Source organism: Carcharodon carcharias, chromosome 9, assembly GCF_017639515.1.
Source record: "Carcharodon carcharias isolate sCarCar2 chromosome 9, sCarCar2.pri, whole genome shotgun sequence".
NCBI classification, from domain to species: domain Eukaryota; kingdom Metazoa; phylum Chordata; class Chondrichthyes; order Lamniformes; family Lamnidae; genus Carcharodon; species Carcharodon carcharias.
Genome location: NC_054475.1, coordinates 148,835,312 through 149,123,669, shown reverse-complemented (window position 1 = coordinate 149,123,669; position 288,358 = coordinate 148,835,312). Strand labels below are relative to the sequence as shown.

Genomic DNA, 288,358 nt, shown 5'->3' with positions numbered 1-288,358 from the left:
AATGCATGTCGTTACCAATTCATTCAAATCTTAAAGGAGAAAGATCCAGGTGTTGTCCCAATTATTCGTAAAGTCAGAGGTACAAGCACATGCATAAATATGCTGGTACTTCTCAGCAGTTACAATTTTGATTTCAAACGAAGGTCAGTTTTAGTTCCAGATAATTAAGGCAATGTAATTCCAACCAAGAGGAAGAAAACTGGCACCCACTGTAATATGTTCTGACATGTCCCTTCCAGTATTTACACATGCTCTGCATTCAAAGTACAATTACTCTTAAACACTTTGCATCTTTCCTATGATAGCGAATCCGATTTGCTGATTATAAACCATATAATACTGCACGAACTCAACACGCCAGTAGAATCAGATTTCATATAAATGTTGAAAGCGACGTTCACCAAATTATCTTTAATCTTGTGCAGCAACCTGACATGGCGACTTCAGTATCAACAACGTAATGGACAAAACAAACTTGCTTCGGCATGGGAATAATTGCAGTCAGTAACTTCGGTTTTAAGTTCAGTCAGAATTCACACAAATTGGTAAAATTCCCAAAAGAGCGTCGTTTTCTTCTTGTGTAACAAGTATCTCCAAAATGGTGCGTTTGGAGCCCGTTCTCCTGTGGAATACAAAATCTTCTTTCATTTGATGTAAAAAGGCAGTGTAAAAAGTGAAAATTAATTCCTGATGGCTTTCTATTCTGTTTCTGCCGGATTCAGAACTCTTGTCAGATACTTCACTAAATTAAAATGTGTACTGTTAAAGGTCGGGGGTGTGGTGGTGGAAGGAAGGTTGGAGTTTCTAGACAAAGTAAAAAAAATCAACGTGCATCCCTCAGATTAAACCCGTCGTGATTTCTCAAGGAGCCATTCGAATTAGCGGGGTCTCCAAGGCCCGCGGCGAGTTGTCTTTTCCTAAAGGCGACAAGGAGCTGCTGCTGCTGCTTCTTCTGCCCTCACTCGCTGAGACCCGGTCGGGTTCCCACCGCAGGGCCCGGCCACAAGGCGCCTTCACTCCAAGCGACCATCTTGACGACGAGGGGCGGCAAAAGCACCGCAGATGGCAAACGTTGTGCCTTCCAAGTTGAGGGGAAGCTCCGATTCGCCTACCGGACACTTTGGTGGCAGCAGAAGCAGCGGCCTCCGCCGGGACCGCCGACAAACTTCATTGGAAGCGAATCCGCAACAGGGACGCGGGATGTCGGTCGGATATATTAAAATCTCCCCAAACCCGAGCCGCGCCCGCTTTAGCTTCTTTTGAAATATTTTTTTTAAAAAAATTGCTTTCCCTTTTCTCTCTGTTTTGACCCGTTTGGCTTCTTTTGACGCGTATTCATGGCGTAGAAGACAGCACCGCTTGACGCAAACGACGGGGAGGGGGGAAGACGGAAGATGGCGGCCAGCCGCCGTGGCATGATGGGAATTGTAGTCCTCCCGAAGCCGCTCTCCAAGCGCTCGGGCGGGAACTCCGACGGACCAGGAACTACACTTCCCAGAGCGCACCACGGTCCGCCCTAACGCTCCAACAACAACCTGGATTCATACTGCGCCCGGAGGCGCTTCAGCCGCGACTTCGGACGGCTTTAGCTCTATTCTAATCGCTCTATGCCAGCTGGCTGGATCCAATCATCGTTAAATTTAGTCGATAGTGTTCTATTTTGGATGGGATTGCATTCTCAGCTAGACTCCTGTTTGTATTCTCGCTCTCCCTTTGCAGCATAAAGCGGATCGAAAGTGCCACGGCGATGGAGCCGACGCCAGGCGTTTGCCGCGGTGCCTGTTGGGAGTTGTAGTCCTGAACCTCGACCTACCCTGCTGCTTCCGGCGATCGGGAGGCGGCAATGGACTACAACTCCCAGCAGGCAGCGGAGCACGCATCTCCCTCTTTAAAAGTCAAAAAAGAAACTTATCTACGTGGATACCCTTTAATCACGAGTGAAGTAAAACGTGCTTTTCTTATGATTGACAAGTCAACCAAACAAAATGCCCCAATATTTTGGTTAGCAACGTTTTAAAACAGGATGTCAACAAAGCCCGTTAGCCAATAAAAAGCGGGCCCTGTCTGTCACTCAAATGTGTAAGAAATAGAGATACAATAGTGCAGCATGTGACAAGGTCTCCATATTATGCACAACGTTACCAGTTTACAACGCTTCTAGCAATCCTTTGCAGGCTAATAGGTTTTCAGATGTCCGATTATTTCAATACCCGTATAAACAAAAAACACCAGGCTGAATAAAGTTGGTGATAAAAAATGTTCGCCCAACCGCAGTTCCAACACAATTAGAGCATTTTAAACTGAAATCTCATATGTTGAAGATTTAAGCATGTCATGTGGACTGACACTCCAATGCAGTGTCGAATGCCAGAATCGGTTCATTTGAATTACCTTTGAATGGTACGTGCATGTTAAAAGGCAGCATTAAAATGAACTGGTCAATCATCTCACTGCAGTTTGTGGGATCTTTTTACAAAATGACAACGGTATTGCCTACCTCAGCAACACTCGTTGCACTTTAAAATAATTAATTGAATGTGAGACATTTTGAATCATTTCTGTAAGATATATGCCACTCAATAATCGCCACTCTTTTTATTGTTTTAGTATTTACTCTGAAGCAAACGTCGAAGATGCATATTTCGTCTTGTTACAATTTGGGAGACTTATGTACTTATAGTCAAAGTTAAAATGGAGGTTATCTTTCTTTATATTACAACAGTGGTTAGACTTCAAAATACTTTGGCTGTAACAGGATATCTTGAGCTCAAGAAAGGTGCTATATGCAAATTCTTCTTTTAAACTTTCAAATGAAGACTTGAACTGTCTCCAATTTCCATAACCAGTTTTTGATTTGTAGATTAGTCAAGATGCAGAAGCTTGGTCCTAGATGTGAATCAAATTATGGTTGTTTGTCCTTTAACAAAAACAAAAATTGCTGGTCAGCAAGTCTGACAGCATCTGTGGGGAGAAAGATAGAGTTAACATTTCGAGTCCATATGACTTCTTCAGAACTGATTTCCATCATCCACAGTATTTTGCTTTTATCTTGTTGTTTATCCTTTGTTCCCAGTTGTGGCTCTGTTGGTAGCATTCTTGCACCTAAGTCAGAAGGTTTGGGTTTCAGTCATACTCCAGGCCTTGAGCACAAAAAGCAAGGCTGACACACCAGTGCAATACTAATGGAGTGCTGCACTGTCAGAGGTGCCATCCTTTGGATGAGGCATTAAACCAAGGTATTGTCTGCCCTCTCAGGTGTATGTAAAAGATCCCATGGCACAATTTGGAAGAAGAGCAGGGGAATTCTCTCCGGTGACCTGGCCGATATTTATCCCTCAATCAATATCACGCAGATTATCTGGTCATTATCATATTGCTGTTTGTAGGAGTTCGCTGTGTGCAAAGTAGCAGCTGTGTTTTCTAAATTACAACAGTGATTGCACTTTAAAAGTGCCTCATTGACTATAAGAACTCTGAGATGTTTGTTGGTCATGAAAAACCTGGTATAAATGCAAGTCTTTACTTAATTAACATCACAAAATCAGATTGGTCTTTGTCACAAAAACAGAAAATGCTCAAAAAACTCAGCAGGTTTCTCTCTCCATAGATGCTGCTAGACCTGCTGAGTTTTTCCAGCATTTTCTATTTTTGTTTCAGATTTCCAGCATCCGCAGTACTTTGCTTTTATCTTGGTCTTTGTCACATTCGGTCTGTGGGACCATTCTGTGTGAAGTTGGATGGAATGTTTCTTACATAATGACAGTGACTACACTTCAAAAGTACTTAATCAACTGTAAATAAAACCCGCCTGCTCTTCTTCCAAATAGTGCCATGGGATCTTTTACATACACCTGAGAGGGCAGATAATGCCGTGGTTTAATGCCTCATCTGAAAGATGGCACCTCTGACAGTGCAGCACTCTGTCAGTATTGCACTGGCATGTCAGCCTTACTTTTTGTGCTCAAGGCCTGGAGTAGGACTTAAACCCAAATTTTCTGACTTAAGTGCAAGAGTGCTACCAACAGAGCCACAACTGGCAACAAAGGACAAGTTTTATAAATGCAAGTTGTGTCAGAATTCAGGAATTCCCTAACCACATTTTGGGTTTACCTAAAGCAAACGGACTGCAGCGATTCAAGAAGGTGGCTTACCATCACCTTCTCAACAGCAATCAGGGATTGGCAATACTCACATACAATGAATGAATTTTTAAAAGATACTTTCTTGCGTTGATTCTAATTGTGTTGATTCATGCTAATCAGACATAGAAGCATTTTCCAATTGCTGGTAAGTATCAAAGTATATGAGTTTACAGATTAATACTTATCATGGTTGACTTTACGAATAAAAGAGCTTTATTCTAACAGAAATCAGGTGTCAAAAGCAAATGGCCACCAGATGTCCAAGAGACTACCTTTCACACCTTATCTGCTTATTTGTTGGAAGCAGTAACTTTCTCAAATGCCTGATAATTTTAGCACCTGAGATCAAGGTAGAAATATAACTGAGGAACAGTCCATGGTCCCCAGTTGCCACTTCCTTAACCATGAGAGAGGTCTGCAAGAGTTCCATGTGAGTTAAAACTGCTAAAGGAAGCTGTCAGGAGCGTATCTTTTCTTATTCTGAAATGGTTTATGCATTGTTCAAGTATTTCACTTCAGCACTAAAAGACATTCATGGCATGTAAACAGAACATCAAAATGACAAAGAAATATTTTGAATTAATAAGTTAAGAGAAGTGGATTACAAAGAGTGACACTGAATATACAGCACAGAAAGGAAACCATGCATTTATATAGCACATTTCACAACCCCAGATGTTTCAAAGCACTTTACAGCCAATGAAGTACCTTTGGGGTGCAGTCACTGTTGTAACATCAGAAGTGCCACAGTCAGTTTGTACTCTAACAAACAGCAATGTGATCATGGCCAGATAATCTGTGTTTTGAGACGTTGATTGAGGAATAAATATTGGCACGACATCAGGAAGCACTCCCTTGCTCTTCTTCAGAACAGTGGCCATGAGATCTTTTACATTCACCTGAGAGGGCAGACAGGAACTTGGTTCAACATCTCATCTGAAGAACAGCACAGCTCTTCCTCAGTACAACAGTGGAGTGTCATCCTTAATTTCCCTCCTGAAGTCCTGGGGCTGGATTTTACGGACCCCCACTGGGTATGTTTTCAGTGGGGTTGGGTGGGGGGGGGGGGAGTAATCACATAAAATATGAGGGGTGGCTAGCCCACCATCTTCTCACCCATCCCCAAGCTGTCCCCCATAATACTGAGGGGGGCAGAGTGGGGCCGCGGGTGGTGGTGGTTGGCCTCCACCATATGAAAATAAATAACTAGGGGGTTGACTGAGCTTGTTTACATGCCAATTGACACACCCCCCTATAATTCTGCTCATGCCAGGGCCCAGGAGAGCGGGGTGCAGATGGTGCCAAACACCCAGGGGCTGGGGAGGCCCGGACATTGTGTTGTAAATGGAGTTTCTCGTTGTCCAGGCTGCAGCCAGAGCTACTGACCTGACAGACTGGCTGAGAAAAAAAATACATCTGTCAGGCTGAAGGTTCTTATTTTTAAAAATCCGGTCTGTCAGTGTCAGGTCAATTTCATCAGTTGCTTCGCTGCTGCTTTCACCCTACGGGCAGCTTTGCGGGTCTAATTTATTTATTTTGAAAAGCCCGCCAGAAATCCACGACGCTGCCCGAAGGTCAGCAGCAGCACAACAACTGTCAGGAGAGTGTTCTTGCTTCAAAAGATTGGTAAGTCAAATTCCGTAATTTTAGAACCATTTGGATGGCTGTGTGGGTGGTGGGGGGAGATTAGATGGAGTTTGCAAGTGGTGTTGGGGGAGGAGTTTGGGGGAAAGCTAGCTACAGAGTTGAATTGTTTTTGTAAATGTAGTAGTTTCTTTGTAGCCACTTCCTAACATCAGTTAATTGCCCTGTGATTAATTATCCTTAAAGATCAGCATTGGGCCTCCACTTTCACCATTGCCACAGTCACTCTGCCTACTGCATAGAGGTGTAATGAAAGAAAGGCAAAGCCTATGTTTATACAGTACTTTTTACAATGTCCCAAATCACTTTACAGCCAAATAAGTACTTTCGAGTTGTAGTCACCAGTATGATGTAGGCAATGTCATCAAATGGCAGAGCAGGCTTGAAGGGCTGAATGGCCTACTTCTGCTCCAAATATATATGTTTGTATGCCATTCTGGGATGGATGAGATGAACTGGGCTAGATGGCCTTTGACATCCATAATTATCTTGCAAATAGAGGGTGGAATCATGGCTAGAGTTCTGTTTATTTTGTTGCTAGTGTAAGTTAACTGTGAGCAGGTTTTGTGGGGTGAGATTGCTAGGGCAGGAGTGCATAATGGGCTCATAGTGAATCAGTAACCTGTTCTACACTGCACATGATTCTCAAGAATCTTTTCCTTTGACTTAAATTTTGTCCTTTTGTCTACTTACCTATTATCCCATTCCATTTTGGTGCTTTTAATGAGCTTTTTGAGGTATTGAAATATCGCTCCAATGCTATTCACTGGCAGTGAAGATGTATATTGTATAATCATTCCACTTCGTTGCTCAGGGGTCATTTGATATTTCTACCCTGTGAGACTACTGATAAAATAGAATCCAATTGCACCCCCTGTATGAAATAATTATATTGAATAATATCATGCACACTGGCAGAAGAAAATCTCTACTCCTTCAGAATGGAAAAGGTCTTGTGCAGTTTATCTGGGTTGCAAGTATTGAATCTTGCCCCCCAAATATAAATTTACTGTCACCATGTCCATATGGTACAATGTGCAGAACTTATTAATGAGGGCTGAGGAAATCACCAAAATCAGTGTTATCATCTGCACAATGTTATAAATAACTGATGGAATATTCTCCTGTCAAATTAAAATATTGCACAATGCTGATAAAGTAAAATTTGTACTTTCTGGTTTGTTTAATAGCCATGGTGGAATCGACCATGAATAACAATGCATTGTATGGCTGCTGCTCTTAATATTAATGACCCATTCTGCATATATATTGGACAATATTTGTAACCAGATGCCAATAGTGGGCGTTATTATTTTACTAGGACCTTTCAATGATTGTTTGATGAATTGATTAGTAAATCTTGAAAGGGGGAAAAATAACATACATGATTGAGGGGGAGGATTAAATTGGGGGGGTTGGGGGGAGGAAGAATTAAGGGACCCAGAAACAAGAGAAGCACCAGGGCCATAAATGCTCCCCTTGATTCTGGCAGGGAGGAAGAAGTGGGAAGCCTATCCTTTCAAAAAGGTTTTTAACACGGTGAGAAGGAAGGAGGATATTACCTTTGGGAGTGGTGTACCCTTTGCATATTGGGGGCACCCCCGCAGATATAGCCTCCCCACTTCCTCCCTGCCTACACTGCAAAACCCTCACCCTCCTCTCTAAGGTGCCCGATCCCTGCCCAATACCCCGACTTACCTGAGGCCAGGATCCATTGGGGCCTTAATCTTGGGCCTGCTTGCAGTCCCAGCAGCGCCCACTACTGAGCTCTGGTGCTGCCAGGACTGCAAGAGCCAGTGAGGGGTGGAAGTCCCACACTTCCCTTGTCCTTGCTGCCTGAAATATGTTGATGCTGTGGGGCAGAATTTTTCTTGTCACTCAGTTTCTGACCAACTTTTTAGTTGGGCAGGGGGAGGGGGTGTGGGTGCGAGCAGTACAACCACCATAAAATGCAGCCCCTGGAGTGGGACTTGAACACAGAACCTTGTGATTCAGAGACAAGAGCACCACCAGCTGAGTCATAGCTGAAACAGAAACAAGTCATTTGTCCCAAATAAGCTGTGTTGTATTCATATTCCACACCAGCCTCCTCCCATTCCATCCACCTCATCTCAGCTTTCTGTGTATCTTTCTATTCCATATTCCATATATTTGTCTAGTTTCCTTTTGGAAGCATCTAGGCTATTTGCCACAGCTATCTTACAAGTAAAGACTTTTTTCTTAATGCCATATTGGACTTATTGCTAACAATCTTGTATTTATGGTCCCTAATTTTGCAAACATACTCTCCACAACTGCTCTATCCAACATATTCAAAATTCTAAAGATCTCTATTAGGTCACTTCAAAGCTTCTTCACAAAAGAAAAAGCCCCAACCTTACCAATCTTTCCCGATAGTTGTAATCTCAGTTCTGGTACGATCGCTGTCAATCTTTCTTGGATTTTCTCCAGTGCAATTATGCTCTTATCTCAGATTTTGCCAGCAAAGAGCCAAGTAGCTTATTTTAGCTGGAAAATGAACTAGAGGGTAAGTTATGACACTATTCACATTATAAGCCTAAGGTGAATAAATGTCAGGCACCAGAAAAGTTGCACCCAAAGATCTTTAAGGAAATAATTTTAAAAATAGGTAGCAAAAGTGATTCAGGAGCAGTCAGGCCAGTCAGTTTTCTGTCCATTGCAGAAGGAGGAGCCCTTTGCAGCTGAATTGCATTTCCAATTTTTCTTTCCACATTGTGGTAATTATATGGAAAAGACTCGCATCAAAAGCAGTTCTCTTGTGTTAAATCTGTTAAAAAGCATTGGAAAAATATTTAATTACAAACGTAATTTAAAACCACAGAGATCAGCATGGTCACAAGATAGGTGACGAAATATTACATGAAATACTCCATTGTACCAATCCTGCTAATACATGAGAATGACAGTGCAATATAGTTATGATTGGATAATTTTAGCTGTAGCATTAGGTTAATATCCTGAGGTTTGCAAGCACTTTAATCTGTCAAGTGAGTTTTGCATTCACCACCAACAGAAGATGAACAAAATCAGATGGACAAAAATAGAAGATGAACAAAAATAAAATACTACAGATGCTGGAAACCTTGAAATTAAAAACAAAAAAATGCTGGAAATACTCAACAGGTCAGTCATAAACCTGTTACACCACCAACCTTTTCCAGTTCCAATGAAAGATCAACTAACTGAAACTTTAACATTAATTAATTGGCTATTGTCTGTGGCAGTGCGAGCATGGAAGCAATTAACCACAAAATGTCTGCCCTTATCTTTTGACAGGTTGGCTTTTTTTTTCAATTCATGGGATGTGGGTGTCACTGGCTAGCCCAGCATTTATTACTCATCCCTAATTGCTATCGAGAAGGTGGTGGTGAGCTGCCTTTTTGAATTGCTGCAGTCCATGTGGCGTAGGTACATCCACAGTGCTGTTAACAAGTTCCAGGATTTTGACCCAGCGACAGTGAATGAAAGGCAATATATTTCCAAGTCAGGGTGGTGAGTGACTTGGAGGGGTACTTCCAGGTGGTGGCATTCCCATGTGTCTGCTGCTCTTATCCTTCTAGATGGTAGTGGTCGTAGGTTTGGAAGGTGCTGTCTAAGGAAGCTTGGTGAGTTGCTGCAGTGCATCTTGTAGATGGTACACCCTGCTGCCACCGTGCATGGGTGGTGCAGGGAGTGAATGTTTGTGAATTGGGTGCCAATCAAGCAAGCTGCTTCGTCTTAGCTGATGTCAAGCTTCTTGAGTGTTGTTGAAACTGCACTTATCCAGGCAAGCGGAGAGTATTCCATCACATTTTGTCCAGGTAATTCTGTTTTTGTTTTTGACATTCCTGACTTGTTCTTTGTAGATGATAGACAGGCTTTGGGGAGTCAGGAGGTGAGTTAGTCACTGCAGGATTCCTGCAACACCTTACCAACATGTGGAAAGTATAAAGAGGAACATGTAATAACAAATTAAAAATACATTTAATGTCCATTTCTCTGTTTGAAATAGATATACAGCAAATAATTTTATGTGCAAAATAATGCTGGAAATCTGAAGTAAAAACAGAAAATTCTGGAAATACTCAGCAAGTCTGGCAGTATCTATGAAGAGAGAAATAGAGTTGTTATTTCAGATCTATGACCTTTCATCAAAACTGAAAAAATTTAGGCGTGTACCATGTTTTAAGCAAGTACAGAGGTAAAGAAAGAGAGGAGGGGAAAGAATAACAGGAAACATCTTATAGGCTGGAAGGAAGGATAAATTCAATGACAAAAGAGAAAATGGATTTCTCCCATTGTTCTAAGAGAACCATATTTTTTGAGTGAGGTGACATGGGCCATGAATTAATAGGTGGATATTTCATCTAGGGCAACACTGCTGAAGAATCTGTTTTCCCCACTGACATAGTTAGGGGCAGAATTTTGCCCTCGGATGGGGTGCAGGCCCCATCAGCTCGGCAGCGGGAGGACAGTTGACCCCCCCGCCACCGAAATGAGGCCCACCGCCATTTTGAGTGGGCGGGCCAAATAAGGCCTGCCCAGTGGCCTGCCTGACAGTAAGCGCTATGCACTTCCTACTCTGGGGGGGCAGGGGGAGGGGAGGGAATCAGGGAATCCCTGTCTGTCAATGTGTGCTCTTTCGCACATGCGCGCGCAAGAGCGCACTGCTCTCTGAGGCAAAGTCCTGTCTCAGGGAGATCAGTGACAGGTAAGTAAAGTCTAAAAATAGAAAAATATTAAAATTATTAACATGTCCCCCTCATGTGACAATGTCACACGGGATGGGGCATATTAATAATAAACACTTAAAATTTATTACATTTTTAAAAAACGGACATGAAACTTCAGCCCGTCAGTGGATGAAGTTTGATGAATAATCTGGAGCCCGCTGGGGCTCCTGGCCTACCCGCCAGCCTTAAGCTTGGACGGGCAGGTCTTTAATTATCTTAACCAGCCTGTCAATGGCCTTAATTGGCCATTGACAGGTCAGTGCGCGGACAGCTGATTTCGCTGTCCGCCCGCCTTCCTAAGAATTTAAATGGCCCGGGATGACATCAGGGATTCCTCCCGAAGTGATCCCTCATCATTTTCCCCTTGGCGAGTGGGCCCCGCCCCCAAATCGCCAAGGGGAAAATCCTGGCCTCGGGGTGGGAATTTGCATTGTATCCCAATTTATGGTGAATAGGCAATAACCAAAGTTCTGACATCATCAAGTCCCGATCACCCATCACCCCTGTGCTCGCTGACCTACACTGGCTCCCGGTTAAGCAGTACATCGATTTTAAAATTCTCACCCTTGTTTTCAAATCTCTCCTTTGTCTCGTCTATCCCTATCTCTGTAATCTCCTCCAACAACCCTCTGAAATATATGCACTTCTGTAATTTTGGCATCTTGACCATACTTAATTTTAATTGTTCCAGTGTTGATGGTTGTGCTTTTAGCTGCCTAGCTGCTAAGCTCTGGAATTCCCTGAGTAAACCTCTCTGTCTCTCTACCTTGCTTTCCTTCTTTAAAATTCTCCTTAAAACTCATCTGTTTGACCAAGATTCTGGTCATCTGTTATAATCGCACATCTCCTTATGTAGCTTGGTATCAAATTTTACTTTTATAACGCTCCTCGGTTTCTTTATTATTTTAAAGGTGCTATATTAGTGCAAGTTGTTGTTGTCACATCAAATAATTTGTTATGTAGTACAAATAATTTAAGTTTCCACTTTGTTTTACATGCTGCTCCCTCTCGATTACCCTAACGGAAGCAACGTTGAAACATTTTATAATCAGAAACATAGGATGGTAGGTCTAGAGGTTCACTGCAGTGTTACCTGTCTCTATCTACTGTCCCACTCACCTCTTTCAGGTGGTAGATCTTCCTCGTACCATGTGTTTTAAGACTGAACTTTGTCTGACTACTAATTTAGAAGAATTTACTCTCTGCTTCTCTGCTGCTACTGCACATTGAGTGGCATTCATGCAGGCTCAGTTATGTGTGGACCTGGGCACAGCCCACACAGGCCCATTCACGGCTACAATTCCCATCCTCCTGATCCAATGCCTGGATTGTTGGCATGTTCTGTCTTTGGTGTGCTCGAAACTTGCTGGTCTGCCAGTGCAAGAAACTGTCAACGACTGTGTGTTGCTCACTGACACGTTCTAAGGTCCTGGACCACGTGCTGAGAGGTGCACTAATGTTTGGAGCAGCTGCCACAATGGTTCAATGGGGAAAAGCACTGACCAAGGCCCTCCTGCCATAACACACAAGCAGCTAGAAACCGTGTAAAATCCCTGGGGCTTTGTGCACTAGAAAATGTTTGACATGAAGTGTAAATGTACATTGTAGATATAACCCGTAATGGCAAGTGTAGTGAGGCACCTCAAGTATTGTACTGAAAGAAACTTTATTGCACTTTATGTAATGTCAAAATGTAAATGGCTGAAGTATGTTTTTGGAAAAATCTTTCAAATCCTGCAATGTTCATTACTGGTCACTAGAGGGTGTGCTATGACTTGCATAGTGAACTGAGGTCTTGTGGCAAAAACCTGACACTGAAGCATTACTACACAATGCAAGGTACACAGCCTGACAAAATACTATTCTTCTCTTCTTTTCTTCTCCGCGATGCTGCCAGACCTGCTGAGTTTTTCCAGGTAATTCTGTTTTTGTTTTGACAAAATACTTTGACTGGAATGTATGTTAACCAGCTCAGACTTTGGACCCCCCTTGGCTTCAGAAAGAAAGGCAAAAAAAGTCTCTTTTCAAGGTCTCCCTAATCTGTTGTCAGTGCTGCTTCAGAATTATAAATGCAAATGTTTTTCTTCTTTCACAGGCAGACCAACTGTAAATAAAAATAACTACCAAAAAAAAGAGAGAAAGCACAAAAGGGAAAAAAGAGGATCTGGAAAAAATACTTAGAGATAGGAGAATATGTTAATACCTCAGTCCTGCAGCTAATGTGATGGAATTTACTGCTTTTAACATTTTTGAGAGAGCTGATGTCTCTAGTAGATATCTCACTACTGTAAAGGCTTTTGCTATAGTTTGTGCTGGTATGCTGGTGCACTAATTCTTGGATGAGCCCAAATTTCTTTCAGGTCAATGTCAGTAAAACCAAAGCCAGCTTTTTCAGCTACGGCCAGCACCTGTGCTAGACTCTAAATGCTAAAACCGCTCCAGTTGTCCACTCAGGCTAAACCCTCTGGTCCCCAAATTGACGTTCTGTGATTAGTTTTATACCCAGCCCACTGCAGAACCACAATTTTCCACTTCCAGAATATTACCCATGTGATTCCAATACCATGTGGTTGATTCTCACCACACTCTAAGATAACCTAGCAAATCACTCAGTTGTGAAAACAATGGCTATGATGAAGAAAGCCTACCACCATTTTCTTGGTGCAATTCAAAAGAGGCAGTACATGCAGTGTTTTCATTCTAGTCTACATGCTAAGTAAAAATGAATCAAAAAGCACTCATTACCTGAAGAATTGACCATCAATATAGTGCTTGTTGGTTTTTCTTCCTCCACATTTCACAAACTACAGTTAATATATAGTTTAGATTCTCTCCTACACAAAGAGTAACACAGCCATCCCCCAAACTTTGTTGAGCCACTCATTCTGCCCCAGCGATTTTTGTTAAGATTATTTTCTTTTTGTAGAAACTGTTGGGAGGGTGTTGGTTACAGAACAGTGTCTCTTAAAGAAGTCCTCATAATCTTCAGTAGGTAGAACTATTTACATATGTACAGTAATCAGGTACAGACTGGATCTCTCTCCACGCTTCGTTCTTTTCCTGTCTCTGCTCAACACCACACTAACCCCTGGGTCTGGATCATGTGCCTTCTTACATCACTGTGTGGCCAAAACTGTACTCAGTCCCACATTAACCCTGCACCTGTCAAACCCGTATACTACACCTCCCCCGACTCTTTATCCAATGTAATTGGAGCTACACTAGTTTACTTCATGTCTTAAATTGTTATCAGTCTCATGCATTTACATTGTTGTTACCACATTATTGTTATTACTACGTTATAGCTATTGCTGTATTAATATTATTGCAACATTCTCATGACCCCATCTCGCCCCTTCAAGTCCTCGAATTTACAGGTTCAGGCAGTCTGGAGGCCTTATAACCTTTCCATCTCTCATTTCTCATTCTGTTGGAACAGTGGTAGGCTCTGTTGTTTCTGGTTTTTCCTGTTGGCTTGGAGGTTGGACTGGCATTTGGTTTTGCTTTCATTCTTTTCTTCCAATTCTTTGGATTGAACCGTACTTGGTCAGTTGGGGCTGTTGCGTTGATCAGTGGTTGCTGTCCCTCTAAATCATTTCTTGTGGAATGGATGAACATTGTGCTCATCTCTGTGTCACTTCTTTCTTTCCTTGTTTCTACGTGTAGGCAGTCTCAGTGCCTGCTGTGGCTGAGGAAGAGTGTTCCTGTGGTGAGAAGAAGGTCTAGTGGTGCACTCACATCTGCTTTTTGCTGTCAATGGTGGGAGACCGCTACCAAATTCCTGCAGTCCTTGTGGTTGTAGTGTGCTGGCTGCAAGCTGCAGTGTGTGCTTGGTGGTTGTTCTGTTGACCCAGCTGCACTATCGTCATAGTTTGAGGTAGAAGCTACTCGGACTGCTAATCGTTTTCTTATACCACTTCCACTGGAATGGTTCTCAGGGTTCGCTGCAGCCTGGAACACTAAAAGATTTAGCTCAGCCTTGCAGACTCTGTTGTCTCTGCGCTCTGAAACTGGACTTCCAAGGGAGATTCAATGGAGTCTTCTGTAGTAAAAATTTCTGCCTTCAGCTTCCAGGCCTTTTCTCTAGTGCAATTTCTGGCAACTTTTTTCTGTGTCTTCAGCTTCTGCTTGGAGCTTCTCTCAGGTCAGAATTTTCATTAAAGCTTTTTCTTAGTCTTCCAACATCTCAGCTTGTTTCAGCATTTTAATGAGGTTGAAGCTGATCCCCAGCTGCCATCATGTTGGGATAATATTGGTAACAGACTGGAGTCTCTTAAATAAGGCTTCACAGTCCTCAGTAGGCTAACTGTAAGTATTTATTAATGAGTAGAACTATTTACATACGCACAGTAAAGAGTGCAGGCTAGGAACTCTCTCCATGCTTAGGTCTTTTCCTGTCTCTGCTCAACATCACACTGACCCCTAGGTCTGGGTCACGTATCTTTTTATATCACTGTGTGGGCAGTACTGTACTCAGCCCCACATTAACCCTGTATATGCCAGACCCTTATACTACAGAAAGTATTTGTTACAATAATGAGGTTTATAAGATTGTTATGTTTTAGGATTGTGTATTTAAGTTAAGGTAAAATGAAGAGGTTCATGTGGCCTATTTTGAAGTCTTACTGACAGCAAGTCTGGGTGGTTTGATTGTTAGAGATTAAAGGGGAAGAGTGGGAACCCTGGGAAAAGTGTCCTGTAGTCAGCATCGCGGTGAAGCAGTCTGGAAAGAGTGTCCTGCAGTCAGCATCACAGTGAAGCAGTCTGGGAAGAGTGTCCTGCAGTCAATTCTTGTTGAAAACAACAAGATTGACATCACAAGACAGTGCGAGAGAGCAGTGGAGAGATCAGAACCATCGCAAGTGTGGGGAAGCTTCAAAAAGTGAAGTCAGAACAAAGGTGAGAGCTGATTGGTGAGTAGTGGGTAAGTGTTTTTCTCCAGTTTTTCTCCAGTTTAATATAGATTAAGCTAAGGAAAGGTAAGAGTTCTAGTTTTTATTTAAATTACATAAATAATTTAACATTTTTTTTACCATATTTACCTTAAAGGATTTTTTTTTCAACTACAGGCATGGCAGGGCAGCTCAGTTCCATGTTATGTACTGCCTGCAACTTGTGGAAAGTCCTAGATGCTCCTTGCGCTCTGACCTATCACGTGTGCAGGAAGTGCCTTCAACTGCAGCTGCCTGAGCTCCGAGTTTCGGAACTTGCGTGGCAGCCAGAGACACTGAGGTGCATCCACGAGGCTGAGAGTTTCGTGGTTAGCACGCTTTTAGAAGTGGTCACACCACGGCTTGCGGAAGTGCAGACAGAGAGGGAACGGGTGACCATCAGTCAGAGGAAAGGTGTCAGGTAGCTAGCCAGGAAATCCCCAGGATGCATCTCGCTTGAGAACTGTTTTTCTGTGTTGGAAAACAGTGAGAGTGACAGTTCCTCTGGGGAGTGCAGCCACGCTCATGGCACTATGAATAGCTCAGCTGCACAGGGGGGAGCGAAAAGAGGGGAAGAGCAATAGTGGTAGGAGACTCGACATCAAGGGGAACAGACAGGCGTTTCTACGGCCGTAGACGTGACTCCAGGATGGTATGTTGCCTCCCTGGTGCCAGGGTCAAGGGTGTCACTGAACGGCTGCACGGCATTCTAAAGAGGGAGGGCAAACAGACAGAGATCATGGTACATATTGGTACTAACGACATAGGTAGAAAGAGGGATGAGGTCCTACAAGCAGAATTTAGGGAGCTGGAAGCAGATTAAAAAAACAGGACCTCAAAGGTAGTAATCTCTGGATTACTTCTGGTGCCACGCGCTAATGAGTATAGAAATAGGAGGTTAGTCCAGATGAATGTGTGGCTGGAGAGATGGTGCAGGAGGGAGGGCTTTAGATTTCTGGGACATTGGGACCGTTTCTGGGGGCAGTGAGACCTGTATAAGGCAGACGTGTTGCACCTGAACTGGAATGGGACCGACATCCTTGTGGGGAGGTTTGCTAGTGCTGTGGGGAGGGTTTAAACTAACTTGGCAGGGGAATAGGACCCTGAGAGGAGGTTCAGCAGGGGGAGATGCACAGTTAAAATTAGTAGATGGTATTTATTTTAATGCAAGGAGTCTGATGATTAAGGCAGATGAGTTGAGGGCACAAATTAACACATAGAAGTATGATGTCATTGCTGTCACAGAGACATGATTGAGAGAGGGGCATGATTGGCAGCTCAATATTCCTGGATATAGTGTTTTCAGGTGAGATAGAGAAGGAGGTAAAAGAGGAGGGGGTATTGCAATATGGGTCAAGGAATCAATTACAGCAGTAAGGAGGGATGACATCTTAGAAGGCTCCTCAAATGAAGTCATATGGGTAGAACTTAAAAACAAAAAAGAAGCAATCACATTGCTGGGAGTGTACTGTAGGACCCCAAACAGTCAGAGAGAAACAGAAGAGCAGATATGTAGGCAAATTTTAGAGAAGTGTAAAAATAATAGGGTAGTAATAGTGGGGGATTTCAACTTCTCCAACATTAACTGGGTTAGTTAGTGATAGGTTTAGAGGGAGCAGAATTCTTAAAATGCATTTAGGAGAACTTTTTAAGCCGGTACATAGAAGGTCCCACAAGTGAGGGGGCAGTCCTGGACTTAATTTTAGGAAATGAAGTCGGGCAAGTGGTCGGGGTATCAGTGGGGGAGCTATTTTGTAAATAGTGATCATAACTCCATTAGATTCAAGGTTGTTATGGAAAAGGACAAGGATGGGCAAGAAATCAGAGTTCTAACTTAGGTGAAGGCTGATTTTAATAAGATCAGATATGATTTGGCCAGAGTGGACTGGGAGCAGCTACTTTTAGGTAACCCTGCGTCAGAGCAGTGGGATTCATTCAAGAGGGAAATAGGGAGAGTACAAGGCCAACATATTCCAGTAAAGATCAAGGGTGGAACCAACAAATCCAGGCAACCCTGGATGTCGAGGGATATACAGGATTGGATAAAGAGAAAAGGGGAGGCTTCTGCCAGATACCAGGGTCTCAATACAGCGGAAGCCCTGGAGGAGTATAGAATGTGTAGGGGGGAACTTAAAAAAGAAATCAAGAGAGCAAAAAGGGGGCATGCAAAAGCATTGGCAGGTAAAATTTATTTTACAAGTACATTAAGGCCTGAATCTTCGGCTCGGTGAGCAGGAGCGGGGCCCGCTCGCCAAGGTGTAATATGACATGTGGTGACGTCTGGCGGGTGCCCCGATGTCACCGTGTGTCATTTAGATTTTCAGTTTGGCAGGCGCGCAGCTGAATCAGCTGCACGCCCGCCAAACTGTCAAAGGCCTATTAAGGCCATTTAAATATTAACTAAACTAATAAACTGAGCTTCCCGTCCATCCTTAAGGTTGGTGGGCAGGCAAAGAGCCCAGGCGGCCTTCGCATTTTTCATGGACCCTCATCCACGGGAGCGATGGGTTTCATGAAGAGTTTATAAATTAAATAAATTTTTTCATTAATGTTCATTGACATGTGACACTGTCACTTGAGGCAACGTCTTAAAATTTTTTCTTTTCTTTATTAAAATTTTGGGAATTTTAACTAATCTCCCTGAGGCAGTCCTGTGCCTTCGGGAGCTTTCTGCACTCTTTCAATCGCATGTGTGAAAGAGCGCAGGCCCTGACTCAGGGAACCCCCCACCCCCACTCCCACCCCCACCCCCACATTGGGCGCGCACAACGCTGGGCAGGCTTTAGTTGGCCTGCCCACATAAAATGGTGGCGCAGACTCGATCGGGGGCACCAATCGGGTCCGTGCCCACCCCTGCCTGCCCCCGCACAACCCCCCTGACAGGGGGAAAATTCTCCCCTAACACTAAGAGGATAACTAGGGAAAGAGTAAGGTCCATTAAGGACCATATTGGTAATGTGTGTGTGGAGCCGGAAGACGTAGGTAGGGTTCTAAATGAATACTTTGTGTCGGTGTTCACAAGTGAGAGGGACGACGTGGGTATGGAAATCAGGCAGAAGGACTGCGATATAATTAAAGAAATTAGCATAGAAAGCGAGGAGGTTCTAAGTGGTCTGGCAGGCCTAAAAGTAGATAAATCTCCAGGCCTGGATGAAATGTATCCCAGACTGTTGAGTTGAGTGAGGCAAGGGAGGAGATAGCAGGGATGCTGGAAATAATTTTCAATACCTCTCTGGCCACAGGAGAGGTGCCAGAGGACGGTAGGTCAGCCAACGTCGCACCGTTATTTAAGAAGGGAGGAAGGGATAAAACAGGGAACTCCAGGTCAGTCAGTCTAACCTCAGTGATGGGGAAACTATTGAAGCAATTCTGAGGGACAGAATTAATCCATACTTGGAGAGCCAGGAATTAATCAAGGACAGTCAGCATGGTTTTGTTAAGGGGAGATCATGTCTGACCAATTTGATTGAATTTTTCGAAGAGGTGACCATGTGTGTAGATGAGGGCAATGCATTTGATGTAGTCTACTTGGATTTCAGCAAGGCTTTTGATAAGGTCCCACATGGGAGGCTGATAACGAAAGTAAGAGCCCATGGGATCCAGGGCAATTTGGCAAATTAGATCCAGAATTGGCTGACTGGCAGGAAGCAGAGCATGATGGTCAAGGGGTGTTTTTGTGACTGGATGCCTGTCTCCAGTGGGGTTCCACAGGGATCGGTGTTGGGTCCCTTGCTGTTTGTGGTATATATAAACGATTTAGTCTTGAACGTAGGAGGGTTGATCAGTAAGTTTGTGGAGGACACGAAAATTGGTGGGGCGGTAAATAGTGAGGAGGATAGCCTTAGGTTACAGGAAGATATAGACGGACTGCTCAGACGGGCTGATCAGTGGCAAATGGAATTTAATCCGGATAAGTGAGAGGTGATGCACTTGGGCAGGACAAACAAGGCATGGGAATACATGATGAATGGTAGTACCCTGGGAAGTACTGAGGATCAGAGGCACCTTGGTGTACATGTCCGCTGGTCCCTTAAGGTAACGGGATAGGAAGATAAGGCGGTTAAGAAGGAATATGGGACATTTGCCTTTATTAGCCGAGGCATAGAGTATAAGAGCAGGGAGGTTATGCTGGAACTGTATAAAATGCTGGTTAGACCACAGCTAGAGTATTGCATGCAGTTCTGGAATCCGCATTATAGGAAGGACGTGATTGCACTAGAGTGCAGAAGAAATTTACCAGGATGTCGCCTGGGTGGGAGAGTTTTAGTTATGAGGAGAGATTGGATAGACTGGGGTAATTTTCCCTGGAGCAGAGGAGGTTGAGATGTATAAAATTATGATGGGCATAGATAAGGTAGACAGGAAGGAATTTTTGCCCTTGGTGGAGGGATCAATAACCAGGGGGCATAGTTTTAAGGTAAGGGGCAGGAAGTTTAGAGGGAATGTGAGGAAGAATTTTTTCACCCAGAGGTTGGTGGGTATCTGAAACTCACTGCCTGAAAGAGTGGTGAAGGCAGAAAACCTCATAACATTTAAGAAGTGTTTGGAAGTGCATTTGTGATGCCATGGCATACAAGGCTATGGGCCTGGTGCTGAAAACTGCGATTAGAATAGTTAGGTATTTGTTTGATCTGCGCAGACTTGATGGGCCGAAGGGCCTTTTTCTGTGCTGTAGACCTCTATGACTCTATGACTTTAGGGGGGCCAGATTGTTTTTACTGGAATAATGGTGCGGTGTTTACACTTGGAGGCAATCAATGGTCATAGTCTGTGTGCTAAGAGTGGATAGACTATGGGCGGGATTTTCTGCACCCACCTGCCACCAGGATCTTCTAGTTCCGCCGCAAGTCATAAAGTACCTGGTTGAGCACTTGGCACATCATAACATTCAAGGCTATAGGCCAAGTGCTGGTAAATAGGATTAGACAGATAGGTCAGGTATTTCTCACATGTCGGTGTAGACTGATGGGCCGAAGGGCCTCTCCTGCACTGTGATTCTGAGACTTCTGGCTGAGGCGCCGCCTCGCATGTGACGGTAACGCCTGATGCAGGGGCTGGAAAATCCCGGCTTATGAGTCTCCAAAGTTCCAGAAAAGTGTTGAGAATGTCGCTTGTTAACAGTTGTGCTTTAAACTGGCCATTTACTTCCAAGATAAAAATAGCATTGGAGGATCAAGAATAGTTAATCAGCATTTCCACCGGAATACAAGGTCGATTTGATTTACATTGCCATAGAGATGGGCTTTCGGAGGGGAAGTGTCTAAGATATCCCTAAAAACTCACAGGCCAGGTTAGCCTGCAGGATCTGGGAGAGGGAGAGCAGCTATAGGCAGCACGGTGCTATGGTTCACCACACAGGAAATTGGGTGGGGGCTCGCACTTGGATTGAAAAGACCAAATTCATGAGGCAGTTAAAACAAGGCTGGAAGTTTCGCCAAGTTTGCACTAGGGGAAGAATTTCTGCGGAAAAAAATCTCACTGTGAAAGTTAGTTCCACAATTAAAAGTTTCCAGACTGTGAAAATAAAAGAACAGAAGTAAACTCTCAGGTCCCAAGAATCACCTTGGACCAGTTCCATGAGAATTGAATGGCTATTTCAACTTCATGGACAGTGTGAAGTATATCTACAAAGTGTGATTTCAGTTGACCTAACCCAGTAACAGTATGTCCCAGTACACACCCGCCGTTCCTCTGACTGAATTACTACTCTCACCTGCTCCCTCTGGTCCAGTATCAGAAACCTGCCATTCAATCAATACACCCCTTCCCTCTTCAGTACACCCTGAAAAATAACATGGTGTGCTACATCCTCGCTGCCTTTAAATTTTTCCTCAATGTTTTTTTCCTTTGGTCCCTTCCCCCGTTCTAGGTGCTCTTCTTTTTCCGTATTGTGTCCACTGTTTTTCTCTGTTATATGCTCAAACGCTAGAAAATGCAATCCGTTGTACAAAATTTTAAATTACATATTTTTGCAGTGTTGCCTGCTCTTCCCAGACTTTGTCTTTTTAATGCTTTATTGTTTCTTTTGTTCAAAGCTGTGAAGTCAAGAATATGAATGACAGTAATAGCAACAACCTAAATTTATATAGCATGGTTAATGCAAACTAATATCCCAAGATGCTTCACAAACAACAATAATTTTTATTTACATAGCAATTTTAACATAACAAAATGTCCCAAGGCACTTCACATGAGCATTCTAGAACAAAACATGACACTGGCCACATAAGGCGATATTAAGTTAGATGACCAAAATCTTGGTCAAAGATGTAGGTTTTAAGGACTGTCTTAAAGGAGGCAAACAAGCTTGAGAGGTGGCAAAGTCTAGAGAGCGTATTCCAGAGCTGGAACAACTGAAGGCATTGCCACTAATAGTGGGGCAATTAAAATTAGGGATGCCCAATAGGCCTGAATTAGAGGGGTGCAGATATCTTAGAGGATTGTGGGGCTGCAGGAGATTACAAAGATAGGGCATGGTAAGACAATGGAAGAATCTGAAAACAAGAGTGAGAATTTTAAAATCAAGACATTGCTTGACCAGGAGGTAACGTAGGTCAGCAAGCACAGGGATGATAAGCAAAGAGCTCTTGTTGTGAGTTAAGACGTGGGCAGTAGAGGTTTGGATGACCTCAAGTTTACAGATTGTATAACGTGGGAGACCAGCCAGGAGTATGTTGCAATAGTTGTGTCTAGAAGTAACAAAAACATGAATGAGTGTTTCAACAGCAGATGAACTGAGACGGAAATATGGGGTTTTAGCGATGGCACAAATATGAGGTCAGAAGCTCATCTCAGGATTATATGTAATACCAAGATTGCAAACAGACTGGCTTAGTCTCAAACTGTTGCCAGGGAGAAGGATGGAGTCAGTAGCTAGGGAAAGGAGTTTTGGGGTAGGGACTGAAAACAATGGCTTTAGTCTTCCTAATATTTAATTGGAAGACACTCCTGCTCAGCTAGTGCTGCATGTCAGATAAGCATGTCTGATAATTTAGCAATAGTGGAGGATTCAAGAAAGGTGGTGGTAAGGTAGAACTGGGAGTTTGGGCATTGTTAGTGTATATGTGGAAATTAACACTTTGCCTTCAGATGATGTCATTGAGGGACATCATGTAGATGACAAATAGGAGGGGGCCAATGCTAGATGCTTGGGGAACTGGAAGGGACAATGTGAGAGCAGGAAGAGAAGCCATTGCAAATGATTCTCTGCTTATCATTAGGTTGATAAGAATGGAACCATGTGACAGCTGCCCCACACAATAATAAAAAAGCTTTGGAGGATGGTCTGATTAACTGTGTCAAAGACTGCAGGCAGGTCGAAAAGGACTAGGAGGGAAAGGTTACTTTTGTTACGATTCCCAAAGTGTTTCACAAATAGGCATAAAGAAAACAGATATCAAGCCAGGAAATCAGAGGTGACAAAATTAAAACAGAAAATACTGGAAAATACCCAACAGGCCAGGTAGTATCCATGGAGAGAGAATCAGAGTTAAGGGTGATGACTGGACAACGTTTTAAGCAAATACCAAGACAGAGAAAAAAGGGGAGATGAGGGTTGGGTGGAAGCCTGAATCTTTTAAAAGGTTTTAAAAGGTGGAGGGAAATGGAGAAAGATTTAGAGAGGGAGCGGAAAGCGTAGGTTCAATGTAACTGAAAACTTGCAAAATGCTGAAAGAGTGCACAGAAGGTCAGAGTCAAAATAACAGAGTTACATATGACTACATATGTTGTATTTGCTTAGCTATGTCCCTGGTCAGGATTGGAGTGGGGTGGGGAAAGTAACTGTTGAAAAAAAGCTGAAATTATTTGGTGGTACACATGCAAGGTCTGCTTATGATCCCTATTCATCCAGTTCTGTATGGTGGCAAATTTATTAAAACTGAAAAGCCAGAGAACAGATCTGTTGTGATGTTGCTTTAAGAGAGAATATACTATGAATAAGTAGCCAGGATGTAAACCATGTGTCCAGCAGACATTGTTCAGATAGTTTCAGTTTAGCTAGCAGCTTGTGCTGTGAAGGAATTGCAGCTGTACTTTAAAGCTAACAATTGTTTTGAATCTCTATATTAAATCTGTTTGCTGAACAATCCTGTGCTACATTTTCAAATAAACCGGACCTCTGTTTAGCTTACCAATCCTGTGTGGGATTGCTAAGTGCATTAAGCAAACAACAAGACCTTTTTTTTAAATTCAAATAAAAGCTTGGAGATGGTAATGGTTGCCATGTTGATTACAGCATTTATAAGAGCAACAATACTGTCCTGATTTATTACAATCGTGGGTACATTAGTGACTTAGTTACAAACTATACTTTTGCCTTGGAGAAAATATAATTAACATTTGAAATAATCTTGTAAAGATAACCATTAATTGGACCGATTTTCAATAAAAACTTTTTTGTGGCTTTGACAGTCAACATGGATTTATGAATGGGAAATCATGTTTCACCAATCCGTTGGAGTTTTTGAGGATGTTATTAACAGAATTGGTAAAGGGGAGTTGGTGGACGTAGTACACTTGGATTTTCAGAAGGCTTTTGATAAAGTTCACCATGGGAGGTTGGTTAGCAAAATTAAAGCACATGGGTTAGGAGGTAATATACTGGCATGGATTAAGGATTGGTTAACAGGCAGAAAACAGAGAATAGGAATAAATGTTATTCTCCCATTGGTATGCTGTGATTAGTGTAGTGCCACAAGGATCAGTACTCAGGCACCAGCTGTTCACAACATATATCAATTATTTGGATGTGGGGGACCAAATGTAATATTTCTAGGTTCGCAGGTGACATGAAGCTAGGTGGGAATTTGTGTGCGAGGAAGACACATAAAGACTTCAAGGAGATTTGGACAGACTTAATAATTGGACAAGAACATGGAAGATGGAATATAATGTGGAAAAATATGAGGTTTTCCACCTTTGTAGGAGAAACAGATGTGCAGGGTATTTCTTAAATGGTAAGAGATTATAAAGTGCAGATGTACAAATGGACCTGAGTGCCCTCATCAATAAGTCACTGAAAGCTAAAAAGATGCAGGTGCAGCAAGCAATTAGGAAGGCTAATTGTATATTGGCCTTTGTTGCAAGAGGATTTGATTACAAGAGTAGCAAAGTCATGCTTCAATTGTATAGAACCTTGGTTAGACTGCACCTGGAATACTGTGTGTAATTTTGGTTCCCTTAACTAAGGAAGGATATTATTGCCATAGAGGGATTGCAACGAAAGTTCACCAGACTTGTTCCCAGGGTAGCAGAACTGTCCTATGAAGAAAGATTAAGGAAACTGGGTCTGTACTCTAGAGTTTTGAAGAATGAGAGGTGATCGCATTGAAACCTGCAAAACACTTAAATTGATAGACTGGGTAGGTGCAGGTAAGATGTTTCCCCTGGCTCAGGAGTTTAGAACCAGGGCACACAGTTTCAAAATTAGGATCAAGACAGGAGAATTTTTTTTTACTCGGGTGTTGTGAATCTTTGAAATTCTCTACCCCCAGAGGGCTGTGGAATCAGTCCTCGAGTATGTTTAAAGTGGAGATGGATAGATTTCTAAATACCAATGACATAAAGGGATATTGGGATGGTGTGGGAAAAAGACATCGAAGTGGATGATCAGCCATAATCCAATTGAATGGTGGAGCAGGCTCAATAGGCTGACTGGCCTACTCCTGCTCCTATGTTCCCAGAATCGCTGAAATCAGCACTTGGATTTGCTTATGAATACTTTGTTTTGGTATCTACAGCATCTTCAGTATCAGGGAATGAAGGAAGTCTTCAAAGGTTGAGGAAGTGCAAGGGCAGCCAAAAATATAAGGAAATGGGCAGATAAATGTCTAATTCTATTTAATACAGAAAAATGTAGTTTGATAAATTTGTGAACACAAATAAAGAATGGCTGATTTCACATTTCAGTAGAGGGGCAAATAGGTCAACGTATGCAGGTGAAAGTGGATGGACCCATTAAAAAAACATTTAAATGCAAATAAGATTTTGGGAGTTTACATTGAGAGGGATGTAAGAGAAAGGCAAACGTCATGATGACTGAAGGTGGTTAAGCCACATCTGGAATACTGTATGAGGATCGACACTCCTAACTACAGGAAGGATATTAGCTCTGGCAAAAATGCAACACAGATTTTCTACAAAGAGACCAGAAGTGAGGGGTCTGGGTTGTGATTTTCAGAGACAGTTCTAAAGAAGGATCCATACTTGAAATGTAGATTTCCCTATTCTCGTCACAAGTGCTGTCTAAGCTGCCGTACGCTTCCCGTATTTTCTGTTTTTCATTCAGAGGTACAATGCCCTCTGGTGTGAGTGTTAAATACCAGTGAGATGTATAACTCTTTAACCTCAGTCACCTCCATCTCAAAACTAAACTGACCACCACAGGCACACATGATCTACAGTTTGTGCATGACTGCAACATCATTGCCCACTCAGCACCAGATTTGCAAGCCGCTCTCAACCTCTTTAATTCTGCATATTAAAGACCCAGCTTGTCCTTGAATGTTGCCAAAACAAAACTCATACTTCAACCTAAACCCTGTCAGGCAAATATTCTATCTCCCATATATGACGCAGGAGAGACACTGGAATATGTTGAGCATTTCCCATACCTTGGCAGCCACCTCTCTGTAAAGGCCACCATTGGCAAGGAATTCCAACAGCAGATAAGCTGTGCCAGCTCAGCCTTCCTCAAACTATGGCAATGAATGTTTGACAATAAAAACCTTTGCAAATCTTAGTGTACAGAGCAGTTGTCGTTCACCACACTCTTGCACTGCTGTGTGATTTGGAATATATATCAGCATAACGGAGCTAGAAAAGTTCCATCAGCAATACATGGTGGAAGGCAGTGGCATAGCCATACTGTTGCTGGACTAGTAATCCAAAGGCCCAGGCTAATGTTCTGAGGACATGGGTTCAAACCCCACCATGGCAGCTGGTGGATATTTGAATTCAATTAATAAGTCTGGGATATAAGCTAGTCTCAGAAATGATAACCATGAAACTATCATTGATGTTGCATAAGCCCATCTGGTTCACTAATGTACTTTAGGAAAGGTAATCTACTGGTCTGTGGTCTACATGGGACTTCAGACCTGCAGAAATGTGGTTGACTCTTAACTGCCCTCTGAAATGGCCTAGCAAGTCACTCAGTTCAAGGGCAATTAGGGATGGGCAACAAATGCTGGCCTTGCCATCGATGCCTGTATCCCATGAAAGAATGAAGGAAAAAATGCCCCTGCTGCATCCACTGGATTCAATGAGAGGACCATCGAACAAAGGCTAGTGTCCTTTTTGAAGCAAGTTTCACAGGCATTCAGGCAAAACTGCAAAATCAATTACGATGGCCGGATGGCCTGGACACTCTTTCTGGATGGTCGAAAAGCATCTCGCCCCACCAGGTCCTGTTTTATCAACTCTCAAATGGCCAGCTTTCCAGGGGAGGACAAAGAAAATGCTACAAAGACACCCTGGAGTTCTCCTTGAAGCATGGCAGCATTGACATTAATAACTGGGTGGAGCTTGCCAACAAATTATTCAAAATGGCTACAACTTGTCCACCAAGCTACATCATGCTTTGTGTCCAAGCTCTTTAACGGTGAGGCAGAGAAGGAAACAAAAGGAAGCGAATCCTGCGCTCCAGATCCCACTACCTCAGGGGACAAAATGCCCCACGAGTCCAATGATCTGCAGGTCGAGAATCGGCCTGTTCTGTCACATGAGGATATGTTGCAGAAACTCAGGACCCTGAGTAGACATCATCCTCGGATGGATGGACAGTGGTAACAACGTCTCTGAAATAAGGGGGAGGCAGATTGTTGAAGCCACCTTTACCAGCAAGTTTGTGATTTTTTTTAATGTTTCTGATTAATTTTGTTTCAGGATGTTTATTGTAGTATGTGTTACAAGTTGCATTTCAGTTTTTTCATAGAATGTAATTGGGGAGAAAATTGAGATTGAAAAAAACATTTGTTTAAATAATTGGAAAAAGTAGAAAATAATCCAATTACCGTAGAGAGAAAACATAATCTGGAATAAAAACAGTTAACTAATAAGAAAGAAACCTCACTGACTGGAGTCACAGAAAACACATGAAATGTAATTGCAAAAGATGTGTACTATAATAATAATTGTATTTTATTCAAGAAACACATTCGCAGCCTGAAGATTGCATTGCAATCTAACTTATATCGAGAAATTCATTATAACTAAGTAATCAGGCTAAAAACATGCAAGCATATAATAATCATGCAATATAACAAAAATAGACAAACAAATTCAGCAGGAAACAGGAAAATGATAATGTAAAATCATATTAAAATTGCAAAACAATATTACCATATTACAGGCACTGAATTACATATAAATGTCAAAATTTAAGTACCTCATTGGGGACCTAAGCCATGTGAGGAATCGAACTGCATTGGTACATAAAGGCTCAGCGACACTACTGTAAGAGCAGTACAGTGCTGTAATTCAATGTGCATGAGGGTGAATCAATGAAATGGGGTGTTACCTTCTGTTCATTGCAAAGGTGAGCAACTCAGCACCCCGGCATCTGAGTACATTATCTCCAAAGGCGATGTTTTTGATTGCACGCTTCTGCGCCTCCAAGTCCCAATCTCCTGGCGCAAGAGTGGGCGCACCCGGTAACATGAATAGCCCCAGTTTCTCGCGCGGCCTTGTGGCCCGAACCCTGTAACATGAATGCTCGAGCTTCCCGCGGGGCCAGGGTGCGGCCCTGGAACATGAATGATCCAAGTCATTAATACGGCGTCGAGAACCCAGGGAAGGCGCGCCCCGGAACCTGAATAGGCGAGCTGCACGCCGTTCCCCTCCGCGCGGCCGGGGTGGGGTGGGGTGGGGTGGGGTGGGGTGGGGGGAAGGGAGATGTTCAGGGGCCCTGAAACATGAATAGCTGAATCCCACCAGCGGTTGGCGAAGCGGGGGGATATGGGTTTGTGCTTGGTCCCGGGCTGCGGCCAGCGGGCCCCGACCTGTGGAAATCTGAATATTTAATAGTCGAGGGTGAAGGTTGGCTGGCGCGTTATTGGGTTATGCCGGCTGCGGGTGGAGTCTGTGTGTTTGTGCATTTTAAAAAGTCTCAGGGCGAGCGCCCGGCGTAAAATAAGCGGAGCCGAGGTTTTGAGGTTTAATTCGGGGAGGGGTTTTTTGTTTTTTTTCCCCCCCACCTCCCGAAGATGGCGGAGGCACTGGGGGTGGCTGACACTCGCAGGCTCCACAGTAAACCGCAGGATTTAAACGATGCGTACGGGCCTCCCAGCAACTTCTTAGAGATCGATATCTTCAACCCGCAGACGGTCGGGGTCGGTAGGAGTAAGTACACGACATACGAGGTCCGAATGAGGGTGAGTATATGTGGCGCCAACCTGCGCAAGGGGGAGGGGCGGGGGTGCAGTGTATTAATCTAGCCCGAGGCTTCAGTTTCGGCCTGTGCTCTTTCTAACCCCCCCCGCCCAGCAGAAAGGAGTGCAAATTTTTAGCGTGTAATCTGTTGACCGAGCTGGGGGGGGGGAGGGGTGGGGAAGAGAAAAAAAAGATGTTTTATTTTTAGGAGGGGAAATCCACCCACCTTTGCCTAGGCTTCCTTGAAAGGCGTGCTTAAGAGCGGATGACTTGAGCTGTCGTCCACCACCAAAGTCTGGAGATTGGCCTTGCCACGAAGTGCCCATGATTGCTTATTGCTTATTAAATAGGCCCCCTGCTTCTAAACTAAATGCAATCGTTATTTTTTTTTTAACGTGCGAGCCGCCCTGAGTTTCGGCCACATTCACGTCCCAGAGCGCCTTGTTTGTAATAGGAGCTGCGGGTCCTGCCATTCATTCGGCTCTTTTTTTTTTTGTAAGAAGATGGAGATGCTTTTAATAACCTTTCCATGAATTTCAGTTCTGCTTTCAGCCTTACTTATAGTAACTGCCTGAAAGAATAGACTAGCTGACAGCCGCCGCCCCCGCACCCCGAGTTTTGTCCCTAAACTATATTCCTGTGTGCGACCTGCTTGTGCATAAGGCAATATTATCAACTTATTGGTTCATTTTTGAGCGATGGAGTGACTCAGATTTTTCAATCTAGAGGGGAAAAGAGGGACCTTGTAGTTTCTAATGACTTGATAGAGCGAGGAAGAGAATGTTATTGTTGAAAAAATACATCTGAATAGCTGATGAAATAGTTACAGCCCTTCAGAAGTAGTTCCAAACGTTATTGGTGCTGGTTTATTTGCTGGATCACCTCACCACCCACCCCTGCACCAAACATTGAAGGAGATGTGTTCTGGCTGGTTAGTAGAATATCATGTTTGACTTTGACATTGTTCATTTCTGCAAAACTTATGTTTGTCCAATTCATTTTTTGCTAAATTCTGTTTTTAATGTAGAATTATAAAATTGTGCATGCATACAAGTTTGTGGGGTTTTTTTTCTTCTCCCTAGTGCAGTGGAGAGTTTCAAAAATTCAAATGATCCCACGTTATTAGGTACCTGTACAGATTCTGTTCTGCAATTTCAAAGAGCATTAATGAATTAGTTTTTATGGCTGAAGATACAGGAATGCTCTCCAAATCTTAATTTATTGCAGTTTGCCTGATTTTCTATCTTTGATGATGCTGTAAATGGCACTTAGTCATGTTGAGGGCTGGTATAACTGAATTAGAGATTTTAAGCTTTTGGTCAAATAATAGGGGTATGAAATTATTTTTGTATCTTCAACAGAAAAGCTGCTCCTGTACAATGGTATAATAGTTTCTTCCAAACCAGGATTTTCTGCAAGTATATTTTGCTCTTAACATCCAGGATGAAGCATAGGTGGCTGCCTGACTAATCGGAGGGGATGAGTTAAGTAAGTGTATTAGTGTTATTTTCCCAGCTAAATCTGCACCTGAGGCTGGTGACATTGGAGTAGGAAATGAGCATTTTGAAGTTTCAAATATCTTTTATTCTTTCATGAAATATGGGTGTCGCTGGCTAGGCCAGCATTTTTATTGCCCATCCTTAATTGCCCTTGAAGTTGTTGAGCTGCAGCCCATATGGTGCTGGTAGGTAGGGAGGGAGTTCCAGGATTTTGATCCGGTGAAGGACCTGTGGTATATTTCCAAGTCAGGATGGTGAGTGGCTTAGAGGGGAACTTGCACATGGTAGTGTTCCCATGTGTATGCTACCCTTGTCCTTCTAGGTGGTAGAGGTTATGGGTTTGAAAGGTGTTGTTTAAGGAGCCTTGGTGAGTTGCTGCAGTGCATCTTGTAGATGGCACACATTGCTGCCACTGTGTGTTAGTGGTATAGGGAGTGAATGACGCCCCATCCATAAACGATCAAGTTGGCTGCTTTGCCCTGGATGTGTTGAGCTTGTTGTTGGAGCTGCACTCATCCAGGCAAATGGAGTGGAGCGTATTCCATCACACTCCTGACTTGTGCCTTGTGGACAGGCTTTGGGAGTCAGGAGGTGAGTTAGTCTCCATGGAATTCCCAGCCTCTGACCTGCTCTTTTTGCCATAGTACCTATATGGCTGGTCCAATTAAGTTTCACGTCAAGGTAGCCAACTTGGATGTTGATGGTGATGATTCAGTGATGAAAATGTTGTGAATGATTTGGATGTAAGGGCCAAATGTAATACTTCCAAATGTGATGATATAAAACTAGGTGGGAATGGAAGATGAAGCCACCTTGCATCCTCCTCAAGGGAGCTTGGAGAGGCTAAGTGAATGGGCAAGAACATGGCAAATAGAATATAAAGTGAATAACTGTGAAGTTGTCCACCTGATCAAAATATTTAAATGAAAAGTTTTGTTGGTGCCCTCCTATTGGTAGAAATTGTTCTGCCTGACCCCCCCCCAAAAAAAGACATGATTTGATTCTCATTAAACAATCCAACAGGCGATCTCTCTCAAGCATTGTCTTGTAAATAAATTCACAACAGTTCCAGAACAAAGCAGAGTTAATCTCAACTTTCCCTCCATGTTGCTTCACTCTCAGATCCCTCGCTGTTTGCTCTGCAATATATTTTTTTCTCCCATTCTGGAGGGGTTATTCCATGCTAGGGTTGTACAATCAGCCACATTTCTAACCCGGGTCATCCCAATCAGCTGGATTGGCCAGGCATTGCAGATTAATCTTCGGGAAGCTGCTGGCTGCAAAACCCAGAAGAGAAATCTAAGGGGGACAGAAAAGAACAGAAAGGCAGAGTATTTCTTAAATGATGAGATTGGGAGTGTTGATGTTCAAAGGGACCTGGATGTCTTTGTTCATGAGTCACCTAAAAGCTAGCATGCAGATGCAGCAAGCAATTAGGAAGGCAAATGGTAAGTTGGCTTTCATTGCAAAGGGATTTAAATACAGGAGTGAAGGTGTCTTGCTGCAATTGTACAGAGCCTTGGTGAGACCGCGCCTGGAGTATTCTGTCCAGTTTTGGTCTCCTTATCTAAGGAAGGATACACCTTCCCTAGAGTGGATGCAATGGGGGTTCAACAGGATCATCCCTGGGATGTTGGGATTGTCTTATGAGGAGAGATTGAGGAAACTGATCTTATATTTCAAGTTTTGAGGTGATCTCCTTGATACTTACAGAATTCTTACAGGGTACGATAGGTAGCTGGTGAGTCTAGAACCAGGGCACACAGTTTTAGAACAAGGGGCAGGCCATTTAAGACTGAGATGAGGAATTACTTCACTGACGTTGGTGAATCTTCGAAACTCTTTACCCCAGAGAGATGTGGAAGCTCAATCATTGAGCATGTTCAAGACTGAAACCAATGGATTTCTGGATACTAATTAAGTCTAGAGATATGGGAATAGCATTGGGAAAGTGGTGTTGAGGTAGATGATCTAACTGAATGCTGGAGCAGGCTTGAAGGGCTGAATGGCCTACTCCTGTTCCAATGTTCAATTAGTTATGCTGAATTATTTGATCCTAGCTATAGTTGTCCCTTTAAAAACTTTCTCTTTTTTTAAGAGAAATTTCAAGGATGCTGGAGCAATCGTTGAATTGATTGCATTGTTATTTTAGCCCAGTCATCTTTCTGCTGTCCAAGTTACCAAGTGGAATGGTCCTATTCTGGCAGGCCATTGTGTAATTCAAAGCCCTATAGATCTTGTCTGAATATAGAGCCTGTTTGCAGTTTGATATTGCTCAAGTTGGTGGTGAGACTTGTGGTAAATTGACACTGAAAAAAGTGGTGCTTATCTAAAGTTAATTTTATCTATCCTTTCATGGAATGTCTAAATCATTAACAAGATGAGCATTTGTTGTCAGCCTCAAATGCCCTTGAACTGGGTAGCTTGCTAGACCATTTCAGAGGGTATTTAAGAGTCATACACCTTCCTGTGGATCTGGAGATGCATAAGGCCAGACTAGGTAAAGATGGCAGATTTCTTTCCCTGAAGGATGTTCATGAATCAGATGGGTTTTTATGACAATCGTGATCCTTTCACGATCACCATCACTGAGACTAGCTTTCAGTTCCAGATTTTGTTAACTGAATTTAAATTTCACCAGCTACCGAGGTGGAATTTGAACCCATATCCCAGAGCATTATTCTGGTTCTCTGTATTGCTAATCCAGTGGCATTACCATTATGCTGCAGTTCTAATTTTAATTCTGAAAACTGTATTTTAGAATACCTGCCAGTGTTAGTTTGAGCTATCTTGTTCTGGTGGCAGACCTGGACTTTTGAATGTGATTTTTCATAAGTCATGACCCTAAAAGCAGTTGGTTTGAGTTAGGACAGAATAGTGGGACCTGATTAAACTATTGGTAGAAATGGTGGGTTACATAAATCTGATGTTCCTGTTGCACAGAAAAGTAACACCATGACAAATGAATATCACAAAGCTGTGTAATATTACAACCAAAAACCTGACATTGTAGTTATCACTATAGCACCGAATGTACTACTCTTCATCCAAATCTGAGCAGTGTTGCATATTTAGCAATTTTTTTTTAAAACAAGGACTTTACAACGGATGGCCTCAAATCCCATGTGATTGTTTGCTGAGCATACTAAAGTTAACTGGCAACAGCTTCACTGGGGCCAATGATGCTCAGAGCTAATGTTTAAGTAATCACTGCAACTTCAACTTTAAATATTTAAGCTAACACTCTGTCTCTAATTGGGGGAGATCTATATATCCTAAACACTTATGCTGCAGATTTGTGGGACATTAAGATTAATATTGAAGAATGTGATATTTTATTCACTCCCTAGTGTGGAAATACCAAGATATTCTTGTCTTTTTTTTTAAACCTCCTTCCCTGAAGGTGGGAACTCGTGCTGGAATATAGGTCTAAAGGTCCCAGCAGCTTTTCATGATTTTTATCCAGTGTCTTTCGCATTTCCAGCAAGTGGATAAGACACCTCAGACTGAAATAAAACCTGAGACCTACACATCATTATATCCATGCTTATGCTTCCTGTTAACTGAAAGCTTTTGCACCTGCTATACCACCCTGTAAATGCCTTTTATGTAATGAGCATGGTATGCAATCTGACTATATTTTAAAATAAACTATTATTGTTGATGGCAAGTAGCTGCACGACATAAATGGTACTAACTGTGCACTTGTCCTGGTTTCCTTACATTGAAGACCATATGATTGCTGACTTTTATTAGCTGAGCCAATGCTGGTTGATGCTTTATGCCTTGGAGCTCAAAATAAAAGGTAATAGCAACAGGGCCATTCATTCATACAAAATTGTTATAAATTACTGAGGTCTTGGTATGTGATCGTGGTTTGTAAGATGACCCCATTTTTTTTCTGACCCCCAAATTGTGTTGTTTTTGGAAAAGCCAACTCCCTCCCTTTTCAGCCACGACATTCTACACTTGCATTAGTAGTCAGCCTCGATTTTTCATGCACACATGCATGTTTTCCTTGTACTTTATAACTGGGCGTAAGGGATTAAGCGGGTGATATGAGTCATGTTGCGAAGATTTATGGAAGTTTATGACACCCACAGAGTGGACCCTGTATGACAACTGATGATGAGAAATGAGTCTTCCAAAAATACGAATGAAGCATGAAAAGCAGAATGCTGTGGATGCTGGAAATCTGAACTGAAAACAAAATGTTGGAAGTCAGCAGGTCAGGCAGCATTTATGGAGAGAGAAACAGTTAATATTGCAGGTCTGTGATCTTCCATCAGAACCAGGAATAGTTAGAAATGTAATAGGTTTTGAGCAAGGGGTGTGTGGGACAAGGACAAAAGGAAGGTCGATGATAGGGTGAAAGTCAGAAGGGATTGAATGACAGAGTTAGTCTTCCACTGGCCAAGGGAATGATGATGGGGCAAAAAAAGATGTGCCTAGAGCAGTTGTGCTGTTGACTGAAAGCAAAATAAGGGCAACACCAAAACATGGAAAGAAAATGGGGTGGAGATTGTCATCTGAAATTATTCATCTCTATGTTGAGTCCAGAAGGCTGTGAGCTGATATTCCTCAAGCTTGCGTTGAACTTCACTGGATCAGTGCAGTTGGCTGAGGACAAAATTCTGAGAGCAAGGTGGAGAATTAAAATGACAGGTCACTGGGAGCTTTGGGTCATGATTGTAGAACGAAGTGAGGTGTTCTGTAAAGAGGTCACCCAATTTGTTTTGATCTCCCTTATGAGACCACACTAAGCAGGAAATTTGGTAGACTAGATTGAAAAAAGTGCATGTAAATCACTGCTTCACCTGAATGGAGTGTTCAGGGCCTTGGATGGTGTGAAGGGAGTAGGTAAAAGGGCAGATGAACATCTCCTATATTTGCATGGAAAGTGCTGTGGGGTGGTGGCGTTTTGGGGAGGGGAGAAACAGGAGTGGAGCAGGATATCATGGAGGGAATTGTCTGTTTGGGATGCTGAAAGGGGTTGGGAAGATGTTTGATGGCATCACAATGGAGGTGATGGAAAATGATCCATTGAATATGGAGGCTGGTGGGATGGAAGCTGAGGACATGAGGAACCCTAACGTGGTTCTGGGAGAGGTAGGGGGTAAGAGCAGAAATGTGGGAAATATGGCAGACGGTTGAGGCTCTTGTCAACCACATTTTTTAAAAAGTGAATGAGGTCATCAGAAGAGTCGAGGATGTATGTAGGGAGGGACTAGGCAAGGGGAGGAAAAGAAATTTAATATAGGAAGAAATCCGCTCAGTGGGGCCAGAACAACTGGAAACAGTAGGTCTGCTAGGGAAGTTCTGTTTATTGGTCTTGAAGGAGGTTGGAGAATATTGAAGTGGGAAGCTGTGGAGGGAAAATCACCACAGAAAATGAGGTCTGTGACTGTTCGGGTAACAATGGTGATGTTTAGTGGGTTCTAGGTCCAGGGGGTGGTAGGAGGAAGTTAGAGTGTTTGCATTTGACCTCTGCAAGATAGAGGTCAGTTTTCCAGAGAGCAAGAGCATCCCCTTGTCAGCAGGTTTGATAACTGTTTGGATTAGACCTGAGAGAATTTGCAGCAAGTTCAGAGGGAGACAGGTTGGAGTGAGAAAGGGAGCAGAGAATTGACAGCTAGCATGACATTGGCTGTTATCAATGAAAGATCAAGAGCAGGTAAGAGGCTAGAAGGAGGAGCCCAAGTGGAGGGAGAGTATTGGAAATTGGTGAAAGGGTCTGTTGAATGAGGGAGGATTGCTGGCTAAAGAAGTGAGTACAAAGGCCATGGAAGAGCTCCAGGACATAACAATTCATTAAGATGGGTGCAAAAGGGGATAAAGCATAGTCCTTTGTTAAGGACAGATCATTCAGCGTCAGGGGAAGGTCAGAGGGTATAATGAATACGTAGCAAGGGGTGGGGTCACAGGGAAGTGAAGCGGAAGAGAAACCTGGAGGGGCATCAGTACCCATGAGTTGGAGCTTGCAATCCTTTACACCTGCGAGGAAAAAGAATGAAGTATGAAGCTGGTTTCGAGCTTCAAGTTGTAACATTTGCTAATTCCTCAATAATTGTTGTGAATTTGGTGTTAAATGGAAAAACTGGAGAGAATGGAACAAAAAAAGAACGCACCCTGAAGTAGATGCCTGAGACCAAATGTGCCATGAGAACAGGGGTCAGCCACAGGCCTGAACTTGAAGCATATATCAGAATGGGTCCTTGCAAATCCTCAATAGTTATGTTGTCACCAGAAATGCAGTGCATATATATGTACTTGCGTGTGCCAAATCAAACAGCATTCAAATATTTCTGAGCAACAGCTAGTTGGTGTAGCTGCTATATGGAATGAAAAAGTCTAGTGTTGCAATAAAGGGCCAAGATTACTCAGACAACCAGGAGACCTCTGTCGAAGTTAGGTTTCCAGCGATTCATCAAAGTAGCAAAAACATGCATACCCATGATGTCACATTGGCAGGGATGAATCTGAAACCAGAAACGCTAAATCTGATGCAGTGGGACCCTTGTGCTGATGCCATTGCCAAAGGACTCAGGAAGAATTTGATGAACTGTGGCTGCCAAAGACAATGAACTTGATGGATTTTAAAACTCCAGTTAAAAGTATCGTTATAGTTTATTCAACAAACTGTCACTTTGTTAAATGTAAATTACCAGTGGCATTTTCATATTTCAAAATGGTGACCATGCACACCCATGCCTTTGTGTACTTAGTGTACAACTCAACCCCTGTTTTTGGAAAGGTTTTTCTGCTTCAAAGGTTGACTAATATGCTGACATCTACTGTAATTAAATGTACTGGCACAAATAGCACAACTTTCCTTTGATTAAAAATGTTTCTGAAAATATTCACTCACTAATCTTGGAGGCAGCTGCACTCCATCAATGCTCAGTCATCACTAATTCAAATAGCCAGACTAGCGTTAATACTAATTTGAATGCATTTTCACAAAAGGTGACCCATTTAAGTAAAATAGTGTTTCAGAATGTCCAGTTTACCTTTTTTGTTCCATTCAAAAGTGGGGTTACTACTCAAAATCATAGTATTTTGCCCTAAATGTTTACTTGACAACTAAAGCTTTCCTCAGTCCTCTGCTGTCAAGTTAGAAATGACTCTAGACCCAGGTAGTTTAATCATTCCAAGGATCAATGGGATGTTGTAGAAGGTATTATCACTTGACATGCTCAATTTGTTTAGCTTTAACCTTGTCCTCCTTCGTTGTGGCTGTCTCCCCTGTTTTCTTAAATTTGTTTGTCCAGCTTGGTAATGCATTTTTTAAACTGTATTTTACTCATTCCCCCCCCCCGCCCCCACACAAAGGTTTGTAAACTGTTGACTTTAGAAATAACTAACAAAAGGTTTCCACGTTTTTACTTCCCTGTGTTTCTGTTCCTTCAATGTCTCGATGAAAAGCTAAACACTTCTGTTGGAACTGTGCATTTGTCTACTTTGTTAGTGTCCAATGGCAAAAATGTGTTTGCAACCAACTGTATTTGTAAAATGAACCTCAAAGTACTAAATAACACCCTCTTGGCTTGTGTGCTAACACTTCCCTTCTCCATTTCCTTCCCCACTCCCACCAATGAACAGAGTGCCTTTGGAAGAGGTGCATGTCCTTGCAAATTACTACCCAACCTCCAACCTCTCCTTCTCAGCGTGTGGTCATGTCATTTCCCAAATCTGCATCCACCTTTTCTGTAATTCTACATTTCAACTGCTCAAATGATGTTTCTGACCCTGGCAAAGTACTTAAACAGCCCTAAACAAAAATATCCTCTGTGACTATGGTATACTATCCCTCCTCATCCTTGTCTTTCTTTCTGCAGCCTTTGAGATGGTTGACCACTCAACTGGACAGTGGAGGATAGGATGAGATTGCCCTCACCTGGATCTGCTCTTATCCATTTGTGGACATGGAATCTCATGCATTGGGCTGCTTGTTGCTCCTGCACCATTACCTCTGGAGACCCTCAAGGATCTTGGGGTGGGGGAATGACACTGTTCCCATCATCTGACAATGTGATGTCCCGTTGCAAATGTATGCTGACAAATAGCACCTAGTTCTACTTAACCATCTATCATCCCCTCCATGTTAATATTGCTGCACCCTCTCAATGAAATGCTTGCTCTAGTTGTAAGTGAGAGCAACTGTTAGTAATTGGGAAAGGGTTAGGACATTATTCTTGAGTGTATGTAAGAACTCGTTTCCGCCTGTGTTGGGGATGGGGAGGTAAAGAAAAAGGAGTCTGTGCCTGTGTTCTCTGGGTCATTTGAATAAACTTCTATTAAGGAAAGACTGGCACCATATTCCTCCTTTGCTCAGTAAGTGGGCAGCAAATCATAATACTGACTCCGCCAGATTGCTTGTTGATGTCCAGGCCTGAAAAGGCTGCAGTTTCCTCCCTCAAAATATTGAGCACGCCAAACCATTACCTTTGGCACCTCTACCATGAATTCTGTTGCTTCATCATCAATTCCATCCCTCTATTTGACCACTACCACAGTCTGAATCAACGTTTGCAACCTTGTTTATTCATTCAACGGATGTGGGTGTCGCTGGCCAGGCCAGCATTTATTGCCCATCCCTAATTGCCCTTTAAGATGGTGGTTAGCTGCTGCCTTGAACTGCTGCAGCCCATGTGGTGTAGGTACACCACAGTGCTTTTAGGGAGGGAGTTCCAGGATTTTGACCCAGCCACAGTGAAGGAACAGCGATATATTTCCAAGTCAATGGTGAGTAGCTTGCAAGTGAACTTCCAGCTGGTAGTGTTCTCATGTATCTGCTGCCCTTGCCCTTCTAGGTGGTAGTGGTCATGGGTTTGGAAGGTGCTGTCTAAGGAGCCTTGGCGAGTTTCTGCAGTGCATCATGTAGATGGTCCACATTGCTGCCACTGTGCATCAGTGGTGGAGGGAGTGAATGCTTGCGGATGGGGTGCCAATCAAGTGGGCTGCTTTTGTCCTGGATGGTGTCAAGCTTCTTGTGTTTTTGGAGCTGCACTCATCCAGGCAAGTGGAGAGTATTCCATCACACTCCTGACTTGTACATTATGGACAGGCTTTGGGGAATCGGGGTGAGTTACTCACTGCAGGATTCCTAGACCCTGACCTGTTCTTGTAGCACAATATTTCTATGGCTAATCCAGTTCAGTTTTTGGTCAATGGTAACCCCTAGGATGTTGACGGAGGGGGATTCAGCAATGGTAATGCCATTGAATGTCAAGGGGTGTTGGTTAGCTTCTCTCTTGTTGGAGATGGTTGTTGTCTGGCACTTGTGTGGTGCCAGTGTAACCTTGCCACTTGTCAACCCAAACCTGGATGTTGTCCAAGTCTTGCTGCATTTGGATATGGACTGCTTCTGTATCTGAAATTGTGCAAATGGTGCTGAACATTGCAATCATCAGTGAACATCCCTACTTCTAACCTTATAGTGGAAGGAATGTCATTGATGAAGCAGCTGAACATACTTGGGCCTAGGACGGTACCCTGAGGAACCCCTCCAGTGATGTCCTGGAACTGAGATCATTGGCCACAGCTAACTTCCTTTGTGCTAGGCGGACAGTTTTCCCCCTTAATCCCATTGACTCCAGTTTTGCTAGGACTCCTTGATGCCACATTCAGTCAAATGTTGCCTTGATGTCAAGGGCAGTCACTCTCTCCTCCCTTCTGGAGTTTAGCTCTTTTGTCCATGTTTGAACCAAGGCTGTAATGAGGTCAGGAGCTGAGTGACCCTGGCAGAACCCAAACTGAGCATCAGTGAGCAGGTTATAGCTAAGCAAGTACTGCTTGATAGCACTGTTGATGACCCCTTCCATTACTTTACTGATGATCAAGAGTAGACTGATGGGGCAGTTATTGGTCAGGTTGGATTTGTCCTGCTTTTTGTGTACAGGGCATATCTGGGCAATTTTCCCATTGCTGGGTAGATGCCATTGTTGTAGCTGTACTAGCCAAACTGTTGCAAGGGGCGCAGCAAGTTCTGGAGCACTATTACTGGAATATTGTCAGGGCCCATAGCCTTTGTAGTATCAAGTGCTTTTACCCATTTCTTGATATCACATGGAGTGAATCGAATTGCCTGAAGACTGGTATCTGTGAAGCTGAGGACCTCTGGAGGAAGCAGAGATGGATCATCCACTTGACATTGCCCACTTGACATTGCCCACTTGACATTGCCCACTTGACATTGCCCACTTGACATTGCCCACTTGACATTGCCCACTTGACATTGCCCACTTGACATTGCCCACTTGACATTGCCCACTTGACATTGCCCACTTGACATTGCCCACTTGACATTGCCCACTTGACATTGCCCACTTGACATTGCCCACTTGACATTGCCCACTTGACATTGCCCACTTGACATTGCCCACTTGACATTGCCCACTTGACATTGCCCACTTGACATTGCCCACTTGACATTGCCCACTTGACATTGCCCACTTGACATTGCCCACTTGACATTGCCGAAAATGCTTCAGCTTTATCTTTTGCACTGATGCACTGGGCTCCTCCATCACCTGAGGATGGGGATATTTGTGGAGCCCCGCCAGTGAGTTGTTTAATTGTCCACCACTAATCATGACTAGATGTGGCAGGACTGCAGAGCTTAGACCTAATCTGTTGGTTGTGGAATCGCTTAGCACTGTCTGTCACTTGCTGCTTATGCTGTTTGGCACACAAGTAGTTCTGTGTTGTAGCGTCACCATGTTGACACATTTTTAGGTATGACTGATGCTGCTCTTGGCATGGCTCCCTGCACATCCCATTGAATGGGGTTGATCCCCTGGGTTGGTGGTAAGTAGAGTTGGGGGGGGTATGCTAGGCCATGAAGTTACAGATTGTGGTTGCATACGATTCTGCTGCTGCTGGCCCACAGCACCTCATGGATGCACAGTCTTGAGTTTCTAGATCTGTTTGAAATCTACCCTATTTAGCATGGTGATCATGCCACACTACACGATGGAGAGTATCTCCGTGTGAAGACGGGACTTCTCCAAGGACTGTGCAGTGGCCACTCTTACTGATATAGGCATGGAGAGATGCATCTGTGGCAGGCAGATTGGTGAGGATGAGGTAAAGTATGTTTTTCCCTCTTGGTGGTTTCCTCACCACCTACTGCAGACCCAGTCTAGCAGTTATGTCCTTTAGGACTCTACCAGCTCGGTCATTGGACATTGAAATCTCCCACCCAGAGTACGTTCTGCACCCTTGCCACCCTCTGCTTCCTCTGAGTGGTGTTCAACATGGAGTGCTGATTCATCAGCTGTGGGTTGGGGGTGTGGTATGTGGTAATCAGCGGGAGGTTTCCTTGCCCATGTTTGACCTGAGACTTCATGGTGTCTGAAGTCTATGTTGAGGTCTCCTAGGGCAAATTCCTCCTGACTGACTGTATACCACTGTGCTGCCACCTGAGTCTGTCCTACTGGTGGGTGCAGGCATACCTAGGGATGGTGGTGATGGTGTCTGTAAGGTATGATTCTGTGGCATGACTGTCAGGCTGATTGACTAGTCTGAGAAGCAGTTCTCCCAATTTTGGCATAAGCCCCCAGATTTTAGTATGGAGGACTTTGCAGAGACTGAGTTTGCAGTTGTCATTTCTGGTGCCTAGGTCGATGCCAGGTTGTCTGTCTGGTTTTATTACGTTGAGACTTTTTTTGGTTTGATACAACTGAGTGGCTTAGGCCATTTCAGAGGGCCAGGTAAGGATGGCAGATTTCTTCCCCTGAAGGGCATTAGTGAACCAGACAATCGACAGTGTTCATCATTAGACTTAATTCCAGATTTTTATTGAATTCAAATTTCACCATCTGCATTACACTGGGTCTCTGGATTACTGGTCCAGCAACAATACCACTATGCCACTGCCACCCCATGGTGTGCTGATTATTTGGTCTTGTCCCCTCTCTTTCTCTAGCCTGCTCCAGGCCTAAAAATCTAGCCTCTTACACTAATCTACATTTCATCAGTTTGCATGTCAGGTTGCTAATCCTAATAATTTGGTGTCTGAATGAGGGTGTATCTACCACTGGGACGAAATCTCCAGGCTGACAAATGAGAAATATGTGGATAAGTTTTGAGATTGCAGCCCTGGAAGGATTTCAAAGTTTTTTTTTCTTTTAGATTTTAGCCATTGTCGGAGTGGGTGGCCAGTTGCAAGGATGTTGGTCTCTTTTTGCACCAGGACTGTTTTTTTTTTCATTTCAGTCCTTTGCTACTTGTACCTCTTACCATGTCTTTGCTTGTACATTCTGTTCTGTTACCTTGTAATTTTTTTATATTTAAGATTTCTGCTTTCCTATTTATGGGTAACTTGTTGAGTTTTCATCCTTTACTGGATTATCAGTTGCCTGCCTTTGTTCTAAAAAGGGTTTTACAATGTTTTTCCCAGTTCTACAGAGAAATGCTGACCTGTCCTTTCGATGTTGATTGAACTTTGCATTATTGTCTCAACTGCTGTGAGAGGAAATGTACAGGCTTTGCTCTGCTTGTGGGGAAAATAAGATTTGCCCTCCCATTCTCTTTTAATGTAAAGGATTAAAAATGTGCTTTCACATTTGGCAATCGTAGAAGCATTAATGCTGGTCTAAACTGACTGTAGCCCTGAGTCTCCATGACTTGCAGAGTCTGCCCACTTGGTGGAGACCAGTTTTGGGCTTTTATATATTAAATATAAGCCCTCACCAGTCTCTCTGAATAGCCAACCTGTATATTTGTGTATCCTTACTTTTGAATTTCATTCCTGTATCATTATAGATTTTTGGTATTTGGTTTTTTTTGCAGAATACTGAATTTATATACAATAGCTTCACTATTTAAAATATTACTTTGTGCAATACTATGTTGTTTGTAACTAAGAGCTGCTGGTTATACTGCACATTGGTGATACTACACTTATTGCTGGCCTCCAGTTTGCCCTTGGAAAAGTAGTATTTGGCTTTTTCTTTGACCTGCTCCAGCCTTTATGTTGACAGAGTTCGCATTGTGGATTATGTAGAAAATTCCAGGATTTTAATTGGTGACAATAAAGGAATGCTGCTAATGTTTGCCAGATGGTGTGTGATGCTATTGTGCTGGTATCACTGCTTTTATTTTGCTTGATAGTAGAGGCTGCGGAGTCTAGAGATGCTGCTGAAGGAAGTTTGAAATATTGCAATGTATGGTTCAGATGGAATTGACCTTGCATTGCAGTTCTCCCATCCAGGTGAGCTGACTCTTTTCCATCGTGCTCCTGACTTAAAACTTGTAGATTGAGGCTTTGAAGGGTCAGGAGGTGAGCCACTAGGCAGAGTGTCCCACTTCTGCTCTGCTGATGTAGCCATGCTGTTTGATATGGCTGGTTCAGTCAAACGTCTGGTGACCATCAAGATGTTGGGAGGGCTCTGGTCACAGTTCTGAAAGCCAGGCACAAATGTTACATGCCATTTCAGAGCAAGTCTGCATTTTTTTTCCAGGTTCTGCTATTGGTTGGTAAGGGCTGCCTCAGTGGAATTGTGAACTGAATAGAATGCTAAACTACTGAATAGCCTCACACTTTTTTCCTTTTTAATAGGGAAGTTATTAAAGCAGCTGAAGATAGTTGATTAACTCTTGCAATGATAATCTGGGGCGGCAATGATTGGCCTGACTTCCTGAGCGATCTTAATTCGTTGGCTATTACAACTTCATTCCTATGCAGGCTGATAGATTAGATGTGAATTAGGTTCTAAGAAAACTATGCAGGACTACAATGACATCTATCAAAATATTGGAACCTCCCTCACAAGCTTGAACTAATCATGCCTGTATAACTCTTAGTTATGGGTTTAGTTAAGATAGACATTTGATTTCCAAAAAGTTATTCATTTTGGAAATTCAGAGTATTTTATTGTTAAAATAATTTATTGTAAATCATGCATAAAGATGATCAATCCTGAAGTCAATTTTCTAATGTATATTAAATGATATTTTTGCTTTCACCAAAAAAAAATCCAGTCTCTTTTTTTTCTCTTTGACCTGCAGTTGCATTTTGTTAGGGTTCCTTTGTGCCATATTTGGTCAAATGCTACCTTGATAATGATGGCAGTTAGACTATTATCTTATCAATATGATGGTGGGGATCTTGGAGGCGTTTGAGATTTTCCACTTGACGCTTGGCTGCAATCCCTTGCAAAAGCACCAGCCTTTTCTCTTAATGGCAACTGTACTTGCATAACTGTCCATCACTCTTCCCTGATTCTAGTAGGGCTACAGAGTTTTTCAGTTGTGGTTTAAACCAGCCTAAATGGAAGACTAGTAAACAAGACTGCTAACCCACAACACTTCTGGCTGCTAGATCAACCCTTCAATTCTATCAGAATGGCATAGTGCTGTAGTACTAGGAGAGTCTCCTTATTTTCCAAACCCACTACCACCTAGAAGGGTAAGGGCAGCAGATGCAAATACTTTGGAACACCACCACCTAGAAGTTCTCCTCTAAAACACACACCAACCTGACCTGGAAATATATCACCGTTCCTTCACTGCTGGGTCAAAATCCTGAAACGCCCTCCCTGACAGCACGTGGATTGCAAAAGTTCAAGGATGTAATCACATTGGAGGTGGTTCAGAGGAGGTTCACGAGATTGATTCCAGAGATGTGAGTCTTGTCTTTATGAGGAGAGATTGAACAGTTTAGGCCTATACTCGCTAGAGTTTAAAAGAACGAGAGGAGATCTAATTGAGGCATATAAGATGCTAAAGGGGATAGACAAAGCAGAAATGGAGCAGATGTTTCCCCTTGTAGGGCATTCTAGAATGAGAAGCCATAGTTTTATGCTACGGGGTGGTAGATTGAAATCTGAGATGAGGAGGAATTACTTTTCTCAAAGGGTCGTGAATCTGGAATTCACTACCTCAGAGTGCAGTGGATGCTGGGATGCTGAATAAATTTGAGGAGATAGATCGATTTTTAATTAGTGACAGGTTGAAAGGTTATGGGGTGAGGGGGGGAAATTGGAGTTGAGGCCAAAGTGAGATCAGCCATGATATTGAATGGCAGGGCAGGCTCAAGGGGCTGAATTGCCTACTCCTGCTCCTTGTTCTTGTGTTCTAAGAAGGTAGCTCACTGCCACCTTCTCAAGGGCAATTGGGGATGGATGATTAAATGCTGACCTCATTCACAACACCCTCATCCCATGAGTGATTTTATTTAAAAAAAAAAAATCTTCTTGTCTGTATTGGGCATTCCTACCAAGGATACTGAGGGCTTGAATTTGCAGCTGTAGGTTGATGAGAGGGTGTATTTTAAGTCGGTTACCTCATGTTGGTCCCTTCACCACCTGCCACACAACCAGTCTGACAACATATCTCAGGTCATTGTGAATGCCTGAAGAGTACCATTTTTTGCCTTTGCTTCCCTTTAGAGCTTCCTCCAAATGGTGCTTCACATGAGTACTGATACTCTAATTGTAGGTGGCAGTCAGTGGGAGATTACCATGGGCTTCGTGGCCTGAGGATGTAAGTCCACGTTTAATGTTGTGGACTCCCAGGACTATGCTCAGCTGACTATAAGCTATTTTCACATTGCTTCCTTGCACCCCTCAGCCAACAGTGGGGCAGGACAAGACTATGGATGGTGATGAAATCTTATGAATATGAGTGATCACAACTATCTGTCAGTTGCTTATTTAATTTGTAGGAAAGCTGTTTCAACTTCTGACTTCAGATGTCAGTGAGAACGTTACACAGCCAGCTGGGTTGAACTGGCCAGCGCTTAGCTCAGGAACTTGTTGAAATGAGCCATATAACTCCACAATAGTTTACTTTTAAAATAAACAAGCCAGCAATGAAGTCATTTCAAAATATTAATTGACCATATATCAAATACAAAAGCAAAATACTCTGTGCTGGAAATCTGAACTAAAAACAAATGATGGAAATACCCAGCAAGTCAGGCACCATCTGTGGAGAGAAACAGTTTGACCTGTGAGTACTTTGGTTATTGCCTGTTCTTTCTCATGTATCCAATAATCTCTCCAGAACTGTTAAATCACAGTAACCAGAAAAGTAAACCTGCCTAAATACTTCCCACTCCCTGGGTTACTTTGGCAGCAGAGCAGTGGACTGTGGAAGACCGTCCTTTAATATTGTAAACACTGGTGACGTCAGGAGCTGGCTACTAGATTCCTGGAATTCAAAAGTCAATTTGTATGGACTAAGTGAAGGAATTTGTATTTGTATAGGGTCTTTCATGACATCCAGATTTCCCAAAACACTTTTTAATGGTGGATTGCTTTATTTGAGAGTTCAATTTTTTTAAAAAGACTGGTTTACAGTCTAGGTCGATGTCTTGTGTTATGTTAGGCTAAGTCTTTATTTTGCATAACCAGTTGCAAATATTGCATATGAAGTCAGTCAGAGGGATGGATGGAGGCATTGGCTTTGCACTGTGTTCGCTTGTCCTGAAGGCACTTGACTCTGTTTCCTGAAATGCCAAAATCAATCTGATAAACACTTATTCATTTGGGTCTGTCCAGGGTTTTTTCTTTGCACCCCACCCTCCACCAACACACATGTATTGGGATCCAGTTTGCAAGCCTTGAAGTTAGCTTTCAGATTGCCTTTATATCAAAATTTGATGTCCTGTGGCGCAGGTTCCCATGCTCAGCTGGCTGTAGAATATTGCATTTGGTATGCTAAACCTTCCACGTGGACTACATGACCAACTCAGCAAAACTGAGTTCTGATGAACATGTCCTCTCAATGCCAAGTATGCAGCACTTTGCAAGAACCTCCTCATTGGGGATTTTGTCCTGCTGCCTGATGTTGCAAATAGATCTCGGGCAAGTGAAGATGGAATGCTCCTAGTTGTGTGATGCCAGTAGGTTATCCAAGTCCTGCACCCATCAAGACGTGATTTAAGAACCACTGCCTGGTTGACTTTGGTCTTTGTTCTGAGACAAACTCCATGCTCTTTCCAAAGTTTGAATGTGAGCTTGCTTTTGTCAGGAAATGGTTAATTTTTTTAAAACGTGAAATAGTGTTGGTGGAGAGGATACTCCCAAGATAGTAAAATTTTTGCACTGAATGGGGGGGGCCTTATTGATGGTGAATATAGCGCCTTGGATTATGCAGCCAGGGGTGGATTGATACAAAATTTGTTGTCTTCAGACTTATTGTCAGGCCAAAGTGTTCTGAGGCTAGGGCAAAGGGATCAACAAGTAGCTAAATGTCCCCTAGAGTATGCACTCGGAGAACGATTCAAAAGTTCATTCCTCAGCTATTCAGTAACTTTTTGTGCAAGCCTTTAGGCTTTGCAAGTTGAAGTTGCCAATTTTCCTGAATTGAATGTGTACTCCTGTGTCAGATCTTTTGAGTGCATATCATCAATGCAATGAGAATAGCCACTGCTATAGTGTAGGCCAAACGGCAGTCAGTTTCCGTGCGGCAAGAACCCATGAGCAGCGATAAAACAATTAGTGCTTTTTTTCCCCCCAGTAATGTTGGTTGAGGAGGAAGTATTGGGGAGAGCTGTTTTGCTCTTTGGATCTTATCTGCCCATGCAGGTGGGTGTGAGAGGCTCAGCTTATTTCATCTGAAAGAGGGCAGCTTGTGACAGTGGTTTTGTGCTAAAATCTCGAGTGCACATACACCCACAACCTTCTGACTCAAGTGAGTGTGCTTGTCGCTGACTCTTCAAAAATGAATGTTTAAAGATTAGAGATCACTGTCTCTGTGGAATAGGTGATCGTCCAAGGTCTTACAGGAAGCACATCCTGCTTCCTGTAAGAACTTCATTCCATTTTCTTATTGCCATCACATCTATTATGACAATGCCACCTTACACGTTGGTGTTTGTCCTTTTCTCCTCAACCGAAGATTCCTCTTCACTATGGTTGATGGGAGTCCTCTACCAAGTCTGTTCCATTTCTCTTACTCTGCTCTCATTCTTTACCATCCCACCAGACCATGATGGATTTTCTCGTCCTTGCCTTCCATTTCACCATTTCTGCCACTTGCAGTGCATTGTCATCTCCAAACACATCTTCCCCATCCTTTTTTAATATTGCAGAGGAACACCATGGTCCACTCCTTTAATCATCCTTCTCTTATTCTTTCCCAGATAAGTGCAGAAGATGCAACACCTGTTTTAGCTCCACCCTTCCAATCATCCAGGGCCCCAAACACTCCAAGGTTAAACAGCAGTTTACTAGTACATATTTCGTATACTGGATTCACTGCTCACAATGTGGTGGTTTCTAAATTGGGGTTTTGAAATGCCTCTGTTCAGCCTGTAAGCGTGACTTCAAGTTTCTGGTTTGCCTATCTTGAAATCTCAGCCCCACCCCCACAGTAACTTCTGTCCTTGGCCTCTAACGCTTCCAGTAAAGCTCAACATAAAAGATGAGGCACTTTACAGCCTCCTGGCCTCAACACGGAGTTCAATGATTTTCAGATTATAATCTCTGTTCCTGTTTTTTTTAGTGGCAGTTGCTCATGTTTCTGCTATGATCACTTATACCTCCTTCTAGATCTCTTTTTCATTTGTCCCAGTATCATTTTTACATTGTGCCACCATCCCTTTGTCATTTAAATTTCCTTACCTTGCATTCTATCTCAGACCTTCCTATGTAAAGATGAGCATTTATTTAATTCACTTGAATTGCTTCTAGTTGTTCTGCTTTAGCATTGGTTCTTTTAGTGTGCATGACATTTGAACGTGGACAAAGAATTGTTCTGTCCAAGAACTTCTAGGAACTGATGAAATATTAAGCAATTAATTTAAATTTTTATGAATTTCATTAGTGTTCCCCTATAGTCTGCCCCTAAACATAAGTTAAACTTCTTGCCAGATACTTGGTTGGCTTCAAAATAATTGTGTGTCATATCTCTATACCCTTTCCCAATCCAGGTACTTGCACATTTTATGTACATTGAAGATAACATTTGGGCTCATCCACCCTACAGCTACAGCCAGTGCTCTTTTTTTTCGACCAGCTAGAGCCTGGGCCATGCTTGAGATGTGTAGTAGAATATTTATAGTTGGTTCTCTTTTTTTTTCACTCTGCTGCCCACCCAGCCTTCTCCCCACAATTTCTTCTTTGAATGCTAAGAACTTGTTTTCTGGGGAGAAAATGAGGTCTAGCTAAATTCTGGTAATTTTTAGTTTTTGAAAAAAATCAACCCTGTTTAAAAGCTGCCCACAATATCTCTGCACTAGCTTATCTCTGCCTCACAAACTGTTGAATTGGGTGTGAGTTATATCAATGAGCAAGAAGTTTTGAAATAATGAAGTTGATGTTGGGAGTGATACAGCATTACTTAATTTTTCTCTCTCATAGTTCCTGTGAATTTTTTTTGGCAAATGGCAACTATATGCATAGTTAACATTTAGAAATCATCTTTTTTGAACCCAGTTCACCAGGAGCTCTTTACACTAACCATTCAAATTTATTGTTTTGTGCAGATCTGTTCTACCATTGCTGTTGGTTAACTATTCTTTTTTAAATGAAGAGATGCAACAACATAAGGATAACTGTAAAACTTGATCTTTTTTTCCAGCCAGAGTTCGAATGAATCCTTCAGTTGACATTTTCACAAACTTTGATCTGTACCAAGGCTTGCTTTGCAATTTTGGGATTATGGTTTGGACAAATGTAATATATTAGCAACTGGTGTTGCTTTTATACTGTAGCTACATCTGGGAGAGCAAACTAACTTTTTCTCCAACCCCACCCATCCCATGCATGTACAGACTGACTGTGACATAAGAGTTCAGAGTAGAGTTGCCATGATTTTGTATGTGGACAAAATAACCATTCTATGATTTCATATTCTTGGTCTCTTTCCCCCTCCTCCCCAATAATATTCATCTTGGAAGTATGGTGAACTGAGAAGGATAGTGATAAGACTTCAAGAAGACATAAGCTGGTGAGAAATGTGAAGTGATTCATTGGTAGGCAGAGCCAGGACGGATGATATAAACTGAAGGGTACAATTCTAAAAGAGCTGCAGGAGTGGAGGAATCTGGGGGCATATGTGCAAAAATCATTGAAAGTGGCAAAGCAGGTTGAAGAAGTGGTTACAAAGCATCCAGAATCTCGGGCTTAATAAATAGAGGCATAGTATACAAAAGCAAGCAAGTTATAATTAACTTGTATAAAACACTGGTTTGGCTTCTACTGGAGTTTTTTTTTGTCCCGTTCTGGGCACCACACGTTTAGGAAAGATATGAATGCATTAGAGAGGCTGCAGGAATGGTTCATGAAAACAGTTCCTGGGATGAGGGATTTCAATTGTGAGGATAGATTGATAAATATGGGGCTATTCTTGGAGAAAAGATTGAGGTATTCAAAATCTTGAGCCTGGATAGGAACTGCTTCCATTAGCAGAAGGAAAAAGAACCAGAGTGATTGGCAAAAGAAGCAACAGCAGCATGAGGGAAACCTTATCTACATGGTGCATGGTTAGGCTCTGGAATGTACTGCCTGGTGGAAGCAGATTCAATTGAGGTCTTCAGAAGAGAAGTAGACAGTTATCCGAAGAGAAGAGTGGGGCTTGGTGAGTTGCCAGAATGAACATGATGGGACTGAATGGAACTTTATACTATAACCATTATGATTTATACTGCAGATGACCATGAAGTAGAAACGGCTTGATGTATTGTAGAGAATAAGAGGAACTGCAAGAGATTGGCATCATGGAGTGGGTAGTGGAGGAAATTAATCCATGTTGAAGAAATGCAAAGTCTGATGGATTTGATATGACCATAAAACCTGTTGCAGTTATGCAGATTCTGATTTGTTTGAGTCAGTCTAGATACCATTAACTAATCCAAAACCAGATTGGGGTGGCTCAAAAGCAGTGGTAGGACATAAATGAAGTGATTGTAGCTCAGAGGACAATTAGTTGCAATGACTGGATCAAAAGATTGAGTTTCTAAAGGAGCAGCTGATGATGGTAAATTTGAGAGTAATGGAAATGCTGCCTGAAGAAAAGTATCAGGTTAAAGGAGAGGTAGGGCTTACTGAGGAAAATTGGTCTGAAGATTGGGAGTGAAGCTGGTGTATAGGAGGGGAAGGGTCAGAGACATACCCTTGATTTTTGGAAGCTGATCGCAAACTGCTTGAATCTAGAAACTGGTGATGGTGTATCATAAGATGAGGTTGGAGGGTTTGTTTTTTCATTTTTCCACCCCCCCTGCTCTCCCCATAACAAGAGTTGTAGTGCATACGTTCAACATTCTTCAATCTTGGCTTTCAGAAGTAAGTTGCTGTTGCCTTCCCCACCTTCCTGTTGATGGAATAACCCAGTAGTTAAGTAATCATTTCAATAGGTACTCAGTGCTACATTGGCTGTGCAATGTGCTATGTCACCTAATCATTTGTTTGCTGTGTAGTGTGCCATCTATTACTGGCATAATTGATTTATATGCAGGATGTAAATTGTATTGGTATGACAATTGACTTGCATGTTGTAGAACTTGTAGGCCTGTACATAAAAACGCAACCTTAAAACAGAACTGTTTCCCCTTTGCAGACAAATCTTCCCATTTTTAAGATGAAGGACTCGTGTGTGCGCAGGCGATACAGCGACTTTGAGTGGTTGAAAAGTGAATTGGAGAGAGACAGTAAGGTAATGGCCATAGGAAAGGTCGTTAACTAAATCTAAAAGTATATTGGGAGATTTATCCTACTGGTGCTGCCAGTTAAACTTGACTCATTATTTGAAAGTATTTACTTCATATGTGGAAAGTAGTTTTTTTAAGTGAAAGTAAATAAAAACTTGCAAGCAATGCTATAAATGGAGTATATATCATTTGAATGGCTTTGATTAGATAACTAGCCCTATATTGTGGTCAGTGGCAAAGTAATAGTGGGGCAGATTTCCCTTTCCCGATTGCAATTGAAATATTGCTCTAAATCAAGGAGCTCTCCAGGTGTTGAGCAACAGTAACACCATTAAGCTGGGGATACATCAAACACAATGAAGCATTCTCAGACAGGAAACCATGAAGTTAAAAGCACAATTCTTTAGTTTTTAATTTATAAATTTCAAGTAGTGAAATCAATGATTGTGATTGGTCTAAGTAACTCATCTCCTGACTCCCGAAAGCCTGCCCTCTGTCTACAAAGCACAAGTCAAGAGTGTGATAGAATACTCTCCACTTGCTTAGATAAGTGTGGCTCCAACAACACTTGAAGCTCAACCATCCAGGCCTAAGCGGCCCGTTTGATCAGTATCCCATCCACCAACTTAACATTTACCCTCTCCACCACTGACACACAGTGGCAGCAAGGTGTACCATATACAAGGTCCACTGCAGCAACACACCAAGGCTCCTTCAACAGTACCTTCCAGACCTGCAACCTCTATCTAGAAGGACAAGGGCATCAAATGCATAGGAACACTACCACCCCCCAAGTTCCCCTCATAGTTCCATATTAGGATGGTGAGAGGCTATCGCCATCCCTTCAGTCACAGATTCAAAATCCTGGAACTCTCTTCCCATCAAGTACCATGTGTACCTGCACCATATGGGCTGTAGCAGTTTGATTCAAGAAGATGGCTCACCATAATTCTACCTCATGGGCAGTTAAGGATGGCCAGCAAATCGTGGTCTTGCCAGTGACACTCTTCTTTCATGAAAGCATTTTTAAAAACTTGAAATATCAAATTTCCCCAAGGAATATTTCATGTAAAATTGGCTTTCCAGGGCCAGTGAGGGTGTTCAATAATTATGAACTTAATATGCTGTTTAGAAACCCGGTTACACCTTACTCAATAAGGCATAACTTTTTGTCAAGTGTTTTTGCAATCAGACTAAACACAATGGGAGTTCTTGTCACTTCAAAGATTTCCCATGTATTACATTGAGGAAACCTGAACAGCGTACCCTCTGGGGTGGAAAAATACAGAATCGTTGACAGCAGCTTCTCAATCTCTGCTTTATTCTGGCATGTGTGGACTCCTGCAGTTGCTATCAATTTCAGTGGAGCGTTGGCTGTGAACTCTGACAGTTTCACCATCATTGCTATTGCAAAATCCAGCCCAATCCAGTCTCTCTCAGACCTGACTGTGTACTGTAATTTAACAATCCTGGCTTTTTTTTTGTAATGCACATGCTCTTAAAGCGAGTGATGGTTTCTTTCAGCAGGAAGGGCCTCCCTTGGCATGGGGAGTGCTTCTAATAACCAACTAGTGATCCTACTACCTCCTTTTAGGTTTGCATGCAGCTGCTGCAAAAACAAGTATTTATAAATTGGATGTTTTTGTTTGCAAAAGCAAACAAAACTGCCTCAAGACAATCTTCCACATTTTTTTTTCTTGCCTGCATTTTAGCCGTGCCAGAAACATTAGTAATGTGTAAACTGAGCAAAAGTATGAGTTCTGATATGCGGTGACAGGATTTTCTGTCATGCTGATGGATGTTTGCAATCTGTATAGGAATTCTGGGTGACAGCAAAATAATGACCAGTAGAAAATTAGTGAGTGATGTACAAATATTTCAAAGTTGTATTGATAAAAATCGTGCAGCATTCCAATCTTAGTGTGTAGTAATTTCTGCAATTTATGCTCTTTGGAGCTGGAGAAACATCCATTTTGAAACTTGGCTTTCCTGAATTGATTTTTTTTAAAGTGCTTTGTAGTGGGAACTAGATAAAGGAATGTTCAATGCATTAAGGTATCTATATTTTTTGTATAACTCACTGCAGATTGTTGTGCCACCGTTGCCAGGAAAAGCTTTGAAACGTCAGCTTCCATTTAGAATGGATGAAGGAATTTTTGAAGAGTCTTTTATTGAAGAAAGAAGAGTTGGATTAGAACAATTCATTAACAAGTAAATTTTGTAACTAACTTCTACACATTTGCTTTAGGGAAGATTCTCTAATTTCATCCTCATTGCAGTTTCAGTACCTAGTTACGTGCAGCTTCATGTACCTTGTGCAAGTACAAGAATGTATGGGCAGCCTCATGATGACCTGTCACATCCCTATCTTTCAATATCAAAAAAACTTAGAGATTGTGTACATATGTCTACCTCTAGCTACTGATCCTGGTATTGCATCATTACTGGTTGTCTTCCACTATAATAAAAGACCTTGTAATGCCAAAAAAGACCCTGTAATGCCAAAACAGAAGGTTCCTATAGGCTATTGAGTTTTTTTTCAAAATTGAGCTTTATGAGAGTAATTAGATTGTAGTAACCAGTGGAAACAGTGATAAAGTGGCTTAGATTTGATTTTTACCGGAGGAACGGAGGTAAAGTTTAATTTTGTTTGAAGTTGTTAGGGAATAGAATGCTTTTCCACAAGGGGATATTGGGGTAGAATATTTAATTTAAAAGGAAATTGGCTAAGCATTTTAAAGGAAGAATACAATGGAGGAAATGCCAATTAAATAGCATTAGAGTAGATGCAACTGGAAAAACTGACTTGCCATACAGCTCAATATTTAATTGTGATCCCTATTCTTTAATTAGCTGAGGCAGTTATTGAACACACAAATCATCTACATGTCTCTTTTTTCCATGTTTAATTTCTCCCTCTTTTTAGAATTGCAGGTCATCCATTGGCTCAGAATGAACGCTGCCTGCACATGTTCTTACAAGAGGAAAGCATCGATAGGAATTATGTACCTGGCAAAGTACGTCAGTAGGGCAACTGGGTGCTTTGGTCTTTCCTTCAGTGAATTACCTTTATTTTTACACTAAAAGTTAAATGTACTTTCATCTTATCACTTGCCTTTAATCCCAGCTGTTCAAAAAGTAAACACTGCTGGTTTCATGACTATGATGTGGCTTTTTAACACCCTTCCAAACCCTCTGATTTCCAGCAGAGGCAGCATGAGGCCTGCAAGTTCAGAAATGAGCATCAGGGCTTGTGCCATTGGTTTGTCTTGTCTTGACCTGAAAACCTGAGCCTACAATATCAGGTTGTTCAGGCTTTCCATTTTTCCCTTTTTTTTCCTTCTTTCTTCTGTTACATCTTCCACCCCAATCTCACCATGACTTCACTTGGAGGAAAATAAAAGTTCATTAAAGTTCAGCTCACAGACCTCTGGATGTTAAATACAATTTCTAATTTTTTGTATGGCTTGATGCAAATGGTGTTTAAACTTGTAACTGTTCATATTGTAACTGCTAAAGCTTATGTGACCTGCAAATGTTTGCTACCTTAAATATTACTGGAGAACAATTTGTCTAAAGATTCTTAAGCTCTTCCTAAAGCTTTTCTTTAATGTTTTTCCCCTTGAAGATAACTTGATAGATACTTAAACCAATCCCACTCTTATCCTGAGTACATATTAGCCCTTCCTCTCTTTTTACCAGTGTACCAACATATTTTCTGTTCTGTGATGCACTGAATGGCTTTATACAGACTTGGTTTTTTAAGAGCACTGCAAATGGACATAAGTAGAATTGTAAGATGTCTAATCCCATTGAGATCTACAGTGTGTTTACAGCTGTATTTGCCTGTAACTAGGCTTTAATAAGTAAATTTAATCAATATAAAAATGTGGCAACCTCTGTCAATTGTGAATTACACCCTAGATTTTTTTTTTGCTTGGCCAAAAGCGAAAAGTTCTGCAGAATCCTAAATCAGATTTTTCTTTTAAAAAGAGTTAAACAATCAGGTGTGCTACAATTGTTCTCTTTGATGTACAGTTGCTAAGTGTTAAACCTTGCTGCAAAATGTATATAAGCTTTATTTAAAGTCTTGAGGTGCAGTGTCAACTTTATGGTAAATGACAATTTGTTGGCTAACTGTTCTATCAAAGTTGATTGTTCATTCTTAAATATTCAGTAAGCTTCAATAACAAGTGTTTTAAAACATTCCTACTGATGTCGTAAAACTGAATTGAGGGGAAAAAATGTACTGGAAACAAGTAAGCTAGATATTGTGCAAGGAAATGTGTGGGAAATGTTATCTTTGGCTCCAGGCATAGACTTTAAACTGCATCAGGTTAATTTCTTGGTTCTAGCCTCCATTAGTTTTCTTAAATCCCTTGCATGTTCATACTCCCATATTGTATTTTCTTGTCACTTTTGTGTTCTGAACGCAGAAAAGTGAAATGCTGCTGCTTCAACTGGAAATAAATCCTTGTGGAAACTGTTTCGTGATCACCTTTAGTACTCGGATTGTTGACCTTTTTTATGTTCTCAAATACTTAATTCTTACTGAATGGGTGTGGTTGGTTTGGGATCTACTAGCTTAAATTTGAAGAGGGGAAATCTTTTTTCTGAAAGTCATTACTACAAGTTGTGGAGGAGTGCTAAAGCAATATTCGCATCGGTAGTTCCCTAAAATGTTCTAACGCTAAAGTATCACTGGCATCTCTTGCCAGTTGTTGCCCTTTGATCACTGGCTATATTTGAGTTTGAGCTACTTTCTGATTTTTGTTCTTTTGCTCTGCTACAAACTTGCTTCACTCCCAGGTGATGGTGTTCCAGGTAGATCATGATGCTATATGGGCTGTCGATTTTTAATGAAGCTAAACAGTTCACCACAACCAATTATTGGCCCCCTTAATTCATGAGTTCTGCACTGAATGTATTTGGATATGCTTTTTTTAAAAAAAAACCTGGGTGCAGAGAGTGTTGGTTGTTGGGGGGGGTGGTGTGGTTGTGGCTCTGTCTACTTCAGTTAATAGTCTACTTCTGTTAAACTACCAATTTTGTGATTTTTGTTTTTTCCTAATCCAGATTCTGTGTAAGTGGACAACTAAAGACTAGTAGGGGAAGCAAATCTGAGTCATCTGCAGCTCTTTGGATGGAAAGGCTGTTAACCTGAAGAAATGACAATTGTTAGTCTCAATGTTTCGTTCTGTTACCCCTCTGTCTTGCTTTCTTCCCTTCCTTGTGACCAAATCCGCTTTACTTTCCTCTACTGCTTATAACTTAACTCTTGCATGTGGATAACTTTTGCAGATGACATTAGCACTTAGTCATACTGTCCATTTGGAATTCAGCAAAAAGTTGCAGTTTTTGTTTCCAACTCCTAACAGGGGAATGGTTTAATGAATATGATTCCTTCTTTTTTTTTTTTGGAGGGGTGTGAGCATTGGTGGGTAGCCGTGAGCAAAAAGAGACCTCAACTGCTTGGTACCTGAAGTGCATAGTCATATTATCTTGCCAGTTGTTACAGGTTTATTCTTTTAATTGGAGCTTCCTCTAGGTGTATTTGCACAATTTGAGGTTGCCTGCTTTATCTTTGAAACTGGAGCTTGAAATGTGTGTTCTTCCATTGTTCCCTTGCAAATGGGTTGCTACTACACATTCCTCTAGTCAGGAGGTTTAAATTCCCATTAAAAGACCTTGGAATTTGAAGCCTTTGACAAAAGGGCTAGTGGAATTTGAATATGGCTTGTCCAGAGGAGGGAGGGCAACTTCATACAGTTTGTGAATGAAGATTCCTAAGATGAAGAGACCTCTGGACCTCACCAGCTTCATGATGAATTGAAAATGAGAGGTGAAAAGGCAGAAAACAACAACAATCCACTTCAACTCATTGGGCCATCAAGAGATTGTGTTCTTAAGTGTTGGACCACATGGGTTTGGTATAAGGACAGTCATAGTCGGGTATTCACGAGGTGCAGTTGTAATTGTAACAATACATTAACAGATTATTGGGACTATAAAATGTCTAATCTTTGGAACACTACTAGATGTATATGAGAGACAAACTGTGGGTGGGTACATCCATCCCTGACTGCCTTTAATGAAGACTACTGTTCTCTCGGAATAACATGTTGGGATGATGCTGTACAATTATATTTGCCAAAGATCATTACAAAATGCAATCTGTATTTTTTCCCTCTGAAACCAGAAATGATTCTGTCTATTGTTAATATGGATATACTGGCATATGGAGCTGATAGTTGAATCTTTAACTTCAGCCAATGTTGTCAATAATAATGGTGTTCTACATAAGCCATTGCACACAAAGCAGAGTTCCTCATGTATTCATTCATTTATCTCTGAATCACATTGATTTTATTTTCATTTAGATGCTTTTGTATATGTCACTGGGAAAAATAACTCATGCAATGTTAAACAGCCTTCTTAATCCAAAGTCATGTCTGATCTGTCCAAAATAATGTGTTCACTTATTGCATTCATATTAAACTACTGTAAAACCAGTTTCTGCAATTTTTTTCTTACAGGATGTGCAATATTTTTATTACTATAACATTTCTGAACCTAATCTTGCAGTTAGGTTACCAATTGCCGTTGCAAAATCATTTACATGTGGATTTTCACATTTTATCTTGTCCTACAGCATACTGTTGCACTTAGTTGGCCAGTTTGATTCCTGGTAATAGTATTCAACCTTTTTTCCATTCAGTCACAAGCACAACCCCAAGCTTCTGGTTGCCTGTCATTTTAATTCTCCACCATACTGACATGCTGACCTGTCCTCTGTCTGCTGCAGTGTTCCAGTGAAGCTCAACGTAAGTTCAAGATGCAGGACCTCTTTTGATTAGGCATTTTACAACCTTCCAGACACAACAGTTCAACTTCAGACAGTAATCTCTCCCCACTTTATATTTTTTATTATATATACTTTGGTCTTGCCTTTTTGCTTTCAGGTGGTAGCTATTCATCATTCTGTGATTCATTCATACCTCCTCTTAACACTTCCTTTGATTCTTCGGTTGTTCCATTCTTTGGTCCTGCTGGCTGACACCTTTGTCATTTAATCTTCCATCTTCCACCCTAATACAGACTTCCCTTTCTGTTGTTCCACCCTCCCCACTTGCTTAAAACCTATGTTTCTAACTTTTTTCTGATGAAAGTTCATTAACCTGTAACTTTAACTTTTTCTCTTTTTCTCTCTCTCTCTCTCTCTCTTGTAGATGCTGAATGACCTGAGTATTTTCAATATTTCTATTTTAATTTGCTGGAACCAAACTATTCTCATAGATTTTGCCTTTTACAATTAAGTACAAATTGGCTTTAGCAAATAAAGGAAAATTTTTAACCCTAATCTGATCAGTAACATGAAATGTGGGGAAAAGAGGGAATAGGGCAAAACATAGAAAATCAGAATCATGGAGTGCAGAAGAGGCCCTTCGGCCCATCCAGTCTGCACTAACACATGAGAAATGTCTGTTACCTAATCCCATTTACCAGCACTTGGCCCATAGCCTTGAATGTTATGACATGCCAAGTGCTCATCCAGGTACTTTTTAAAAGGATGTGGGACAACCTACCTCCATCACCCACCCTCCCAGGCAGTGCATTCTAGACCATCATCACCCTCTGGGTAAGAAAGTTTTTCCTCACATACCTCTTTCCCCACCCACCACCCCCACCCCACCCCTTGCTGGCACCAAAACCTCCTGCCCCTCACCTTGAATTTATGTCCGCTTGTGACTGACCCTTCAACTAAGGGGAACAGCTGCTCTCTATCCACCCTGTCCCTACCCCTTATAATCTTGTACACCTCGATCAGGTCGCCCCTCAGTCTTCTCTGCTCCAACAAAAACAACCCAAGTCTATTCAACCTCTCTTCACAACTTAAATGTTTCACCCCAGGTAACATCTGGGTGAATCTCCTCTGCACCCCTTCCACTGCAATCACATCCTTCCTATAATGTGGTGACTAGAACTGCACACAGTACTCCAGCTGTGGCCTCACCAAGGTTCCATACAACTCCAACATGACCCCTCTACTCATGCCGTTCATTGAATACTTCTTGTCAAATTACTCTTTCCAAAGTGTATCACCTCACACTTTTCAGGGTTAAGTTCCATAAGCCACTTTGTGTCATCCGAAAGCTTACTAATCCTACCCTCCACATAGTCATCTATGTCATTTGCATAAATGGCAAATAATAAGGGACCCAGCACAGATCTCTGTGATATGCCACTGGATGCTGGCTTCCAGCCACTAAAGCACCCTTTTGTCATCATCCTCTGTTTCCTACAACTAAGCCAATTTTGAATCCACCTTTTCAAATTATCCTGTGTCCCATGTGCAGTTGTCTTTATAAATCTCCCGTGTGGGACCTTGCCAAAGGCTTTCCTGAAATCCATATAAACTACCTTCATCTAAATACCTGGTCACCACCTCAAAAAAAATTCAGTCAAATTTGTTAGGCATAGCCTGCCTCTGACAAAGCCATGCTGACTATCCCTGATAATTCTGAAGGAGAGAATCTTTTTCCAATAGTTTCCCTACCACTGATGTGAGACTTACCAGCATGTAGTTCCCTGGCTTATCTCTATGACCCTTTTTAAATAGCGGAACTACATTAGCTGTTTTCCGGTCCTCTGGCATCTCCCCCATGGCCAGAGAGGAATTAAAAATTTGGGCCAGGCCCCCTGTGATCTCCTCCCTTACCTCCATCAGCAGTCTGGGACACAAATCATCCAGACCTGGAGATTTGTCCACTTTTAAGCCTGCCAGCACCTCCAATACCTTGTTACTCCCTATATCCAGCATGTCAGAATTTTATTGGAAATATGTTCATTTAACGTTTTGTAGTAGAGGCGCTTGCTGATGAATGATGCATTTGTATTTAAGTCTTTTAAGTAACTGCATTTTTTTTTTTAGCAATTCCGTGTTTTATTTTTGCTGCAGATCTGCTTGGAGTTGCTAATTGCTCCAGGGTATGTTGTACAAGGTATGTTATAGTTATGAACACCCTTTTATACCATATAAAATGACATTCTCCTCCACTTAAACTCACCATTTACTGCATATCCTGGGAATCGTCCTTAATATCTCCCAGGCAGGTATGATGCTTGACCAGTAGCAGGAGTCAGAAGAATGTAGTTTTGCAACTTGCCAACCAAAAATGCTTGCATCCTGTGCTGCAGCACTGGAGTAAAAGCCCTTTGACTACTACCCATCTGTCTGGCCCATGTGATTATTCTACTGAATCAATCTCATCCTTGCTTTCTATCTCTCTCCAATTTATTTCTGAGTTTGTAGTAGAAAAGGTTAGTGACAGTGACCTTAAGTGTTATATCCTACAGATCATTCACTTGATCCCTTCTGTGCAAGTGTTGGGTGAGGAACCATCTGGTCTATAAATCTATTGCAGCTTTTGTGTTTTTAAGCTATTTTTAAAAAATGTTTTAACCTGGGGAAAACAGATCATGGTTTAGGGTATTTCTTTGCACGTAATTGAACTGTTTGAAAAATTATCACTGACTTTTCCCCAACTCAAAGCACAATGTTAATGGAGAGATTCTAATTTCTAAATTATTTTGGAAATCATCTTGCAGGAAATCGTTATGAACATAAATAGCAGAAGTACTGACAGTATGGCCTCTTGAGTCTCTTAAGATCATGATTGACCTTCGATTTCATTCCACTTTCCCACCTGATTCCTGCACACTTTGGATTCTAGGGAACAATAATCATAAATCTTTCAATCTCAGCCTTTGAATGTACTCTGAGCATCCATAGCCCTCTTTGATGTACAGGATTCTAAAGATTCACAGCCCTTTGTCCAGTCTCCCTAGAATCTTGTCTATTTCGTTTGTCCATGTTCTCCATTCTTGGGATGGCAGGATTGTAGGAGTTTGGGTCAACTAGGCCTGTATTCATTGGAGTTTAGATGAATGCGAGGGGATCTCATTAAAACGTATAAGATTCTGACAGGGCTGGACAGACTGGATGCAGGGATGATGCTTTTTCTGGCTGGGGAGGTGGTGTAGAACAAAGGGTCACAGGTCAGTCTCAGGATACAGGGTAGGCCATTTAGGACTGAGATGAGAAACGCCGCCATTTAGGGTGGTGAACCTATGCAATTCCCTACTACAGAAGGCTATGGAGGCCAAGCCACTGAATATATTTAAGAAGGAAATAGATTTCTACACTCTAATGGTGTCAAGGGGTATGAGGAGAGAACAGGAGTATGGTGTTGAGATAGATGATCAGCCATGATCGTATTGAATGCGGAGCAGAACAGTCTCGAAGGGCCAAATGACCTACTGCTCCTATTTTCTGTTTCTATAAAATTCTCCTCTAAACCCCAGAGAGCACAGGCCTAATTTACTACATCTCATCGGGCACCCCTCAATATGAATCAATATGAATCTTCCTTCACCTCCAAGGCAAGTATATATTTCCTTCAGATAAGGAAACTAAAACTGCACAGTACTCCAGGTGTGGTCTCAAGCCTTGTACACGTAGCAAAATGTCCCTATTTTTGTACTACAGCTCCTTTTGCAATAAGGCTGACATGCCATTTGTGCTCCTAGTTGCTGTACCTGTGCACAAGCTTTTTCTTTAGAGGACACCAAATCTCTTCTGAATACCCAACGTAGGAAATAACCTTATGAATCAAATTTTTTTTTAAATACCTAATGGTTTTTCTTTATCATGAAACAAGTTATTTTTCTTGTGATCTGTTGGTGGGTTTTATTTGGACATGTTTTTCCTCCATGGTGAACACTAGTGGGTTATGCAGCCTGGATCAAATCTTCAATTTGCTGAGCTGTACCATTCATCTAGGAAGACAGCTTGTAAGAGTTTGGCTTGTAGAATGGAATAAATAATTGCCCTTGACCCAGATCTATTTTTAGTGCTCAAGAATAAGTGAGCACATTGCTGCATCTTCGTTGAAGCTTCAATTGTTACAAGTAGATCAATAATACTCAAGACTGATTATCCTCTCCTTTCTTGCATGTAGATATAGCTTATAGAAAAAAGGGAATCCATTCAATCATACTGAAGGCGGGTTTCTGATTTGTGGGCTGGTCGTTCTAGTTAACATTGAGCAACTGAACCAGTTTTACCATCAATTTAAATACAAACATTTGGGGTTAAATGTGTATTTCTCTTGGTAGTTTTTGCATTTAGCAGATAGTTTTTAATTAATAGAAAATGACCAGGATCAAATTGGGAGCATCATAGTCAAGCTTGATAGCTTTAGAAAATGAAATTACACCAAATGTCTTTTTCATGAGTTATGCTGAGGGAGTGCTACATTGTGGGAGATGCTGAGATATGCTATTTTTCACATGCAATATTAAAGTGTCAAAAAGAGATTAATGTACATAATTCTATTGGATATTTTTAAAATAGAGATTTAATCTGTTAATTGGATTAAAACCAGCTTTGATGTATGGTAGTTTTGAGATGTAAACAGAGGTAGAGGTACATTTGCATTTTGCTGAATAGAGCATTCAAGAGTGGGAGTGAAATCTTGCACCTAGCTAAGAGACACCAAGCAATGTTTATTACTAAAATTGATACCATGAAAGGGGTTTTATTGTTAGAAGAGATGGAGTTCAAAGGGCCTGGTGATACAATGAGAATTTGCATTCAAAGGGAAAGGCTGGGTATAACAAAGGAATTTGTGTGCAGGGCAGAGGCACGTAAGATCTAACCCTGTAAGCCTACATTGTCTGCTAAGAACCAAATTGAAAGGAACCTCATTTTGAATTTGTAAGGTAAAAATGCTTCGCCTGGTGTCTAAGTCTAATGGTTATTGTTGACTTAGTGGAGATTAATTTGGGAATTTGTTTAAAAAGTTATGATAGCCTTAAATTTTCCTTGACTCAGCTGAACTAAAGTATGGTTTCCAGCTGATACATAACTATACCAACAACTACAGTCTGTTGAACCCTCGAGGGTTATGTAACAAAATTATAATAAGATTGTACAATATTCAAGGACAAAAAGAATAACTCCAAACCTATCTCTTCAATCTAGCTGGCTGTCAGTTTTTACTACTCTCCTACTAAGGAAGAGATTTGTATTTTTATAACCTCTTTCATGACCCCTGCATTCCAAAACACTTTACAGGCAAAGTAGTAGTACAAAATGTAATTGTACTGTTGAATAAAACGCAACAGCCAATTTACACATACAATCTACACATAGAATCTTTTTTAGGTTTGGTGTATTATCCTTTTGTGAAGCAACTTGGAATGCATTTTTGAGATAAAGATGTATGGGCACAATTATGGAAATAGAATATTGAATATGTTGAATTCAACAGTGATTGTGGGTAATAAGACATGGTACAAATGATATTATTTGTGTATTTAACCATAACAGTTTTTGGACAGAGTGAGGGCAAGAAACTAGTCTGGAGGATCTTGAATAGGGACAATTAGTTGCAAGGGAAAGGTGCATCCTGTGAATTTGGAGAGAAAAGAGTGGTTGGAAAGAATGGTGGGATTAAATATACTTTCTGAGGAAGGGGTAAAAGCAGTTTTCAAGAAGGAGTGCTGAAAGAAAACATTGACTTAAGGAAGATAGATGAACACTTATTCAAGATCTCATGATGTGATGAATTTGAAGATTAGTTGCAGCAGGAAAAAAAGAGCACTTAGGAGTTATTTAGATTGAGAGGGTAATTACAGTTCTGCATGGACATTATCAAAAACTGAGGCCACCAAAATATTGTCTACACATGAACAAATAGATTAAGAGCCCAATTCCCTACTTTATAAAACTCATAACTTCTCAATTATTTACATACTATTTAAGGAACTCAACCTGACAATATATATGATCCATGGATTTTGATGCAACATGTAAAGTGCAGTAGACCTTTCTATTCTGTCAATTAAGGAGACCTGCATTTTGCAATGTACTGTAGTTATTTGTATGCTGAACTGATCATAATTGTGCAATCTTTTAAAATTTAAAGTATAAAATAATTGTCTATAAACCGTCAAGAATTATTAACATGGATTGTGATTGTTTTGTTTGTATTGTCATCACCATTCGGCAACTGCCATCATAATGATTGATAGTGATACTTACCATAATTACATAAGGTTCCTGATAGCATATCTTCTAACTTTAGCATACAAAGTGTCATACAATGGAACATTCACTATAATATGCATCTGGTTATATTGTATTTCATAACCAGATGTATATTATAGTGAATATTTCACACCGCGGCATAAAATCTCAAAGTCAGAAGACAAGCTGACAGGAGCTTTATTGAAGGTAAATGAGTAAGCTATTTTAAGCAGAGTATTGATATACAATGTGCCCACAGGAGGCTTTCCCATTTGCAGCATTTATCAATAATTCAAGTCTGTACTGCACATGAGCTTACACATTTTATTTAGCTAGCTATTTATACTTTTTTTTAACAACATCTACCCAAATTTCATGCTTGCATATATCTGGCTGGCAAGGATCAGTGCCTGGAGCACTTAGTTGGAAAATTGCACCTTATACTGAATTTTACATGTGTGTGCTGCATTTGAATGTAGAGCGTGTGTAATGCATGACAATACCTGCTGTCTTGATGTAAAATGGCAAGAGGACTTTTTGTTTTTGTGTCTGGATACTGAGTGTGTGTTGGTGGGATGCTCAACCACACGAGGGCATCATAGCCAAACTGAATCCTATCTTCACCTGTCAGACACATTCCAGCAGGCATCAGTGGACAGGCATGTTTTAAATCAGATTCAAGGAATTTTTTTGTGGTGAATATTCTATAGTTGAGGGGGGAAAATCCAGCAAAAAAAAATTCCCATTATTGTCTTACCAGCAATCAGGGCTGCCTATACCTATGCATTGTTTCTGTGGCAACAACAACTAGCACCTTAACATAAAAATTCACATGCCTGGGGCAAACCTGATGTCAAGTCAAAAGAAGGTGATAGGAGGGATAAGAAGCATTGGACAAAAATATGTTTTTAAGGGTTGCCCTAAAAGAAGACAAGTCTTGGCGATGGCATTCCAGCTGAAGGCACAATGGGGGGGTGAAAGTGGATGAATGCACAAGTGGTCAGAGGAACAGGGAGTTCAGGGGAGGTGGGGGAGTGCTAGAGCAGTGTCATGAAGAGATATTTAATGTTATTGGAAATTATTTTTTAAATGGAATCGTAGGGGGTGTCTGTGTCTGTTTGACTGTGTCTTAATTGGATTAAAGCCAGCTACTCTGAAAGCACTTCATGTATAGTAGTTTTGAGATGTTAATTAGGTGAATAGGAAGGAGGATAGAAGGCTAAGTGTAAATTTGCATTTGTTGAATAAAACATTCCAGGAATGGGAGTAAAATATTGTACCTGTCTAGGAGATGTCAAGCAATGTGTTTATTTTTTTCCAATTACTAATAAAATTGGTGGAATGAAAGAATATTATTGTTAGATGTAATGTTAAAAGCCTAACGATACAATGGGAAATTTATATTCAAAGGAAAAGCTAGGTATAGACGTGTGTGCGTGTGTGTGTGTGTGTGTGTGTGTGTGTACGTGCACCTGGGAGTGATTCATTTGGGGATTTGTTTAAGTTATTATGGTAGTGATTTGTAGACATACATATGTTTAATTTGTTAAATTAATAAATGTTTAATTTAGTTTTATATAAAAAAACCTCGAGGCTTGATGGTTTTATTCCTGAACTCAGAGCTGCATCTCAAATACATCAGTTGGAAATATAGGTTATGACAGTTGTTCAAGTTTCCCTCTGGGATTTAAACAGGTCAGCCTTTACCAACTGTGTCATAACAAAGTAGCTAATGTCAATCAACAAGGACAGGAACCATGGGTGAGTGAAACTTGGTTGAAGTCCTCAGGGAGCAAGTGATCAATGAAGAAACTTTGTCACTCAATTTCCATTGTGCATCCAATGGAGCATTTGTGCTCCACCCCAGCTAATCCACCAGTGCCCTTTGTTCTTGCCCGGCAGCCAACCAGCCAGCCCAGGCTTCTTCCATCCATAGTGAAGAGATGCAGTCAAAAGTGGGGCCCTCAAGGCCCAGAGCTGCTTGATGTCATCCTCCAACGGCATCTGCAGTCTTCCCCAGTGAAAGAGTCAGCAACCTGAGCAGCATTGTGCAGGAGCATTAGAACAGGCATTGGCAAACAGAGTACAGGCATTAAGGGAATGCACAATGGTTATCAATTGAGTATTGTATAGAATATTGGATGTTTTGTTAAAGTTGTTTTGGAATTGTTGTTTTGTGATGGCTTTTATTTCAAGATTGTAGCTGAAGTACACTGTGATGATCCAAATATAGAGTTGGTAATGTGTGGAACACTTATCCAATGGGGATATGGAGCTATAATCCTGAGAACTAGAATCGAATAATGTGCTCACAGCCTGTCTAGAATGTGGATGTGCCAGCTGCCTCATCATGTCGTTGTCCTCCTCCTCCCCCTCCCCATCCCCCTCCTCCTCCTCCTCCTCCATCTCCATCATTTGCAGAATCCTTGGTGGTAAGGTCTATTCACTCATGATGATCAGGTTGTGGAGGATGCAACAGACCATCATGTCAGGACACCTGCTGCAGTGTGTACTGCAGGGCTCCTTCAGAGCGGTTGAGGCATCAGAGCTGTTGCTGCTTCACCCCAATCAGCTGCTTGATCCTTATGGCAACTTTGTTCTCATTGTACACATGGCCAGCGTATGTACAAATGAGGATTCAGATCATGGAGTGACCTTGTTACCATTTAGCTACCACCTGGTTTGATGTGGTAACTGAAAGATTGTTGGAACAATGGATTGACAAAGAATGAATGCATCATGATTACTGTCAGGGTAGCGTGCATTCACCGGCATGATGTGCTGAGCGTGGTCACACATCACTTGTATGTTGTGAGCCATAACCTTTGTTGTTGTACATCTCACCATTGAGATGCAGCCCCTGTTAAGTCATCTGTGTGCAGTCAATGGCACCTGACATGGGGAAGCCTGCAATCCTATGAATCATGGAGCTCAAAAACAATGCTCCTAGCTTAGGTGGAGGTAGGAGGTGTGCTCCTGGAAGAACCTTAGTGGATAAATCCTCCTTTCGAGTCCTTCTCGTAACGACCTCTCCTCCTTTGTGAGGAGCTTGTCCCCCTATATTCTGCCTCTGTACCATCTCCCCCTTTATGCTACCGCCCAAGTGGGACTGATGCTATTATCACACATGCCTGGGAGGAAGTGCCCTTGCAACCATAAGCAATGTTTTCCCCATGTGCAACACCATTCCCATCAAACTACCAACTGCTGCCACAACCGCTCTGAAGGAGCCCTGCAGTACTCACCAGAGCAAGTGTCTTGACGTGATGGTCTGTTGCATCCTCCACAACCTGATCATCATGAGTGAACAGTCCTTAACACCAAGGATTCTGCAAATAGCTCAGAAGGAGGAGGAGGACAAGATGAGGCAGCTGGCACACCCACATTCCAGGCCATGAGCACATCATTCGACTCTAGCTCTCAGGAATATATACTTATACAACTGTAGGTAACTCCTCAAAACAAGCAGCACTTCCACAAACTTGTCTAGAGCCAGTAGAAAGCAACCAGCAACTAATGTGCAAGTTGTTGATGGTACCTTTAGTTCAGCCGCATGAAATAATCCCCAACTAATGCTGCTTAATGTTTAGCTGTGTGTGTTTAAGACAGCATTAACTAGATCGGCAAGGTCCAAAATGAAGTGCCAGCATTGAATCAAATCCTGACTGACATCACGATCTGCTGCTCTGAATATTTCCAGCACATGCTCTTGTTGCCTGCTCTAATGCCCTCACAAAGATGACAGTTGGCACAGGCAGCACAAGAACTAAGAGAAGAAAGGGTACCTGGGTGACCTTGGGCTGGCATGGACAAGATGGGCTGAATGGCCTCCTTCTGTGCTGTAACTTTTCTATTTCTAAGTGAATACTAAGTGTTGGTACTAAAATAGCAATTTTTCAGCCAATGTTTGGGTGTTGTAATTGAAAATTAATTATGTTTTGCTAATAGGTTTTAATATGCTCTGTCATATACATCATTCCATTTGACCCATCTGTTACTGGTGTCCCATTGAGATGGCATGAAGAAGGAAAAAATCTAGAGGAAATTTGTTTCTCTTCCATATTCTCTTGTTTAAATTCTGTTTTTTAAAAAGGACAAATGGCCGGACTTATAAAATGGCCACCACGGTCCATATGATGGTAGTTTTGGAAGTTCCTGAGCAGCTTAAAAATGAACAAAGGCTAACAACACTTCAAATCCCTGGAATGTAACACTCCTTGCATTGTATAAACATTTCAGGCAAGCCAGCACAAAGGATAGTAGATGAGATGTCTGTACCAGCCAGCTATGGAAAAAGACAGAGCTCTTTGTGACTCCTCATCTCTAATGCTGTGCTAAAGGCTTGACAGTTACCTGCTCAAAACAAAGGTTTTTAACAAGAGGCCTCATTAGCTGGATAGCTTACCCTGAAGCTACCCTGTCACATGAGTGAGACTTGAGCTGTTTGAATTGCTTTAATTTGCAGCTTTTGGGTTTTATTGTCAGTCATTGTTCAATCTCAGAAGAGAACCAAGATTCCAGGCTAGCATCCTGCTCCTGGCTACCATTTACCACCTAACAGGCAGCTCTCTGCCCAGGTTTTAAGTTGCCTGGCCCCCATCTACACTATGTTCTACTTGAACATCTGAACTTCTGTATCTGTGCATACAAGACTAATTCATCCCTACGTGCCTTCTCCCGTTGTGGAAGCCATCGCTTCTGGGAAAATGGACCAGCTTGCAACAGTTTCAGCCTGCTCACTTCTGAAGGAATATATTTTCTGATCCTGGACTCAAGTGAAACTATAATTCTTATTATTGTCTGTGGTCTTTACTCTGAACCCCTTCATTTCCCTTTATCTCTGTTATTGTATGAATGCAAAAGTGGGGGACGTTGTGAACCCGCTTCCCGGGTTTTTATGTGTGTGTGTATAAAAGAAACAAACTCTCTTATTTTACACTATCTCAAGTTTACTGTGGGGCTATTAATAGAGGATTGGACCACTCCAAAATTGAAGGGTTGGGGAAAATGCGCCACTACTTATAAAGGGGGAAATCAAAAATCAAAAACACCTTTCTGTTTATGGACGGGTAATGAGTGGATAAATCTGGATTGTTTTGAATGAAAACCCCTCCTGTCCGTAACACTGGTGCACGGCAATTGTATTATAATACGTATTCAGCCATATTCCAATACAATGAAACAGTTAATGTTATTTCTCCACGGGTACTATAAACTGGACTTTATCTCACACTCTTTTCTTGCACTAGCAGCTTGATGACCCTTTCAATAAGCAGATTGTGTCTCCTATAAAATAAAACTGATAGTTTTATTCTGTTTAACTGAGGTTGCACAGCCCACATCTAAATATACCCCTACTCATGTTAAATTACTTATTACAAAATAGGTAGCCTGCTCCTTTCAATTCTTGATCTATTTATAGGATGGATTGTAGTGGATAGTGTAGAGGATAGCCATAATCTCCAAAACAATATAGATGGGTTGGTGCAGTGGGCAGTAAAGTGGCAGATGGATTTTAACATAGAGAAGTGTGAGGTCATACATTTAGGGATGTCAAGCAGTTACAGGGATTACAAAATAAATGGGAATATACTAAGAGGGGTAGATGAAGTGAGAGATCTTGGCGTACAAGTACACAGGTCCCTGAAGGCAGCAGTTCAAGTAGACAAGGTTGTAAAGAAGGCATATGGAATGCTCTCCTTCATTGGTAGAGGTATAGAATATAAAAGTTAAGGATATAATGTTGGAATTGTATAAAACACTGGTGAGGCCACAACTGGAGTATTGTGTGCAGTTCTGGTCACCACATTACAGGAAGGACGTAATAGCTCTGGAGAGAGTGCAGAGGAGGTTTACAAGAATGTTGCCAGGGTTAGAAAAGTGTAGCTATGAGGAGAGGTTGGGGTTATTTTCCTTAGAACAAAGAAGGCTGAGAGGTGACTTGATTGAGGTGTACAAAATTATGAGGGGAATAGATAGAGTGGACAGGATAAAATTGTTTCCCTTGATGAGAATTCTAGAACACAGATTCAAGATAAGTGGCAGAAGGTGTAGAGGAGACATAAGGAAGAACTTTTTTATGCAGAGAGCAGTGGGTGTCTGAAATTCACTGCCCAAGTTGGTGATAGAGGCAGAAACTTCAAACTCTTTTAAAAAGTACCTGGATCTGCACCTAAGATGCTGTAAGATGCAGGGCTATGGGCCGGGTGAAGGGAGGTGGGATTAGAAAGGGCACCTGGGTGTCCTCGGATGGGCTGAATGGCCTCCTTCTGTGCTGTAACTTTTCTATGGTTCTACCACATTTTCGGGACACTTCTTGTGGCATGTCAAGACTAACAACTAACATTTATTTATATCACTTCTGGTAGAAAGAAATCCCAGGGCTTTCACAGAGACATAACCAGAAAAAGAAAGGAAGTTGACTCTAAAGAGATATTTGGAGTGGTGATCAAGAGGCGAAAGAGATAGGTTTTAAGGAGTCCCTTAAAGGAGGAGAGGGAGATGAAGAGGGTTAGAAAGGAGCCCTAGCAAAATGGGAATCAGGGTGGGGGGAAAACCCTCTGCTTGTTGGAGTCATACCTAGCATGGAAGGTGATTGTGGTGTTGAGGTCAATCATCTCTGTTCCAGGATATCACTGTGGGAGTTCCTCAGTAGGGTCCTAGGCCGATCCATCTTCAGCTGCTTCATCAATGTTCTTTCTTCCATCATAAAGCCAGAAGTAGAGATGTTCGCTGATGATTGCACAATGTTCAGCACCATTCATGACTCCTCAGATACTGAAGCAATCCATGTCCAAACACAATAAGGCCATATTCAGGCTTGGGCTGACAAGTGGCAAGTAACATTCGCGCCACACAGGTGCCAGGCAATGACCATCTCCAGCAAGAGAGCAACTAACCATCATCCCTTGACATTCAATGGCATTACTATCACTGAATCCCCCACTATCAACATCCTGGGGGTTACCATTAACCAGAAACTGAACTTACTCGCCATATAAATACTGTGGCTACAAGAGAAGGTCAGAGCCTGTCTACCATCTATAAAGCACAGCTCAGGAGTATGATGGAATACTCTCCACTTGCAGCTCCATCAACACTCAAACATCGTGACACTACCCAGAAGAAAGCAGCTTCCTTGATTGGCACCCCTTCCACAAACATTCACTCCCTCCACCACTGATGCACAGTAGCAGCAGTATGTACCATCTACAAGATGCACTCCAGAAACTCATCAAAGCTCCTTAGGCAGAACCTTCCAAACCCACGACCACTACCATCTAGAAGGACAAGAGCAACAGACACATGGGAACACCACCACCTGGAAGTTCCTCTCCAAGCCACTCACCGTCCTGACTTGGAAATATATTGCCACTCCCTCACTATTGCTGGGTGAAAGTCATGGGACTCCCTCCCAACAGCACTGTGGGTGTACCCACACCACATAGAGTGCAGTGGTTCAAGAAGGCAGGTCACCACTACCACCTTCTCAAGGGCAATTAGGGTTGGGCAATAAATGCTGGCCTAGCCAGAGACCCCCACATCCCGTAAATGAATTTAAAAAATCCTCTGCTCCATTTGCTCTGGCCTTTGTGTTTACCACATTCCCTTCCTCCACAGCTCCATCAGTCATTTCCATGTTATTGAAACATTTTTTTCCCCACATTTCTCTCCACTTTCAAGAGCATTCTCTAAGCGTGCCACTTTAACCATAACTTTGGTTATCATCCTTCCCTTTTTTTTTAAATAGCAAAATAACCCAAGAGTATTTCTATGTTAAACTGCTACAAAAGTGCAAATTGCTGATTCCACTCCATTACATTAACACATCCTCCCGCTCAATCTACCTTAACTCTACTCCACCTTTATCCTGTTCCATTCCTCCTTACTTGACTCCCTCCTCTCCTTTCCCTGCTTGGTCTGTCTTCATAATTGAATGCTGGTTCTTATTTTCAAACAAGTGTTGTAGGTTAGAATTGCAACGTGGGACTATCCTCGTCTGGCTCTGATGTGCAATCTCCTTCAACTATAGTGGGACAAAAACACGCAATAGCCACAATTCCCTGTAGCTTTCTGTGGAGATAACTGTGCAAGAAGTGAGCAGACGTTTCTAGACACAGCTTGACCTGGGGATAGATCAGGAAATGGATCTGAAGCATAGGAAGGAAGCATAAGGGATATGGGGGAGGAGGGGATCAACAACATAGGAAAAAGGTTTGTTACAGCTGTTATATCAGGATGGTGGGGAGTACTGAATGGCTGCCCCAAGATCGGCAATAGAACTACTATAATTGCTAATTCACACCAATGATCTGGACAGGAATCAAGTTGGTCTGATCCACTGATGATACAATTTCAGGAGTGGTAGTGGAATCAGAGCAGGCTGCTCAGAAATTACAGAATAATTTGGACTCAAAAATGTAATGGGTGGGATAATGACAAATGAAATTTAATTTAAAAAATGAAAGATTTGTATTTATACAGCACCTTTCTGTAGTCACTATGGTAACGTAGGAAACACAACAGCCAGCCAATTAGCACACAGCAAGCTCCTTAAAACAGCAATGTGATAATTACCAGATAATGGGCCATAACTTCTGAGATCCAGTGCAGTGTAACAGGGGTACCCAAAAAATATGCAGGGGAAATCCGACTCCGATTGCCAATCTGCAGAAGTTCAGGCCCAATCTGTTTTTAACAATGTTGATTGAGGGTTAAATATTGGCCAGGACCCTGGGGATAACTCACCTACTCTTCTTTGAAATAGTGCCATGGGACCTTTTATGTCCACCTGAAGGAGCAGATGACACTTCACCCAAAAGACAACAAATCGGTGTCACACTGCCTCAGTACTCCACTGGACCTTGTATTGACCCTTGACAAGACACCCACCTTGTTGGTAAGACCAGTTAGGGACTGACCATGTTTTGTTTAAAGTAGACAAGGTTTGACATTCAGGACACTTGTTGACAGAATAAAACCACAAGATTCCATGGATTTCAAACAAACAAAAATGAACTTTACTATACAAGGTCAAAAAGATGAAACAGTTTATAATATCTATCTTATACTCTAACATTCAGGATTGATATGAGATACATATGAATTAACAGAAAACTGTGGTCAAACATACCACACTCCACAATAAATGATAAAGGAACCAAGACAGAGTCCATGGATATCTCAACGACCCACACAGACATCAGTAACACTGAGTCAAAAATCTCACTGAAACTCTGTCTCTCACACGAGGGATTCCAGTCTTCACCTTCAAAGATCTAACCTAGGAATTTTGTCCAAAAGTCACTCCAACTCAAATGGTATCAACAGCAACCCACCACTCAGGGTTTCAATCTCATCTCCTGAGATTCTATTGCTCTGGATTCCTGAATCTGCACTCGAGCACCAACTCACAAGCACATCTTCAGCTCTTTGGATGCATCGAGCAGAACTGCTCCAAAGAGGTTAGTTGCCCCAAAGGCCCACAGCACAGAATCAGAAACCTTTGGCTGCCTTCTTGGATCTTCAAGGCTTTGCCTGAGCCCTTTTCAATTACCAGACTTGGATGATGTCAACGGTGGCCCAGCTTGCAGGGTTTCAATCTCGTCTCCTGAGATTTCATTCCCCTGGATTCCCAAGGATGCACTCAAGCACCAACTCACAAGTATAATTTAAGATCTTTGGCTGGGCTGAGCAGAATATTACTGCTCCAAAGAGGTACCTGTGCCCCAGTGGGCCGCAGCATGGAGTCACCAACTTTCGGCTGCCTTCCTGGATCTTCAGGGCTTCTCTATTAGAAAATGTTAGAAGCTATTATTAAAGATGTTATAGCAGGGGACTTAGAAAAATTAAAGGCAATCAGGCAGAGTCAACATGGTTTTGTAAAAGGGAAATCATGTTTAATCAATTTATTGCAGTTCTTTGAAAGAGTCATATGTGCTGTGGTTAAAGAGGAACTGGTGGATGTACTGTACTTAGATTTCCAGAAGGCATTTGATAAAGACCATAAGACGTAGGAGGAGAAGTAGGTCATTTGGCCCATCGAGTCTTCTCCACCATTCAATGAGATCATGGCTGATCTGATAATCCTCAACTCCACTTTTCTCCTGCTTTTTCCCCATAACCCTTGATTCCCTTATTGATTAAAAATCTGTCTATCTCAGCCTTGAATAAACCAAATGACCCAACCTCTACAGCCATCTGCGGTAAATAATTCCACAGATTCACTACCCTCTGAGTGAAGAAATTCCTCCTCATCTCTGTCTTAAATGGGCTTACTCTGAGATTATGCCCTCTGGTCCTAGACTCCCCCACAAGGGAAAGCAGCCTCCCAGCATCTTCCCTCTCAACATCTTCCCTGTCAAGTTCCCTAAGAATTTATTATGTTTCAATAAGGTTGCTTCTCTTTCTTCTAAACTCCAATGAGTATATGTCCACTCCACTCAACCTCTCCTCATAAGAAAATTCCTCCATACCCAAGATCAACCTAGTGAACCTTCTCTGGACTGCCTCCAATGTCAGTATATCTTTCCTTAGATAAAGGGACCAAAACTGTTCACAGTATTCTAGTGTGGTCTAACTAGTGCCTTGTATAGTTTTAGCAAGACTTCCCTATTTGTATACTCCATGCCTTCTAAAATAAAGGCCAACATTTCATTTGCCTTCCCTATTACCTGATGAACTTGTACATTAGCTTTTTGGGATTAATGCACACGCACTCCCAAATCCCTCTGTGCTGTAGTTTTCTGCAGTCTTTCTCCATTTAAATAATATTCAGCTCTTCTATTCTTCCTGCCAAAATGCATAACCTCACATTTCCCACATTGTATTCCATCTGCCAAGTCTTTGCCCACTCACTTAACCTGTTTATATCCCTCTATGGATTCTTTGTATCATCCTCACCACTTGCCTTCCCACCTATCTTTGTGTCATCTGCAAACTTAGCGATAGTACATTCACTTCCTTCATCTAAGCCATTAATATATTGTAAATAATTGTGGCCCCAGCACTGATCCCTGTGGCACTCCATTGGTTACAGGTTGCCATCTTGAAAATGCCCCCTTTATCCCAACTCTCTGTCTTCTCTTGGTTAGCCAATCCTCTATTCATGCTAACACACTACCCCCAACACCATGGGCTCTTATCTTATTAAATAGCCTTATGTACGGTATATTATCGAATGCCTTTTAGAAATCTAAAGATATTACATCTACTTGTTCCCCTCTATCTATCCTGCTTGTTTCCTCCTCAAATAATTCTAATAAATTTGTCAGGCATGATTTCCCCTTCATTAAGCCATGCTGACTCTGCTTGATTAGATTATGTATTTCTAAATGCTCTGCTATTACATCCTTTATAATGGACTCCAACATTTTCTCAATGATGGATGTTAAGCTAACTGGCCTATAGTTACTCTTATTCAAAAAGGGGGACAAAAAACAGGTGTTACATTAGCATTTTTCCAATCTTCTGGGACTTTTCCAGAATCTAAGGATTCTTGGAAGATTACTACCAATGCATCCACTATTTGTGTAGCTACTTCCTTTAATATCCTAGGATGCAATCCATCTGTTCCAGGGGATTTATTGGCCTTTAGCCCCATTAATTTTCCTAGTACTTTTTCTCGAGTGATAGTTATTGTATTTATTTCCTCCCCCCACTCTTTTGTCCATTGATTATTTAGCATTTTTGGAATGCTATTAGTGTTTTCTACTGTGAAGACTGATGTAAAGTATTTATTCAACACCTCTGCCATTTCCTAGTTCCCCATTATTATTTCGCCAGCCTCATTCTCTAAGCAGCCTATGTTCACTTTGGCCTCTCTCCCTTTTTATATATTTAAAGAAGCTCTTAGTGTCTGTTTTTATATTACTTGCTAGTTTACCCTCAAAGTATATTCTCAAAGATTATTGCAGAAAATAAAAGCTCACGGTGTAGGGGTAATGTATTAGTATGGATAGAAAATTGGCTAGCTAACAGGAAGAAGGAGAGTTGCATAAATGGGTCTTTTTCTGGTTGGCAGGATGTGCCAATGTGTGCCACAGGGACCATTGTTGGGACCTCAACTTTTTACAATTTATATAAATGACTGGGTGAAGGGCTTGAAGGATGGTTGCTAAATTTGCTGATGACACAAAGATAGGTAGGAAAGTAAATTGTGAAGAGGATGTAAGGAGGCTACAAAGTGACATAGATAGGTTAAGTGAGTGGGCAAAGATCTGGCAAATGGAGTGTAATGTAGGTAAATGTGAAATCGTTCATTTTGGCAGAAAGAATAAAAAAGAAGCTTATTATCTAAATGGTGAGAGATTGCAGAACTCTGAGAGTCAAAGGGATCTGGGTGTCCTAGTGCATGAATCCGAAAAGGTTGGTATGCAGGTACAGAAGATAATTAGGAAAGTTAATAGAATGTTATCATTTATTATGAGGGGAATTGGTGAGAAAAGTAGGGAGGTTATGCATCAGTTGTACAGAGCATTGGTGAGACCACATCTGGAGTATTGTGATCAGTACTGGTCTCCTTATTTAAAGAAAAATGTAAATGCATTAGGAGCAGTTCAGAGAAGGTTTACTAGACTAATACCAGGAATGGATGGGTTGTCTTATGAGGAAAGGTTGGACAGGTTAGGCTTGTATCCACTGGAATTTAGAACAGTAAGAGGTGATTTAATAAAAGCTTTAAGATCCTGAGGGGTTTTGGCAGGGTGCATGTGGAGAGGATGTTTCCTCTTGTAGGGAAGTCTAGAACTAGGAGTCACTGTTTAAAAATAAGGGTCACTCATTTAAGACAGAGATTAGGTGAAATTTTTTTCTCTCAGAAGGTTGTGAGTCTTTGAAACTCTCTTCCTCAAAAGGCAGTGGAAGAAGAGTCTTTGAATATTTTTAAGACAGAGTTAGATAGATTATTGATTAACAAGGGGGTGAAAGGTTATCAGGGTAGGCAGGAATGTGGGGTTGAGGTTACAATCAGATCAGCCATGATCTTATTGAATGGCAAAGCAGGCTTGAGGGGCCATGTGGACTACTCCTGTTCCTAATTCATATGTTCATATGTCTTCAATTACTCGGGCTTCCCCTGAGCACTCTTCACTTAATGTTTGCTACCTGCAGCCCTTTTCCTTTTTGGAGCCTGTTTCTCTGCTCCTTTCCTGTTTACTTTAACGGGGACCTGTCTCTGACCCTGCCTCTGTCCCCTAGCTGGGACTTCCTTTTGGGACCTCTCCCTGTTCCCTGCCTGCGACACTCATCTGCCATGATGCTCTGCTTGGTCACATGACCCGATTTTTCATGCTGTTTTTCTTCATGCACAGGACCCAAAGAACGTAAAAATTGCAGAACTGCACACGTGCAGCCAGATCACAATTTACACATGTGAAAAAGCTCCGAGGTCCTCCTAGAGTTGAAATTCCTGACCTCGGCTCTCATCTATGAGACAAGTTGACTTCCCTAACGGGCTTCAGCTGAGATTTTTGTGTTCAAGTCCTAGATTGGGACTTGAAACAACAACCTTCAGACTTGGACAAGAGTGCGACCAACTGAGCAACGGCTGACAAATGCAAATTAGTACACGTTGGAAATTGGTAGCTCATCAGTTTTTAAATGGTGTAATAATACCTATGAATGCAATTGGAAAATATATGCAAATCTTGATGCTTAACACATCCAACCAATGACAAGTAGCGATCAACAAAGCCAATCTGATGTAGAACCATATAGCCAAAACAACTATACATAAGTTGGAGGAAGTTATAATCAAACTGTATATTGCTTTGTCTAGGCCACATCTTGAGTATTGTGTCCAGTTTGGATCAGCTGGATTTTCAGGCTTTGGAGGCAGTACAGAGAAGAGCCAAAATGCTGGAAATACTCAGCAATAATGTTCCCTCTAAGGTGTGCAAATGCAAATATGCAGCAACCCAGAAGAAACCATGAAGGCTGCTCACAAGTTGTCCTGTTTAATATAAAGTGTATGTGTAGAAAAATTTAAAGGGATTGTGCATTGAAATTATACAACGAAAAATATTAGAGAGAGCATTGTTCCGCAGGTCTGGTAGCATCTACGCAAAGAGAAATAGAGTTACGATTTCAGGTCAAAGTGGTTTCATCAGAACTTAGGGCTGATGTCAGGAAGTTCCCATTCATACAGTGTTCAGAAGTGGAATGGATTCCTGGATAGAGCAATGGAGATAAAACCCCTAGAATAATTTCAGAAAGCAGGTTCTGCTGTTGGAGTAGTGAAGAGGAACTTTGTAGTTATTCTGGATGAATGAACTAAGATGGGTCATTTGGTTTTCTTTATCTGTAATTACACAAATGAAGGAAGTAAAAGAAGGCTCAGAGAAAAAAAATTAGAGCAATGAAGTGACAACAGGCAAGAAGACAGTTGGAAATAGCTTGCTGTACCTGCGCATTAACTTTCTATGATTCACGTATAATGATATCCAGATTCCTCTGAATACCAACATTTCCCAAACTGTCACCAATTTAAAAATAGAATCTATTTTTCCTACCAAAGTGGATAACTTCATACTTCCCACATTATATTTAATCTGCCACTTTATTGCCCACTCAACCTGTCTATATCCCTTTGCTGTCTGTTTGTATCCTTCTTGCAACTTACTTTCCCACAGTTTTGTGTCAGCAAACTTGGATGCATTGCACTCACTCCTCTCACCTAAGTGATTGATGCAGATAGGAAGTAGCTGAGGCTCGAGCAGTAATCCTTACCAAACCCAACTAATTACAGCCTGCCCACACAAAAAATGACCCATTTGTCCTTACTCTCTGTTTTTTGTCCTTTAACCAATTCTCAATCCATGCTAATTTATTAGCCCCAATACCATGTGCCCTAATTTTGTGTAATAACCCCTTGTGTGGCATCTTATCGAATGCTTTTTAAAAAAAAATCCAAATATACTACATCCACTGGTTCACTCTTCTTCATCCTATTAGCTCTTTCCTCAAAAAACTCTACTAATTGACTCTGCTTAATCACTTTGATTTTCCAAGTGCCCTTTTACCATGTCCCTAATAATAGATTCTAGCATTTTCCCTAGTACTGATGTGAGACTTTTAAAAATTCTTTCACAGGATGTGGACGTTGCTGGCTGGGCTAGCATTTATTGCCCATCCCTAATTGCCCTGGAGATGGCGATGGTGCGCTGCCTTCTTGAACCGCTGCAGTCCATGTGGTGCAGATACACCCACAGAAGGGGGTTCCAGGATTTTGACCCAGCGACAGTGAAGGAATGATGATATATTTCCAAGTCAGGATGGTGAGTGGCTTGGAGGGGAACTTGAAGGCAATGGTGTTCCCATGCATCTGCTGCCCTTGTCCTTCTAGATTGTGAAGGTCACAGGTTTGGAAGGTCCTGTTGAAGGAGCCTTGGTGAGTTGCTGCAGTGCATCTTCTAGATGGTACATACTTCTGTCACTGTGTATTGGTGATGGAAGGAATGAACGTTTAAGGTGGTGGATGGGATGCCAATCAAGCAGACTGCTTTGTCCTGGATGATGATGAGCTTCTTGAGTGTTGTTGGAGCTGTACTCATCCAGGCAAGTGGAGAGTATTCCATCACACTCCTGCCTTGTGCCTTGTAGATGGTGGACAGGCTTCGGGGAGTCAGGAGGTGAATTACTCAACTGACTGATCTATAGTTCCCTATTTTCTTTCCCCCTCTTTTCTTGAATAGTTGGGTTATGTTTACTACCTTCCAATCCACAGGACTGTTCTAAAATCTAGGGAATTCAGTAAGATCCAAACCAGTTCATTCACTATCTCTATAGTTGCCTCTTTTAAAACCCTATGGTGGAGACCATCAGACCCTGGGAATTTGTTGTCTTTAAGCTCCATTAATTTCTCCAGCACTACTTCTTCACTAATAATATTCCTATGCTCCTCATTTTCACAAGACTCTTGGTTTGCAACTATTTCCTGAATGCTTTTGTATCTTCTACTATTTTCTTATTCCCCAATAATGATTTCTTCTGTCTCTGCCTTTAATGGGCCCACATTTACTTTAATAAAATCAAAAAACTGCGGATGCTGGAAATCCAAAACAAAAACAGAATTACCTGGAAAAACTCAGCAGGTCTGGCAGCATCGACGGAGAAGAAAAGAGTTGACGTTTCGAGTCCTCATGACCCTTCGACAGAACTAAGTAGAAATAGGAAAGGAGTGAAATATAAGCTGGTTTAAGGTGTGTGTGTGTGTGCTTTCACCAATTTCTTCCTTTTATACACCTATGGAAACGTTTACAATGTGTTTTTTTATGTATCTTGCTTGTTTACTTTCATGTTATCTTTCCCCCTTCTTATCAATTCCTTGGTCAGCCTTTGGTGAATTCTACAATCATCCTAATCTTTTTAGCAATGTAATAAATATCCTCCTTCAATCTAAGACTATCTTTAATTTCCCTTGTTAGACTCAGTTGGACCATTTTTCCCTTGGGAAAATTAATTTTTTATTACGGGAATATATATTTATTGTAAATTGTCATGAAAAGCCAATTACAGCCACAAATTACTTGCGCATATTGAACTTTTTAATGAAGACTTGTGTATTTTTAAAGAAATACAAGCAAGGACACTGAGCAAAAGATGGACGATAAAGTAAAGTGACTACTTTCTAGAAAATTTCTATGTGGATTATACTGACAGACTTGTCCTGAGAGAACATGGAATGTTGCACCTGAAAAGGTATCATGGCCTTCTTCAAGCAGAGACACTTGAAAGGGAGATAGGAAAGATGCAAAAGGCTGAACTTTACTCTCCTTTGGCTGATCAGCACATCTCAGCAGTCATCTAAAATCTATCTCTTGTTGATTTATATCTCAGAATGTATAAATGGTCTGAGATGAAAAGATCATGGACTCTGGGTGCGAACACACAGAACACATAGGGAAAAATCAGTTAAAAAGCTGGTGCTGGTATGCTGTATGTGACTGCAAGAAGACCAGCTAGTCACCCCTGCAGTTGCAGACAAAGTCTCTCTCTCTCTTTCTGTTGCTCATGGCAAGGCGCAACAGAAGCCACAATCAAAAGGAAATAAGACAGCTTCAGCTATCCTGCAGAACCAAATGTCTCCAAACCAACTGTGGACCTGCCAAAGTCAGCTCTACTGGAATCACCCAACTTATCAGCTGCAACATTTTGCCATCTATGATTCACATACAAGCCAAAGACTGATTCATATATTTTTTTTTACTTTTATTTGGATTCTTAACTTCTCATTTCTGATTTGGGTGTACGTGTGTTGCATTTTATTATTTTTCTCAGGTTTTTAGTAATTAATAAACATACATTTTTTGGCTCAAAAAAGATTGCTTTAACTGGATCCTTCTATATAAAAAAAGTACATTTGGACCAGGAAATGGGATCCATGAGAGGAAAGGATCCTTTTTAAGCGACAACTGAAGGGGTTGAATAAAGAAGGGGAGCCAACTTATTCCTCCTGATCCAGGAGCACAACAAAATTGGGGTCCTGTTGGGAAATTAACAAATTCAGGGACCTTGCCCAGGGATCAGTCTTAACAAAATCATGAATTAATTATTAAAATGTTTGCAATGGCATATCTACTGTCATATCTTTTAATCTAGTTTCCCAATCTGTTGACACTTGTGTATCTACCTGAAATTGGAGACCAAAAGAACTCTGCTGACCAAGATCAGGAAGAAACAGTTGGAATTTCTTGGGCACATAAGAAATCATGATTTAGAAAGGCTGATGCTGATAGGAAATATTGAGTGTAAAAGAGATCAAGGTACACAAATAATGATAAAAGCAAAATACTGCGAATGCTGGAAACCTGAAACAAAAACAGAAAATGCTGGCAAAACTCAGCAGGTCCGACAGCATCTGTGGAGAGAGAAAAACAAAGTTAACGTTTGGAGTCCGTCTGGCTCTGAAGAAGGGTCTTGAAACATTAACTTTGTTTTTCCCTCTCTACAGATGCTGTCACACGTACACAAATAATGAACTTTCTAAAGAGCCTCGCAAACTGGATGAATGTATGACCAAAGAAGACGATTCACACCTCCAAAGCAAGATTAACATGGAGGTCTAAGGTTGCCAATGCCCTCTCAGGGCATGCCACCACCTGAAGAGAAAGGGCTATCTAAGTGGGGGAAGGGGGGTGGTGGTGAAACAATGACCACGAAAGGAGATGATGGAACTGGTCATGTCCAGCTTACAGCTGCCGCAAACACAAGCAAAAAAAAAATAATACCGTGGATGCTCAAAACACTCAGCAGGTCAGGCAGCGTCAGTGGAGAGAAGCGGAGAGGCGTCAAATCAGTGACTTGCTGCGCACTGATCGAAAAAGGGAGAGTAGAGCTTTTACCCATGTGTGTTTCTTCAGGAGCTCCGACTGCTGATTCTGATTAACTTCAATCGCACTTAGTTCCTGTTCATAAGTATCTTGGGACGTGAGTACGGGTTCGGAGTGAGTGCTGACTGGGGATTCTGACTTTAAATCCTAGCTATCCGGGCAGACCTCGCCAGTGTGATTCCCCCCTCACTATCTATCATTCTACTGTTTAGATTGGAGGCAGAGGCGGAGTCTCTGCTCTTTGTGTATTGTCCGGGGATTCCATTTCTCTGGAACAGATTGACTTGATAGTTACATTTATTCTGGCAACAGACAGACTGACAGCAAGCGACGGCAGGCAGGTTTACACTTGAGTTTTTATATATATTTATTTGGAAAACCTCGCCTCGATCTGCCCATCTGTGCTCAGGGCTCCTCTGGCTGCAGTTGTGATCGCGGGTCCACCGCTGGCTGCGGGTTAAAGTAAGGCTTAAAGCATAATTATATAAAATGACTGGGTGCAAATCACAATGATCTGAAAAACAAGTGTACGCTACTGCCAATAATTCCCTGTTGTGTTTCTCTCTTCCCTTGCACAGGGGAATGGACGGCGAGACAGCAGACCGCAAGCAGGCGGGAGAGACTATGGAGATGAGGGAGATCGCGGGAGTGCAGCGAGAGAGCAAGGCAGAGGAGAGAGCCCAGGAGCTGGAGGTGAGCGCCTCCAAGGACAGCTTGCAGCTGCCAGCAGAGCCGGCCCTCGCTCCGGGAGCTCAGCCCGGCGTCCAGGTCCCCGAAGGCGGCTTGGGCTGGCTGGTGGTTTTCGCTGCCAGCTGGTGTAATGGCTCCATTTTCGGCATCCAGAACTCGTTCGGAATTCTGTACGTGATGCTCTTAAATGAGTTGGAGGATCAGAATGACCCGAGCATTCAGTTTAAAACTGGTGAGTGCGAATTGTCCAGCTTTGCCCCGCTAACCGGTTGTATGTTGTGACGACCCTGCCCCAGGTGAGGCTCCCCAAAGTTGTTGATCCGGGCGAGACCCCTCAATTTGTCACCGTCTGGCTGGGACACCCCCAAATTGTTATGGGAGAGGAGGGATGAACTGGCTCCCTGTCTTTATTCAGCAACCTCTCCCCTCTCTTGGTTGCAACAAGATTAATCTAAACAGGACCGCTTGGTGGGTACCCTTTTCCCACACCCAATCGTTCTGGTTTTGAAGGAGCTATTTGATCAGACTTTCTTGAGTTAAAGGTAAGAGTAAGTTTATTAGCTACTAAAGGCAAGAAAGAATAAAACACATGCTTATCTGGTCATACGGGTTAAGCTAAGAATTTAGCTTGAAGTAAGTGAATATATTTATATTGAAAAAGGTATATGGAACAGTCCTTGACTCATGGGGAGTAGGTGATTGAGCTTTGCAGCCTTTCTGACTTGAGATTCTAGTAGAATTGACTTCAGCAGATGAATAGTTGGTTTTGAGGTTCCAGTAGTGTTGACTTCGGTAGTGAGAGAGAGAGAGATCGGGATACCTGCAAAATGGCGATTTGCAGGGGTATTGTGTGTGGCTGTTAGTTTTGAGTCAAATTTCCAGCACTTGCTCTGTCTCAGAACACCCATGAACAGGGGAAGCATTTCAACTCACTTTTAACCCCTCTTGGTATATTCCAATTGAGAAATAAATTCACAAACCATTGCTCACAGGATTTCTTGATCAGATGATACTGTTCTCCCATTATGTCCCATTGTCTTGACTGGAGGGAGCAATTAGTTTCCGGATGGTTTTAGAAGTATATTGTCTGGCAACAGGATGGGGTTCCATTATTTCTTAAGGAGTCATCCTGCAGCATTCCAATCAGTGGCTTGTGTGCATTTTTATAAACGCAGGTCTTATTTCTAAGTCCAATATTTCAGGATGCAAATTCAATGATTTTTCCTTCATTATCATGACAGGATATTCAGACTCAGAATACCCTTCCCTCCGACCCCCAACTTGAAAAGTTTTCTGCCAACTATTGGTGCATGCATTGTGTGTCTCTGTAAGATGTAAAATGGTTAGTAGTGAAAGGAATATTTAGCAGAAAGAGCAAAGTGATAAAAGAATACAAGTTTGTTTAATTTTCATTGGAGCTATTTTGAAACTTCCACTTACAAACCAAAATTATTGAATCTTTTTGGAAATGAGTTGGAAGAAATGAGTGAAATAATCCTCTAGGTGAAATAAAAACTGGAAATGCTCAGCAAGTCAGGCAGCATATGTAGAGAGAAGCAGATGCTGCCTGCCCTGTTAAATGTTGACATCATTTTCTGTATTTATTTCAGATTTCCAGCATCCAGAGTATTTTGCCTTTGTCTTAATTCTATAGGTGAGGTGAGAGTGACCGACTGCCCTTGACATCAAGGCAGCATCGAACCAAGTTGAAGCTAGTGGGAATCAGGGAAAACTCTCCACTGGTTGGAGTCATACCTAGCATAAAGGAAGATGGTTGTGGTTGTTGGAGGCCAATCATCTCAGTCCCAGGACATCCTGCAGGAGTTTCTCAGGATAGTGACCTCGGCCCCTTCATCAGTGACCCTCCCTCCATCATAATGTCAGAAGTGGAAATGTTTGGTGATGATTGCAGTTTTCAGTACCATTCACAACTCCTCGGATACTGAATCAGTCTATACCTGTGTGCAGCAAGACCTGGACAACATTCAGATTTGGGCTGATAAGTGGCAAGTAATATGTGCGCCGCACAAGTGTCAGCAAGAGAGAATCTAACCATCTCTCCTTGACATTCGTAGGATTTCATAGAATATACTGGAACTAAAGTAGCAATCCCATTCAGAGAAATCATGGGTGACTGGTGTGACAAATGGTCACACTAACATGGTATGCTTTTCTAAGGATATGGCAGAGAAGAAGTTTTGCTGTACAAAATTTGACCTACGTTTGTACAAACGAATTAAGAGCAGGAGTAGGCTGTTCAGCCCTTCGAGCCTGCTTCGTTATTCGATAGCATCATGGCTGATCTGGTTGTGGCCTCAACTCCACATTCCCACCTACCTTTGATCCCTGTGTTATTCAAGAATCTATCTGTCTCTGACTTAAAGGTATTTATTGACCCTGCCTCCACTGCTTTCTGAGGAAGAGAGTTCTAAAGGCTTACGATCATCTGAGGGAAAACAGTTCTCCTTGCCTTTGCCTTAACTGGGAGACCCCTTATTGTTGAACTGTGTCCCCTTGGTTTAGTCTATCCCAGAAGGAGAAACATCCTTTCAGCATCCACCCTGTCAAGCCCCTTCAGGATCTTATATATTTCAACAAGAAATAAGATCACCTTTCATTCTTTTAAACTCCAGTGGATGCAGGACCAGCCTGTCCAACCTTTTCTCATTAAGATATTGCCCCTGCCACAATCCCTCCTCCCCCACCCCCCACAAATTCCAGGCATCAGTTGAGTGAACCTTCTCTGAACTGCTTCTAATGCATTTATATCCTTTCTTAAATAAGGAGACCAAACTGTACACAGTATTCCAGATGTGGTCTCATCAACACCCTATATACTACAGTGAAATATCCTTACTTTTATATTCCATTCCCCTTTCAGTAAATGTCAACATTCCATTTGCCTTCCTAATCACTTGCTGTACCTGCATACTAACTTTTTGTGATTCATATACCAGGACACCCAGGTCCCTCTGCACCTCAGAGTTCTGTGATAATATATTGCTTTTCTATTCATCCTGCCAAAGTGAACCGAACAATTGTCATAAGCCTGCTTTTTTGTCTTGGTTTAATCTGCATATTCTTTTGTCATCCAAGGAGCTCTAGGTCTGGATGTCCTCCCTTTCCCCTTAAAAGGAACATGTCTACTTTGCTCCCGTACTATCTCCCTTTTGGTCTTTCGTTATCCATTTACTATTTTGCTTACTAATTTTTGATTCCAGTCCACCTGAGCTAGAATCCTTTACAGTTCACAGCAGTTAACATTCTTCCAGTTAAGGATTTTTAAGCTTGATTATTCTGTGTCCTTTTCCATTACTATTCTAAACTTGATCATATTATGACATCTGTTTCCAAAATGCTCTCCCACTAAAACATGTTCCATTTGTCCCAATTCATTCCCCAGCGCTGCTTCCTTACTTGTTGGGTTGGAAGTACATTGCTCAAGAAAGCTCTCTTGTTCATGCATCAGGAATCCCTCCCTCTCTTCCCTTTACATTCGAGACTACATTGGGATAATTGAAGTCTCACAATATCATAACTTGGTAGCTCTTGCATCTTTCAGTAATTTGCCTCTATTTAAAAGCCTAAAGTATGTGCCAATGTTTTGATTTACTACTGGAGTATTTTACCTTCAGTATTTGTTTATCCTTGGCTATCTTGTCCAACCAGCCATGGGCATATATGATGCCTGAAAGCAAGTTTTGACTGGGTATTTGACTACAGGGGATATTACAACTTTGTCTGATCTCGTCCGCATCCAATCTTCCCGAGTGCATGTCCTGTTGGAGTTGCTAGATAATGATCAAGAATAGGTATCCTGGCTGATTATTTTTCTCTAATGGGAAAAGTTGACAAGTGGTTTCTGCATACATGATAGGAAAATAAGTAATAATATAAACATATGTTTGTGAACATGCATGTTTAATATGGATGAGTGGAGCTTGAACAGTACACTGGGAGTTTGAAAGTTCACTTTTTACCTATTTAAACTTGCTGCTCAAGAGAAAATGAGCAAAGAATCATTGGATTTAGTGCAGCAGATATGAGTATATTGGGGCAGGTACGGATACGACCATAAGACATAGGAGCAGAAGTAGGCCATTCGGCCCATCGAGTATGCTCCGCCATTCAATGAGATCATGACTGATCTGATAATCCTCAACTCCACTTTCCTGCCTTTTCCCCATAACGCATGATTCCCTTACTGATTAAAAATCTGCCCATCTCAACCTTGAATATACTTAACGATCCAACCTCTACAGCCCTCTGCTGTAAAGAATTCCACAGATTGACTACCTCTGAGAGAAGAAATTCTTCCTCATCTCTGTTTTAAATGGGCGCCTCCTTACTCTGGGATTATGCCCTCTGGTCCTAGACATCCCCTCAAGGGGAAACAACCCCTTTCAAGCCCCCTAAGAATTTTATATGTTTCAATAAGGTTGCCTCCCATTCTTCTAAACTCCAATGAGTACAGGCACAACCGACTCAACCTCTCCTCGTAAGAAAATCCCTTCATCCCCGCGATCGACCTAGTGAACCTTCTTTGGACTGCCTCCAATGCCTGTATATCTTTCCTTAGATAAAGGGACCAAAACTATTCATAGTAATCAAGGTGTGGTCTAACTAGTGCCTTGTATAGTTTTAGCAAGACTTCCCTATTTTTATACTCCATTCCCTTTAAAATAAAGGCCAACATTCCATTTGCCTTACCTATTACCTGCTCAACTTGTACATTAGCTTTTTGGGATTCATGCATGAGGACCCCCAAATTCCTCTGTGCTGCAGTCTTTCTCCATTTAAATAATGTTCAGCTCCTCTATTCTTCCTGCGAAAGTGCATAACCTCACACTTTCTCACATTATTTGCCATTTGGCACATTTTTGCCTGCTCGCTTAACCTATCTATATCCATCTGTAGACTCTTTGTGTCATCCTCACCCTTTGCCTTCCCACCTATTTTTGTGTTATCTGGAAACTTGGCGATAGTACATTCACTTCCCTCATCCAAGTCATTAGTATATATTGTAATAATTGTGGCTCCAGCACTGATCCCTGTGGCACTCCACTAGTTACAGGTTGCCATCCTGAAAATGCCCCCCTTATCCCAACTCTCTGCCTTCTATTAGTTAGCCAGTCCTCTATACATGCCAATATACTACCCCCAACACCATGAGCTCTTATCTTATTAAGTAGCCTTCTGTGTGGTACCTTATCGAACACCTTTTGGAAATCCAAATATATTACATCTACTAGTTCCCCTTTATCTATCCTGCTTGTTACCTCTTCAAAGAATTCTATTAAATTTGTCAGGCATGATTTCCCCTTCATGAAGCCATGCTGACTCAGCTTGATTAGATTATGCATTTCTAAATGCTCTGCTATTACATCCTTTATAATAGACTCCAATGTTTTCTCAGTGATGGATGTTAAGCTAACTGGCCTATAGTTACCTGTTTTTGTCTCCCTCCCTTTTTGAATAAGGGTGTTACATTGGCAGTTTTCCAATCCTCTGGGGCTTTTCCAGAATCTAAGGACTCTTGGAAAATTACTACCAGTGCATCCACTATCTCTGCAGCTATTTCCTTTAATATCCAAGGATGCAACCCATCAGGTCCATGTGACTTATCAGCCTTTAGCCCCATTAGTTTCCCTAGTAGTTTATCTCTAGTGATGCTTATTGTATTTATTCCCTCCCCCTCCATTTTGCCCGATGATCATTTATATTTTTGGAATGCTATTAGTGTCTTCCACCATGAAGACTGATGCAAAGTATTTATTCAATTCCTCTGCCATTTCCTGGTTCCCCACTATTATTTCCCCAGCCCTATTCCCATCCCCTTCTGTGTGCTAGTGGCATTTCAAGGCTGTAACTATTAATGTATAGTTTAATGTGAATGGCTGCCCTTGGCACTGCTCAGCTACTCAACATTGCAGACAGAAATGCAAACAGCTAAGGAGCTCAACACTGCTCAATGTTCCAGCTTTTAGTTTGATAGATTCCCAGCATCTTGAGAGGACCATAAACTTCTCTAGAATTGGCCAATCCTGTGTCAAATTTCCAGCAGAAACCTATCAATACATCTAATGGGAGGTTATGATTAGTAGGAGGGGGAATTAGGAAGGAGAAAGTATAAATTTAATGTAAATGCATTTTGGCAAATTAACTAGTAATCAGTGAAATAAAAGCAAAATACTGCGGATGCTGGAAATCTGAAACAAAAACAAAAATTGCTGGGAAAACTCAGCAGTTCTGACAGCATCTGTGGAAAGGAAGACAGAGTTAATGTTTCAAGTCTGTATGACTCTTCATCAGAACTAAAGAGGAATAAGTAATGTGATGAAATATAAGCTGTTTAAGGGGGGTGAGACAGATGGAGTTGGATAGAGAGCCAGTGATAGGTGGAGGACCTCTAAAGTTTCTTCTGAATTCCCTATTGAACTTCTTGGTGATTTATAATCTTACCTTGATGGCCTCTAGTTACGCTCTTCCCTCACAATAGGAAGTACTCTATATCAACTCTATCAAAACCTTTCATAATTTTAAAGACCTCCATTAGGTCAGCCCTCAGCCTTCTTATTTTCAAGAGAGAAGACTCCCAGCTTGTCAATCCTTTCCTGATATATATACATATGCATTTCTAAGTTATAAGTGACATTCCTATCCTTCCTACAAAAACTTAAGTACCTCACATTTATCTGTGTGTTGACCTCATTTGCCAATTTTGTAAGTTTATTAAATACTTCCTGCAATTTGTTGCCATCCTCCTCAGTAATGACTATCCTCTGTCCAACCTCACCGCCGGGCCCCCCCCCCACCATCCCAAACAAAATCTGATGACGTCTGAAAATTTAGAAATTGTGTTTTTGATTTCAAAATCCAAATCGTTAATGTAAATTGTGAACAGCAGTTCACCAGCTCCCAGCACTGATCCTTGTGGAATTCCACTTCCCACCTTTTCCCACTCTGCTTTCCTTCTTGAAGCCAGCCAGCAATCCATTCTGCCACTTGTGCCCTGGCTCCACATTCTCTGACCTTATTCATTACTCTATTAAGGGGCACCTTATTGAAGACCTTTTGAAATTCCAGATTACCTCCGATGTTCTCAGAGTCTGAATCATGCGACCAAAAGATATATGTGTATGTGGACATGGGTTACAACTTTGGCTGCTGAAACACTAGCTCTTGTGGAGGCAGTGGATATAGAATTCTATTTGTCAAATACTTTAAGTGAGATATAATGTGTAAATTGAAGATAGTATACTAATTGAATGTTATGTAGCTAGTCGTTCATTGTGGGGTCCAGGTCACGAAAAGTGTGATTAAGAAAATGACCTTCCTGGCTTCAAACAAATGCTGACGAGAAGGAAAATCCCTTAAGTTAAACAGGTGGATGCAAGAATTCAACTGTCAGATAGCTTTACAAAAATAAATGCATGTATGAAGAAATTGTTAGGAGTCCTGGAGGAGACGTGTCTCTCATTGTAATGCTTTGAACAGAATATGGAAGGAATTGATTTAATTTGGCTTAGTCTAAGTTTAATTTAAGGGGAGAGAAGATAATCTGTCACTTGTATATTAATTGAGTCTTTAATTGTATGCTGATGGTTGACATTAACTGAGGATTCATTCATGCTCCCAGAAATAGGAACAGACTGAAACAGTGGTTGTTGGGTTATGTGAGGAGTCAGAACCTTTTTTATCTGGAGAACTTTAAAAAAAAATATTGCCAACATAAACACTATTGTGAGATGAAAATATGGCATTTCTAATCCAAATACTTGGCAAATTGCAATATCTGTTAGAATGCATAATTTTCATATACAGTAAATAAATTACATATATTGAATTTGTACATCAATAGAAGAACAATGTAAAATAGACCTAACTGAATGATCATATTTTGACTTTTTTTTACTATTACTTTGTCAGTTGTCATCTTTAAAGAAACTGTAACCTAAGTTGCGTAGAATTAATACAATATTTATGACAGTTAATTCTCTTGTTTTTTTTTAAAAAAAGCTCCTAATAGCACATTCAGAATAAATTAACATCCCAGCTACATTAGAAACCATAATGGTCACACCCATAAAACCTGTTCCTTGAACCAAAGGCAGTATCTATAACTGTGGTATAACTATACCACTCAAGCAGGTTTATTTGGAGCATAATGATGTTTTGCATTAAAATAATCATTGGAAATCATAAAGTGTGGCATAACGATTAGTATTTTATTCCTACAATAAAAACACCACACTTACTTTCCTTGACTTAAGGCTTTTTTCACGTTAATACGATTGAACTGGAAAAGGTTGGGAGCTGCAAACAAGATGTTAAAGAGTCACATGTGGCTCCTGGGCTGCAGGTTGCAGACCTCTAGGTTAGGAGGTGCATGTTTGTAATGTGTATCTCTGTAAGCTCCAGTTCTATCCTTCACCACCTGGCTTCATGGAGTACAGCAACATGTTACTTGGGAGTTAAATTGAATTGAGTTACAATGGTGTTTGCTTTACTGGATTCAGTCATAAAAACATGGCAATGCTTGGTTGACTTGTTCCATGTCTTGTCTGTAATTCTTTGGAAATGCCTAACAGTGCAGAGTAGATTTTTTAAATTGTAGTTCTGCTATTTAATTGATTATTATTGTTTTAAAGTCAGATTTTACTCATTGGAACAGTTTAACTCTGAGACAGAGTTGTCCCTTGGATGAGACGTTAAACCAAATCCTTATTTGCCTTCTCAGTTGAATGTAAATGATCCCCTTGCACTGTTTGAAGAGAAAGTTTCTTGGCCTTTATACTTCATCAAACATAACTTGAAAACAGATTATCTGCTCATTTTTCTCATTGCTTTTTGAGGACCTTGTGCGCAAATTGGCTGCTGTGTTTCATCACATTGCAAAAGTGAATACGTAACACACTTCAAAAGTACCTCAATAGTGGGTGCCACAATAATCATTGCTTGGGCTTCAGTTATTTACAATCTGGATCAGTGATTTAAAGAAAAGGATTGAGTGTAATGTGTCCAGGTTTGCTGATGATACAAAACTGGCGGGAAAGTAAGCTGTGAGAAGGAGGAAAAGGTGCACAGAGCACTGGAGAGTTAAGTTGAGTTAGAAATAATGCAAAATTAGGTGAAATCATAGAAAATACAAAGATGTCAAACTTAGGTTTGGAGTGCATGAGTAAATGCAGAAAGTGCGGTTAATGATGTTGGTCAGCTGCAGGTGCAATTAGCCACGTAGAATTAAAATGTAGTAATCATAACTGAGACCTGGCTTAAAAAAAAGGGAAGAGTTAGATGCTTAATATTCTTGGGCATAAAGTATTCAGGAAAGATAGGGAAGTGAAGAAGGTAGAGGGGTAACAGTTTTGATTAAGGAAGATATTACAGTGTGAGAAACATAGAATATTCTTGAGAGATCAAGGACAATCTATTTGGTTGGAGTCAAGAAACAATAAAGGAGTTATTATGTTGCTTGGTGCTATTGAATAGTAAGAAGGAGATAGAGGAGCAGATTTGCAAGAAAGTTATTGAAAAGTGCAAGAACTGTAGAGTGGTGATAAAAGGAGACTTTGACTACTGTGATTGTACTTAGGGCAGAGAAGGGGAGAAATTTCTGGCGTGCTCAAGAGAGTTACTTTGATCAGTATGATTCCTGTCCAATGAGGAAGGAGGCATTACTGGATCTAGTCCTGGGGAATGAAGTAGATCAAGGGGAGAAAGTCACTGGAGGTGGTTTGTGGGTGGGGGAGGGGGTGATGCTGGAGTGGGGTGAGCATTTTGGGAATAGTGATCATAGCATCATAAGGTTTAGAATGATTATGGAGAAGGATTAGGAGCAATCCACCAAAACATTATTTTGAGTGGAGGAGGGCTAATTTCAGTGAATTGAGCAAGATATGACCCTGATAAAGTGGAGTCAAAGCCAGCAGGAAGAAATGTAATGAAGCAATGGATGGTCTTCAAAGAGATGTTTCAAGTAAAGTCTCATTGCATTCCCACAAGTGAGAAAGAGTCAGCAACTGCAGCCAAAGCTGGATGTCAAAGGAGGTAGAGAGTAAAGTGAAACAGAAAAAGAGGGCATATGACAGATGTTAGCTTGAGAATGCAAGGAAGAATTGGGCTGAATATAAAAAGTAAAGAGGCTAAGTGAAAAAAGAAATGAGGGGCAAAGAGACAATATGAGAATCGATAGGTGTCTAATGTGTAAGGGAATTAGAAGGTTTTGGATAGGCATATCCACAGTAAAGGAGTGATAGGGCTGATTAGGGATCAAAATGGAGAACTATTGGTGGAGGCAGAGGCAAAGTTGAGGTATTAAAAAGCCAGGAAATTATACTAAACCTATATAAAACACAAGTTCAGCTTCAGCTGGAGTATTATGCTCAATTCTGGACACCGTGTTTTAGAATGGGCATGAAGACTTTAGAGAGGGTATAGAAGAGATTTACTAGAATGGTTCCAGGGATGAGGGATTATAGTTTTGTTGATAGATTGGAGAAGCTGGGATTGTTCTTTTTACAGTAGAGGAGATTTAATAGAGGTGTTTACAGTCATGAAGGTTTTAGGTAAAGTAAATAAATAATAAATAAATTGTTCCCAATGATTTAAGGGTCAATAACCAGAGGGCACACATTTAAGGGGGCTGGCAAAAGAACCAGAGGTAACATGAGGAAAAACGTTTGACATAATGAGTGGTTAGGATTTGGAGTGCACTGATAGGATGGTGGGAACAGATTAGTAGTAGCTTTCAAAAAAGAATTTGATAAATACACGAAGGAGAAAAATTTGCAGAAACACAGAGAAAGAACAGGGGAGTGGAACTAACTGGATTGCTCTTTGAAAAAATCTGTCAGAGACTCCACTGGCCAACTGAACGTCTCCTGTGCTGTAATATTCTATGATTTTATGAAGGGGGCTGCAAAGGGATATAAACAATTTAAGCGAGTGGGCAAGAATGTGACAGATGAAGCAAAATGTGGGGAAATGCAAATTTGCCCACTTTGGCAGGAAGAATAGAAAAGTAGAATATTTTTAAAAAGGTGAGAGACTTGTAAATATTGTTTTGCAGAGGGATTTAGTACATGAATCATAGAAAGTTAACTTGCAGGTAAAGTAAGAAATTAGGAAGGAAAATAGTATGTTAGCCTTTATTGCAAGGTGATTGGAGGACGAGAGAATAGAATCCGTGCTGCAATTATATAGGCTTGGTGAGATCATGCCCGGAGTATTGTGTTCAGTTTTTGTTTCCTTGCCTAAGGAAGAATGTACTTGCTTTAGAGGAGATACAATGAAGGTTCACACTGATTTCTGGGCTGGAATGGTTATCCTATGAGGAAAGATTGAGTAGAATGGGATTATAGAAGAATGAGAGATGATCCCATTGAGGCCTTGACAGGGAAGATCGGAATCTTAGCCTCTGGATGAGGGGTTGACCATTTAGGACTCAGAAGGAGCAAAATTTCTTCATTCAGCAAGTGGTTGATGCTCAGTCGTTGAACATCTTAAAGACTGAAATTAATATATTTTTGAAATCGAAGAATATGGGGATAATGTAGGAAATGGAAACACAACCTTGAAAATTTTACATTTGAGGTATTGTTAGATTGAGAACCAGTGTGCACTGGCAAGCAATGTGAACAACACTCAGTGCCAGTTTGGATATGGGCACCAGAGTTTTGAATGATTATAACATTCAAGGAAACAATTGGGCATTTGCATTTAACCTAAAGCAAACTCGATAGTCGGAATTTTCTAGCCCTTCAAACCGGCGGGATCTTCCGATGTGAACGGAGGTTTCGATGGCTCGCTGTCCCTGCTGCTGGGGAACCCACCATGGTGGGGCTGGAAAATTCTGGCCTATGTTTTCAGCCATGATGCCTGTGACAAACACAAATGTGCTTAAAATTCCAAAGAGTATTAAACTATTAGCAGCTTTTACAAGGTTTACACGTCTGTACTAAGCACTAGGGGAATCACTTATAAGATAAATTGTTATTTGGGAGCACAAACACAATCTATATCTCTGAATTACATTGAAAATAATGTACAATAATCCATTTGACCCCATATTAGCGCTTATGCTCAACATGAGCGTTCTCCTACCCGACATCACCTAACCCCATCAGCATTTCCTTCCAATCCTTTCTCCATGTAATTTTCTAACTTCCCTTAAACAGTTCAATGATCTCTGAAATATCTTTCCTCAAGTGTTTCACCAACAAGTGTGCATGAACTAGCTCCCTGATAGCTCAGTTGGTAAATTCATGTTCCTGGTATTACGATTGCTGTAGACAAAAAGAAATTTGAGCTTCCAGTGACTGACTGAAAAGATCACACAACAAGATTTCAAGTTGCAAGACTTTTACTGTAACTTTTTGCAGACAACTTTAAATGATAGAAAAGAACATCCCCGTTTAACTGTTCACACAACTGAAAATACCCCTCCACAGTTATACTTTCCTTTGTCCTTTAAGTGGACACTTCGTTCTCCAGGAATTAGTCCAAAGCTATTCTGGTGACTCTTTCCTAACAAAAGGCATAAAGGCTAATTGTAGTATATTTTGTGTCATCCTGACTGTGACCAGCTTATTCATAAAGTAACACTTAAACCTGAGATTTCTTCATTTGTACAGATCTGCATATAATGTTACAAATATGAAGACTATAAGATAGTTATGTTAAGAATGTCAGGTTTTATAAACAGTAATACTTTATTTTTTTTATAAACCCTAACTCCATTCTATCTTGGAATTAAATAAGTAGTTTAATCAGCATTTCTACCTGGATACAAGGCCCATGTGATTTACTTTGCCATGAAGTTAGGCTTCCGATGGCTTGCTTCCTTTTCCTTTTCCAGTTGGATAAATTGGAATCCTTGAACTGACTTTTATGGTAAGGGTTACGCAGAAAATCCTTTCCTCTAGCCAAAGCTAGGTGAATCTTCCAGCCTCATTTAAATCTTGACTAACTTGGTCGCTTCAAACTGAGCAGATGCTCCTACCCACATTCTGCATGGTGAACAATAGAAACTGGTTGTCTTTATTTCTCTGTGGTATCTCTCTCTCTTTCTCTTACTCTCGCTCTCTCTCTTTCTATCTTTCTCCCTCTCACTCAGATTCTTGCAGGCCGACCTTTCTGTGATATTCAGGGATATCCATAAAACCCTGTAAGCTGATACTACAATGGCTATCTATGGTCTGTTCTCCCCTTGAAGCCTAACTCCATGGCAAAGTAAATCACATGGGCCTTGTATCCAGGTAGAAATGCTGATTAAACTACTCATTTAATTCCAAGATAGAATGGAGTTAGGGTTTATAAGAAAAATAAAGTATTACTGTTTATAAAACCTGACATTCTTAACATAACTATCTTATAATCTTCATATTTGTAACATTATATGCAGATCTGTACAAATGAAGAAATCTCAGGTTCAGGTGTTACTTTATGAATAAGCTGGTCACAGTCAGGATGACACAAAATATACTACAATTAGCCTTTATGCCTTTTGTTAGGAAAGAGTCACCATCCCTGATTACCATCCAATGCTGGAAAGTGTGCACGTGTGGACATCTATTGAGGACAGGTTGGACTTTGACCTCACTTTGTTGAATTGCCTGTTGATACTTGCTGTCTAGACATAAACCTGGGTGAAGCACTATTACAGTGACTTCATTGGCACAACATATTGGTATTCTAAAATGGCTTCTCCCCGCATGCACATTGGCACAAACTAGGAGATCCTGTGTTCAGTGCAGAAGGAGGCAAGAAGCTTCTCCTTGAGAGAGCAGGAGAGAAGTGATGATTAAATCGACTCATCCACGTCCAAGTTAATGGTTACTCTAGTATTGACAGAGGCTTAGGAAAAGCGTGCTTACCTGCTGTCTGTCAATTAATTGTGCATAGTATGAGGATAGAGATAAATTACCTTCCAATGTGTTAGAGGGAGGAAAGAAGGTAGTGGTGTCCTGAGTTTTATGTGGACGTGTATTCCACACATTTGGCAAAGTGCTCCTTATCATCACTGCCGTCCCAAAAATAAACCTGCAATAACAATTTTAGATTTGTAATTTTAGATTTTTTTATTTTCTTAATGAGAAAATACTCACTTACTTTATTTATTCATTGGTAGTGACTGTCCCTGGCAAAGCCAACATTTGTTGCCCATCCCCAATGACCTAGAGAAGGAGGTGATGAGCCATTTTCTTGAATACAACTGAGTGGCTTGCTTGGCCATTTCAGAGAACAGTTAAGAGTTAACCACATTGCTGTGGGTTTGGAGTGACATATAGACCAGACCAGATAGGGATGGTAGACTTCTCTCACTAAAGGACATTAGTAAACCAGATGGGTTTTTACGACAATCTGATAGTCACCATTACTGATACTAGCTTTTTGGTGCACGTTTATTTAACTGAATTTAAATTCTCCACTTGCCAGGGTGGGATGTGAACTCATGTCTCTGGTACATTAGTTCAGGCTGCTGAATTATTAGTTCAGCAACATAACCACTATGCTACCATATCCCTGAAAACCTTTGCAAATCTGAAGTGATATTTACATTTTGCTTTTCCACAAGTTTTCAATGGCTAATTTCTTTACTGGTATTTTGTACTAAGTTTCGCTATTATACATAAGCTTATTTGCTACTTTTGTTTATAAGTTACCAGACAGTACAGATAAGATCTATCAGCCTCGGCCTAGATAGCAAGTATTGATTGGAGGGTTTTATTTTCAAATGCCAAATGGATTGAATGACCAGGACAGAGAATGATTTTATTTCTTCATTGCTTCACTATACAAAAACACAATATCGACAACATTCTACCAAAAGCCATTCTGATAAGACTGAGGAAAACAGTCTTGCCCTGTGAGCAGGTCTACTACATGATCACAGCTTGAAATGGATCCTCATTAATGAAGTAATTTGAAACAAAATAAATAGCAGCTGGATGTATCTGCAAAACTCTAAACATTGCAGGCAGGAGTGCTTATTGCTTACTAATGTTAGCTAAAGATCAGTTTGATGGGTGACAGATGGAAGGTCAGCCAGGAGAGCGTTGAAATAGTTGAGTCTGGAGGGAACAAAGGTAGGGGCGGAGGGAACAAAGGTAGGGGCGGAGGGAACAAAGGTAGGGGCGGAGGGAACAAAGGTAGGGGCGGAGGGAACAAAGGTAGGGGCGGAGGGAACAAAGGTAGGGGCGGAGGGAACAAAGGTAGGGACGGAGGTCAGTAATATTATGTAGGTGGAAGTAGGTGATCTTGGTGATGGACAGGATATGATGTCGGAAGTTCACCTCAGTGTCAAATAGGAGTCTGGAGGTTGCGAATTTTCCGATATAGCCTCAGACAGCGACCAGGAAAGGGATGGAATTACAAAAGGAAAATACTGTGAATGCTGGAAATCTGGGCCAGAATTTTACGTTGGGCTTGTGGGCAGGTGCCCGACACGCCCAAGTGTAATGTAACGCACGATGACGTCGGGCATGGGTCCTGATATCACTGTGCACCGTCACGATACTTTGCTAGGCGGGCGTGTGATGAACACGGAGGCGTGCCGCCATTAATTTATGGGCCAGTAAAGGCCCTTGAGACACCAATTGTCTCAGAGTTTACGGAGCCTGTGCAATTTTTAGGCCGTTGCACGGGTGCAACAGGCAGGCGGGTAGGCCACATTTTCAAAAACCTCATCCACAGGTGGGCTAAGAGGGGTGAGTAGGACTGCTCATGTGAGTTGTTTGTACTTTAGCTTATAACTTGCTGCTGCTTGCTTGGGTGAACAGGATATCATCATTTCGCTTCAGAGCTGCTTTGACAGAAATAAGAGGCTTCAGTTCAGGACTGCGGAGGAGTCATACCACTTGGGTCCTTCCAGGTATCAGACAACCTTCCCTTACCAAGGGAATGGGGATTCTGGTCTTCACCAGAGGCACCTCCTCTGAGGAGGAAGAGAGGGCGAGAAGAGGGAGGAGGCCAGGTGTCCCTATTCAGCCTCCAGCTGAGCGATCAGTGGGAGGACAGGCACAGGCACAAGGGGCGCAGGGCCAACAGGAAGTCTAAGATGGAAGGGGCTGCAGAAGATGCCACTATCCTGCTGCCAGGGCTTACAAGCGGTAATGCAGCTACCTCAGTATGTCTGAGGTGCAATGCCGATGGAGGCTCCGCCTCTCAAGCGAGACAGTGACCTCCATCGGCCCTGAGATCAGCTCTGACTGTGTGTGGACACCCTATGCCAGTGGCACTGAAGGTCACAGTGGCCCTCAATTTCTATGTCTCTGGCTCTTTCCAGGGCTCGGTGAGTGGCCTTTGTGGAATCTCCCAATCATCTGTCCACAGTTGTGACAAGCTGGTGACAGAAACTCTGTTCAGGCGTGCATTGACTTTCATCCACTACCGCATGGATGAGGCCAGCCATGCTGAGCGAGCCAGAGGCTTTGCAGTGATTGCTGGTTTCCCCCCCATCCAGGGTGCTATAGACTGTACACATGTGGCTATCAAGGCGCCAGGAGGTGAGCCCGGTGCCTTCGTCAACAGGAAGGGATTCCACTCCATGAATGTGCAGATAGTGTGTGATCACAGGATGCAGATTCTACAAGTCTGTGCAAGGTACCCAGGCAGCTCCCAGGACGCTTACATCCTGAGACACTCCCAGGTGCTGAGGCTCTTCAGTGCTCCAGCCCGACAGGATGGATGGCTGCTGGGTGACAAGGGCTATCCCCTCAGAAGGTGGCTCATGACGCCTCTCCACCATCCAAGAACAGAGGCGGAGCAGCGGTACAATAGGAGCCATGCCTCCACAAAGGTGGTGGTAGAGAGAGCCACAGGATTTCTCAAGATGTACTTCCAATGCCTAGACTGTTCAGAGGGCACATTGCAATACCCCCATATTGTGTGTCACTGATAGTGGCTGCATGTTGAGCTCTCCACAATCTGGCACTGGAAAGGGGGAATGCAGTGGAGGAAGAAGATGTTGATGCAGCTGCACAGGCAACAGACGATGAGTCCAGTAGTGAGTCCAAGGACGAGCACGGTGAGCAGAACACTGAGGGGAGAGACGCCAACCTGGGCAACCTCCAGGGAGGCAGGGACAACTGGGCCACTTTAATCCAATGCTCCTTCAACTAGCCCACCAAATAAGAACCACCACCACATGCCAGGGCTGCCGGCTCCATACTCAACACCTGACAGGAACATTTGCTTGGCGAACAGCATGCACTATGTGCTATTTCAATAAAGTTCAATGACAAACAAGTCACTCATAACATCCAGGGTTACCCTGCACCTGCAGAACTAATGAAGCTTCTAGACGCTTGTTGAACAGAAACACATTTAATGATGTGGCACCTGGCATAAATAAATTGATAGGCATCACACCAAATAACATTTAACGTAAAAGTGGGGGGAAAAAATATCACCAATGATAAACCCGTATTGTGCTTAAGGTGCTTTTAAGTTTTCATTTGCCGGTGCTACGTCTAGGTGCCCCCCCCTCGCTGGCACCGACATTGGAGACAGCCTGCTCACTCTGCTGTCCTGTTGGCCTTGATGACCTTGGCGGGCGTCCTATGGCCCATGGAGCCTGTGCTGGCCCCGCCTGGAATGGAGTGGCAGTGGCACAGCTGGCATCTCCCCAGTCACCGTAGCCTCACCAGATGTCATGGTCACTGGCAGAGGGGCGGAGGAGCTGCTGCCATCATCTGGAGCACCCTGAGAGGAGCCCACAGGGACAACAAGCAGCTTGTGCGCCAATGTGAGGTCGCTTTGGTCACCATTGATGGACAGGCACCTAGCTGGGATACTGGGCTCAATCCACCTCCCACACTGACAGTGACCACTTGAGGTCATTGACAGTGTGAGGGCTTGCAGGTCTGAGCGCATCCCCAGGAACCCCTGATTCAGCTCCTGGTGGAGCCTCTGCATGAGAGTCACCACTCTCTCCATGGAGGAGGCAGTGCACTCGACCTTGAGGGTCATTGCATTGCTCATGCTCTGCAAGGACTCCTCCACAATAGAGACCATGGCACGCATTCCCTCATGTATCTCCGCCTGATCCTCTCGTGCACCCTGCTGGACTTCCAGCATCTGCTACCTCATGGACAACCCAGGGTGGGTGGGCAGCTCCTAACCACTGTGCTAAGTGACCCATGCCAACACGGTATTCACCCTCCTCGATCGCAGGAGATCGTTGAAGCACTTATGCCACTTCACCCATGTGCGCCTCATCACATCATGGGAGCTCACCTTGGATGCCACCTCCTCTCAGGCATTTTTGGTGAGGTGGGGGGGCGGCCTCCTCCTGCCTTCCCTGCGCTGCTGCCACCTCCTCCAGGAGAGCAGCGAGACACTCATCAGAAAAACATGGGCCGACTGCCCCTGCCGACCTGCCCTCCCGCCTGCCGTGTTCACCAGTAGCGAGCTCCATGAGGAGGTGCGTTTGCTTCACTGGCGGCCTTCCCCTGGCTGCTGCGGCCGCTTTCAAGTCGGCCGCCGGGTCACCATTAGACCCGGCGGACATTGAGCTCCCCACCCTGCACCTCCCCGCCCACCCCTTCTTGCTGTTGCAGCTTTCGCGTCTCACGCTGGGCGGGCCTTAAGTGTAAAATCGCGGTGCGGAGCCGATGGTGGTCAGCTTCCCAAGCCCGCACCCAGAGTGCAAAATTCTGGCCCTGAAATAAAAGCAAAAAAAAAAAGCGCTGGAAATATTTAGCAGGGCAGTCGGCATCTTTGGGAGGGAAACAGAATAAATGTTTCAGGTCCACGACCTTTTGAAACTTACTTTTCAGGAGTATAAGCACTTAAACATGTAAACAGTTGTAGAAGTTTGGAACGTTTCCCTATTGATGCTACGGCAATAATTGAGTTTGTGATTAATAGATTTTTGTTAGCTAAAGGTATTATGGGTATGAGGCAAATGTGGGTATATGTAGTTCAGTCGCAAAGCAGTCATGATCTCACTGAATGGCAGAACAGGCTTGAGGGGCTAACTAGACTATCCTCCCCCCCGCCGGTCCTATATTTCCTGAACCTTTTGCCCTGCTATAGATTTTTGTTAGCTACAGCAGCGATACAAATGGTCATTTGGGGCGAGAGCAGGGGAGTGGGATTTTTAAACATGAGCTGAATGACCTCTTTCTGTACTGTAGCATTTCAGAGCATAGGTGGAGGTTTAAAAAACAGCTCTGACCCCTTGTGCACTCCAATTTTAATCACTCCACCATTAGCAGCCATGCTTTCTGGTGCCTAAACCTAAGTTCTGGAATTCACTCTCTAAATCTCCCTGCCTCTATACCATTCTCTCCCCTCCTTTTAACTCTCTCCTTAAAACCTACCTCTTTGACTAATGGTTTACTCACCTGTCTTAATATTATTTGGCTTAGTGTCAAATTTTGTCTGATAACACTCCAATGTAGCACCTTGGGGTGCTTTATCATGTTAAAGGTATTATATAAATGCAAGTTATTGTGTCATTAAGCACTACATTGATTGCAAAGTTCCTTTATATCATGTTCTGCTTGAAGATTGACCAGTATTTCCAAGGGTCTTCACCTCGCCCATACGAGTCCTGTCATGACCTCTTCCAACCTCTATGGAAAGGAACAGAACCAATTATTTGTTTTTTAAATGCATTTTCTTTTGAGGGTCTAGGGCAGCCTGTAATTTGGACCTCTCCACACCTCACATTGGGCCCACTTATAACCATCTAGAAGTTGGAGTGCCTCAGCTCTTTCAGCATACTAGCTGTCATCCATAGGCTGGGTCTCGGCTGAACTGGGAACCAGGAACACACAACAGAAGGAGTGGAATTTTCCACTCGGAGTGTGGGCACGCGCCCGGCATGCTCGAGCATGAAATAGCGCAGGATGATGTCGGACAAGTGTCCCGACGTCATCATACACTCGTGCGATACTTCAGTCGGCGGGCATGCGTGATAGTCAGCAGCGCACCCACCAACAATTCAGAGGCCTATTAAGGCCATTGAAGTAGCAATTGACGGTGATTTTTCACTGCCCACTCAACGTTACAGTTGGCAGGCGGGCGAACCGGCCTTTGCATTTTTGAGGAAACCTCATCCAAGGGCGGGATGAAGCTTCCGTGACTAATTTAAAAAAAAGATTAAAATGCTTTGAAAAAATTTTCATCATCCATATGTTGAGGTGTCTCATTCTGACGCATGGACATTTTTTCCTGATTTTTATGTTCTGCTTTTATTGATTTTAAATTTGTCAGGTCCGTGAGGCAGCTCTCTGCCTTCAGGGAGCTTTCCTTCCACACTCCTCCTTGCCCGCGCTGACTTCAACGCTCGCCCTCTCCCCCCTCGCTGGCCCGCCCCCCGGCAGCGCTGAGCCTTTCAGCATGAAATCGCGGTCGAGGACCGATTGCAGTCGGCAGTCCGAAAATTCTTCCCAGGGAGTCCCCAACTCTGGGACTGATCCCAGTGTTATAAGGGGTCAGTGGAGGTTCTTCATCTCACAAGACTGACTGGGAATTCCTGGAATCAGTGGTGTCACAGGATCCCTGTTGGACCCAGTTACAACAGGAGTCTGGCACAGCATCTGAGGGACTAGCACCTTTTCCCTCCAATTTTCACCACTTGTCTCCTGAAGATTAACTCCACAACTACCAGCTGACCTCCAGATCCTAATCCTAGCAACCATTTTCGCATTTATTCTCTTGTTAGTGAGTGCTAGCTCTCTGCTCATTGGGCCACCACAATCAAACCCAAAGGGAAAAAGACAAACTACTTCTAAGACCTGTAAATGAAAAATCTTACATCAGCACATAACTCCTTTCTACAAAACTTTGTTTCCTGTTATCATATTTTTGTCACAAATTCATGTCAGCTTTTCCAATTGTAAATTCCTCTGTCTGCATTTCAGTGCAAGCTGCCTATATAAACATGTCAATAGTGGCAAAGTAGGTCAATCAGCCCCTCAAGCTTATTCTGCCATTCAGTTCAACCATGGCTGATTTGATCTGCATCTATTACACCCTCCTAGTTTTGGGAGTAAATAAATAATTAGTTGAATAGCAAGGCCACTGGAGACTTGTGTGTATGTGCGTTTTTGTGTGTAATACTATTCAGCCTATTTATTGACTGCAATGTCAACTAATCCCTGTTCAACAGTCATATTCAGTGGATCATTTGTTTCCTTTCTTGTGCTGAAATGAGACTGCCTAACTTGTTTAGTTTAAGCAGTTTAATTAGAACATTGTTTTGACTGTGATATATGCCAAAAATAATCAACAAAATTGTTAAAGCATTCTGAATTGGTTTAAATCTACATTTTTATTCTTGCAAAATGCTTTAGAATTGAACCAAAGACTCCAAAGAGCTAGGAACTAATATAAGCTTTTGCAAATGCCGTTTTGACAGTCTGTTTTAAATGATGTGCAGAGCAGATTGTTCTGAGAAAGTTATGATAAATTAAAAACAGAAGATTATTAAGTATAACCAGGCAGTGTGTCCTGAGTAAAAGTTTAACTTTCTTTAGGACCTTGTACTTTCCAAACAATCAGTGGACTAGTATTGCAAAAGCTGGATCAACACTTGGTAGTCACCCTTCACCTTGTTGGTATTTGCATAAAGTTGGATTTAGATCATCACCAGGGAACCTGTTTTCCCTTCCTCTCCCCTCAATCCCATACCTGGGTTCTTCCATTTTTTATTATCTCTTGGATAAGTTCAGCAAAATTTCAGCATAATCCCCAAAGATAATAAAGGAAAACACTCATGCTAAAACCTCTGTTATTTAAGCTTGGTCTGTTGTATTGCACAGACAGTTTTCATGGTGGTAGCAGTATCATGTTCATGGGATATTGGATCATTTATCGGTATTTAACAATGTGGTTACAGATATGAAATTTATAAGATAGTTATTTTTCAGGACTGTATCTTTAATTTAAGGTTAAGTGGAGGAATGAAAGGGGTCATGTGACTTGTTCTGAATTCTGCCTGACAAAAAATTTGGGTTGCTTAGTTAAAGGTTAAAGAGGGGCCCAGGTTGTCTTACTTGGAGGAAGTGTGAGATACTCATGCCTGTAAACATTGACCAGGACAGCTGTGCCAACTGTTAATCTCCAAGCCCCAGGGAGGTATTGGGAATGTCAGGTTTTTAAATGGTTAAACGTTAAACTGTCTATTTAACTTCAAGATAGAATGAAGTTTGAGCTCTAAATGACAACTAATTAGTATTTCTACCTGGATACAAGACCCACGTGATTCATGTTGCTATGGAGATGGACTTTGAGAGGGGAACAGTCCATACGAAGCCATTGTAGGATTGGGTTGCAAGTTTTCCTAAAATGTCATTGAACCTCACAGCTGGGTCTGTCTGCAAAAATCTGAGAGAGACAGGCAGCAGGACTCTATTTTTCACCACACAGAATGTGTAAAAGTTAAATGGGAGATCTTGTCTGTTATTTAGAGTATAAGTTGCCTACCAAAATAGCGTTTTGTAATGTTGTGTTTTGTTTGTTACAGAAAAATCTTAAAACTTGAAATCTTGTTCAGTGATCCTTTAGTCATTTACTGGAAATTCAAATCTCTTTTTAAAAGTTATCGGTCTCTGCAGGAGATAACTTTTAATTCTATTCCTAACTAGACAATTATAAAGAGACCAACTAATTGCGGAATACTGTGGAACATAAAAACAACTTTCCTTTATGCAACACTCCTTGTGTAAAAGAATACCTCGGGGTTATTCACAAGGGAGAGATTAATAGTAATGTTACAACAAATATACTTTTAACTTTGCATTATGTTTGTGCAGATGACAATAGGATAGAAGTTCCTATTGGTTTTGCTGACCCATGATTGACCCTCACTTAGGCCTGGATTTTTTCAATGATGGAGAGCCTCCCAGTCATTGTGAAAATGGCAGAGGAGGCCGAAATCTGCACCTTGTGTTGATTAAAACTGGGAGGAGCAAGTTTGAACTTTGTGGATTCTTTTGGCGAGGTGTGATATACTTTTGGAGAGGTAGGGTACCCCTTTGGATGTGGTTCTGGGACACCTTTGGGGGATGTCAGGTGCCCCTTGGGAGAGTTGAGGTGTAAGAAGTAACTATCAAAAGTGTAAAAATGAACAGCCAAAGGCAATTGTCAAGCTGTCAAGCCATTTAAAACTCCTGCCCCTTAAGTAATGATTTTTTTAAACACTCCAGACATTTTTTTTTCAAAGAGTTGACATAAGCCTGAGGGCTACCATTACTGAATTTGTGCTGCATGACTGATCTCACAGCCTTCCATTATCACAGTAGGGTGCCTTCCATTTCACAGTTTGACAGCTGCAAGTAGTTATAGACTCTTTGAAGTGAGACCATAAATCTCAATGTTTTTACAAGGGATTATGCCCTTGAATTAAATGTTTGTTTTTATAAGGATGCAGTAAAAGTAATATACATGTAGTGAACGGGTTTTTATGAATGAGAATGCTTTTTAAAAAAAAGGGCAGAATTTTTTGCCGGGCACGCCTGACCCAATCTCCAGCAGGCAGGGAGCCGATCCCCGCCGGAGAAGTGGACCCCGCCGCCATTTTAATTGGGCGGGCCAATTAAGGCGCACCCAGCGTGATATCCATAGGGAAGTGCTATGCGTTTCCTGGGGGGGTGGGGGGTGGGGGGATTCCCCAAATGCGAGAATGCGCTCTTTCACGCATGCGCACAAAAGAGCGCACATCTCCCTGAGGCTAAGTGCTGCCTTAGGGAGATCGCTGACAGCTGTATAAACTTTAAAAATAGAAAAATAATACAATCCTTAACATGTTCCCCTCCTGTGACAATTTCACACGAGATAGGACATGTTAATAAATTTCACTGAAACTTTAATAAACTTTTTAAAACTCTACATGAAACCTCATCCCGGGCAGGGCCTTTAATTGATTTAACCACCCTGTCAATGGCCTCAATTGGCCATTGACAGGTCGGTGGGCGGACAGCTGAGTTTGCTGCGCCCCCGCCTTCCTGAATATTTAAATGGGGCGGGATGACATGGGGGTTCCGCCCGATGTCATCCCGCATCATTTTGCCGTTGGCGAGCAGGCCCCGCCCCCTGCTCACCGACAGTAAAAATCCAGCCCAAATTCTGCAATAGACACGTAGGGCAGAATGTTGCCCTTGGCGGGTGGGCTCGGCGGGGGCAGTCAGGAAGCCGTTCGCTGCCCGTGACCTGCACTGGACCGCGATTTCACGCTGACAGGCCAATTCAGAGCCGCCCAGCATGAAACGCAAGCGGCAGCACTGAGCACCGCCTGTGTGGGCGAGGGGAGCAGGTCGAGTGCGAACTTCGTGCATCATAATCTCCCTGAGGTACTGAGCTGCCTCAGTGAGATGAACAGATATGAAAAACAAAATTTCAAAAATGTAATGAAACATGTCCCCTCATGTGACAGCAGGGAAATGTTATTAATGAAAAATTAAAGTTATTTTATTTTTTTTGCTTTTGGAAACCTCATCCTGCCTGTGGATGAGGTTTCCAAAAATATGTCAAGGCCGCTTGACCTTTTTCGCCTGCCCGCCAACCGTTAGGTTGGACGGGCAGTGAAAAATTTAAGTTAATTGATTACTTAATGGCCTTAACAGGCCTTTTAAGTGCCGGTGGGCGCGCTGCCGGCTCTGGCACGCGACCACCGACCGAACTATCACGCGACTGCGCATTGACGTTGACATGCCCTGCCAAAGCCAATGCTCGTCATTTTGCGCTCGAGAGGGTCGGGGGCTTGCCCGCCTGCCAAATGTAAAGTTCTGCCCTTAGAAATTTATTTCATTTAATCTTGGCATGGAGCCTGAGGTCTGTCCATCGAGGATACTGGATTCGTTGCCATGGTAAGTGTAAGGAGGAAGGGTGATTGTTGGTGTACATAAGTTAGCATGAGTTGGCATTATGTTGGCATAGGGGTGATAAAGGCCTGTGTAGGGTGGGTAGAGGGGCATGCAAGGTATGAGGGGCCATGGAGTTGGGTGGATGGGCATAGGTTTGCATGGAAGGTATGAAGGGCTATGGGTGTGTGTGGCTGGGCCCAGGTTGACATGAAGGGTCGAAGGGCCATGGGGATGAGGCATAGGTTGGCACGGAGGGCATGAGGGGCCATGGATTGTGGGTGGAGGGGCCTAGGTTGGGATGGAAGGTATAAGGGGCCATGGGGTGGATAGAGGGCATGAGTTGGCATAGGGAGTGTGTGGAGCCGTTAGGGAGTGTGAGAGGTGAGGTCAGCAGGGCTGTTTTTTTGGTCCTGTTGCTTTTTTAAGAATCTTGGACACGATGCAGAAGCACAGAGGCAGGCCTTCCACCCAGCCCGCCTCCACACCCGGCAGCCTCCGGCTTTGCCCCACGGCGGCAGACCTGACTCCCAGAGAATCCTGCCACCCCGCAACAAAAACCCGACTTTCCGGGGGACTTTCTCCGGGGTCCGGTTTGCGGAGTTGGGTAACTCTGGGCTCCTGACCCAAGACTGAAGATCCAGGCCTTCCTATCACTGGGCAGAAAATCACTGGGTCACGAGCCCAGAGGCAGAATGTGATGTTCTAACATTACCAAATATCAGCTCAGAAGATGCACCTTCCCGACATTGTATCGGGAGCTCTGAGTGATTGATTCTTACAGTTGTACATGTTTGAAGTGTCCAGTTTTTCTTTATTTACCAACTCACCATTTTTTTATGTTTTCAGCCTGCAATTTCAATTTGTTAATTTGAAATGTTTCTGTAAATTATTTTATTGACCTTTTTTAGGCTGACATGCTGTATAAATAAACGTATACCAACTGAGATGATCTAATGGTTTTGGAAATCTGCAAAGGTTAGGTACCTTTGGAACTGAATTAAGAATTCTTAGGGTTTTGGGCACCAAATATTCATTAGTCCACCACTTAATCTGTAGAAGGCATGCTCCTCGGTAATGTGCAGCACTGGTTGTATCTCTCCACAAGTGCATAAAGGATTTGTACTGAGGCCCCAGCAGCGGAGGTTGGCTGCACTGGGGCCTTGGCCTGTGCTGAACCTATTTAGCAAGGACCACTGTTGCCATGGCAGTTCGACAGATGGGGTTTGTCACAAGGAACTTGCCTGTTCCATGGCCCCAGCACAAGGCCCTTTCCCAATCCATTAAAGTACAAGGCCTACCTCACCTCCTGAAGTTATTTTTAAATACTAGAATATTCTAATCTAGTGAATGTATGCGCTTTTTTCTGTGAAATGATGTTTTAATGGAAACCCCATATTTGACTATGACGTTTGGATACAGGTCCCCTGAGCCCATGCTTGGATCTGCCCTTGGGCACCATTGATGTAATTGTAAGGACTTAAATCTATTTCATTGAGACACCGCTTTGTATTGTGCTTTACTTAGTGTATGACTTATAAACAAAATTAAGTGTAACTGCCTTGGCTGAATGTGGACATTAATTATTAAGACATCCATTCTTAGACTGTGCTTTTGAATTTGAACTCTGCTTCTGCTTAAGTGAATTCACATGTCAACAGTAGGAGGCCTTGAGCTGCTTAAAGTACCTAATCATTATAACTATGCCTTTGTTACACCACTTTATTCAATAGTCTGGCATAGAACATGGTTAAGCATTAGCTACATGTGTATAGTACTCAAATTATTACATCTCAATCCCCCTGTTGCCCTTTGAAGGGGTAATGACAATTTTATTTCCTTCAATTTTTCCAACATTCAGTTCCTTCATGTTTCTTAGAATTTGACCCAACTCCTACCACCCCTTATCTTTACATGATTCTAACGTTACTCCATTTCTTGGCATCATAATTTCCTCTGCTCTCAAATGGAACTCCCATGTCATCTTAGCTAAACGAGCCCCCAAACTTAGTTAACTCCCAAATACCTTTGCCCCAAACACTATTTTCTCCTCAGCAACTCTTAACTCTCTAAAAAAGCTCATGGTATCCAAGGCTGAAATACTTTTCCTCTATCTAGGGAGAATCTTCTAACTTCTGTGGCATTCTTGACCAGGATGTAACAAAAAGGTTGATGTCTGACAGGTGAGGCTCCTGGTTAAGCAACGCTTCAATTTTAAAATTTTACATCCTTTTCAAATTTGTCCATGGTCTCACCCTCTCCCATGATCAAGTGTGGGAGACATGATCAAGAATGAACATCAAGCTGCCCGTCAGTAAAAAAAGAACAGCTGATCATTTATGACATACTACTTCCATACCCTACAACTCTCTGCACTCCACTAATTCTGGCCTCTTGTGCATCCCCACTGTTGGCTGCCAAGGTCTTTCTACCCATCTACCTCTTTTCCCCCCCTTTTTAGATGCTCCTTAAAACCTCTCCCTTTGACCAAGCTTTTGGTCGTCCACCTTAATGTGGCCGCGTGTCAAACTTTGCTTTGTAAGGTTCCTGTGAAGCACCTCAGGACATTTTATTACTTTAAAGGCATTATATAAAAACAAGTTGTTGTTATTGGTTTAAGAAAAAGCCTGTCAGCACAAATCCCACATGAAACACCATACTCCAGTGTAAGCTACTGCCTTCAGAACTACTTGTATTGATAAAGATATGTGTAGCCCAATCTTAAATCTGGTATTGAGGGCTCTTTAGCTAGGTGCAGTTTCTGATGGAAGACTATCTGTTCCTTTATTATCTTTTAAATGTGTGTTTAAAAATCATTTTTTTCTCAAAATGCTGAAATTCTTGCTCAGTTGTATATTGCCTTTAAGCAGATTAAAAACACATTTGATTTGCATGTTTGTTAACTTTTAACTTGAATGTTATGGCTTCTTGCATTAATAATTGTTTTGTCAGTGCAATCTATTTTGGCCACTTCAGGATAATGTGAAAAGCGGCCTTAATTGACCCCCACAATCTCACTTCTACACCTTTTATAAGCAAATTTAAATTTTAAACAAGTTGTGTATTGATTGCAGTTTATAGCTGGGACTGTGATGCACTTCAGGTGCAACCATTGTTCTTTTTGGAACAAACTGCAAATTATACAAGAACAGACTGGGGACTTGGATGGATGGAGGGGAACTTTTGGAAAAAAAGATGGTCATTAGCTCAGATGGCTAGAGCATGGTGCTAACTAATGCCAAGGTTGTTGGTTCGATCCCTGTACTGGCCAACAAGACTTACCTGTCTTGTTGCAAGCTTGTTGGCTATAAGAAATTTGTGCAGATTGGGTACTTCTATACACTGCACTTTGTAAGAACTGAAAAGTGAGAATTAAGTACAAAAACAGGCAAATGCCTGAATATCAAGCTGTGTGGGCCAGCTGGGCATCAGAGATGCATCTGTCTATCAGGTACTCTTCCTTGAGCCAGTAAAATTTGTCAGGTTCAGAGATGCAAGCCACAAGTGGGAGAAATCTCTGCTGGGATAACAGCTGGAGAATTTTCAGGGATGTGGTGTCTTAAAAGGAAAATATAAGCCTGTGGAAACAAATAATAGCTCTATTAGGAGAAAAGTTTAACATTTTGCACAACAATGGACTTGTTCCCCACATTAAGAGAAAAGCCATCCCATTAGGAGAGTAAAAACAGCCAGAGCTGATTATTACTTGGCCTTTGACGAGTTCTTCAGAAACACATAATCAAATTCCTCTTGAGCCTGAGTTTTTCAAAGAACTTGGAAGCACTTTGTGCAATTAGTTGATGAAAAGCTGCTACGCTGTGTAGACAGCATTCTGCTTGAGCCCCCCGCAGGATTGTTGAGCTGAACAATTCATGCGAGAGTCCAAGTTGAACTTGGACAATTGCAACTATCTGGAAAATGTGCAGTTACTCTGTTCACATTTCACATTTCAAGAATTGGGTTTCTTTGTGGTTTAGTTGTGTGTGTTTTGAAGTAATTTGTTTATATCCCCTAGACCCAACTTATCACAAAAAGTGCAGATACTCAGCTTGTTGTAGTAAGATGCTGCACTTAGTTGTGAGGCCCAAACTTTGCAGCAATCACTTTAAGCTAATTTAAAGGAAAGCGGAGCTGCCGTTTCTCACTTCCCCCTCCCCCAATGCCCCCTACTAAGAAACTTTAACCGCTAAAGTACTGAATTTAATATGGAAAAATAGAACTATGCTGCCTGACCATCACCCAATTCTAAATGTCAAAAAGCAAGATATTGAAAGGCTTATCATTGTCATTTGCTTCAAATCTGTTGGATGAAGCAAACCATTTATCTCAATTTCCAACCATAAAGGTAGATAGTAATATTTAATAATAGGAGCCTGCTTTCTCTTTCTTTAGAAGGTGTTTAAAGCAGATTTGCAGGAGTAAATTCCTCTTCACTATATCCAAGTTTTTGGGGCTGTAAAAAGGAGCTAGGTTTTGCTACTCTTTAATACTGGAAACTCTTGCAATACGAAGGCTAACATGGTTTTCTCTTCCAACCGGATGCCCAAGGATGGCAGATTTTGACACCGAGTTGTAATCAGCAAAGTCTTTTCCAATATCTTGGGCAGAGGTGTGGAAGCAATTATCTGACCCTTCAGCCTTAGCAGCCCCTCCAACAAAGCCCAGACACCTCACTTCTTTTTTCCTGTTTAAATTTCATAAGTTAATGGAAACTTCAACTCAAAATCTCCTAGCTTTGTGATATGTACCTCAGTGGCTCACCGGCAAATGCTCTTGGTGCCTACTATGCAGTATTATTCTGTAAAATTACCTGAAATGAGGATCAGTTCATCCTTTTCATGGGCTAGCCCTTGACAAGATACAGTGTAATATTTATGCATCTCCTTTTCAAAAAAGGAAGTTATAATAGGTGAACAACAGCAGATGTAAGGAAGAAGCTTGGCATTTAGTTACATTATTTATTGTTATCTTGGTTTATCTAAAACCCACAAGACATGCTATTCCAACAGCCTGTTAGAACACATCATTAAAAACATCCTTGTGACCCAGCAGCCACATTCCCAAAAACAGTAAGTCAAATGTTGCATTATGTCAGTTGCATAACCTAAATCTTAAGAAAGATTCATTGTTTTGCTGAGGGCACGCTATGCAGGACTATGTTTTGCATAAAGGGCTACCTACTTAAGGGGACTTTTACATTGAACATAAGTAAAGTATCCAGAACAAGTTTGAATTACAGATTTGATTTCTCCAACACTTTCTTTGCTCTTCTCCTGAGATCTAATGTACATATACTCTAACCCATACGACACTCTGCTCACCTATCACCTCTGTCCTGGTCAACCTCCACTGACTTTTCATTCCCAAATAATTGAAGTCAAAATCCTCTTCCTAGATTGTTGAACCTCTAATGTTCACCAACATGGGCTGGATTTTCATCTTTGAGGCGGGCAGCAGGAGTCGGAAAGCTTCCCAGCTCGGCATGCCCGGCTCGGGAGGAAGTGCCGGCGGTGGGCGTTGGGTAGAGGCTAGTGGGTGCTGACAGGACTCAGGCCCACTATCCCAGGAAAGAGTTCTGAGGCAGACACTGGAGCTGCTGGGTGTTGAGGCAGGCTGTCAGAAGACATGCCTCGGTGCTCTGGGACTTTGTCCTAGTAATAACAATGACACCAAATCAAAGAACAGCTCTCTATCCCTCACCCTTACCCACTACACACTCCCCAGTCTGCTATCCATGCCATCTCATTCTGACTCCTTCACCCCCATGGCCCTCACACCCTTCATGGCAAGCTGTGGCACTTCCATGCCCATTCATCCGCTATACACTCTGCATAGCACCAATGAACCCGATAATAACAATAGGATATATTTAAAAAGCTTTAAAAATGTCATTCATACATAATTTTCCACTTTCTTCAAAAAACTCCTTTCACTACAGCCCAATAAAAGTGTTAATTATCCAGACCCTTTTAAGTGTCAATAGCTGAAACTGTAAGCACTTGAAAGCCCCCCCCCCCCAACCCCCCCATCTTGTGCAAATAAACATTGTATAATTGACAGAATGGATCAGAGAGCAAGAACTCTCAGTCATGCAATTTCTTCCTGGGGCACAGCTGTTTCAACAGCTTAATGGATATCTGGGCTCCCAGACAAGAATGCATAATAAGGCTTTGGCATGGGGGGGTATGAGGGGCCATGGGGTTTGGAGGAGTGGGAATAGCTTGGCCCAGGGGGCATGGGTAAGACCTTTTGAACTTACCTTTCAAAAGGTTCCCTCATCCAGACTATGGTTCACAACACCTCTGAGGTGAGCCATGAGCCCTTTCAAACCTGGCCCAACTCCATGAAAATTACAGGGGACTAGGAGATGCCTATTTTAGCTTTAGTGCCAGACAGTGGGGAGTGCAGGATGTGAACTCACAATCTGCACCATCCCGCAGCCTTAACCAACACTGGTGAAAATTGGGGGTGGCAGGAATGGAACCGGGAATCCTGGAATCGGGTGTGGGTGAATGGGCATGGAAGTGCCATAGCTTGGCATGGAGGGTATGAGGGGCCATGGGGTGGATTGGGCCCTGGTAGCCATTTTTACATCTCCACAGCGTCTCCCCGACTCCATGAAAATCTAGCTCGTTATCACCTTTTCCTCCCTGCTGAATCTGGCCCACTCTGTGTCCCACTCCTCCCTCGCTCCATCATTGCCTCCAACCAACATACACCAACACTCTGGAATCCTCTCCACCTTGTTACATCTCTCCCGATCCTCAAAAACATCATTAAAATGTAACTGTTGATCACACCTTTGCTCAACCCACCACCATCCAATTCTTTTTATTTGCACTTCTTATCTATTCCTTCTCCCTTTGAGAAGCATCCAGAAATATTTACAGATGTAAGTTGTTGCCGTTGCAACATAGGAACAAAATAAATAAGATCTGGGGTAGGCCATTTGGCCGTTCGTGCATGACCCGTCATTCAAAAAATCATGGTTAATCATCTACCTCAACTTCACCTTCTTACCCTATCCACATATCCCTCAGTACCCAAAATGTCTGTCTTGAATATACTCAACAACTGAGCATTTCCAGCTCTGTGGGGTAGAGAATTCCAAAGATTTACAATCCTTTGATCGAAGAAATTTCTCCTCATCTCAATCCTAAATGGTCAACCCCTTACTCTGAGACCACGATTCCATAGATTCCCCAGCCAGGGGAAACATTTCCAGTGAACAGTGAAGCTGTGGGTCAGTGGGATAAGTGGTGGGAGGGACACTCAAATTCTACAACCTGTTAAAACTATTTTCCTGTTTTCTTTTTCCTTGCAGCTTGGGTAGGTGCGGTCTCAATTGGGATGATTTTCTTTTGTTCTCCAGTAGTCAGTATTTTCACTGACTGGTTTGGATGCAGGAAGACGGCAATGGGCGGTGCAACAATGGCTTTTATTGGACTTCTTTCCAGCTCCTTCACAAAGTAAGAGTGGATTTCTGTCTTAATACATACACAAAACACAGACACCACACACACACACGTATCATAATGTTTCATAAAGTTTATTGTTGAATTATAAAAGTATCTCTTCGTGAAAGTTGTTTGGAGGCCTGGTCAGTTGCATTGATAACTGGATGCTCGATAACACCATGTCCTTGACAGGAGGCTGGAATGTTACCGGAAACTTTAGAGTTGGCTGAGTGGAGTTGCTTCCAGTCTGACTTTTATCCTTTCTGCACATCCACCTAATCTACTCCAGTTCACCACACTTTATCATCCATCAAACGCAGTTCTATCCCAATCAACTTTTGTGTCTGAATGCCTACCCTAGGCCTAAATACCTTATTTCTAGTCATTATAAATTCACATGAAATTTTTCACTCAAAACCAGAATTGCATTAAAGTAACCTGAGATAACTTTCCTGCTAATTGTTTCATCTGTACTTGTGCAATGGTTCACCCTGCAATAATATATTGGGATTGTTTGCTTAATGAGTAGAGAAGGATTGGGAGCTTGAACCCATTCCTTCTGATTTTGTATTCCTACATACTAATCCCCAGCACCCCTTTGCAGGTGCCAAGCTCAGATATTTTAACTGTGCAATGCAAGTGATTATACCTCTTTTTTTGCTAATATTAAACAAGTTGGGCTACCCATGCTACGTCAGGGGAATAAAGGGATGATATTTGCCCTTTGGGCATATGGACTAAATGATATGGTATTAAAGCCAGAAATCAGATCACAAAAAAGTTTCTATGAAGTAATTTACCTGAAGCATTTCTTATATCCAGCTGATTTCATTCAACAATTCACTTAATTACCTTCTTTCACACAATTATTTTAATTAATAATTTTAATCCCACAAATGTGAAAACAAGTACCTAAATTCACACATTATTATACTCAAAAATATTACTTAACAAAAAATATTTCTTTTCACACTGGATTTACTTTCATTTGCTTTATTTTATTTGGCTTGACTCTAGTTTAATTAGATTTGCAATTTATACTTTATGTTTTTTACTAACCGTTCTCTACATACTCAGTGTCACTCTCAAAATGCTCAGGATTGAAATCTCCATCCACAGCTATTTCTTCAATGTTTGTTGATACTCTGAATATTTCATCATCACTGTCAAAGGCAACAACTGTAGTATCACTCAGTACATTTTCAGTGTCACTGCCTGCATTTTCAGTGCTCGTTGGAACATTAAGTATTTCATAATAGACCACATTCAAAGTTTTTCCTTCTTGAGCCAAAATAAAGAGATTTCTTGATGATCCGACTCAGTTGTTATATTTCCTGATGTTTCTCAAGAAGTGTTTTGATTTTGGTGGTAATTGTGCTTGACCATTTATGCAACACATTGAAGGTGACTTTCAGCTTTTTGAACCACAATGTTCACATTTCTCTGATCTCTACCAATATCATATTCTGGGTCCGAATCGTAATTCTGATGAGAAACATAGGTGAAAGCTTCCTTAAAGAGGTCTCCTACTCGCATCTATTCTGATGATGCCACTTTCAAAAACAGTTCCTCTGCCATGTCCTCCTTCTTCCTTAACCAAGGTTTTCCACCCACGGTGGTTGACAGGGCCCTCAACCGTGTCCGGCCCATCTCCCGCGTATGCGCCCTCACACCTTCTTCTCCCTCCCAGAAACATGATAAGGTCCCCCTTGTCCTCACTTATCAACCTACCAGCCTCCGCATTCAAAGGATCATCCTCCGCCATTTCCGCCAACTCCAGCATGATGCCACCACCAAATACATCTTTTCTTCATCCCCCCCCCCCCCCGACCCCCGGCGGCATTCCATAGGGATCGTTCCCTCCGTGACACCCTGGTCCACTCCTCCATCATCCCCTACACCTCAACCCCCTCCCACGGCACCTTCCCATGCAACTGCAGATGGTGCAACACCTGCCCCTTTACTTCTCCTCTCCTCACCATCCAAGGGCCCAAACACTCCTTTCAAGTGAAGCAGCATTTCACTTGCACTTCCCTCAATTTAGTCTATTGCATTCGTTGCTCCCAATGCGGTTTCCTCTACATTGGAGAGACCAAACGCAGACTGGGTGACCGCTTTGCAGAACACCTTCAGTCTGTCCGCAATCATTACCCAGACCTCCCTGTCGGTTGCCATTTCAACACTCCACCCTGCTCTCTTGCCCACATGTCCATCCTTGGCTTGTTGCATTGTTTCAGTGAAGCTCAACGCAAGCTGGAGGAACAGCACCTCATCTTCCGACTAGGCACTTTACAGCCTTCTGGTCTGAATATTGAGTTCAACAATTTTGGACCATGAAATCTCTCCTCCATCCACACCCTCTTTCCGATTTTCCCCCTCCTTTTTGTTTTTTCCAATAATTTATATAGATTTTTCTCTTCCCACCTGTTTCCATTATTTTTAAATGTATTTCCATCCATTGTTTTATCTCTACCTTTTAGCCTTTATTGATTCCTTCACCCCACCCCACCCCCACTAGAGCTATCTGTACCTTGCTCATCCTGCTTTCTACCCTTAATAATAATTCCTTAGGTAATATCACCACCTTCAACACCTTTGTCCTTTTGTCTGTGACATCTTTTGGTTATCTCCACCTATCACTGGCCTTCTATCCAGCTCTTCTTGTCGTTTCCACCCCCCCCCCCCCCCCGACCCTTAAACCAGCTTATATTTCACTTCTTTTCTATTTTTCCTTAGTTCTGTTGAAGAGTCATGCGGACTTGAAACGTTAACTGTGTTCCTCTCTGCAGATGCTGCCAGACCTGCTGAGTTTTTCCAGGTATTTTTGTTTCTGTCTCCTACTTGCAGCACTGGCCCTTTGTGCATTCTATCACTCTCTGTCAATTTTTTGCCTTTTTGCTCAACCCTCTTCATCTTCCCTGGCTCTGCGTGCTACTTGTTGCTTTCCCTTACCATGTAGTGTCTCAGAATAAAACATACATGAAACAAATAGAGAATGAGGAAAAAAGACATGCAAAATATGAAAGAAAGTCGGGAAAGCAGCTTATAAATTTCCAGAAATCACTGCATATGTGCAGGTGTTGAAAGTTACTTTCCTGTTTACTGCATAATAACTGTGAGTGCTGATAGCATCAGAATCCAGGCCAATTACGCCCGTGCACACTGTGTATCCACAAAATCCCACTTCAGGTTGTCACGCTTTGCTTGTCAACTTTTTTGCCTTATAAATTCCTGTGCACGCAATTGTAATGGGAGGTGCATATGTAAACTTGTCATGCTGCACTTACACCTTTCCACCACCAGGAGCGTCAATGTCGGTCAGCTAGCAAAGGGTGATAGGGCAATGAGACTCGCTGCAAGCTAAGACACGGGCAGCAGAGTTTTAGATGACCTCAAGTTTATGGAGACCAGCCAGGAGTGCGTTGGAATAGTCAAGTCTAGAGGTAACAAAGGCATGGATGAGGGTTTCAGCAGCGGATGAGCTGAGACTGGGTGAAATCAAGTGAGATGGAAAAAGGTGCCTTTAGCGATGGCATGGATATGAGTCAGAAGCTCATCTCAGGATCAGATGTGACACCAAGTTCTTGTCTTATGTAAAGATCTTGTTCTCTGATTTTTGTGTGATCATGGCCACAGGAGATCCATTAAAATATGAGTAGTTTAGAGTGTCAAATTGCAAAACATCATAAGAATTAAAGAGATATAATCTGGGAAAGGGTTTCCACTGTTTGCTGGAAGTTAGCCAAATCAGTGTAAAAGGAATTTTAAGTGCAAATTATGTTAAGTGTAAATCGAGCTACCACAATCTTTTGTGGTAGTTTAAGAACCTTGGTGCTCAAAGTTGGCCTCATCTTTAAAACTGACCACACCCTCAGAATGAATTCATCAGCATTGCGATTTTCCATTGGCACCAACTCGACCTGATTATCACCAGAAGACACATCTGCCCAGTGTTCTCCACAGCTGCACCTACCACAGAACAGATTGCAACATTGACCACTCTCTTGTCAGCAGCAGAATGAAGGTGCAACCCTGAAAAGTTTCACAGCTCTAAACACGACAGCCTGCAATTCATCAACATCCCTGGTACAAGAAATGATGCTAAATACCAGCATTTCACATTGGTGCTTGTGTGATTGCTACCCATTAAGGGCTTAGCAGGAAATGCCAATGTTGATATTGATGAAGCGTGGAAGTCACCAAGTTCAATCATTTATGAGACAGCAAAAGTTATATTTGGTGAAGGCAGAACCCGCAATAAAAGAGTGCGAGGAGAACGGAGACACCAGGATAAAAGAGCGTGAGGAGAACAGCGGAGACACCAGGATAAAATAGCATGAGGAGAACAGCAGAGACACAGGGTAAAAGAGCACAAAGAGAGCGGAGACATGGGAGGAGAATGGAGGTGCAGGATAAAAGAGCGCAAGGAGAGTGGCAGAGACACAGGATAAAAGAGCACAGAGAGTGGAGACACAGGAGAGCAGAGCGGAGACACAGGATAAAAGAGCACGAGGAGAGCAGAGATAGGATGAAAGAGTGTGAGGAGAGCACAAATGCAGGATAAAAGAGCGCGAGGAGAGCAGAGACACAGGATAAAAGTGCACAAGGAGAGCAGAGACATGATAAAAGAGTGCGAGGAGAGCAGAGACACTGGATAAAAGAGCGCGAAGAAGGCTGAGACACTGGATAAAAGAGCATGAGGAGAGCAGAGAGAGGGTAAAAGAGTGTGAGGAAAGCAGAAACACAGGGTAAAAGAGCGTGATGAGAGCAGAGACACTGGATAAAAGAGCACAAGGAGAGCAGAGACATGGTAAAAGGGCGCAATGAGAGCAGAGACACTGGATAAAAGAGCGCAAAGAGGGATCAGACACTGGATAAAAGCATGAGGAGAGCAGAAACACAGTGTAAAAGCGTGAGGAGAGCAGAGACACTGGATAAAAGAGCGCGAAGAGAGCGGAGACGCATGATAAAAGTGCGAGGAGAGCGGAGACACAGGATAAAATAGCATGAGGAGAGCAGAGACATTGGATAAAAGAGCACGTGGAGAGCGCGGAGACTCAGGATAAAAGAGCATGAGGAGAGCAGAGACACAGGATAAAAGAGCACAAGGAGAGCGGAGACTCAGGATAAAAGAGCATGAGGAGAGCAGAGACACAGTAAAAGAGCCTGAGGAGAGCAGAGACAGAGGGTAAAAGAAAGCGATGAGAGCGGAGACATGATATAAAAGAGCACGATTAGAGTGGAGACACAGGTTAAAAGAGCATGAGGAGAGCAGAGACACGGTAAAAGTGCGCGAGGAGAGCAGAGACACAGGATAAAAGAGCACTAGGAGAGCGGAGACACAGGATAAAAGAGCACGAGGAGAGCGGAGACAGGATGAAAGAGTGCGAGCAGAGCACAAATGCAGGATAAAAGAGCCCAAGTAGAGCAGAGGCACAGGATAAAAGAGCACAAGGAGAGCAGAGACATGGTAAAAGGGCTTGAGGAGAGCAGAGACACTGGATAAAAGAGCGCAAAGAGGGATCAGACACTTGATAAAAGTGCACGAAGAAAGCAGAGACAGAGTAAAAGAGTGCGAGGAGAGCAGGAACACAGGGTAAAAGAGCGCGAGAAGAGCAGAGACACTGGATAAAAGAGCGCAAAGAGGGATCAGACACTGGATAAAAGAGCATGAGGAGAGCAGAGACGGGGTAAAAGAGTCCGAGGAGAGCAGAAACACAGGGTAAAAGAGTGTGAGGAGAGCGGGGACACTGGATAAAAGAGCGCGATGACAGCGGAGACACAGGATAAAAGAAGGCGAGGAGAGCAGAGACACTGGATAAAAGAGTGTGATCAGAGCAGAGACAGGATAAAAGAGTGCGAAGAGAGCGGAGACACATGATAAAAGTGCGAGGAGAGCGGAGACACAGGATAAAATAGCATGAGGAGAGCATGAGGAGAGCAGAGACATGGTATAAAAGAGCGCGATTAGAGCATAGACACAGGATAAAAGAGCACGTGGAGAGCGCGGAGACTCAGGACAGAAGAGCATGAGGAGAGCAGAGGCACAGGATAAAAGAGCACAAGGAGAGCGGAGACTCAGGATAAAAGAGCATGAGGAGAGCAGAGACACGGTAAAAGAGCCTGAGGAAAGCGGAGACAGAGGGTAAAAGAACGCGATGAGAAAGGAGACGTGATATAAAAGAGCACGATTAGAGTGGAGACACAGGTTAAAAGAGCATGAGGTGTGAGGAGAGCAGAGACACAGGATAAAAGAGCACTAGGAGAGCGGAGACACAGGATAAAAGAGCACGAGGAGAGTTGAGACAGGATGAAAGAGTGCGAGCAGAGCACAAATGCAGGATAAAAGAGCACAAGTAGAGCAGAGGCACAGGATAAAAGTGCACAAGGAGAGCAGAGACATGGTAAAAGGGCTTGAGGAGAGCAGAGACACAGGATAAAAGAGCGCAAAGAGGGATCAGACACTTGTTAAAAGTGCACGAGGAAAGCAGAGACAGGGTAAAAGTGCGAGGAGAGCAGGAACACAGGGTAAAAGAGCGCGAGGAGAGCAGAGACACTGCATAAAAGAGCGTGAGGTGAGCAGAGACACTGGATAAAAGAGCGCAAAGAGGGATCAGACACTGGATAAAAGAGCATGAGGAGAGCAGAGACGGGGTGAAAGAGTCCGAGGAGAGCAGAAACACAGGGTAAAAGAGTGTGAGGAGAGCGGGGACACTGGATAAAAGAGCGCGATGAGAGCGGAGACACAGGATAAAAGAAGGCGAGGAGAGCAGAGACACTGGATAAAAGAGCGCGAGGAGAGCAGAGATACGATAAAAGAGCACGCGGAGAGCAGAGACTCTGGATAAAAGAGCGTGATCAGAGCAGAGACAGGATAAAAGAGCGCGACGAGAGTGGCGAAGGCACAGGATGAAAGAGCGCGAGGAGAGCAGCAGAGACACAGGATAAAAGAGCGCGAGAGCAGCGGAGACACAGTAAAAGAGCACAAAAATAGTGGAGACACGGGAAGAGAGTGGAGGTGCAGGATAAAAGCACGAGGAGAGCAGTGGAGACAAAGGGTAAAAGAGCACAAAAAGAGCAGAGATACGGGAAGAGAGTGGAGGTGCAGGATAAAAGAGTGCGAGGAAGTGGAGACAAAGGATAGAAGATTGCAAGGGAAGCAGCAGAGACACAGGATAAAAGAGCGTGAAGTGAGAGGAGACACAGGATAAAAGCACGAGGAGAGCAGAGACAGGGTAAAAGAGTGCGAGGAGAGCAGAAACACAGGGTAAAAGAGCGTGATGAGAGCAGAGACACTGGATAAAAGAGCACGTGGAGAGCGCGGAGACTCAGGATAAAAGAGCATGAGGAGAGCAGAGGCACAGGATAAAAGAGCACAAGGAGAGCGGAGACTCAGGATAAAAGAGCACGAGGAGAGCAGAGACACAGTAAAAGAGCCTGAGGAGAGCGGAGACAGAGGGTAAAAGAATGCAATGAGAGCGGAGACATGATATAAAAGAGCACGATTAGAGTGGAGACACAGGTTAAAAGTGCGCGAGGAGAGCAGAGACACAGGGTAAAAGAGCACTAGGAGAGTGGAGACACAGGATAAAAGAGCACGAGAAGAGTGGAGACAGGATGAAAGAGTGCGGGCAGAGCACAAATGCAGGATAAAAGAGCCCAAGTAGAGCAGAGGCACAGGATAAAAGAGCACAAGGAGAGCAGAGACATGGTAAAAGGGCTTGAGGAGAGCAGAGACACAGGATAAAAGAGCGCAAAGAGGGATCAGACACTTGATAAAAGTGCACGAGGAAAGCAGAGACAGAGTAAAAGTGCGAGGAGAGCAGGAACACAGGGTAAAAGAGCGCGAGGAGAGCAGAGACACTGCATAAAAGAGCGTGAGGTGAGCAGAGACACTGGATAAAAGAGCGCAAAGAGGGATCAGACACTGGATAAAAGAGCATGAGGAGAGCAGAGATGGGGTAAAAGAGTCGGAGGAGAGCAGAAACACAGGGTAAAAGAGTGTGAGGAGAGCAGGGACACTGGATAAAAGAGCGCGATGAGAGCGGAGACACAGGATAAAAGAAGGCGAGGAGAGCAGAGACACTGGATAAAAGAGAGCGAGGAGAGCAGAGATACGGTAAAAGAGCGCACGGAGAGCAGAGACACTGGATAAAAGAGCGTGATCAGAGCAGAGACAGGATAAAAGAGCGTGAAGAGAGCGGAGACACATGATAAAAGTGCGAGGAGAGTGGAGACACAGGATAAAATAGCATGAGGAGAGCAGAGACACAGGATAAAAGAGCACAAGGAGAGCCGGGACTCAGGATAAAAGAGCATGAGGAGAGCAGAGACACAGTAAAAGAGCCTGAAGAAAGCGGAAACAGAGGGTAAAAGAATGCGATGAGAGCAGAGATATGATATAAAAGAGCATGATTAGAGTGGAGACACAGGTTAAAAGAGCATAAGCCGTGAGGAGAGCAGAGACACAGGATAAAAGAGCACTAGGAGAGTGGAGACACAGGATAAAAGAGCACGAGGAGAGCGGAGACAGGATGATAGAATGCGAGCAGAGCACAAATGCAGGATAAAAGAGCACAAGTAGAGCAGAGGCACAGGATAAAAGAGCACAAGGAGAGCAGAGACATGGTAAAAGGGCTTGAGGAGAGCAGAGACACAGGATAAAAGAGCACGAGGAGAGTGGTGACTCAGGATAAAAGAGCATGAGGAGAGCGGAGGCACAGGATAAAAGAGCAAAAGGAGAGCGGAGACACAGGATAAAAGAAGGCGAGGAGAGCAGAGAAACGGTAAAAGAGATTTAAGGGAGCGGAGACAGAGGGTAAAAGAACATGATGAGTGTGGAGACACGATATAAAAGAGCACGATTGGAGTGGAGACACAGGTTAAAAGAGCGTGAGGAGAGCAGACACACAGGGTAAAAGAGCGCGAGGAGAGCAGAGACACAGGGTAAAAGAGCGCGATGAGAGCAGAGACACAGGGTAAAAGAGTGTGATGAGAGCAGAGACACAGGGTAAAAGAGTGCGATGAGAGCAGAGACACAGGGTAAAAGAGTGCGATGAGAGCAGAGACACAGGGTAAAAGAGCGCGATGAGAGCAGAGACACAGGGTAAAAGAGCACAAGGAGAGCAGAGACAGGATGAAAGAGAGCAAGGAGAGCACAAATGCAGGATAAAAGAGCACAAGTAGAGCAGAGGCACAAGATAAAAGAGCACAAAGAGGGATCAGACACTGGAGAAAAGAGCAGGAGGAGAGCAGAGACAGGGTAAAAGAGTGCGAGAAGAGCAGAAACACAGGGTAAAAGAGGGCAAGGAAGCAGAGACACAGGATACAAGTGCGCACGGAGAGCAGAGACACAGTAAAAGAGCGCGAGGAGAGCAGAGACACCGGATAAAAGAGCGCGAGGAGAACGGAGACACAGGATAAAATATCGTGAGGAGAGCGGAGACACAGGACAAAAGAGCGCAATTAGAGCAGAGACACAGGATAAAAGCGCAAGGAGAGCAGACACACAGGGTAAAAGAGCGCAAGGAGAGCAGAAACAGGATAAAAGTGCGCGATGAGAGCGGAGACACAGGATAAAAGAAGGCGAGGAGAGCAGAGACACTGGATAAAAGCGCGAGGAGAGCAGAGATACAGTAAAAGAGCACACGGAGAGCAGAGACACAGGATAAAAGAGCGCGACGAGAGTGGCAGAGACACAGGGTAAAAGGGCACAAAAATAGCGGAGACACGGGAAGAGAGCGGAGGTGCAGGATAAAAGAGCACGAGGAGAGCAGTGGAGAGACAGGGTAAAAGAGCACAAAAAGAGCGGAGATATGGGAAGAGAGCAGAGGTGCAGGATATAAGAGCATGAGGAGAGTTGAGACAAAGGATAGAAGAGCGCAAGGAGAGCAGCAGAGACACAGGATAAAAGAGCACGAGGGGAGCAGCGGAGACACAGGGTAAAAGAGCACAAAGCGAGCGGAGACCCAGTGGTGGAGAGCGGAAATGCAGAATAAAAGACCGGGATGAGAGTGGCAGAGACACAGGATGAAAGAGCGCGAGAAGAGCGGCAGAGACACAGGATAAAAGAGCGCGAGTGGAGCGGTGGAGACAGGATAAAAGAGCGAGAGGAGAGCGGAGACACCAGGATAAAAGAGCGCAAGGTGAGCAGCAGAGACACAGGGTAAAAGAGCACAATGTGAGCAGAGACACGGGAGAAGAGCGGAAATGCAGGATAAAAGGGTGCGAGCAGAGCAGAGACATAGGATAAAAGAGCGCACGGGGAGCAGAGACGGAGTAAAAGAGCGTGAGGAGAGCAGAGATACTGGATAAGAGAGCGCGAAGTGAGCAGAGACACAGGATAAAAGAGCGCGAGGAGGGCGGAGACAGGATGAAAGAGTGCGAGGATAGCAGGGACATTGTAAAAGGGCATGAGGAAAGCAGAGACACTGGATAAAATAGCATGAGGAGAGCGGAGACATACGATAAAAGAGTGCAAGGAGAGCAGAGACACAGTATAAAAGTGCGATTAGAGCGGAGACACAGGATAAAAGAGCACGAGGAGGATGGAGTCTCAGGGTAAAAGAGCATGAGGAGAGCAGAGACACGGTAAAAGAGCGTTAGGGGAGCGGAGACAGAGGGCAAAACAACATGATGAGAGCGGAGACACGATATAAAAGAGCACGATTAGAGTGGAGACACAGGATAAAAGAGCGCGAGGAGAGCAGAGACACGGTAAAAGTGTGCGAGGAGAGCAGAGACACAGGGTAAATGAGCGTGATGAGAGCGGAGGCACAGGATAAAAGCACGAGGAGAGCGGAGACACAGGATAAAAGAGCATGAGGAGAGCAGAGACACAGGATAAAAGAGCACAAGGAGAGCAGAGACAGGATGAAAGATGGCAAGGAGAGCACAAATGCAGGATAAAAGAGTGCAAGTAGAGCAGAGGCACAAGATAAAAGAACGCAAAGAGGGATCAGACACTGGATAAAAGAGAAAGAGGAGAGCAGAGACATGGTAAAAGAGTGTGAGGAGAGCAGAAACACAGGGTAAAAGAGCGCAAGGAGAGGAGAGACACCATAAAAGAGCGCGAGGAGAGCAGAGACACAGGATAAAAGAGCGCACGGAGAACAGAGACACAGTAAAAGAGCGCGAGGAGAGCAGAGACACGATAAAAGCACGAGGAGAGAGGAGACATAGGATAAAATAGCGTCAGGAGAGCGGAGACACAGGATAAAAGAGCGCAATTAGAGCAGAGACACGGGATAACAGAGTGCAAGGAGAGCTGAGGCACAGGATAAAAGATCGCGAGGAGAGCTCAGTCACAGATAAAAGAGCGCGAGGAGAGCAGACGAACAGAGTAAAAGAGCACAAGGAGAGCAGAAACACTGAATAAAGGAGCGCGATGAGAGCGGAGACACAGGATAAAAGAGTGTGAAGAGAGCAGATACACTGGATAAAAGAGCGTGAGGAGAACAGAGACAGGATAAGAGAGTGCGACGAGAGTGGCAGAGACACAGGATGAAAGAGCGTGAGGAGAGCGGCAGACACACAGGATAAAAGAGCGTGAGGAGAGAAGCGGAGACACGGTAAAAGAGCAAAAAATAGCGGAGACACGGGAGGAGAGCGGAAGTGCAGGATAAAAGAGCGCGAGGAGAGCAGTGGAGACACAGGGTAAAAGAGCACAAAAAGAGCGGAGATATGGGAAGAGAGTGGAGGTGCAGGATAAAAGAGCGCGAGGAGACTGGTGACAAAGGATAGAAGAGTGCAAGGAGAGCAGCAGAGACACAGGATAAAAGAGCATGAGGAGAGCAGCGGAGACACAGGGTAAAAGAGCACAAAGCGAGCGGAGACACAGTGGAGGAGAGCGGAAATGCAGGATAAAAGAGCAGGATGAGAGTGGCAGAGACACAGGATGAAAGAGTGCGAGTGGAGCGGTGGAGACAGGATAAAAGAGCATGAGGAGAGCAGAGACACCAGGCTAAAAGAGTGTGAGGAGAGCAGCCGAGACACAGGGTAAAAGAGCACAAAGCGAGCCGAGATATGGGAGGAGAGTGGAAATGCAGGAATAAAGAGCACGAGCAGAGCAGAGACACAGGATAAAAGAGTGCACGGGGTGCAGAGGCACAGTAAAAGTGCGCGAGGAGAGCAGAGACACTGGATAAAAGAGCGCGAAGTAAGTGGAGACACAGGATAAAGGAGCACAAGGAGAGCGGAGACAGGATGAAAGAGTGCAAGGAGAGCATAAATGCATGATAAAAGAGCACAAGTAGAGCAGAGGCACAGGATAAAAGAGTGCAAGGAGAGCAGAGACATGGTAAAAGGGCATGAGGAGAGCAGAGACACTGGATAAAATAGCATGAGGAGAGCTGAGACACAGGGTAAAAGAACACGAGAAGAGCAGTGGAGACATAGGGTAAAAGAGCAGAAAGCGAGCGGAGACACAGTGGAGGAGAGTGGGAATGCAGGATAAAAGAGCGTGATGAGAGTGGTGGAGACACAGGATGAAAGAGCATGAGGAGAGCGGCAGAGACACAGGGTAAAAGAGCGCGAGTGGAGTGGTGGAGACAGGATAAAAGAGCACGGTGAGAGCGGAGACACCAGGATAAAGGAGCACAAGGAGAGCGGAGACGCTAGGATAAAAGAGCGCAAGGAGAGCAGAGACACGGTATAAAAGAGCGCGATTAGAGCGGAGACACAGGGTAAAAGAGCACAAAGCGAGCAGAGGCACAGGGGAGGAGAGCGGAAATGCAGGATAAAAGAGCGTGAGGAGAGCGGAGACACAGGATAAAAGAGCGCACGGGGAGCAGAGACAGTAAAAGAGCGCGAGGAGAGCAGAGACACAGGATAAAAGAGCGCGAAGTCAGTGGAGACACAGGATAAAGGAGCATGAGGAGAGCAGAGACGCAGGATAAAAGAGCACAATTAGAGCGGAGACACAGGATAAAAGAGCGCGAGGAGAGGAGAGGCATAAAAGAGTGCGTGGAGAGCAGTGGAGACACAGGGTAAAAGAGCACAAAAAGGGCGCAGATAAGGGTAGAGAGCGGAGGTGCAGGATAAAAGAGCGTGAGGAGAGTGGAGACACAGGATGGAAGAGTGGAAGAAGAGCAGCAGAGACACAGGATAAAAGAGCATGAGGGGAGCAGCAGAGACACAGGTTGAAAGAGCAAAAGCGAGCGGAGACACAGTGGAGGAGTACAGAAATGCAGGATAAAAGAGCGCGATGAGAGTGGTGGAGACACAGGATGAAAGAGGGCGAAGAGAGCGGCAGAGACACAGGGTAAAAGAGTGCGAGGAGAGGAGCGGAGACAGAGTAAAAGAGCGCAAAGCGAGCAGAGACATGGGAGACGAGCGGAGGCACAGGATAAAAGAGTGCGAGGAGAGTGACAGAGACACAGGATAAAAGAGCACAAAGAGAGGGGAGACACAGGAGGAGAGCGGAGATGCAGGATAAAAGAGCGTGAGGAGAGCGGAGTCACAGGATAAAAGAGTGCGAGGAGAGCAGACACACAGGGTAAAAGAGTGCAAGGAGAGCAGAGACACTGGATAAAAGTGCGCGAGGAGAGCAGAGACACTGGATAAAAGAGCGTGAAGAGAGCAGATACACTGGATAAAAGAGCGTGAGGAGAGCAGAGACAGGATAAAAGAGTGTGACGAGAGTGGCGGAGACACAGGATGAAAGAGCGGGAGGAGAGCAGCAGACACACAGGATTAAAGAGCGCGAGGAGAGCAGCGGAGACACAGGGTAAAAGAGCACAAAGTGAGCAGAGACACAGTGGAGGAGAGCAGAAATGCAGGATAAAAGAGTGGGTTGAGAGTGGCGGAGACACAGAATGAAAGAGCACGAAGAGAGCGGAGACACAGGGTAAAAGTGCGCAAGGAGAGCAGAGACATGAATAAAAGCGCGAGGAGAGCAGAGATACGGTAAAAGAGCGCGCGGCAAGCAGAGACACTGGATAAAAGTGCGAAGAGAGCAGATACACTGGATAAAAGAGCCTGAGGAGAGCAGAGACAGGATAAAAGAGCACGACGAGAGTAGCGGAGACACAGGATGAAAGAGCGTGAGGAGAGGTGAGACACTGGATAAAAGAACGCAAAGAGGGATCAGACACTGGATAAATGAGCATGAGGAGAGCGGAGATACTGGATAAAAGAGCGTGAAGAGAGTGGAGACACAGTATAAAATAGCATGAGGAGAGCGGAGACACAGGATAAAGGAGCGCGAGGAGAGCAGAGAACACAGTATAAAAGAGCACGATTAGAATGGAGACACAATAAAAGAGCACAAAGAGAGCAGAGACACAGGATAAAAGAGCACGAGGAAAGCACAGAGACTGGATAATAGAGCGCAAAAAGAGCAGAGACACGTTAGGAGAGGGGAAATGCAGGATAGAAGATCGCGAGGAGAATGGAGACACAGTATAAAAGAGCGTGAGGAGAGCGGAGATACCAGAATAAAAGAGCATGAGAACAGCGGACACACAGGGTAAAAGAGCACACAGAGAGCGGAGACACAGGAGGAGAACGGAGATGCAGCATAAAAGAGCATGAGGAGAGCGGCAGAGACACAGGATAAAAGAGTGCAAGGAGAGCACAAATGCAGGATAAAAGAGCACAAGGAGCGCAGAGACACTGGATAAAAGAGTGCAAGGAGAGCAGAGACACAGTGAAAGAGTGTGAGGAGAGCAGAGACACAGGATAAAAGAGCGCAAAGAGGGCTGAGACATTGGATGAAAAAGCATGAGGAGAGCAGAAACACAGAGTAAAAGAGCGTGAGGAGAGTGGAGACAATGGATAAAAGAGCGCCAAGAGAGCAGAGACTCAGGATAAAAGCACGAGGAGTGCACAGAGACTGGATAAAATAGCGTGAGGAGAACGGAGACACAGGATAAAAGAGCGCGATTAGAGTGGAGACACAGGACAGAGGAGAGGAGAGACATGGTATAAAAGGGCGCGATTAGAGTGGAGACACAGGATAAAAGAGCATGAGGAGAGCAGCAGAAACACAGGGCAAAAGAGCACAAAAACAGCAGAGACACGGGAAGAGAGCAGAAATGCAGGATAAAAGAGCACGAGGAGAGCAGCGGAGACACAGGCTAAAAGAGCTAAAAGAGTGCGAGGAGAGCGGCAGAGACACAGGATAAAAGAGTGAGAGGAGAGCGGCAGAGACACAGGATAAAAGAGTAAGAGGAGAGCGGCAGAGACACAGGATAAAAGAGCACAAAGAGAGTGGAGACACAGGAGAGCAGAGATGCAGGATAAAAGAGCGCGATGAGAATGGCGGAGGCACAGGATGAAAGAGCGCGTGGATAGCGGCAGAGACACAGGATAAAAGAGCGCGAGGGGAGTGGTGGAGACAGGATAAAAGAGCACGAGGAGAGCGGAGACACCAGGATAAAAGAGCATGAGGAGAGCAGCGGAGACACAGCATAAAAGAGCGCATGGAGAGCAGAGACACAGTAAAAGAGTGCAAGGAGAGCAGAGACACTGGATACAAGAGCGCAAAGTGAGCGGAGACACAGGATTAAAGCACGAAGAGAGTGGAGACACAGGGTAAAATAGCATGAGGAGAGTGGAGACACAGGGTAAAATAGCATGAGGAGAGTGGAGACACAGGATAAAAGAGTGCAATTAGAGCAGAGACACAGGATAAAAGCGCGCAAGGAGAGCAGAGGTACAGGATAAAAGAGCCCGAGGAGAGTGGAGACACGTTAAAATAGCATGAGAGTGGAGACACAGGATAAAAGAGCACAATTAGAGCAGAGATACATGATAAAGGAGCGCAAGGAGGGCAGAGGTACAGGTTAAAAGCGCGCGAGGAGAGCAGACACATAGAGTAAAAGAGCACAAGAATAGCAGAGACACTGGATAAAAGAGCGCAATGAGAGCGGAGACACAGGATAAAAGAACGCGAGGAGAGCAGAGACATTGGATAAAAGCATGAGGAGAGCAGAGATACGGTACGCGCAGAGAGCAGAGACACTGGGTAAAAGAGAACGAAGACAGCAGATACTGGATAAAAGAGCATGAGGAGAGCGGAGAAAGGATAAAAGAGCGCGATAAGAGCGGCAGAGACACAGGTAAAAGAGTGCGAGGAGAGCAGTGGAGACAGAGTAAAAGAGCACAAAGCGAGCAGAGACACAGGAGAGGCGAGCGGAAATGCAGGATAAAAGGGCGAGAAGAGAGCGGAGACACAGGATAAAAGAGCACAAAGAGAGTGGAGACACAGGGGAGGAGAGCGGAGATGCAGGATAAAAGAGCGCGAGGAGAGCAGAGTCACAGGATAAAAGAGCACGAGGAGAGCAGACATACAGGGTAAAAGAGTGCAAGGAGAGCAGAAACACTGGATAAAAGTGTGCGATGAGAGCAGAGACACTGGATAAAAGAAGGCAAGGAGAGCAGAGACACTGGATAAAAGAGCGTGAGGAGAGCAGGTACACTGGATAAAAGAGCATGAGGAGAGCAGAGACAGGATAAAAGAGCGCGACGAGAGTGACAGAGACACAGGATGAATGAGCGTGAGGAGAGCAGCAGACACAGGATAAAAGCGTGAGGAGAGCAGCGGAGACACAGGGTAAAAGAGCACGAGGAGAGCAGCGGAGACACAGTAAAAGAGCACAAAGTGAGCTGCGACACAGTGGAGGAGAGCGGAAATGCAGGATAAAAGAGCAGGATGAGAGTGGCGGAGACACATGATGAAAGAGCGCGAGGAGAGCGGAGACACAGGATAAAAGCGTGAGGAGAGCAGAGACACAGGATAAAATAGCGTGAGGAGAGCAGAGTCACAGGGTAAAAGTACGCAAGGAGAGCAGAGACACTGGATAAAAGAGCGCAAAGAGAGCAGAGTCACGGTAAAAGTTCGCAAGGAGAGCAGAGACACTGGATAAAAGAGCGCAAAGAGAGCAGATACACTGGATAAAAGCATGAGGAAAGTGGCGGAGACACAGGGTGAAAGAGCGTGAGTAGAGCAGAGATACTGGATGAAAGAATGCAAAGAGGGATCAGACACTGGATAAATGAGCATGAGGAGAGCGGAGATACTGGATAAAAGTGTGCCAAGAGAATGGCTGAGACACAGGGTAAAAGAGCACGAAGAGAGCGGAGATGCAGGATAAAAGAGTGCGAGGAGAGTGGAGTCACAGGATAAAAAAGCGCGAGGAGAGCAGACACACGGTAAAAGAGTGCAAGGAGAGCAGAAACACTGGATAAGAGTGTACGATGAGAGCAGAGACACAGGATAAAAGAAGGCGAGGAGAGCAGAGACACTGGATAAAAGAGCGCGAGGAGAGCAGAGACACAGGATAACAGAGCGCAAGGAGAGCAGAGGCACAGGATAAAAGAGCGTGAGGAGAGCGGAGTCACAGGATAAAAGAGCGTGAGGAGAGCAGACAAACAGGGTAAAAGAGCGCAAGGAGAGCAGAAACACTGGATAAAAGAAGGTGAGGAGAGCAGAGACACTGGATAAAAGAGCGTGAGGAGAGCAGAGACAGGATAAAAGAGCGTGATGAGAGTGGCGGAGACACAGGATAAAAGAGCGCAAAAATGGCGGAGACACTTGGAAGAGAGCGGAGGTGCAGGATAAAAGTGCGAGGAGAGCAGTGGAGGTGCAGGGTAAAAGAGCACAAAAAGAGCGGAGATATGGGAATAGAGCGGAGGTGCAGGATAAAAGAGCGCATGGAGACTGGAGACAAAGGATAGAAGAGTGCAAGGAGAGCAGCAGAAACACAGGATAAAAGAGCATGAGAGCCGCAGAGACACAGGGTAAAAGAGCACAAAGCGAGCGGAGACACAGTGGAGGAGAGCAGAAATGCAGGATAAAAGAGCAGGATGAGAATGGCGGAGAGACAATGAAAGCGCAAAGAAAGTGGCAGAGACATAGGGTAAAAGAGCGCGAGGAGAGCAGCGGAGACAGGGTAAAAGAGCACAAAAATAGCGGAGACACTGGAAGAGAGCGGAGGTGCAGGATAAAAGCATGAGGAGAGCTCTGGAGAAACAGGGTAAAAGAGCACAAAAAGAGCGGAGATACAGGGGAGGAGAGCGGAAATGCAGGATAAAAGAGCGTGAGCAGAGCAGAGACACAGGATAAAAGAGCACACGGGGAGCAGAGACACGGTAAAAGAGCGTGAGGAGAGCAGAGACACTGGATAAAAGAGCGCGAAGTGAGCGGAGATACAGGATAAAAGAGCACAAGGAGAGAGGAGACAGGATAAAAGAGTGCGAGGAGAGCACAAATGCATGATAAAAGAGCACAAATAGAGCAGAGGCACAGGATAAAAGAGCACAAGGAGAGCAGAGACACAGTGGAGGAGAGCGGAAATGCAGGATAAAAGAGCGTGATGAGAGTGGTGGAGACACAGGATGAAAGAGCACAAGGAGAGCGGCAGAGACACAGGATAAAAGAGCGTGAGTGGAGCGGGAGAGACAGGATAAAAGAGCGTGGTGAGAGCGGAGACACCAGGATAAAAGAGCATGAGGAGAGCGGAGACACGGTATAAAAGAGTGCGATAAGAGCAGAGACAGAGGATAAAAGAGTGTAAGGAGCGTGAGGAGCGCAGCGGAGACACAGGGTAAAAGAGCACAAAGCAAGCAGAGGCACGGGAGGTGAGCGGAAATGCAGGATAAAAGAGCATGAGGAGAGCACAGACACAGCATAATAGAGCGCATGGAGAGTACAGATTCAGTAAAAGAGTGCAAGGAGAGCAGAGACACTGGATAAAAGAGCGCAAAGTGAGCGGAGACACAGGATAAATGCGCGAGGAGAGTGGAGCCACAGGATAAAATAGCATGAGGAGAGCGGAGACACAGGATAAAAGAGCGCGAGGAGAGTGGAGATACAGGATAAAAGAGCGCAATTAGAGCGGAGACACAGGATAAAAGAGCGCAAGGAGAGCAGAGGTACAGGATAAAAGAGTGCGAGGAGAGCAGACACACAGAGTAAAAGAGCGCAAGAAGAGCAGAGACACTGGATAAAAGAGCGCGATGAGAGCGGAGACACAGGATAAAAGAACACAAGATCAGAGACACTGGATAAAAGAGCGTGAGGAGAGCAGTGATACGGTTAAAGAGCGCGCGGAGAGCAGAGACACTGGGTAAAAGAGCACGAAGAGAGCAGATACACTGGATAAAAGAGCATGAGGAGAGCAGAGAAAGGATAAAAGAGCACGATAAGGGCAGAGACTCAGGATAAAAGCGCGAGGAGAGCGACAGAGACACAGGGTAAAAGGGTGTGAGGAGAGCAGTGGAGACAGAGTAAAAGAGCACAAAGCGAGCAGAGACACGGGTGGCGAGCGGAAATGCAGGATAAAAGAGCGTGAGGAGAGCAGAGACACAGGATAAAAGAGCATGAGGAGAGCAGCAGAGACACAGGATAAAAGAGCGCGAGGAGAGCAGCGGAGACATAGGGTAAAAGAGCACAAAGAGAGGGGAGACACGGGAGGAGAGTGGAACTGCAGGATAAAAGAGCGTGAGGAGTGCGGAGACACAGGATAAAAGAGTGCGAGGAGAGCAGAGACATGGTATAAAAGAGCGCGATTGAGCGGAGACACGGGAACAGAGCGGAAATGCAGGATAAAAGAGCGTGAGGAGTGCGGAGACAGGAGAAAAGAGCTCGAGGAGAGCAGAGACACCAGGATAAAACAGCATGGGGAGAGCAGCGGAGACACGGTAAAAGAGCACAAAAATAGCGGAGATACGGGAAGAGAGTGGAGGTGCAGAATAAAAGAGTGCGAGGAGAGCGGAGACACAGGATAAAAGCGCGAGGAGAGCGGAGACACAGAATAAAAGCGCGAGGAGAGCAGAGACACTGGATAAAAGAGCGCAAGGAGAGCAGAGATACGGTAAAAGAGTGTATGGAGAGCAGAGACACTGGGTAAAAGAGCACAAAGAGAGCAGATACACTGGATAAAAGAGCATGAGGAGAACAGAGAGACAGTATAAAAGCGCAAGAAGAGTGGAGACACAGGATAAAATAGCGTGAGGAGAGTGGAGACACAGAATAAAAGAACATGAGGAGAGCAGAGACACTGGATAAAAGAGAGCAAGGAGAGCAGAGATACGGTAAAAGAGAGTATGGAGAGCAGAGACACTGGGTAAAAGAGCACAAAGAGAGCAGATACACCGGATAAAAGAGCATGAGGAGAGCAGAGACACAGGATAAAAGAGCACGAAGAGAGCGGAGACAGGTTAAAAGAGTGTGAGGAGAGCACAAATGCAGGGTAAAAGAGCACAAGGAGAGCAGAGACATTGTAAAAGAGTGCGAGGAGAGTAGAGACACAGGATAAAAGAGCGCAAGGAGAGTAGAGAGACAGTAAAAGCACGAGGAGAGCAGAAACACTGGATAAAAGAGCGTGAAGAGGGATGAGACACTGGATAAAAGAGCATGAGGAGAGCAGCAGAGACACAGCGTAAAAGAGCACAAGGAGAGCAGCGGAGACACAGTAAAAGAGCACAAAAATAGCGGAGACACGGGAAGAGAGCAGAGGTGTAGGATAAAAGAGTGTGAGGAGAGCATTGGAGACACGGTAAAAGCTCGAGGAGACCGGAGACACAGGATAAAAGTGCGAGGAGAGCGGAGACACAGGATAAAATAGCATGAGGAGAGCGGAGACACAGGATAAAAGAGCGTGAGGAGAGCGGAGACATGGTATAAAAGGGTGCGATGAGAGCAGACACACAGGATAAAAGTGCGCAAGGAGAGCGGAGACACAGGATAAAAGAACACGAGGAGAGCAGAGACACTGGATAAAAGAGTGCGAGGAGAGCAGAGATACGGTAAAAGAGCGCGTGGAGAGCAGAGACACTGGGTAAAAGTGCGCGAGGAGAGCAGAGATATGGTAAAAGAACGTGCGGAGAGCAGAGACACTGGATAAAAGAGCATGAAGAGAGCAGATACACTGGATAAAAGAGCGTGAGGAGAGCAGAGACAGGATGAAAGTGCACGAGGAGAGCGGCAGAGACACAGGATAAAAGCGCGAGGAGAGCAGTGGAGACACAGGGTAAAAGAGCACAAAAATAGCGGAGACACGGGAAGAGAACGGAGTTGCAGGATAAAAGAGCATGAGGAGAGCAGTGGAGACACAGGGTAAACGAGCACAAAAAGATCTGAGATACGGGAAGAGAGCGGAGGTGCAGGATAAAAGAGTGCGAGGAGAGTGGGGACACAGGATAGAAGAGCACAAGGAGAGCAGCAGAGACACAGAATAAAAGAGCACAAAGTGAGCAGAGACACAGTGGAGGAGAGTGGAATTGCAGGATGAAAGAGTGCAAGGAGAGCAGCGGAGACACAGGATAAAAGAGTGCGAGGAGAGCGGCAGAGACAGGATAAAAGAGCACAAAGAGAGCGGAGACACGGGAGGAGAGCAGAGATGCAGGATAAAAGAGCGCGAGGAGAGCAGCGGAGACACGGTAAAAGAGCACAAAGCGAGCAGAGACACGGGAGGAGAGCGGAAATGCAGGATGAAAGGGCACGAGGAGAGCGGAGACACAGGATAAAAGAGTACGAGGAGAGCGGCAGAGAGACAAGATAAAAGAGCACAAAGAGAGCGGAGACACGAGAGGAGAGCGGAGATGGAGGATAAAAGAGCGCGCTGAGAGTGGCAGAGACACAGGATAAAAGAGTGCAAGGGGAGCAGCGGAGACACAGGATAAAAGAGTGCGAGGAGAGCAGCGGAGACACAGGGTAAAAGAGCACAAAAATAGCGGAGACACGGGAAGAGAACGGAGGTGCAGGATAAAAGAGTGTGAGAAGAGCAGTGGAGACACAGGGAAAAAGAGCACAAAAAGAGCGGAGATACGCGAATACACCGGAGGTGCAGGATAAAAGAGCATGAGAGTGGAGACACAGGATAGAAAAGCGCAAGGAGAGCAGCAGAGACACAGGATAAAAGAGCACAAGGAGCGTAGCGGAGACACTGGATAAAAGAGCACAAAGCGGGCGGAGACACAGTGGAGGAGAGCGGAATTGCAGGATAAAAGAACGCAAGGAGAGCAGCGGAGACACAGGATAAACGTGCGAGGAGAGCGGCAGAGACACAGGATAAAAGAGCATAAAGAGAGCGGAGACACGGGGAGGAGAGCGGAGATGCAGGATAAAAGAGCGCGAGGAGAGAGGAGACACAGGATAAAAGAGTGCGAGTAGAGCAGCAGAGACACAAGATAAAAGCGTGAGGAGAGTGGAGACACAGGATAAAAGTGCATGAGGAGAGCGGAGACACAGGATAAAATAGCATGAGGAGAGCAGCGACATGGTAAAAGGGTGCAAGGAGAGCAGAGACACTAGATAAAAGAGCACAAGGAGAGCAGAGACAGGGTAACAGAGTGTGAGGAGAGCAGAAACACAGGATAATAGAGCGCGAGGAGAGCAGAGACACTGCATAAAAGAGCGCAAGGAGAGCAGAGACACAGGATAAAAGAGCATGAGGAGAGCAGAGACAGGATGAAAGAGCGTGAGGAGAGCACAAATGCAGGATAAAAGAGCGTGAGGAGAGCAGAGAAACTGGATAAAAGGGCGCAAAGAGAGCGGAGACACAGGATAAAAGCGGGAGGAGAGCGGAGACACGGTATAAGAGAGCGCGATTAGAGCAGAGACACAGGAAAAAAGAGCACGAAGAGAGCGTAGACACAGGATAAAAGCACAGAGTGGAGACACAGGATAAAAGAGCGCGAGGAGAGCAGAGACACGGTAAAAGAGCACGAGGAGAGTGGAGACACAGGATAAAAGAGCACGAGGAGAGCAGAGACACAGGATAAAGAAGCGCGAGGAGAGCGGCGGAGACACAGGATAAAAGAGCACGAGGAAAGCGGAGACACAGGATAAAAGAGCATGAGGAGAGCGGAGTCATGAGATAAAAGAGCATGAGAGTGGAGACAGGAGGAAAGTGTGCGAGGAGAGAACAAATGCAGGATAAAAAGAGCATGAGGAGAGTAGAGACACAGGATAAAAGAGTGCAAGGAGAGCAGAGACACGGTAAAAGAGTGCGAGGAGAGCAGCAGAGACACGGTAAAAGAGCATAAAAATAGCAGAGGCACAGGAAGAGAGCGGAGATGCAGGATAAAAGAGTGCGAGGAGAGCAGCGGAGACACAGGATAAAAGAGCACGAGGAGAGCGGCAGAGACACAGGATAAAAGAGCACAAAGAGAGCGGAGACATGGGAGGAGAGCAGAAATGCAGGATAAAAGAGCGTGAGGAGAGTGGAGACACAGGATAAAAGAGCATGAGGAGACCAGCAGAGGCACAGGGTAAAAGAACGCAAGGAAAGCAGAGACACTGGATAAAAGATCGCGGTGAGAGCGGAGACACTGGATAAAAGAGCATGAGGAGCAGAGACACGGGGTAAAAGAGCGCGAGGAGAGCAGAGATACCAGGATAAAAGAGCATGAGGAGAACAGCGGAGATACAGGATTAAAGAACGCGAGGAGAGCGGAGACACAGGATAAAAGAGCACAAGGAGAGTGGAGGCACAGGATAAAAGAGCGCGATTAGAGCGGAGACACAGGATAAAAGAGCGTGAGGAGAGCAGAGACACAGTAAAAGAGCACGGGGAGAGCAGAGACACAGGATAAAAGAGCATGAGGAGAGCAGAGACGCAGGATAAAAAAGCACAAGGAGAGCAGAGACACAGGATAAAAGAGCGTGAGGAGAGCAGAGACACAGGGTAAAAGAGCGTGAGGAGAGCAGAGACACTGGATAAAGGAACGCGATCAGAGCAGAGACCCAGGATAAAAGAGCGCGAGGAGAGCGGAGACCCAGGATAAAAGAGCGCGAGGAGAGCGGTGGAGACACAGGATAAAAGAGCGTAAGGAGAGCAGCAGAGACACAGGATAAAAGAGCATGAGGAAAGCGGCAGAGACACAGGATGAGAGTGGAGATGCAGGATAAAGGAGCGTGAGGAGACTGGCGGAGACACAGGATAAAAGAGCACGAGGAGAGCGGAGACACAGGATAAAAGAGCACTAGGAGAGCGGAGACACAGGATAAAGGAGCACGTGGAGAGCGGCGGAGATACAGGATAAAAGAGCATGAGGAGAGCAGAGACGCAGGATAAAAAAGCACAAGGAGAGCAGAGACACAGGATAAAAGAGCGTAAGAAGAGCAGAGACACAAGGTAAAAGAATGCGATTAGAGCAGAGATACAGGGTAAAAGAGCATGAGGAGAGCAGAGACACTGGATAAAGGAGCGCGATCAGTGCAGAGACCCAGGATAAAAGAGCGCGAGGAGAGTGGAGACACAGGATAAAAGAGCGCGAGGAGAGTGGAGACACAGGATAAAAGAGCGCAAGGAGAGCAGCAGAGACACAGGATAATAGAGCATGAGGAAAGCGGCAGAGACACGGGATGAGAGCGGAGATGCAGGATAAAGGAGCGTGAGGAGAGTGGCGGAGACACAGGATAAAAGAGCACGAGGAGAGTGGAGACACAGGATAAAAGAGCACGAGGAGAGCGGAGACACAGGATAAAGGAGCACGGGGAGAGCGGCGGAGACACAGGATAAAAGAGCACGAGGAGAGCGGAGACACAGAATAAAAGAGCATGAGGAGAGCGGAGACAGGATGAAAGAGTGGGAGGAGAGCAGAGACACAGGACAAAAGAGCGCGAGGAGAGCAGAGACACTGGATAAAAGAGCGCGAGGAGAGCAGAGACACTGGATAAAAGAGCGCGAAGAGGGCTGAGATATTGGATAAAAGAGCATGAGGAGAGCAGAGACAGGGTAAAAGAGTGTGAGGGGAGTGGAGACACGGTATAAAAGAGCACGAGAAAGAGTGGAGACACAGTATAAAAGAGCGCAATTAGAGCGGAGACACAGGATAAAAGAGCGCGAGGAGAGCAGAGACACAGGATAAAAGAGCGCGAGGAGAGCAGAGACACAGGATAAAGGAGCGCAAGGAGAGCAGAGACACGGTAAAAGAGCGCGCGGAGAGCAGGGACACTGGATAAAAGAGCGTGAGGATTGCGGAGACAGGATAAAAGAGCACGAGGAGAGCTCAAATGCAGGATAAAAGAGCGCGAGGAGAGCAGAGACACAGGATAAAAGACCGCGAGGAGCGTGGGACCGGATAAAAAAGTGCAAGGAGAGCACTAAAGCAGGATAAAAGAGCGCAAGGAGAGTGGAGACACTGGATAAAAGAATGCAAAGAGAGCAGAGACACAGGATAAAAGAGCGCGAATAGAGTGGAGACACAGGATAAAAGAGCATGAGGAGAGCGGGGACAGGATAAAGACTGCGAGCAGAGCCTAAATGCAGGTTAAAAGAGGACGAGGAGAGCAGAGACACAGGGTAATAGAGCGCGAGGAGAGCAGAGACACTGGATGAAAGAGTGCAAAGAAAGCAGAGACACTGGATAAAAGAGCGTGAAGAGAATGGAGACACAGGATAAAAGAGCACAAGGAGAGCAGAGACACAGGGTAAAAGAGTGCGAGGATAGCAGAGACACTGGATAAAAGAGCACAAAGAGAGCAGAGACACAGGATAAAAGAGTGCGGGGTGAGCTGAGATACTGGATAAAAGAGCGTGAGGATTGCGGAGACAGGATAAAAGAACGTAAGGAGAGCACAAATGCAGGATAAAAGAGCGCGAGGAGAGCAGAGTCACAGGATAAAAGAGCACGAGGAGAGCAGAGACACAGGGTAAAAAAGTGCCAGGAGAGCAGAGACACAGGATGAAAGAATGTGAGGAGAGTGGACCTACATTAGAAGGGCAGCGGCGGTGGGAGATAAAAACGGGCAGCAGAGAGGCCCCTTCAACTTGTTTCTACCTGTCAGAGCCAAAGTGTGATGTCACAGGAAAACTAATATTTTGCATTGGTCTTCACGCTGTCAGACACTTTAAACATCACAAAGGTGTCAAATAAGCAAAGAGCCAATGGAAGGAAAGATCTTGTAACAGTCATTATCACGAGGGACAAAGTATTTGAGAAACTAATGGGACTAAAGGCAGACAAGTCACCAGGACCTGATGGCCTACATCCAAGGGTTTTAAAGGAAGTGCCTGCTGAGATAGTGGAGATATTGGTTGAAATATTCCAGAACTCACTGGATTCCAGGAGGGCCCCAGCGGATTGAAAAACCATTAATGTGATGCCTCTGTTCAAAAAGGAAGGGGGACAATAAGCAGAAAGCTACAGGCCAGTCAGCCTAACATCTGTCGTTGGGTAGATGTAAAGCAGATCTTTCCACTTGTGGAGGAGTCCAAAAACAGCATTATGACCGGGATGGGAGGTATTCGCAGTATGTCTAGCCCCATGGCTCCACCGTTAGTATAAATGCTTAATTCCATCACCAAAATGGCCAATTATTTACCTTCACTACTATTAGACCCAAAATAAAAGAGACTTTAACGAGGCTTCTTTCAATAAACTCAGGATGACTGATTTATTATAAAACAAAATGTTTTTTAAAAACAAGTTGCAGGAACTGGTTAACACACAATTTGTAATCTGGAAGTGTAACTATCTATCCCTTTTAAAATACCCCAACACACACACAGGACAAGCAAATAGGTTCTCTGCAGAGATTGGCGGTTAAAGGAGACTTTACGTGAAGGGTAAATTTCGCGGGGTTTTGATGCTGTTGACCTGGTGTTCCTTCGTGTGAAGATGAATCACTAGCCCTAGTAGATGTCTGAAGATTCTCACCAACTGAGCTTCGGTGTGGAGGAGAATAGAGCTGGATCAATCCTTGGGATCTCTCTCTCTCTCGTCTCAGCCCCTCAGGTCCAAATACAGACAAGTTCCACTGAGATGAGGATTCCTAGCTGGATATTCATAACCACACTGGATTTCAGGCAACACGAGTTGGGCAGCTGTCCCCCTTCTCGGTTTATTGCCAACGGAGTTGAAAAAAAAATGTCCAAAATATAAAGCTCACCTTTGTCAAGTGATTTGCAGTAAATCACCAGGGCTATTACCTTTAACACAGTCTTTTTTTCCCTCCAACCATTAAAGTTTAAATAAGCAAATAGCTCTCCTCCTCAAATACCATGCTGGTCATGTAATTTCTTGGAAAAGGCACGTTTGCTCACAGCCCAAGGTGAACTTACGACCTTTTTAAAAAAAATCCAGGTCAGTTCTCAAGTATCCAAATAATTCCAAATTTTAAAGAAAATATAATTCTCGAAGATATGGGATCCCAACACAGGGATCTGAAATTTAGGGCAGAAATTTGTGCTGACTGGGCGAGCACATGCCTGACCCGCTCGAGCGTAAAATGACGCGCGATGATGTCGGGCGAGCGTCCTGACAGCATCGCGCACTCGCAGGATATTTCAGTTGCCAGGCGTGGGTGGGAGTCAGCAGCGCGCCCACTGACAATTAACAGGCCTATTCAGGCTATTAAAGCCATAATTGAATGAAATTTTTCGCTGGCGAATAGGCCAAGCGGCCTTTGGGTTTTTTAGGAAAGGGAGGTTTCCAACAAAAATTAAATAAAAATTTTAAAATTTCATTTATAACATGACAAGGCCGCTTGACGGGACATGTTTTTAACATTGCTAAGTTTTTTTATTTCTGATTTTTAAAAATCTTTAGCTCCTTGAGGCAGCTCTGTGCCTCAAGGAGCTTACATTGTGCACACCCGTGCGCATGTGTGAACTTCTGCGCTCACCCTCCCGCACCCCCCCCACCCCTGCACTGCTGAGCGCTGCAGCACGCGTTTCACCCTGGCCGGCAGTCAATTGGCCAACCGGTGTGAAATCGATGTCGGGGTCCCGATCGCCAGTGGCGGTCAGTTTTGCGGCCGCTCCTGGGCCTGCCCACTGTGCCTGCCAGACCTGGTAAAAATCCTGCCCATAAAGTAGTCACTAATAAATCCAATAAGGAGTTGAGGAGAAACTTCTTTACCCAGAGAATGGTTAGGATGTAGAATGGAGTTGTTGAGATGAATAGCGTAAGTACATTTAAGGGAAGGCTAGATATGACTGATAAAGTTAAGCAAATTAGGGTTTGAGGAGGCATAAACACTGCCGAAGGCTAGTTAGGATGAATGGCCTGTTTCTGTGCTGTATATTGACTAAGTGTGATGACACCACATCATTATGCATAACAAGCAACTCCAGCAAAAGCATAGGAGCAGAGTCAGATCATTGGGGGCATAACCTGAGGGAACACTGGGAGCCATCATTATGTGGAGCAAACAAAGAATATGAGAGAGGGGAAACACAATAATGAACTAATTGCTTCTGACCATTTTAAGCTCAGTTTAATTACAAGTCCTTGGCTTAATTACCTGACAGCATTTCATTTTACTCCGTGATCTGGAACTCAGTAGACAGGTTTTCCCATCGAAATTTTTGGCAGGGGAGGAAACCATACCTGGACAACTAGGAATCTTTGTCATTTTACAAGTATACAGCAAACGTGAGATTAAACTATTTTGCAAAAGGAAAGCAGTAAAACCAGATGAAACTTGTGATTTTGTCATTGTCCATTTGACAGGATGCAATTGATACAGGTATGACATTTCATAAATTACAGCACCTGTCAGCATTCTATGTACATCATTTGAAAACCTGCCATCCCTTTGAAATTTGCCTTGAAGGTGCTGTCCAATTAAGCTGTTACATAAACCAAGTGTTACCTGTCCACTGAAGTTAGAAGAGTAAGAGGCCACTTGATTAAAACATGTAAGATCCTGAGGGGTCTTAAACAGGATGAATGTGGAGAGGACGTTTCTAGCACTAGGGGTCACTGTTTAAAATTATGGGGCTGCCCTTCATCCCTTGCTAAACCTCCTGCTCCTCATCTTGAACTTGTGTCCCCTTATGACTGACCCTCCAACTAAGGGGAACAGCTGCTCCCTATCCACCCTGTCCATGCCCCTCATAATCCTGTACACCTCGATCAGGTCGCCCCCTCAGTCTTCTCTGCTCCAATGAAAACAACCCAAGTCTATCCAACCTCTCTTCATAACTTAAATGTTTCATCCCAGGCAACATCCTGGTGAATCTCCTCTGCACCCCCTCCAGTGCCATCACATCTTTCCTGTAATGTGGCGACCAGAACTGCACACAGTACTCCAGCTGTGGCCTTACCAAGGTTCCGTACAACTCCAAATGATCTCCCTACTTTCGTAATCTATGCCTCGATTGATAAAGGCAAGTGTCCTGTATGCCTTTTTCACCATCCCACTAACATGCCCCTCCGCGTTTTGAGATCTATGGACTCACACAACAAGTACCCTTTGTTTCTCAGAACTTCCTAATCATGCCATTCGTTGAATACTTCCTCGTCAATATTCGCTGAACATTCAGCAAGTGGAAGCAATTGTGATTGATGTAGACCCCTTATTGCCACGGAGATCTGAGCACCGTGTGAGTGCAGTTGATGGCACCCTGCATCTGTGGGAAACTGCGATCTTGCGCATATCCCAATGCCCTTGCTTCCTGGCTTTCCTGATCCGGGCAAAATGCACAAGGTTGTGTGCCTTTGTGAAGATGGCGTCCGTGACCTTATGGATGTGTTTATGCATGGAGGCTTGCGATATCCTACAGAGGTCACCTGTGGAGCCCTAAAAGGAGCCACAGGTGTAAAAATTGAGCGCCGCTGTCACTTTCACAGCCACTGGCAGTGAATGCCCTCCATGACCCCAGATGTGACTGACCAGTTCCCCAAACATATGTAGTCTTTGGCAATACTGGTTCTCGGTCATCTGCAGGAATGACGAGCGTCTTCTATAGACCCTGGGTCTAACTAGGTGCTAAACAACGATGGCTCGCTGTGGCTCTTCAATGGTGCGCACAGCTGCCCCTTCTTCCTGAGGGTGCTGCTCCTCCCTCTGCCCAGCCAGGCACCTCAGTCACACTCTTCTCCTTCATCTCCTCTCTCCATAAGCCATGAGGTATACAGCTAAGTCACCAGGCTCCATGCTCCTGATATACTCCTCCTGCAGGATGAGAGAGACACATGCGTCAGCTTAGGTGTATTAAGCATCCCTCTTGGTTAAGTCTGAAGACCACTTAACGCATCCCAGAGAGTGCTGGCCACTACAAGGATGCACTTAGTGCACTGATTGGCAGCCCGAAACTCCACCCACCTCCGCCTCACTCCACCTGACCGATTGGGAGCAGCTTAACCCATTGGACTGGAAGCTGTGCTCTCAGCTCAGGCTCAGGCATTCTCCTAACCCACGCTGCAAGATTGCACCGTTAGCTTGAACCATGGGGGAGACTGGTCCAAACCAGGATGATGACATTGCAAGGGGCTGTGAGCTCCTCCACCAGTGACTGCTCCATGGCTAGCTTTAGCAAGGAGATTTTACAATGTGTGCAGTCATCCGACTGTTCTGCAGTCCACTAAAATGCTCATTAGCTTGCAGTCTGTGCCCAATGGGTGAAAAGCTCTGGAGCATTTGATGGCACTCTCTGCGTTGCATAAGTGGGCAGATAAGCTACAGGCCCGACTCTAGGCACGTCAATGTGGCAGCACCTGAACTGTCTCAGCTGTGGAAGAATGGTCACTTTATACAAGGTTTCCCTAATGCGTGTCTCCCCCCCCCCCCCCCAGCTGCATATGCTTGTGCACTACCATCAACTGCAGGGCAATCCCTTGCCCTGGCGTTGCACTGTCAGCCAGCTGGGAAAATGCAGCTTGAATGCACGGCACCTCAACCTTGAGGTCCAACAGTCGACCCTTGTGAGCGCTGCACAACATTACTGTGCACTCACCTGAGTTCCCCTTGAAGAGCAGCTCGCCAGGTGCACGCCTTGTATATGCTGTAGAGAAACACGTTGGCGTGCCCGAATGATCCAGCGTGGGGAGATGATTCCAGTGAAGAAGGCTTATAATAATATGCAGATGTGTTAAAATGAAGTTCCCGATGTGCGAGAAATGCGGCCCGGCATTGACGCGTGGAGCAGACAATTGCAAACTGGTTTCAAAACGTCTTGAAATCGATTTTTGGCCTTCCCGCCATATTGTCCATTCATACCCGCCCTGACGCCCGATGCCAGCGGGTACGGGAAATTCCACCCTTAATCTTGTTTCTGCCATTTGAAAAACAGGGATATCTAATAAACCATGTGTCTCCTCCCTTTTGAGAACTGTGATTTATTTTTGATATTACTTTCTTTCTAGACAAATTCTAAAGGCAGAAACAGACCCTCTCATTTCAGTTTCACTTACCCAGGCCCCAGCCTACACTACACTTACCCTTGTACATACGCTGACTTCCTTTGTATCTCTTTATCCATTTCTTCATTTTCCCAGTCAGGATGAAAGGAGTGTGGGTGGTATGGGGATGTGTAGTTTTTAGGGTATTTGGGGAAACAGTACCACCCATGTTTTGATGGAGAGAGTCACATGGGAGTAGTAGAGGTAGGAATGAACCTGGTCGAAGTCAGCATGAAGACAGCATCCAGTCTGGACTGTATCCTATATATATGTATATATTTGTGTGTTATTCATAAACAGTTATTGTGCAACCTTACAAGCCTCTAGACCCCCATGAGACAACATACAACCTTACAGCAGATGGCTGCAATGCTGAATTTCTCTCTGTTAGTGATTCACCAGTGGACCTGTCAATACCCCCACACCGGAGTATTGATCTAAAGAAAACATCTGTTGCTCTTCTCAAAATGAATGGGTGCCATTCTGGCTCATGAGCCTTGAATGAAACAATTGCCTCAATTTGAATTAGTCTGTGAACTGTAGCATTCCACAAAATTATCTGTCTGATTTTAATGAACATTTGAGATCCTTTAGCCTCTGATTTTTTTTTTGTGTGAATTCAAAACAGGACACTTAAACATAACTCAATACCAAAATCTTTTCTGTGATGAAAAGAATTATCAGAAATTCTGAAATATGATAAGTGTCTTGTAGGCCTTAAGTGAATATATTATTAGTGGCAGCTCTAGCAGAGCTTAAAATATACTTAATTATATTTCTTTTGTCCTGGTCACATTTGGCTTAGTTTTCCAAGCAATTATGTTCTAATTTAAGAGTCCACCTGAGAATGGTATAGATAGGTGAGAGAGATCTTCATAAGTAAATTGCCACAAGGTTAAATAATTCAGGACCTTTGAGTAAGGTCCACTTCATATTGAAGTTTAATACAGCAGATGTGATTGTATAATTTTCTATCTTCTAGCAAGGGATAGTTAAGCCTGTGAATAATGTAAGTGTATATTGTGTCATTGCTGCTGTTTATTATCTGTCTTCTATTTAATAAATCTGTTTGGTAATTTAGATCATGTACACTGTTGATCCTATCACTGTCTGAAATTGAGGAAGATTTTTTTTTACTCATTCATTGGATGTGAACATTGCTGGGGCTAGGCCAGCATTTATTGCCCACCCCTAATTGCCCTTGTTCAAAGGGCATTTAACAGTCAACCACATTGCTGTAGGTCTGGAATTACATGTAGGCCAGACCAGGTAAGGATGGCAGATTCCCTTCCCTAAAGGACAGATGGGTTTCTACAACAATCGACAAAGGTTTCATGGTCATCATTAGTCTGTTAATTCTAGATTTTTATTGAATTCAAATTCCACCCCAGAGCATTACCTTGGGTCTCTGGATTACTAGTCCAATGACAATACCACTACGCCATCACCTCTCCCAAAGATGACATTATGCCATGTGCTTTAATCAGTGAGCTAAAACATAGTGACAGATGTTCACTGTTCGACCCTTGAGCTCACTATCAGTGACCTAGATATTGGGCAGGTGAAGGCCCATGCTGATTTGTAGGGAACAAGAGCACAACTAAGGGGTAGTTTGAGATGACATATGAAATCACAAGAACAGGCATCTTCAGAAATGAGAAAGGGAAAGGGACAGGGATTGCTTTCAAACACCATAAAAAACAGTAGATTATTCTTTTAGGATCAAATACACTGTTCAATTTGTGCTGTCAAGGATTTTGACTTTGGCTGAACCCTATGTATTATATTCTTCACAGTCTACTTACTGATAGGATCTGTTGGCTGGTTTTCAATTTGTGAAGTTGGTATCTAGATCACCAAAGGGAGATTCTCACCTTCCTCAAAAGACAAAATTCTGAATGCACCTCAGCCACATTCCAAACACTTTGCATTACACTTTCAAGGAATTAATAGTGAGGAGAAAATGAAGTTTCTATAAGTACAAGGATACATTTTCTCAGGGTAAAATGCAACATTGTCCTTTTCCAGCTTAAATTCAACTCTGAGACAAAGCAATAAATCAGGGATAGAATGCCCTGTTAAATATGAAGCTGTAAAATCTATAAATAGCTTTCATTCCATTCTGCACTGGGACTCCGAAACACACTTGCAAGTAGCAAGATAGGCAAGGATCAATCATCAAACTTCCATATAGAACAAAGCAATTGAATCTGCACTTGTACTGAAACCAACTGTCCACCAGATCTGGTTACTCTAATTCTAGTCCGTGCACTTATTTTTTGTCTTCTTCCTGATTTCTTATTTGATTTCCTCTTAACCATCATGATCGATGTAAAGTTTCAGAAGTTTATTCTCAGATTGTAGGCATCATTGGCAAGGCTTGGTTGCTCTGAGAAGGTGGGGTGGACCACTTTCGTGAACCACTGCAATCTGTGTGGCACTTGGTACAACTGAGTGACTTGTTAGACCTCTATAAACAGCAGTTGAGAGTCAAACACGTTGGTGTGGGGCTGACATCACCTATAGGTAAGGACAGCAAGTTTCCTTTCCTAAAGGATATTCGTTGAGTTTTTATAACAATCTGACAGCTTCATGGTCACTTTACCAACACCACCTTTTTATTGCCCGTGTCTTAAATAATAAAATTGAAATACTCAGGCCCAGAGTTCAGTGGGAATTCTCCTGTCTCTGCGCTCCTGATCTGGGAGTGAAAATCTGGGCCTCAGTAAGTGTAAGACATTTAAAACTTGCTGCACCTTGATTCCCTGCCTACTTGATGATTCAACAGTCCCTATGTGCATTTATGGGAAGTACGCAGGGAAGCATATGCAAAATATTCAAATGAGCTGGACAAATGTCATCCAGCAAGCATTGAGAGCACAGATCGTTTTAATCACAAGTTGGCAAATTAGCTATATAATGTTTGTATTAAAAAATGTTTGATTTTTAAAACATAGCTATTGATGCCAGCTTCTAACCTTTTGTCTTGGAGAATGTAAAGTGATGGTGACACACTGGCTTTCAAGTCACTCAGGATTAATTATTTTTTGTCCAAAAAGTGGAAGTCTGTGACAGACACATCCTATTCTTCCCATCCTGTTGGTGTTGAAAGGTCTGTACAATTTCTCTTCAATTTAGATGACTAATATCAATCCAATGTCCATAAATTGTTATGCAGCCTACATAGGAGTTGTCAATTGGATGAGGTTTTCAATTCTTTTGTCTGCAAGTGTTCCACACAGACCGTGACCTAGCAAGGAGGCAAGCGACCTGCAACCAAGTTTTTACGAACATTCACTATTTGGTAAATTCACTGATCCTTTGTTCTCAATAGAGTTGTGCTTGAAGGTTGGGTTGGAGACTCCTCACCACAGTGTTGTAGCCTATTTCCAACCCACATTCCTTTTGAGTGAGGTTTCTTGTTGAGTGTGCAGAGTGTGAATTCATTCTAATAACTCAACTGCAAAATAAAGTGGACAAGAGGCATCTTTTGAGGTAGTGTGCCCATTCTTATGTGGCAATACTGGAGCTACATTCACTGCATTGCTACAGCCACGTGATTTAAGCATGGAAACCCTATGTGGGAGAAGTTGTGTTACTCAGTTGGTAAGGTATTTCAGGAATAGTTATCTTGCCAGTTATTTATGTTACAGCTGAAAAAAGGAAACAAGATCTCATAGAAACCCCTTCACCCAAATTCAGTGCTGGCTTGGCTGTTGAATCTATTTTTTAAGTGAAGATTTAAAAATGTTGGGGAAAGGGCACCTCCATGTCGAAGCATTATTTACCTGTCATTATAGCCTGCTGCTCCTCTCGAGTTGGAATGCCTCCGATTGGACCTCCAGCTTCGAGAGCTTGCCTGCCATCCGTAATTGGATGGTGATCCTGGCCTCTGGCATTAATTGGCTCTGGGGAAAATCACAGGTGAGTGTCTGTTTCCACCCCTGAGGGTGGGTTCAGGGGCGAGAAACAGTCTGGACCTCTTTCTCGCCTCAGAGGCAAAATCCAGCCCCAGATTTCTGACGGGATAACATTTAATTAAGGGATATAAGTAAAATATTTGTTATTTTTCCTCTTGTTGCCTCTCTCCATGCCACACAGCATCAATGCATGCAAGGCCTACCCCTAAGCCTTCACCAATTGCTAAAAATTAGTCTGTGAGAAGTGGCTGATTTATAATTCTCCCCATACCTCCCTCCCTGCCTCTCCCACAACCACCCTCAGTTTGGTCCTGAGAGGAAATAATTTATCCTTTCTCTCTGTGCTTGTCTCCAATTATATAGCAAAGATTAGGACCTCAGCAATGCTCAAATTCATATCCTCTTCACCTGTGATGTTGAATGTTGCCACGGCGATGCACATGGGGCTATTACTTAATCACTCAGAACACTAGCCCTATGATGAACAGTCTGTAGTTGTGTTCTAGTCCCACTGCAGACCCTGACAGCCTTTAATTTGCTTTGCAACTTGCACATACTCTGGTTTAATATTGCCTCAAGTGAAACACAGTCCTGTGAACATAGCTGCTGCAGCAACAAGTCCTTCGCCTTTGTAAACAAAATGTCAGGCTTTGCAGCCAGCAAGAGATTTATACTTTTCTTTCTCTTCCCCCAAACTGGCCCCTCACACACACAGTAGTTCATTCTATAAAACTCTTCCTGGACTCTTGTTTTTGTAAATTCCTTTGTAGAGTTTTAACTCCTGGTTACTGGGAAGGCTTGAAATTCACTTGGTCTCTTTAAATAAAAATTTATTTTATTGCTGTCAACTACCTAACAACTAACATGAACACTGAGTAAGGTTAACTGTTTAAATGTGCAATATTTACATCATGTCCAGCCTATTGCCTTCTGTCTGTCCAGTTGTTTTGGTTGCACAGATAGCTTGCAAATAATGCGCATAGGAGCTGGTGTGTTCAATAGCGATGCCAGTGCGATCATACTTAATCATTTACCCAAGTGCTTGTCATCCAACTGAATCTGCTGTTAAAAGCCTGAGAAGAGCTATGTCCTGCCTGTCAGACCTGGAGTCTGACCCCAAAAGATGCTGGTGCTGAAGCTATTCTACCAGGATCTCAAGATTCTGGATATCAGTATTTTAAGCATAAACAAAATTGCCCATGAACTCTTACAAACATGTTCCAGTTGACCCATAGAGCTGTCTCCCAGCCAATTCCATTGTCTGCAGCACTACATGCAGCAGTTTGGATTTGAGGGTATTTACTGGTAACCGTCACTTGATGAACCAGCATTGACGTTGACTGGCTGGTACCCTCCATTACAATTTCTTTAAGGTCTACCTGTGCTGGAAATATACATCAGGCCAGTCAACACTGGGAAGAAAAAGTAAGCTGAAGATTTCAAGTATGATCCTTCATTAGGATGGGCTAGGACTGCAGTTAATATGATAACCCAGCTTGAACATTTAGCTGCTTATTGTCCAACATGGTTGCTCTTTATTTCAAATTTGCAACGTTTACAGTTTTTTTCTTTTTATCTCAAACATATGCAAGACATCTTTCCTTGTTAAAGTTGACTTCAGCTGCATCATATTTTTTTACCATTTTACACTTGGCTTGTTGACTGTATTTCTGTCTGTGACTCTGCATAACTTGTTGCCTCTAGCCATCCAGTAAAGAAATAGGAACTAATTGTCATAAGAAGGTATATCTGGGGTGCCACATTTACTGTTGCACTTCAGTCAGGTGCCATTCAACAATGTATCAGCCCACCAGCCACATGGAGAAGAGCATGAAATATACTCAATGTAAGGTCCAACATTTTGAGTCTAAAAGTGTGACCATTTCAAACTTAGGGGTACCAGAAGACACAAAATGGTGGCAGCATGTATATGAGTAAGACTTGACCATTTTGAATGAATTTAATGTTGCATTAGATTGAGAAAAAAAATCAACCCAAATTAGTGCCAGAGACACAGAGAAAAACTGAGTGAATTGTGAGAAAATAAAAAGGCCACTGCCGCAGCAATGAAAGCACAGCTACAGTACACAATGAATTGGGAAGCTGATGATATCATAGAGGCATTTGAGAAGTTTAGACAAAACTGCAGACAATATATTTCTAAAAGGCACCCAGTGAAGAGGAAAAGGTCCTTTTGTGGGCAGGAGAGAAAGGGAGATGAGTGAGGATGAGTAAAAGCTCAGGCAAAAGTTTTAAAAAAATCAGCACACATCTCCAGCCAAAGTCAAATCATTGGATCCATCGATGTGAATTTCAAAAGCCTGAGGCAGGAACAATGTGAGCCTGTTGACAATTTCTTAACAAGATTGAAAAATGCAGCCAGAAAATGTAAATTCAAGGAAACAGATGAAAGGCTGATAGGTCAGCTGATTTGGAGTGCCACATACCCTAAAGTACAAAAAGGTTTGATTGCAAAGGTCAGGTTCACAATATCACAGGCTGTAGACACTGCCAGAGCACATGAAGCCACAAGTAGACAGATGAAGACCCTGACTGCCCAAATGGCCAGCTTTCAGTTAAGCCACAAGAAAGGCATCAGGGCTGCTGCAGTGAAACAGCAACAAAGAATGCACACCAGACAGAAAGAAAAAAACTACAAGAGCTGTGGGCAACCACGAGTTCACGGACAAAAGGAAATGTCTTGCATACGGATCAAACTGCAGAGTGCATGGAAAACCCAATCACTGGGAAAAGATGTTGGTAAAAGAAGAAAGAAGCTGGTAAACAAATTATCAAAGACAGGGCAATAGGGCAAATAAGAAGGAAGAGAAGCCAAAGCGTTCATACCATGGAAGATGACATTGAGTTTGAGAATGCAGTAGGCATAGGAACATACAGCTACATGAAATGGCTGGATGTGACAGTTCCCAGAGAAAAGAAATTCATACAGCCATTCAGTTCAGGAAGAGGGTAAGAAACGGGCCAACAACCATAAGTCAGAAGCTGAAACTTGATACCAGAAGACAGAATAATATCATCCCACTCAGATCATACCAGAAGATCTTTCCTTGAAATTTGAAATAAAATGGTTGTCCAAGGAAAGATGCTCTGACCTGGCCAACATCATGCTAACGACATACGGGGGAACTGTGAGTCGATAGCTAGGAACAACCCAAATCAGAGGGACACAAAGGCAAAGACATTAACTGCATGTTCTACATAATTGAAACAGATGGTCCTGTTTTCCTGGGGCTGAGCATTTGCAAAGAGCCACAGCTTATTTCAGTAAACCATGAGTTGAATGAAGCTGCACTGAGTGTTGAAGGTCGTACGCCCAATTGAAAAGTGCTCTTCGATCAGAAGCAAGGAAGATCTGGTACACATAGATCCAGAGTGTTTTGATAAGATGGTTGGATGCCCTGAAAATTTTGTGTATCACATCACAATTGACCCAGCAAAGAAAACAATGATTCATCCCCCACATAAAGTACCACTGGAACTAAAAGGAAAGAGATGGAAGAAAAGAAGGTAGTCACCAGAGCTGCAGAGTCTACAGATTGGTTGAATTCCATCATGGGGAGAGAGAAGCCAAATGGAGGGATAAGAATTTGCTTGGATTCCAAATATCTTAATCAAGTAATAAAGAAGGATCATTACCCCATTCCAATGGTGGGAGAAAGATCACACCAGTACTGGTAGGGGCAAAAGTTTTTAGCAAGCTTGATGCCAGAAATAGCTACTGGAACGTGAAACTAGATGCAGAAGTTTTGCTGTTGACACCATTCAACATGCCCTTATGTTGGTACAAATTCCTGGCAAATTTTTTGGCCTTAAAGTGAGCCAGGATGTGTTCCAGCAGAAAGTAGACAAAACATACAGAGATTGTAAAGGAGCAGTTGGCATAACTGATAATATCTAGATCTATGGTGTTGATGAAAAAGATTGTGACTACCATCTACATGAAGCCCATGGAGAGAACTAGGAAAATTGGGATCAAGCTGAACATAGACAAATTCATTGTGAATGTAACAGAATGCCAGTTCTAAGGAATGACGTACACACTTGACACATCCTGAAAAAGTCACAGCCATCTTTGAGATGGAAGCTCCAAGAGACATGAAAGAGCTGAGAAGTTTCCTTGGCTTGATCCAATGCATGAGTTCTTTCATACCTCACGTCAGAACACACAGCAAACCTACGAGAGCTGATAAAAGAGATTTTGAGTACCAGTGGTCAGAGTCTCATGAGAGGAGTTTCAACAAACTCAAAGAAATAGAATGCAAGGAGACAAGTCTGTCATACTACGACAGGAAGAAACCTGTCACTCTACAAGTAGATGCTTCTACAAAAGGATTGGGAGCAGTCCTGGTACAAGAGAGAAAACTGATAGCATTCATATCCAAATCTCTAACATCAGCTGAGATCAGATATGCCAATATAGAAAGAGAGCCTTTGGCAGTCGTGTATGGATGTGAGAAGTTTCATATATATTTTTATGGGAGAAATTTCATAGTGGAGAGTTATCTTGGTCTACTGGAGCAGACCTACAAGAATAATCTGGGTAGAGCTCCAGCAAGACTGTAGAGGTTACTCTTGAGGCTTCACAAGTATGATTTTGCTCTGAAATACAAGCTGGGAAGAGGAATGATACCCTATCTCGGTTGTTGCCACTGAAGAAACACGAGATAAAAGATATAGATAGAAAGATCTAGCACCTAATGAATGTAACACCACCGAAACTGAGTCAAATTAGAGATAAGACCAGCAAAGTTACAGATGCTCACTCAGCAAGTGATTCAGGGATGGCCTGATAGAATACAGTAAACAGAGCCAGCAATACTGGTCGATCAGACATGACATCTCACTGGGAGATGGTGTTCTTCTAGCCAGATCCAGATTAATCATACCCAAAACGATGCAGAAAGAACTTCTCCAGGGGATATACGAAGGCCACTTGGGAATGGAGAGCTGTAAGCTTAGAGCCAGATAAGCTGTGTACTGGATAGGCATCTAAAAAGACATTGAAAGAATAGTGTCTACATACAGTGTATGCCAGAAGTACAGCAGAAAGAGACGATAGCTACTGAAGTAACACCCAGACGATGGCAAACTGTGGGAGCCAACTTATTCACACACAATAAAGAGCGGTATCTCATAGTTGCAGACTACTACTTAAAGTTCTCTTTTATCCAGAAGGTGAAAGATTTGAGGGCTACCACAATTATCTCAGCAGTACAAGCTTGCTGAGCAAGGGATTCCTAAAATAATAACGTGTGACAATGAAACCCAATTCACCTCCAGAGAATTTGAGGAATTCGCTGAACAGTATGAGTTCAACATCATCACCTCATTACCACATTACTCAAGGGGACACGAGTTTATAGAAAGACATATCCAGACACTCCAAAGAACCCTCACAAAATGCCGAGACACAAAGGGAGACCCAAACCTTGCCTTATTGTCACTCTGATCTACAGACTCAAGGCTGACATGAAGTTGCCTGCAGAGCTGTTGAATGGAAGAAAGTATAAGACAACTTTGCCAAGCAATATACTCCCTCTAAGGACCAGGAGGAAGTATTACAACTCACAAATTCACAGGTAAAAGGGAGTCAACACTTCAACAAGCATGCCAAGTCCCTGCCTCAGTTGTTGAAAAGACAGACTGTACATGTACAGAATCCAATCATGAAAACCTGGAACCCAGCAAAAGCTGTTGAAGCTGAGACTCCAAGGTCATACATCATTGAGACCAAAACTAATAAACAAATGAGAAGGAACAGAGTCTATATTTGACCTACACCTGAGCTAGAAAAGATCATTAACAATAACCAGCAACATCACTAACCAGCGAGACAACATCAACAGCATCACTGACAAGTGGTGCAACATCAGCAACGTCACCAGCAAGTGACACAACATTAGCAACATCAAATACAATCCCTACAACACCAAGAGCAACATGCACAACATTGCCTGTGTGCCTGCCAACTCACCACTGAGAGCGATGAATGCCAAAGCTACATGGAGACACAACATCCCATCACCTAAGCGATACAGTAAATAGTATTTTTTTTGAGAAAAGAAAACAAACTATAAGACACTATTTAGGTGTTCAGTTTATTTATAAAAGTCAATTGTTAATCTTTAGTTTAAAAAAAATGATCGGAACAGTTACATTGACATAGAGGCATTTTTTTAAATCAAGAGGGATGTTATATTGTTATATTATTTGTAAAGAAATAGGAACTAATTGTTATGAGAATGTATATTCAGGGTGCCGCACTTAACTGCTGCACTGCAGTCAGGTGTCAAGCAATAATGTATCAGTCCACCAGCCACATGGAGAGCTGTAAGAGATACACTTAATTAAACTCCAGCATTTTTAATCTAAAAATGGCACTGTTTCAAACTTAAGGGATCCAGAAGGCATAACGCTTGTGGTGCACCGCCTTCTCACATTGATCAGGAAGCTAAAGGGCTCTTTCTCACCTGATTAGATGATGTCAGTCAAACAGTCTTTTCTTATAAGTCTGATATTTTCTAAACAAATACATTCAAAGAAAAATGTTAAAAAGGCACATTTTTAATGCTTCTGTGATTTTTCTCCAGGGTTGCTAACAGCAGTGTCCTGGAAGTTAGTCTTTAACTCATGGACACTGCAGGAAAATCTGAGAGAGTTAATAACCCTACCTAACACAATATTAATATTAGAATATATTATGCACAAGATTGAGAGGTGCTGCTGAAAAGAGAGACATGCTACTGAAGCTTTTTGTTTTGCACTCATCAGGACAAACGCAAGAATGCCAAATTTCAAATTATCACTAAAATTTATGGACATACGAATTAGGAGCAGGAGTAGGCCACTCGGCCCCTTAAGCCTGCTCCACCATTCAATAAGATCATGGCTGATCTGATTTTAACCTCATATTCCTGCCGACTCCCAATAACCTTTCACACCCTTGATTATCAAGAATATATATACCTCTGCGTTAAAGATATTCAACTGCCTCAACTACCTTTTGAGGGAGAGAATTCCAAAGTCTCACAACCCTCTAAGAGAGAGAATTTTTCCTCATCTCTGTCCTAAATGGGTGACCCCTTATTTTGAAACAGTGACCCTGAGTTCAAGATTCTCCAACAAGAGAAAATATCCTGTCAAACCAACTCAGGATCTTAAAAGTTTCAATTAAGTTGCCTGTTATTCTTCTAAATTCCAGCGGATACAAGCCTAGCTTCTCCAGCCTTTCCTCATAAGACAACCTGCCCATTCCAGGTATTAGTCTAGTAAACCTTCTCTGAACTGTTTCTAATGTATTTACATCTTTCCTTAAATGAGGAGACCAATACTGTATACCGTACTCCAGATGTGATCTCACCAATGCCCAGTTTTACTGAAGCATAACCTCCCTACTTTTGAATTCAATTCCCCTTGAAATAAGCGATAACATTCTGTTAGCTTTGCTAATTGCTTGCTGTACCTGCATACTAACCTTTAGCGATTCATGCACTAGGACACCCAGATCCCTCTGCACCTCAGAGCTCTGCAATCTCTCACCGTTTAGATATTACCTCTTTTTTATTTGTCCGGCCAAAATGGACAAATTTTCCTATACTATACATCATTTGCCAGATCTTTGCCCACTCACCTAACTTATCTATATCATTTTGTAGCCTCCTTAAGTCCTCTTCACAACTTACTTTCCTACCTGTCTTTGTATCATGAACGAATTTAGCAACCATCCCATCAGTCCCTTCATCCAAGTCATTAATATAAATTGTAAAGAGTTGGGGCCCCAGCACTGTGGCATACCACCCATCACATCCTGCCAACCAGAAAATGAGCCATTTATACCTAGTCTCTGTTTCCTGCTAGCTAGCTAATCTTCTATTGATGCCAGTATGTTGCCTCCTACGCCATGAGCTTTTATTTTTCGCAGTAACCTCTGATGAGGCACCTTATCAAATGCTTTCTGAAAATCCAAGTACAGTACACCCACTGATTCCTCTTTACCCACAGCACCTGTTACTTCTTCAAAGAACTCCAATAAATTGGTTAAACATGATTTACCTACAGGAGAAGAGGGTGCTGATTGGTTGGCAAGTTGAGGCATTGCCATGGAGAAAGCAACAGGCTTCTCAGGGAAGCTGTGGAGCTGGGAATATAGCTCCTGCACCTCTCAGCTCTACACAAAGGTAAAGTGAAAAATAAAAACTTGCTCTTTATTGACAGCTGCTGGTTAGGCTGCTGTAATCGCTGTTAAGTCAGTACCCCATGCGCTCTGCTCAGCACTCACTAATTGTGCAGTGGATCCATAAGCATACATTAATCCTCTCATGAGCATAGGCAAGGGGCCCAATATGTGTTTAAGGTAGCCACTCAGACCCCTGACTATGACAACAAATGTATTTGAGATGCCTTAAGGCTGTGGGACATTGTCCGGTGGGATTGGTCAATTGTGACCCCAAAAAACAGGTGAAATTGGGTCCCTGTCCTAGGCCAGTGTCTCCAAGCTCGGTATTTTCAATTTTGATTCATTTCTCAGATTTCATTTTCTTCCATGAATGTGTCAGCAATGACCTGCCAAGAAGCTGGAGCCAATACAGGCATGTATTGTTTTAAAAAATAGACAGCAGTGACAGATTTCAAAGGCATTGACAATATGCACAGTAAATTGATGGGCAGTAAATGCTGGTTTTGCCAGCAACTTTCACATCTCATGAACAAATAAAACCATTTATTACTCTGAGTATTGCTTCAAACCCCCAGTTGTTGCTAGTGGTAATGCAGTCATGCAGCACACCTCACTTTGTTGTCATGCCCATGCCAATGCTCTGTAAATCAACAGTATTTCGATTAATGTATTGAACTGTCAATTGGAATAAAGGATTAATTATATTCTTAGGATTTCAACTACTTCATAAAATATTTCAGCTTAAAGCTTTGAATGTCTCCATTCTAAATTATTGCGCACAATTCATTGCCACTGATCACTTGTACACAAGAAAATAAAGACAAACCTATTTATGTAGGTCACAAAGATTGAATAACAGTACAATCTAGTAAAGTAAAGTTCAGTGAGCTTGATCTAGAGCCAGGGGCAATGACGGAATTGATGTTGAGTTGCAAGGTCTTTGCCTGAGCTGTCAGTTTTCCTCAATGTTCTGGACAACATTTAGAAAAATACTTATACAGTGTCACAATTTCGCTGAAGTGATTGTTTCTTTGATTGAAATCCTGGAATTATAGAATGGTATAGCACAGAAGGAGGGCATTCAGCCCAATATATCTATGCTGGCTCTTTGAAAGAAATATCCAATTAATCTCATTCCTTTGCTCTGTCTCCATAGCCCTGCAAATGTTCCCTTTTTCCATCCATCAATTCTCTTTTGAAAGTTACCATTAAAGCTCCTTCCATGTCTCTTCAGGCAGTGTGTTCCAGATCATATCAATCTGCTGTATTTTAAAAAAAAATGTTGCCTCATGCCATCCCTGGTTCTTTTGCCAGTTACTTTGAAATAACTAAAATTAAAGTGAGTTGCATACAATTCAGTCTGGCATCTACAATCTGAGGAATTGAAATTTCCTGAGGCAACACCACTAAACATGAAGCTGAGCAGCCAGCCATGCCTTTGTGTCTTAACAATAAATGTTGGCCTAGCCAGTGAAGCCCACATCCCAGGAAGGAGTAATAAAAAAATAATATGTCACCAAATGCCAAATTCTAATGCACGGATGGGCATGGAGAGGATTGGTATTTGGGGGTTTGTTTTTCCAGTTCAGCTTCCCTCCTCACTTGGAAATGCCGATTCATTGTTCCGCAGATACCACCTGCTCACCACCTCTCCTAAATGGTGTTTCTTCATGTGTGACCCTGGACAATATCTAATTATGGTCATCATCACCGAGCTTTCCATAATTATCAAAAATCATACAAGAATATCTGGCAGGGATTATTGCACAATAATCGACAGCAACCTAGCCTAGTTGACACTTTTTTTAAGGTGATGCCATCACTGAAGAATGTTTTCCCCCCCTCTCCACCCCCATGCCCCCCACCCTGCCCCATTTTTGGCTGCCTGTGCCAAAGCACCAGGCTCACTACTAGACAAATGGAGCAAGCCTCCCCTTGTTCTGCCTTAACAATGACACCCAGTGGCTGGAAGAAGAGGTGCTGTACTCTGGCAATAATTCTAATTAAAAAAATAATTGTTTCTGATGTGTTTTAGAATGTATTCATTGTTATGTGTAGACTTTGGTGATTTTCTCTTGTAAGATTTCAATAATTGAGTCATACAGAATGGACCAAAAGAAGCTTTTGGAGTCAAGAAAATCTCATCTTTGGAACACAATCTGAATCACACAGATTGTACTGTTACTTGATAATCTGAAATTTTACTTGATTTCCTTTGTCCCATTCTGAGGACATTGGATAAATGTTGAAGCTGCTTTGATTTCCAAGTAGACTTTCAATATTTAACCTTTTCTTGTGTTCCTAATACTTCTTTGTCTTTCATAGAGGAAGAAATAGTTTGTCAATATGCTAAAAGTTGTTTGAACTGCAATACTTAGTTTCATTAATTTTTTGTAAGGCCTGTTAAATTTGTGTCAATCCTTATCATTTGCACAGACAGTTTCAGCATAAATGCAGATTCTTCATTGAAGTAGTGATGTGGTGTTGCATGGATGGAACTGCCACCCTTCAAGTGGGATGTTAAATAAAGCCTCATTCTGTCTCTTCGGTGGACACAAAGGTTGAATGATTTTTAAAGAGGAGCAGGAAGTTCTCCTTGTTTTCTGACTGACATTTATCCCTCAACCAATACCAGGAAGGAAATATTTGGAGATGGTACAGCGGAGGTTCACTAGATTATTCCTGGGATCAGATGACTGTCTAGTGAGGAGGGAGTGAGTAGAATGGGCCTGTACTCTAAAGAGTTTAGAAGAATGAGAATGATCTCATCAAGAGTCTGAAGGGGCTTGACAGGCTAGGTTGTTTTCCCTAGCTGGGGAATCTAGAACAAGGGGACACATCCTCAGGATAAGGGGTCGATCATTTAGGACTGAGATAAGGAGAAATTTCTTCACTCAAAGGGTTATGAATCTTCGGAATTCTGTACCCTAGAAGATTAGCGGATGCTTCATCATTGAGCATGTTCAAGGCTGAGATAGATTTTTGATCTCTGGGAATTATGGGATATGAGGAGTTGAAGCAGGAAATCAGCCATGATTGTACTGAATGGCAGAGATGGCTCTAGGGGCCATATGGTCTACTCCTGCTCCAATTTCTTCTGTTCTTATGGTGGTGCTGTTTGTGAGACCTGGTTGTGTACAAATTGGCTGCCACACTTTTCTATAAAACAACATGGAGTACACATCAAAAGCTTGCATTCTCAGAAAGCAGTGGAGGCTGGGCTATTGAATATATTCAAGGCTGAGTTAGAAAGATTTTTGATTGACAGTGAAGTCAAGGGCTATTGGGAGAAGGGGTTCGGTGAGAGGCGGTAGGTGGGCTAAAAGTGGAGTTATGGCCATAATCAGATCAACCATGATCAAATTGAATGGTGGAGCAGGCTCAAGGGGCCAGATGGCCTACCTGTGCTCCTATTTTTTATACCCCCCTTCAAGCTATGTAAACATTGCCTGCTGGGCTAAGTCTTTCTTGGAGCTCACCTAGGCATTCTTAATGAGGCCATTTGGCAACTGTATCAACGGAAGTAGAAGCCTGTTTTTCCAAGGAAGCTGTAGAAGGAGAAACATGCCCTCATCCTATACCTTAGGTGACAGGAGGAGCCTATAAAATCCATGAAGAAAAAGGCAGCAAGTGATCACACTTCTGTAGATACCTGAAGACAACTTCTTCATTTTCTACAGATGCACTGGCATGAGCACGTCTGTACAATGGACTTGAACAGCCCAAATTCTCATGGTCACACAAAACCATTCCTAATATCCCAATTATGGACTAAGATATTGGACAATTTCAACATTGCCTCCTTACTTTTGCTTTTTGCTTTTCAAGATAACAAAAAAATAGGGCTTCAATTTGCATTTTATGTGGCCTTATCTTTGAGCTGTGAATCTGGACCCCAAAATCTCAATGCTCCTCCACTCCATTTAAAATCTTAATAATTTAAGGCATATTTCCTTTCCCAATTATTTCTGAAATGTATTTCTTTGTATTTTTAATTTGGTGCCATTAACAAATTGTTGCTCTCCCTATTTCTAAATCCAGGTCATTTATATAAATAGTAAGTAAGAGCAGTCCCAACACAGACCCCTGTGGAACACCCCACTACTCGCCATAGCTTTCCAGCTTCCCTTCACTCTTATACTTTGCTTTATGAAGGTTCCTGTTGCCCCTTTCCCATGACAGGTGGCTGATTTGGAGCCCATAGTTTGTCAGTGGCATTCAAATGAGGCCCCAAGTAAATTGGACTCTGGTCTCAGACCACGTGTGGAGCCATTGCTCTGCTCTTTGCACCCATTTTGGATGGAAGTTCAATTTCTCCTTCATTCCACATGCCATTATCTTTGCCATATATAGTTATAAAAACCTATAAACCACATCCACTGCATGTCCTTTATCTTTCCTATGTTCTTCAGTGAGCCCTATGATTGGTCAGGCAAATGAAGGCTTTTAGAAATCTGTGTTGACAGGCCCCAATTAAAATGAATGTTTCTCCAAGCATTTAGCAACTTCTTCTTGAGTTAAAGACGTTATTGGTTTACCAAGAGCTGAAGTAAGACAAACTGGTGTATAATTTTCTGGCTCACCTGTCTCTTTTTTTGGCAAAGGGGTGGCACATTTAGGAGCAAAGGAAATAGGAGCAAGAGTAGCCCATTTGACCCCTCAAGCCTGCTCCACCATTTATCTAGATCATGGCTGATCCTCTACCTCAATGCCATTTTCCTGCACTATCCCATATCCCTTCGATTTCTAGAAATCTATCAATCTCTGTCTTGAATATAGTCAATGACTGAGTCTTCATTTGCACATTTACTCCTCCGACAGTTTTGTAAAATTATAGCCAGAGCTTCCACTCTTTCTTCTCTAGCTTCCTTCAAGATCCTAATATTTCTTTGCCTTTCTAAGGGGAAGAAATAGTTTGTCAGTAAGTTGTTTGACCTGCAATACTTAGTCTCATTATTTTTTTGTTATGTCAGCCTCTACCATTTCTTCTCTAACTTCCCTCAAGGTCCTTGGACTGAAATAATAAACTCCATTTACAGTTCAACACGATATTCAGTGCTTCAGTTGGAATATCTACTTGCTCTGTCGCAGATGAAGAAGATTATCTATTTAGTATTACTGCCACTCCTTCATTTTGCCCTCCAAACTTGAAATCATAGGACAGAATTTTGCCCTTGTCGGGCAGGTGCAGTGAGTGGGCCTGGGTGTGGTCGCGAAGCTGTCCGCCGCCTGTGATTGGGCCCTTACGTGGGTCACACACTGGCTAGCCAATTAACGGGCAGCGAGCGTTTCACGCTGACTGCAGCGCTCAGAGCTGCTGTCGGGCGGGAGGACCATGAGCGCGCACGCCTGGGGGTGCACGCCATAAAAGTTCCCTGAAGGCACAGAGCTGTCTCAGGGAGCTGAAGATTTTTAATGATAATAACAAACATATTAAAAATAATGAAAACATGTCCCCTCATGTGGCTCTGTCACATGAGCAGGGGCATGTTAAATATAAGTGTTAAAAGTTTTGATTTTTTTTTAAATCACTGGTTGAAAGCTCATCCTGCTCACGGATGAGGTTTTGCCAAAAATGCATAGGCCGCTTGGCCTTTTCGCCTGCCAACTGAAAGGTTGGATGGACAGCAAAAAATTTGAGTCAATTGGGTTTTCAAGGGCCTTAAAAAGCTGCTTAATGAATGGTGGGTGCGGCTCCGACTCCCATGTGCACCCGCTGAGCGAAATATCACACGAGTGTACGATGACGTTGGGACGCTCGCCCGATATCATCGCGCGCCATTTTACATTCATTTAGGTCAGGTGCGCGCCTGCCTGACGAGAGTGAAATTCTGCCCATAGAGATAAATGAGATTTCCATTCTTATCGTATTTAGTTTTCAGAACTAAATACGATTAGAATGGAAATGAGGTGTATATGGATTTTCGAAAGGCATTTGATACAGTGCCACATAACAAACTTGTTAGCAGAATTCAAGGTCATGGAATAAAAGGGAAAGTAGGCACTGAATAAGGAATTGGTTGAGTGACAGAAAACAGACAATAGTGGTAAATGGTTGTTTTTCAGATTGGAGGAAGGTTTGTAGTGGAGCTCCTCAGGGGTCAGTGTTGGGACCCTTGCTCTTCCTGATGTATATTAATGACCTAGACTGTGGTGTGCAGGGCATGATTTCATAATTTGAGGATGATACGAAGATTGGAAATGTTGTCAACTGTGTTGGGGATAGTCTTGAACTTTAAAAGTACATACTCTTGGGCAGACAAGTTGCAGATGACGTTCAATGCAGAGAAGTGTGAGGTGATTCGTTTTGGCAGGAAGGATATGGTGAGACAGTATAAAATAAGGGGAGAGCCTCTAAAGGAGGCACAGGAACAGAAAGACCACAGTGTATATGTACATAGGTCATTGAAGATGGCAGGGCAGGTTGAGAGAGCATTTAATAAAGCATATAGTATCTTAGGCTTTATTAATAGAGGTATTGAGTACAAGAGTAAGGAGGTCATGTTGAACTTGTATAAGACACTAGTTAGGTCTCATCTGGAGTACTGCGTCTAGTTCTGGGTGCCATACTTGAGGAAGGATGTGAAGGCATTGGAGAGACTACAGAGGAGATTCACAAGAATGATTCCCAGGATGAAGAACTGTAGCTATGAAGATAAATTGGAGAGATTGGGATTATTTTCCTTGAGAAAAGAAGGCTGAGAGGACACTTGATAGAGGTATTCAAGATGCTGATGGGTATGAACAGGGTAAATAGTGAGAAGCGGCTCCTACTCAAGAGAACATCAAGAACTAGAAAATCAAAATAACTGGCAAAAAGAGTAAATGTGATGTGAGGAAAATTTCTTTCACCCAGAGGGCGGTTGGAGTCTGGAACAAACTTCCTGAAAGGGTGGTGGAGGCAGGTTCGATCGAGGTACTCAAAAGGGAATTGGATTGCTACCTGAAAAGAGAGAACGTGCATGGTTACGGGGATAAGGCAGGGGAGTGCGACTAGGTGGAATGCTCTTTCAGAGAGCCAGTGCAGACTCGATGGGCTGAATGGCTTCCTTCTGCACTGTAGAGATACTGTGATACTGTCGACTGAAATAGGAGAGGGTGAAGTTTTTGGTTCCTAACTGTAGTGTTCCTAGTAAGAGATTTATAATGCAGTAATATCTAGCTTGGAATTGGTATTTCATTTTGCTTTCATTGTGCCAAAGTTCTAAGAAACTTCCTTGAGGGAAGCCGTATGCTTCTCACATCAGAGAGAATGATGGCAAATGTCCAGATAGATAAAGAAAGGAGAAACTGGATTTCTTCTTACATGTGACTTGTTGAGGCAGGGCTGTTTTTCTCTTTTTGATGAAGTTTCTAGGTTCAGTTTTTTTTCTCAGCTTCAAGAGAGAGAAAAAAAATGATCTTGAGTAAGTCACTTGTTCAGATAAAAGAGCAGGGTAAAAGGCACACTGCAGGATGAAGGTTTAATGAGTTGTTTGTTATGCAGGAGACCCAAAGGTGGTGGAAGTTAAAGTAACATTTGTAAAAATATTTGCAGAACACCAAGTTGTCATCATTCCTATAGGAATGAAATTCATGAAAGGCAGCAATGTTAGATTATGGTGAAGAACCATAATCCTTCTTCAACTCAGTGTTAACATTTGTCTGATTGCAGATTGGGATATTTTACTACATTAAAGGCGCCTTATAAGTATAGATTGTTGCAATGTTAGTTTGTTGCACCCGAAATGATGGAACTAGTTAACGATACATGTTTCCCTTCATTGTACATTAAGATTATCTTATTCTGCTGCACCAATCATTGTTTCACGCCAGATTGGGTCTTCTATAGAGGAGGAAATCCATTAATGTCTATTTGCTGCAGCAGTGGAAGAGTTAATTTAGCTGGCTACAGTACTGATAATATCAAATATCTTAAATACAGATATGGGAGATTTGAAAGTGTGTGTAATTGCGGTGACATGCTTTCTTCAAATGACAGTATAATGAAAGGATGACAACAAGCAGCAACTCTTGAACTGATAGCACTACCTTTTGATGATACAGTTTTAATGACTGGAAAAAAGAATTCCATTCTGTCCAGGCTAAAACAAATCAATCTCACAGTTAGCACTATTGGATGCCTTGCTTATTTGCCAGATATTTGCAGTAAAGCAGGTGCAAAGCCAGAAAGAGATTATGTTGAGTATCAACTGTGTAATGTAGGAAATGCAGCAGCCAATTTGACACAGCAGGGTGCCATAAATAACATGGCCAGGTCATTTGTTCTTAGGTATTGGTTGAGGGTAAACATTGGCCAGGGGACGCTCCCCACCTCTTCTCCGAAATTGTGCCATGGGATAATTTACATCCGCATGAGAAGAACATACAAACATATGAATTAGGAGCAGGAGTGAGCTTCAGCCCCTTGATCCTGCTCTACCATTCAATAAGATCACGGCTGACCTGATTGTAAAATTGCTGTAAAATTTATTTGTTTAGGTAACAAGAAGAAATTATACCAGTGTACACAATTAGAGCTAGGCCTATATTTTCTGAGTCTGTGCAAGCACATACCAGAACCTTATGGACTCAGAAAATTCACCTCCATTCAGTCACAACCTCCCCTCACTGTCAAATGTACAAGTCACACATGAAGATAAATCATATTCCTCCACTCCACATTCCTGCCTAACCCCGAAAACATTTCACCCCCTTGTTTACCAAGAATCTATCTAGCTCTGCGATAAAAATATTCAAAGACTCTGCTTCCATGATTTTGAGGAAGAGAGTTCCAAATACTCATCACCCTCTGAGAGAAAAAATTCTCCTCATCTCTGTCTTAAATGAGCAACTCCTTATTTTTAAACTGTGGCTCGTTGTTCTAGATTCTTCCACAAGAGGAAACATCCTCTCCACATCCACTCTGTCAAGACCCCTCAGGATCTTAAAAGTTTCAATTAAGTTGCCTCTTACTCTTCTAAACTCCATTGGATACAAACCTAGTCTGTCCAACCTTTCCTCATAAGACAACTCGCTCATTCCTGGCATTGGTCTAGTAAACCTTCTCTGAACTGCTAACGCATTGACATCTTTCCTTAAAAAAGTAGACCAGTACCGTACACAGTATTCTAGATGTGGTCTCGCCAATGTCCTGTACAACTGAAGCATAACCTCCCCACTTTTGTAATCAATTTCACCCACAATAAATGATGACATTCTATTAGCTTTTTCAATTACATGCTGTACCTTCATACTCGCCTTTTGTGATTCATGAGAGGCCGTCATCTCATCCAAAAGGCAGCACTCCCTCGGCTCTGCATTGGAGTGTTAACCTAGATGTTGTGCTCAAGACAATCTTAGTATTGTGTAGTTTAGAATTCATCCCTGACTTTGTGTGATGTTGTTATGATACTTATGCTTTAAGTAGTTACTCCTTTGGATAAACCAGTTTCTTGAGTGTTTCAAGTGAACACAAGTTCAGTGTAATAAGTACTGTTAATGCTCTGCTTGCACATTGAAGGATAGCTCATCTTGCAATACTGAGTTGACACCCTAAGGCCCATAACATAATGGCTTACAATGGTATTTGGTTAACATACTAAAGAATAGGAATATGATTTATCTTCACGTGTGACTTGTACATTTGACAGTGAGGGGAAATTTTGGTGAATGGAGGTGAATTTTTTGAGTCCTTAAGGTTCTGGTATGTGTTTGAACAGACTCAGAAAATATAGGCTTAGCTCTAATTGTGTACACTGGTATAATTTCTTCTTGTTTCCTAAACAGATAAATTTTACAGCAGTTGAAATTTAAAATTTGCAGTTCATGGTAAATATTAATTCAGAGGTGTTAATTATCAGTACTGTAGGCATCTGAATTAGACCCATTGCTGTGTGGAATAGTGATTAGTGCAGCAGAATAAGATAATCTTAGGAACAGAGGAACTGTCACAGACGAGAAAGGACCATTCAGCTTGCCCAAGTGCAGCCTAACAGTTGAAAGTCCTAACGTGGCTGGCTCCACTACCTGTTGAACAGATTATTACAAAACGTTTGTCACTTTTTTGAGCAATGAGAACAATCTAATATATGTTTTAAATTTATATTTCACTAATTTTTATCTACATTTTTTTTGGTCCTAGAATCCTAACTTACTTCAAAGCATCTTATTTACCCCATTTAAAAATATATATACATCAGTGTCAAACCTCCACTTTCCCCACCACGATCCCCACTCCTCAGCCCTACTTAATTGCAGACACTGATTTTTGCCTCTAGTTATAAATATTCAAATCCATATTTCAGGTGAAATCAGGTTTAGAAGCAGGATAGGGGAGGCAATGGCTTGGTGGTATTGTTACTGGACTAGTAATCCAGAGACCCAGGGTAATGCGCTAGGGACCTGGGTTTGAATCCTGCCATGGCAGATGGTGGAATTTGAATTCAATAAAAATTAGGAATTAAAAGTCTGATGATGACCAAGAAACCACCATTGTCAATTGTTATAAAAGCCCATCTGGTTCACTAATGCCCTTCAGGGAAGGAAATCTGTCGTCCTTACCTGGTCTGGCCCACATGTGACTCCAGACCCACAGCAATGTGGTTGACTCTGAAATGGCCTAGCAAGCCACTCAATTGTACATCATTACAAATTCACAAAAAAGGAATGAAACCAGATGGACCACCTAGGCACCAGAGATGACTACAGCAATCACAGCCCGGTTGACCCTGCAAAGTCCTCCTTATTAACATCTGGGAGCTAATGCCAATTGGGAGAGCTGTCTCACAGACTAGTCAAGCAAGTCATCCTCATGGAATTATACCTTACAGATAATGTCCCAGACTTCATGTCCCCATCCCTGGGTATGTCCTGTCCCACTGGCGGGACAGACCCAGCAAAGATGGCGGCACAGTGGTATACAGTCGGGAGGGAGTTGCCCTGGGAGTCCTCAACATTGACTCCAGAGCCCCTGAAGTCTCTTGGCATCAGGTCAAACATGGGCAAGGAAACCTCCTGCTGGTTACCACGTACTACACTCCCTCAGCTGATGAATTAGTGCTCCTCCATGGTGAACATCACGGAGGAAACACTGAGGGCGGCAAGGATGCAGAATGTACTCTGGGTGGGGGACTTCAATGTCCATCACCAAGAGTGGTTTGGTAGCACCACTAATGATCAAGCTGGCCGAGTCCTAAATGACATAGCTGCTAGACTGGATTTGCAGCAGGACGGGAAAAGGGGGGGAAACCTCATCCTCACCAACCTGCCTGCCACAGATGCATCTGTCCATGACAGTATTGGTAGGAGTGACCACTGCATAGTCATTGCGGAGATGAAGTTCCGCCTTCACATTGAGAATACGTTTCATCGTGTTGTGTAGCACTACCACCGTGCTAAATGGGATAGGTTTCTAACAGATCTAGCAACTCAAGACTGGGCATCCATGAGGTGCTGTGGGCCATCAGCAGCAGCAGAATTGTACTCAAACACAATTTGTAACCTCATGGCCCAGCATATCCCCACCCTACCATTACCATCAAGGCAGGATTCAATGAAGGGTGCAGGAGGGTGTGCCAGGAGCAGCAGCAGGCATACCTAAAAATGAGGTGTCAACCTGGTGAAGCTATAACACAGGACTACTTGTGTGCCAAACAGCATGAGCAATAAGTGATAGACAGAGCTAAGCGATCCCACAACCAACGGATCAGATTTAAGCTCCGGAGTCCTGTCTCACCCAGTCGTGAATGGTGGTGGACAATTAAGCAACTCACTGGAGGAGGAGGCTCCACAAGTATCCCATTCCTCAATGAGGGAGGAGCCCAGCACAGCAGTGCAAAAGATAAGGATGAAGCATTCGCACAATCTTCAGCCAGAAGTGCTAAGTGGATGATCCATCTCGGCCTCCTCCGGAGGTCCCCAACATCACAGATCCCAGTCTTTAGTCGATTTGATTCACTCCACGTGATATCAAGAAACAGCTGAAGGCACTGGATGCTGCAAAGGCTATGGGACCTTACAATATTCCAGCAATAGCACTGAAGACTTGTGCTCCAGAGCTTTCCGCGCCCCTAGCCAAGCTGTTCCAGTACAGCTACAACACTGGCATCAAACTGGCTATGTGGAAAATTGCCCAAGTATGTCCTGTACACAAAAAGCTGGACAAATCCAACCCTGGCCAATTACCGCCCCATCAGTCCACTCTCAATCATCAGTAAAGTAATGGAAGGGGTCATCAACAGTGCTATCAAGCGGCACTTGTTTAGCAATAACCTGCTCACAGAACCCAGTTTGGGTTCTGCCAGGGCCACTCAGCTCCTGACCTCATTACAGCCTTGGTTCAAACATGGACAGAAGAGCTGAACTCCCGGGCTGAGGTGAGAGGGACTGCCCTTGACATGAAGGCCATATTTTACCGAGTATGACATAAAGGAGCCCTAGCAAAACTGGAGTCAATGGGAATCAAAGGGGAAACTCTCTGCTGGTTGGATTCATACCTAGCGCAAAGGAAGATGGTTGTGGTTATTGGAAGCCAGTCATCTCAGCTCCAGGATATCACTGTAGGAATTCTTCAGAGTAGTGTCCTAGGCCCAACCATCTTCAACTGCTTCATCAATGACCTTCCTTCCTTCATAAGGTCAGAAGTGGGGATGTTCGCTGATGATTGCACAATGTTCAGCACCATTTGCAACTCCTCAGATACTGAAGCAGTCCTTGTCCAAATGCAGCAAGACCAGGACAATATCCAGGTTTGGGCTGACAAGTGGGAAGTAACATTTGCACCACACAAGTGTCAGGCAATGACCATCTCCAGCAAGAAAGAATCCAACCATCACCCCTTGATGCCCAATGACATTACGAGCACTGAATCCCTCACTATCAATATCCTGGGAGTACAATTTCTCTGCTCCTCTCCCCCACTCTAACCTGCTCTCTCTGAACTTGCTGCACTCCGTTCTCTCAGGTCCAACCCTGACATTGTCATCAAACCTCCTGACAAGGGTGGTGCTGTTGTTGTCTGGCGCACTGACCTCTACATTGCAGAGGCTGAGCATCAACTTGCAGACATTTCCTCCTACCTCCCCCTAGACCATGACCCCACCACTGAACATCAAGCCATTGTTTCCAGGACTGTTACTGACCTCATCTCCTCTGGAGATCTTTCTTCCACAGCTTCCAACCTGATAGTCTCCCAACCTCAGACGGCCCGCTTCTACATCCTACCCAAAATCCACAAACAGCACTGTCCCGGCAGACCAATCATGTCAGCATGTTCCTGCCCCACGAAACTCATTTCTTGCTATCTTGACTCCATTCTCTCTCCCCTTGTCCAGTCCCTTCCTACCTACATCCGTGATTCCTCTGACACCCTACACCATATCAACAATTTCCAGTTCCCTGGCACCAACCGCCTCCTCTTTACCATGGATGTCCAATCCCTCTACACCTCCGTCCCCCACCAGGATGGTCTAATGGCTCTCTGCTTCTTCCTCGAACAGAGGCCCGAACAATCCCCACCCACCACTACTCTCCTCCGTCTGGCTGAACTTGTTCTCACACTGAACAATTTCTCCTTAAACTCCTCTCACTTCCTCCAAATAAAAGGTGTGGCTATGGGTACCTGCATGGGCCCCAGTTATGCCTGTCTCTTTATGGGGTATGTGGAACAATCCTTGTTCCAGTCCTACTCCGGCCCCCTCCCACAACTCTTTCTCCCGTACATTGATGATTGCTTTGGTGCTGCTTCACGCTCTTGTCTGGACCTGGAAAAGTTTATTAATTTTGCTTCCAATTTCCACCCCTCCATCATTTTCACGTGGTCCATCTCTGACACTTCCCTTCGCTTCCTTGACCTCTCTGTCTCAATTTCTGGTGATAGACGGTCCACCAATATCCATTACAAGCCTATTGACTCCCACAGCTACCTCAACTACAGCTCCTCACACCCCGCTTCCTGTAAGGACTCTATCCCATTCTCTCAGTTCCTTCGCCTCCGTCGCATCTGTTCTGATGATGCCACTTTCAAAAACAGTTCTTCTGACATGTCTTCCTTTTCCTTAACCGAGGTTTTGCGCTCACAGTGGTTCACAGGGCCCTCAGCCGTGTCCGGCCCATCTCCTGTGCACCCACCCTCACACCTTCCTCTCCCTCCCAGAAACATGTCTTCACTTATCACCCCACCAGCCTCCACATTCAAAGGATCATCCTCCGCCATTTCTGCCAACTCCAGCATGATGCCACCACCAAACACATCTTCCCTTCACACCCCCGGCGGCATTTTGCAGGGATCATTCCCTCCGGGACACCCTGGTCCACTCCTCCATCACCCCCTACACCTCAACCCCCTCCCACTGCACCTTCCCATGCAACCGCAGAAGGTGCAACACCTGCCCCTTTACTTCCTCTCTCCTCACCATCCAAGGGCGCAAACACACCTTTCAATTGAAGCAGCATTTCACTTGCACTTCCCTCAATTTAGTCTACTGCATTCATTGCTCCCAATGCGGTTTCCTCTACATTAGAGAGATGAAATGCAGACTGGGTGACCGCTTTGCAGAACACCTTCGGTCTGTCCGCAAGCATGACCCAGACCTCCCTGTCGCTTGCCATTTCAACACTCCACCCTGCTCTCATGCCCACATGTCCATCCTTGGCCTGCTGCATTGTTCCAATGAAGCTCAACGCAAACTGGAGGAACAGCACCTCGTCTTCCGACTAGGCACTTTACAGCCTTCCGGACTGAATATTGAGTTCAACAATTTTAGATCATGAACTCTCTCCTCCATCCCCACCCCCTTTCCAATCCCCCCCACTTGTTTTTTCCAATAATTTATATAGATTTTTCTTTTCCCGCCTATTTCCATTATTTTTAAATGTATTTCCATCCATTGTTTTATCTCTGCCTTTTAGCCTATTTCGATTCCTTCACCCTACCCCAACCCCACTAGGGCTATCTGTACCTTGCTTGTCCTGCTTCCTACCCTTAATTAGCACATTCCTTAGATAATATCATCAACTTCAACACCTCTTTATCCTTTTGTCTGTGACATCTTTTGGTTATCTCCACCTACCACTGGCCCTCTATCCAGCTCTACCTCTCCCACCACCCCCTTAAACCAGCTTATATTTCACGTCTCTTCTATTTTTACTTAGTTCTGTTGAAGAGTCAAACGGACTCAAAACGTTAACTGTGTTCCTCTCTGCAGATGCTGCCAGACCTGCTGAGTTTTTCCAGGTATTTTTGTTTTTGTTTTGGATTTCCAGCATCCACAGTTTTTTGCTTTTATCCTGGGAGTTACCATTGACCAGAAACTGAACTGGGCTAGCCATATAAATACTACGGCTACAAGACCAGTTCATAGGCTAGGAATCGTGCAACAAGGAACCCACCTCCTGACTCCCCAAAGCCTGCCCACCATCTACAAGGCACAAGTAAGATGTGTGCTGGAATACTTCCCACTTGCCTGGATGAGTGTAGCTCCCACAACGCTGAAGAAGCTGGACACCATCCAGGACAAAGCAGTCCACTTGATTGGCACCACATTCACAAATATTCACTCCCTCCACCACCGACGCACAGTAGCAGCAGTGTGTGCCATCTACAAGATGTACCGCAGGAATTCACCAAGGCTCCTTAGACAGCACCTTTTAAGTCCACGGCACTAACACCTAGAAGGACAAGGCCAGCATATAGATGGGAACACTACCACCTGGAAGTTTCCCTCCAAATCACTCACCATCCCGACTTAGAAATACATCACTATTCCTTCACTGTTGTTGGGTCGAAATCTTGGAACTCCCTTCCTAACAGCACTGTTAGTGTACCTACACCACATGAACTGCAGCAGTTCAAGAAGGCTTTTTAAGAACCTTTTCAAGAGGGCAATTAAGATGGGCATTAAGTGCTGGCCCAGCCAGCGGAGCCCACATCCCGTGAATCAATAAAAAAATACTTCAGATGGCAAAGGAATCAAATCCTGGAATGCATGTCCCAGTTCACAGTGGGTGATTTTAATACCATAAATTTAGCTCAAATTCTTCAGCTTCTTTAATAGTTTGTGAGACACAAGTTGAAGATCCAGTTATCCCATGCTGGAGCCAATGAAGATTGTGTGGCGCAGCTATTGGCTACACAGTGAAAAAATATTTGATAATTTAATCACATCAATTATTACCAGAACTGATATTTTCTTTCTGGGCACCTTGCAGAAACATTCCATGAATTCCTTATTTTATGTATCCTGGCTGTCTGGTTCAAGTGGACTAGGGCAGCTGGTGTCAGTCTTCTTTTTCCTGTAAATTAATGGGTTCTCCATCATGCAATTCTATAAAATGAAATCTGTTTAGTAAGTTGATCTGGGGGAACCTTTGACATTAAAGAGGAGCGGGCCCTTCTATATTAGGAGTCAAGTTATCTGCTGTAATATACTTTTCCATTGTTTTCAACAGGTCCCTGGAACTGAGGTATTTGACTTATGGAATTGTCTTTGGATGTGGATCATCTTTTGCTTTCCAGCCTTCACTAGTCATTCTTGGCCATTACTTTAGACGCCGGTTAGGCCTCGCTAATGGAGTGATGACAGCTGGCAGCAGCGTGTTCTCCACCGCTATGCCTTTTTTCTTAAAGAATATTGGTGACATACTGGGCCTAGCTCACACGCTGCAGATTCTCAGTGTATTCATGTTCATACAGATACTTTTATCCTTGACATATAAACCTCTGTTACCTTTGCCCTCTGCTGAAGAAAGACTGAAGCCTGACACAAAAGGAACCCTGAACTGTCTTCACCAATGCAGGAGATACCTAAATCTGAGAGTATTCAGGAAGGTAACATACAGGGTTTGGGCCTTTGGAATCGCCACTGCGGTCCTGGGCTACTTTGTGCCATATATTCACTTGGTAAGTACAACAACCCTGCTACTGTTTTTCTGTAATAAACTGTAAAACCTTTTCGAAATGGCTCTTGGCACAGAAGGGCTGCTACTCTTCTGCCGAATTGGATGAATGACTGACATCACCAATCAATTGAGCTGATACTTTAATGTGATAATATGATTAATTTCAAAGAATCTGCAGCACAACACAGGAATCTCAGTGTGGATTTGCTTTAAGAGAAGTGATGTAACACCACTTTTCCTTTGCAATGGCTGCAGGCAAACTCTTAAATCTTTATTTGTTGATGACTGTCCTTGGGCTCTTTGTTAATATTAAAAACTTAACTAGACAAGTCGGCGGGACTCTACATGTGTTTAAACACTCAGTCCCAAATCAACGTGAAGCCAACAATATAAACACAGCAGCTAATTTGCACACAGTAAGGCCCCACAAGCAACAATGAGATAGATAATCAGAAAATCTGATGTTGGTGATGTTGGTTGAACACTAACTGTTGTTTAGGGCACTAGAAGAACTTGCCTGCTCCTCTTTAGTTAGCAGTGTGAATGGGGTCAAGATTGGCCTTATTGGCAACCTCGTAAATAGGGCCTGAGCCATTTGCTCACTGTGCAAGCTTGATGCTGAAATAGGGCACGCCAAAGCCACCCTGAGAGATAATAACTACCCTGATTAGGTTTTTGTTTGCTGTATATCACGCAAGCTCATGAATAGAACCATAGAAACGTTACGGCACAGAAACTGGCCATTCAGCCGATCATGAATGTGCCTAAGGCTGCCACTTTCAGTCCCAAAAAGTGCCCAGTCTACCTCAGATTACCCTGAAGGGGTAAGGTATCTCAGAAATTTGAGCAACAGGTAAAGCTAGCCGTTTTATGCTGTTACTTTGCGTTAGCAACACGAGTGGTATTCACCACTAACAGGAGGTCGCCGTCAAGCCAAAAGAACGTTCTGCCTATCACACAAATGAGTAATGTGGTATATGGATTTCGCTGACGTAATGCTATGTCGGCCGTATGTCCCAAAGACCGGGGATCATATCAAACAGCATGTCCCTTCAGCTGTTCGCAACAGGCAAGATAGTGACCATAAAAACAAAAAAACTGCGGATGCTGGAAATCCAAAACAAAAACAGAATTACCTGGAAAAACTCAGCAGGTCTGGCAGCATCGGCGGAGAAGAAAAGAGTTGACGTTTCGAGTCCTCATGACCCTTCGACAGAACTTGAGTTCGAGTCCAGGAAAGAGCTGAAATATAAGCTGGTTTAAGGTGTGTGTGTGGGGGGCGGAGAGATAGAGAGACAGAGAGGTGGAGGGGGTTGGTGTGGTTGTAGCGACAAACAAGCAGTGATAGAAGCAGATCATCAAAAGATGTCAACAACAATAGTACAATAGAACACATAGGTGTTAAAGTTAAAGTTGGTGATATTATCTAAATGAATGTGCTAATTAAGAATGGATGGTAGGGCACTCAAGGTATAGCTCTAGTGGGTTTTTTTTTTATATAATGGAAATAGGTGGGAAAAGGAAAATCTTTATAATTTATTGGGAAAAAAAAGAAGGGGGAAACAGAAAGGGGGTGGGGATGGGGGAGGGGACTCACGACCTAAAGTTGTTGAATTCAATATTCAGTCCGGAAGGCTGTAAAGTCCCTAGTCGGAAGATGAGGTGTTGTTCCTCCAGTTTGCGTTGGGCTTCACTGGAACAATGCAGCAAGCCAAGGACAGACATGTGGGCAAGAGAGCAGGGTGGAGTGTTAAAATGGCAAGCGACAGGGAGGTTTGGGTCATTCTTGCGGACAGACCGCAGGTGTTCTGCAAAGCGGTCGCCCAGTTTACGTGACCATACCCAACTAGCTGGTGCTTGTAAAACTCAAAGCATAGCGGCCAACATTAGATCTAATTCCGCAATCCTCTGCGTGCTAAAAAATACACTGCCAACCAATTTAAAATTATCAGTCAGGCTCGCAATGTGGCTCACTTATGGGTGCTAGAATACACAGGGTCCCTGTCCTTTGCAGACAGAAAGAATATGTATTCTTATTGTGCCTTTTTCAACTAAACAAAATAGGCAACAGCCATTCTCTGTTTCATTCCCCAGGGCAATGTCTTGACCAATCAGTCAATCTACCTGGTTTAAATTTAAACAAATCTTGGCAGTTAGCTGTCAGTCGTCAGTTAACTGGTGCATTCTCCATGGCAACTCCTTTACCAATCAGAGTCCACTTGCCAATCAATCAGCACTTCTCATGCAGTGTAATTATTGTTCCTTTTACATTTGTTATTCTTGGGAATTGTCTTGATGAGCTCAAGACAAAAGGCTTGAACAACGTCTTTTTTTCAAAATTACTTATACTCTATTTTCCCATTCCACTTCAGCCAACTCTGTCTTCATACCCTTGTAATTGCCTTTATTTAAGCCTATGACAGTAGTTTCAGATCCACGTTTCTTAGCCTCAAACTGAATGTGAAATTCTACTTTGTTATTATCACTCTTGCCTGGAGGATTATTTACAATAAGGTCATTAATTAACATTGCACATATCTTGTTACACGATACTAAGTCTAAAGTAGCCTGTTCCCTGCTTGGTCCCAGAACATATTGTTCTAAGAAACTGTCTCAAATACACTCTATAAACTCATCCTCCTAACTACCTTTGCCAATTTGATCCGTCTAATCAAAATGAAGATTAAAATAGCCCAATATTATTGCGGTACCTTTCTTACAAGCACCCATTATTTTTTGAGTTATACTCTGTCCTATAGTGTAACTGCTGTCAGGGGGGCCTATAAACCACTCCCGCCATTGACTTCTTTCCTTTGCTATTTCCTATCTCCACCCAAACTGATTCTACATTTTGATCCTCCAAACCAAGATCATTTCTCACTACTGTCCTGATCTCATCCTTGATTATATGTGCTACCCTACCTCTCTTTGTTCCTCTCCTTCTGAAATGTCAAATATTGTTGAAAATTCAGGTCCCAATCGTGGTCACTTTGTAACCATGTCTCTGTAATGACTATCATTATCTTACTCATTTACACCAATTTGTGCTATCAATTCACCCAAGACATTACAAATGCTACGTGCATTCAGATAAAGAGCCTTTAAATGTGCCTTTTATCATTTTTCCCTGACCTTATTTGCCAAGGACCAGGAATATAAATACAAATTTTGTCGAGAGTCTGGCTTTTAACTTGTGTATAGTCATGGTATATGAAAATTTAATTGGGAACTGTTCTCTCCTGAATTGAAAAAGCAGTTTTACATCTGATGGGTCAATATCGTTTGAGGAATAAACTCAATGGGCCATAACTTCAGATTGAGGGGGTACCCCAAAGATGTGCTGGCAAGTCCCTCTCGGATCTTTACAGGTAAGGATTTGCAGGGCAATTGACCGCACCTCCCCCCCCCCCCCCCCCCCCCCCCCACAACCCCACCCCCTCCCCCCACACCTGCCACAGAAGTTTGACCCCTTCTCCACCGAGGACCAACCAACCCCAACCATCCCATCCCATGAGGTCCAACACCCCACCCCTGACCTCCGATTACCCCACCCCCAAATCCTATCCACTTACCTTGGACACTTACCTTCTTCCTGACCTGTCAAGGACCTTTAAATTTCATGGCACCTTTAAAACTACCTGGTTTATGGCAGCTTGTGCCGTGAAAAATGGGGCGTGCCCTCCTTCAATTCGACGGAGCTGGACTTCAACGCTGGCCTTGGGAATGAGCTGCACTGCCTGGATCCCGCCCGGAAGGTTGGGCAAGACAGGCTTGGAAAAAAATCCATGTAAGTAACTGGCCTGATACTGATCGCCACTCCGAGGAAGTTGCGGCTCTCTATTTCCTTGAAATTTCCCTGAAATTTCAGCATCTGTCATTGAAGAAACTTCCTAATTGCCAATTTCCCTGATACAGCCCTTGTTTAGGATTCAGGTTTTGTAGGAATGTTGTAGGTGTTCTTGTGCTGCGGCAGTAGCATCCCTGCCTTTGAGTTATAAACTCTGGGTTCAATTCCCACTTCACAACTTGATGCCTAAAGGTGTGTTCAAAATGCAGCCCAGCATCATCAATTTGTAAATCCTTCTAACATATACCAATGACAGGTGGTGGTGAGAGTGGGAGAGATTCCTGGTCAGCCATGTGATGGAAAGAAAGTTTGAACCTATATCTTTACAATCCATAGCTCTGAACTACTGTGTGTGTAGAAGTGCATTTTGCCACAGCAACTTGGCCCTTTAGCAGGGCTGGTTAGCTCAGTGGGCCAGTGTGGATCACGTTGGTGCCGACAGCATGAGGGTCAATCCCGTTCCAGCTGGGTTGGATTCAGGACCTGCTTCCTTGCCCGACCTGCGGTGGAGGTTGTGGTGCTGTGAGAACTCAAGAAAAAGAGAAGAAGCAAGATTATAACTGTTCCTTCCTTGAGTTTATATTTGAGCAGTGGCATGCCCATAGGTGTTAGACTGTGTGGAAACTCTGGAGGGTTTCATCTTCTTTATTGAAAGAATTAACGCTGATGTATTCCTTTAATTCACCTAACAGCTTTTCTAAAATGTTTTCATTCAAATCTAGTGGATCTTCATTTTTAGCACAAAGGATAGCTTTTAAATAATAAGCTGTATCAAATAATTGTTCCTGCCGTTTTGCCACTCTTAACCAATTCCTAACCAAATTATTTACCATCTCATGCCATCCCGATCCCATTCCATTCCCTTCAATCCCATCCCAAGTCCCCATAGAAACAATCCCTCCTGCCTCAGTAACTTTGTTGTTGGATTCTCCTTACCTTTGCTATTCTTGTTTTCCATCGATAACCCCACCCTGCCACCACCACCTCCAACTGTTGGCATTCGCATGTGCATCGCACGCTCCAGTCCTCAGTGTGCCACACATGCCTCCGTGTGCACCAGGCACTGTCAAATAAACCCACCAACAGTCACGCCCCTTAATCTGATCGATTAAAACAGTTTGGACAAAAACTGAGTATCTTTTATATTTATAAATATACATGTATATGGGCAGAATTTTCTGGATGGCACGGAGCAGCAGCGGGCGAGCATGGACATGGTCGCTGCTCGTGATCATGTCCGTGCCACCATTTTATGCGGGCGGGCCAATTAAGGCCCACCCAGCATACTTCATGACTCCCGTGCATAGCGGGAGTGGGCGGATGAGCTCAGCCCGCTGGGTCAAATGGCGATCCAGCGGCTTTTATAAAGGAAGGCCTGACAGCCTTGGAAAGGCTGTTCGCAATGGCTGGGAGAAGGCCTCTGCGGAGGGGCAATGGAGGTTATGCAAGTCCGGAGGGTAGGCCATCGGGGCAGGCCAGGCCGGAGGGTAGGGCGGGGGGACCAGTGCGCCCCTCGGTTTTCCGATGACTGCCTTGCTGCCCTCCTCGGGGAGGTGGCAGCACGGCGGGAGGTGCTGGTTCCCCAGGACGGGAGCAGGAGGCCCCCCGCACATGACGAAACTTGCCTGGGAGGAGGTGGTGGAGGCTGTGAGCTCCCGCGATGTGGTGCGGCGCACCTGGATGCAGTGTCGCAAGCGCTTCAATGACTTGTTGCACTCAGGAAGGGTGAGGACAATGTTGGCATTGGTCACTTAACCCAGGTCAGCTTTCCACTCTGTTGTGCTCCCCCGCCAACCGTCAAGTCTGAGTGTAGTGACTGCATTGAATCATTGACGGCATGTGTCCTTTGCTGGTGGGCCAGCAGATATGAGGGTGGTGAAGAGATGGGTTCTGTGCCCGCAGCATGTGGTACATTGAGGCCCACATGACTGTTCTGGGGGCTACCTGGAGGAGCTGCACCTAGGGTGCTATGCTTGAACTGCAGGACATGTCAAAGTCAGGGTGATGACATACTGGGAGGGGAACTTCAAGATGGCGTGGCAACGAACCATCTGTGCTCCACATGCTTGTGCCTCCTTGCTATGGAAGGATATACCGTGTGAGGCTTAATGTGATGTAGGCAGCATGTAGCCAAGGCGGGGCATGGGGAGGTAGGGAACAGGCCTAGCATCTTTGTGTGAGTGTTCAGCAGTAGCAGGGTGAGGAGGCACTGGAGGCCTGATATGTCTCACTCTGGTTGGGGTGGGCCGTGCACAAAGAGAACCCCTCTGCAATTTGCACAAATCAATGCTCTTCTCTCATTTTCAGGAGAAGAATGCTCAGAATGCTGCAGAGTGTATGAGGACTGGTGGCGGCCAGGAGCAGTTAGCCATTCTCAGCTGGTTTGAGCAGGAGAACCTGGATTTGGAGAGGCGCCATGTGCCCAGGTCCATCGGTGTCGGTGAGGCTGGGATGCCATGGCCAGGTATGTTTGTCCAGCAGTGAGGTCAGCATTGTTCTCCCAACAGCCATAGCAATGCTGAATGTTCATTGTTTTAAGTTTGCAACGTGGCTTGACCATTGCTTATGGGAGGATGAGCGCATAATGATCCGGGGGACAGGGATGCACATTAACTGATCCAATGTCCTTGTTCTTCCTTTCAGCATCAGTGGAGCAGGGCCAGGAGGAGGAGTAGCAGAGGTCCCCTCTCACACCTGAGGGCCCTGAAATCTCACCAGCGTCACACCATTTCTGCCAGGCAGACACCAACTACTAGCACCTCGGTGGGAGTTACATCAGCTAGTGTCCCGGGGCACAGCAGTGAGGGCACTTTACAGTCGCTGGAGGAGCTGGCAGAGACAGAGAGTGTCCTGGCGCCAGCAGTTGGAGGACTGTAGGGGACCAGGCACATGCTCAGTCGGTGCCTGATGATGTGCCTCTGGAGTCGTCCGTGATACAGGAAATGCGGCCGGGTGTGCGGGAGCATCTGGTGGAGATACATGAGGCCATGCTTGGCTTGTCCATGGTGGAGGACTCTACATGGGCGATCACTGAAGCAATGAGCCACATGTCCGAGTACCGTGCGTCCTCCATGGATACAGTGGCAACTCTCGTGGAGAGGCTATTCCAGGAGACTCATTAGGGCTTCCTGGGGATGCATTCTGACCAGCAAGCCCTCACATCGGCATTGACCTCAGCTGGTCAGTGCCAGTGTGGAAGATGCTCAGCGCACCAAATTTCCCAGCCCAAGGTGAGCAGGACGGTCTGAAGTGACCTCACGTCAGCGCAGCAGCTGCCTGTCGTCTCTGCGGATGAGGGCAGAAGCTCCTCCACCCCTCTGCCAGTGACCATAGCATCCGCTGAGGCTGCGAAAACTGGGGAGATGCCAGCTGTGGAACTGGCAGCTCCCTCCCAGGTGGGGCCAGCACAGGCTCCATGGGCCAGAGGACGACCGCCAAGGTCATCGAAGCCAACAGGACAGCAGAGTCAGCAGCTGTCTCAGATGCCACTCCTACCGAGGGGGCAGCACCAAGACGTCGAACATGGAAACCTAAACATAAGGCACCATAGGCACACCACGGGTTTATCACTGGTGTTTGTGTGTTGACCCGAGATGAGGTCCTTATGATTTGCTTTGAGTTGGATCACCTTTGTCATTTTGTTTCATTAGGTTTCTTTGCTTGTGATATTAAATTCAGACATGTGACCATGGCTGAGGGTGCCTCATTTCACAGAATCACACAGTGCAGAAGAGGCCCTTTGGCCCATCGAGTCTGCACCGACACCTGAGAAACACCTGACCTACCTACCTAATCCCATTTACCAGCACTTGGCCCAAAGCCTTGAATGTTATGACGTGCCAAGTGCTCATCCAGGTACTTTTTAAAGGATGTGAGGCAACCTGCCTCCACCACCCTTCCAGACAGCGCATTCCAGATCGCCACCATCCTCTGGGTAAAAAGATTTTTCCTCACATCCCCCCTAAACCTCCTGCCCCTCACCTTGAACCTATGTCCCCTCGTGACTGACCCTTCAACTAAGGGGAACAGCTGCTCCCTATCCACCCTGTCCATGCCCCTCATAATCTTGTACACCTCGATCAGGTCGCCCCTCAGACTTCTCTGTTCCAACGAAAACAACCCAGGTCTATTCAACCTCTCTTCATAACTTAAATGTTTCATCCCAGGCAACATCCTGGTGAAACTTCTCTGCACCCCCTCCAGTGCAATCACAACCTTCCTATAACGTGATGATCAGAACTGCACACAGTTCTCCAGCTGTGACCTCACCAAGGTTCTATACAACTCCAACATGATCTCCCTACTTTTGTAATCTATGCCTTGTTTGATAAAGACAAGTGTCCCATATGCCTTTTTCACCACCCCACTAACATGCCCCTCTGCCTTCAGAGATCTATGGACACACACACCAAGGTCCCTTTGTTCCTCAGAACTTCCTAGTGTCATGCCATTCATTGAATAGTTCCTTGTCAAATTACTCCTTCCAAAGTGTATCATCTCACACTTTTCAGGGTTAAATTCCATCTGCCACTTATCTGCCCATTTGACCATCCTGTCTATACCTTTTGTAGCCCAAGACACTCAACCTCACCGTTAACCACCCGGCCAATCTTTGTGTCATCCGCAAACTTACCAATCCTACCCCCCACAGTCATCTATGTCGTTTACATAAATGACGAGGAATAGGGGTCCCAGCACTGATCCCTGTGGTATGCCGTTGGACACTGACTTCTAGCCACTAAAGCATCCTTCTGTCATCACCCTCTATCTCCTACAACTAAGCCAATTTTGAATCCACCTTATGCAAATTACCCTGTATCCCATGTGCATTTGCCTTCTTTATAAGTCTCCCATGTGGGACCTTGTCAGAGGCTTTGCTGAAATCCATATAAACTACATCAACTGCACTACCCTCCTCTACACACCTGGTCACCTCCTCAAAAAATTCAATCAAATTTGTTAGGCATGACCTCCCTCTGACAAAGGTATGCTGACTATCCCTGATCAAACCTTGCCTCTCCAAGTGGAGATAGATTCTCTCCTTCAGAATTTTCTCCAATAGTATTTCTTTTCTTCTGTATGTGTATCGTTTCCAAAAATTTTAGGAGTGCTTTGTGGGACATTCAGCTTTATTAACAAGATCCTTAGTTACTGTTCCTAACCTGGAAGATTTGGCACTTAGGTATCGATTATGGAGTCTACAGCCCAGGCTTGTCCTGGAGGTCCATTTGTGGTGAGCGAGCTGAGGATTCGTTGGATTAAAGCCTCCCGGGTGTCCCTGTCTCCCTGCAGTATGCCCAGGTCAGTGTATACCCCCTCAGCATTTCCCTGTGCGTGCTCATCCTCGGACTCACTGCTGAACTTCGTATGCAGCCACAGCCACTGCATCGACGTCATCATCGCCCACAATGTCCCCCCTTTCCAGCGCCAGATTGTGGAGAGCACAGCGTGAAACCACTATCACTGAGACACGATCGGGGTGGTACTGGAGGGCGACCCCTGAGCGGTCCAGGCATCGGAATTGCATCGAGAAGACCGATGGTTCTCTCCACCACAGCCCTAGTGGAGGTATGGGTCCTATTGTACCGCTGCTCAGCTTCTGTTCTTGGATGGCGGAGAGGCGTCATGAGCCACCTTCTGAGGGGATAGCCCTTGTCACCCAGTAGCCAACCATCCAGCCGAGCTGGAGCATTGAAGAGCCCCGACACCTGGGAGTGTCTGGGGATGTAGGTGATGTGGGAGCTGCCTGGGTACCTTGCACAGACTTGTAGAATCGGCATCCTGTGATCACACACTATCTGCACGTTCATGGAGTGGAAGCCCTTCCTGTTGACGAAGGCACCGGGCTCACCTGCTGGTGCCTTGATGGCCACATGTGTACAGTCTATAGCACCCTGGATGCGGGGGAAGCCAGCAATGGCCGTGAAGCCCCTGGTTCACTGTGTCTGGCTGGCCTGGTCCCAACAGAAGTGGATGAAGGTTAATGCACACCTAAACAGAGCGTCGGTAACCTGCTTGACACAAGTGTGGACAGCTGATTGGGAGACAACGCAAAGATCACTCACTGACCCCTGGAAGGAACCAGAGGCATAGAAGTTGAGGGCAGTTGTGACCTTTAGAGCCACTGGCATGGGGTGCCCACCCACATAGTTCGCAGAGATCTCAGGGCCTATCATCTGACAGATAGAGTTGACTGTCTCCCTTGAGAGACGGAGCCTCCTTCGGCACTGCACCTCAGACATATTGAGGTAGCTGCTTCGCTGCCTGTATACCCTGGCAGGATAGTGGCGTCTTCTGCGGTCCCTTCCGCTTTGGTCTACCTCTTGGCCCTGTGCCCCTTGCCTGCGCCTGTCCTCCCAAAGGTGGCTCCCCTGGAGGCTGAATGTGCACTTCTGGCCTCCTCCCCCTTCTAGCCCTCCCTTCCTCCTCAGAGGAGCTGCCTCCAAGTGGAGAGTTCAGGTCCCATTCTCAGGCTATGGGAAGGCTTCCTGAAACATGCAGGCCCCCAAAAAAATTCCTCACCGCAGAGTGCTGACCTGAGGGTTACGAGTGCAGACAAAGCAGCTGGTATGTGTCTTGAAGTATTGCAGATCACACAGGCAAGTTTCAAAAACTTTGAAAAAATCAATACTTGAGAGAGCACACTCGCGACCTCAGTGAGCCCTCTTTTCCCACCCGTGGATGAGGTTTATACAAATATTTCCTACCCACCTGCCCATTGCGCCCATGCGCTGACCCGAAGATTGCACAGGTGTCGAAAAATCAGCATCAATTGGTGAGTCAAAGGCCTTACGTGGCCCGTTTATTAATGGCGGGTGTGCAGCGGATATCGTCACGCACCCGCCCAACGAAATATGGCAATGGCGCGCGGTGAGGTTGGGACGATTGTCTGACGATACTGCGTGTCATTTTATGCGTGCATGTGTGGGGCCTGCCCCTGCATGCCAATGGTAAAATTCTGCCCATATATATATATATATATATAAATGCATATATACATTAAGCCAACAGTTCTATATTCAGTCGCATCAAGGATTAGTATCCTTTCTTAATATTCAAAAAATATGACTGAAACATGAGAAGAGGATGGATAGTCTCTCTAGACTTTGCCTATCTGGTAAAGTATTAGCAAGATTGGAGGCACAAATCGGGAAAACAGATTGGGAAGCAGAACACATCAGAAAATAAATTGCACCCATCATTTTTATGCAAGCAACTGGATGTGACACATTTTTAGTATGGAAGAGACACACATATAAAACTAATTGACAGTATGACAGAACATAAGAGGATAATATTAATCTTTATCGGCTTGAAACAAGTTGTTAGCTGCTGCCCGGCAGCTCGCTCATTAGTATTCAATAGAAGACAGAGTCATATAGACCAGGAAAACCCATAATCTAATCCCAAGGATGTGCTGAGTTAGTTGATTTCAGTTAGAACCATAGAAAAGTTACAGCACAGAAGGAGGCCATTCGGCCCATCTTGTCCATGTCAGCCCGAGGACACCCAGGTACCCTTTCTAATCCTTCCTGCACGCGGTCCATAGCACAACTTACAGCCCTTTAGGTGCAGATCCAGGTACTTTTTAAAAGAGTTTAGAGTTTCTCCCTCTACCACCAGCTTGGGCAGTGAATTCTAGACATCCACTACCCTCTGCGTAAAATAGTTCTTCCTCATGTCCCCCCTACACCTTCTGCCGCTTATTTTGAATCTGTGTAACCTGGTTCTAGAATTCTCCATCAAGGGAAACAATTTTATCCTGTCCACTCTATCTATTCCCCTCATAATTTTGTACACCTCAATCAAGTCACCTCTCAGCCTTCTTTGTTCCAGGGAAAATAACCCTAACCTATCCAATCTCTCCTCATAGCTACACTTTTCTAACCCTGGCAACATTCTTGTAAACCTTCTCCGCACTCTCTCCAGACTATTACGTACTTCCTGTAATGTGGTGACCAGAACTGCACACAATACTCCAGTTGTGGCCTCACCAATGTTTTATACAATTCCAACATTATGTCCTTACTTTTATATTCTATACCTCTGCCAATGAAGGATAGCATTTCATATACCTTCTTTACAACCTTGTCTACTTGAACTGCTGCCTTCAGGGACCTGTGTACTTGTACGCCAAGATCTCTCACTTCATCTACCCCTCTTAGAATATTCCCATTTATTGTGTAATCCCTGTAACTGTTTGATCTCCCTGTTGACTCCTGACTGTTATCCTGTGACCGATGCCAGGTGAGGAAAGGGTCAGGGTTGGCAGTGATCTGCTTCATGTTCATGCAGCCTCATTGTGTAGGTTCACAAGTGAAGAACACTTACCTGTGTGAGCTATTGGAGGACATACGAACAAGGAGCAGGAGTAGGCCATTCAGCCGCTCAAGCCTGCTCTGCCATTTAACAAAATCATGGCTGATCTGATAGTAACCCCAAATCTGCATCCCGCCTACCCCTGATAACCTATCACCTCCTTGCTTACCAAGAATCTATCCACCTCTTCCTTAAAAATATTCAAAGACACCCAGAAAAACCATAGGCCAATCAGAACCTTCGGGAAAGGAGGTGAGACAAATTCATTTGAAGTATTACTTTTGCCATTTATTCAACACAGTAGAATATCTCCCTTAAAAAGGACATCAAAACTTTCCAAATGAGATATTCCTTAGTGAACTCGGATTATCCAACTTGGATTGAGTTCATTCTTGTTTCTGTTTTGTGCAGCTTACTGCAAAATCAGAATGATCACAAAGCATGTTGATACCTGAATCTAAACAGATGTGCAATTTCCCAAAATGCAGTATAAGTGAAGTATCATTAGTAATATGAAATAGATCCTAATGTCTCAGTCTTTTATAACACTCTTTATTGGACAGTTTATGCAAAACATTAATAACGTGTGCGGTCAACAAAAAAAAGTGGTCCAGAAAATGGACGTTCCTCTGATATCTTGCTGAAAACAGAAGATTGGTAAATCTCCTGAAGAAACATTGCTGAAAGTAGCCTTTTACACCATTTCCCTTGGTTAGCGCAGAAGACTGGGAGAAACCCCACTTAGTTTCCAGGCTTTATCTTCTGGACAAAATGGTCACTCACTTTGTCAGAAGCCCCCGTAGTCACTTGCCGTATTCATTCTAACATCCATTGCATGATTTGGCTGCAGGTGAATCATGTCAGACAAGAGTTCAAGGAAGATAAGAGAAATTGGATACTACTCGTCTGCATTGGAGCTTCGTCAGGTGTTGGACGTCTAGCTTTTGGGAAAATTGGTGACTGCATCCCTGGACCCAGGAAGATTTACCTGCAGGTAAGTCAGTCCAAACCAGATGCTCCATTGTTGAGGAGAAGAGTTAAACTCTCTATATGTATTTCCAAGGTTCGTCATCACAGTGCTGTCTGGAATTTCCCTGGTGGAAGTTAAATTAATACGTAATGGAAAATCATGAGAACATTTCCTTTTCAAAAAAACTGCTCCAATTAAAGACACATTAGCAAATTGGCATCCACTAAATTATTTAGGTCGAAGGTGTGAGAGGGTTACACCTCACAAGACAAAAGCAGCGTGAAATCTGAATGAAGAGGAAGAAATTGTAACTCTGCTGGCTCAGGGTACACTCAACCTTCACTGCATTGGATGTGCATTCAGAGCAAAGTGAATATAAAATTGTGACTCGGGCTCTAGGTCAGAGCCTGAATAGCCATGGGACCAGCGCTCAATGGGGTTTTTGCACTGTTTGGTGACTTTAAAAGGGTTTCAACTGTACCGTGCTGGGAACAGTTACTAAGATTTTTTGCCTGTAAGTATATTAGGATGGGAAATATCATCAACTTCCAGACATGAGGAATTAAATATATAAGTTTTAGAAAACTGAACAGGAAATCATCAAACTCATTCAAGCAAGAATAGATTCAGTTATCAATTTAGCAAACTCCGTTCAGATTCTAATCAAGATCAGATTTTCAAAGTCAGCGTGATGAGTCTGGTGGCTGAAGAGATACGAGTGTTGGCTTGGGGAATGATAAACATGGTGAAATTCTTATGATGGAAGTCATTTTGAAAGTCAATAGTCATGGCTTTACAATCCCAGTATATGTAAGACCATAAGAACATAAAGAATAAGAGCAGGAGTAGACCCTAGGCCCCTTGAACCTGCGCCACCCTTCAATATGGCTGATCTGCCTCAACTCTGCTTTCCTACCCACTATCCATTTCCCTTGATTTCCTAGATGATTTTCTATTTCCTAAATGTAGCAGGGGCAGAATTATTAAGGTGAAATTGTTGGTTAAACATTAGGATTTATAAAATGCCCAATCTGATTTCTATTGAAGTATTAAACTTGTAAATATGATCTAGGCATAAGGAGCTTTGTGGGTAAACGCACCGAGTTTAGTGTCGAGCCACGCTGACCAGTAAAATACCAGATTTGGTGCCATGTCGATTATGAATTTGCCAGCTGATATTAGCCAGAGCTGAGATGCAGTTGCTGCACTTGGGCCTCAGCAACTTCAGGTTAGGGGGTAGCGATGTGGCAAACATTTTCTTGCTTCTGAACACTGAAAAGGGGAATCCTGCTGGAAAATACATGGGTGTGGATATTAGATTAGCACAGGATCAGCTGTGATGCTCCATAAAGTCAAATAGCTTGCCAACATTCACTTTTTACAGTTGTTGCAATAGTAGCGATAGAATAAGAGCTGTTGTAGGTTTTAAACTGTTGAAAAAATAATGAAAACAAAACTTAACCCTGTCAATTGTTTGTGTGAGTGAGACAACATGAAAAAATATTGTACAAGGAAAAGCTAAAAGTTCAGTTGGTTGTTCAATGAAAGATCCGTACTCCAGTTCCTTTACTTACAGCTGCTACTCAGCGCATGCCCTCTGTGGAGGTGCTTTATTAATTGTATAGCTGTTTAATGGTAATGTACTAATTTGGCTATTATTTCTAATCTAAGGTGTTCACTTTAGTACTGTCGTTCCTGATGAATAATGGCTTACTAGAAATAATTCTCTCATGTTTCCCACTTGTAGGTGGCATCCTTTTGGGTGTTAGGGCTTATGTCCATCATGATACCACTGTGCAGTGTTTTTGAAACTCTCATTATTGTCTGTCTTTTCCTGGGACTCTGTGATGGTTGTTTCATCACCATTATGGCACCTATTGCCTTTGAGCTTGTTGGACCTCAAGAGGCGTCACAGGCTATTGGCTTCCTTCTGGGACTTATGGCTATTCCTATGACTGCGGGACCTCCCATTGCAGGTTAGTGACAATCAACAGTGGCATTTGTTTTAACATTTATTACCGGATAGGCAGACTAAGAATAATGCAAAATTGAGATAGCATTTAAGGATGGAGGGAAAGGATACAGGATGTCAACATTTGCTCTTACTTTTTTAAAGTTTTTAATCCCCATTATTTTCTAACATTTAAGTAGATCTTTGGATAAGATTTATTTAATCCTGTAATTATAATGCCCAGGCATCATTTGAAGGAATTCCCATTTGAAATATAAGCTATTCCACAATTGATATGAAGCAATAGTAATGCACCAGAGCAAGAACTGAAGCCACTTTAAGTTCTGTACGTTAGCTGTTCACATAAGTAACCATGAAATCATATTACACCTTAGATAGAAACAGAAAAGGCTCTAATTGCATCATAGGTCAACTTCTGAAAGAGAAAGCTTTTTTTCAAGTTTGGGGTGGGACCCTTCATCTTATTAGCACAGATTCTACAGGGCAACATTGCCCAGGTGCTCACTCTGCTATTATACAAGATCATTCAACAAATCAGTTGACAAATCTTAGCCAAATGTGATCCAGCAGGGAGTACATTCACCATTTGCTATTCAAAGCAAAATCACAAACATGCATGTGAAGAAATCCAAAACAGAAACAGAAATACCTGGAAAAACTCAGCAGGTCTGGCAGCACCGGCGGAGGAGAGCACAGTTGATGTTTCGAGTCCTCATGACCCTGTTGAAGCAGCATCGGCGGAGGAGAGCACAGTTGATGTTTCGAGTCCTCATGACCCTGTTGAAGGGTCATGAGGACTCGAAACTTCAACTGTGCTCTCCTCCGCCGATGCTGCCAGACCTGCTGAGTTTTTCCAGGTATTTCTGTTTCTGTTTTTGTTTTGCACGTGAAGAACATTTTTACAATTTCACGACAAATAGAGGATAGTGAAAATCACCCTGACACACATTTTCATTGAAAATCTTTCTACATTTTAAAAAAGTAGTAATTGAAGCAATTTTGCCCCATTTCATAATTATGCATGCAGATAATTTTTAAATTGAAACTTGACTTACGGTTGACTACTATTCCGTTAGAAGCTTTTCTGCTTGAATCAGTTAGTGATTATTCAGATATCTGGGGCTAGAAATTCAATGATTGTGACAAAGGTAAGGCATTTTCAGGAGAGGGGCAGAATTTGGGGCATCAGTTAATTATGCTAGTGTTACATCCCTTCTAAGGTACACAATGAAATCAGTGGAAGTGGGGCTGGGAAGTAGGTGGATCCAACTCCAAAGTGGGGCATGAATAGAAGTACTAGGGTAATGAAGGCCTGAACACATTCTGTCAGAGATTTCATTTAAACCACAATTGTACCTGATTTATGGCAAAATAGGAGCCAGGTGAAGAGGAAATGAGAGGCCTGTGGAATAAAGAAGACCAAAAGAGATGATATGCTTCCATCAGTCAGTCCACACCACTCCCCTGAAATCTGCTTACGTAGGCATCTGTTCTGCAGTAAGGCATGGAAGGAGTTCTGTTTCCTGTTGCAAAATGACCTGCAAGTATCTTCTCAAGAACATGAAAAAACAAAGATGCATTTCTGAACCCTGGATTTCATCCCACAAAGTAATAAGGGACAGTGGTGTAGTGGTGTTGTCACTAGATTAGTAATCCAGAGACCCAGGATAATGAGCCAGGGAACCTGGGTTCAAATCCCACCACAGCAGATGGTAGAATTTGAATTCAATAAAAATCTGGAATTAAAAGTCTAATGATGACCATGGACAACATTTCTCCCCGTGCAGGTGGGGTGGGATTCCCTGAGCTGGGAGCGTGTGTGTGAAAGAGTGCACAGATCTCACTGAGGAAAAGTGTTGCCTCAGGGAGATTGGTTCTGGATTTAAAACTTCGAATAAAGATTAGAAAAAATTCCCCTGCTGTGACACTGTCACATGAGTTGGGACATGTCCAAAACTTTTATTATAAAATGTTCTGCATTTTTAAAATCACTCATGAAACCTCATCCCGCCCGCGGAGAGGTTTCATGCTTTTTAACAAGCCCACCAGCGCTCCCAGCCTGTCCGCCAACCTTAAGGTTGGACAGGCAGGTCCATTAATGAGTTCAATTGGTTTTTTTAATGGCCTTAATAGGCCCTTGACATCCGACTCGGATGCACGTCCGCTAAACTGACAATCTAAATGGCGGGGGGGGCGACATCGAGACGTACGCCCGACATCACCCCGCGTAGCGAGCGGGCCCCACCCCCTGCTCGCCGACCAGAAGGTGCTCGCCCATGAAACGATTGTCGTAAAGTCCCATCTGGCTCACTGATGACCTTTAGGGAAGGAAATCTGCTGTCTTTACCTGGCCTGGCCTACTCGTGACTCCAGATCCACAATAACGTGGCTGACCCTTAAATGCCCCTGAACAAGGGCAATTAGGGATGGGCAGTAAATGCTGGCCTAGTCAGTGATGCCCACCTCCTGAACGAAACATTAAAAAGAAAAAATCCAGAAACCTTTCTTTCTTTAACCACTGTGCTTCTCGCACTGTCTCTGCATTTGCACAAAGCTGCTACACGACTGTACAGCACAGAGGGAGATCATTTGACCCACCATTTCAGTCCTGGTCGTTTGCCAGACTCATCAAAAATAAATCTCCCCCTCTCCCTCCATGATGCTCAATTTAAGTTTAATCCAATTGGCTCGTTCCTTCCCTGTCACCTAGAGATTTATGATTGTAGATAGTATCAGAGGGGTGGAATTTTCCCTCCTGGGGCTCGGTCCTGTGGCAGGAGCAGGGAAGGTGAGTTTCCCACCACGGAGGCTGTTGGGAATTCGCATGACCCCAGCCTCATTAAATATGCATCAGGGGCGGGGGGGGGGGGGTTTGTGATGTTTCAGTGGCGGGCAGGCTGGATGGCTCGTGCCCCGCCATCATATCCAGCGCCATTTTTAAAAGGCACCCAGACATAACTGACCCATTGCTGAAGAAAGAAGATGGACCTCCCGAAGAAGGTAGGTGGGCCTCCCCATAGACACTGGAGCTGGAAGATCCACCTGATAGATGCTCCCCACCTACTGCTGCGTATTCCAGGAGCCACGGTCGCTGGAGGCCTCCATCCCGAACTCCAGAGGCAGCCCAGGCCTGCTTCAGATAAATGCCGGTATGTACACGCCATGTTGGCCCAGCTGTGCTCTGGGCCGGCGTGATTTCCCACTGGTGGCGCAGATGAGCAGGCAGTTCTGGTCAGGCTTTCATTTGCATCCCATTAGCGGGATGCATGTCATAATGGGCAGAAGTGGAAGATCCCGCCGTCTTTTTACGGAGGCACGGAACTGATTTTTAGAGCTCCTGCGGCATTGTTCCTTCCCCCGCCATTAAACACAATGTGGGGTCACGGTAAACACAATGTGGGGTCACGGTAAACACAATGTGGGGTCACGGTAAACACAATGTGGGGTCACGGTAAAATTCACCCATAGAAAACACCTTTTCTCAGGGCATCTGAGTCCAAGGAAAACCCTTTAGTAGGGTAGGTCGCCCGCTGCAGGTGCATGGGCTGCTTGTGTCCTGACTGCTATGTGAGGGCGGGGGGGGGGGGGGGTAGCAGAAACTGCTGGAAACACTCATTGGGTTGGGCAGCCTTTGTGAGCTAATGGGCCACCCTTTGCTGAGAAAATAATGGCATAGGAACAGTGCCTTTAATGCACAATTTAATCAGCAAGTTGCTGGCCAATTTGCAACGCTCCATTATCATCTTTCCAAAAGCAGCATCTCATCCATAACCGTGCCATGATTTTCATAAAGATGCTGATTGGAGCATTAATTGCCCAGTTAATTCACTATTGTAAGTTATGTCCAGTAATTAACAGCATAAGTACCCAGTTAGCAACAAGATAGTTATAAATAACTGCCAATCAACCTCTCTTCACCAGAAACTGTAAAATTATAAATGTGGAATCTCATTCCTTCAGGTTGTGAATTGTTTTAGGAGATTTTAAAAATAGAAAATTTTTAGAAGTTAAAAAGAATTGTTTTTCTGTCTTTTTTTCCCTCTCTGTCTAAGCACAATTTTTATTTTCCTCAGTACATTTCTCTTTTTCAGTCTAATTCACCATCATTCTCAGTGCTTCTTCTGCTTATTTCCCATTTCTTTAATCTCATTGGTAAGGGAGATACCATTTGTACTGTTGTTCACCCATGTCCCAGCTGACCCGTTGTCCTCACTGCATTGTTATCAGATCGCACTAATTGCACAAGAGCAAATCTAACTAACAGCTGCCCCACTCTAGCAAAATCCAGCCTGTTGTTTCTGGCAAAAGGTCCATGGCTGAAATGCTAATATCTGTTCTCTGCACAGGTGTTGCCTGACCTGCTGAATACAAGCAACATTTCTTATTCTTAAGTCAGATTTCCACCATCTGCAGTTTTTTTGCTTTTTTCTATAGGTATTTTAGAGGCCTGTCTGCAGCGACCCCATGAGATAGCCTCAGGAGAGAGAGCAGTATCATGAAAGTGAATTTGAGGCACCCCATTTTTACTGGGCTGATTGTACTAGGGAGCATCAACATAATTCAGCTCCCATCTTAAAGTCATAAATCCTGTCCTTATTTTAAATATAATATTTGATTATACATTTATAACCAACTAACAAAAGTTACAACAATTTGGGAATTAGAGAACTAGAATTGGTTATAATCTAGGACATTCTCTAAAGTGCAGACAGAGGCACCATTGCAAGTGTACAATAAGAGCTTGAAAAATTTACTTAGGCAACTTCCCTTATAAGTATGAGCATAAAATGGAGGAGAAGAGGGATGGGCACGATGAAATTGGCCTGCGACAGTAATGGAAAACAATGGGTAGTGAATTAGCAGCCAGTTTTACAATGCATCTCATTTCACTTCCTCCCCATTAGAGAAGAAAATTACACAGGATATAAAACGGGTTGTCGATTCGCTGTTGTCCATTTTGCATTACTGCCACAAATTAATTTCACTCGCAAGAATTTCTACTCGAAGACACACAGGTGTACGTAAATATACACACACTCCAAATAAAAAAGATGGTCCAACTCCGTGCCCAGTGTGACATGGAAAACAAAATCCACATAGAAACCAAACCTATAAATTCTTCTGAAAGATTGCATGGTTACTTGAAATAGAGGAATGTCAAAGGTTATGGGGAATGTACATGTGGAGAAAAGCACCAGCACCGACTAGATTGGCTGAATGTCACATTTCTATGAATGATTGCATGATTCTCAGATGCGCTTAACACTTCAGTGCCTGATGCACATTTAAATATTCTAAAAAAAAATGTACTGACTGTAATGTAAGTTCTGTATAGAAATGGGGAGGGTGTCTCATCCGTCCTCCTTGCGTTTGAGTCCTTCATTTGATAGCATGCCCAAGATCCAGAATTCATCATGTAGGGCAACCACAGCCTGAACCTGTGGTGGGGCATGGTCAGTACTGCACTATTTTAATTTTCATGTAATTGGTCTAACTTCTAGCAGTAGGAACCCAGAATGGAATCTAGGTACTTCCTCGGAGGAAAGAATAAAAATAAAATGGTTTAATAGATGAAACACGTGAGCCACTCCCATAAACATCCCATAATTTTTATTTCCAGAACACTTTCATTTTTCCTTGTGCTTTTTCACCTTTACATTCAGGAATATAACTTGTTTATAATAACATAAACAATGAGTAGTTGCACCTCTTGGTCTCTGTTAAGACTGGGGAAAGATATTGGTCAAATTAAGCTACTGAGAAACAAGAACTGTTTTTCTTGAATGAACATTATAATTTTTTACAAAATTCTTCAAATTTGACAGATGTATTTTTTACGGTTCCATTAAATTGAAAATCAGTTCATGTTTTTACACCCAATTCAGTGCTCAGGACAGAAGGAGCAGGGAGAAATGATAACCAATATTAGTTTGGGATCTGTCTAGACCTCTCCAGCTCATACATTCAAGTTATTACTTAACTAAGCAGTGTTGCCATAGCTGTGTATTTTCCAGATAGATTAGTGGCTTATTAAATTTAAGCATCAGCTTTGATGTCAGAATTTAATACTAACTTGATTAACCTTTGGCCTGTTAACTCCATGCAGGAATTCTGTTTGATCGCTTAGGCAGCTATCGAATAGCCTTTTACTTGGCTGGAATTCCACCAATCATTGGGGGATCAGTTTTGCTCTTTGTCCCTCTAATCCATAAGCGAATTCGCAAGAGGCAAGAGAAAGAAGAGCCCGGCACTGACAGGATGCTGTTAGCTTCTGAAAACGTCTTAAATGGGGACATGCTACCTGGCAACTCTAATACAGAAGTGCCTGCATAGACAGCAATGCTAACCTATCTCCTATTCCAGAATGGCATCCTTACCAGCACATACAGTGATGTTACCTTTCGGTATATTTATGTAGTTTAAAATAACATTTCCCACATTAGGACTAGTCCTTATTACAGTATAACAAACTCCATGAAGGCAAGAGGGTGAAAATTCAAAACTTGGATAAGGTTTTTAAGATAATACACCAGGTTTATGCCTGCATCATAAGTGCCACTTTGAATTTAGTCAAAGACCAGCTGCAATGATTGCAATTCAACACAATAATTTGGAAGAAGTTATTCTACTAACCAGAATCATTGCAGGAACTGTGGAATTAAAATCATGTAGTTTTTTTTTTAAAGTCACGATGCATGATCATAACAAAACTGTAATTTTTCAGTGTTTTTCCTTCTTGCAGGAGCTCTTAAAATTAATGAGTGCTCATGATTGTGTTTGTAGAAAGAACAGATTGAAAAGGATTACAGCTTTCGTACTTTAATTGGGGACCATTCTCTACCACCAGCACTTTTAGGATTAGGGCAGACGACAGCACAAGAGTTTTTAAAAATAGTGAATTTGGTCATTGAATATTCAACTAATTTCTTGGTCAGATGCTTAATTTTTGCCTATTTTCCTATGCTCAGTATCTGAGTGATAGCATATGCAGGACAGTTGCACACTTGTACAAATCATTACTGTCCCAGTCTTGATGCAGCGTGCAATAATGCATTTCACCAATTGATCCTGGCAACTGCTGTTGTAGCTGAGTCAAGAACTTTCACTTCCTCAATCTCTATTACCTTTGTAGCAGCGCTTCCTAAACTACTTTTTGTCAGTCTTTGCCGGCCTCTACCTGCGCGAAGTCAGTGCATAAACATCCCGGGCCCACTCGGCATTCACCGCTTGAAGTATTTTCCACAGTTAAAGAGCATTTTGGGCTCACTTCTCGCCCCATGCTGTTCGGTGGAATTGATCCAGGGGGTCCAGGGCTGTCCTGTCAGTGCCTCTGGATTGGGCAGTCTCCTCTCCAAAGTAGCCATTGCTGCTCGGAGGAGGGGGAAGTTGTGACCCCAGATGTGACCTCGCCCCTCTCACAGTCTCTACACCCCCATTCAATCTCCTCCCACAGGCCAATGTATATTCTCGTGTAATCCTGTGAGGGATCCCAACAGTTGGCTTTGTTGTCAAGGAGAGTGTAGTATAGAGGAGGCCATCGACTCCCCTCTCCACTCTGAGGGGAAATCACAGCCATATCACCCTGAGCTGCTTTAAAGAAGTAACAGGGGTGCCTACCATGTCTTTAGAAGAGCTAAACAGAATAACAGCGGAAATAGGTAATAAAGAGGGGTAAAAGAAAAATCTAACTCTGGGACACATGCATATTTATTTGGCTGCATACAGTGAAACTTCAAGTCCCAGATAAATGGAGATGATTGGGTAAATCTGCCGTCAGTGAAACATGGAGGCTGGACTGCTGCAAATGACTGGGATCGATTTTGTGCACTTAATTTGCATTAGGTGATTATCCCCCACTATATAGCCTTTTGCTATAGAAATAATCCTGCATGTGGTAGGCTCTGTTTGCTGTAGTTTCAGTCTTGAGTTTGGAGACTAAATTAAAAGCACAAGTTGAGTTTTGGCTGTGGTTCAATTGGTAGCACATTCCTCTGTGAAATTCAAGGTTCCAGGTTCAAGTCCCACTCCAGAGCGAGTACAAAAATCAAGACTCACACTCCAGTGCAGTACTGAAGGAGCACTGCATTGTCAGAGGTGTCATCATCCAGATGATAAGTTAAACCAAGGCACTGTCTGTTTGCTTGGCAGGTGGATGTGAAAGATTGCATGGCACAGTGTCCTGACCAATAGTTATCTCTCAATCAACATCCACAAAAAACAGATGTTCTGGTCATTATCACACTTCTGTTTGTGGGAATTTGCTGTGTGCAAATTAGCTATTGTGTTTCCTACATTACAACAGTGAGCACACTTCAAACGAAAGTACTTCATTGGCTGTAAAGAGCTTTGAGACGTTCAGTGGTTGTGAACATCACTATATAAATGCAAGACTTTTTTTTACCAGCAATTCATTGATGAAACTGTTGAGTTAATTTGTTTTGAAATTGCCCCATTTATTATTTCTCCTTACATTATCTGCTGGGAGTAACAGGGGTTTATTCTGTGCACATATTATTCACTCAGCTATACTGTGAAATACATTCACAGATGTGGGTGTCTTAAGCTGAGTTATTTTCAGTTAGTTCACTGTGAAGCAGCTTACTGTATTTTCACACAATGCTAATATCGTATTGACTCAATAAATGGTAATAAGTCTTGACTGCCTCTTTCACCCTTGGTTATTTCTAACTGCTCTCTAACCAAATATTTAGTACATCTGATTGATATCAATGCTCCACTAGTTGTGATACCTGTTTGTAGGCACCTGTGATATGTGTAGGTTTTTTTTTAGCCTGCTTGCTTGTCATTTAATATTTTCTGTGTTTCAGTGTAGTAAGGTTAAAATATTTCTTTGTGAAGCAGGGAAAGGCAAAAGCACTGATCAGTGCACAATTAACACAAAAATCTCAAGAATCAGACTACTTCAGTGAAATACTTTCGACACACAAGTATTCTTCGTCAAGGAATATCCTATATGCTTTATTCATAAATAAATATAAATTATCTTATACTTGAACTCATCAGAATATATAAAGCTTCCTATTGGATCATTCCTGTGAAACATATAAGGTTAGAAGGGAGGGACATTGCATATTCCTTAAATTAATCAAATTTATTCCTGTCACCCCCTCATCCTACTTGACTGGAAGTAATTTGCCTGAGGTTTGTGGATCCAAAAAGTAGGGTTTCGTGCCAGCTGGAGTTTTGTGTGCAGATATATTATTGAAACTTTTGATACAAGTTGGAGGTTCGATTCACACCTACTAAATTTTGTCTCTGTTTTGAGGACCTTCACTCTGAAATTGGAGATCAGGTTTTGATGCCACTTTGGAGTCAATCCAAACCAGGAACCTAGTGGCAAAACCACAGGATATCCAATGACAGAAGTGGCTGTTTTTAGCTGTGGCAAATAATTTTTTTATTATGATTTTGTTTCTGACATCATAGGCTTCTCATTACTGATTACCTCAATTCCAGCCAATCACAGCTGATAATTCAATTGAGTTGGAATGTTCGAACACAAAGGATAGAATCTTAAGTAAATCTGATGAGGGTGCAGAAAAGTAAGCTTTAATTGGAATTAATTCCCGAAGACATGCAAACTAAGTGTAATAAGGGAATCTTCCTCTCCAACTGTCCCAGTAGCTGCATCTCAACTCCTTCACCCCTCCTTTGGATATGTTTGTTCTGCAAGAAAGTCCTTTCCCTCTGTTTGAGGTATTTCTCTCCCCCACTTTCTTTGATCCCCACATTTAAGTCCAACTGAAAGAGCGGGTGAGGTGACTGACTCCCAGGCTAAGCCAGTACTATACTGCAACCAGCTGAGAGGAGATTTAACTTGACCGTTCCCCGCTCGTTTCCTGTGGCAAAGCATTTAGTTGGTGTTCACCTTCCTCTTGCTGTAGCTGAAATCAGAGGATGCTCACCAAGCATGCAGTTCCGACTTAATATGTGGTAGCTTCATCAAAAACCGTCTAATGTATTATAAACAACTTTTTGCACAGAAATTTATTGTATTTACATCTTCCAAAACATAAGGTTTCCAGACCATCACTGTGAAGAGTAAAACTGTAAATATCAAATACCAGCTGTACAATCTTATCTTATTTTTGAACAGGATAGCTTACGATCACTTCAATTCAAGTTTCATTAAAAGCTTAATTTAACAACTCAAAAAGGCATAACTTTGTTGTGGAAATCAACAATCGCTGAGACAATCAACAATTTTTTTTAAAGAATAACAAGAATAACACAAGCAGTTGTGATTGGTCATGGATTGAAGAAATAATTTTCAAATTGAATTCTGCCTTTTAGCTGGCAAACAATCAAAATAACTTTTAAATTCCATTCTCCATTCACTGCACTGGAGTAAAAGTAGGGCAAATGTAGTAAAGTGAGATGCAAAAAAAAGTCAATCTCAATTATTCACCACGTTCTCTCATTAAAAATAAACACATTAAGCTTAATGTTTATCAAAACAATCTGATGTTATAAAACTCATTTTTGACTCTCATGTTGAAAATTGTTCACCAGTGTTTGTATTATGCACAAGTGTGGTTGTCAGATGATGATGTAAGGATGTCTTTATATAAAGTACAAAATAAACTTTGAAAACATAATAAAATGATTGTTTTATTTCAAACCTTCAAATAATAGCTCAGCTGCCATTTATAGTTAATAAAACAAACATTTGTGGCTCTCGTGAATACTAAAATCTATCAGCTCCAAATTCTGAGGGTCAGAGCAAAGTAAGATGTGATTTATTCCCTATATGGCACAATTTGCTGTGGAATCCAGATCCACCAGCTTCTTGTCTGATATAACTTGCTTGGGAAATTATAGACGGAGGAAGATTCAGGGCTCTTCTTAAGCCGCCTGCTCCTTATTCTCTGCCCATACTTTGGAGGTCCTTGTAGTATTTCCAAGTTAGTTCAGGATCTCTGCCCAGCAAAGCATCTGATGGGCTCAACAGAATTCTCACCTGTTGAAAGAAGGTATGTGCTCCATTCTAAGCCTGTTGCAGGTCCCAAAATTAAAACGATGTAAATAGAGACATTGACTGCCTCAAGGTGGCTTCCCAGATGCTGACTGCAAGGACGAAAGTATTTGTTTTGCAAAATTGAATCTTCTGCTCGGTAAGGACCTTGGGTATTTCATCTAATTCATGGCCTGAAATTTTGTGGCTGGAAGTCCCTTCTCCTACACTTTATTACTATAGGGCAGTGGTTCATTAGAATTATCAATGTCATGATAGTAGCTGATTGTGGTTGTGGACTCCAGTATTAGATATTATACAGTACTCTGTACTAGATAAGGGGTCTCCTGACCTGGGGATAGCACATGTTGGAACCAGTCTTGATAAAGTTCAGACACTGCAGATACGCGTTCATGTTAGGAAAATGCGTTATCAATAAAGTTAGCTTAGCTACAATGTTTACAGCCTGTGTGCATCATTAAAAAATGAAACAAGAAGCAAGACAATCAACACCTAGCTGCCCGTTGAACTCAGTCGTTACTTAGCATAAATTACCTGAGGTGTAAACTGAGATTCCACTGAGGGATAATGAGGCAGACTTATTTTGCAATTGGGTAAAAATATTAATAATAATTGAGGGCAGAGTAGAGGATTATAGTTTCATTACTGCATCAAAATAAAAATTATTCAGAAAGCACTTTGTAGTTAATATTGTACAACTAGGGACCAACAAGCTCTTACTGCAGATTTCTCCACAGTTCATCTCAAATACACACTTGGCCATATTGAAACACATATTATCTCTGTGTGCTTACAGTCCATGACTATTTAACTTAGCTATACCTAGAATTTTAAAGATCCAAAAAAATGGTCGCTCTCAATGTTTCCTTCCACAATGTAAATAAAATCAGTTCTCTGTGTCTCTCCTCATAGCTTGTAATCAACCAGATTACTTTTACCCAAACTCTCCAATTTATCCACATCCTTTTGAATGTGGGCACACAGTATTCCTATTATGGATACACTGGTCAATGCAAAAAAATTCAAGTAAATTGCTTCGACTTACGCTCAAATTTCCTTGAGATGCAATTGATTAGTTTGACTAATAAAGTTTCTGGTTAATGCTACTGTAAGTAAATAACTATAGCAAAGATGGAACAGGAAAACAACTTGCTAAGCAGCATAATTTTGTTGGCTGACTAATGGCTGGAACATGGGGGCAAGTCATGTGATGAAACCTCCAAGAAAACATTTAATCACAGTTGGCAACTGTGAGCTTGAGGCCATCCAAAATTCTGCTGCCTGTGTCCAAAGTCAAACCAAGTCCTGTTCACCCACCACCTCTGTGCTCGCTGGCCTATATCAGTCCCCAGCCCAACAATAAGTTATTATTAAAATTCTGATCCTTGTTTACAAAATTTTCCATTTCCTCGCCTGTCGTATCGTCCAGCACCACAATTTCCGAGACCACTGTGTTCTTTTCGATTTTGGCCTTGTGCATCTCTGATCTCCACCCTTAGTGGTCATGTCTTCAAGTGCCTAGAGCTTTGAGTCTAAGCTCTGGATTCCCTCTCCCAAAGTCCTCTCCATCTCTATTTCTCCTCCTTTAAGACTCTCCTTAAAACCTACCTCACCAATCTTGTCCTAATATCTCCTTATTCGCTTGGTGTCAATTTTTGTTTGCTAATGCTCATGAACCACCTTGGGATGTTTTACTACATTAAGAGTGCCAGCCTAAATGTAAATTGTCATTATCCACATTTTTCTGCTGCATTAATCACTAGCATTTATCTGTACTAAAGCTAATTTGCTATTCCTAGGCCCATCAGCATAATTGGTGCCACTTACTTTCAATGCGTGTTTTCTCTACACTTGACAGTCACATAAGCTGTGTGACCAGGTAATAAATATTACAATGAGTATTCCTCTTCATGTGAAGAGCAGTTGACCTAAGATATAACACATTTGGATACTGCTTCAAAAGCTGAACAGAATTCAAGGCTACATGGCAATCAGTAATAGGTATGGCTCAGTTTAATATTTTTAGAAGCTTGATTAATATTAGTATCCTGCACTTCAATGGGGTTCTCCTGATTCACTGTCATAACTTTGACAGGAGATTGATGGAGCTCCCAGAGAAACAGGCCGTTTTTAGCTGTCATCCAGGGGCTGCTGAAGTTATGTGAATCAGTTGAGCCTATGCAGATATTTCATTTGAGATGTGTAAGAGGATTCCAGGACTGTACATATTCAAAGTGTGACATGAATCTGAAATAGAATCTACGATATTCATAGTCCGTAGCGTTTTTCCAACTGTGATTAAATATATTCCTGGAGGTTTCATCACATGATGTGCCCCACACTCCAGCCATTAGTTGGCCAACACATCCATCCTTGCAAGGCACTGCCTTCCTACATCAATTGGATAGCAAAAAGACTCATTACCTAACTGGATGATGCTTGACTGTCAGCCAAACAGCCTTTTTGTTCTTGATTTTTTTCCAGGGTTGCACACAGCAGTGTCTTGGAGATGGATCTTCAATTCCTGGAGACTCCAGGCCAAACCTGGAGGGTTGGCAACCAGGAACTCCTTTGATATACCAAATAGCTGTTTGTACTTATGTGATCGTGTTTCACAATTAACATATATACTAGATGGAATAGAACAAACTTGTCATCTGCCTTTGTTCAAGCATCAAATGTACAAATCACAGTAAGTTTGGGATAATGACATATATACAGACATATGACATGTAAACAGCAATCACCCAGACCTGAAGCACGCCACTCGTTATCTTCTCCCAGACCAAACCATCTCGACAAACCGCTTTTTGCTTCCTTTGCTTCGACCAATTTTCAATCCATTGCAGAAGCATTTCACCTATATTGTGAATCCTCCAACATCATGAATCAACTTCCTACGTGGCACTGTTTCAAACGTTTTGCTGAAAATTAAACAACTCACTCAGTTCCCCTGGGCGGAAACGCTATTTTTTTGTGTGCTTGTTGACCTGCTCTCAGATATTGGAAAAGGGCTGCGACCAGAACTACAAGTCACAGTTGCAACTTTGGAGCCTTTTGTGAAGCAACTGCTCAGGTTGCTGGGGATACCCCGAATTCTGTTCCCATAAAATTAAATTTTGGAAATAAAATTAAGCAATGCTTTGGCTATTTGATTCTGCAGTTTCAGTGTCAGTGAGTGCTGAAAACTGGAAGTACAAATTAGCACCTTCCAGTCTCCACCTTGTGGTACAAGATCGCTTAACAGCAGCTGTGCGATGGTTGCTATTTGCAGATTGTAGCTGTTTTCCTATCCCTGAAGGCTGTTTATTTCTTTTTCATAAGGTTGTTAGGATTTGTCCGGCGAGGAGCCAGTAAGTCCCAAGGGCATACTCAGAGACTAATACGTGCCGTGACCTGCTGAACCCTAGCAGCAAAACATACCAGCAGCAAGAGCATGTGCACTAAGCAAGAGCATTACAAGATGAAGGATAAACACACAAACATCATTTTGGGGGTGGGTGGTGGTGGTGGTGGTGGAAGGAATGTAGCAGTGACATAACAATTCCACAGACCCAGTATAGCGCCCTGGGGACCCGGGTTCGAATCCCACCACAACAGATGGTGTAATTTGAATCCACAATCTGGAATTAAAAGTCTAATGATGACCATGAGTCATTAAAAAAAACCCCATCTGGTTCAATAATGTCTTTTAGGAAGGAAATCTGCCATCCTTGCCCTTACCTACATGTGATTCCAGACCCACAGCAATGTGTTTGGCTCTTAAATGCTATCTAAACAAGAGCAATTAGGGCAAAAAATGTTGCCAAAAAAGCAACACCCACATCCTGTGAACAAGTAAAAAAAAATCATTTAACAAGATATACTGGCTTAAATTCCTGCATTACACTACATCTCCTTCAGTGCTGGGTTCATTATAGTGTGTATTTCCAAGGCACCAAGATGCAAATGGTCACCAGAGTTGCAATCACATACACTTTGCCAGAGCTCAAAACATTATTTTTCCCAACCCTCATTACACCTGCCCTTCAACATTAGCTTTACCACCACTCACCCCGACCCCCTGCCACCACCTCCTAAATAAAATGAATAAACACACCAGGTACACATGGACATGCATTTGTGCCAAATGAAACATTTTGTTAATTTTGAGTTCCGCTGAACGTGTGCATGCAATTTTCAGCAGTGGTCTCCTCACACAAAGGACAATAAAAGTAATTGAGTCATGGAATTTCATTATTTTAGTTCTCCAAATTCTCCCATTATAACATTAGGTTGCATTTTGAACAGCTCTAATGGTTGTGTTTTTACCCCAAATATTTATTACAATTTTAAAAGTTCTTCCCAATATTGTTTTTAAACTCAGTCTCCAAAAATTTATAGTGATATCTTCAGGACCAACTTTGCCTGGCTTTGTTTGAAATAACATCCTACATCTATTTTGTCAGTTTCATTTAGTTACTTTATATCTCTGATTGAGATATGACCTAAGCACCAGAACAAAACAAACCATTAAAGTTGGAGTAATAAGAAACGGTATACACAATGTTTTTCAAATTATTCTGCAGCGATTTAATACTTCTTTAAAAATATACATAAAAACAGAATTTGCAAAAGCAGCATGCGAAGAAGCGAGCCAGGACAAAATGTGAACGATGGGAACTGTTATTCTTTGGAAACTTCAGGACTGAGGTAGGTGCTTTTGTAAATCAGCAGGTTGTCCAGTTTCGCTGACTTTCAGTTTAGGATACAGTGTGTCTCCAATATATGTGAACCAATTGCTTGAAGTTGCTTCTAGGCTCTACTAAAACTGCTTCCCTTAAGAATTGTTACGTTTGGGACACAATTTGGCTCAAATATTTGATCAAAATCAGCAAATTCCTCTGGCTGCAACGTTTATGTCATGATCTTCCCTCCATGGGGCATTGAAAACTTTATTCAATTCCCCAAAGTTCCTCACAAGTTCAACCACAGCTGTAACTTCTTACCTTCATACATTTCATCAGCATTCTACTCATGCATCAGCTTGTTACAGTTTCACAAAAAAGCAAATAAGCTTTTCCCCAGTGTCAGGAGGTTGTATGCAACCTGGAAGATAAAGCAATCCGACAGACAATTTTTTTCCTAGTGGTGGTTGCGCACAAACTTGAGAGAGAAACTTTTCAAATAAACTGGTGATTTCTGTAGAGTTTGCCCACAGGTACATTGACTATTTGTTCTCCAATAATATTATACATAACGTTTTTTTAAGGCACCTTTTTGGAGCATGCTTAGATATGTAAAAAAAAATTGCCTCTTACGAATGCACCAACCAGTTTAATTTGAACGGTTCAGTCACTGCACTTAGGAACTGCCAGATTTTACTTCAAGAACAATACCCAGATTCAGACTCTTACTACAGTTATATTGCTACAATGTGCAATATAAATCACATGTGACTGCAATGCTCAGTGTTTTTTTGTTCATTCGTGGGACTTCAAGGGGTAAGAATGGATCTGGGTTAGATGAATTGGAATGTTGGAATGAAAGGTTGGCAGGGGCATTGCTGAGGTATTAGATGAATACTTTGCAAAAGTCTTTACCAAGGAAGATGATGTTGCCCAGGTCATGGTGAAAGAGGAGGTAGTTCAGACACTCGAATGATTTAAAATGATAAGGATGTGGTATTGGATAGACTGTCTGTACGTACAGTTGATAAAGCACAGGACCAGATGAGATACCTCTAAGGATATGGAGGGAAATGAGAGTGGGAACTGTGGAGGCAGCTGCCTTAATTTTCTAGTCTTAGACTCTTGGATGGTGTCAGAGGGCTGGAGAATTGCAAATGTGACACCCTTGTTCAAAAAAAGGGTGTAAAGATAGGCCCAACAACTACAGTCCAGTCAGTTTAACCTCAATGGTGAGGAAGCTTCTGGAAAAGATAATTCAGGACAAAATTAATAGCTATTTGGGCAAATAGGGATTAATTAGGAAAAACCAGCATGGATTTATTACAGGGAAATCGTAACTTGCTAGAGTTTTTTTAATGAAGTAACTGCGAGGGTTGATGAGGGTAATGCTGTTGATGTGGTGTACATGGACTTCAAGGTGGCATTTGATTCAGTGCTGCACAACAAACTTGTGAGCAAAGTTATAGCTTATGAAATAAAAGGGACAATTTTGACATGGATATGAAATTGGCTGAGTGTCAAGCAACAGAGAAGTGGTTAATGGGTGTTTTTCAGACTGGAGGAAGGTTTGTAATGGAGTTCTCCAGGCATCAGTGTTAGAAACCTTGCACTTCCTGAAATATATTAATAACCTAGACTTTGTTGTACAAGGCACAATTGCAAAATTTGTAAATGAAAAGAAACTTGGAGGCATTGTGAACAGCGAGGGGGATAATGTAGAACTTCAAAAGAACATAGACAGATTGGTGGAATTTCTAGACAAGTGGTAGATGAAATTTAATACAGAGAAGGAAGAAATGTGGATAGACAATATAAAATAAAGGGTACACTTCTAAAGTGTAGGAGCAGACTGAGCTGAGTACATATGTGCATCAATTATTGAACGTGGCAGGACAAGTTGAGTGAGCGGTTAATAAAGCATACTTTATAAAGCAGATCAGGCTTTATTAATAGGGGCATAGAGTACAAAAGCAAGGAGGTTATGTTAAACCTGTATGGAACACTGGTTTGGCCTCAACTAGAGTATTGTGTTTGGGCGCCACTCTTTAGGAAATATGTGAAAGCATTAGAGAGTGCAGAAAAGATTTACGAGAATGGTTCCAGGGGATGAGGAACTTCAGTTACGTTGATAGATTGGAGAGGTTGGAACTGTTTTCCTTGAAGAAGAGAAATTTGAGACGAGATTTGATGAGGTGTCCAAAATCATGGGGGATCTGGACAGAGTAGCTAGGGAAAATCTGCTCCCATTGCTGGAACAATCAAGAACATGGGGGCACAGATTTAAGTTAATTGGCAAAAGCAGCAATGAAGATGAGGAAAAGCTTTTTCATGAAGCAAGAGGTTGTGATCTGGAATGCAGTGCCTGAGAGTGTGGTGGAGGCAGGTTCAATTGAGGCATTTAAGAAGAAGATGGATTATCAGTAAAGGAAGAATGTGCAGGGCTACAGGGAGAAGACAGAGGAGTGGCGTTAGGTAAATTGCTCCTTCAGAGAACCAGCACAGACACAATGGGCTGAATGGCCTCCTTCTGTGCTTAACCATTCTGTGATTCTGTGGGATGTGTGCGCCACTGGCTAGGCCAGTATTTATCGTCCATCCCTAATTGCTCTTCAGAGGATAGTAGTGTGCTGCCTTCTTGAACTGCTGCATTCAACGTGTTGCAGAAATACACACACCTGCTGCTAAGAACGGAAATCTAGGATTTTTACCCAGTGACAGAATGATGATATAGTTCCAAGTCAGGATGAGTATGTGATTTGGGAGGGGAACTTGCAAGTGGTGGTGTTCCCATGCTTCTGCTGCTCTTGTCCTTCTGGGTGGTAGAGGTCACAGGTTTGTAAGGTGCTGTTGAAGGAGACTTGGTGAGTTGCTGCTGTGCATTGTCTAGGTGGTGCACACTAATGCCATCGTGCGTTGGTGGTGGAGGTAGTGAATGTTTTTTTGTGGTGGATGGGGTGCCAGTCAAATGGGCTGCTTCATTATATTCTGTGAATTTGAAAGCTGGTTTGAGTTTATTTACATGCTCAATGTGGAGGTGTTTTTTTGACTGCTAGTAGCAAGGGAAATAATTTACAACTCTTTTGAATTATAACAATCAACATGGTAAAATATGAGGAGTGACAATAATCAATGAGAATACTAGATTCCAAAAATTACATTCAAGGCAGTTGGTCATCCAAGAGCACAGAAGTCAGCACCTAAACCAGCTCAGCAAATAGAATGAAATGGGGGTTTATGTCTGTAGCTGTTTAATGATTTTATTTCCAGCACAAGAATTATTGCAAATATATGTATCACAATGCATCTCCCCCAAAACCTAAAATGACAAAATATTCAAAAATACATTGGAAAATATTAAAGAACACCTTGCAGTTCCAGCTGGATTCTCAATTTTGTTTGTCTTCCTCAATCTTGAGGGGATGAATTGTGAACTAAGACATTAAAAAGATGGGCAAAGAATGAAGTCACAAGTAAGAAGACCGAAGAGAGAGTAAGTGGAGGGAACCTGGACTCTACTTTTTATAAAATTAATTTCCGGGATGTGGGCTTCACTGGCTGGGGCAACATTTATTGCCCATCCCTAGCTGCCGTCAAGACGGTGGCGGTGAACTGCCTTCTTGAACTGCTGCAGTCCATGCCATGTATGTACATCCACAGTGCTGTTAGGGAGGAAGTTCCAGGATTTCAACCCAGCAACAGTGAAGGAACGGTGATATATGTCAGGATGGTGAGGGACTTGGAGAGGAACTTCCAGGTGTCGGTGTTCCCATGTATCTGCAGTCTTGTCCTTCTAGATGGTAGTGGGCTTGGGCATGGAAGGTGCTGTTGAAGGAGCCTTGGTGACTTCCTAGAATGCATCTTGTAGATAGTACACACTGCTGCCACTGTGCGTCGGTGGTAGAGGGAGTGAATGTTGTGGATGGGGTGCCATTCAAGCAGGCTGTTTTGTGCTGGTGTGTTTGGGGAGCTGCACTCATCCAGGCAAAGGGAGAATATTCCATCACACTCTTGACTTGTGCCTTGTAGATAGTGGACTACTTCTAATCACACTATGCTGAACATCATCCAACAGCAGCAGTGGACCCTGGACAGAGACCATTATACTTAGATGAACAAGATATATACAAACATATATTGTGCATAGATATTGTATACTTCTCAACAACTGGAATAACAAAACTTTTGAAAACAATATAAATTTATCTAAGTTAATAAGCAGTAAATATGGATTTGTAGGAAGTCATGTTAGACCCATAAAAAAAATCTATATCCACCAACATTTATAATCTTTCATTTGTATGCACTTCATGGCAACTTTTTGACGATTATTAAATTCCTGTGTACATTTATAACGGAAACTGCCAAAGACTTTGTGGTGCAATGAAGCCTTTCCCCAGTGGAGAGGAGGCAGCACGTATTTACTGTGACAACTTTAATGAATGTATTTTTATTATAAATGTGGACAGAGAAATTTATAACAGAAATATGTATAAAAATAAAGAAGTTTATAAAACAGAAAATTAATTCGTCAACATTTCCCATTATCAACTGTCACACAATGAGTTGCAGGCTCTGGCTACAAGGTTTCTGAAGACCCACTTCTAACTTAATTGCTATCTACTAATTTGAAGCAAGCATTACTTTTAAAAACAATCTGATCATGAGCATACAGCATCTATTGCAAATTTTAGTGAGTCACCAAGCAAACATTTAAGTTAAGCTTATTTTAGAAATACTGTTGTAAACTTACTAAATACAACTTTCTATTTAATACTTAATATGTTTTCCTGCGGACATAAGACAGATTGGGCTAAATCTCCTGAGTGGCAATCACTGCCTGAACACCACTCAGCCTCCTATTTACTTACTTTGCACCGAAGCTCCACACTTCTCGCCCAGGCTTCTGAACTGGGCTTCTTCAGAGATGCTGAGCATAGAGTCCTCCTTCATAGCGCAGGAATGTCAGGGGAAGCCAAGCCATGCCCCCTTTTAATGGCACTAGCTGCCCTATTCCGTTAAGTTTAAACATCCCAAAGCCACATTGAGAAACTACAGAGAAGGTGGGTGGGTGAGGGGTTAGGGTGGCAGGTGGTAACAGGTGAAAGAACCCCGGAAGCAATCAGCAACGTCTAGAAGAGGTGAAGAGAAGACTCAGAGGCAGTCAGCAGCATCTAGAAGAATTATCCAATCCAGTCCAGTCTGTGGCTTCAGAGGAGAGCAGTCGAGTTCTGAGAGAATTTAAAGTGTGAAATCACAGGAAAATAGATGTGATTCCCTCTTCAAAAATCATATTTATTACTAATTGTGAGGTTTTATTAGTTGTAAGGTTCACCAGCAGTTGTAAATCTCACTGTGAGTAGCAGTGTTTAATTAAGAAAAATAAATTACACAATGAAGATAGCAGGACAGGTGGTGTGTTGTGACTGCAGAATGTGGGAGCAGGTGGTGTGTTGCGACTGCAGAATGTGGGGGCTGCTAGATGCCGGTGTGATCCAGAGCAAACACATCTGCAGTAAGTGTCTATGGCTTGAGGAGCTTCTGCTCAGAGTCATTGATCTGGAGGCCGAGCTACAGACACTGCGATGCATCAGGGAGGGGGAAAAGTTACCTGGAAACTTTGTACCAGAAGGGTGCCAGGGTTCAGGACATCTGCTCAGGGCTGGACAGGAACTTTCAATGGTGGGGGGGGGGGGGAATCCAGTAGTCGTGATCCACGTAGGTACCAACAACATAGGCAGAACTAGGAAAGAGGTTCTGCTGAAAGAGGTTCTGCTGAGGGAGTATGAGCAGCTCTGGGCGAAATTTAAAGGCAAAAACTCAAAAGTAATAATCTCTGGATTACAACCTAGCTACCTGCAAATTGGAGTAGGACACATCAGCTTATAGAGTTAAATACATGGCTCAAAGATTGGTGTGGGAGAAATGGGTTTTTATTCATGGGACACTGGCACCAGTGCTGGGGAAAGTGGGAGCTGTACCATTGAGAGTCTTCACCTGAACCGTGCGGGGTCCAGTGTTCTGGTTATCATATAACTAGCGTGGAAGAGAGGGCTATAAAGTAAATAGTGGGGGTGAGGGATCAAGTTTGTGTTAAACTAAATGTGATAAATTAAACAGAGAAGGCATAGAAAGAGCATAACGTAGGATAAGGGGAATGATTATCGGTGGGTGGCAGGAAAGGACAAAGTGTACAAACCTAACAGTGCACCAGTAGATAAGGCTAGAGGTTACAAAAACAGTAAAAAGGCAGAATTAAAGGCTCTGTTTCTGAATGCACATGGCATTCCTAACAAAACAGATGAATTGACAGCACAATTAAAAATAAATAAGTATGATCTGATAATCATAGGGACATGGCTGCAAGGTGACAAAGACTGGGACCTGAATATTCAAGGATAAATAACATTTAGGAAGGACTGGAAACTAGGAAAAGGTGGAGGGGTAGCTCTGTTTATAAAGGATGACATTAGAACAAGAGATGACCTTAGTTTTGGAGATCAAGATATAGAATCAGTTTTGGTGGAGATGAGAAATAGTAAAGTTAAGAAGTCACTTGGAGTGGTTTATTTCACTCCCCTCCCCACAACAGTAACCACACTGTAGGACAGGGTGTACAGGAAGAAATAATGGGGGCTTGAGAGAGAGGAAAGGCAATAATCATGGATGATTTCAATCTACATATAGATTTTGTTATGACTGGGATGGGAGGAGTGCACAAATGATCAAGCCCCACTACTCTGCCGGCCAAACCATTAATTTAAATGTTTAATTTTCTCACTGAAATGGCCAAACGTGTACCTATACCTCTGGTACCCAGAAGAAAAGACTCTGACCAGGCTTCTTTCAAAAACTCAATGATTATTTTATTTTTAAAACAAAACTTCTTTTAACAACTTGCAAGTATTGGTTAACACACAAATGTAATCATAAAGTATAACTATCTAGCTCTTCCTAAATAATTCCCCAGCACACACACACAAAGGACAAACAGAGTCTGCAGAGACGGGCTTTGGAGGATGGGTGTTATAAAACAAAGGATAAAGTCCGCAGGGTCTCAACGCTGTCGACCTGGAGATCTCTCTGTGAAGACAGGCCGTTGGTCCCGATGGATGCCTGGAAGTTCTCACCACTGGTCTCAACTTTGCAGGTCCAAATGCAGACTAGTTACACTCAGATGAGGGTTCTCTGACAACAGGTTGTTAGCCACACACAATTTTAGGCAAGGTAGAGAGAGGGAGCCAGTCAAGGTAGCCTTCCTTTCTTGGCTTGTTCTCCATCCAGGCTGCCTTCCAAACAAGCAGGTTCACAACTTAAGTTTTATTTTCCCCCGCTCTCACATGTGATTGCCTTTTTGTCTCCCAGCTTCATTAATTAAAGTGCTTTGCAGTTCAACACAAACCAACAACTCCTTCTCAAGTATCATATAGGTCAGGTGATTTCTTGGAAGAGGCCTGCTTGTTGACAGTTCCAAGGTGAACTTATGACCTTCTTTTAAAATAAATAAATCCCAGGTTAGCATCCACATGTCCAGATCATGCCAAATCCTCCATTGTGTAAAAAACTTCAGTCTTGAAAGATATGATTCCAACAATTGGGTGAATCAGGTTGGTGAAGGTGAGCGGAATGATGAGTTCATAGTGTGTTTTTGGGCAGTTTCTTAGAACACATTCTAGCACCAGAGAGCAGGCTATACTAGATCTGGTAATATGCAGTAAGACAGGGTTAATTAATGACATCATAGTGAAGGTGCCCCTAAGTAGCAGCATTTCATATTCAGTTTGAGGGAGAAGGGAATGGATTTAAGATGTGTTTTAAAATTTAAATAAGGGCAATTATGAGGGCATGAAGGCAGCTGGCTAAAGTGAACCGGGAAATTAGGTTAAGGGATAGGTCAGTAGAGATGCAGTGACAGACAAGGGAGTTATTTCAGAATACTCAAAAGATACAGTTCACTGAGAAAGAAATACTTAATGGGAAGGACACACCTTCCGTGGCTAAGGGAGTTACAGATTGTATCAAGTTGAAAGAAAAAGTATATAATTCTGCAAAGATGAATGGCAGGTCAGAAGATTGGACAGAATATAAAGAACAGCAAAAAAATGACTAAAAGATTAATAAGGAGGGAAAAATTAAAATACGAGAGAAAGCTAGTTAGAAATAGAAAAAGTTTCTACAGGTTTTTAAAAACGAGAAAAAAGTAGCGAGTATTGGTCCTCCGGAGAGTCTGTCTGGGAAATTAATAATGAAAAAGAAATGGCAAACGAATGGAAGATATTGTATATCTGTCTTCACTGTAGAGGATACAAATAACATCCCAGTAATGATTGTGAATCAGGTGTTGAAAGGGAGGGAGGAACTTAAAAAAAATTACAATCACCAGGGAAAGGGTATTAAGTGCAGTGCCACATGGATCAGTACTAAGGCCTCAACTATTTACAATTTATATCAATGACTTGGATGAAGGGACCAAATGTATGGCTGCTATGTTTGCAGATGACACAATGATAGATAGGAAAGTAATTGGAAAGAGGACATAGGGAGTCTACAAAGGGACATGGGTTAAGTGAGTGGGCAAAAATTTGGCAGATGGATTATGTGGGAAAATGTAACCTTGTTCACTTTGGCAGGAAGAATAGAAAAGCAGCAATTTATTTAAATAGAGAGATTGCTAGAACTCTGAGGCACAGAGGGAGCTGGGTGTCCTGGTACATGAGTCACAAAGTTGGTGTGGGGGTACAGCAAGTGATAAGGAAGGCAAATGGAAATGATGTCATATTCACAAGGGAAATGGAACATAAAAGTAGGGATGAAGTACTGCAGAGAGTTTTGGTCTCCTTATTTAAGAAAGGATATAAATGGGTTAGAAGTAGTTCAGAGGTTGTTCACTCCATCAATATCTGGGATTGGGGGGAGGTGGGGGGGGAGGGGGGTTATCTTATGAAGAAAAGGTTGGACAGCTGGGCCTGAATCCATTGGAGTTAAGAAGATTGAACGGTGATCTTATTGAAACATCTAAGATCCTGAGGGGGCTTGACAGGGTGGACGCTAAAAGGATGTTTCCCCTTGTTGCAGAGACTAGAACTAATGGGCACTGTTTAAAAATGTGGTCTCCTATAACCCTCTGGGAGAAAAAAAATCAGGGATAAGAATATTTTCTTCCAGAAGTTTATGAGTCTTTGGAACTCTCTTCCCCAGAGAATGGTGAAGGCAGGGTCAGTGAATATTTTTAAGGCACAGGCACATAGATTCTTGACTAACAAGGGAGTCAAAGGTTATCGGGGTAGGGGGAATGTGCACTTGAGGCCACAGTAAGATCAGCCATATTGAACGGTGGAGCAGGCTCTAGGGGCCAAATGGCCTACTCCTGTTCCTAATTCTTGTGTTCATAAGTGGGTTAGGTAGTAGAGTGGCTGGGCTAACTTTTACATCCAACATTAGGGCCAGGTAAACAAGTTATATGGCAAATTTCCCATTACCTCAAAGTAAAAAGCTGCTAATGGTAACATAAGCTGTCTTAAGACTTATAATTATATAAGGACAACACTGCTGCAGTTAAATTGACAAACTTTTCTAGCCCACTGAAAATCTGACCCAAGCACTGTGGTTCAGAACATAAAGTCAACAGTGGAGATTCAATACCTTACTTCCAAATCAAGTCTCAACAGAACAAGCGAAAGATACATTATGTGCCAGATCTTGCTGGAAAAATAACAGTGAATCTCCAGAATTTGGTTGTCGATTTACTCTGCTCTGCAAAAAAAAAAGACATCTTTCCCTTGGCCTCCCATTTAAATTTACTAACTTTCAAAGACATAATCAAGACAACATTTTAAACATTGTGATAACTGAATGAAATGCCAATCAACCTCTGGTCCACTTTAAGAACATTTTAAATTATTCAATCTCATTCCAACATAAAGACAATTGAGAGATCATAAAAGCTTCAAATGTAATTTTATTTAAAAAAATTCTTACTGTTCCTGTCTTTTTCTTAATCCAAATTTTCTATCTGATTTGTCTCAATTCATCCAATCTAATTCACTCTCCCTCTCAGTGGTTCCGGTTTCCCAATCTTCTTCAGATTCTATTGTTTAAGGAGAGATTGCTGGCTTTGCTGTTCATCACGGTCCCAGATGCCGTTGCTTTCACTGTGGCATTATCATCTTGCAATTCCAGCAAGTTAGAGCACAAATCATTTTTGAGTGGAAACAGTAATGCTGCGAGATACCCTGCTTCAGCAAGATCCAGCCTGTTACCCTCTCAATGTCAACAGCTGAGGCTGGACAATGATGCATAACCATGGAATTTCTCATCTTGTTTTTCCCATTCTGTAATCTTAATTCAAGCGCAGAAATTCAGGGAGAAACAAAATTTCCTGCATTACAGTGGATCACAATAAATGACGCTTAAGTAGCATCTTCCATAAGTGACACTACTGCAGTTAACTACATTAGAGTGAAGAATTACACAACTTTTTTGAACACTTAATCTGAAAGTTGGGACTGTCAAATGTTCAAATTCATGATCAAATGAATGGTAATATTTGACTGCAGAAGAGAACAAGCACATTGTCAGCAGAAATATACTGTATAAGTTATTTCATTGAAGGAAAACCTGCCCCATTATTGTTCAGTTTTAACCTACCTAAAATCAAAGGGACAAAAACAAGTTCCAGCAGCCAGGAGTGCAGTATGTTGGAGCATTATGGATTGATCCTCAATATAAAGTTAAATACCACCAAAAGGGTCTTAATTCCACATGGTGGATTTCTACACGGATGCATTTTACATTATCCCTTTGATATCAAGGTTGCCTGACAAGCTAACTTTACCAAAATTAATGCAAGCTGCATGAAATCTACCAACTTCATGTGCAAGACATGGTCAACTAACCTGGTAAAAGGAGGTAGGCATAAATTAAAAGTCAACCATTAGCACAAATATGCTCCATCATGTGTTCGGCACCCAGACTTTAGCATCTTTATTTTTGAATAAATTGTTCTTGCATTGAGCAATTAAAAAACCTAATGATACCAGGTGGTAAATGCTTAGAATTAATTATTTCTTCTTCAAAGAGATTAGCACAAAATGGCAAAAATGGATGGCAGGATTGTTTCGATAGATCAAATTATATCTTAAAATGAGAGCTACCACCCCTCCCACAACATCTATTCTTATACAGAGTAACAGGCACATGGAAACACCACCATGTGAAGTTCCCCTCCAAGTTACACACCATCCTGATTTGGAACTATATTGCTTGGTCAAAATCCTGAAACTCCCTCCCTAACAGCACTGTGGGTGTACCCACCTGAAGGAATGCAGCAAGTCAAGAGGGCAGATCATATCTCCTCATGGTCAAGTAAGGATGGGCCTTAAGTGCTGGCCTTGCCAGCTCAAATCCCATGAATGAATAAAAAATACATGTGGCCTTCATGTGAGCTGTTTCATTAAATTGTGGCTTTTTTGACAATAGCTGTCCCCTAACAACCAGCCATGTACACTGATGCAGGATAACATTCAGACTGAAGTAATCACAAAGACATCTTGATTTCTCTAATCTTGCAGTTAGCTTAGCGCAAGTACTTGAAAATAAAAAGTAAAGAAATGCATCGTTATAAATTAACCAATAATCAGCCGTGCGATTCCCAATTTCAGCTTCCACATAAACAGATCTTTGACCTGAATAATGTTTCAAGTTGATTTGAGAAATGTCCTATTCATGCCCCTTAATCAATAAGTAAATGTAGAGAATAAATGCTCAACGTTCTGGAACATGAATGGCAGCAACAGACATTAAAAAAAAACATTAACAGATAAAGTGCTTAAGTGAATTCACGAATATTTGGTGATTTAAAATAAATCCAAACACCATCAAAATGAGATTCCACAAAAGCAGGAAAGAAAAGGAAAGGAATAAGCCTCAGACAAACGGTGCTGGTTGTTTTTTTCGTGCAATATTTTATTAACATTTATGGATAACCCAACTCTTCAAAATGGTCAATGTCAAAAGATAATGTCTATTTGTAATTGATGTTTCTTCCCCCAGAAAAGTTAAATGACAACTGGGTAACTGAACTTGTATTTTTGCATGAAAACTCAGTTACTAATTTACAAAAATTGGTACAACAGATTACATAAATAAACTAAATCACTTTAAACAAGCCCTGTACAGTAAACCAAAGTACATGCACTTTGGTAGGATTCCTGCAGCTGAAGGAAGAACTCTCCCTGGACTTCTTAAAGCACTCATCTCCTAATTTGCTTTGAATCTTTATTATACAGTTCGCCTTATGCAGGATTGATCACAGTCTGTGGGATTCCTATTTTGTGTCATAGCATCATTCTTTTCTAATAATATTTGCTCCGTGGAGCTAAACTATTTCAGTAATGCAAGTGCACGTTACAATATTGGCATAAAATTTATACAAGATGCCATTAATATCTGGTCATTTTTGTACAAAAATGGGTCTTCCATATACATCAGGATAGGCAACACACTAAATAAGGACATTACTTTCCATTATCCTGTGCATATATATTTAAGACGAGAAACAGCCATTCTCCCTCAAAAAAGCTCTATGATTCTTCAATTCAGTTACATTAGTTATATTACAACTGTAACATTTTAATTTCATGGTTTAAAAAAACTGCAATTTCCAGTTGTGTTTTATTACACTGCAGCATCCTTACCCTGCACAACCCATAAATGCAACGTTTTCAATTGACTGAACACTAGAGCTTATATTCCATGCAGACTAGGTCTGCAAGTACCTACCGCAGAAGTTACCAATATTCCATCAGGATTTCAGAGTAGTCCACTACACAGCCTACCCACAGACATACTGCTGTAAGGTTGCAACAGACCAACTGTCAATTAAGCGGCAAGCTGTGAAATCACAGGTCTTTTATTAGGCACAGATTATATAGCGCAGTATTGGAAAGTGGCAGAAATGTGGCCAGCAGCTAGCGTGTCCACACAGTTCCGCTGCTGTTCCAATCGACTGTAGAGAAATCAAAAACAGCCAGTTTCCCAAAGGCAAAATGCTTCTTATTCAAGAGCATGTATCATTGGACTGGTGGGTCATTCCCCACTTTAAAATATTCTTAAGAGCCTAGAGGTGCAAGGTGGAGAGGCAAAAATGGATAAAAGGGAGGTCCAGAGTAACTCCACAAAAAGATGGAAATAAATTGTTTTTTTTTAAATGGTTGAGATAATAAATAAGTCCACTGTACAGAATACTTAACTGCTGCATGTCTCCAATTAGTCCCATAGACTTGATATATGTTGTAGTATAAGGCAATCTGTCCATTAAAGATGTTCAGTAAATTAGAATTTTTTAATAAGCAGTGACAATTTGCATTGCAAATTTCATTCTTTTTTAAAAAGTGGCCAATTTCCGCTTCCCAAGTACACAGACCCTGCAATGAACTGTGAACAAATACTCTGAATTACTAAAATACATCACTGTAAGTGTGCACAAAAATCAAAATCATACGTCAGAAAGGAAATAATTTTGATTAAAAAAATTACAAAAAATGAAAACCTTAAATTCAATACAGCGAACCAAGACAAAACACAGACAATGTGATAGAAATCAGGGCAAGGACTGAACTTTTACAAAATGAGTGAAGGAAGCAGCAAAGCATTAAAGTTTAAATTACTTATTTACCATGCTAAGAACAAATCCTTAAAAAAGGTTATGCCAACAAACACAAGATACCAAACGTCAAAAGCCGTGCCCCAAATACAGTATCGCTAGTTTGTTTCTAAGCATGGTAAAGTCTTCTCACTTTAAAAACAGTGCATTGGTGCACGCTCGCAAAAAAAAATTTAAAAGAAATGTCCAAATCCTTATTTTAGCAAAAAGAAAAAAAGCCTTCCCTTGCAGAAAGGATAGGTCACGTAGAAGTATTAGGTATGGCTATTTTGAATTTCCCCACTACATTCTGAAGTACATTTTTATATGGTTCACTGTTTGGTACAGCTAGCTAATTCTACATTACACCAATACTGGAGCACAAACTGATGGAGGCTGTACACTAGCCAACACTTTCAGTGGTGCGAACTAAAACAGCCTGACGGCATATGGGACATGTGGAGTTTTCAGACAGCCAGCGATCGATACAGTGAACATGATACTCATGAGAGCAGGGGAGCTTGCGCAGCTTGTTTCCTGCAGTGTACTCACTAATGCAGACACTGCAGGTTTTAATTGCATCACTTTCCCCAAAATTTCTTGTGGACAAGTTGTCAATCTGCTCTTTAGTCAGTCCCCTGGGCTGATCGTCCTCGTCTTCATCATTTAACAGGAAGAAATGGGCAAGCCTAAGTATGGGCAACGTACCACTTTCTTCAAGGCCAAATAAGCCTCGAGTTTGCTGACCTTCTCTTCTCCTAGCACCAGTTATGCTATCTGTTTCACTGCCATTTCGCTGTTCCCCTGCCTGTTGCTCGCCCATTCTGCCTTCAGCGGCCATGCTTGGGGGTTCACTTGTGCTGTTCTGCGATTCAGAAACTTCCTGCACTTGATTTTGGCCCCTGTTGCTAGATTCAGAATCGCTGTCACTGTCCACAAAGGAACTTAGTTCCCCACCCATCATTATCCGGCGTAGTATTGTTTGGAGGGCAACTGAGGCGGCCTCTCCAAGACCCGAATCAGAGATCCTGCGAAAAGGAATACGAATAGTGCTAACGTAAGTTCGCACCCCTGCTCGCTCAGACCGGGAGAACGTGCGCCTGAGCCCACCCCGCTCACTTTCGTAAACAACCGTGTTGTCAGATGTTTGGGATCGTGACCGGGTCCTGTTTGCTATACTATCTCTATCTGCATTTTCACCAGGTCTCACCCTTCTCACTTGCAGATCTAACATAATGGTAGGCGGTCGCCGGCCAGCTACAGAGGGGTCACTGATGACAGCTTCTGAAGATTCAGCAGCTTCCTGGGAAGGCTCTCTAGGTTCACTTGGCTCAGATGCAGAAACAAGATTAGTTACTTCAGCCTGCACCTCATCTCCAGCCCGACTCTGCCTAGACACCACATGCTGTCTAGTTCTGGAACTTCCTTCTGTTCCACTTTCTGAAATGGATCTATCGGACCTCTGGGAAGACCCCTGACGTCGTGATCTACTCGTCCCCTCACCAACTCGATGCAAGGGTGATCGGCTTCGATTGCTTCTTGTTCTAGAAGTCCTTCGGCGTTCTGGGCTTCTACTTCTACCACTTCTTGGACGACCTTGATGGGCCTGAGTTTCAAGCTCTCGTCTCAAAAGTTCATATCTGTTTTCATAGGATAATTCCCCACTTGGTCCTCTATTTCGCCTTGTTACAGTGGATTCAGACCTCTCAGGTTCACTCTGGATATTTTCTACTGCTACAGTAATTGGTGGAGCTGTTACAGCATGTGGTGGTTGTGCTGCTGTTGGTGGGGGTGCATTTATATTTCCTGATGGCACTGGTGTCACTGCTTCCTCTGCTGCTGGCACTGTTACTGCCACGTTTGAAGTGTCCATGGGTTGCTCACTTTCCATCTCGGCACTTTGATCAATTCTACTCCGACTGACGTTAATTTCCAAGCTGAATCTAAAATCACCACTTGTTGGGTTTGTACGACTGACTGCTCGCCATGACCGATTCCCACTCTGTCCACTTCTCGTCGTGTTCCCTGTCTGTCTAAAAGCATTCAACCACTCTAGAAGAGAGTCTCCGCTTGATCCTTCTTCTGAACCTTCAGCACCTACTGGATAAAACAAACAATCCATCAGCAACCAAAAGATTATAGTACATCTATCTTGTAGGACCCTTTTGATTCTTTGAATGACATGAATCCGCCACACTGTTGGAATAAAATCTAGTTTGGTTGTTTAGAATTGTAGAAATTGCATTTGTACAAACTCACTGAAACAGCTCTCCATTCAGTTCCACTCATTTTCCCAAAGTCTTCAATTTTGCCCCACTCCCTCCCAGCCCCCAAAATATCTTCTTTCTCCATGGATTCTGCCACCAATGTTCAGACATTCCATGTACTAACAAACTTGTGTAAAGTTAAAAAAAAAGTTAATTTCCCTCTTTATTCTTTTGGTAAGTACCTTACATTAATGTCCTCTAGTTATAGAGTCACTGCCCAATGTAAGTTTTTTCTCCTCCTAATTTATCAAAACCTCCCCATTCTAAATTCCTGTTCAGGGGAAATCTTGTGCTGAGTATATGTAAATGACAATGCTGCAGATGGCTAAAGCTAACCTCACACTGATTAAGAAATTTCCAATTCCAAAACTCTATCCCCCTGCGGGGCCTGGGATGGTTGGGGATAGAAAATAAAAATGACCATGCCGAGGGCCTTGCAGAACGACATGACAATTAAATAGACAGGCTGTCAACGATATCAAATCAAGACATTCATGGTGATCAAATCTGCCTTATGAGTACCAATTTGAATCTGATTGAGAAATGCCCTGAAAGCTGCCATGAACTGGGGCCTTTGCACTTGGCCACTGGGTTCTTCACTACAGGATTATCAGTTGGCAGACTGCATTCGACCATCTACTTAGCCATCTGCTATTTGTTAGCTATTTGCCTTGGGTCTTCACACCACAGGATACTTTAGAAAATGCTTTGAGGCATAGTAACTTGGGACTTGCTGAACAGGTAACAAGTAATAATCCTCCCTTCAGATTGGCATGCCAACAATAAATAGTGGGGCAATTTCTTGGTCTAAAAGAAACCTCAGAAGCAAATGTTGGTAGAAACTCCAAACTAGTGCAAATGTTTTCTTAGTTAGGATATAAAGCAGACTACTTCTAATCTACCTTTTGCACTTCACGATGTCTACTAGTACAAAAGACAAAATACTGTGGATGCTGGAAATCTGACATAAAAACAGAAAATGCTGGAAATGCTCAGGTCAGGCAGCATCCATTGGAAGAGAAACAGTTACCATTTCAGATCAGTGACCCTTCAGAGTTGGCAAAGTTGAGATATGTAGTAAGTTTTACAGAAACAGGGGAGGGGGAAGAAATGAGGAAAGAACACATGGGAAGGTGTGGAAGGCAGGAGAGATTAAATAGTAAAAGGGATGGCAATACAAGACAAAAATGGTAGTAATGGGACAAGTAGAGCAAACAGAGGGGTTGTAAATGGCAACAGCTCTGTAAAAAAGTGGCAGTGATTTAAAGTCTGAAATTGGTGAACTCAAAGCAAAGTTCAGAAGACTACGGTGTACCCAAGCCAAATACGAGGTGCTGTTCAAGCTCCCATTGAGTTTCAGTGCAGAAGCCAAGGACAGAGGTCAAAGTGGGAGTGGGGTGGAGAAATAAAATGACAAATGACTGGATGCTCAGGGTCACGCTTGCAAACTGAATGCAGGTATATAGCAAAATAATCAGCCAATGTAGGAGGCCACATAGTGAGCAGCAAATACAGAATATTACATAGAAAGTAGTACAAGTAAATTGCTGTTTCATCTAGCAAGAATATTTGCAGCTCTGGACAGTGTGAAGGGAGAAGATGAAAGGACAGTTGTGGCATCTCCTGTGCTTGCATAGGAGGGTGGTGCGGGAAGTGAGCAAGTGTTAGGGGTAATAGAAGAATAGATCAGGATGCTGGAGAGGGATAGGGATCTTTAGCGATGCTGAAAGGAGAGGCAAGGGTTCCCTTTGTCCTACCCCATCACTCATCACATTCGACAGATCCTCCTCCTCGTCTCCAATGTGATGCCACCACCTGCCCCTCCCAGGATTTCAGTCAGCAGGTGCTGGTAATAATTCTGCTGTTGCCATTTCTATCTCAAGACCCATCTTTTGTTTCTTCATTTGTCCCAATAGCACTTTTCTGGCTTGCACAATTAACCCTTGTGTCATATAAATCACTCCTGCCTTCAACCTATCAGACCTACCCTTCCATTCTTCCCTACACTTTTTCCCTGGCTCTATATTTGCTTAAAACCTGCTTTCATCACTAACTTTTTCCAGTTCTGACAAAAGGTCACAGACCCAAAAGGTAAACTTTCTATTTTTTCATGGGACATGAATGCTGCTGGCAAGGCAAACATTCGTTGCTCATCCCTCATGGCCCCTGAGAAGATTGTGGCGAGGCATCTCCTTGAATTGCTGCAGTCCATCTGGTGTAGGTGCACCCACAGCGCTGGAGGGAGATCCAGGATTTTGACATGGTGACAATGAAGGAATCACAATATACTTCCAAGAAAGCATGGTGTGTGGCTTGGAAAGGAACTTGCCGGTGGTGGTGTTCCCTTGCATCTGCTGCCCCTGTCCTTCTAGGTGGTGGTGGTCATGGGTTTGGAAGATGCTGCCGAAGGAGCCTTAGTCAGTTGCTGCATGGTACTTTGCATACGGTACACACTGCTGCTGCGTCAGTGCTTAGTGAATGCTTAAGGTGGTGATTGGGGTGCCAATCAAGCAGGCAGCTTTATTTTTTCTTTTTTATTCTTTCATGGGTTGTGTGTGTCGCTGGCAAGACAGGCATTTGTTGCCCATCTCCAACTGCCCTTGAACTGATCTTGCTAGGTCATTTCAAAGGACAGTTAAGAGTCAACCAAATTGCTATGGGTCTGGAGTCACATGTAGGCCAGACCAGGTAAGGATGACAGATTTCCTTCCCTAAAGGACATTAGTGAATCAGATGGGTTTTTATGACAATTGATGATAGTTTTGTGGTCACCATTACTGAGACTAGCTTTATATTCCAGATTTATTAACTGAATTCAAATTCCACCTGCTGCCATGGTGGGGTTTGAACCCATGTCCCCAGAGCATTAGCATGGGTCTCTGGATTACTAGTCCAGCGACATTACCACTGACAGTAATTTTTTAAAAATTCAAACATGGGACGTGGGCTTCGCTGGCTGGGCATTTATTGCCCATCCCTAGTTGCATTTAGAAGGTGGTGGAGGGCTGCCTTCTTGAACTGCTGTAGTCCATATGGTGTAGGTATACCCACAGTGCTGTTAGAGAGGGTGTTCCAGGATTTTGACCCAGCGACAGTGAAGGAACGGTGATAAATTTCTAAGACAGGATGGTGAGTTACTTGGAGGGGAGCCGCCAGGTGGTAATGATCCCATCTATCTGCTGCCCATGACCCTCTAGGTGGAAGTGGTCATGTGTTTGGAAAGTGCTGTCTAGGACATCCTAAATCCCAAGTTTTGATGTGCTCAGTGAACTTTTCTGTTGTCCATCTTATAATTGGACAGTCCATCCAGATAGGGACATGCCCATTGTCATTATGGCCACCAAGTGAGGTCAAGAGCAAAGGCTTGGTCAATCCCTACCTGTTGAGAAATGGACATTCACTGGTTGAACAGTTTGAGCTGATGGAAACTCACAAACAAGGTTTGAGAACCACAAAGATGGTGGCCAAATATTTGTGGTTGGTTTTCATTGAAACCCGTTATCTCAATAAAAAGAAAAGCAATTCTGAGTAGCACAAACCAGCCAGCCAGTTCAAAATAATGCTCTTAAGAACATTAATTGATTATGAACCCAACTCCTGGACTGTATTGATTACCTGCTGCATGGCCATGCCAGCCGGACTCCAAGGTGCTCTGATGAATCTGTCATCCAATGCAGATAAACGTGGGCATCCTTGATGTGTTGTGAGTACATACAGGCACTTTGTAAAACCTTGGGTGCCAGTGTGGCGCCAAATGGCATGTCCTTATACCGACAGCTTTGTCTTTTGAAACTGAACCAGAATCTCCAATGACATTCCTAAATAGCGATATAAAATTAGTCATCTTTCACATCCACAGCTGCTAGCCTGTCTGCTATTGCCTGAATAATCTCATGAACTAAAATCTCCTTGAATTTTTGAGGAATTAGCTTTGGAACTCTGAAGTGAAATACTGGGTGCAGTTAACCATCCTCCCACATTTCCAGGTAAGTACAAAATATCTGATGTAGAAGCCAGTTTTCTTTCCATGTTTTCCTCCCAGAGTCCTTGAACATGTTGTTGCCTCCTAAATTTGTCTCCTTCCTGCAATTCCATGTTTGCTGAACCCAGTCAAGTTTCTGTCCCGGTTAAAGCATCTGAGTGTCCAAATCAAAGCCACAAACAGAATCCTCTGACTTTGGGACATTTTTCTTGCATCCTCTTTGCAGCCTTTATCACAATAATCACAATGCCATAAATTAATTTGGGGACTGAAAGAACACTCGAACTTCAGAATTGAAAGAGAGGTTGGGAATCAGGCAATAGTTTGCAAGGACAGAGCATAAAAAGTTTTTTCTGAGGAATGGGGAATCGATACAATGTTTGAAACGAAGTGGATAGTAGCTGAGGCAAGGAACCCAATTACAATGTCAACTAGCATGGAGGCCAGAAAGGAAAGTTGGCTCATCAGCAGTTTACTAGGGATAAGGTTAAGGGAGCAGGATATGGGTCACAATAAGAAAATGAGCTTAAATGCTCAAAGAAGTCTTCCTAACTTGTCCTCCCACCTACAAATATTTATGTACGTATACCCCCAGGTCTCTCTGCTCCTTTTAAAATGCAAATGAGCAGCAAGGATTACAACGAAGCGGTCAGGGATGCCTTGAGTGTGACTGCCTATTTAATTCAAAAATATGCCCTTGAGTGGGCATAAAGGAGCTTCAGTTTACATAACGTGGGTGGCACTTTGTGACACATACTGTCATAAGCAGAGAATAGGAAGGGAGCCCAAAATTAAATTGAGGCTCTGTGACTGGATAAAGTTGATGCAGTCAGGATGGAGCATTCACAAACCAGTGTACATATTCAGACATAGTTGCATAGTTTAAGTGGACCCAGGAGGCATTTGAGGAGCAGAATATCAACAGTTGTGCTGCTAGAGATTGTTCAGTAGAATCAAAAGGATAAGGAGCAGAGTCAATAAAAAACCAAATCATGACGATCAAAGAGTACAGTGAAGGTGCACAGTGGGTCTGGATGTTAGAGGGCAGAAGATCCAATATAACAGATAACAGATTAGCAGTGGGAGTGAAACCCAAAGGCCAAGAGCAGTGAAATTAGGGGAGCCAAAAGAGGAGAAAGATAAATCTACACAATTAGTGAAGATGGAAGGTAATCCAAGAAACAGCTGTAAAGAAGTGAGGAACACTTTGGTGCAACAGCAAGAGCTTGAGAAGTTAGTTCAGCAAAGGGTGACAGAGAAGCTCCGAAGGAAGCATAAAGGTATGTTTTATGGGAAGTAAATTATGGTAGCAAAACAGAATACAGTCATTTATTTACAACAGGCATGCTCAAGTTTTTGTATCTTTGTGAGCTGTTTAAGTGCAGAATATTAAGAATATATCTCAAGCTACGGACACTAACAGTCTTTGGCATTCAGGCAAAGAACTGATCCACAAATGATGCAAGATTATTAAGGACAGTCCCTTCCCAGTCTCTTGACTGACAAAATTCAAAGAATACAAACGCAATTAGAATAGAATAGCCTGGACTTTGAGGGCCAAATTATCAGGCCATGCCAGCCGTATATAATTTATTGCTTAAGATTCTAGATTTAGAGATACTTCCTTTATTAACAACAACTTTTGCTTATATAGCACCTTTAATGTAACAAAACATCCCAAGGCTCTTCATGGAGCACCACAAAAAAAATTTGACATTGAGCCACATGACCAAAAAGCTGGGTCAAAGAGGTAGTTTTAAGGACCAATGCAAAGTAGAAAAGAGAGGTTGAAAGGCAAAGAAGTTTAGGGAGGGAATTCCAGAACTTCAGGCATTGGCAGCTGACGGCACAGCCACCAATGATGGAGCTATTACAATCAGGGATGCTCAAGAGGCAGAATTACAAGAATGCAGATCCTCAAGTGGAACATAGGACTGGAAGATATTAGATAGAGAGAGCAGGGGAGGTGTTTGAATACAAAATGAGTATTCTGAAATGGAGGTATTTCTTAACCAGGAGCCAATGTAGGTGAGTGAACACAAATGGGTGAATGGGATGGAGCAAGTTAAGACACGGGCAGAATTTTGGATGACCTCAAAATTACATAGGACAGAAACTGGGAGACCTGCCATGAGTGTGCTGTAATAGTCAAATCTAGAGCTAACAATGACATTGATGAGGGCTTCAGCAGCAGATGAGCTGAGGCAGGGGCAGATTCAGGCAATGTTACGGAAGTGGAAATAGACTACCATTATGTGGCATGGATATACTTAAGAGTGCAGCTCGGGGTCAAATATAACACCAAGTTTACGACCCGTTTGGTTTAAACTCAGACGGTTGCCAGGGACCGAAAACAATAGTTTCAGTCTTTTCAATATTTAGCTGGAGGAAATTTCTGTTCATCCAGTATTAGACATCAGACAAAAAGTCTAACAACTTAGGGACAATGGAGGAGTTAAGGGAGCTCACAGTGTGGTAGAGTGAGGGCTGTGCGTCATCAGTGTAATGTGGAAACTGACACTCTGCTTTCTGTTGATGTAAAGGAGCAGCATATTGATGAGCAATAGGAGGAACCAAGATTGGATCCTTGGGGAGAACTAAAAGTAATTATGATCAGGAAGAGAAGATACTGTAGGTGATTCTCTCACCATGATTAACTAGATAAGAATGAAAACAGGAAAGTGCAGTTCCACCCAGCTGAACGCCAGTAGGGAGGTGTGGAGGTAGATGGTGTGGTCAACCATGTCAAAGGCTACAGGCAGGTCAAGAATGTCAAGGAAGGATAGTTTATTTTTGTTAGGCACACAGGGTGCCTTTTGCTATTTTGATAAAAGTAATTTTAGTACTGTGGCAGGGATGGAAATCTGATTGCAGGGACTCAAACGTGGTGTTCTGGGAAAGATGGGTGTGGATTTGGGAGGCAACAACACATTCAAGGATTTTAGGGGAGATGGCGGTTATAGCTAGCAAGGACTGAGAAGTCAAAAGTTGGTTGAGGAGAGGGGTGAAGACACAAAAAGGGGGCAGTACCAGAGGAATTAGTGTTAGTTGGGGCACCCCACTCAAACCTGAGCAGGATATATTTTGCTTTACATGATATCCAGGTGGGTGCATAGCATGAAAGGTTTTCAGTATCATTGACATTGTCCGGTGATATGTTTCTGGGTATGACAATAATCAGGGGGAAACTGCATTGTTAAATATAGCTTTGATACCTGGCATCAATTGCTTCTGATGTGTCATCAGTAATGATAGGTGTCAAAGAGTCCTTAGTGCCACAGTAAAAGCCAGCGAATCTTCATTGTAGCTTGACTGGACTGACAAGATACTGTAAGACTGGTGACTCTCAACTAGATGTTGCCATCTTTTCTTGAGTACTTCCTGTCAATTTTGTGCTCAATAGCATGTGACAAATGAAGCAGTTGTTCATTGTGGGTAGAATGAGAACATGAGGCAAACAGAAATTTTAACTTTTAGTGACAAGCCTTTTATATATCAATCATACAGATCACTGATTTGAGTGAGCAAAGGCATTCTACACAGTGTTCCAGCCTCTGGCGAACATTAATGTCAAAAGATTGTTCAGCACTTTTTCAGCAGTGCTTTGATAGTGTCAGTTAATGGCAGCATACGTACAAATGACAACAACCTAGTTCAACATTATCTGTGCTAAAATGCCAATTTTTTGCCTCTGTTCCTGTGTTTTTAAAACAAACTATTTGGCCATCTGGAGACTGATGACTGTTGCTTTATGACATGATAAAACACTGCTTGTTAACTGGATTTGTAAACAGGCCACCATCTTCAATTAACTCATCTTTGTTTTAGTCACACATCAACCAAGGAGGATATTTTGGTTAACATTTGTTCTTAGATTTTCCAACTGGTCCACAGAGCCAAATTCCTGGGAGAAATCCTGTAAAAGAAATCATGGGCTGGCTGGTTTTGGAAACCCAAAAACAATTGCAAGCTAAAACCTGACAAGGATCATTTATGGAGAGACAGAGTTTAGTCCCACTTGCAAGGAACGCCACACAAGAGACAGTCATCACAGTCTTGCTAACTGTGGGGAAACAAACAGGCTCAGTGGCTTATAGAGGGACTTTAAAGGATGCAGCAGTATCTACTTGCAGTGTCATGATTTTCATGCGCTGATGAAACAAAATTTCCCCATATCCAGTCCAGCCAAGCGTTAGTCCTATGGAATGTGGATGATGTTTAAATGAAGCACCGGTGAACACCAGTAAAAATGTGATGGCCATTTCAAAAGTCATAGATATGGTGAAGTTTCACTATCCCTGCTGATACTACATGAATTTGGACAGTGAGCAAGAGATAGGATTAGCCTCAGTTTTTATGCTGTCAAAGGACAAAAGTCTACTCACAGGAAAAATGGATGCTGGTGTGAAGCTTATCCTGACCACAAAATGAATTAACGATTTCAGAAGAAAGAAACTACCAAAATCGTTATTTGTCCAAATTCTGCTTTGAAACAAGGGGGTGAGGGTTCTAAGAAAAAACATTTTGGTTGGGCCCATCCTGGGAAAGAGAGCCATAGGATACAACATTTTATTAATCAGGAAGCTTAAACAATGTTGCTAATGTATTTTTATTAATGTACCCTAATGTACATTTTTTGACCTCAAAGGCAGAGAAAAATGGAAAATTGCCAAAACTTCTAGTTTAGAAATAATTAAACGTAAATGCTAATGACCATATTTTTGTATCTCACTGTTACAAGTGGGGCCCTTATCACTTAATTGCTCACCTCTGTTATCACCTGAACCCTCACTTCTCCGAGCATCAGGGTTGTTCTGAATGACACCGTCCTTCACCTGCTGTAGACGCCTGATAAGTTCCTCTTCTGTAATTTCCCCTTCAAAATACAATGAGGACAGGTGAACACTGCCATTAATTATAACAAACATTCTGGTGTCCAGCTTATGACACAGCAGTCACAGTAACTGAGAAGTGAGTGTCTTTTTATATGTTAATTTGTGAAGTTTTGAATGTCAATTTTGTCTCCCTGAAGGTACTGACTTACTGGGGTACAATGCTACAGGAACCAACATCCAAAACCTCACCAACAACCCAACCTACCGGTACTTCTGCCAACTAATCCTGACAGCATCAACAGGGTTACTTATTCAACTACGGAAAGTACCATGGACAAGCCTGACATCCATGCATGTGCACATACACACGCACTTTTACCAGCAAGCTGACCTGGACAGCAAGCAGGAAGGGCAGTTCCCACCAATTTCCTCTCTCCAGCCAGGAGCACTGAGGGCCACTACAGCTATTCAATTACTTCCCCAACTGAGATCAGCTAATTTGGTGCAGACTGGGAATTAAACTGGCACCATCAGGCCTCCAAGGTTTTGCATTGAGTTAGGCACTGATTTTAATCACTGAGCCTTTGTGACAGATGTACACAATTAAAGAACAAACAATGGTAAAAATTTTAGGGGAGAGAGAAGTTATTACAATAATGTAAAAATTGTAGAAACCTACTGGAAAACATGCATCACTATACATCTTTGAACGATTCTGACTGAGTTGAGAACACATAATAAAGATCCAAGGCTGTCATAGAGGTCAGCAAGATCCTATGTCTGTTCCTTAAATTCAGCAAAGGTAGCAGTAGAACTATTTCTCAATTGACTTTAATAGGGCAACTACTTAGTGAGATCTGATGAGAAGCAAGGTTTTTCATGAGTAGACTGATATTATTCATGGCTTATAGCTAGTTAAATTAGCTTGCTTTGCTTATTTTCTAATCTAAGTTTATAGTGTGTATGCTACCTGCAACGATGTTCTCCAAACACAATCATCAGCTTTGAAACCAAATAACGGGACTACAATCTTTCTTCCTAATCAAGACACAGACAATGTATTCCAAATAAAGTAAATTAAGCACATGGACTCCTGAATAACATTTTCCATCATTCAAGTCCCTCCAAGGCTTTTTGCTTGCTGATTAAGGGTCATCGCTGCAGAGAGGATGGATGATTGACTACATTTAGTAGCCACGCTGCAATAACCTTTGTGGGAATACACTTCTAACTATTGGTTCTCATATTGATTCTTAACTTTAAACAGAATCACTGTTATAGAATCACTGACCAACAAATAGAATTCTTACTACTTACCCTCTTAAAATCTTTTAAAATTTAAATAATTCTTTTAGATGTACTTAAAACCTTCCTGCTCCAATTAATACAATCTTGGTATTTCCAAGTCTCACCATAAGTACGTAAACTGCAGGCTCTAGAAAATGGACTTCCACTATGAATACAAGGATTAAATCTACAGAAAATCTTAGATAGCTAACATTTTTAAAAAGTAATTCTTTCATGGGATATTGCCATCGCTGGCAAAGTCAACATTTGTTGCCCATCCCTAATTGCCCTTGAGCTGAGTGGTTTGCTAGGGCATTTCAGAGGGGAGTTAAGAGTCAACCACATTGCTGTGATTCTGCAGTCATATGTAGGCCAGGCCAGTAAGGATGGCAGCTTTCCTTCTTTAAAGGACATTAGTGAACCAGGTGGGTTTTTACAACAATTAATGATAGTTTCATGGTCGCCATTCCTGAGACTAACTTTATATTCCAGATTTATTCATTGAATTTAAATTCTGCCGTAGTGGGATTTGAACCCATGTCCCAGAGCATTAGCCGGCCTCTGGATTACTAGTTCATTGATATTACTATTATGCCACCATCTCTCCATGCAGATAGAACCAATAAAGCTACTCTACATTTTTCAAAATGAATGCCATCTTTAGCTAAAATTAAAAACTAGAGAAACTGCAAAAGGATTACCTTAAGTGTTATAATAACATTATGTTCTTCATAGAGTTATAGGATATTGGTTCACATTCTCTACATTGCAAGTAACTAGCTCTAGTTACTCTATCAGAAGACGACACAGAATGGAGGTATTCATTTCAGGATTTCCAAACCAGTCTGGTTTGAGTGATACAAACATAGGGCTAGAAACAGCAGTTGTTACATTCAACCTCCCACACACTTCAGTGTCTGTGGGAAAACACTGGTGTACAGACATGACAAAAAAAAAACATGGATAATGAAGTTATCTCAAAAATAAGGTGATATAAAAAGCTTTACATCAGAAAGTTTGGAATAAAGCTTTGAAATTATATCTAGCCAGGAATCTAAACAATACTTCAGATAATCAGGACACCGCCTCTTCAAATTTAAGAAAGAAGTGAACTTGATGCTGTAACTATGGATTTTTAAATTGTGATTTCCCTTGACACGCGGGGGGGGGGGGGGGTAAATTTCACTTTGCAACAAACCAGAAATGAGGAAAACACAAGAATATTTCAAATGACAGTAGAAACTTTGATAAGGATTTCTGCCTTCCAAAGAGCTGAGTGAATCTTGCTCTCTTTAAAAATGTAGGTGCAAAAATTATATTTCCATCCACTGACAGCACCTGGCATATGACAGCTCTCACAGAAAAGAATGAGCACACTCAGTATAGAAAGTTTTGTATGACATGGCACTTCCTGTACTTCCAGCAAATGCCACATCAACCTTTCACACCTGAATGTCATATTGAAACGATAGTTTGCATGCATACTTACCATATATATTTACCTTTCAATACTCTTACTCATGATTTGCATCTCCAAGGTAATCATACTGTTTGGCACATACTACCCACCTGACCTTAGATTTTGTGGTCTTATCCTGATCACCTCCCACTATCCAGTGCTGGCCCATTGCCCTGGCCAGATTCCTCATGTGACCTGAAAGTTGAACTGTGCCCTGGTCAGCTCACTCTCTTGACCTGTGAGCCAAAAGCTACCCTGTAGAGCAAAGCAGAAGAGAACAGGGACAGCGGGAAACAAAAGAGACAATAAAATGAGCTAAAGTAAAGAGAGAAGCAAATTGGCACATGTAAAGCAGAAGGTTGGCAACGTAAGGAAGCAAAATAGGATAAGTGTTTCCTCAAATTCATGAGCAACACTGGAAATGAGAGGAAGAAAATAACTAATATTAAAAAAGACCTAGCTTACTTTTGTCACACTTGCTTCACATCACAGTAGGTATCTTAATATCCCATTGTAGTAGCTGGTTTTTTTACAAAATCATTTGACGAAAAGCTAGAGGTCAAATTTCAAGTTTCATTCAGGCAGACATTTTTTTGTATGGATTACACAGCTGTCATAGCTGTGTGTTAGAAGTCTATTAATTTCAGAAAGTGCACCAATTATACAGAAAGCAAGAGTAAGCGAACACACACACACCAGCCAGCCTTTCTTAATCCTTCTGCAGCAAATCATTTCAGAATAGAAGTTGATTTACGAAAGCTTTTCAGGCAATAGAAAGACTAACTGTACTTAACTATTTTGTTGATAGCTGAAAACATTCCAATATACGACAGCTCCAAGACATGAAAGACATACCCAGGAACCAGTGATTTCAGTTAGTTGCAAGACTCATTTGGAGACATACAAACTAGTGTTGTTAGACTTGGTCATCATCATACAGGTACCAAGAATCTAATTATGTACCAAACCCCAATTCCATTCACTAATGTAGTCAAAGTAATTAATTGGATGTAAAGCACTTGGAGACGTCTGTTGGGCATGAAAAGCGATATATAAATGCAAGTCTTTCTTTCAACATTCAAGCAGATCAAAACCTCTCTCCTACCCTAACAAGTCCCACTATCTCCACTGTAGTGCTACCAAATTCCAGTACTGATATTCTAATTCTGCTTGATTCCAGAACTATTTCCCAGTGTTATCAAAATGCAAGACTAGTCTCCAGTACAGATAAGGCCCACGCACACCCCAGTACCATTGAATTCAAGACAACTACATCCAGCTAGTAGACCTTGCTGGGTATCCTCAGTTTTTAACTTGCCATTTTCCATCTGAATACATGAAAATTTTTATGTAAATATGCTGCGTTCTATGTACTGAAAATGAAACTAGAGTTTAAACATATATCCATACACACACATTGCACAGCAGACTTCTATACACAAATCTACACACACACATGATTGGCTCAAAAACCAAAAATCACAACAGGATGGGGAACATACCAATCAAAAATGAGAACCAAAGCTTCCAATGAAAAACTAAGGATGGATGAAAAACTAGAAGTAAGCAGCTAGCAACCAGTTAAAGAAACAAGCAAGCAAACAAAATCAATCCAAATGCATTTTTGCAGATGATTTTGACCAGCATTTCACTTTCTGGAAAAGTAGAAAAATTTTGGTCTAGGATTATTGCTTGCAACACAAAGACACATAAAAACGGCAAAGTGCACAAGGCTAACCATGATTCTCTGCTGGAACTGTCAGTGTTTGTTGGAGTCCAGCGGCCCCCCAGAAACTCTAAGACTCCAGTTCATGGGATTTTCCATAGCTTTCATCAGCTGAATAAAGGCACTTAATTACAATGACAGATTAAAAGAAGAATTCGTGTATGTCATTTTGTGCAATGTACCTACAACTCCCAGGATTTATGTTTAATTATTGACAGCAAAATTGGTCATTCATAAAACTCGTCAAGACTTGCTATCAGCATCACCCAACAAACAATGGGAAGCTACTGAACAAAGCCAAGAAATCCCCAAGCCAACCAAATAACTGGAATTTGTTTTACATGAAAACAAGATGAAGGTAACATTACTAGAAAGCTGTATATGTTATAACAAAGGAATTATTAATTGGGCAAATGAAAAACATTGCTGTGTGCCCAGCAAAGCTATCCACTTAACAATGACCATCTAATTTTAGTGTTTCTAATGCACTTGACGTGGTGAGATGATCTATATTTTGTACAGAAGAAACTTTATATATGTTACCCTAATTGCATTAGTTCCATATTTATTATTCCACACTTAAACCTCATACCTTTAACAGATAGCAAAGCTGCGCAGAGTAGGTATGGAGTTATACAACTTTTGACTATTTGATATTTTAGCTGGTAATGATGATGTGCCCTTAACCAAGCCACATTTGTGACAGAACTAAAATAGTTGTTTAACCACAACTAGCTAAACTTGCAAAGCCCAATTCTGAGAGTGAACAGCCTACGTACTAAACAAAATAAAAATTCACTGAAACAAATCAGCAGTGGCAGAGGAGCAAGTGACCAGTTTTTAGTGAAAATACCCTCTCCCTGTCCATCTGCCCTGACACCTGCAAATCTATTCCCATTACTGTGTGAGGGAAGCAAATAAAATGATTATACATCTACCTACCTGCAGCATACAAGAAAAACACTACTTTCTAGAACAAAAAGCTCTCTAGTAGTCATTTACACCCTTTGCCCACCCAGAACTACATTCTTTGCAATCTCTAATTCGATGTGAGCAATTTTTTAGGAGGTCTACTTAAAAATGGCAGTACTGTGCTTTCACAAACCATACTTAGCGTGGTAGGGGGGCAAAATATGCACCAGCTCCCCTTCAAAATCATGAAAAGTTAAGCACTTTACATTTCTACTTTCAATTAAATAGTCATAATTACTGGTTCAGAATGACTACTATGACTACTCATGCAGTACTCAGGGTCGGAATCTGTTTCAGAGAAACACCTACAATTGAGCTAAGGAACAAACACAGATATACAAAGCTTGCTATTCTCAATACCTATCAACCATAAGCAAAAACACTGGACAAAGGTGAGTGATTTTACCTACAGTAAAAGGAACATCTGCCTCCGTATGGTCACTCCTTAATTTAAGACAATATCCATTAGTTGGGGAGAATCAACCTCCATTTTGTATTCCAAGAAAAAGTCTTTTCCTATCTGGGCACCACTGTGCAGCTCAAAATCTACAGGGATAGTGGCATATTTTCATACCTTCATCATACGGTCTCTCAGAAAATAAGGATATTCATTTTTTTTTTAAGGTTGCCCACCTGGTGTACCAAACAGGTTATTATCCCTCATCAGCCTGTATTCCTCTTCACTCAGGTTATTGACAAAATGATAGAAGGCTTCCTCTCGATCCAGGCGGTCTGACTGGCGCCTGCGCTGATCTTCATTAGAAGACTGAGTGTCAGCCTGCTCATTTCCTCCATCTTCATTAGCAGCATTTTCCATAATGAGATAAAATAGATTTTACCTAGAGAAAACGGTGTGAAAACAGGGTTGTAATGTATATATTTTAACTTTATACAATGTGAAGCTAGCGCTACCAATTTCACATTTTCCTTTCAATACTCTATTTCCCTACTAACTTTCCAAGATATAAAAATGCTAATCTCTGTAGAGACTGACAATACAGTTATTACTCCAGCCTTTGTTTAGTGCTAGAGCTCTCAACTCAAGTCAAAGTCTTACTTTAGAGGCTTGAATATGTATTCTGGGGTGGCAATTCAGTGCAATACTCCACTGGAGGTACTGTTTTTTGGATGAGACATTAAACTAAGCATCCCTTGCTCACCTCAAGTAGATGAACAAATATTTCACCACATATTCAAATAAAGAGCAGCTCTCCCTGTGGCCTAGCCAACATTTAAACCTCAATTAACTGATCTGATCACATACCTCATTGCTGTTTGCAGGATCTTCCTGCCCAAACTGGTTGCTACATTTCTCTACAACAGTGAGTTCACTTCAAAATTACTTAGTTGGCACTGAAGCACTTAGGAACTCGGAGGTCGCAAAAAGTGGTATTAGATATAAATTATTTTCTGAAATTTGATTATAAGAGTGTTGTTCGTATGATCAGGTTATTTGATTTTATGCATAAGCACTAAGATCTATTTCCAAAATTGAACTTCTAACATTAAGATCTTCACTGCCACTTTATCCCCAATAACCTGCTTGCTAAGCAGAGTCCAAAATCTTGTTCTATTATACAACTTTGGCATGTAATTAATGCATGCTGGAATGGACAGTACCTGAACTGACTCCCTACAGCAAGAAGCCCCCTTCCATTTAATTTTGGTGTCAACAATGAACCCCGTGGATTCAGGGTGCATTTACATTACAACAGTGATAATGTAAAAATCACTTCACATAACATTACAGCTGCTGTGCGAAAGCATCCTAGGGTAACCATCTGATCAATTCAATCTCCTGTATTGAGGGCATCCTATACTGCAACTACTATCTGGCTTCATGTAACACCTTCAACATAGAAAATATCCCAAGTTACTTTAAAGACGTAAAGAAAAGAATTGGGCACTAAGCCAAAGGATGAGCTATTAGGAGGGGGCAGAGAAGAACTCTGTTAAGGAGGGTCTTGAAAGGATGATAGGGAGGTGAAGAGCTTTAAGCAGTGAGCTCTAGGCATCTGAATGCATAGCGTGGTGAAGGAAGGGTAGGAACATAATTTGAGAATTGGGGTTAGGGCGTGGTGGGACAGCAAGACAGAGGTTGAGAGCTCAAATCCTACCATAAGAACAAAATAGTAAGCCATCCAGCCCCTCAAGACTGCATCACAATTTGGTAAGATCATGGCTGAACATCTACATCAATTCCACTCCCAACCCATCACCAATGCAATTCCTTTAGTGCCCAAAAATCTATCGATCTTGATCTTGAATATGCTCAACAACTGAGCATCCACAGGCCTCTGGGGTGGCAAGTTCAAAGGCTCATGAAGATTTCATTGAACAGTGACACTGAATTCAATTAATTCTGGAGTATTTATACAGGCTGGCTAATAACCCAGTGCAAGGGAAAACAAACGACCATGAGACACTGTCAAATTGTCAAAGGCCTGACCAGTTCAATGTTGTTTAGAGTTGAGAAACTGCTATCCACACACGGCCTGGATTTCACATAACTCGAGTTAGCCACTCAATTGTACAAAATATAGATGGGCTTACCTAAGAAAGGAAATACTTGCCATAGAGGGAGTGCAATGAAGGTTTACCAGGCTGATTCCTGGGACGGCAGGATTGTCATATGAGCAGAGATTGGGCCGACTAGGACTGCATTTACTAGAGTTTAGAAGAATAAGAGGGGCTTTCATTGGAATATATAAAATTCTGACAGGGATGGACAGACGAGATGCAGGAATGATGTTTTCTCTGTCTGAAGGGTCTAGAACAAGGGGTCAGCCTTTTAGGATTGAGATGAGGAGAAGCTCCTTCACTCATGAGGTGGTGAGCCTGTGGAATTCTCTATCATAGAGGGCCAAGTCACTGAATATATTTTAAGAAGGAATTGGAGAGATTTCTGGACTCTAAAGGAGTTAAGGGGTATGGAGGGGAGAGCAAGAGTATGGCGTTGAGATCATATTGAATGGTGGAGCAGGCTCAAAGGGCCGAATGACCTACTCCTGCTCTATTTTCTCTATTTCTAAGTGTGGGATTGTTAGTTGCAACGAAAGTGAGGGAATCTCCTTTTAAAGTAAAGGATATTATCTGGAAAACGTTTTTCCAAAAGATCTTTCATAGCAGGCACTTGCAATTTAGTTTATCCTTTGCCATGGAGACCTGCTATTTCAAACCTATCCTCTCCATAGGGACTCAGTTTACACCAACAAACAACTAAGTGAATTCCATAGCTTGAACACCTTTCTGGATCGGTTTGCCAAATCATGAGATTTCAGAGATAAGAAAACCAAGTGCATAGCTAGCAAGAAAATATTCCACATATTCATTCTTCCTTCTTTAAGGTTTTGGAAAGTTTGAAATTGACACTACTTTGCAAGCCAACAGCATTAGGGAGTGAATAAGTGCAAAAATTTAAGGTAAAACATCTGCTGTGTCAATATTAACAATGTTTCCATATTTATTGCATCCAGCATTGAGTACTCCAATTTCAGAAAGAGTTTTGTCCTCACAAGAAGTCCCATCAGCATTCTAAGAGAATGCTCCAATGAAGCGCAAAACGTTCTCCCCTCCAGTTATTTATACAGCAATCGGAAATTTTGAATCAGTGCCCATTTAAAAGGTAGTTTTGTTTGTGAACTTATGCCTGAAAGAAATCTGGTTGAGGCATTCCAATCAGTGCCTTACAGCTAATAGAAAGAATGGATTGGCATTCAACCAGTAGGCCGAGAATCACATCTTGATCTTTCACTCTTACAATCTTCTAACCCGAAATTGCTTAACTCAGACTGAAATCATCACTGTTTTAATTATTTCTTAAACTACTCAATTCAATTCTTTTCAAGCAGAAAACTGCTCTGAATTAACAGGTCCACTCTGCAGTACACATTATGAATCTTTATGTTTGTATGTACAAACATACATCTCTAAAACAGCGAAAGAAACTTTTGTCTAAGGTCATCTCACCCATCAGAAAGAACAAAGTACAAGTCCAGACTACTGCAGTTACACTTTATAACAGCAGAGTGAATGAAACACTGAACAACAGGTATTCAAATAAATCAATTTGGACTTTGGGTACTTTTTGAAGAACAGATCACTCCAAATGGGTAATTTCCTTCCCCGCTTCATCTTGCTCAATAGTTTTGGTCTTGGTCCCAATCACTTCATGCTCTTACAGTGTTTGTTCCTGGCTTCCTCACTTTTTTCCCCTAAAATGCTGATGCACATCCTGAGTGCTGCACTCAAAAATTCTAATCATTTTGCTTTACATGCAAGATAGCCCTATCAGACTTCAACTCTATTTCAATGAATACCTTGAGCACCAAACACTTCACAGAGATTGAAGCTTGGATTCCCAATTGCCATTACTTTAACACTGGTGTGTTACTACCAACAATAAAATAATGACAAATGTAAATTCATACTCGTATGGAGAGGCACAATCACTGATTTCAGAGGAAAAGGAGAGCCAACCTCCAGCACGTCATATTTCTCTTAGAGACAGATTAAGAACAGCTAAAATGCCTGTGCCTTGCTGTCCATCAGTACACTTTGACCACTGGAACATCTCAGTAATGAAGCCCACGGTCCATCATCTAACAGCCTCTTGGGCAATTCCAGAGTTTTGCCTCTACTGCTCTACCTAAAAGACCATTGCAGGCATTAGCCACTGACACCAGCCCTGAAAATTAAAGACAGCAAATTGAAAGAGACAACACTGGAGTCTTTACATGTACTGACTTACAACCTTCTCTACTCAGTCTTGTTATGCCAGTTAGTACCACCTATATGGTCTGCCAAGGTCTAAATCTTCTGGAACACAGGAAGCAGAAAATGTACAGTTTTCAGTTAAATCAGGCCAAGGTTCTTATTGTTTCTTGAAATAATTGTCTCCAATAAAAAACAAAATAGCACACTCCACAGTTCTTATACTTTGAGGATCTTGGGAAATTTCAAATACTTTATATATGGACGGGCCAGCTTAAGTCAGTTCCTTCTCCTTGCTGGAGCTGACTGCTGACACCAACTTAGCTAAGGATTCATGGATGCGAAAACTTTGCAAATTATAGGCCAAGGTAAGCAGCCTTTATCTACCTTGATTTAGGCTCCAGAAATGCTTACAGAAATTGGATTAACATTAAATTAAGTAGCACATGACAGTTTGTACTAGCTTTTATGTCCTCCAAACCTGGAGGTGATTTATGGAACAGCAAGAGCAATCTGTCCTGGTAAGCCATGCAGTGTAAAAGGGCCAAACACATGTCTAGATACGGGCTCTTCTTTGGCTGTTATCAGGTGTCTATCATCACATTCAACACCACATTGAATTAACATGTGAACATGCCATTCAATGCAACCAGTTTGTAAGCTAATTGTTCCAATCGCTCTTGGTATGAAGAATTTCCTGTTATTAGTCCTGGATTTGCACCCAAATCCTACACTCGCTGTTTAAACAACTTAAATTTTTATTCTGTTTACCATTATTTCTACCTCTTCCTACTGGACTGCCTTTCATACACTTTGAAGGCTGAAAAACCCAGGCTCATACAGAATTTTCTCATAACTCAGACTTTTGCACTACAGATCTTCCTTGTTGTTCTTTTCTACACTGAAACATGAGGCAGATATTCAAATGCCAGAGGCAGTGACCAGAATTGTCAATATAAATTCCACGCAAGCACGCAAGTCCTCTACTGACATTAGCTGACTATAACCACACAATTAAAATCACCATAGATCATGTCAACTGACACCTATGTCATTCTGCTGCTTGTGAAGGTGTAATGCACAACATTGGTGAATGCTGCTGACACATTACGTTAACAAGCACAATATATGAACGGGCATGAGGAAGTAATTTCTCTGCTGATACAGAGACAACTCGTGTACCAATTGATAGGATGAGTGTTACTACCCATAAACGAAGGTTGAAATTGCCCATCTTTGCTGCAAAATGCCGAAATATGCTTATTAGCGATTTGTTTTGTTCTTCTAAGACATAAAACGCATTAAGTTGATGCAAGAACAGTTTGATCAAAAAATGATTTTGTATATGGTGAACTGGCCACTCAGTCATGACCTCCTGGGCATCCATACCTCAGCTACAAGGCATCCTGCAGCAAAATATAAAAGATGACGGACATTGACACTGACAACAGAGACAGTTGCTGATGGCTGTGAACTCTGGAGGCTGACTGTTTGGAAGGGCATTGGGAGAGTGAGGAAGAAACAATAAGCTCAGCAGGCCAAGAAGACAGCCCAGAGATAACAAAAACACCTTCTCAGCCACCGTCTTTCTCTGCAGCAAATGCAGCAGGGACTACCATGCTAAATTGGGGCACCTGAGCCACACCAGCTGATGCTTAACGCAGAGTTGACCATCACTGTGCAAACCATTGTCTTATGAGACGGAAGGCTGCCATCACTACTGCTTGAACTTATGCATCTTTTGAATTCAAGTGATACACCATTGCAACATTACTCAAGCAGGAAAACTACTAAGTCATAAGTAATGGAACTTTAAACTACAAGTTTTCCTTTCTGGCTATTCAACCCGTGAGCTTTGTCCACAAAGGGTAAATCTACACCTTAGTTTGGTGGAAGGAACAAGTTTGATGGCAATTTCATATTCCATACCATACTATCAACATATAATTGAAAATCTAATGAAATAACGGTATCTTTAGCAATCACAGCAATGCGTAGGTTACCTTAAATCATTTGAGACGCCACCGCACTTTGACCTATTCTATGTTTTATTTGTTTACAACCTGAAATAGTGAATACACATTAGAACAAACTGCATATTGTAGATAAGCAGATGGAAAGCGTGAGAAGAGACCATCAGACCTCAACAAGCTTGCCCCATTCAGACAACACAAACCAAGCAAGCTCACCAAGCAATCCCCAGAGATAGAAAGGTCTGCAGTCAATACAGGAAAAATTAAGGAATTCCATTCACACTCCCTAAGACAATCAAGAAAGAGTCCACAAGATCACAATGCCATAAATGTATTTAACAAGTATACATGACCATAATATATTCAATTCATTCTGATCAGCTAGCTGGAGAAATAACAGTCTCGATGTGTGTCTTCAAGTAACAGCTTGGCTAAACTGACACTAGTTTCATCTGAGCCAAGAGGTCATGGGATCAAGTTCCACATAGAGCCTTGAATAAGTAATCTAGTGTAACAGTCTAGCACATGGGTAGAGTACTGCAGTTATAAAAACAAAAAAACTGCGGATGCTGGAAATCCAAAACAAAAACAGAATTACCTGGAAAAACTCAGCAGGTCTGGCAGCATCGGCAGAGAAGAAAAGAGTTGACGTTTCGAGTCCTCATGACCCTTTGACAGAACTCCCAGGAGAGAAATGGAAAGCAATGAAGGTGAGCAAGGCAGAAGAGAGATACGGAAATCTTGTCGCAGAGACGAACAGAACTTCTTCAAGGAGGTAGGCATTTCTTGAAGAGCAGTGGCAGTCAATTAAACACAGAGATAAAAACAAAAAAACTGCGGATGCTGGAAATCCAAAACAAAAACAGAATTACCTGGAAAAACTCAGCAGGTCTGGCAGCATCGGCGGAGAAGAAAAGAGTTGACGTTTCGAGTCCTCATGACCCTTCGACAGAACTCCCAGGAGAGAAATGGAAAGCAATGAAGGTGAGCAAGGCAAAAGAAAGCTACGGAAATCTTGTCGCAGAGACGAACAGAACTTCTTCAAGGAGGTGGGCATTTCTTGAAGAGCAGTGGCAGTCAATTAAACACAGAGATAAAAACAAAAAAACTGCGGATGCTGGAAATCCAAAACAAAATTACCTGGAAAAACTCAGCAGGTCTGGCAGCATCGGCGGAGAAGAAAAGAGTTGACGTTTCGAGTCCTCATGACCCTTCGACAGAACTTCTGTCGAAGGGTCATGAGAACTCGAAACGTCAACTCTTTTCTTCTCCGCCGATGCTGCCAGACCTGCTGAGTTTTTCCAGAGTACTGCAGTGTTGGAGGTGCAGTCTTTCAGATAAGACTGAAACCAAGTTCTGATTACTGTTTCCTGTGATTGTTAAAGATCCCATTGCACCACTTGAGAACTAGCAATGAATTATCAAAGTCCTGGTTGATATTCTCACTCCACTAGCACCACTAAAACAAATGGACTAATCTTCTATGATGGTTAGATATCATAGATGAGAAACTACAGTTGAAGAGTGCTTTGAGATGCTGATATTATTTCCACTGGTGTAGAGATTTAATAGAAGATTTTAAATAATGAAGGATTTTGATAATAAATAGTCTCTCCCTAATTACCTTATGTATGGAATCAGTGTCGAAGACCCATCAATTTAAAATTAACACTTCATAAGTCAATTTAAAATTTAAATTCTAAAATCACAGTGATATAGGAGGTTCCATCCATCATGCTTGTGCCAGTTTTTTTGGGGGAGCTGACCAATTTGTCCCATTTCCCAGCTCTTTTCCTATAGCCTTGCAAATTTGTTGCTTTCCCATATTTATCCAATTCCCTTTAGAAAGCGATTAGTGATTCCAATTCCATCAACCCTTTGATGCAGTACATTCAAGATCACAACAACCCACTGGAGAAGAAATATATTTCATGTCACCTGTTTCTTTTGCCAATCACCCTAAATTTACATCCTCTCGTTATCAGCCCTTCTGCCACTGGAAAAAGTTTCTCCTTACTTACTCCAATAAAGCCCTTCATGATATTGACCTCTTACCAAATCTCCTCTTAACCTTCTCTACTCCAAGGAGAACAACCCCAGCTTCTCCAGTCTCTCCACATTACAGAAGCTCATCCCTGATTCCATGGGAGTAAATCACTTAACGTTAAAAAAAGAGTAGACCATCCAGCCCCTCAGGCCTGCTCAGCCGTTCAATAAGGTCACAGCTGATCTGATGTGGCCTGAACTCCACTTTCCCACGTGTCCCCCTTAACTGCTGACTCCCTTGTAGATCAAAAACCTGCTTATATTCATTGAACATATTCAATGACCCAGCCTCCACAGCTCTCTGGAGATAGAGAATTCCAAAGGTTAATGACGCTTTGAGAGAAGAAAGGTCTCCTTACCTTCATCTTAAATGGGAGCACCCTTATCTTGAAACTGTGCCCCTTAGTTCTCTCGTCTTCTTTGAGGGGGTGCTTTCAGCATCCACCCTGACAAGTCCCTTCAGTACCTTACATAGTTCAATAAGGCCACCTGTCATTCTTCTGAACTCCAATAGATACAGGCCCAGCCAGTCCAACCTTTCCTCAGACGACAACCTCATCATCCCAGGAATCAGCCTAGTGAACCTACTCTGAACTGCTTCCAGTGCAAGTGTATCCCTCCTTAAATAAGGATACTGAAACTACACAGTCCTCTAGGCGGTCTCATCAATGTTCTGTACAGCTGTAGCAAGACTTCCCTACTTTTATGCTTCATCCACCTCGCAATAAATGCCAACATTCCATTTGTCTTCCTAATTATTTGCTGTACCTACATGTTTACCTTTTGTGATTCATGTACAAGGACACAAAGATCACTCTGTATTGCAGCATTTTGCAATCTCTCTCCATTTAAATAACATTCTGCTTTTCTATTCTTCCTGCCAAAGTGGATAATCTCACATTTTCCCACATTATGCTCCATCTGCCAAATTTTTGCCCATTCATCCTATCTATATCCCTCGGCAGACTCTATATCCTCCCAACAACTTGCTTTCCTACTTATTTTTGCATTGTTGGCTAATTTGGCTACAATACACTCGGTCCCTTGAAAGTCATTAATATAGACTGTAAATAGTTGATGCCTCAGGACTGATCCCTGTGGGGCTCCACTAGTTAGTCTGCCAACCTGAAAATGATCCATTTATCCCCGACACTTTCGTTAGTTAACCAATCCTGTACCCATGCTAATATAATCACACTATGAGCTCTTGTAAAAACAAAAAACTGCGAATGCTGGAAATCCAGCAGAACTGATTGAAGGGTCATGAGGACTCGAAACGTCAACTCTTTTCTTCTCCACCGATGCTGCCAGACCTGCTGAGTTTTTCCCAGGTAATTCTGTTTTTGCTATAAGCTCTTGTATACATTATCTTATCTCCCAGACCCCTTTCAAGCACTTAACATCCTTCCTGAAGTGTGGTGCCCAGAACTGATCACAATACTCCAACTGAGGCTTAACTAGTGTTTTATAAAGGTTTAACATAATTTCCTTATTTTTGCACTCTCAGACTCTAACAATAAAGCCAAGGAACTGATATGCTACTGTTATGACCCCAGCTGATGTTACTACTGGACAAGCCAGATACCCAGGTGGAACCCGGCTTGACAGATCCTAACTTTTATTTTTTGGTTAGAAACATGGAAGGCGGCTACTGAACAGTCACAGGAGTCAGCTGATGAACTTTTAACAAAAGAATATTCATTAAGCAAAAAAAGATGAACTATATTACAATATTTCTTCACACACACCAATACCTTACAGATATATACAAATTTGTAAGGATAACACAAGTTACAAAAGCTACCTTATACTCTCATGATCACAGTAAGTTTGCAGTCCATGTAAACCATTAGGCAATCTGTGGTCAGGCATACCACCCTCTGAAACCAAATGACAGATGCCACCCTGAACAGAAGCTATGGATCTCTCATCAACTTTCCCCCAGATGCTTGTCACATCATGGGCCAATCAGTCTCATTGAACTCCATGTTTGACACAAGGATTTCCAGTCTCCAGTCTCGAAGAACTTGCTTTGGAATCTTCTCCCAAACAACATTTTCTCTCAGACATCGTCTTCTTCCGATGTTCCTCTCCCCTGGATCGTCATGTGCATTCAAGCTTTGTCTTCCATGCACTCTCTCAAGCGCTCAGCCATGCCAACAGAATACCACTGCTTCACATGCCCATAGTAAAGAGTTACAGACCTTAGGCTGTCTCCTTGGATCTTCTGGCATCTTGCAAGCTTATTTTGCATCCTGCAGCTTTCTCCCTTCAAGTTAGGAGCCTTCCTCTCTACTCCTTACTTTCACTTCTGCTGAACAGGACTTTTTCCCAGATTCTTATCATTGTCCTTTGACAACTTAAGGGGTTTCTTGCAGCCTCTTTTTCCTTTAGGACTTGGGCCCTGCTGTCCCTCTCCCAGTTGACTGCTCACAACTTGGTATCTTCCTTAAGATCCAGAACTCACTTGACATTGAGTTACTTTAACTTTAGAGCAACTCATCTAAGATTCTTAGACTTATTTTCCTCAGTGGTCTGCTAGTATGTTAAGAATAGAGAGACTTAAACTGGTCCCTTAACCTTGGAGCAGAATGGTCAACTGAACTCAAACTGCTTTTGTTTCTCTGTCTCGCTGTGTGGGTCTCTTGTTGCTACGCAACAACAGAGTTTTTCTACCTTGTGTTTCTTTTGATTCCCCTTCAATTGTCATAAAACCTAATTAGAATATAGGCATCTTTTAAAGTGAAAATAAAACTCAAGTTCCCCCTTGTTAACACACCAATATAGAAACACAAATTAAACTTAAAGCTAAAACTCATTCCTAATACTCAAACACAAATGCATCTTACTCAAAACTATCTCTAGTTCCTAACACTATATTGATCAGTCTTCTCAACATGTCATGCCACTTTTTCAAATATTTGTGTAATATATTGCCAGCTGCCTCCATTCCTGCATACCCTTTAAAAATTACACCATCTAGTTTACAAAAGCAAAATACTGCAGATGTTGGAAATTTGAAATAAAAACAGAAAACCCGGAAATATGCAGCAGGTCAGGCAGCATCAGCTGAGGGAGAAACAGAGTTATGCTTCAGGTCTGTGATGTTTCTTCAGAAAGGTGTGCTCTGATGGAAGATCACAGACCTGAATGTTAACACTGTTTCCCTCTCCACTGATGCTGCCTGACCTGCTGAATATTTCCAGCATTTACCATTTAGCTTATTTTGCTTCTCCTCAGACTTATCAAAACAAATTACTTCACAGTGCTAAATTTCATCTGCCATAGATCCGCCCACATTACCAGTCTCACTCTTTTTCTACTGAAGTCTGTTACTATCCTCCTCCTCACTGTTTACTACATTTCTGAGTTTCATATTGCCTGCAAATTTCGGAATTATGCCCTGCATAACCAAGTCCAGGTCATTAATATACAGAAAAAGAGTAGTGATTCTAATACTGAAACCTGGGGAACACTAGTGTATATTTCACTCTGGTCTGAAAACAATCACTACTCTCTCCTTTAGCTAATTTTGTATCCACACTTCTACAGTCCTTCAGCTAATTTTATATCCACACTTCTACAGTCCTTTAGCTAATTTTATATCCACACTTCTACTGTCTCTTTAATCTCATGCTTTAATTTTGCTAACAAGTCATTTTATGTGTACTTTGTCAAGCGCTTTTTAGTCTATATACATAACCAACTTCATTACCCTCATTTTGTTTATCTGTTTATGTTATGTAGGCATCACTGGCAAGACCAGCATTTATTGCATAATCCTAATTTCCCTTGAGAAGATGGTAGTGAGCTGCCTTCTTGAACTGCCTCAGCCCTTGTGGTGTAGATGTGCTAACATGTGTTGTTCGGGAAGAGGTTCTATGATTTTGACTCAGTGACAACAAAGGAATGGCGATATACTTCCAAGCCAAGATGAAGGGGTGAACTTGCAGATGGTGGTATTTTCATGTGTCTGCTATATTGACCAAGTTTCTGGTCAACTTACTTAATATATTCTTACCTGGCTTGATGTCATATTTTGTTCATAATGCTCCTGTGAAGTGCCTGGGATATTTTATTACATTAAAGATGTTATATAAATATAACTTGGTTGCTGTTGGTAGGGGTCACCGATTTGGAACGTTCTGTTGACAAAGCCTCGGCGAGTTATTGTGTAGATGGCACACACTGCAGCTACTGTGCATCAGTGATGGAGGGGGTAAATGTTTAAGGTGGCACGGATGGAGCGTTGATCAAGTGGACTGCCTTATCCTGGATGGAGTTAAGCTTCCAGAGTGTTATTGGAGCTGCACTCATCCAGGCAGCCCTCTTCATTAAATCATAGAGCTCAATCTGATTTGCCCGTAACAAATCTGTGTTGATTTTCATTTATCAGCATATATTTTTTCAAGCATCAAGCTTTGTTTTTGATGAGTGTTTCTAGAAGTTTCCCAAACACAAGTTTTAGGCTGATTGACCTGTAATTGTTGGGTCTGTCCCTCTCTCCTTTGTTGAGCAGAGGCGTAGCATTTGCAGTCCTCCAGTACCACCCCCACATCCAAGGAAGGTTGAAAGATTGAGGAAAGAGCTTTCACAATTCCACCCTTACCCTCCTCCAAAACTTAGGGTACATCCCAACTGACTTCTATTTTGAGACATGCCAATCTTAAGTGCCTCTTTATTTTTATGCTAATAGTATCGATACTTTCTCGTCTCTTCTCTAACAAAACAGGTGCAGAGTACTCATTTAGTGCACACCATGCCCTCAGCTTTCACAAAAAGACCTCTTTCTTGGTTCCCAACTCTCTGTTGCTATTTATATTTATAAAAATACTTTTTGGTTCCCTTTTCCATTAGCTGCTAATCTATTCTCGTACTGTGCTCCTCTTTTTCCCTTTTTTAAATATCTATATTCAGCTCGTTTGTCTACTGGATTATGAACTCCTTTTTCATGTTTCAGTTTAACTTCTATATCTTTAGTCATACAACGAACTCTAGTTTTGGATGATCTTTTTTGTCCCTTGGGAATGTATTTGCACTTTCCATAAACCATTCACATTTTGAAAGCCTCTTAATGTCAGTTACTGTTTTGCCTACCATTTTTTGATTCCAATCAAACTGGGCTGATAATAGCCCTCCTTCAGTTAGGTATTTTTGGACCCAATAATGCCTTGTCCTTTTCGGTTACTATTCTAAATCTGACATTATGATCACAGTCCCAAAATACTCCTGCACTGAAATCTATTCCACCTCATTCCCCAGAATTATTTCCAGCATTGTTCCCTTTCTTGTTGGGTTGGGAGCACACTAAACAAGAAAATTCTCTTGTACACAAGAATCCTTCTTATTCTTAGTCCTTTACACTGCTACTATCCCAGTCTATGTTAGAATAATTGAAATATTACATTATCATTTCTCTATAGCTCTTGCAATCTTCTGTAATTTGCTCTCCATCTCCTTGGCACTGTTTGATGGCCTATATCTTACATTCAATGACATAATAGCTCCTCCTAATTCTAACTAAATAGATTCAGGCTTAGACCCCCTCAAATACATCAATCTTCAGCACTATAACAGCTCCTTTGATCAGTATTGCCACTCCCTTCTTTTTTCTTTCCCTATCTTTCCTCAATATCGTGTGACCAGGAATATCAAGTTCCTAACCCTCTCCTTCTTTGAGCCAGATCTCTGTTATTCCAACTATAATATAGTCCAATTTGGTGGCACTTTGCCTAGAGCTCAGCAACTTTATTTACTACGCTACCTGCATTTATGCACATACACTCTAAACCCATCTTAGACTGCCTCACATTTGACCTGTCTGATCCCTCCTGTTCCTAAACTATTCTTCACTCTTAACAGTTATTTGTCTGACCCAGTTCTCTGTGCACCTTGTTTTTCATGCTGATGCTCACCCTCATGCCAAATTAGTTTTAAACCATACCCCAAACATGAGTTAACCTCCCCACAAAAGCACTGGCCTTAGCTCTGTTGAGGCAATCCAGCAGCTTTGAACGGTTCCCTCTGTCACAAAACTGGCACATAGAATTGCCAGTAATCCAGAGAGGACTTAGCTCTGGAGATCCTGAACTTAAATCTCTACCGAGCTCCTAACTCCAATGTTGCTGGTTTCAACATTGACCACAACTTATGGCTGTTGCCTTCCTTCTTAAAATGTTCAGTATCCTCTCAGTGACGTCCTTTACCCTAGCATCAGGGAGGTTAAACCATGCAGGCCTAAGGTCTTTGGTTGCAGAAAATAGTGTTTATACCCCTATCAAATCCCCAAGGCCACAGCATTTCTATCCTCTTCTGGGCAGTTACCAGCCTAATGGTGGTGCGGATGTGCTCTGGGGTGCGTTCCCCAAACCATCATCACTCGTTGGTATTCAGCACTGAAAATCAGTTTGACAGTGTCGCACTGAGGGTTCCTGCTCTGTCTGCCTCTATGTTTCCTGTCAGATCTTCCAGTCATGGTTTCCTCCTGAGCGCACTGTAGCAGTTGGAGTGATCACACCCTAGAAGTGTGCACTCCAGGAAATTCTAAGCCTCCATCATGCCCTGCAGTATCTCCAGCTGCTCAAGTTCACAGACCCCAGCTAGAGTTTGAGTAATTGTAGGTATTTCCTGCTCACATGGTTATTCATGACACATGAATCGATTTGGAGTTACCAAACAGCAAAGAAATTGCAGGCAATTAGTCGCTGACTCATTTTTTCTTCATGATGTCTTTCATTACTAATTTATGTTTTTAAATTTGGTGTCCCCCTTCTCCCATTATTTACATGTTCCAGTTTTATTTAATTTAATTTGGATCCTTTTAATATTGCTGTCCTTAGTTAATTTTAATTTTATCACTTTAGATCTAATTAATTATTCTGATTTACATACATATAACAATACCTTTTTCATTCATTTGTGGAATGTGAACTGGCAAGGTCAGCATTCATACCTCAACCTTAATTGCACTTGAAAAGGCAGTCGTGAGCCGTCTTCCTGAACAATTGCAGTCAATGTGGTGTAGGTACACCCACAGTGCTGTTGGGGGGTGGGGGGAACTTCCAGGATATCAACCTAGCAACAGTGAAGGAACAGCGATATAGTTCCAAGTCAGAATGGTGTGTGACTTCGAGGGAACTTCCAGGGTGTTCCCATGTGCCTGCTGCCCTTGTCCTTCATAGTAGTGGAGGTTGCACATTTGGAAGCTGCTGCTCAATTGCAGCAGTTTATCTTGTAAATGGTACACACTGCTGCCACTGTGCACTGGTGGTGGAAGAAGAGAATGTTAAATGGACATGATGGACTGAAGGGCCTCTTCCCATGCTGAAAAACTCTGACTCTATAATACCTTATTCGAGCCTAACAATTATCTTAAAAACCTCCAAACCACTGCCTCAGACTCTTACAACTTTCCATACATTTTGGAACCAATGAACTATCTAAAGAATCAACACCATGAACCCTTTACTTGTCCAGTACCCTTCCTCACCCTTTAATTCACAGAACTCCACACCTTTACCCTCTCTCTCATGTCACATAAACCTAACCTTTCTGGCTCCATTAGTTCTCCATTTCCAGGCGCATTGATTTTAAGATATATTGTTCTTGTTTGCAAATCTCTCCACATAAATTTTTTCAGCTTTTTGCCCAGCCCACATTTCTACTGCCCCAAGTCTGGGTTATTACTCAACTTTGTTCCTTCTACTCCAACACAGGCTTATCCTGCAGCCGCTGCCCTCTACTCGTTTAAACACTTCCCCAAAATTATTTCTTTTCCTTCTTTGTCTTCCTAAAAAATATCCTACATCTATGTTTTCGACTCTCTCCTAACCAGGGGTCTAAATAATTTTGAGGGCTCTTCCTAAGGGAAAAAAAACTGCTCAGCTTCATTAGCATAAGATGTTGACTTGACCATGGGCTAAGACTAGGACCTCAAAAAAAGTGTCCAACTAATAAGTTGGTTGAGGTAGCAAGTATTAACAAATGTCATGAAAATATAATTTTCATAGTGTTATTAGGATTTTTTGTAAAGTAGCAATAGTGAGTCTGGATAGTGTGCGCGCATGCGACTTAACTGAATTAAAGGCAGCTGGTCTGACGGCTTTGATGCATCAGAAGGGAAGCTAGGTTTGAAATGCTAAATAAGTAAACATGGCTGAAGTTTTAGAACGTGAGGTGTAAAGGATCACTTGCATTTTTAGATAAACCAGAGTAGTTTGAATTTCAAAAGAGAGGGTGAAATGTTACACTTAGCCAGAAGAAGCCAAACAGTGTGTTTATTTTTTCCCAAAGTTAACTGATAAAATTAGTACTATGAAAGATTTTTATTATTAGAAAGGTAAAGTTCAAAAGACATATTGAAACAATGAAATTTGCATTCAATGAGGAAAATATGTATAAAAGAGAGAAGGCTATGTGTAAGCAGAAGGCATTCTAAGATCTAACAAGTGCGACAAGCCTCCAGCCTCTATGTACCAACCTGCTGCCTATAGGAACTGAAGCAAAGAGAATTCACTGTGAATATCCCTGTCCAGGATATCGTGTACCTTGCCCAAGTCTGTTAAAATCTATTTTGTTTTTCCTGTTGCCCTAACAGAGGTGCAACTGGGGGTTAGATTAATTAGGGGAACTAGGAGTTACTATAATAGTAATTTGTGGACCTATGTACATGCTTAAAATTATTTATTTTATTAACAAATATTTAATTTAGTTTTGTAAAAAACTTCTGACGCTCGGTGGAATTATTACTACTGAATTCAAGGCCCATCTCGAAATAAAAATACAATTTGTCATCTGCTGTGCCATAACAAAATTGGGGACTCTTTGCAGGATATTTGAAATTCCTTGCTGGTTTTGAGTTGGTGAATCTTAAGGTAACAAGGGAAGAAGCACTTTGAATTCAGGAGTCGGTGTGAGGTTTTTTTTTTAAGTGGTGAGACTGAAATATGGCTTTGGCAGTTGCTAATACTTGTCTAGGGGTTGAAGTTATAACTTTGGTTGGTTTAAAAAAGGCAAATAGAGCTAAGGTAATGGAATTGGCAGATAAGTTACGATTAGAATTATCTGCAGGGGTAAGGAAATCAGACAAAATTGAAGGTATAGCACAGCTTTTGAAATTGGAAGGAATACCCAAGAAACCAAATTCTCCAAGGAGTGGGTTGTTGGAATGGGGTCAAATTCAGTTGCAAATGAAAAAATTGAAATGAGAGGCAGCAGAAAAAGAATAGGAAAGAGAAGGGACATTTCAAAGGGAATTAGAAATGACGAGGTTAGAAAGGCAAAAACGAGAAAGAGAGAGAGAATTCCAGCTTCAACTGCTGGCAGTTAATAAAGAGACACCAGAAGGTGCAGAAGGACTTATTTCCAGATCAGAACCCAGTGGGGAGATGTTTAAATTTGTACAAGCTCTTCGAAAGCTTGAAGAAAGAGGTGTTGAAGCATTCTTTATTTCATTTGAGAAGATAGCTAAACAGATGAAGGGGCTACAGGAAAACTGGACATTATTGTTACAATCCAGGTTAGTGGGTAAGCACATGAGGTTTATGCTTCACTGTCAGAAAAAATGTCAGTGAACTATGATGTGGTAAAAAAGGCTACCTTGAGTGCAAATGAGTTGGTTCCTGAGGCATACAGACAGAAATTTAGGCATACGAGAAAACAGCCTGCCTGAAAGAGTAAAATAAAGTAATTTTGACCAGTGAATGCGGGCATTAAAGATAGAGATGACATATGTAGCTCTTAGAGAAGTAATTCTTTTGGAAGAATTTAAAGATCCAATTCCTTCGATAGTGAGAACTCATGTGGAGGAACAGAGGGTTGAAACGGTAAGACAAGCAGCAAAGATAATTGATGATTATGAGTTAGTTCATAGAGCTAAACATCTTTTTCATCACCCTTTGCAATCAGAGAAGGATAGAAAATGGGACGGTGAAAGGAAGGTGGGTAGTCAGGGAAGAGAAGGGAGTAAAAAAGGAAGGTGCTAAGCGTAGAAGTGACACTCGAAAATTGAGGTGTTTTCATTGTAATAAAGTTGGACTCACTAAGTCAGTATGTTGGAAACTGCAGGGAAAATCTGTTGGGATTATTGGGTTGCAGAAAAGTTCTGGAAGTAAAAGTGCTGTAGGTTCTGAGGTTCAGGCACAGGAAAAGCCAGTGGCTTGAGTAGAGGTGAATCTGGAAGATTCAATAATAGATAAAGAAGTGGGAACATGTTCCCAAGAGAGTTCTGGGGAGCGGGGTGCAGAAATGTTTAAATATTTTGTATGTGAAGGGAAAGTCTTTCCATTTGTACAGGGTGGAGCAGGTAAAGATATTAAAATTTTAAGAGACACAGGGTGTTATGGTACAGCTGATGGTAACGCTTGGCCTAAATAGCCAAGTGGTTATGGTACTGGGTTTGTAACCCCAAGATCAAGAGTTCAGATCTCACAATGGTAAACTATGAAACAATGTAACTTCATCTGAATAGAAACAGATGGAAATGTGTTTGTACTCGAAAGAGTTACTCTGTAAGGCTTGGCCTAAATAGCCAAGTGGTTATGGTACTGGGTTTGTAACCCCCAAGATCAAGAGTTCAAATCGTTTGGCCTAAATAGCCAAGTGGTTATGGTACTGAGTTTGTAACCCCAAGAACAAGAGTTCAAATCTCACAATGGCAAACTATGAAACAATGTAACTTCATCTGAAACAGATGGAAACAGGTTTACTCAAAAGAGTATCAAGAGTTCAAATCTCACAATGGCAAACTATGAAACAATGTAACTTCATCTGAAACAGATGGAAACGGGTTTGTACTTGAAAGAGTTACAGCTGATGGTAAATGCTGAGCTGCTGAAATCCCAAAAAGGAAACTTGAAACACCTGCCACAACTGTTTTGCTATTTGCATAAATTTTGAGATGCGTGCCTTGAATTCAGTCGTAATAAGGTCACTGAGTATTATAGGTTTCTCACAAAAGTAAATTAAACCTTTATTAATAGAAACATGATTTTAAGCGCACGCGCACACACACCTACAAATTACTATGACTTCAAAATCCCCGAGTGAATCTAACTCCCAGTTACACTTTCGTTAAGGCAACAGAAAGACACTCAGATTTTAAAAGACCAAGAAAAAGAAACATCTCCTGGCTAGGTGAAACATTTCACCCCTCTGAATTCAAGCTAGTCTGGTTTTTTAAAAATGCAAATATTCCCTTTACCTCTTACATTCTAAAATTTCCCTCATGTTTACTTACTTAACATTTCAAACCTAGCTTATCTTCTAATACATCTAACTCTTTAGAACAGCAGCCTTTAAATCAATTAAGTCACACACACAGATCCCACTATTACACTACAATAAATTCCAATAACATTATGAAAATTATTATATCTCCCTGACACAGGGGCTAGTCAATCCTTAATGTTGTGGGATAGTGACATTGGTTGTTCAGAGGGAGTATTGCAGGAACAGGTGATAATAAGTGGGGTTCATGGAGATGCCAAACCTATTCCACTGTGTAAGGTAAATTCAAAGAGTAAGTGGACAATAGGTGATGTGATTGTTGGAGTAGTGGAATTATTGCCCATTGCAGGGTGTTATGACAAAGCAGTTGGTGAAGTTTGAGTTGTTTAAATCCCAGAGGGAAACTTGAGCTATCATAACCTACATTTTCAACTGGTATGTTTGAGATGCAGCTCTGAATTCAGAAATGAAACCACCAAGCCTCAATAGGATTTTTTAATATAAACTATATTAAACACATGCACATGTCTACAAATTACTACCATAATAACTTTAAAAAATCCCCAAATGAATCACTCCCAGGAAAACCTTCACCAAAACAACAATAACCAAAGACTTTAAACAGACACCAGACAAGGCATTTACCTCACAAATTCAAAATGAGGTTCCTTGCAATTTGGTTCCTTTGTAGGCACAGTTGTAGGGCTTACACGCTGCTTAGATCCTATGTGCCCCTGACTTGCACATAAAAAACTGTTTGTACCTAACATTCCCTTTGAATGTAAATTCTCATTGTATTACTAGGTCTTTGAAATCCACCTCTTCTAACAATAAAACACCTTTCATAGCACCAATTTCTCCTAGCTAGGTGCAAGATTTTACTGATTTCTTATGAATGGTTTATTCAACAAATGCAAATGTACTCTTTACCTTCTAGCCTTCCATTTATCTAATTAACATCTCAAACTACTATACATCAAAGCACCCAGACTAGCTGGCCTTAATCCAATGAAATCACATATAGACACATGTCCTACTACAAGTCCAACTTAAAATTAATTTCCAATAACATTATACACATTCATATCTTTTCGTGGCATGGGTTCAATTTATTTTAGATGACATAGCTGGGTCCCAGATGGGGTGATGCCTATGATAGTTGAACAGCCTGTAGAAGTGTTTGCAACAGAAGTATTGCAGAGAGAGCATCCTGGATTGTTTCCAGAATGAGAACAAGATCACAGGCTCACAGGTTGAAACAAAAACGGGAAGTTAAAAAGCAGAGAAAAAGTGTGGAAGTCCAATTAGCTGGCACTGTGTCTGATAACATTGTCCAGGAGGAAAGAACAGAGGACAATGCAGCTGAGGTGTTTAACTCAAGGCAGTTAGTGAAGTCACAGAAAAAGGATTTGCAAATAAAACAGTTATATCAGACAACTTACTCAGACAGAATGTATTGTAGAATGTTATTACCTCAAGGGTAATGTTTTAATGAGAAAATGGCAGCTTTATCGTGTTTCAGCAAATGAAAGCTGGTGGGAAGTGCATCAGATTGTTATACCCTTTGGATATAGAAATGAGATTCTGAGGATAGCTCATGAAATTCCAATAGGGAGACATTTAGGAATTGGAAAGACACAGGCAAAAATACAAAAACATTTTTATTGGCATGGAATGCAACAGAGATGTCGTCAAATTCTGTAGAACATGTCACACATGTCAGGTGATAGGGAAACCACAAGCAGTGATTAAGCTGGCACCTTTAATTCCAATTCCAGTATTTGAAGGGCCTTTTACTAGGGTCATGAGTGATTGTGTCAGACCCCTCCCTAAGTCTAAAAATCAGTATTTACTGAATAATGGATGAGTCTACCAGGTTTTCTTTGACCCACCAATTTCTCATTAATCAAGTTCATTGGTTCTGTTGAAGGGTCATGAGGATTCGAAACGTCAACTCTTTTCTTCTCCACCGATGCTGCCAGACCTGCTGAGTTTTTCCAGGTAATTCTGTTTTTGTTTTTCATCGGTCCTTTTACCTCATGACCATAAACTAATTCAAAAGGACTAAAACCTATCAATGCATTAGGAGCGTCACTAATAGGAAATTATTAGAAATTGAGAAATTTTACAAAAAAGAAAATTGTGGAAGAGTTGACTAAATTTTTTACAAGATATGGTTTACCAAAACAAATACAATCAGATTAGGGCTCAAATTTCATGTCACAGCTGTTTAAGAAAGTAATGAAGTTTGGGGATAAAACAGTTTAAATCAACAGCTTGCCATCCTGAGTCACATGGAGCTTTGAAAAGATGGCATCAAACTTTAAAAACTATGATGAGGGCACATAGTCAGGATTATCCACAGGATTGGGTTGGGGAGGGGATTCCATTCTTGTTATTTCCTATTAGGGACGCTCCTAATGCATTGATAGGTTTTAGTCTTTTTGAATTAGTTTATGGTCATGAGGTAAGAGGACCAATGAACTTGATTCATGAGAAACTGGTGGGTCAAAATTCAGAAATCATTCTCTTGGGTTATGCATCAAAATTATAGAGAAAGATTGGACAGAGCATGTGAGTTAGCTAGGGAACATTTAAAAATATCACAGCAAGTGATGAAAGTGAAGGCAGGCAGGAAAGCTACAGCTCGTAGTTTTGTTGCTGAGGAAAAAGTGCTAGTTGTTACCAATACTGGGTGACTCATTAAAGGCACGATTTAGAGGGCCTTACAGGATTGAAAAGAAACTGAGTGAAGTAAATTGTTTAATAAATACCCCAGATAGAAGAAAGAAGCATAGGGTATGTCATGTAAATATGCTTAAGAAGTACTTTGACGGGGAGGAGGACCAAAAAGAGATTTTAGTGCTGGTAGACAAAGAGTTAGAGGTAGAAATGCAGGATTCTGAAATTGATTTTCCTCTAATCAAATTGGATAATGAGGGGGTACTTGAAAATTTAAATGTAATATTGAGTTACCTTCCAGACAAGTGTCAAAAGTGCTTTGGAAAAATGATGGCGGTCACACAAAGCTATGTGTGGGAATAAGTTGGGGAGGACAAATTTAGCTATACATGGGCGTGTAGGATTTTCATCTTTGATAAGACAACATCCTTATAGGTTAAATCCAGAAAAATTATCACAAGTACAGAAAGAAATTGAATTCATGCTTCAAAATGGTATCATCGAATCTAGTTGCAGTAACTGGAGTTTGCCTATTGTGCTGGTACCGAAACCGGATGGAACACAAAGACTAGAGTTTGAAGCTTAAAGGGAAAATTGGACATTTAAAACCTGGACGCGGAACTGGAATGACTTCTGTTGATATGGAGGATTTCTATATATATTGTTATTACATGCATCTGGTAATGTAATAGTGTAATAAGTATAGGAGCTAATGTAAGATGGATTAAGAAAATGAAGCCTTTTTTAAAAATTATGAGATCATTTTTTAATAAGGAGGGGAGTATCATGAAAATATAAATTTTCATAATGTTATTGGGATTTAATCTGAAGTAGGAATAGTGGGGTCTGGATAGTGCGTATGTGCGTGAGTGATTCAGTTGAATGAAAGACAGCTGGTCTGAAGGCTTTGATGTGTCAAAAGAGAAGTTAGGTTTGAAATGCTAAATAATTAAACATGGCTTAAGTTTTAGAATATGAGGTATAAAGGATCACTTGCATTTTTAGATAAACCAGAGTAGTTTGAATTTCAATAAAGAGGGTAAAATGTTACTTAGCCAGAAGAAGCCAAACTGTGTTTATTTTTTCCCATAGCACCAATTTTATCAGGAAGCTATGAAAGATTATTAGAAAGGTAAAGTTCAAAGACATATTGAAACAATGAAATTTGCATTCAAAGGGGAAAATATGTATAAAAGATAGAAGGCTATGTGTAAGCAGAAGGCATTCTAAGATCTAATAAGTATAAGACTCCAGCCTCTATGTACCAAGCTGCTGCCTATAGGAACTGAAGCTAAGAGAATTCACTGTGAATATCCTTTCCAGGGTATTGTGTACTTTGCCCGAGTCTGTTAAAATCTATTTTGTTTTTACTGTTGCCTTAACAGAGGTGTAACTGGGAGTTAGATTAATTATGAGAGCTAGGAGTTATCATAATAGTAATTTGTAGACCTATGTATGTGCTAAAATTTCTTTTATTAATAAATATTTAGTTTTATTAAAAAACCTAAGACTCAGTGGAATTATTACTACTGAATTCAAGGCACGCATCTCGAAATAAAAATACAAATTGCAAAACAGTTGTGGCAATTGTTTTAAGTTTCCCTCTGGGATTTGAGCAGCTTAGCATTTACCATCCACTGTGTCAGAATAAGTGGAATGTCTATTCTCTGTTTTGGGAATCGGATTCACATGGACAATGCCAACATTAAAAGCATGCAAGTGGTGGTAGCCATAGGTTTTGTGTCTCATCAACCTTACTTGGGCTGATTTCATCCACCTCTATCAACCTGCAATATCCTTTTCCACTTATGCTTGGAATCTTTTCATATATTGTTGCAAAGTGATTAGTATCTCTTTATATTGTAGCAATCAGATTCATTCCATCTACCCAAGATAAAGATGCAGCAAATCAAACCTGTTGGGGTAGCTTCATATGGTGCACATTTGCTAATGGCTGGAGACCCATCCATGAGAGGCAGATTCGGCCACCATTTCCACACATGAAGTGAATATCAAATGTTATTGTGGGTTTGGTGCCTGTTGCCAAGCCATTGATCGTTATGGTGATGCACACTGGCCCACAGGTAATGTTGCCATTTCCCTTTGTCATCGAATATTGACTCCAAGCTAAACATCAATGTCTAGGGCCTTCATGTTACACTTGCAAGCATCCTTGAAGCAGAGCTTTGGGCATCCTACTTGTCTTCATGCTCCAGCTACCTCACCATACAGAAAATCCATGGGTATATGTTGGTTTTCCATCCTGTGAAAATGCCCAAGCACAAGTGAAGTCACTTGTGCTTGATGCATGCCAATATAATTGAAAGATTTGTCCTGTTGGAAGTGGTTAGCAAATTCTGCTACCTTGGGTCCATGGTGACAGATAATCTGTCTGTTGATGTAGAACTCAATGCGTGCATATGGACAGCAGCTACCACTTTTGGCTGACTCGTGAAACGCACATGGAAAAATATCAAGCTGTCTCTTAGGACAAAGATGCTGCTTTATAAGACCTGTGTTCTCAGCACCTTGTTGCACGGCTGTGAAACATGGATGACTTAGAGCTATCACAAAAGGAAGCTCAACAACTTACATCTCTGCTTCTGCAGCACATTATCAATAGCGCGTGGAAGGACAAAATCACAACTGCTGCAGTCCTCTCAAAGGCAAATCATCCAACAATCTTGCTGTAAAAATGCTGGATTCTTCTAGCCGCTGAATTCTCTTATGAAATGCTCAGTTGCTTAAGGGCCGAAATCTTCCCCAATTTATTCAATTTTCTTCTGTTGCATTTCCCAACTTTTCCTGCCTCTCATATTAAAAGCAAACAGCAAAAAAAGTCCTGTATGAATCTGTTGCCCAACATCATAGGCAATTATATTTAAACAGAAGTGGAAAGGACTCTGAAAATTCCAAGAAAGCAAAAGTAACAAGATAAAAAAACTTGTACCCTGTACGTGATTATTTTGGCCTATTGGAGAATCAGAAAAGGTCCCTGAAATCAGGGTTAAGTCCACAAACCAGGGTCTTGATAACCAATTTCCTTTGGAGAAAGCCCATATGGCATCCTAACAACTGAAGCTATGACAAATACAATTCTGCACCATAACTGCAGGCTTCTGGTGGACAATGTACAGAAGCCAGTTTGGTAAATTTGTAAAAGTAAACATTTAGCAACAATAAGCATCGCTATTCAAAACTAACAATTTTTGATCAAATGGCAAAGTACAAGGTGATCAATAAACATTTACAACCAGATAGGCTTAAAACCTATAAAACAAGTCCTACAACTATTCTAAATAAAGAATTCTTAGCACAGTACGTGTCATCCTGCAGGCCTGTCTGATGTGTTGATTACCTAACTTAATGAATGTTAATAGGCCTCTGAATTGAAAGAAGAAATGGCAACAAAATATTGACAAAAATCCCTACTCTGCCCCTGCGACCAGAGGCATGTACAAAAGATGAGAAAAAATAAAACCAAAATTCAAAAGAAATTAAAGATGGCAAGTCAGAAAACTTGAATTCCTCTGGGAATGGGCATTTGCCAAAACAGCTCTACCAATCTTAGCCCTAATCAGTGCAAACTCGTTTGGAAAAATATAAATCAATAAAACTGAACAATTTATAAGTTTTCAGTTTGCAAATATCAAATAGATTCCTGACCCATTGTACTGCATTGCAGTTAAGACATCGGTAAACTTCAATAAATGGCACACTGCAGCTTTGTTTTATGGAACAGTCTAATCTACAACGATATCCACTTAAAAAAAAGTCAAGAACCACACGAACCTGAGCAGCTATTTGTTTCTAAGTGCCATTGTGTGTATTTCTACCTTCCACTATTATCGCAATATTGACCTACATAAACCCAGTTACGCAATCACATAAAAATCCTAATGCGCCGGATTTTTGTAGTATTTCAATTGGTGCTCGTTACCGGGGCGAGAAGAGATGGGGTAACAATGGAAGAAAGGTGGGGGGGGGGGGGGGAATCAATCAACAGGCACGAACTGTATTTTAAACACGAAACTGAATCGGTGCCAGAGCCCTCCCGGTCAGGAAGGAATTCCGCCAGTGTTTCCAAGGACAGGGAGAAAAAGGGGGGTGGGGGGAGAGACCAACCAGGCGGTGACACAGGAGAAAAGACTAAATGGACTCCAAGTGATTTCATCAAGACCCCCCAAAAAAGGGAAAATTTTACCCAACGCCAAAAAAAAAAGGAACAAAGGCTGGATCAATCAAACTGTAAAAGAAATGGTGTTTTTATATATAATAACAGCGGCTCCGGGAAGGGTTCAGTTCAGAAGATGTTGAATTATTTTAACAAAGGGATTTTTTTTTTGCGCCACAGAATCGGTGCGAGCGGGACAGATTTGGAGGTTTTTACCCGGCCGGGGCCCTGGGGAAATCCTCGGCCTGCGTTTCCCCTCCCCTCCTCTCACTCCTCCTGGGACTCGGCTGCAGCGCTAGGCCGCGCGGAGCCTGGGCCTTTCCCACCGCCCCAACCCCAGCACCCCCACACACACACCCCGGCTCCCACCGACAGGAACAGCTGCCGGTTTCCAGGGTGTGACCGGGTGTGGGGGTGGGGGCGGTGAGGGAGGGGGTGTTGGGGGGGGGTGGAGGAGGAGCGGGGGGGGGGGGGGGTTGGGTGGCGGAAAGCGGAGGCCCCGCCGCCGTCTCCAGGCCCCCGGCCTTTCCCCTCCGGCCTCTGCCGCCACCGCCGGCTTCCCCTCACCTGCTTTCAGCGTCGCGCTCGATCCGCTCCGGGCCGGGCCGCTCACACCGTTACCACCATTGTTAGGAGTGGGAGGGGGGGAGGGGGTGGCTGGACGACAAGCGGAAACAGGAAGTCGGCGGCGGCGAGTCCCGCCGGTTCTCCCATTCCCCCCGGCACGGGACTCCGGCCAGGAACCATTTCTCCCTCCCCCTCCCGGCGCGGCGCCCCCTCCGATCCCTGCAGAAAGGTTCCGCTGAGAAGTGAGAAATTTATGTACTTCAGCCTCCCTCGCATCTGATTAAAACTATCAGAAAAGCAAAATACTGCGGGTGCTGGAAATCTGAAACCGAAACAAAAATTGCTGGGAAAACTCAGCAGGTCCGACAACGTCGAACATCTTCCCCCCCCCCCCCCCTCCCCCCAGCAATTTTTTGATTAAAACTATACCCAGAGTAAAACAGGATATTTCATGAAACAGAAAATGCTGGAAATGCTCAGCAGGCCTGGCAGTATCTGCAGAGACAGAACCAAGAGTTTCTTCACAGATCCGTTTTGGGAGGACGAACAAGGCAAGGCAACACTCAATCACGGTTAGGGGACCCTCGGAAGTACAGAGCATCAGAGGGACCTTGGCGTACATGCCCATAGATCCTTGGAGGTAGCAGAAGAGGTAGATAAGGTGGTTGAGAAGGCACATGTGTTAGGAGGCAGCAGTTGATCAAGGCTGAGTTATTTGAAATCCCAGAGGGGAATTTTAAACAGCTGTCATAACCTATATTTTCAATTGGTATGTTTTGAGTTGCAGCTCTAAATCCAAGAAGAAGGCCACCAGTTCTTGAGAGGTTTTATATCAAACTACATGAGACATTTCGTAATTTACACAAGTTAAATATATACACATGGCTATAAATTACTACTACAATAACCTTTTAACGAATTCCCAAACTAACCTCCACTAAGGCAACAACAATCCATAGACTTTAAGCAGACACCAGGCAAAGCATTTTCACCTTACGAATTCAAAATGAGGTTCCTTTGCAGACAGTTGTAGGTTTACAACTGCTTTGATTTTGCATGCTTCTGCTCTGCACACACAACCCCCCCCCCCCCCCCCCCCCCCCTCAGGTTATACCCAGCACTTCTCTTTGAATGTAAATTCTTATTGTATCACCAGGCCCTTTGAACTCCACCTTTTCTAACAATAAAACCCCTTTCATAGTACCAATTTTATCAGCAATATAAACATATTGCTTGGTGTCTCCTAGTTAGGTGCAAGATTTCACTTCCACTCTTGAATGCTCTATTCAACAAAATGCAAATGTACCTCTACCTCTGTTTACATCTCAAAGCTACTAAATACCATAGTCCCCAGACTAGCTAGCTTAATTCCAGTTAAAACACACACAGACACACCCACAGACAAAACCTCTATTTTAAAAAAATATTCCAATAACATTATACACATTAACAGCATCATGACAAATGAAATACTTGCCCTTTATTAGTTGAGACATTGAATACAAGAGCAGGGAGATTATGATGGAGTTGTATAAAGTGTTAGTTAGGCCACATCTGGAGTACCGTGTGCAGTTCTGGTCACCACACTAGGAAGGATGTGATTGCACTGGAGAGGGTGCACAGGAGATTCACCAGGATGTTGCCTGGGCTGGAACGTTTCAGCCACGAAGAGAGACTAGATAGGCTGTGGTCGTTTTCCTTAGAGCAGAGAAGGCTGAGGGAGGGCTTGATTGAGGTGTACAAAATTGTGAGGGGCATAGATAGGATAGATAGGAAGAAACGTTTTCCCTTAGTGGAGGGGTCAATAACCCAGGGTATAGATTCAAGGTAAGGGGCAGAAGGTTTAGAGGGGATTTGAGGAAATTTTTTTTCCACCAGAGGGTGGTTGGAATCTGGAACACGTTACCTGAGGGGTTGATAGAGGCAGGAACCTTCACGACATTTAAGTCGTATTTAGATGAGCACTTGAAATGTCATAGTGTACAGAGCTAAGGGCCAAGTGCTGGAAAATGAGATTAGAATAGATGGGTGCTTGATTGGTGACACAGATATGATGGGCTGAAGGGCCTGTTCTGTGCAGTATAACTCTATGACTCTAATGTTTTCAGTTGAATATGGTGCTGACTTGACAGGCTGAATGGTCTCCTTGTGTGCTGCACTAAATTTCTATGACTCCTTCAGAACATAGGCGTTTTAATAGCTGGCAATTAAGGTAACGTTGACAGCTGAAAGTTGACAACTTATTTTTTACAGTCCTAATCAGAGAAGCAGAGAGTGAAGTCATTTAAACAAATGGAGCTGTGCTCATCTGTCAGAGTGAAACTCATAAAAATAGGTTACATTCTTAAACCAAGGTTTAAGTAGATATATCAAAATAGATAAAGGTAACACACTCATTCAGCATTGGTGCTAATTATCCAGCAATTAACACACAGATTCAGACATACTCTTTCACATTTATTGTGAAATACAATTTCTAAATAAGCCTCACTCAGGATCTTACGATAGGGCCCTGAAATCTCAGGATTTTTCACAGTTATTCAAAAGGGCTGCTAAGTCCTGCTCCTCTTCCAGATGGACCAACGGATTCCCAGATTACTGCTGGAAGTAGGCCAGTGCATGTTCAGGTACAGAGAGCAAGGATAGACTGGGTGTGTAGGTCGAGCATTACGTGCTAGCTTCAAGATATCTGTGCTCATCTAATTCCAGCCTTTTGAGCACGCCCGATTTTAATTACTACAAGTGTGTGGTTGTGCCTTCTGTTACCTAGGCCCTATCCTGGAAACCTCTTACATTCCTTCTTTAAGACTCTCTTTAAATTACACCTGTCGAGCTTTTGGCCATCTGCCCAAAGATCGCCTTATCAGGCTTTGTGTCTAATTTTATTTTATAATGTTCCTATAAAGCGCCTTTGCAGGTTTTATTACATTGAAGCTGCTATATAATATAAGTTATTGCTGTTGTTACTGACTGCTAAAGCTTAAGTGTAACAGGCTGACTGTAGCGACCGCAAGACCAAGCACCAGCCGGTTCCTGTCTCTCACAGTAAGCGTTGTCCAAGGCATCATTGGCCCAGTGAACAGGTTAATGTTACCTCTTCAACACAGCATTAATTTGGAACATGGCAGAAATAGTTAGTGCAGCTTTTAAGGTAGTTGGAAGAGTTCACCGAGAATGTGATGGGAAGAGAAGCAGATTGAGAAAGGTACTTTGGCTCTCTGGGGGATATTTCGGGTGGTTAAAAGGGAAGATAAGTGGCTAGTTGCTGTGATATTGAATACAGAGTTATACTCTGATCTACCCATTTTTCAACAAAACTTCAATATTAGGAAAAACATGAGGAAAAAAATGCATAAAACAGTTTGCGCACTTTGTCCAAATAATAATACTGTTATTGATTACCTGATCATAATGTGCCAACTAGTAAATAGGAGCAACAAAAGATTTGAACACTTATTTTATCATTTAATTTTGTACCTCTTATTGAGCCGCATGAAGTAAGTGATTTAAGTAGAATTAAACATCTAGCTCTGGCACCTAGTTTTGGTCATTTTCATTATTCTTTTCTGGTGATCTGTATTTTATATGGACTTTAGAAATGTAGTAAAATACAAAACCACAAAAATCATTGTGGTCCATCTAGCTGGGGCCAGTTTTGTGTCGCAGGTTATTTTTCTTTATAAAAGTTTAAGATTTCTTTCATTGTGGCATTTCATTGTTAATTTCATGATTTTTGTGTTTGTGAACTGAAGTTAATAATTGAAAACAAAAGATTTTTGTAACAACCAGAGAGCTTTTTATTTGTAGAATCAGAATATTACATTATTGAAACATGTATTTTGGCCTGCCTCATTGTTATAGTTTTTTAAAAAAGTTGATCCTCCTGCTGGTCAAAAGAAGAGTTAATTATAGAAAGTATATGTTATGGAAAATAATACCAGAAGTGATATTAGGAAACTATAATTAGAAAGTATAAATTTATTATGGAAAATAAAAGCGCATGGTGTAGGGGGTAACATATTAGCATGGATAGAAGATTGGCTGGCTGGCAGAAAGCAAAGAGTGTGCATAAATCAGTCTTTTTCGGATTGGCAGGATGTGATGAGTGGAGCCCCACAGGGATCTGTACTGGGGCCTCAACTTTTTATGATTTACATCAATGACTTAGATGAGGGGAGCAAAGGCACGGTAGCTAAATTTGCAGATGACAGAAAGATAGGTAGGAAAGTATGTTGTGATGAGGACATGAGGAGGTTGCAGATGGATATAGATAGGTTGAGTGAGTGGGCAAAGATCTGGCAAACAGAGTTTAATGTGGGAAAATGTGAAGTTGTTCACTGGCAGGAAGAACAAAAAATCAGTACTACTTAAATGGAGAACGGCTGCATAATTCTGAGCTACAGAGGGATCTAGATGTTCTAGTACATGAGTCACAAAAAGTTAGTATGCAGGTACAGCATTAAGAAGGCTAATGGAATGCTATCCTTTATTATGAGAGGGATTGAACATAAAAGTAAGGATGTTATGCTTCAGTTATACAGGGCATTGGCGAGACAACATCTTGAATACTGTGTGCAGTTTTGGTCTCCTTATTTAAGGAAGGATGTAAGGCGGTTCAAAGGAGGTTTACTAGATTGATACCTGGAATGAGTGGGCTGTCTTATGAGGACAGGTTGGACAGACTGGGCTCGTTTTCACTGGAGTTTAGAAGAGTGAAGGGTGATTTGATTGAAGTAGACTAAATCCTGAACGACCTTGACAAGGTGGATGTCGAAAGGATGTTTCCTCTTGTGGGTGAGTCCTGAACCGGGGGACACTGTTTTAAAATTAGGGGTCGCCCTTTTAGGACAGAGATGAGGAGAATTTTTTTCTCTCAGAGGGTTGTGTGACTTTGGAACTCTCTGCCTCAGAAGGTGGTGGAGGAGGGGTCATTGAATATTTTTAAGGTAGAGGTAGATAGATTCTTGTTAGGCAAGGGAATCAAAGGTTATCAGGTTAGATGGGAATGTGGAAATCAAAACATAAGAAGATCAGTCATGATCTTATTGAATAGCAGAGCAGGCTCGAGGGGCCGAATGGTCTACTCCTGTTCCTATTTCTTATGTTCTTATGGATTCTATTGCTCTGAATTGTAGTTTCACTTACAGAATTTTTTATGTGGTAATATGTATTACTATAATTACCACTAACTTTATTGTTTCAGAAGTTTTAACACAAAAATCTTGCTTCATGATTATCCTGAAGTATTGTGTATGGTAGGAGCATTCTAGTGCCAGAAAAATATTGTGCCTCTCATCAACAACTGCTTTCTTACTCAACAGAAGCAATGCCACAAGAAAATTAACATCGAAGGCCTCAAAAATCCCTTCAAGGTAGCCCTTCTCAGTCAGTGCCTCACTGCCAACCTCTGAAACTCCAGCCACCAGGAGTTTCTGTGTGCCCATAGTGCCTAGTCAATCCTAAAGCCCACCATAAGGAGCACCTGCAAACAGCTCCTTGGTCTCTCCACCAGGAAACACCATGACTGATTTAATGAAAGTGACCAAGAGATAAAGAATCTGATTGAGCGTAAGTGCAAAGCTTTAGTTGTCCAGAAACTCAAGAGAAAAGCAGTACAGATGGCTGAAGGCAGTGGTACAGTATGAAACCTGGGATATATGAACAAATGGTGGGTAGAAGGAGCACAGAAAGTCCAACAGCTCTCAGAAACCAATGATATGTGCAGTTTCTTCGGCACTGTCAGGACGATCTATGGTCCAAGCACTCAAAGGCTCACCCTATTGAAAGCCAATAATGTGGAGAAGAGCTCATCAAGGACAGGGAGGCAATCAGTGATTGTTGGAGAGAACATTTTGAAGAACGCCTCAACTGAAACCCTGTCTTCGACATGAACGTCCTTAACTTCATTCCTCAGTACCCCGTCCGGCTTGGTCGGGTTCTGTCGAAGGGTCATGAGGACTCGAAACGTCAACTCTTTTCTTCTCCACCGATGCTGCCAGACCTGCTGAGTTTTTCCAGGTAATTCTGTTTTTGTTTTGCAGAGTTACAGTGCAGTTTCGCCCATTGAGAGGCACCAGAGAGATGATCTTCATGGTGCAGCAAAAAATATAAGGAACGGCACCAATTGCTGTACATGGTCTTTTTCAACCTCATGAAAGGCTTGGGATGGATTTTATAGCCCCCGGCCGGGGTTCTTTCAGTGGGGTGGGGGCATGTAAATTCTGTCTGGTGCCCAGCCCACCACCTCCCTGCCTGTAGTATTAGGATGTTTGGGATTGTAAGGGTTAATGTGGGACTGGAGAAGTAGTAGCACCCACATTATGATGTAGAGAGTCACATGGGATTACTAGAGTGTAGTAGTGAGTCTGGTAGAAGTCAGCATGAAGATAACACCTAGTCAGGACTGTATCCTGTACATATGTATATAGTTCTGTGTTATTAATAAACAGTCATTGTTCACCCATACAAGCTTCTAGAGCTCTTCATGAGACAACATACAACCTTACAACAGCGCCCACTCCCAATCTGTCCCCATAAAACAGTGGGTGGGTAAGGCACCCACTAGGCCCCCTGCCCTTAGGCCCATTGAGGCCTTTAATTGCCCAATTAAGTGGCAATTAAGGGCCTCATTCCACCTCCACTGCCATAATGCACTGGACAGTGGAATGCAGACGACAGTAGGAAACCCACTTTTTCACCATCTGAGGTGAAAAGGCAGGAAGGAAGGGGGATATCTCCTTCGGGGGTGCCATGTGCGACCAGGTATACACCTCCTCAAGATGGCACCTCCCCACTTTGTGCCTCTATCCCGGCCTCTGAAACTAGACTCCCCACCCACCTTCGCACCCCTCTCTACGGTGCCTGATTCCCTCCTGCCCAAAAAGCCCAGACTCAAGTGAGTCTGGTATCCATGCTGGCTTCTCTGTGGAGATGCTTGCAGTCCCAGCAGTGCCCACTAATGAGTTTGGCGCTGCTAGGACTGCAAGATCGGCTGGCCAATCAGATTGTCTGGCAGCTCTCGCTGAGGGGCGAAAGTCGCGCACTCTGCTTGTTAAGACCACTGGCAGTATAGTGTTGCTGTCGGGCAGCCTTTTTAAAATTTGATTGGTTTGCATGCGACTGATTCTACTGGGGAAAAAGCAATACGCTCACTCAAAAATTCACTCCCTTGATTCTGTCAACTGTGAGGGCTTACAGAGTATCCTTCTCAAATTTGACTGTCCTCCGAAATTTGTCACCATCTCCATTTCTTCCATGATAACAGGCATGCCACGATTCTCAGCATCGGAACCACCACAAACGCTATCCCTGTGAAAACTGGGGTCAAACAATGCTGTGTCATTGCACCAGCTCTCTTCTCCATTTTCTTCGCTGCAGTAATGCACTTCACCTCCAGAAAATTATCCACATGTGTGGAAATAATCTACAGAACCAACAGGAAACTGTTCAACCTATGCTGCCTTCAATCCAAAACCAAAACCACATAGAGTTTCAGGTTGCAGCTGACGCTTAAGTGTGCGCTCACCCAGGTCATTGTTGACACCTTCTCCAAAACAGATCGTAAAATAGGCTTTTCGCTAAAATTCCAGAAAACTAAGGTCCTCTTCCAACCAACTCCCCCTACCGATTAAGATCAACAGCAAGATTCTGGAAAATATGGGCCAATTTTCTGTATCTGTGGAGCCACCTGTTGACAAAGGCAGACATTGATGATGAAATTCATCATTTTAGGAAATAGAGATAGTTTTCAGTCAGTTGTTTTTGTATTTGTGGGTGTTACGTATACGTTTTAGCTTTAAGCTTAAGTTTAATTTGCTTTTCTGTAATTGTGTGTTAAGAAAGGGGGGCAGTTTGAGTTTTGGCTTCGCTTTAAAAGATGCCTGCCTTCTAATGACATTTTATGACTTTTGAAGGGAAATTAAAACAAACACAATGTAGAAAAACTGTGCTGCTGCCTAGCAACAGGGGTCCAGAGAGAAGGACCCACAGCGACAGAGGAAAACAGAAAAGTAGTTTCAGTTCAGTTGATATCAGGAGCCAAGAGGAGCTGGACAGGAGAGGGAACTGCAGAAAGCAGATTTCACATAAGAACAGGAGAACGTCCCAGAAACCAGTGAGTAGGACAAAAAAGAAAGTCCTAAGAGAACATTCTAGTCAAAGAAAAAGAACAGGAATCTAGAAAAAGTCCTGTTAAGTGAAGTCAAGAGTGAGGAGCAGAGGAAGGCTCCAAGCTTAAAGGGAGAAGCTGCAGTATGCAGACTAAAAGAAAAATAGGCTTGTGAGAGGCCAGGAGATTTGAGGATACAGCCAAAGGTTGGTGACTCCTTACTATGGCATGTGAAGCAATAGTGTTCTGTTGGCATGGCTGAGTATCTGAGAGCAAGTGCGTGGAAAGCAAAGCTTGAATACATGTGGCGATCCAGGTAAGAGGAACATCAAAAGGAGAGATCAAAACGCTGGAGGTGGACCCTTGTGGAAGGCATTTGAGAATAGATTCCAAAGCGGGTTCTTTGAGAGTGGAGATTGGAAGCCCTCGTGTGAAAGACTTAGTTCAGTGAGACTGGTTGGCTCACAGTGTGACAAGCATCTGGGGGGATTGAAGAGGGATCCATAGCAACTGTTCGGTGTGGCATCTTAGTTTCAGAGTGGGGTGTACCTGACCACAAGTCGCCTATTGGTTTACATGGACTGAATACTTACTGTGAACATGAGAGTATAAGATAGCTTTTGTAACTTGTGTTATCCTTATAATCTGTATATACTTGTAAAGGTATAGTTGTGGGGGAAGAGGCATTGTATTATAATCAATCTTTTCATGTTTAATAAATGTTTTACTCTTTTGTTAAAGGTTCACCAGCTGTCTCCTGTGACTGTTCAGTAGCCGCTCTTCACATTTCTAAGCAAAAAATAAAAGCTAGGATCTATCAAACCAGGTTCCACCCTGGGATCTGACTTGTCAGTAGTATCAACAGCTGGGATCATCACAGTATCACAGTGGTGTCACAGTATCTTTATGTGCAGAAGGAGGCCATTCAGCCCATCAAGTCTGCACTAACCCTCTGAGAAGAGCCAATCTATAACAAGCATCAACTCAAATATACCAGCTCAACCTTCGGCTGACTAAGAGAAAGAGTAGCTGAGGACCAGGATCTCAAATCCATGACTAAGATCATGGTTTATCGGGTAGCAGTGATACCTGGACTCCTATGTGCTTCAGGGACTTGGACAACTTACCTCAAACCACTGGATAAGTACCAATGGTACCTTCACAAGATCTTCCAAATCAAGTGGAAAGAAAGGTGGTCCACCAGCAGTGTCCTCTCCAAAGCCTACATGCCCAGCATTGAGGCACTAATCACTCAAAACCAACTCCGCAGGGCAAGACATGTTGCTCAAACGCCTAACACCAGACTCCTGAAGCAACTGTTCTGCTCAGAACTCGGCCGTGGCAGGAGACTACCTGGAGGACAGCAGAAATGTTTTAGGGATGTCCTCAAAGCATCCTTGAAAACATACCTGCCGACTCATGGGAGACCCTGGCTTGCAACCGTCAAAATGGAGAAGACGCATTTGGGAAGGTACCGGATACACCAAGAAACTTCGTCAGGAACATGCAGAGGTGAAGTCGAAGTGGCGAAGGGAGCACACAAACTTCCAAACAACCCATTGACCCAATACTTCAAGCACCATGGGCCCTGCATATGACAGAGTGTATAGATTGTGCATTGGACTTATCAGCCATCTCATGAGCCATTTGACCACCTTGCCAATGGATTTGGGGGATCTTACAAAGGCACCACAGGTGGTATTTCTTCTCCAGTGCTTTGAGGTCCCTGCAGTAGGCTGTCCAAGTATCTGAAGCATTTAGGAGTGCTTGGATCACTGCTGCCCAGTAAGCCATGACCTTAGTCTTGGGTTTGAGACTCTGGTCCTCAAATATTCTTTTCCTCAGTCGGCTGAAGGCTGAGCTGACACATTGGAGGCGATGATGAATTCTGTCATCAATGTCTGCCTTCGCCGAGAGGAGGTTCCCAAGATACGGAAAATGGCCCTTTTTTCCAGGATCTCACTGTTGATCTTAATCGACTGGGGAGGTGTTGTGATGTGGCAGTTAGTTGGAAGGGGTCTTTAGTTTTCCAGGTGTTCAGTGAAAGGATCATTTTCTCAAATGCTTCAGAGAAGGAGTCAACAATGACCTGGAGCTCAGTTTCTGAGTGGGCGCACAGACAAATATCATCTGCATACTGAAGCCCAATGACTGAGGTTAGAGTGGTTTTAGTCTAGGATTGAAGATGGTGTAGATTGAACAGCTTTCTGTTCATTCCGTAGATTGTGGGTAATTTGATGGAGGTCAGGTGCAGTAGTGCAGTGAGGAAAATGAAGAGGGTTGTTTCAGTATTTGACCTTAGTGTTCACAGAGATAGGTTTTGTGATGATTCCATTAGTGAGGATCATGGCTTGCAAGTCATCCTGGAATAGGTAGTGAATGGTGACATATTTCTGAGGGCAGTCAAATTTTAGGAGGGTACTCCATCAGCTTCATAGTTGACAGAGTCAAAGGCCAGAATTTTATGCTGTCCCGTTGGTGGGTTTTTAGGCGGGGGGAGGGGGGTGGAGGAGCGTGAAATTGAAGGAGCAGGATTCCTTCCAGGTTCCCGCCCACCCTGGCTCTGCAGCGATTTTACACTGGGGTGGGCAAGGCCTCGGACAGGAAGACCGCCCTTGCCCCAGCTGAGGCCTTTAAGTGGCTAATTATTGGCCATTTTAGGGCTGTTTCCCGCCCAGCCTCAAATTTTAGGGTGGCAGGAGGATCCTTATATGGGGGAAGCCCAAAAATCAACAGACTTCGATCTCGGGCAGAGGAGGGGTGGTTGGGCTGGGGGTTGGGGGGTGGGGGGGGGGGTGGGGGGGGTGGGGTGGGGGGTGTGGGGGGGTTTGCCTCCATCAGAAGCCCCATTTTGAAGTCAGGCTCCCCGCACCCTTAAGGTCAGGTGACCTATGAAGCTCCCTCCCCATCCCCCATCCCCCCCACCCCCCCACCCTGGCCTCTCCCCTGAGACCCCAATCGCCTTCATGCCTCCCCAGGCCTTCCCTACCCTCCTGTCCTGGGACCCTTTAAACTTTTCTGGGCTCTGGTGCCCAGGCTTAGTCTCAGACATCCTCATACAATTCCTTTTCAGTGCACTGTAGCTCTTGTCAATGCAGGGACTGGAGAGCTGCCGGCCAATCAAATTGAGTCAGCGGGGATCTGTTCCCCGCCGATTCTTCGGATGGTGGGAAGTGAGACCCTGCCATCCGGAAAATTTAGGCCAAAGGCTTTTGTGAGGTCAAAAAAGGACATATCCTACAGCTGGTGCTGTTCATTACAATTTTCTAGAAATTGCTGCACGGTGACCTGCTCTAGTAGATAGCACTTCCATGGCTGGTCCAGTTAAGTTTCTAGACAGTGCTGACCACAACCTCCCACCCAACCCTCCACTACTTAGATGTCAAGGGGAGATGGTAGGCTCTCTCGTGTTGAAGGTAGTCCTTAAATGGCTGTTATGTGGCGCAAATGTTACTTGCCACAATCTTACAAGACTGAATGCTGTCCAGGTCTTGTTTTATATAGGTATGGAGGAATTGTGAATGAAACTTTATATTGTACAATCAGCACCGAACATCCGCGCTTCTGACCTTCCGATAGAGAGAAGATCATTGATGAAACAGCTGAAGGTAGTTGGGCCTAGGACACTACCCTGAGGAACTTCTGCAGCGATGTCCTGGGATTGAGATGATTGGCCTCCAACAAATTAAAAAGAATTGTGACAAATGTCTGCACAACAACATATGGTGATATACACAATAATAGCTGTCTCTTGTTTGCATTGTACAAGACTTTAGACCTCAATGTTTACTGGTAAACTTTTTTTCTTCCCTGCAACCTTCCATGTATTGTGCCAATGCACCCATGTAATTATCCAGAAAAAGGTGCACAAGAGTGTGCTCTGTGACATCTATGAGTGTCAGGCACATACAGGGTTAATGTAGGATTGAGTACAGAACCGCCCACACACTGATGAAAGGAGGCATATGACCTAGGGGGTCAACACAACAGCTGAACTGACCAAGTGCGGTTCAATATAAAGGAATGGAAGAAAAGATGAAAACAAACCCAAATGACAGTCCAACCCCCAAGCCAATAGGAAGAACCAGGACCAACAGAGCCTACCGCTCCTCCGACAGAACAGCAAAGGAGATGTGGAAGGGTTATAAGGCCTCTAGACTGTCTGAACCAGTAAATTCAAGGACTTGAAGGAGGAGGATGGGGTAGTGAGAATGTTGTAATAATGCTAATACAGTATATATGAACATATGAAGTAGGAGCAGAAGTAGGCCATTCAGCCCTTGAGCTGCTCCGCCATTCAATAAGATCATGGCTGATCGGTTTTTGTTTTGAATTCCACATTCCCATCTACCTCTGATAACCTTTGATTCCCTTGCCTAACAAGAATCTATCTGCCTTAAAAATAATCAATGACTCCACCACCACCGCCTTCGGAGGCAGAAAGTTCCAAAGTCGCACAACCTTCTGAGAGAAAAACAATTCTCCTTACCTCTGTCCTAAAAGGGCGACCCCTAATTTTAAAATAGTGCCCCCTAGTTCTGGAGTCACCCACAAGAGGAAACATCCCTTCCACATCCACTTTGTCCATACCGTTCAGGATCTGATATACCTCAATCAAGTTGCCCCTCACTCTTCTAAACTCCAGTAGAAACAAGACCAATCTGTTCAACCTTTCCTCATAAGACAACCTGCTCATTCCAGGTATCAGTCTAGTAAACCTCCTCTGAATTGCCTCCAATGCATTAACATCCTTCCTTAAAGAAAGAGACCAAAACTGCACACAATATTTAAGATGTGGTCCCACCAATGCACTGTATAACTGAAGAATAACATCCTTACTTTTATGTTGAATTCCTCTCGTAATTAAAGAATAGCATTCCATTAGCCTAATAGCAATAATGTAGTAATAACTATAATGTGATAACAACAATGTAAATATATGAGACTGATAACAATGCAAGACATAAAATAAACTGCTGTAACTCAATGTACACGGATAAAGATTTGAGGGGAGGTGTAATATAAGGGTCTGGCATATACAGGGTTAATGTGGGACTGAGTACAGTACCGCCTATGCAGTGACATAAGAAGGCCCATGACCCATGCCCATGGATCAGTGTGGTATTGAGCAGAGACAGGTTAAGATGTAAGCGTGGACATGGCTCCTAGCCTGTACCCTTTACTGTACATGTGTAAATAGTTCTTCTTGTTAATAAATAGTTACAATTAACCTACTGAAGACTGCTAAGACTTCTTTAAGAAAAGTTGTTCTGTAACGGACACCCTCTCAACAAGTTGGCAGCTAGGGATCAAAAACCCTCAATGTTGCTGAAATACTGAAACAAGCCGAAATGCTGGAAAGCTATGACAAAACTTCATTGAAAGTTCCGACCTAAGAGAAGCTCAAAATAGAAACTGAAAACACAGAGAAAATGCTCCAGAGAAAAGGCCTGGAAGCTGAAGGACATATTTTTACTGCAGCAGAACACTCCATTGAATCTCCTTTGGAAGTCTAGCTTCAGAGCGCATAGTCCACAGAGCTTACAAGGGTGAGATAAATCTTTCAGTGTTTCAGGCTGCAACCAGCCCTGAGACCCCTTTCCCTAATTCAGTGTCAGTGGAAGTTGAAGGAAAGCCTATCGCTAAAACCCAATTTACCATCAGAGCCTCAACACATGGCCTCTGAATTCATAAGATCAGAAAAGGAATTTAAATCTCTCGCAAGCTGTCCAGCTTGGAAAACAGCAAGCATAACTTTATATTCGAATGCCTCTTTACTTACCATAGCAAACCGAGGAATGAAAGAAGTCAACACACAGCCAATTCGGGCAGCTAGTATTCAGAGTTTTCTTCAAGAAGCGTGCCATCACCATTTAGCAGAGCCCGTCAAAACCGGCAAGCACAGGAAATCCCTTTGTCTCTGAGTCAACAGCAGCACTGTCAGGAAAATATAATAACTTTTCTTCATGTTATTGGAATTTATTGTAAGGTAGGAATGGTGTGTGTCTGTGTGTGTGTGGGACTTAATTGAATTAATGACAGCCTGCCTGAAGGTTTTGATGTATCAGAAGAGAAACTAGTTTGAAATGTTAAATAGCTAAACACGGTTGAAGTTTTAGAATTGGGTTGTAAAGGGAAAATTTGCATTTTTAGATAAGCCAGAGTAATTTGAATTTCAAAAGAGGTAGTGAAATGTTAATCTTAGACAGAAGAAGCCAAACAGTGTGTTTATTTTCCCCAAAGCTTACTGGTAAAATTGGTACTATGAAAGATTTTTATTATTAGAAAAGTAGAATTGAAAAGATATATTGGGACAATGGGATTTACATTAAAAAGGGAGAAACCTGTATAAAAGAGATGAAATTATGTGTAAGAGAAAGGCATTCTAAGAACAAACAAGTGTGAAAAGCATCCAGCCTCTAAACCTCAAGTTGCTGTCTACATAAACTGAAGTGAAAAAAATTCGCTTTGAATTCAACTGTTTGGGGTAACGTGTTACATTGCCTGGGTCTTTTAAAATCTGTGTGTTGCCTTAACAGAGGTGTAACTGGGAGTTAGATTAACTTGGAGAGCAAGAAGTTGTCGTAGTAGTAATTTGTAAAGCTATGTATGTGCTTAGAATCATTGTTTTTTATTAATAAAGGTTTAATTTAGTTTTGTAAGAAACCAATGAGACTCAGTGGTCTTATTACTACTGAATTCAAGGCACACATCTTGAAATACATACAAATTGTAAAATATTTGTAGCAGTTGTTTCAAGTTTCCCTCTGGGATTTGAACAGCTCAGCATTTACTATCTGCTGTGCTATAAAACAAAATTGGGGGCTGTTTGCAGGATATATTTGAAATTTCTGGATTGGGTTGGAGTTGGTGAATCTTAAGGTTATGAGTACGAGAAGCACTTTGAATTCAGGCGTTAGTGTGAGGTATTTTTTTAAGTGGTGAGACTGCAATATGACTTTGGCATTTGCTCAGGCTTGCCTCGGAGTTGAAGTTATAACTTTGGTTGGTTTACAAAAGGCAAATAAAGCTAAGTTAGTGAAATTGGCAGATAAGTTACAATTAGGGCTACCTGCAGGGGTAGGGAAATCAGACATAATTGAGGGTATAGCACAGCATTTGAAATTGGAAGGAAAACCTGGAAGACCAAGTTTGCCAAGGGGTTGTTCATTGGAATGGGCTTAAATTCAGTTGCAGATGCAAAAAAATGGAGCTAGAGGTAGCGGAAGAAGAAAAGAGAAAGGGCATTTCAAAGGGAACAGGCAGAAAGGCAGGAAAGAGAAAACGAGAGAGACAGAGAATTCCAGCTTAAAATGCTGGCAGTTAAAAAAGAGACACCAGTAGGTGAGGAAGGACCGATTTCCAGATCAGAACCCAGTGGGGTTTAAATTTCTACAAGCTCTTCCAAAGTTTGAGGAAAGAGATGTTGAAGCATTCCTCATTTCATCTGAGAAGATAGCTAAACGGATGAAATGGCCCCAGGAAAACTGGACATTGTTGTTAAAATCCAGGTTGGTGGGTAGAGCACATGAGGTTTATGTTTCATTGTCAGAAGAAATGACGGTGAACTATGATGTGGTAAAAAAGGGCAATTTTGAGTGCACATGAGTTGGTTCCTGAGGCATACAGGCAGAAATTTAGGAATATGAGAAAACAGCCTGGGCAAACTTATATTGGGTTTGAAAGAGTAAAACAGGCATTAAAGATAGAGATGACATATGCAGTTCCTAGAGAGGTAATCCTTTTGGAAGAATTTAAAGAGAACTTGTGGAGGCACAGAGGGCTAAAATGGTAAGACAAGCAGCGGAGATAGTTGATGATAATGAATTAGTTCATAGAGCTAAACATTTTTTTTGTCACCCTTTTAAATCAGAGGGTAGAAAGTGGGAAGGTGAAAGGAAGGTGGGTAGTCAGGGAAGAGAAAGAGTAGGTGGAAATTTGCAGGAATTTTTTTTTCAGAAGAAAATGGAAGGTGCTGAGAGTAGAAGTGACATTCAAAAATTGAGGTGTTTTCATTGTAATAAAGTGGATACACGAAGTCAGTGTGTTGGAAATTGCAGGGAAAAGCTGTTGGGATTATTGGGGTGCAGAAAAGTTCTGGGAATGAAAGTATTGTGGGTTCTGAGGTTCAGGCACAGGGAAAAACATTGGTTTGTGTACAGGTATAATAGGAAGAATCAGTGATAGGTAAAGAAGTGGGAGTGTGTTCATAATTTACTCGAGAATTCTGAGGAGCAGGTTGCAGAAATTTTTAAAGATTTTCTATGTGAAAGAGAAGTATTTCCATGTGTACAGCATGGGGTAGGTAAAAATATTAGTATTTTAAGAGACAAGGGGCTAGTCAATCCTTAATGTTGTGGGATAGTGATATTTATCGTTCAGAGGGAGTATTGCAGGAGCAGGTGATAATAAGTGGGGTTCATGGAGATGCTGAATCTATTCTATTGTGGAAGGTAAATTTAAGGAGTAAGTGGAAAACAGGCAAAGTGATTGTTGGAGTAGTGGATCATTCTGGTAATGACATAGTTGGATCCTAGATGTGAGTGTTGCCTATGGTAGTTGAGCAGCCTGTAGAAGTGTTTTCAACGGTAGTGTTGCAGAGAGAACTTCCTGGATTGTTTCCAAATTGTGTGATAACAAGATCATAAGCTCATAGGTTGAAACAAGAAGCACAGAAAGCTCAAAGGCAGGGAGAAGGTGAGGAGGTCCAATTAGCTGGCACTGTGTTTGATAACATTATTCAGGAAGAAAGAACAGAGGACAATGCAGCTGAAGTGTTTAACTCAAGGCAGTTAGTGGAGTCACAGAAAAAGAATTCACAAATAAAACAGTTATATCAGACAGCTTACTCAGAAACAGAGGCAAATGTATTGCAGAATGTTATTATCTAATGTTTTAATGAGAAAAGCCTTATCATGCTTCAGCAAATGAAAGCGGAGGGAGGTGCATTAGATTGTAATAAGATTTGGATATAGAAGTGAGATTCTGAGGATAGCTCATGAAATTCTAATGGGGGAATGTTTAGGAATTAGAAAGACACAGGCTAAAGAACATAAACATTTTTGTTGGCCTGGACTGCATAGGGATGTAGTCAAATTCTGTGGAACATGTCACACATGTCAGGTGATAGGGAAAGCACAAGCAGTGATTAAGCTGGCACCTTTAATTCCAATTCCAGCATTTGAAGAACCTTTTATTAGGGTCATGATTGATTGTATAGGATCCCTCCCTAAGACTAAAAGTGGAAATCAGTACTTACTGACAATAATGGAGGTGTCTACAAGGTTCCTGAAGTGATACCTTTAAGGAATATTACAAAAACGAAAATTGAGGGAGAGTTAACTAAATCTTTTACAAGATATGGTTTACCTAAGGAAATACAATCAGATCAGGATTCAAATTTCATGTCACAGCTGTTTAAGGAAATAATGAACAGTTTGGGGATAAAACAGGTTAAATCAACAGCTTGCCATCCTGAGTCACAAGGGGCTTTGGAAAGATCACATCAAACTTTAAAAACTATGAGGAGGGCGCATAGTCAGGATTATCCAAAGGATTGGGTTGGGGGGATTCCATTCTTGTTATTTCCTATTAGGGATGCTCCTAATGCATCGACTGGCTTTAGTCCTTTTGAACTAGTTTATGGTCATGAGATAAGGGGACCACTGAAATTGATTCATGAGAAATTGGTTGGTCAATATTCAGAAGCTACTCTCCTGGATTATGTATAAAACTTAAGAGAAAGATTGGACAGAGTATGTGAGTTAGCTAGGGAACATTTAAAGATATCACAGCAAGTGATGAAAGTGAGAGCAGACAGGAAAGCTACAGCTCATAGTTCTGTTGCTGGGGAGAAAGTGCTAATTCTATTACCAATACTGCGTGACTCATTAAAGGCAAAGTTTAGTCGGCCTTACAGGATTGAAAAAAAATTGAGTGAAGTAACTTGTTTAATAAATACTCCAGATAGAAGAAAGAAGCAGAGGGTGTGTCATTTAAATATGCTTAAAAAGTACTTTTACAGAGAAGAGGATCAAAAGGAGGTATAAATGGTGGTAGATAATGAGAAGGAGGTAGAAATGGAGGATTCTGAAATTGATCTTCCTCTAATCAAATTGGATAATGAGGGGCTATTGCAGTCACACAAAGCTATTTGCAGGAATAAGCTGGGGAGGACAAATTTGGCTATACATGATGTATGTGTAGGAGTTTCATCTTCAATAGGGCAGCATCCTTATAGATTAAATTGGGCAAAGTTATCACAAGCACAGAAAGAAATTGAATTCATATTTCAAAATTATATCATTGATTCTAGTCACAGTGACTGGAATTCGCCTATTGTGCTGGTACAGAAACTGGATGGAACACAAAGACTGTGGGCAGAATTTTGTCCTTGGCGGGCAGGCTCAGTGGGGCACAGGCGGGGGTGGTTGGGAAGCCAACTGCCGCCCGCGATCAGCACCGGACTGCGATTTCACACTTGCAAGCCAATTAAGGACCGCCCAGTGTGAAATGCGATTGGCAGTGCTCAGCACTGCCTGTGCCGGGGTGGGGGGGGTGGGGGGAGAAGAGGAGGGCGAGTGGGCCGAGTGCGAACTTCGCACCTGCATGTGAGTGACTGTTTCATAATCTAAATGAAGCATTGTTAAAAAAAAGCAAACAAAGAAAATAAAAATGTAATAAAACATGTCCCCTCATGACTCTGTCACATGAGCAGGGACATATTATTAATTCAATTGTAAAACTTTTATTTTATTTTTATTTGCTTTTGGAAACCTCATCCAACCCCCCCCCCCCCCCCCCCCCCCCCCCCCCCCCCCACTGCCGTGGCTGGGTGGGCAGCAAAAAATTTAGGTTAATTGATTACTTAATGCTCTTAACAGGCCTTTTAATTGTCAGCAGGTGTATTGCCGACTCTGGCGCTGGCCCACTGAACGAACTATCACGCAACTGTGCATTGAAATCGGCAAGTTTGGTTGACATCAACACGCGCCATTTCATGCTCGAGCAGGTCGGGCACACGCACACCCACTGAGCGAAAATTTCTGCCCTGTGTGTGGGCTATCGAAAGGTGAATGCAGTGACAAAAGCAAATTCATATCCTATACCATGGTTGGAAGATTGCATTGAGAAAGCGGGACAGTCAAAATTTATCACAAAGATTGACTTGCTAAGAGGATATTGGCAAGTACCATTATTGGAGCGAGCAAATTGGTTTTTGTGCTTCCAGATGGACTATATCAGTTTAAAGTCATGCCATTTGGTATGAAAAATGCACCTGCAATATTTCAAAGACTGACAAACACAGTAATTGCAGGTTTGAGCAATTGTGCTGTTTATATTGACGCCTTGATAGTTTTCAGTCAGACATGGGAGGAGCAGTTACAGCATCTGGAAGAATTGTTTATTGATTACAAGAAGCTAAATTGGTGATGAATTTGGCTAAAAGTGAATTTGCAAAAGTGCAAGTTATGTCTCCAGGCCATACCATTGGATATGGTAAGGTTGCTCTAAGAGATGTGAAAGTCAAGGCTATTGTGGACTTCTGCGTGTGTACAACAAAAAAAGAAGTTTTGAAATTTCTTAGCATGAGTGGATTTTACCAGAAATTTATACCAAATTTTAGCAGTGCAGTTGTTCCATTGACTGAGCTATTAAAAAAGAACAAGAAGTTTTAATGGACACGCCGAAGAGCAGTGGGAAACCAGGGGATTGGGAAGCTACAATGACCAACAGAGAACAACTAAAAAAGAAATAAGGAGGGAGAAGATTAAATATGAGGGTAAACTAGCCAGTAAAATAATAGAAGATTGCAAGAGTTTTTTTAGATATATAAAGGGTAAGAGAGAGGCAAAAGTGGACATTGGGCCACTGGAAAATGACTCTGGGGAAGTAGTAGTGGGGAACAAAGAAATGGCAGAGGAACTGAATAGGTACTTTACGTCAGTCTTCACAGTGGAAGACACAAGTGACATCCCCAAAGTTCAAGAGAGTCAGGAGGCAGAGGTGAGTATGGTGGCCATTACCAAGGAGAAGGTGCTAGGGAAATGAAAGGTCTGAAGGTGGATAAATCACCTGGACCAGATGGATTACACCCCAGAGTTCTGAAGAGCATAGCTGAAGAGGTAGTGGAGGCGTTAGTGGTGATCTTTCAGGAATCACTGGAGTCAGGGAGTGTCCCAGAGGACTGGAAAATCGCTAATGTAACCCCCCTGTTTAAGAAGGGAGTGAGGCAAAAGACGGGAAATTACAGGCCGATTAGCCTGACCTCGGTCGTTGGTAAGATTTTAGATCCCATTATTTTGGATGAGATTTCAGAATACTTGGAAGTGCATGGTAAAATCGGGCAAAGTCAGCATGGTTTCATCAAGGGGAGGTCATGCCTGACAAATCTGTTAGAATTCTTTGAGGAGGTAACGAGTAGGTTAGACAAAGGAGAGCCAATGGATGTTATCTACTTGGACTTCCAGAAGGCCTTTGACAAGGTGCCGCACAGGAGGCTGCTCAGTAAGCTAAGAGCCCATGGTGTTAGAGCCAAGGTACTAGCATGGATAGAAGATTGGCTGTCTGGCAGGAGGCAGAGAGTGGGGATAAGGGGGTCCTTCTCAGGATGGCAGCCGGTGACTAGTGGAGTTCCGCAGGGGTTAGTGTTGGGACCACAACTTTTCACTTTATACATTAATGATCTAGATGAAGGAACTGAGGGCATCATAAGTTTGCAGATGATACAAAGGTAGGTGGAGGAACAGGTAGTATTGAGGGGGCGGGGAGGCTGCAGAAGGATTTGGATAGGTTAGGAGAATGGTCAAACAAGTGGCAGATGGAGTACAACGTGGGGAAGTGTGAGGTCATGCACTTTGGTAGGAAGAATAGAGGCATAGAGTATTTTCTAAATGGGGAGAGAATTCAGAAATCTGGAGTGCAAAGGGACTTGGGAGTCCTAGTCCAGAATTCTCTTAAGGTTAACTTGCAGGTTGAATTGGTAGTTAGGAAGGCAAATGCAATGTTGGCATTTATTTTGAGAGGACTAGAATATAAAAGCAGGAATGTGCTGCTGAGGCTTTATAAGGCTCTGGTTAGACCATATTTAGAATATTGTGAGCAATTTTGGGCCCCGTATCTCAGGAAGGATTTTCTGGCCCTGGAAAGGGTCCAGAGGAAGTTCACGAGAACGATCCAGGAATGAAAGGCATAACATATGAGGAACGTTTGAGGACTCTGGGTCTATACCCGATGGAGTTTAGAAGGATGAGGGGGGATCTGATTGAAACTTACGGAATACTGAAAGGCCTAGATAGAGTGGACATGGGGAAGATGTTTCCATTAGTAGGAGAGACTAGGTACTGAAGATTCAGCCTCAGAGTAAAGGGAAGACCTTTTAGAACAGAGATGAGGAGAAACTTCTTTAGCCAGAGAGTGGTGAATCTATGGAATTCATTGCCATAGAAGGCTGTGGAGGCCAGGTCATTGAGTGTATTTAAGACCGAGATAGATAGGTTCTTGATTGGTAAGGGGATCAAAGGTTATGGGGAGAAGGCGGGAGAATGGGGTTGAGAAACTTATCAGCCATGATTGAATGGCGGAGCAGGCTCAATGGGCCGAAGGGCCTAACTTCTGCTCCTATATCTTATGGTCTTATGAACACAGGAGTGTCACAAGGCATTTGACAGTTTGAAAACTGTATTAACTACAACACCAGTTTTGGCAATACCCATTTATGCCAAGCAATTTATGTTGGCCATTGACACAAGCGATATAGGCCTTGGGGCCATACTGTTGCAAGAGATGAAAATGGAACTGAAAAACCAATAGGGTAATTTTCAAAAAAGCTTAATGCAGAGAAGACATTCAATGGGTACAAAGTAAACTGTGGGTCTGGTGTTTGCCTTGCAGCATTTTGAAATTTGCATTGCAAACAATTCATCAGAAATAATTGGTTATACAGACCACAATCCTTTCAAGTGTCTGGACAAAGTTCAACAGTGCAAGGCTATTCAGTTGGAGTTTATTACTGCAACCATTTAATCTACAGATTACACTTGTGGCAGAGAATCTGATTGCAGATGCATTGTCAAGAGTTTGAAGCTTGAAGGGAAAATTGGACATTTAAAAACTGGACATGGACTGGAATGATTTCTGTTGATACCAAGGATTTGTATGGATATTATGTTAATGCATGCATCTGGTAATATAATAGTGTAATAAGTATAGGAGATAATGTAAAATGGGTTAAGAAATAAAGCTGCTTTTTTCATTTATGACGGGTTCATTTTTTAGTATGGATGTGGGTGTCAGGAAAATATAATAATTTTCATAATGTTATTGGAATTTGTTGTAAGGTAGGAAAAGTTTGTGTCTGTGTGTGTGTGTGTGAGGGGGGACTTAATTGGATTAAAGGCAGCTGGTCTAAAAGCTTTGATGTATCAGCTGAGAAGCTAGGTTTGAAATGTTAAATAAGTAAACATGGTTGAAGTTTTAGAATGTGAGGTGTAAAGGGAAAATTTGCATTTTATATAAGATGGAGTAATTTGAATTTCAAAAGAGGTGGTGAAATGTTACATTTAGCCAGAAGAAGTCAAACAGTGTGTTTATTTTTCCCAAAGCTTACTGATAAAATTAGTTCTATGAAAGACTTTTATTATTAGAAAAGTAGAATTGAACAGACGTATTGGGACAATGGGATTTACATTGAAAAGGAGATAATAAGGAGATTAGATTATGTGTAACAGAAAGGCATTCTAAGATCAAACAAGTGTGAAAAACACCCAGTCTTTAATCCTCAAGTTGCTGTGTACACGAACTGAAATGAAGAAAACTCACTTTGAATTCGATTGTCCAGGGTATAGTCTTACTTTGCCTGGGTCTTTTAAAATCCGTGTTCTACTGTTTCCTTAACAGAGGTATAACTGGGAGTTAGATTAACTAGGGGAGCTAGGAGACTAGGGGAGCTAGAAGCTATCATGGTAGTAATTTGTAAAGCTATGTATATGCTTAAAATCATTGTTTTTATTAATAAAGGTTTAATTTAATTTTGCAAGAAACCTATATGACTCGGTTGTCTTATTACTACTGAATTCAAGGCACACAACTTGAAATACATACAAATTGTAAAATAGTTGTGACAGTTGTTCCAAGTTTCCCTCTGGGATTTTAACAGCTCAGCATTTACCATCCACTGTGCCATGACAGACATCATCTTGAAATCCTGTAAGCTCTTAAAGCTGCATGTAAAGTTAATTTTTTTTAAAAACATAGATGATAATTCAACACTTCCAACTCAATTTGATCTAATGCAAGGGCCAAACCCAAAGGGAAATGCAGCATCCTTGAGAATTGATTTTCACAACACTGGAATACATCAGGTCTCAGTAAAAAATCAGAGGAAGCACAGATTACTCCATTTTTTAAAGTAGTTTGGTGATCTTGTGAATCACATTATCCTAATGCAAGGCATTGATGAAACCATAGCCTAGAGGAACTATTAGTAGCCTTTGATGAACATTTTGATCTTCACGTTGAGAAGAGTGCAGAGCTTAAAAAAGCATAGAA

General features: G+C 42.5%; 4 protein-coding genes and 1 long non-coding RNA gene across 8 annotated transcripts in view; 2 read left to right on the top strand and 3 right to left on the bottom strand.

The window, feature by feature from the left end:
• Window positions 1-1,743, bottom strand: part of LOC121281855 (forkhead box protein O1-like) — a 117,743-nt gene extending 116,000 nt beyond the window's left edge. Inside the window, exon 1 of one of the 2 annotated variants that reach the window (XM_041194935.1) lies at window positions 1-1,743. This exon is cut by the window's left edge and continues 517 nt beyond it. The gene's annotated coding sequence lies outside the window, so the exon portion shown is untranslated. The other variant, XM_041194934.1, reaches the window with a different exon arrangement.
• An 837-nt stretch (window positions 1,744-2,580) lies between these two features.
• Window positions 2,581-28,076, bottom strand: LOC121281776. The gene is made up of 2 exons (XR_005943929.1): window positions 27,971-28,076; window positions 2,581-2,961 (listed from the first exon to the last, which is right to left on the bottom strand). It is a non-coding gene; the product is annotated as an uncharacterized LOC121281776 (long non-coding RNA).
• Window positions 28,077-28,365: 289 nt separating this feature from the next.
• Window positions 28,366-58,433, top strand: LOC121281978 (sorting nexin-12). 2 transcript variants are annotated; one of them, XM_041195275.1, is made up of 5 exons: window positions 28,375-28,823; window positions 51,831-51,926; window positions 54,008-54,132; window positions 54,848-54,938; window positions 56,998-58,433. In XM_041195275.1, the coding sequence occupies exons 1-5, from the start codon at window positions 28,656-28,658 to the stop codon at window positions 57,025-57,027; spliced, it is 510 nt and encodes a 169-aa protein (XP_041051209.1). In that variant the 5' UTR covers window positions 28,375-28,655; the 3' UTR covers window positions 57,028-58,433. The 2 variants fall into 2 exon arrangements, with proteins under 2 accessions (XP_041051210.1, XP_041051209.1); XM_041195276.1 differs by lacking the exon at window positions 51,831-51,926 and having other exon boundaries at window positions 28,366-28,823.
• Window positions 58,434-83,925: 25,492 nt separating this feature from the next.
• On the top strand, window positions 83,926-197,821 carry slc16a2 (solute carrier family 16 member 2). Its single transcript, XM_041196187.1, has 6 exons — window positions 83,926-84,265; window positions 116,173-116,317; window positions 175,931-176,381; window positions 189,397-189,540; window positions 191,264-191,492; window positions 197,595-197,821. The coding sequence occupies exons 1-6, from the start codon at window positions 83,926-83,928 to the stop codon at window positions 197,819-197,821; spliced, it is 1,536 nt and encodes a 511-aa protein (XP_041052121.1).
• A 21,273-nt stretch (window positions 197,822-219,094) lies between these two features.
• rlim (ring finger protein, LIM domain interacting) lies at window positions 219,095-264,786 on the bottom strand. Of its 2 annotated transcripts, none has more exons than XM_041195457.1 (4): window positions 264,703-264,786; window positions 237,955-238,160; window positions 231,811-231,918; window positions 219,095-222,893 (listed from the first exon to the last, which is right to left on the bottom strand). In XM_041195457.1, exons 2-4 carry the CDS (start codon window positions 238,136-238,138, stop codon window positions 221,197-221,199), a joined length of 1,989 nt encoding a protein of 662 aa, XP_041051391.1. In that variant the 5' UTR covers window positions 238,139-238,160; window positions 264,703-264,786; the 3' UTR covers window positions 219,095-221,196. The 2 variants fall into 2 exon arrangements, with proteins under 2 accessions (XP_041051391.1, XP_041051392.1); XM_041195458.1 differs by having other exon boundaries at window positions 219,095-222,890.
• Between the last annotated feature and the right edge of the window lie 23,572 nt (window positions 264,787-288,358).

What these genes read in the sequence shown, in the direction of transcription:
- LOC121281978 (XM_041195275.1), top strand. Translation starts at nt 28,656, where the DNA reads ATGGCGGAGGCACTGGGGGTGGCTGACACTCGCAGGCTCCACAGTAAA. An exon ending in TTAGAACAATTCATTAACAA is followed by an intron (nt 54,133 to 54,847) that starts GTAAATTTTGTA and finishes CCCTCTTTTTAG; the next exon opens with AATTGCAGGTCATCCATTGG. An exon ending in GGAATTATGTACCTGGCAAA is followed by an intron (nt 54,939 to 56,997) that starts GTACGTCAGTAG and finishes TTCCTAATCCAG; the next exon opens with ATTCTGTGTAAGTGGACAAC.
- slc16a2 (XM_041196187.1), top strand. Translation starts at nt 83,926, where the DNA reads ATGGACGGCGAGACAGCAGACCGCAAGCAGGCGGGAGAGACTATGGAG. An exon ending in CTTTCCAGCTCCTTCACAAA is followed by an intron (nt 116,318 to 175,930) that starts GTAAGAGTGGAT and finishes TGTTTTCAACAG; the next exon opens with GTCCCTGGAACTGAGGTATT. An exon ending in TGCGGGACCTCCCATTGCAG is followed by an intron (nt 191,493 to 197,594) that starts GTTAGTGACAAT and finishes AACTCCATGCAG; the next exon opens with GAATTCTGTTTGATCGCTTA.
- rlim (XM_041195457.1), bottom strand. Translation starts at nt 238,138, where the DNA reads ATGGAAAATGCTGCTAATGAAGATGGAGGAAATGAGCAGGCTGACACT. An exon ending in TAACCTGTTTGGTACACCAG is followed by an intron (nt 231,919 to 237,954) that starts GTGGGCAACCTT and finishes TGTATTTTGAAG; the next exon opens with GGGAAATTACAGAAGAGGAA. An exon ending in GGGTTCAGGTGATAACAGAG is followed by an intron (nt 222,894 to 231,810) that starts GTGAGCAATTAA and finishes TGTTTTATCCAG; the next exon opens with TAGGTGCTGAAGGTTCAGAA.